We start from the raw sequence: 288,358 nt of genomic DNA, 5'->3' as shown, positions 1-288,358 counted from the left end.
GATTTCCGAGGACTGTAGCATATTCCAAGAAAAATAGTATTGCAAAGAAGGTTGAAATTTCATTCAGTAGTCTGTTACTAATAACATTAGCATTATTACTTTTTAAAAAAATATTTCATTTAGTTGTCGATGGGCCTTTATTTAATTTACTTACTTATGTGGTGCTGAGGATCAAACCCAGTGCCTCATACATGCCAGGCGAGTGCTCTACCACTGAGCCACAACCCCATCCCAGCATTATTACTTTGAAACATAATTTATTTATATTAACTAATATAAAACTTATATATTCATTGGTGTATAATGTAATATATATTAACCAGTATTTATTAATATACTTGACTTATATTAACATTAACGTACATCCATTTATAACATTCTCATTATTACTATATATATATCATAATTTTTAAGTTATACATACAGAACAATTCTAAGTAATAATAGTACTATAATGTATGTTGCTCTATGCTAATAACACTGACATTGTTATATATGTTATAGTAGTGATGCATATTAGTGTATGTTAACATTTTTAGGAACCAAGATTTTCTATCTAAGAGAAAAAAGTATAAAATCAAAGAAGTTAAGTAAAAATTTTGCAATTCTAATTTAAGTTGAAAAAGTCAGTCTCTGTCTCCACATATAATATATATTTGTATTTATTTCCTTTGGTCATTGGAAAGGACTAGAAATAATGAAAACTCAACAGCAATGGGCATACTTAATGTCCATACTGAATTTCCAGCCAAGAATGGCTAATTATAGTCTGGAGCAAAGATGTGCAAGATAATCTGGGAATATTTTGTGACAGGATGCAAAGAAGTTCTTGAAGAATAATCAATCAAAATTATACAGAAGCCAATAAGTAGCTCTCATTGGCCAAAGATGATATAATTTGACCCTAACCAAAGAAAAGAGGTGAAATAGGGAGGGAGGGAGGGAAGAAAGAAGGGAGGGAGGGAGGAAAGAAGGGAGGGAGGGAGGGAACGAAGGAAGAAAGGAGAAAAGAAAAAGAATGTATTTGACTGAAACACGCCAAATATCTAAAACCCAGGACTTAATAATAACAAAAGAGAGTAAGAAAGGTATACATTTGACTTTTTTTTTAATCATGAAAATCAACAAAACCATAAGGGTTTGTAAGCCTATGCTGTTGAGAACCCTGAAATCACTACAGGAAACAAACAATAACTTATTGAACATCTATGGATATAACTTGGACACCACCTCCCTACTTCCTAAGCTGTCAGTTAAAAGAAAAGATACACTTTGCATGAACTTTATTTCAGATAACCAAAAACTGACTGATGAGAAGTTCCTCATACATGAACTCCAGTTAATAAATGTGGAAATAATAAGAGAAAATCATCATCTTGTGCACTTAATAGATTTAGGCAATGATTACCAAAAGATCAAAGGATCAATCTGAGCATCACTAAAAGTAAGACAAGCAAATATTTATGACTCCCATAAAGCAATTAGAAACACACAGTATTAACTATTAAGATTTTTTATTTTTCAAAAAAGGAATAGAATGAAATCCAGCCTATAGGGTTAACTTGGGTAGACAGAAATACAGGAGCTGGAGGTGCAAGTTAAGTGATTCCACAGGATTAAACAAATGTAGAAGGAATCAGACCTGCTTTTCCAAACAGAGCAATAAAAAAGAAAGAAAGAAAGAAAAAAGAAAGAAAAGTAATTTGAGACTTTAAATGGATCTTATATGAATTTCTTTCCAAACCAACCTACTTTAGCAAGACTTTTTTAAAAAAGCAATTGGGAATATTTGATGATGGACAGTTAGATGATACCAAGATATGATGATGTCATCACAACTACCTAAGGAAGGGACCTCTTTTTAAGAGAAGCATATTCAAACATACAAAGTTGAAATCGCATGATATTTGGAACTTGCTATATTAAGAGTAAAATTTTAAAATAGAAGAGGCAAATATAGCAAAACATTGAAAATTGGTGAATCTGGGTGATGGGCATATGGGAGATTTATTGTACTGTATTATTCTTTCTACTCTAGGGTATGTTTGAATGTTGGTATACATTTGACTTTTTTTTAATCATGAAAATCAACAAAAGCATAAAAACAGAAACACTTCTGCCAGATAAGGGAGGCAGACTATAAACAATTATCATAGATTCTTTCCATCCCTGTTTGGAGGTACTATTGCAACTCTTTCTTTTAAGAGGTGTGGTCTTTTCCCCCCATCCCTTGAATCTGAGCTGCAGTGTGACCTCTTTCAGTGAAGGGGCAAACATGATACAAGCCGAGACATGAAAAGTAGTTGGGAACTGGGGTTTGTAAGCCTATGCTGTTAAGAACCCTGAAATCACTACAGGAAAAACCCAGACTAGGCTGCTGGAGAGGTCACATGAAAAAGAAATTGGAAGCCTTGGCTAACAGCCTGACAACATACAAGTGAGGGATTTCTAGACCCTCCAGCCTCATCCAAGCCACGAACAGCACAGAATATGTATGAGTGAGCCCAGGGAAATATAGCACTCAGCAAAAATGAACCCAAATTGCCAGCCCTCGGAATCATGATTGTTCTTTAAGATGGTAAATATTGGGATGGTTTGTTACACAGCAATGATTAACTGATATAAAAGGCTAAACCTATAGGAATACTAATCACAAATGCACACACTCATTCAAAAGACCAGTTTCTTATCACTGTGGGGTACACAATGTGTATTCAATGAGAATATCTGAATAGGAATTTGTGATACTATAAAATAGTATGTACAGAAACTTTTCTAAAGGCAATGGAAGGTTTGGGTAGGTTAACTCCTTTTGTATATAGGAAGTGCAATTAAACCAAGTATGGTAGTTACTCCAGTGATAGAATTTAAGTATGGCAGATGGACTATGAAAAACTTTTTTCCTCTTGGAGAACTTTAGTAGACTGGCTCCACCTCTATTCAATAATGACCAGGTGGCAGAGAAAAGCCTCTGAGATTGGTGGCAGCTGGCCTGACTTTCTTTTCTGATGCAGTTTTGCATCAAAGATAGCCAGTGCAGGGAGAGAACACACATTCCCTTGACAAGCTGGCTAAACCTTCCTCCTCTAAGGGACATGCTGGTTGCCCTATCATATATGATTCAGTAGGTACAGTTCCCCACAGGACACATTTCACTTTATGTACTCTTGTAAATGATGAATTCAGCAGAAAGCTGAGAGCGTATTTAGAGCCCTATAAAAAATGTACATAAGTCACTGAGGTGCATATGGATATTTTAGTTAAAGTACTTTTTACTAAAAGACAAGAGTAAAAGGCAAAAGATTTATAGGATCTTAAGAGTAACTGGGAGTGGTGGTGCACACTTGTAATCCCAGTGGCTTGGGATGCTGAGACAGGAGGATTGAGAGTTCAAAGCCAGCCTCAGCAAAAGTGAGGCACTAAGCAATTCAGTGAGACCCTGTCTCTAAATAAAACACAAAGTAGGGCTGGGGATATGACTCAGTGGTTAAGTGGCCCTGAGGTCATTCCCTGGTACCAAAAAAGAAAAAGAAAATAGTAAAGGATTTTTACTATAAAAAAGCTCAAATTACAACCAATCAATTTAACTGAGTCACATAACTTTAAAATAATCCTTAAAGATTGTGGTTCATCTTAGTATCATGAGCAAAATGTTATATTTGTAAAAGAAAAAAAATCAAGAGAGTTAAATATTTCTCTATAATAGCAGCTATTTATTTGGAAGTTATTTTTAAATTACTTTGATACTTTAATTTTTTATGACTATGTCTATTTTCAGTACTTTAAAATTACTGTTTGCACAATTATCACCTACATTTACATGCTAATTTACCCAACCTCTTCATTTATATTTTAAAAGGTACAGTATAATTTTTATAAGTACATTTTGAGAAGCAAAGAATCTTTATGAGTAAATGACAATATTTTATACTACTTGGCACAAGCAAACTACAGTAAATGTCGCAAATGCCTTTTGCAGCTATTTTGGGTTAGAAGTTAACATTCAACAGGTTTAATGACACAAAAAAGATGAGCAAATATGGTATTTGGGAAGAACAGATTTCAAAAGCTAGGAATAACTGGTAGCAGCTTCATTATTTATGAAACTAAACTTTGAAGATATAAATGAAAACCTAACCCAAGCTTAAGGTTGGTACAGCAGAAACCAAGGCACCTTGATTGAGGCTCCTCCATTTTGGGGAGCACTTTGTCCTCCTGCTACTGAAAGACTTGCCATCTCTTTCTGAAAGGGGGACACAAAGAGCTGGGGGCAAGCCATTAGATTCATTATCATCCCACATAACACTAAAATAATGACCTCTGTCGTTAACAAAGTGTGGATACATATGGGGAAGGCATCAGAAAGCACATGATGGAAATAATCTGAGAAATTTCTTCTGGGAATAAAGTTTCCTCCTCCATCTCCACACAGAGGAGGGCAGGGGACTGAAGAAAGGGCCTTGACAAGGATGAGGAGTCGGCAGATGTGAATTCTAAGACCCTTTAAAGCTATAACATTCAGCGATCTGAATAGTTAATAGCAGAGGATCTTCTCATCCCTGACACTGTGAGGCCAATGTAGGATGAGGTTATCGGTAGGTCTTAAAATTTTTGGAAAGATAAATATTATATCCGTATACCTTGTTGCCATAAAAAGCTCTAATTTTAAATGTGATTAATATTTCCATAAGGAAGTGCATATTATATGAAAATGAAGTTTTATACAAGCTGAGAAAATTAAAAAACATACAAACTGAGCTGAGCTTAATCACATGTGTGAGAGTGTTTTGAAAGGGTGTGGTTTCCTCTCTCTGCATTGTTTGGAAACATTCTGACAAAGGCAAATTTGTTTCTCTGAAATCCTGGACTGCAGCCTGGAACTGGATCCCAAAATAGCATAAAATATGATATACCTATAGGTAAATCTGTTTAAGTCAATCAAGAAATCTGATAAACACCTAAAAGGTTTCATATCTATATTCTCTAATTCCTTTTTAGATAGTCTCAATAATTAGCTGGACTGGGAAAATTAGCAACATTTCATGTAATTTTCATTCACTTTCCCATTCATTCATCTACTCATTTAAATGAAAATTTTCATCATTTCACCTAACATTTATGTATCTTTTATTGTGTGCCAGAACCTAAATTTCTTTTTTAAAAAATTCAGGTTGTTTTCTCTTTTTAAACTTCTTTTCTCTCACTCCTGCCTTGTTATCTACAATGTTGCATTCTTCCAGGATACATGTAAATTGTGGCACTAAAAGCAACCCACTTGGGTCAGTACCTCACACAGGCAGAGGAGGTGGTGCCTGAGAAGCAAATCAATGCTGCTTTGTTCACTCCTACCATCCCCACCTAAAGAGAACACACAGGTAGGTCACAGCTGGATCAGGAAGTCAATTCCAGCTGGACTTATTTGTTTCTTACTGTCATTAATGTTAAGTTACTCAGGAGATGACCAACTCCTAGAGTCAACCCAGGACACAGCAGTAACAGGCTACCTACCACCTGAAGGTCCCCCAAACCCATGCCTTGAAACTTAATCATCAAGTAATAGTATTGAGAGGAGGTGCCTTTAAGAAGTGATTAAGTCACAAGAATGGAGCCCCTCATGAATAAAACTATAGAATTTCTCAGAGATTAAGGTAGTGAAATCTCCCCCACATTCCTTTTTTTTTTTTAACTCTTCCATTCTTCCTTCCACTTCAGGACACAGCATGCCTCCCCTCTGAAGAATACAGCAGGAAAGTGCCCTTTTGGAATCTGAGACCAGTCCCTCACCACACACCAGATCTGCTGGTGCCTTGGTCTTGAGTTTCCCAGCCCTCAGAACTAGAGAAATAAAATTTCTATTGTTACAGAATTTCTTTCTCTATAGCATTTTGTTAGAGCAGCAAAGACAGGCTAAGGCAAACATAAAAGTAGCATGTATTACTGCTTTAACATAAAAAAGAAATTGTATACTCTGTATTATTTAACTTTCTGTTACATAAATGTAATTACTTAAGCAAAATAACAATAAAGCTGGTTTAAAATAGCAATTAATAGTAATTAGTAATAGGACTAATTAAATGAGATGGGAGAAAAATATAACAATATTTCACAATATTTCTGTTCTGATATAGCAGTTTAACTCATTTAAAAATTCTTTACTGACTTATTTAAATTTTGTAAGCTTATATTATGTATTCTGAAGATATATAAATGTTAAGGCTTTAAAAAAGGAAAACATAAAAAAAACATGGGTAATTAAACAGATATTACCTATTTTTAATAACAACATCAAACAAAGTTTCTGCTCCCTGGTAGGATATTTTACTCTTTGTTCCTTCTCCACAAATACTTCTCCAAACTGCTTGAAGTTAAGACCTTCCACTTTCTTTATATGGTAGTAAAACTGAATAAAGTCATATGTAGAATTCATATTGATTTTCAGCTCTGCACTTTCTAAGCCCACAGTCCAATGATCCATGGCATAGGTCCAAGTGATGACATCAAACTAAATATCCTCTCTCAAAAAAAAAAAGGAGGGGAAAAATCAGTGAGTGTGGAATACCTATGATTTTACTTACTAGCATGCAAGAACGGGTTTTTACTTATGGAAATTCATTTTCAGTTCTTCAAAAATATCCATTTGACTCTACAGGCCTGTTAAGTTGTTGGCTAGGACATTCATGTTTAAACTGTCCATTGTTTTACAAAACTTTGTATTTTGAAATAATTATAGATTTACAAGAAGTGGTTGCAAAGAAATGTACAAGGAGGTTTCATGTCCCTTGCCCTCAGTATCCCCTGAAGTTCTCATACACAATTATAGTACATTACCAAAATAAAGAAATTGACATGGGTACAATCCAAACACAGCATTCAGATTTCACCAGTCATATGCACTCTTGTATAAGCATACACACATGTGTGTAGCTCTATGTGTTTATCATAGTGTTGTTTTTTAAACCCACAGCCATTACTACCAAGACCAACTGAACCATCACCAGAAGACCCCCCTCTTGTAACTCCATAGAGCCACACCCATCTCCTCCCTTTAATCCCTCATACTTGACAACTATTAATCTGTCCTCCCTCCTATAATTATGGTACCTCATTATTGTTACTTAAATGAAATCATCCAGTATGTCACCTTTTGGAATTGGCTTTTTTTTTCATTCAGCATAATTTCTTTGAGGTTTATACAAGTTGTTGCATGTATAGGTAGTTTCTTCCTTTTTTAAAAAAGTTATTTATTTATTCTAATTTGTTATACATGACAGCAGAATGCATTTCAATTCATAGTACACATATAGAGCACAATTTTTCATGTCTCTGGTTGTACACAGCATAGAATCACACCACTCATGTCTTCATACATGTACTTAGGATAATTGGTGTCCATCTCATTACACCATCTTTCCTACCCCCATGCTCTGTTTTCTTTCTTCCTTCCCCTTTGCCCTATCCAAAGTCCCTCCATTCCTCCCATGTACCCTCCTCCCCCCATTATGGACCAGCGTCCATATATCAAAGAAAACATTCAGCGTTTGTTTTTTGGGGGGATTGGCTTACTTCACTTAGCATTATATTCTCCAACTCCATCCATTTACTTGCAAATGCCATGATTTTATTCTCTTTTAATGTTGAGTAATGTTCCATTGTGTATATATACCACAGTTTTTTATCCATTCATCTATTGAAGGGCATGGTTCCTTCCTTTTCATAAGAATGGTTTCCATGGTATTAATGTGTCAGTTTAACCATTCACCTACTGAAGGACATTTAAGTAATTTCCATTTTTTTTTTTGCTATCATGAATAAGTGTTATGAGCACACTCTAACACATCTCCTTGTGAACACACTTTTCTTTAGCCAGAATAAATGTCCAAGAATTTAAATGCTGGGTTGTATGGTAAATCCATTTTTAGTTTTTAAAGTAACTACAAAACTACTTTCTGAAGTGACCATCCCATTTTACATTCCTACTAGCAATGCAGGAGTGAACCAATTTCTCTGCATTCTCGCAAATATGTGCTGTTACCACTGTTTTTTTCTTTTTTTTTCATCTTAGCCATTTTGATAGATGTATAAAGGTATCTTGTAGCTTTAATTTGCATTTCTTTAGTGGTTAATGATACTGAACAGCTTTCCCTGTGCTTACTGTCACCTGGACATCCCCTTTGGTGAGATACCTTTTCTAATTGTTCTTTGTATAGTCTAGATAGGCAGACTTCACAGACTTGGATATGCAGTTTGCAGACATTTTCTCCCTGTCTAAAGCTTGTTTTTTCATCCTCTCAGCAGGCTCCTGCCCAGAGAGGTTACTTTTGATGAGTTCCAGTTTATCAATGATTCCCCCTTTTTGATTTTACTTTTGGTGTCAAGTCTTAGTGCACCCAGTTCTCAGTCCTGAAGACTTTATCTTTTGTTCTTTTCTGGAAGTTTTACAGTTTCATGTTTCACATTTAAGATCGTCTGCCATTTTTAAAGATTCCAAATGGATGTTAAGTTAAACTTCTCTCTCTCAGGAGAAATTGTTTTAGGTAAAAGCATAGCCTGAATTTAGAAAATCATAGTTGTGGTTTAGGTGAGATAGTCCAACTTAACTTAGTATCCTGTTTCTGGTAACTTCAAATATTTTTTGAGCAGTTGTACTTTAAAATATGATCCAATTTTTGTCCATATGAGTTCTTGTTACATGCTACACAAGAAATTACACAATCCAGACATAGTTACTTTACCCTTTTCTAGGTTCTCCCAGGCTTCATCAAAGATTAACAAGCACTTCTAAAGAAAAAACACATAAGTTTGTTGTACTCGACTACTTTTCTCCATTCTCACCTTCTATGTGTCTTCAAATAGAGAAGAATATTCTTTGTTCCACACTTTGAAAATACGATTTGATGACAGGTTAACATTTTAACCTCATAGAGTTAAAAACAAAGACTACCTTCTTTCACTTCTATTAATTCAAACACTTCATTCAGTACTTCTGAATGAAATGAAACTAGAAAATTTACAACCAAATTTGACCCAAAAATGACCCAAAACTTGCATGATGAAAGACTCATTATTACCTGTGAACAAACCAGGCCTTTTGGAAGTGTGTTGTGCTCAAAGTGAGTTAGATATTTGGTAGGTAACATCATTATAGTTTCTTTGATAAGAAGTTTACAGACTAGATGGAATTTCCAAAATTTGCCTTTGTACTATCTTCTCAACATGCAGATAGATGAGCGAAGTTTAGTTTGCATTTGGGCAAGATATCAACAATCATTTTGCTTTATGTTTTCTGAGATGTCATCAAAATCTCCACAGAAATCAATGTGATTTGAAACTTCATTTTCCAAATCAAAATTCCAAAGAGCTGGGGGGAATATTTATTTTGCCAGGATCTGATACATTCCTTGACATACTAGAAAATATTGTCCCTGGTAAGACCTGACAGAATCATCTTTCAGCCATAAGGGGCCACTGCATCTGTAATCAAGATCTTCTTTTCTGTCTGCCCACAGGGCACCATCAGCAACTTCTGAAGTCTATCTGTACTCAGTAACAAGGGACAACAGGGGAACTATACAGTAATATGATTCATTTATGTAGAGTGTCCAAGACCAGCTAGCACCTGCTGCTTTCAAGTGACTACTGATGTCTTTTAGGGAGACAAAAAAGCTTTGGATTTAGAGGAATTTGCTTATCTCAGCCCAGATGGGTAAGATTCAATCTCCATAAGTGGTTGGTTTCACATTGCTTTATCCACCATACTCAATCCCAATTCTTTTTCAGTAGATTGTGTAATGTTCTGTTTGATCATTCACCTCCCTGATCCAGTTGTATGTGTCCTTGCATCAGTCATTAGAGCATAGTCATTTACCCTTTTCAGTGAGCTTTAGGTCATGCTGGCATTGGTACCATATTAACATGGTAGCACTATCCTGGTACAATTTTTTTTTTGTGTGTGTGTGTGAGGGTAGAGATGCCAGGGATTGAACCCAGAACCTCATGTATGACAAATGCAGACTATACCACTGAGTCACCCCCTCCCCAGGTCCTACAAGCACTATCTTGACACAAAACACAACAACTGATAAACAGGCAAAGTAAGAGTTGGATGTTTAATGTTCATGATTACAAAACCCTTAATTGCACACTAAAGTCACATAGTTTTCAATGATGCCACAATGGATGATCCATTACCGTGAACCACAAATCACAGTTGCCAACATTAGCAGTGGGATAAAAACTGCTAGTTTTTAGAAATACCAATAATACTACTCTAGTGATAGCAGCTACAGAGGGCAAATAACCTATTCAGTATCCACCTGATGCTAAAACCAATGTTGCTTTCAGCTCCTATTTTTTTTTGCAGCTGCTTTGTGGGTTTTGTATTCCTTCCTCCCATCCAACCCCTCGACCTTCAGCACCCACTGCCAAAAGCCTGTACTTTCTATGTCCCAGCAAATGGTTTCCTGAGAAACAGAATTTTCAGTGTTAAAATCAGAATAGTCCCGGGCAAATGAGGACAGCTGGCCACCCTAGTTATGAATACAGAAAAGCCATTCTAGAAAAGCTTAGAACAGGATGGCCAATGTGTTGGATTGTTCTTTTCCCTGACCATGTTCATTCTAGAGGCCCAGGTAGAGAAGTTTGAAAGAGCAGATAAACATCCTTCTCTATCACTTCCACATCCATTATTAGTTTGAAAACTATATGCAGTCCTCTGGCTTTGTCCTTGCCCTGGAAATGAGGCAGAAACTGAAGGGGCAAATGCTAAGTGAGGACCCCTACATCAGATGTGCTTTCTCATGCCTCCCCATAGTTACTGTCTGCTGCCATGGAACCAAGCAGCACACAGTAGCATCTGTCATGAATACAAAGCATAACTCTCTATTATTTATTCGTTGCATCTTTCATTAGATGCCATTCCATTTGCTAGTTGTTTGGAATATGAGAAAAATTAACAAGAAGGTCTTGGTTCTCAAAAACCTATAGTCAGAGGATGACACAAAATATGAGATAAGAAAGAGGACTAATTTCCTATATATCAATAATAAATTTTCTAAGAAATCATGAGAGCAATCCCATTTGCCATAGTCACACAAAATAAAATAAAATATCCTAGGAATAAACTTAACTAAGGAGGTAAGAGACCGCTACAATGAAAATTACAGAACACTGACGAAAGAAAGTGAAGACATTTATAAGATTAAATGCAATATCCATCAAGATAACAATGATATAGATCACAGAACTAGAAGAAACACTCCTGTAATTCATATGGAAGCAAAAAGACCCCATATAGTTAAAGTAATCTTGAACAAAAAGAGCAAAGCTGTAGGCATCGTGGTTCCTGATTTCAACATATATTACAGAGCTAGAGTAACCAAAACAGAAAGGTACTGTCAAAAATAAATAAATAAATAACAGACCAACAGAATGGAACAGAGATCCCAGAAATAAATCATATTTACAGACAAGTGATTCACAACCAAGTTGACAAAAACATACATTGGAGAAAGGCTAGCCTCTTCAATAAATGGTGTTATGAAACCTGGATATACACATGAGACTAAACTTGACCCTTCTCACCCTGTACAAAAAAATCAACTCAAAATGGATCAAAGGCCTGAATATAAGACCCCAAACTGTGAAACTACTCGAGGAAAACAGGGAAACACTTCATGACAGACCACAATTTTTCTGGATAGAACTCTAAAAGCACAGAAAACAAAAGCAAAATTTGACAAACAGGATTACATCAAGCTGGAAACCTTCAACGCAGTAAAGGAAACAATCAACACAGTGAAGAGATCCTGTGGAATGAGAGAGAATATTTGGCAACTATTCACCGGACAGAGAGTTAATATCCAGAATGTATAAGCAACTCAAACAACAGCAACAAAACAAGTGAAACAATTTAGAAATGGGCAAATCATCTGAATAGACACTTCTCAAAAAAAGCACAAAGGGACAACAAATATATGAAAATGTCCCAATATCATCTGCCATCAGGGAAATGCAAATCAAAACTACAATGAGAAGCCTGACACCAGGACACAGGCCTATAATCCCAGTGGTTCAGGAGGCTGAGGTGGGAGGACCATAAGTTCAAAGCCAGCCTCAGCAAATTAGCGTTGCCCTAAACAACTTGGTGAGACCTTATCTTAAAAAATAAAAAAGATTTAAAAAAATTTTTAAAGGGATGGGGGATATAGTTAAGTAGTAAAGTGCCTCTGGGTTCAATATCGAGTACCCCAAAAAATAAGTTTAAAAAAATTACAATGAGATAACAAGTCACCCAGTTAGAATACTTATTGTCAAGAAAAAAAATAACAAATCTTGGCAAGGATATGGAGAAAAAGAAACTTTCATACATGTTACTGAGACTATAAATTACTACAGCTATTATGGGGAAAAGTATGGAGGTTACTGTAAAACAAAACAAACAAACAAACAAAAACTAAAAATAGCTCTACTGCATGATCCAGCTATCCATGGGTTTATAGCCAAAGAAAATGACTTCTGGGTTTTTATCCAAAGGAAATGAAAATAACAAACCAAAGAGATTCTTACCTACATATATATTTATTATTCATAATAGCTAATATTTAGAATCAATTTAAGTGCCCATCAACTGATGAATGGACAAAGAAAATGTGGTATATATACACAATAGAGTATGACTGAGCCATAAAGAAGAATGAAATCTTGTCATTTGCAGCAAACAGAGGAGAGTATGTTAAATATAAATGTAAAGCCAGATACAGAAAGGCATCTACCACATGTTCTCTCTTATATGTAGAAGCTAATAAAAGTTGTCCTGAAAGTAGTATAATGTACTGGAGTTTGTGGAGGATTTGGGAGAGAAGGGTGGAAAAAATATAGGTTGGACTTGATCAGTACACACTGTGAGCATGTATGAAAATATCACACTGAACTCCATTCATGTGTACAATTAATACATGTTAATTTAAAAAATAAAGTCCCTAATAAAAGGCCTGGGACATCATGAGTACCAACAATGATGCTACTATTCCACACCAATAAGCAAAACATGAGAGAGGGAGGGGTGGGGAGAGACATGGAGGGAGGGAGGGCAGGGGTCGGGGATAAGAACACAGATAGGAAGCAAAGGTAAGAAGGACAGTAAACTTAGACTGGAGACCTGGGGAAAGCTTCCCTAGGAGAGGACATGGAGGAAGTAAGAATTCCTGAAATAGGAAACTATGAATTGAGAATAAGAGTTCCTGCACTTCATAGTCCTTGAAGTTCATTTCAAGGGTAACAGTTTGAGGGCTGCTCTTCTGAAAACAGCACATTGGCATTTCCCATGAGCAGCAAGAACTCATGAGAGGGTAGAATGTGACTGCAGATGGCTAACTTTCCCCCCCACCACCCTGGAGCACTGGGCCTCCAAGAACAGGAAAGGCCAGGATTCAAGCTGAGCTTCAGTGTCCTTAAGCAATCTGGACCTGGCCGCCGCAGTTTAGTCTGCCTCATCCATGGTTAACACAAAAAGCTTACCAAGCAGAAACATAGGGAGAACGTAATTCAGCCAAAATATTTAACCCACTGAAAATAATTTATACTTGTTCATATTTACAAACAACCTGTTCATTAAAAAACACTTAACTACTCATTAAAAGAAGACCCACCCTTCAGGACCTATACTTTGCAAGACTTAGTTACCATTTAATTGGAGTTACAGTATAAGCAAAACATATAAAGATTGCATTTCTTTATATGCTGCAATTTTACTTTTTGACTAATTCCAACGTTCTCTGTCCTTAATCACTCTGACTTAGTTATGTTTTGTCGGGTTCAGGCTACAAAGTCCTGACTTTGTGTCTCAACCTGCCAACCAGAAGGAGCAGATTAATAAATTCTCAAGATTTAAAAAGGTCCAGACTATAGTCCATCCTTTTCCTTATTAATTTAAGTGGTAGCAAACTACTGGGAAAATAATATTTTAACTTCAAAAATGATACTAATTTTTTCTTGACCATAACTTGGATGGACTGAGAATCAATTAGAATTTGTGGCTTCTGTCTTCTAATAATATTATAATACAATTGTGTATTTATTACACAGATGTTACAACTATATACTAAAGTTGCTGTGTCACCATCACTTGGGGCTTCTAAAGCAAGAATCTCAACTAAGAATTATCTTAAGTAGGGATATATCTAGAAATGGTGGGGCAGAGTGGAACTTTCTGATCTTCAGGTAAACTTTGACTAGGAGACCCAAGTTAGGGTATTTCAATTTGAGAGAGGAAAAAAAAATAAAGCTAGTTACAGCTTCCAGATAGAATTGTAAAAGGAAGGTTAATGCATGATCAGAAATGCAAAAATCTCTGAAAGCCAGAAGAGCTAATTTGCTTTTCTCTTCATACCTGATGCCCATGGCAATAGGAATAAGTTTTGTTAAGTTACCTATTTCTTATCCATATAAGAGAAAAAAGTTTCACTTTTGAAATGCTGAATTAATCTTACAGATAAGCCTAGTTTGCATAATGTTTAGTTTGGCGTTTGCCAGCTACAAGCTACCTATATGTGGACAAACTACCCAATTCTCTGAACTTTATTAATAAAAATGAGATAATCATTATTTTTTATGCATAGTGCTGTGATGCTTAAATAGATTCATGGATAAAAAGTATAGATAAGCATTCAAAAACATAAGTAAAATTTGCTCATATTTTACTAAACTATTCTTTGCTTCCTATTTTGGCATCCAGTACTTTTTATTAATGTTATTATCTTTGAGAGGAGTTAAGCAACCATTCCCAAAATGACATGAGCTATTTTCTAGACCAAATTCAATTACTGAGCAGCTGATATATGCTACATGCTGGGAACCCAGAGCAGACAAAAAGTTCCTTCCCTGCTCCCCAGCTCCCATTGCAGTAGGAAAAGAGACTAAATGAAATAAATAAGAAAACATGTGAAATGTTAGATGGTAGAAAGTTCTAGAGATAAAAATATAGTGAAAGAAAGGGCTAGGGAATCAGTGGGAAATGCAAAGCAGTTCATCGGAAAGTGTCATTGAGAAGACATCTGGGTACAGGGTTAAAGGAGAAAACCATGCAGACACCTAGGAAAAGATGGCTTGGAAGGGGGTCATCAGCTAGTAGGCTTCTCAGGTGGGAGCAGTGTTAGACATCCACATATTCCTGTTGAGTGGCTAGTGGGTAGATGAATGCCAGCCCCTTCCTTCTTTAAGCAAGAGTCCCAAGTTGGACAATCAATGGATGAGTTGATAATCATCAAATGAAGAAGCTGTTTGAAGCCAGGAGATGGGACACACCCACAGCATGGTGAGTGTAGATACCAAGAAGAGATCTAAGACCAAGCTTTGGGGCATGCCAATGGTAAGAGGTCCAGAAGAACCAGCAAAAGTGGCTAAGAATGAGTAGCCATGTATTTTGGAAGCCAAGTGTAGAAAATATTTGAAGAAGAAGAAACTGATTAACCATGACCTGTGTCAAATGTCATTGCTAGTTTCAGAAGATGAAAACAGAAAACTAGACCAAAGCAGACACTGCAAAATCCTCAAAAAGGTGATGGTAAACCAGTTTTTAATGATTTAATAAGGTCTTACAATTAAATGAGAGCTTACACATGTATTTATCTCCATTACTAACTCTCACGAAAATGACACTAAAGATAACAGTCTAAATGCATAAAGACAAAGAGACAATATTAGGCCATGATTCTTCCTTCCCCTCTAAACTCTCAACAGATCAGAATTGATCCTGGGGTCAATTCAAAGATGGATTTTTCAGCTAAGTTTAATTGGTTATCCCAGGAAATCCAGAGAAATCGAAGCCCCAGCAATACTAAAGGAAATATAAGAAACCTCCCAGAACAACAGCAGATTCATAAGGAGATTATAATCTAGGTGAAGTAACAAGAATAAACACAAAAAAGGTTAAGTAAATTTAAATGTCAAACTTCAACATAAAAGATATTAATGACCTAAGATGTTGTCCTTATGGTAAGGAGGCAGAGGACTCAATTCCTGCCCAATTCCTGCCTGCAGCCAGGGGGGACATCAACATTCACATGAACATCAAAGAGCTTCTCAATTTTGACAATCCTGTGTCCACTCTCTCTCGACAACACAGGCCCAGAGGCACACAAAGAGTTTTTCCATTACCTCAGTCTACCTCTCTCTGAAGTCACTGCACCCAAATATCCCAATCTCCGAGTACATTTAGAAGGTTTTCAGTCAATAATAATTCTATTTGCTGATTCGATACCAGAGCAGAGAAGGTAAAAGTGAATAAAAGAGGGAAATCTGAAGTAGAGAGAGTATCTTTTATAGATCAGTTCATTTACTCATTCCAGCATGTTAAAGAGGCAAAGGTAAACTGGAGTCATGGGGGCTGAAAGAGCCAGGGTCAATATGTCAGACTTATGGAAAAAAGTGCTGGGGTCAAAGAAGAGAAAACTGTCTGAAAACATATAATTGCCTACTTAAAAAATAGTGTTTTGGGGCTGGGGATGTGGCTCAAGCGGTAACGCGCTTGCCTGGCATGCACGGGGTGCAGGGTTCGATCCTCAGCACCACATACAAAAAAAGATGTTGGGTCCACCAAAAACTGAAAAATAAATATCAAAAAACTCTCTCTCTCTCTCTCTCTCTCTCTCTCTCTCTCTCTCTCTTAAAAAAAGTGTTCTGAAGATATTAATAAATATCTAATGAGCATTTACTTCAAAATAACATACAATGAAATGCTAAGTGCAATCATTTATCTATTGCTATAAAACAAAACTTGGTAATTTAGCCAGGTGCGGTGGCATGCCTGTAATCCCAGCAGCTTGGGAGGCTGAGAGAAGATTGTGAGTTCAAAGCCAGCCTCACAAAAAAGTGAGGTGCTAAGCAACTCAGTGAGACCCTGTCTCTAAATAAAATACATAATAGGGCAGGGGATGTGGCTCAGTGGTCGAAAGCCCCTGAGTTCAATCCTTGGCACCCCTCTTCCCAAAAAACTTGATGATTTAAAACAACAAAATTTCACATAATTTCTAAAGGTCAGCACTATGGTTTGAGTCTGATTCATATGTTGATGGTATTTGGAAATGAGGTCTTTGGGAAGCAAGTGGGGTTAGATGAGGTCATGAGGGTGTGGCATCCACGGGATTAATGGCTTTTTATGAAAAAGAGGAGACCTGAGCTAGCACACTTACTCTCTGCCCTGTGATGCCTTCCACCATGTTACAATGTAGCAAGAAGGCTGTCCCCAGATACCAGCATCTCAGTCTTGGATTTCTCTACCTCCAGAACTGTGAGAGATGAATTTCTTTCCTTTACAAATTATTTATTCTGTAGTATTCTGTTATAACAACATAAAGTGGACTCAGACAGTCAGGTATCCAGGAATAACTTAGTAGAGGGGTTCTGGCTCAGGGGCTCTCGTGAAGTTGCAGTCAAGACATGCACAGGACTGCCTCATCTGAAGGCTTGATTGTGCTGGAGGATCTGCTTTCAAGATGGCCCTAGCACATGGTTGTTGGCCGACGGCCTCAGTTTCCTGCCACACAGATCATGCCACAGGACTGCCTGAATGCCCTCAGGATCCCCCTGCCCTGCCCAGCAACCGACTCAAGAGAAAACAAGGAGGAAACCACAATGCAAGGATGACCCAATCTACAAAGGACATCATCACATCTACCTAACTCTGTTTACTAGAAGTGAGTCAATGAGTCCAGTCCACATTCAAGGGGTGGGGAATTAAGCTCCACTTCCTGAAAGGAGGAGCATCAAAGATTTTGTAAATAAATAAATAAATAAATTTTAAATACCTTTATTATTATTTATTTATTATTATGTGGTGCTGAGGATCGACCCCAGTGCCTCACATATGCTAGGTGAGTGCTCTACCACTGAGCCACAACCCCAGCCCTGTAAATATACTTTTAAACTAGTACACTATCTGGTTTTATAAAGAGCAGTATAGAAATATTACTAAAACAATTACATTTAGAAGTCTTTTACTGATAGCATAAGTCATCAAGTTTATTATATATTCTATTTACTGTTATGTGAAAAATAATGTTTTACAAAAATAGAACACCAAAAGTTTTCCACATATAGGAAAAAGTATACTGTTGCTATAATAGCATTGACATTGCCTATACTAGAAAGTTGTTTTTAAATTTATTTTTACTTTACTTCTTGTTACTGCTATAAAATGTATCAAACAGTATAAAAATTAATAATAACTAGAATTAGAGTTCTTTACATTTTAAATTATGTTTAACATAATGGGGAGGGGGTTCCAGGGACTGAACTCAGGGGTGCTGAAATACTGAGTCACATTTCCAGTCCTTTTTTATATTTTATTTAGAGACAGGGTCTAGCTAATTGCTTAGGGCCTTGTTAAGTTGCTGAAGCTGACTTTGAACTTGTGATCCTCCTGCCTCAGTCTCCTAAACCACTGGAATTAAAGAAAAGGAGTAATAAAGCTAAGAGCAAAACCCAGAAACATTGAAATCAGAAAGAGTAAAAAAAAAATAAATAAAGGGCTGGTTCTTGGGGAGAGGGGAGTCAGTAAAATCAATAAATTCTTCTTTAGCAAGACTGGAAAAAAAAGGAAGAAAACTAACCAGGCACAGAAGCACATGCCTGTAATCCCTGTGGCTCTGGAGGCTGAGGCAGGAGGATCGCAAGTTCAAAGCCAGCCTCAGCAAAAATTAGTGGCTAAGCAACTCAGTGAGATTCTGTCTCTAAATAAAATACAAAATAGGTCTGAGGATGTGGCTCAGTGGTCCAGTGCCCCTGTGTTCAAGCCCCAGTATCCCCCACCCCCCAAAAGAAAGAAAACAAACAAACAAACAAACAAAAAGGCATAAATGAGATAAGGGATACCACTATATATTCTTGCAAACATTTTAACAAGTATTGAGAATCAAAAGCCCAACAGAATATTTGTAGATACAGACAAGGTTATTTTAAAGTTTACAGAGAATGGCAAAGAAATTAGAATTAGGTAAAATGACTTTGAAAAAAAAATAAAAATAAAATGGAAGGATTCTATCCACCAGATGTCAAGACTTACACAGCTTCTGTAAAAAAGATCACAGAGTACGGATACAAGGATACATACAAAGGTCAGTGAAACCCAGAAATATGCCCAACTTATTTGTAACAAAAATGCAAAACCAATTCAATGAAAGAATGGCCTTTTGAACAAGTGGTGCCGGGACAACGAACCAACCACCAGCAAAAAAAATGAACTAGAACCTAACCTTTACACCTGTATATAAAATGGATCAGACACTTAAATATGAAAGTAAAAAGCCGTGGGTGGATGTGGGGAGAGAATCTTGGGCTCTAGGGCTAGACAAAAATTTCTTAGACTTGACATCAGTAGGACAGTGCACAAAAGGAAATGCTGATAAATGGGACATCCTCTAAATCAAGAGCTCTTTGTTCTGCCAACAACCACGTCAAGAGGACGAAAAGACAAGCGACAGAGGCCGTGGTGGGGTGCAGGGGATTTGCAATCATGTATCTGACAAGACTAGAATATTAAACAACAACAACAACAACAAAAAAAAACCTCTTAAAACTCAACAGTAAAAAACAAACAAACAAACAACAACAACAACAACAAAAACAGTCCAAGTAAAAAGTAGATAATAAACATTACATTGAAGGGGATATTCAGAGAAATGCAAATTAAAACTACAAGGAGACAATATTGCATACCTGACAGTGACATACCTATTTGGTGACACCAAATGCTGAAGAGGATATGAAAAAACTTGACCATTCATACATTGCTGGAGGGAATGAGATATGTTACGTTCTCTCTGGAAAACAGCTTGGCAATTGCACTCTTGGGCATTTATGCCAGTGAAATGAGAATCTAGGTTCACAAAAAAATCCTGTAGAAATTTCATAGCAGCTTTCTTTATAATATCTCAAATCTAGAATCAGCCCCAATGTTCTTCAATAAGTAAATGGTTAAATAAATTGTGATCTATTACTCAGTAATAAAAAAGAAATAAACTATTTATATATACAGTCACTCAGATAAATCTCTAGGAAATTATGTTGGGTGAAATAAAACCATCCAAAAAGTTCCACACTGTTTTGAAAGTTTGATTCCATTTATATAGCATTTTGAAATAACATTTTAGGCACCAAGGCTAGGTCAGTCATTGTTGGTGTTCAGAGACCTGCCTCGGAGGAGGGGGGAGCTGGAAAGAGAATGTGGTTATAAAAAGGGAATATGAGAGATTCTTGGGTTGTTGGAAACATTCAGTATGTTGATCTGGTGGTAAATCCAAGAATCCACGCAGGTGATAAATTTGTGCAAGTGAAAATAAGGAAATATGAACATGATCAGTCGACTGAATCAATGTTGACATTCTGGTTGTGATATTAAAATAAACTTTATAGAAAACTTTACTAATTGGGTGATACTGGACAAAATGTGCAAGGGATCTCTGTATTAATTCTTAAGTTGCATGTGAAACTATAATTATCTCAATAAAAACTAATTAAAAATATATTCAAAGGTCGGATAAAGAGAGGTGCTCTTTGAGGTTACTCTGTTTTTCCACCACAGGCATCGTATCTAACACAATGGCCTTGTTGTAAAAATTGAATAAGAGGAATTGATGCCCTGTGGTTACTTATCAACATACCAAAAATAAAATAAAGAAAGTATATTTCTAAAGATAATCTCTAAGTTCTATAAAATGCAGTTTTGCAAGGTTACTAAGTGTGGTTGTGTTTAGAATCCTGAAAGCAATTTCCTTATTTCAAAACCCAAACCTTCTGAAATAAATCTCCTTGGTTAAGAATGACTTATGCAATGCTATTCTGTATTACAAGGTAATGAAAAGGCAGGGGGCTTTTGTTTTGTTTTGTTTTGTTTTGTTTTGTTTTCCAAGAGAGAACACATCTATGTAGCCACTAGGCATCTGTGTGTATAGCAGATGGTCACTATACTTTCACCACAGCACCATAGAAGCATGTATAGGAAAACTGATATGTCACAGGGCTTTTATTCTTTTTACAATACCTGCAAAAATTACAAGGGTATTCTCATTGCTTGGAAATTCTCTCTCTCTCTCTCTCTCTCTCTAGATAGATAGATAGATAGATAGATAGATAGATAGATAGATAGATATTTAACCAAACTCTAAATCCATGTGCAAAATGTAATGTTCTACATACCATAGAGAAAAATCTAGAAATATATTATATGTGAGTATGTGTGTGTATGTGTGTGTCTGTGTGTACAATAAAGTGAGAATCAGGAGAGAGTCCGTGTACTATTAACTGCAGGATGGCTTCTGGGTTGCATGATGTGGCCCCCAAGAAGTTATGTCCCAACCCTTAGAACCTTGAAGGCTGCTTTACTGGGAAAAGTGATCTCCATAGATGTACATATTTGGGGATGAGGAGATCATCCTACATTATTCAAATGGGTCCTAAATCCAATGAAAGTATCATTATCCCACTAAGGAAAAGAGAAAGTAATATAAAAATGAAGGCAAAAGTTGGAAAAATGAGGCCACCCACACAGTAGAGTGGTCAGAGATGCCAGGGCAATCACCAGAAACTGGAAGAGACAAGGAACAGATTCCCCTTGGTCTCACAGGGGGTTGGTAGGTGGGGAGACCATACAAAAACCCTCTCAGATTTTGGACTTCTAACAACCTAAAAAAATAAATTAATTAAAAAAAATTCCATGAAAGTGCTATAAAGAAATAGAAGAATAATTCTATAATCTTGGATTTCAGAAGAGTATTTCTATAATCTACAATCCATTGTAAGCGTGACATGGATTTAAAAAGTTACAAAAGACAGCTGGATACAAGTATGTAAAAATTACTTAAATCTACAACACAAGAAACTTTCTGAATTGATGGTTTGATTAAAAGGAAAAAAAAAGGAAGTTTCCATCCACACATCTTAGAAGGCTTATGAAGGCTTATGCTGAGTGGGTTCCCAAGTCAATCATTCTGTCTCTTATATCACATGGATCTGGATCTGCCCCTGAGGCTTCATCAAGGTTCTCTGACATGGACAAGAAAAGCAGGAGGTTCCTTCACAGACAGACAAGAAGAATAAAATATATACAGAAGGACTGGGGATGCAGTTGAGAGGCAGAGCACTGGCATAGCATGCACAAGGTCCTGGGTTCTGTTCCCAGCACTGGAAAAAAAATGTAAAGAGGGCAGACTTAAATGATAGTGAACTGAGGATTAATGGCATGTAAGTTCCCTGTTGCAGTCTTTTTCCAGAGTTAAGGTGCATTCCTGCCTTGGGAGACCAGGAGACATGCCAGTATCCTTAAGTTCCCTTAATGGGTTTCTTCTTTTACTTTTAATGAAAGATGTCAAAATGAATTCATTTTATTATATTAAAGATGATTCCATTTCTTTGGCTCACTATTCTGCTTTTTAGAATCTAAAATATGGAAATAGCTGCAATCAGAAATATGAATCTAATGATTATATATTTAGTCCCTGGCATATGCCAGGCACTATTTAAGGCACCATGAGTACAGTGTTTCCTAAGATAGATGATCACTGAAGAATTATTTATAATTACAGAAACCACTTAGATAGATGTCCAGTAATAGGGGATTTATTGTGGACTATTTACTCAACATTACCTACACTAATGTTACTCAAGCATTAAAGTGCCATTTGTAATATAAAAAAAAGTTATTTTAAGAGAAAAAACAACATATTAACACATTTAAATAACTGAATATAAACATTTTGAGCCTATATTTAGAACAAAAGATTGGAAGGATCAAAGTGTTTATAGTTGTTATCTTTGAATGGTGAGACTATTCATTTTATTATATTAAAGGATTATATTGCTGAGGATCCAACCCAGGGCCTTGCACTGGGAGGTGAGCACTCCATTGCTGAGCCACAACCTCATGAATTGATTTTATTATTCTCTTTTTAATATTTATTTTTTTAGTTGTAGTTGGACACAATATTTTTTAAGAGAGAGAGAGAGAGAGAGAGAATTTTTTAATATTTATTTTTTAGTTATTGGCAGACATAACATCTTTGTTTGTATGTGGTGCTGAGGATCGAACTGGGCTGCACGCATGCCAGGTGAGCGCGCTACCGCTTGAGCCACATCCCAAGCCCTGGACACAATATTTTTTATTCAGTTATTTATTTTTATGTGATGCTGAGAATCAAACCCAGGGCCTTGCCCGTGCTAGGTGAGTGCTCTGCACTAAGACACAACCCTAGCCCCTACTGTTATTCTTAAAGCTTAGAATTTTGGCACTGATCTAAGATCTTTGCAGATAATAACATCTTAGACCCTCACCACAAGAGATACTATTATCATATCCATTTGTAGTTGGAGAAATTGACACACAGAGAGACTATGTCATTTGACCAAGGTTACACAGTTACTGCATGACAGTTTGGATTCAATCTCCCAAACAATCTGAAGTCTGAGTGTATGATGCCTTTAGACCTTAGTAAAATTTAATTGAACATGTAAGATGATTTAATACAGGTGATAAATGCCATAAGAATTCTGAAATGAGAGAGTTAGCTTGTATTGGTGTAGTTAAGAACAAGAGCAATGCTTCAGAAAATAAAGATTGGGTGAAATAAGAAAGGTGGAAAGGTAGACAAAGGTCACTCTAGGAGCAGAAGCAGTTCGGGAAGAGAAGCTAGGGAATGAGTTAATTGAGCTAATCTGATTAAGTTAACTGGAATTCCAAGACGCTCCCAGAAGGAGATTCCATAACCTTCCATGTGGAAATTTAAAAACCATCTATTAAAGAGCTCTGTTGAAAGGAAAAACAGAGAAAGTACAGAATTTAGTTAAGATGATAATAATGAAAAGATTACAATTCTATGGAATATATAGATTAGAGAAAAAAATTGTAACCAACATCTATATTGATAAAAACAAAAGAATGAAAATAAATTTTCAATAAACAATCAAGGAAAAGGACATCAAGATAAACCAATAACAACACCCTAATGAAAGTACATACAGTTGGTGTAGTTTGTGTTCCAGGACCTCCTTCCACCACAGATAGCCCATGGATGCTTAAGTCTCTTATATAGAATGGTATAGTATTTGCATACAATCTACCCATCATCTCTAATACAACATAAGTGCTATGTAAATAGCCATCGTATTATATTGTTTAGGGAATAATGACAAGAAAAAAGTCTGTACATGTTTAGTACAGATGCAACTCTTTTTAGATATTTTCAGTCCAAGGTTGGTTGAATCCATGGATGTAAAATCCACCCATATGAAGGGTCATTATGAAGAGTTTTTTTCCTTCAATGCAGCAATCCTACTTTTAGAAGTTTATTCTGAAGATACCTTGCTAAGAATAAAAATGCATATTACAAAAATTCAGTGGAGGTTTATCTGTAATTATAAAATACTGCATAGGATATTGGTTCAGTTAGCTGTGGTGCAAACACAATGGGGCATTCTGCAGCTGTCAAAAAGAACTAGGAAGATCAGTACAAACTGATATGGGATGGTTTCCAGGGAATACTGTGCAGTGATAAGAACATATATAGTATGTTACATGTTATGTAAGAAAGAGAAGAAAGCACGTGTATATCTACTTATCATTACAAAAATGAATAGAAGAATAAATTAGAAAGCAATTATGTTCATCTCTGAGGGACCAAGGAAGGTATCCTTTTGTATAGCTTTGACTTATGAAGGTATATAAATATTCTGCATATTCAAAAACTAAATCAATAGACATGAAAAGAGTAAGTTTAAGTAGACAACAAACTTAAACAAACTTAATTTTAATTCAAATGACCATTATAACCAAACTAAAGGTGATGGAGATGGAGAAAAAAAAATGACTAGCTATAATCCACAATCTTAGATGGATTGAAAACAAATGCTGAACTCTTTTCAGAAGGTTTTTGTATTGTAGTGATGTTGGAAAAAAAGAATTCTGAAGCTAGTTTTTATATGCTTTAAGACTGAGTGAGTGTAAATGTGTCAATACTAGGATCTATGATTCTCATTGTATAAGAAAGATGCAAATATGGAATGAGAGTAGAAAAGAAACCATCCTATGGGGATAGTTTGGACTGAGATGGATTTATGTAAACCTATGATTTATAAAATGTTTGTGAGTATGCTTCTGTATACACACACACACACACACACACACACACACACAAATCCAAGTTGAATACATGTGAATATATTTACTAACTTTTAATGCCAGAGGAGTCAAGAAAAGAAACCCAGTAGCAATGATGACACATAGCATTAAGGTCTTGATCTTTACCCATTAAAAGAACCAGGGCTCCTGGGAGAAAGGTCACTCCAGGACTGGGATACAGATTCAAGATAAACCTGGAACAGCTTGTCTTGCTGGAAATTAGGGAAGGGCTCCCCACAAAAATGGTCTGAACATGTCACAAGGACGCAGGAATGACCTCGAAGATGTTCCCACTGGCCAAACTGATACTACTTGTAAACCAAAAATAATTAGTATGATAATGAATCATAAACCACCAAAAACATGGGAATTCATAAATCAGAAGAAAATAGAAGTCAGAAAATAGAAAATAGAAGAAAAACAGGAAAGAAGCAAGAAGCTCAGCATATAGACTATAAACTGATGCCCTGGACAAAATGGGAAATGCAGAGATAAATGTAGAATTAGAGCACTAGAAAATCATCAGTTTGCCAACTTCAGAGTAAAGATTAAATCAGGCAACAGTCATGCTCAACCTAGGGGCCAGTTTTGAAAAGTGGCAGGATATATGCATGGTTTTAAAACATCTCCCTGCAGACTCTTTATTAGGTGCAAGGGAAAATCAAAAATTAATCACACAATGAAGAAAGCAAGCAATACCTTGATAAGTGATCAAAATTAACATCATCTATAAGGAACAGGTGGGCTTCATGAGTCTCCAGATGTAACATTGCAAAGAAGGCATAATCCATTATACAGAATTCATTCCGAATACATAACCCCTGTGTAATCCCAGAGAAATGTCACACAAACACAAAATAAGGTACATATTGTTTAAATAGTGAAGGGAAGAAACTGTTTTTCAAAAACATTGACATCATAAAATATGGTCTCTAGAAATGTTTCAGAGTAAAGAAAGCTGAATAATCATGATAATTAAATGCAATACTTGACCCCAGATTGGATCCTGAAGGGGGCAAAATGCTTTTAGAAAGAGCACCATTAGACCAACAAACTAAAATGGAAAATGGATGGCATATTAGATAAAAATATTGTGTTGATATAAATTCATGATATTGATAAGTATTAAAAAAACAGAGTGTCTCCATTTTTCATAAAAGCAAGCTAAAGTATTTAGTCAAGTTGTATGTAACTTATATCCATATGGAAAAAAATTGTAGAGGAAGAGAGGATAAATGATAAAGCAAAGGGTAAAACATTAACCTCAATGTAAGCTTCTTAGAACATGATGAGATAATGTTACTCCTCTCGGTAAAGCTTTTAGAAACTTTCTACAGCAAATGGAGTAAAATCCCAGTTTCTTATCAGGACCTTTCAGGCCAGCAAAACTGAACTCCCCGTGGCCTCTCTAGCATTATACAAAGACCTTTAAAAAGAACTAGTCCCTGGAGCTCTCAGATCCTCAGATAATCCTACTTCTTCCTGGCTCTGAGATTTTACACATTCCAAGTCTCTGCTTTTTTTATCTTCTATCACTCTTACTATCCAACTTCATCCTGGGGTTTTAGCTTATGTGTCATCTCTGTGCTCCCTGTAAAGTAGGCTTGCCTCCCTTCTCTCTCAGCATCTCTTTCTGCTATACTGTAATTATTTTATTCATTTGTCTGCTTGTATTTTTTTCTGTCCCCACCTCTTAGCTGGAGTGGGGAGTGGGGATTGACTCTATTATTCCACCATGATTCCATACCTCCCATCTAGTGCAAAGTAGAAAACCAAAGAAAACTTTGGAGTTATAATGGCCTCTCATAAAATTATGAAGACAGGGAGAAAATAAAAAGATCATCCTGGGAACAAATCTTTACTCCTCACACTTCAGACAGAGCCCTAATATCCAGAATATACAAAGAACTCAAAAAATTAGACAATAAGATAACAAATAACCCAATCAACAAATGGGCCAAGGACATGAACAGAAATTTCTCAGAGGAGGACATACAATCAATCAACAAGTATATGAAAAAATGCTCACCATCTCTAGCAGTCAGAGAAATGCAAATCAAAACCACCCTAAGATACCATCTCACTCCAGTAAGATTGGCAGCCACTCTGAAGTCAAACAACAACAAGTGCTGGCGAGGATGTGGGGAAAAGGGTACTCTTGTACATTGCTGGTGGGACTGCAAATTGGTGCGGCCAATTTGGAAAGCAGTATGGAGATTTCTTGGAAAGCTGGGAATGGAACCACCATTTGATCCAGCTATTCCCCTACTCGGTCTATTCCCTAAAGACCTAAAAAGAGCACACTATAGGGACACTGCTACATCCATGTTCATAGCAGCACAATTCACAATAGCAAGACTGTGGAACCAACCTAGATGCCCTTCAATAGACGAATGGATAAAAAAAAATGTGGCATTTATACACAATGGAGTATTACTCTGCATTAAGAAATGACAAAATCATAGAATTTGGAGGGAAATGGATGGCATTAGAGCAGATTATGCTAAGTGAAGCTAGCCAATCCCTCAAAAACAAATGCCAAATGTCTTCTTTGATATAAGGAGAGTAACTAAGAACAGAGTAGGGACGAAGAGCATGAGAAGAAGATTAACATTAAACAGGGATGAGAGGTGGGAGGGAAAGGGAGAGAGAAGGAAAATTGCATGTAAATGGAAGGAGACCCTCAGGGGTATACAAAATTACATACAAGAGGAAGTGAGGGGAAAGGAGGAAAAATATAAGGGGGGAGAAATGAATTACAGTAGAGGGGGTAGAGAGAGAAGAGGGGAGGGGGTGGGGGATGGGGGATAATAGAGGATAGGAAAGGCAGCAGAATACAATAGACACCAGAATGGCAATATGTAAATCAATGGTTGTGCAACTGATGTGATTCTGCAATCTGTATATGGGGTAAAAATGGGAGTTCATATCCCACTTGAATCAAAGTGTGAAATATAATATATCAAGAACTATGTAATGTTTTGAACAACCTACAATAAAAATTAATTTAAAAAAAAGAAAATAAAAAGATCAGTCTTTGCCAAAATTGGGGGGAAAGGGGAATGAGTAGGCAGAGAACAGAAGATTCTTATGACAGTGAAATTACTCTTTATATCATTATGTATCCTTACAAAGGCATAGAATGTATAACTCACCAAAAGTGAACCCTAACATTAACCATGGGCTTTGGTTAATAAGGGTGTACAATGTAAGGTCATCCGTTGCACAAATCTGCCACTCTGGTACAGGGTGTTGACAGTAGAGGAGGCTGTACCATGCACAGGAGCAAGGGGATATAGGAAGCCTCTGTACTCTCAGAGTGTCTGTATTCTTTCAGCTTAACTTGGCTTGGAATCTAAAGTAGCTCTTAAAAAAGAAAAAAAAAACTTAAAAAAATTGTTCTAAGAGGTCCATTTCTGCATCTACCAGGAAGGACATTGGTGTAGAGGACAGTTACTTCTGTGGCTTCTAGCGCTTTGATGAAACCTTAGATGAGGGGTCTTCTGGCCTAACAGCTGCAGTTTCATATTGTAGGAACATTCATGATTGCCCTGGGGGTTGCAGCTCTTGATAAGTTTGGTGTGGCTGAACCAAGAAAGGAGGCATATGCAGATTTCCACAGAAATTATGATTCCATGAAAGATTTTGAGGAGATGATGAGGGCTGGTATCTTTCAGAGTTGCAAAGTGATTTTGGAATATAAATAATTTCTTTGGATTGAGGTCCTTAGAAGTTTGTTCTCCTGAACTATAAAACATGAATACATAGGCTAAGGGAGAGTTTTTCTTGGTAAATAAACAATTAACAAATACTGTAGACAGTGTTTGCTTGATTCTTATTGATAATTTGGAGCACTTAAAAGCAAAAACATAATTGGTTGGAAACTTTTAACACCGTTTATGAACCTCATGAAGATAAGTTGGTTTCAGTATTTCTTACAATTTTCATTGTTTTTATACGTCTTTAATTACTCTGATGTTTCGTTTATTTTAGTGGGATACTTCTAGGTGCAATTACCTGGTCCTGGCCTTGAAATGGTCTTCAGGAGTCCAAATAAAATTTCTGTATTGTGGACTCTAAGAAATGAGAATGATTTAGTTCTTCCAATAAAATCTGTCTATGGACATCACCACCATTTGATGTCCCTACTGCCACAACTGAAAGGAAGATAACTGAGAAATACTCAGTATTATTTTGTTAAAGTGCTAACCATGTGTATTTGGGAATATGTATCTTAATACAGAAATTGATTTTACTTAACTAGAATTGAGTAATGTCTGTTAATGCCTAAACAGTATGGTAACTTTTTCTCAGAGGAGTTCTTAGAACCTCCTGTTGTCCTTTGTTATGATGAAAGTGATACTATAGAGCACTTTGAGAGTTACATTTATTTTACATTTATTTTATCCGAAGCTAGTTTAATCATGAATTGTCACTTTGTTAAGATAACAGAAACTGTTTCTTACCCTTTTTAACTCATGCAAAATTGAATCCCAGTGATGTAGCCTGTATTAAACTTAGTTGGTATTAATAAAAAAATACTTCATTGTAAAAATCCCTGGTTAAAAATAGATGTTTATAAATGGCCTGTAAAAAATAAAATAAAATAAAAATAAAATTATTCTAAGAGATTACAAAATACCACAAGATGGCAGTATTTCTCTCAGAAGTGTCAGTAAGGAACCCACTTGGGGAAGATTCTGATGGCCTATGTCCTGGTTCTTTAAGAAGTTCAGAGCGCATCATAGCAGTGTCACAGCCCAGCCTGAGGTTTGCTCTTTTGATGGGTATTTGTAAAGGCAGGTTTTATTATTATTATTATTATTATTATTATTATTATTATTATTATTTAGAGAGAGAGAGAGAGAGAGAGAGAGAGAGAGAGAATTTTTTAATATTTTTATTTTTCAGTTCTCAGCGGACACAACATCTTTGTTTCTGCACACATGCCAGGCGAGCATGCTACCGCTTGAGCCACATCCCCAGCCCAGGTTTTATTATTATTCAGGGGTGGTGGGGCCAAAAGATCAACAGACAATGACCATTGGGAAGATAGTTCATTACTCAGTTACCATGAGAAGGGAGCACCTGGTCAGTCAGGAGGCAGAGCCAGCAGGAGAAGAATTTGCACAAGAGCCTGTGTTGTGGTTTTCCTGGGAAGGAACAGGTGAGGTAAAGCAAGCAGTTTAGGACTGACTAGTTGGATCATCTCAGTGGACTCTGGGGAAGTAGGTGCTGTGCCTAGTCCCAAGATAATTAGGGCAGGGGGAATAGTGAGTCCCTTATCAACACTTCTAAGAAAAATACTGCTATTTTGTAGTCTCCTAGACCATTTTATTCTTTTCTTTAAAGGTGGGTTTTTTATTTAAAAAAAATTAAATTTTTTTGTTTTCTTTTAATTGTAGATGGACACAATACCTTTATTTTATTTATTTTTTATATGGTGCTGAAAATCAAACTCAGTACCTCACATGTGCTAGGCAAGCACCCTACCACTGAGCCACAACCTCAGCCCCAAAAGTAGATTTTATTTTTTAGAGCTATTTTATCTTCATAGCAAAGTGGAGCAGAAAGTACAGAGATTTCCCATATACTCCTGCTGCTACACACAGACCCTTTGAAAAGAGGTGGTTGAGGTGTCAGTCCTGGGTTGGTTGGTTTGCATATGAAAATCCAGCTCTCCAGAAAGTCCTTTGCTGTTGGCTAACTCTCGAAGGGGCAGTCTTTTCCTAGTCAGCAAGGCTCCAAAACATTAAAGCATCAGAACCACATGGTTAATGCAATGAAGTACAGAGATATTGGGTTATTTTCTCAGGTCACTAATAGGGCTGAAGAAAAGCCAGGGAAATTTTTCTTGTGGCTACTATCAGAGCACTCCAGGGAATTTTGATTTCTTGAAAAGTAAATATTCCAGACAGATGCTATAGAAAAAGCTCTACTTTCTTCTATTAACCAACATGGCAGGAATATTATGATAACCACAGATTGTTTTTTTTCCCATCAATTTCCTAACTGGAAAAAAAATGTCACAACATTTGAGTTCCTTTAAACAATTCCTTGATATGTGCACCTAGTGACTTTTAGAGACAAGACATAGAAGACATGAATGGGGAAGGATGCTGCTGCCATGACTCACTTGCATCAGCTGGTACAGAGGAACAGGGTAGAGAGTGCACCTGAGAATAGAACAGTACACCTGCAGACCTGGCCAGGGGAGGTCCTGAGGTGACTCCAGGGTCTGAGCAGATCCAGGCAAGTATACACATGAAGGCTGTCTTGAAGCAATCGTATTACAGCCATGCAATCTGCAGTGAGCCATTGTTTGTGGCAGCACTCCCCCGAGTCAGCAGGAATCCCTTCTTCTAATCTGGTTTCATTAAGTGGACACCAGACTTGGATCAGAGGAGAGGGATCATTTATGCAATTGTATTATTTAACCAAGTCATCATTTAGAAATTTTCAAACTTACCTCTTTCTTTCCTTCCTTCTATCTCTTTCTTTCCTTTCCTTCCTTCCTTCCTTCCTTCCTTCCTTCCTTCCTTCCTTCCTTCCTTCCTTCCTTTCTTCCTTCCTTCCTTCCTTTCCTCCTTTCTTTCAATGGGCTAAGCTGAGAAATACCATGCAGTAGGTGATTTAATAAAAGACACTAGTACGTGACAACTTTCTTTTGCTGTCTGTAGCTTTACTGCAATGAAGTATCTAACCCCAAACTGCAGTTGTGGGGAGCAGAGATGAACAGCATAGTTCCTGATACAACTTCCTACCTTATGATGAGACCATTTAATATAGATTATGAGCATGGTATATTCATAATGATGAAAATAATCATGGGGTGCTAGAGAAATGATTATGTGGGGATGAAAGGAGGAATTTAAATTGAACAGCAGTTAGCTAAGCTTTGTTTCTTGCTTAGCTTTCAAAGTTTACTACTGCAGGGGGTTAATTAATAAAGCACAATCCTCTTGAGCCAAGATGGTCAGCACTGCATTTCTCCCTGGGTTTAATCCGATGCCTTCTTTCTCCCTGCAGATCTCTAATAATTCCAGGTGGCAGTGTGACTTTGCTTCTAGGTGGCAGTGTGGTGTGGACATTGGCTGCAGAGTCCAAAGAGTGGCAAGGGCCAGGAGGGAAACACTTCCCCAGCTCTACACAGGCCAAAATGTTTGAGATAGGAGCTAAGTCTTGGTTTTATTATTGTGAGACAAGGACACAAAAAGAAAAGGAGAAGAGAAAACAGTGGCTCTCAGAAATACTGGTGAGATACAAAGAGCAGATCCTAAAGGAATTCAGACTAGGCCAGGTGCTCCTCTGCTTGGTGTATGATGGAGTGTTTTCCCTGAAGGAGTACAGAGAGATCCTCTCACAGGATTGCTATCTGAGGAGAGTGGAATATTTTTTCCTCAAGCTTTTTTCCAAAGGCCCAAGTGCTTTCTGTGCTTTCTGCTCTCATCTGGAGGAATTCTGCCCTTACCTGCTTACCTCCATTTTTCTTTATTACCAAGGTAAGAATATGTTTTGCTCTGAAATATAGTAAGCTTAATGATAGTTGAATCAAAATATCAGGCTCCCTAACTACACTATGTAATAATGAGTTTCAACACAGCATTGATCTTTTTTTTTAAGTATTTTTTTTTGTAGTTGTAGATGGACAGAATGCCTTTATTTGATTTATTTTTATGTTGTGCTAAGGATCAAACCCAGTGCCTTACACGTGTCAGGCAAGGGCCTTACCACTGAGCTGCAGCCCCAGCCCCAGCATTGATCTTTATCTTACTAAAACCATGCAGTGCTTCTCTCTTAAATCTCACAATGCAGAAGTAAATGTGTGTGATGCTGAAGAAATCCTTGCACAGCCCCTGGAACAATGTTCAAGATGATTTCTAATCATCTAATAAAATTTTTTTTTATCTTTCTTGTTTTAATGAGGATTTTTAGATGCCAGGCATAATGTATTAATAGGTTACAGAAGATTGGACTGGGGTTTCATTCTATAGGCAAAGACACAAAAAAGGGTCATGATTCTTCAGAATGTTAAAAATTACTATATGATCCAGCATTTCCACTGCCAGGTATATGCCCAAGAGAAATGGAAGTATGTGTCCACACAAAGACCTGTGTAAGATATTCATAGCAGCATTATTCATAATAGCCGAAAATTAGAAAAAAAAAAAACCAAGTGTCCATCAATTGATGAAACAAAATGTGATATATCTATACAAAGTAATATTACTCTGTCATAAAAAGAAATGAAGGAATGATGCATGCTACAACACAAATGATCTTAAAGCCCTCATGAAAGAGAAAGAAGCCTTTCCCAAATGCCACATATTATATGATTTTATTCATATGAAATGTCCAAAATAGGTAAGTCCATAGAGACAGAAAGCAAATTAGTGGTGCCTATGAGCAAGAAGTGGAGGGAAAGAAGGGAAATGTACAGAAGTTTTTTGGGGTATGATGAAAATATCCTGAAATTAGATAGTTGTGATGGTTCACATGTCAGAGAATATACTTAAAAAACAAAAAACCTCTTACTTGTATACCTTCAAAGGGTGAATTTTATAGGGTGTGACATATAACCAAAAAAGCTGTTATTTTAAAAAGCTAGCATGCAAATCTTCTCAGCTGTTTCTCTCAGTCTTCTAAAGAGAGCCCTTGAAATGGCCTATGCCAATTTCCCAGCCTCCTTCCTTCAAAATAGAAAGGACTCCTTCTTGCTAAGAGTGGGTTTGGGATGGTCAGTCCAATACAGGAACAAAGAGGAAGAGAGGGCCAGGAGAGTGACAGTGTGTGTTCTGGGGCGGTGGTAAGAATGAGGGAACAGAGGCAAAAGGAGGAATCTCTATTTGCAATTCTGTGGCCTGTGTCTGTGATACCCATTCAAGTTTTTGAGAATTGTAAGGAAAGGATTTCAACTATTTTGAAGTAGTGTTTCATTGCTGGTCTTCATTTGCCTTCAACACTTCTCCAAGACAGAAGTGTGAGTTCCAGCTTGATGACAGATTTATTTTGAGGTTTATTTCAGTGGAAAAATTATCCTTGGCTTCTAGGATAGTTATGATTCATAGATTTGTTGTAAACTCCCATTCTATGGTCTCTATAACATTCAGTAAAGTGGTCAATCTACAAAAAAAGTCAAAAAAGTGAAAATGAATATTTATAAATGGCTTCTTACACTGTAATATAAATTTACAAATCAGAGAATGTTTGCCTTTTCATGTGTTAGACTGGTCCAACTTTACAGAGTATCTACCATGCCTCCTGCACTATGGTGAACAAGACCAATGTAATCCTTATTTTTCAATAAATCCTTTAGTTTTTATATATTTAATTTTAAAATAATTATGTATTTAAAAACTAAAGGATTTATTTATTATCCATTTAAATATATATTATGCATTTAAAAATAAATGCATAATATAGGTGCCAGGTATAATGTATCAATATATTGATACATATGTAAATATATATTATGCAATTAAAATACTGTAATTTATATATTATGCAAGATAAATATATAATGCATTTAAAAACTGATAATTTTTTCTTACCAGGTAACTTAAATATTGATACATAAAAAACCAGCTGTATAGCGGTTATAGTAACTACTTAACTTTTTTGTTAAGGAACCATCACAGGTTGAGTTTTGTTTGTTTGCTTAATTTTTCTTTGTAAAGAAATTATCTTGGCTTAAGAGGAAGAGGGAAAGGAAAGTAGATTAACTAGGGTTTTAGTTATATATTTGGGGGGAGGGGGTGCTGGGGATTGAACCCAGGGTCTTGTACATGCTAGGCAATAGCTGTAAATTGAAAATTTTAATTGTCTATTTCTGAAGCATGTGTGTCACAACATTGACATTTATTAAGTCTTGAGTTGGAAACGTGGATTGATTTCTACTGTTATTCTATAATGTTTTACTATTTTCAATGCTTTTCTACATACTATAAAATGTTACTAAGTACAAATTATTTCCTTTACTTGAAAATGAAATAATCTGATGAGGTTATACAAATCTATACACATGACAGAATTTTGTAGAAATACACAACCACCACACACACAAAAAAATGAGTGCCTGTAAAAACCAGTGCAATTCAAATAACATCTGTAGCTTAGTATTGTGCCAACATCAATTTCCTGGTTTTGATCATTGTATGAATGTTATATGGAATGTTATCACTGAGAGAACCCCACCTGGGAATTTTCTGTACTATTTTCTGTGATTCTAAAATGATTTCAAAAAGTTATAAAAAGAAAGATAATAGCAAGGATATGATAAAATTTTAATGGGAGAGATTGTTTTTAATATTAGCTTTGAGAAATAAAATTCTAAAAATGTTCACATTCTTTTGCCACCTGAATATCATATCAATGGTCAGAATTTAGAGTTTAAGACTAACTTTTAGTTAATTCCAGGTTGTTAAGCAAGTTCTTTGCAAAGGCTCAGGTCCCTCCAGCATTGAGTCATCCATGTGTGTCCAATAGGGCTCATCCTTTGTGAACGTCCAGGAAAGGAAGCTTTGTGATAGGGTGTAATGAAATCTGTCTTCAGGAGGAAATACATTTCCTGTCACTGTGTGGGCCTAAAATCAGTTCCTAAACTACCAAAGAGGCCTTGCAGTTCTAAATATAAAGAGGCCATCTGCCATTTTTAGAACACATACTATTAAACAAATACATCCCAGCAAAACAAAGCAAGAAAGGTGCAAACCTAGCATTCATGCTGCACAGCACTCTGGGGAAGGTCCAATGATTTATTCAGTATAAGGCAGGGGCAAGGGGCTGGGGCTATAGTTCTGATAGAGTTTGCTTAGCATGCACAAAGCCCTGGATTCAGTCCCAAGCACCAAAAAAAAAAAAAAAGAGGCAAGAGACAAGAAGTGAGGTGAGGGCTTTTGCTTAGTATGACCAGCTAGTGATGCTGCTAATGGGATCTGGAAGTGCTATACTGTCCTCTCATGTTTTCAGCCACATGTAATTACTGCTATGAACAACTCCACTTGTTAAAACAGATCAGTTTGTGCCAATAGGGATGAACAGATGCCTGCCTGACACTCTTAATTATAGGGAAAGAGCCCCCTCACTGGGAGGGGAGAGGCTCAACCCTCGGAGCAGCTCCCACCTCCACAGGTGGCCACTGCATTTCCCTTATCCCTGTCCCTGTCATATTGGGAGGAGAGGCAAGATCTGAAGCTGGAAGGATAATTTAAGTGTGGGCATATGAGAGCAATCCCTAAACCATCATTCCCAGAGCTGGCCTCTTGAAAAGTGAGCCATTCCACACTATGCAATGCAGCGTGGTGGACTTGTTGTGCACATGCAGAGGGCAGGTGCAGGGCCTGGCATTGGGCCCAGGAATGGAAGCATGGGGTTGCTTTCCAGGAACTAAAGGGAAGACACAACAGAAGGCAGTGTAAACAAGGGCAAGGCCAATGCAGGTGGGGTGTGGGGGCAGAGCTTGGCAGACTGGGGCTGGATACGGAAGGGAACCTACAGAAAGTTTTAATTGAGGTGCTATCTGCTCTTTTCTAGGGGCTATCACCTCTGACAACTGAAAAAAGTAAAAAGGCTTAAGCAGGAAAGTGCTGCCCCAAGCTAGAACAGAAATCATGGTCAGTTTCTGGGGAGATAGAAAATGAGTTGCACTGGTCAGTTTTAAAAGTCATACCCTCCCGGTGACTATGGCTGCCAGGCTAAGCCCAAGATAGGGAAGGCATGAATACCATTCGCTGGTCAGGAGCTTGAGGAGAAGCCACATTTGAAAGAGATATGGTGTCTCCTTTTTCTTCTTCCCTTGTTTCCATGAAAACCATTTTAAATACTGCAAATAAAATGGATATTTACTCCCAAACTCCTCTATTCAGAACAATGCCAGCATGCATCCCAGCTAAGACAAGCGATTATTCATATTCAACAATTGGTAATGATTCATATTTCAGTGAACTACTGGGTGTTTCCTTTAGAAAAATGTGAACCAAGTAATGTTCATACTTTTATATACAATTTAGGATAGCCAAATCTCCAGAAACACATTGTTATTACTTTAGGGGACAAAAGAAAGGCTGTAAAGAGTGGGTGAGCTTACAGACTTGCAGAAAGTGTGATTAACTGCTTGTGTTACATGCAGAACAAACCCACAGGATCTTACAAGACATATACATTGCAGAAGAAAAAGCAAGCTTTGGAACTCAACATGAACCTAGCAACGCCCCTGACCCTGAAGATCAAGAACAAGGTCTCCAGTTATTTAACAAGTATGTTAACATTCTCAGGGTTTGCCAGCTTTAAAAAGTCTTGTCTTGCTACTTTTCATTTTCCTCCTTGTTTCACCCTGTCCTTTGGTCAATTACAAATAGTTTTGTGGGTATGCATATTTTCTGGAACATTTTCAGGTCTCTGTGTGAGTTCTTAGTTGTTTCAAGGTATGAGAAGAATAGAACTTGGAGATTACCATTTGGTTGTAGGAAGCTGATGCTGTTGAAGTGTGTGCCTGGTGACTAGTCTTAGTTTTTTGTTCTGTGTTGGAACCCAAAACAGGTCAATGCTGCTCATTCAGAGTACCCCCAAAACAATCTAATCTACTTCAGAAATAATATTTTAAAATCTGAATTAAAAGATTACACATGGAGTAGCAGTCCCCTAAAGCGTGTGTTAATGCTTCTCTCAAAGAAAACACTCTTCATTGCTCGTGGAATATTCTTGGATTGCTCAACACATATGACATTCTTATGTTCTTTTGGCTCATTAATTGCATGTTTCATGGGCAAGAATAAAACCTGAATTGTGGTAAGACTCTATGGCTATTTCTTGCAGACTTTCTCATAGAAAGGATTTGCATAAAATGAGAATTCATATCATAAATATAGTCCCTACTCCAGTCTATGTCTCCCCTTCCACTAAAGGCATGAAATGGAATGTTGATAGTTGGTGTACTAGCTATCATAGTTCTGTAATTTTCTTATGGTTTATGAGTATTTCAGACATGATAATCAATAACTATGGTAGAAAAACACATAAGTTAACATTTGCTATGCTTAAATAGCATGTATAATTGAGTTTACCTCTCATTTGGCTATAAAAATAATAAGCCCCCATTACCATAATCTATGCACTTGAAAGTACATTTCCTGATTTCTCCCAATTCTCTTGCTGGGTTGAGAAACTTGTGCCTTGCAGCAAAGCTCTCAAGGTTCCCTGCACCTGACTGGGTGGCTCAGGTTCCCTGCAGAGCCAGGAAGCTTTCTCTGGGGCTGGGTCGGTGGGTCAGGGATTGGCCCCCTGCACTGGGAGCAACACCTCCTCCCAGCCTATCCAGAAGGTGAGGTCTGGCTCCCACTCCTCAAAGCCCTTCCTGGTACAAGACCCTGAGCTGCAGATGCCTCTGAGGTTTGCAAAATGGTGTTTCTGTTTCTTTTTCTCTGCTGCTTCTCACTTTCAGTAAGAAAAAAGGGACAGAGACACATTTGGATATAAATATAATACACAGATCTATAGAAAGAGACAGACATTTATTTTAAGCAATTGGCTCACGTGATTGTGGGGGCTGGTGAGTTCATGATTTGTCAGGCAAGCTGGCAGGCTGGAAATTGAGGTAAGTGTTGACGTTGTCTTGAGTGGAGACCCACAGGGCATCAGGCTAGACTATGGCAGTCTTAAAGAGAATTACTTCTCTGCAGGAAACTTCAGTTTGTACTCTTAAAATCTTCAACTGATTAGGCAAGGCCCATTCACAGTATGGAGAGCAATCTGCTCCATTAGAAATGTACTGATTTAAATATTAATCGCATCTAGAAACTACCTTTGCGGTGGCATCTAGATTGTTGTTTTACCAAAAGTAAAGGATGCCTCTTTGGTTTTTGTAGTGTGGTCGTGGTTTGTTTTGTATTTTTGGTATTGGGGATAAAACCCAGGGTGTTGTGCAAGCAATCTACCATTAAGCTATAACCCCAGTCCCTCTGTTTAATTTTTATCTTATAGTATATATAACTTTGATTTAACTTTAATTTTCTCTTCTTCCTTCTTCTTCTTCTTTTTTTTTTTTTTGATTGGGGATATTTCTTTCTGCATTATTTCTAAGTTCTGGCCTTATTGTATTGTAGTTAGAAAATTAGTCTGAATGTTTTCCACTTTTTTAAAATATTGGAGACTTTCTGGATTAATGTTACATCAATTTCTGTAGATATTCCATGTGTAAGTAGAAATAATATGTATTCTATGGCTGAGAAGGTAGCTCAGTGGTACAGTACTTGCCTAGCATGTGCAAGGCCCTGAGTTCTAGCACAACACTGCAAAAACAAACCAAAAAAAATTTTTAACAAGAGAATGTATATATTCTATGTTGGATTCAAATTGTTATGTATTGAATCAAGCTTATAGTCTCAAAATTAAAACCTCTAGCACTTGTTTTTATCTATTTAATCAGTCCTCTTCTGAGAAAGTTGCCAAGTTCTCTTATTTTGACTACTGACTTAGCAATTATTTTTTTGTATATTTTAATAAATATTGTTCAGACACCAAGGCTCACTGCTGCCCCGTTGTCTTCGTGTTTTTATTTATATATAAAATATGTCCTAATACTTTTGGCTTTGGGTTCTAGTTTTCTGATTTCACTATTCTTTGTCTTTTGTTGTTTTGATAAGCTCATGACTATCTTTGACATTTATTCCTCAACCGTTCTACATAGTTGAAATAAAAATAGTTTTCTTTTAAGTGTACCTTTGCTACTGGACTGTGGCTGCATATGGATTTCTAACATGTTTACTGGTCCACTGGGAACATTAGCAGTGGTAGAAAAGCAGCTGAGCAGTGGTGAGTCCCATTGTGTTCAGTCAGCTTCCTGTGTCACATCATAATGCTAAACCTACCCTAGCAGGTAGTTTCTCTGCTTGTCCCCATTCGCACTGGAGAAGCTGAGGATTTGAGTGGTTTCATGACCTCCCCACAACAGAAGGCTCATGGAGGATCAGGCAGGAGCCAGGCCACTCCACCCTGTTCCCCTTCATCACATTGCTGACCTGTTCAGCCTTCACCCCAACCTAGTGTTTGGCACTGTGTTCTGGAAGCCTTCCTTTGGTGAGTCTTTCAGCTCTCTGATGTGAACTTCAGTCAGGGCCATTCTTTGTGAAAACACATCCACTCAATTTTTAATTTGAGAAATTGTTTTCAATTTTCTGGAACTGATCGTTTTACTTACATAGAAATCTGCGGACTTTTAGCAGGACGTGACTGGACAGGCTGACCATTAGCTTCCTTGAGTCTCTTGACTTCTTAGGATGCATCCTCCTTGTCCCTGAAGCAGCTGTTAACTCAGGTCTCTGACCCTCTTCTCTGGCCCCAATCTTCATTCTGGACACCAACTTTAGAATAATTTCTTCTTTCATTTTGGAGCAATGCTGGCAGAGTTATTCTGAACATAAATTCTAGAGTTACCACCAACATGATTCCATGTGCTTTAATCTTAAGAATTTTTTGTGTCTTTTGATCTTTCTTAAAAATACTCTTTCCAGATTTCCAGCATGGCTGAGGACCTACTCTCCCTTGTCTATCTCTTTGGTCATCACAATAGGACTTAACAAGGAAGGAAAGGCAAATTCACACTTGTGGTCAGCCATCTTCACCTGGAAATCTTTCCACTCCTTCTTACTAGTTACAGCTTCTGTTATCTAAGCCATGGAGAGGGAATTGCTCTGGTTCCCCACCTTCATTAGCCAAATGTTACCTCAGCAAAGGGAAACCCAAACCCATACTCTAGTCACACAGTGCACAGGGGCCATGTCACTATCCACAGTGAAATTAGTGTCCCTAAAACTGAGATGGGATTTTTAAAGTGACCTCCTTTACACATGTGTGACCTAAAACTGACTCAACCCCAGGGGTTCCACAACCAGTGATGCTGAAAGGTTGCAAGTGCCCATGTTTTCCCCTTCCAATTTTCTTTGTAAATTTACCTATTTTAATTTTTTTAAGATAGTATATTCACTTGGCTCAGAATTCCAGGTATCAACGATGAAAACTCTCCTTCCCTCTTCTTCCCCTATCCAGTACCCTTCCTAAGAACAGCCATAATTACCAGATTTTAATACTTCATTTCAGAGATTTTTTTCTATGTATAAAAAGCTGTACATAACCAGGCATGTTGGCACACTCTGTAATCCTAGCAGCTCGGGAGGCTGAGGCAGGAGGATTGTGAGTTCAAAGCCAGCCTCAGCAAAAGCAAGGTGCTAAGCAACTCAGTGAGACTCTGTCTGTAAATAAAATACAAAATAGGGCTGGGGGTATGGTTTAGTGGTCAAGTGCCCCTGAGTTCAATCCCTGGTACCAAAAAAAAAAAAAAACTATACAAATTTTCCTCTGAAAGAAAAAAAAAAAACTAATCATGATCATATTGTGCACATGTTATCAACTGAAAAAAAAGCCAGTTACATTAAAGATGACTCCACATGTGTTCATAAGACTTTTTTTAATAGCTATGGAATATTTCACTGTGTGACTATAATTTATTTAAGTCATCCCTACTGACTAAAATTTACCTTATCTCTTTTTGTTTCAACTTTTCACAGGTTTGTAAATATGGGTAAACCCCTAAAGGAGAATTATTGGTTCAAAGGATATTTAACGCATAATTTTTTATAGATTTGTTGAATTGTGCTCTGTGAATGTTGCACCCATTTACACTCCCAAAAGTACTTTATATTTGTTCTTATTTCTCTATATCTTCAATAACACAGGGTGTTATTACACTTTGGAATCTTTCACTCACCATTTGTTGGGTGAAAATGATATTTTATTATAGCTTCAATGTGAAATTATTTATTATGAGTGACATTGTACATCATTTCATCTTTGAAGATCCAGATATGTTTCTTTTTCTCTCTGTTCATATCTTTTACACATTTTCTGGTAGGTTATTGATCTTTTTTTTTACACAATTATAGGACCACTATATGGTCCTATAATTATAGGTCCTATATTGTAGGACCACTATATTGAATGTTTGTCTCCTCCAAAACTCATGTTGAGGTTTAATTGTCATTGTAATAGGATTAAGAAGTGGCACCTTTAAGAAGTGATTTGTTCATGAGATCTCCATCCTTATGATTAAGTTTGGATCTCTTAAAAAAGGGCAAGTTCAGCCCCAGTCACCTTCTCCTTTGCCCTTCTGCCTTCTGCCATGGAATAATGGGATAATGCAAACACAAAGTCCCTTGCCAAATGACAGCTCCTCAGTATTGGATATCCAAACCTCTTGAATTGTGAGCCAATAAATTTCTATTCATTCATTATACGTTACCCACTCTTAAGTATCTTGTTATAGTAGCACAAGTGGACAAAAGTCATTCTTAGATATGATTCGAGTTGAAAATACTTTTCCAGCATATTGTTTTCTGACTTTGCCAATGAAAGGTAGTTTTTCCACCCTTTATTTAAGTAATTGAATTTATGAATCTCTTCTTTCACAACTGTTAGGTTTTATGTCCTATCTAGAAAGTATCTCCCTTGTTTTTGATTCTAAATAATTATTTTTTTGCTCCAATATTTTATGGTGTCATTTTTTTACATTTTACTATTTAATCAACTAGATTTTATTGTGGAGTGAGGTGTGAACTTTATATTCTTGGGCATTTTCTTTTCCATTTTAACTTTAGAAATAAAGAAAACTTTTTTTTTCCATTTAACTTTTTGAAATAAAGAAAATCTTACTGGGATGCTTATTAGAATTGCATCACTTTTATAATTAACACTTTCCACTACTGATATTGCTATAGTTATGATCTTCCTTTCTAAAAATAAAGATTTCCAAATGTTTGAGTTTTCTTTATTCCCCCTGGGAGTGTTTTGAATTTTCCTTCATCTAAATGTATACCTAAGAAATATTTATTTCACTGAGAAATGTCACAATTGAAAAACAAAAGAAATCCTGACATCTCAGCAGTTTAGCACAGTGCTTACTTCTTGCTCATGCAGGTTGGCAGGTGGCTCTCCTCCATCCTGTGACTCAGGTATTCAGGGTCGTTCCATCCTGAGATGTCCTTTTTAAACACAGGGCCTCCGGAATTCCTGTGGCAGAGGAGTAGAACATGGAGGAGCATCCAAGGTCCTAATGCCCTGGGTCTGGAGGTGATAAACTTCTTTTGTCATTTCAGTAGCAAAACACAAGACCACCTGACTACAAAGGGGCTGGAAGGATAACCCGCTTCTACACCCAAGAAAGAGGACCAGATACAAATAATACAAGTATTTGATTTCAAGCCAGTAAAACTATTAATTAAGCATGAGGGTAAAGTGAAAAACAAACAAACAAAAAATGTTTTGGTCATGCAGAGTCTCAAAATATTTTACTCCAAGGCATCTTCTCTCAGGAAGCTAATGGAGGGGGTGCTCTACCAAAATGAGAAAGCAAACCGGGGGAGAAGAAAACATTGGATAATCTTGACCTAAGAGTGCATCAAAGGGAATACCCAGGAATGATGGGTGAAGGATATCCCAGAGATGCAACAGGACTAGAATTGAAACCCTGTAACCTAAAGCTAACGGGATTGTTTTTGCTTTTGTGGAAGAAGGCCTAACTGAGAAGGAGCCAATAGAAGGGAAGCTAACCAAGAGCCAATGATGTGAGGTTAGAAGCCTGTGCTCAGCCCTGCCTGAAGCTGGTTCTATTCTTTGAGAGTTAATACAGGCCTGCAGCATTCTTTTGTGCTTTAGTTTCGGCACCTGGCTTTCTGTAACTTGTAATAAAAACATTTCTGACTGAGGAGGGGAAATATCAGAATAAAAAAAGCTTGTCTTCAAGGAATTTTAAATCTAGTTAGGGAAATTTTATTTGACATTAACTACCATGTATTATTCCTGTTTCTAGATCATAATCTCCTCAAGCACTATGTATTTTTAGCTAATTGTCTTGAAAGCAATGGACCTTAGAAGCTGGGCAAAATCACTAACTTGATGTCGTTGTTCCTTCACAGAAGCATACACTGTTTAAAGAAAAATGTCCTCCTCTCCTGTTTTTTTTTTCTTTTTAGAGGATTAAAATCGAATGGGAGGATTTACCCCAAAGCAATAAATACACATGGATATTTCCAAAGGTTTTGCTACACGGATGTTTATCAGAGCATGTTTTATTACACTCAGAAATCCTAGAAGCAATTTGATAGTCCAACAGTACAAGACTGAGAAAATTGTTATAAGTTTGTAATGGAAAAATAAATAATTTCATAAATGTACAGTTTCTGGCATGGAAAACTATGCACAGTTTCTCACTAAGTGAAAGAAGTCAAGTGGCAAATTAATTTGGCACTTTAACATGTATGTGTATTTGTGTGTGTGTGTGTGTGTGTGTGTGTGTGTGTGTGTATACATTTAGTTGTTGATAGACCTTATTTTATTTATTTATATGTGGTGCTGAGAAGGGAACCCAGTGCCTCACACATGCCAGGGAAGTGCGCTAGCACTGAGCCAGAGCCACAACCCCTAGTAAGTTGTATTTTGAGTGTTGAGATTTCAATTGCCATTTCTAATCTTTTTGCTTCCCTGCTTTCTTCATTTATAAAAAATTGGTTGTGAGTTCAAACTATGGTACTTTGACAACATTAGACGTGAGCACACTACAGAAACATTTTGGGCTTGATCTTGCTGGTCTTCGACAAAAGCATTCACTATTTAAATACTGCAACAATTTCTCAAATTTTCTTTTTAAGGAAATTAAATCATACCACCATATAGTATAAATTACAACATCATAATACATATGAAGGTTTTCTTTAAAAAGTTAATTCAGTAAGCAAAATAGACATGTTGTGAATTTTTTTTAAAAGATTTGCTCCTAAACATTAACATTTACTCTTCAGGCCCTTTATTTTTGCAATATAACATCTAATGAATTAAATTGTTAGGTTTTACATGGCAAGCAAATCAGAGTCACTTTTACAAAACAATACTTGAAGCAAGAAAAAGATTATAGATTTACATTGAGATTATTTATATTTAAACTAGAGTTGGACCTTACAAGTCTGAAAATGAGCTGACAACCATAAACCAAGTGTAAGTGCCTGTTTGGGGGTCTGGGTGCTAAACCCAGGGCTTTGAGCTTGCTTGACAAATGCTCTACCACTGAACTGCATCACCAGCCTCATTGCCCTCATTTTTAAAAAATCTGTATTTTGAGACAGGATCTTGCTAAGTTGCCCAGGCTGGCCTCCAACTTGCAATTCTTCTGCCTCAGCTTCCAGAGTAGCTGGGATTAGAGTAGCATGCCACAGCTCCCAATAGAGTGTCTTGATATCTGAATTTGATTGAACAGTGCCCAAATTTTCTATGATGCTCTTAATTATACCCTCAAGCTTTCATACAAACAGTTATTCCTTAAAAAAAAAAGAACATCTTGGGCTGGGGGTGTAGCTTAGAGGTAGAGTGCTTGAGTAACATGTATAAGGCCCTGGGTTTGATCTCCAGGGGGGGAAAAACTCTTTTTTTTTCTGCCCTGCATAAATATCATTAAAGATAATTGTTTTCCAACACAGATACCAGACCAAAATTGTTTTTCAGATTGCACCTATTGGAAGAAATATACAAACTACAATTGTTCAGATAAGAAAAAAATAAAGCAGTACTCATAATTCTATTTTGGGTCATAGTCAAAACAAATTGAGGTAATTATTGTGGGCAAAAAAAGTAACTATGGTACTTGTTTAATATTTAAAAATACAACTTACTGAGAATCCATTTCAAAAATGTCTGAGTCCTGAGAAGGTTTTTAAATTTAATACTATGTCATAAGAGCTACAGATACTTTGTTTACCTTTTCTGTATTTACTCACTTTATCTTCTTATGCAAAATTTGAATGGTAGAGGATAACTTTGCCCTTTTACCCATCTAACAGTTTTCAGTCACTGTGCATGTAATAGGCTTTTGACCTGGATTTGCAGGTTTGGGGCTAAAATAAACCACAAATCTCCACTTAACACAAGGATGGAGATTTATCACCACTAGATGGTACTGTGAAGTAGTTATTGAGTTTCACATTGCTAAAACTTGTCATTGACAGTGATTTTTTTATGCAAGGAATAAATCACTCTTAATACAGTCTTGCCATTCCCATTAGCACTATCTGCTCCTCTCCTAACTTTAATTTGCTAAATCACTCCATTATGAAGAGATGACAGCCTGTGATTCATAACAGAATCTCTTAGGTAAAGTTCTCTGGGTTAAATAAAATCTGGGCTTCTGAGAAGTGATATTAATACTCCATTTTCTTTCACAATTACTTTCAAGCTAAACAATATTATAAAGGAATGCAAACAATCATTTTTAAAGCCAACTCATCAAATTTTAAAAAAAGACAAAATGGCATTAGCAAAAACCAAAACTTTGCCATTCTTCATGATATATGTAGTTGACAGCTTGTACTTTTGTTTGTTTTCATTGCTAAGTCTTGCATGGAAAGAGTGTTTTTGGTAGATAGGGTGAATTTTGTCTTTATCAGTGTGGTTCAAGCAACTAGCCTGTGGTTAATACCTTGTTTAATCAACACATTGCAGTCCCTGGCAGCTTCTCTGATGGCATTAGTACTGAGCTCAGTCACACAAAGGTTTCAGGCCAGAGAGCTTCGGAAGCCAATTTCACTCTACACCACTTAATTTTATCATTTTTCACTGGAAAAAAAAACCTCCATACTATTTATGTGGGAAGGTCATTTTGATTCTGGTTGGTAATACATAGCTGTTGCTCTTATTTCCTTTTTGATGAGCTGGTAAGAATAGTGGTTCTCCAAGGTCTGACTCATTTCAGCTTTTAGTAATTTCATTAGAATAAATGTTTTCCCTTCAACCGACCCAGCATTTGAATGATTTGCGCCAGGTCCCAGATGGTTCCAGGACCTCTAGAAGATATCAAAATCCACCGATGCTCAAGTCTCTCATATAAAATGGCATATTATTTGTACATAACTGATACACATCCTTCTGTATACTTTAAATCATCTCTAGATGACTGACAATACCTAATAGAATGCAAATGCTGTAAATAGTTGCTATGCTCTATTTCTTAGGGAATAATAACAAGCAACGAGTCTCTATTTATTCAGCATAGATGCAGCTTTTTCCTCTTAATATTTTTGATCTGGAGTTGGTTGAATCCATGGATGCCGAATCCAGGAATATGGATAGTTAATAATCGGTTGAATAGTAAATACATTGAATTGATAAAGCCCCAAATTAAATAACTAAAAATTTATGTCTAAGTTTATACATTTATTTGAATTTCCTTCATGAAAGAACATATCTTAAGAACTACCATTTAGTGCAGTGTTTTGAGAAGGAATTCTTGACAAATTCATATACACACATATAAACTTATGTATGTATTCTGATTTTAAAATGCAACCAATTTAGAATTAGAAAAAAACTCTACTATTTTCTAAATAAAAATCCTGACCACATGTTTATTGAGCATAAGTGCTAAGTATTGTGGAGAAGGCAAGAAAGTAAAGATGGTCCCTACCCTCAAGAATACATACTCACACCGTTGCATTCATGAAACTAAGCACAAATTATTTAAAACAGTTCAAAGCCCCATATACCTAAACATCACAGCTCTTTTCAAGTTAGCCTGGGGACAGAAAACTTTCCAGAAGGGAAGTGACTAAGCAGTTTAGAAATCATTGGTTCTTGCCCTGCCAGCGTACTAGAATTATGCTGGAAACTTCAAAACACACTCATGGCAGGCTCCTGCCCCAGGGATTCTGATTTAGTTGGTCTGGGTGCTCCCCAGATGAATCTAAAAATTAGCATTTTCGTGTTGATCACACATCTGGTTGCTGATCCAAGAATCAAATTTAAGCCAGGATGAAAATCAACCACATCACTTAGCACAATGTTCAGTTTACGGACATTCTTCTCATGATGTGACATTTTCAATGAAAGAGCAGTAGGTTGATTTACCTTCTGGTGCAAAGTCCTTGTTTTCTTGGGTTCACACTTTGAATAAAGCTGCCAAGGCATAAGTGGACTTTCCATATGTTTTGAGGAATAGACATAAGAAAACATTCCAGGAAATAGCCTAAACAAAAGTATAGAATGGGCCGGGTGCAGTGGCACATCCCTGTAATCCCAGTGGCTCAGGAGGCTGAGGCAGGAGACTCACAAATTTGAGACTAGCCTCAGCAATTTAGCACCCAATTTAGACCCTAAGCAACTTGGTGAGGCCCTGTCTCAAAATAAAAAAAAATAAAAGGAACTGGGGAATGTGGCTCTATGGTTAAGCACCATGAAGTTCAATCCCCAGTACCAAAAAAAAAAAAAAGTATAGAAATGACAAGAAATAAGATATTTGGAAACTAGGAAAATGAACCTTTAATCTCTTTCCCTGGCTCTCCATCAACAGCCTTCTTCGTAATTACTGAAGACAGCCTGGGAACTGATTCTCGGCTGCTACATCGCATTCCCTGCTGCTTTTATGAGTCACCGCTGTGCCACTGAGTGTTGGTGCCTGTTGCCAACTCTACTTGGAACTTGTCTCCCCCTGAAGTCCTGGCATTTCCACAAGTCCTGTCCCAAACCCCCTGGAAGGATAGGAAGACAGCTCAGAACTTGGCACATGCCTTTGATAGATTGTTCCCGCCTCCTTGAGGTGGTGGGGTTGGTATTGCAAAGGCAGAGCCACCAGGGAGCCAAGGACCAGGGCTGGGCACCAAAAGTCATTCAACCCTATTGGAGTAGCTCAAAACCTGACCTTATATTGGTGAAGAATGAAACTGGACCATCTTGCTGGGTGGCCAAGGCTGTTTTGATTTGTTTGGGTAAAATGCAAGGTTGAGATTGTTGCAAACCAATTATTGAATGCAGCTGTAATAAAAAATTTTGTTGATGAGACCAGCTAAGAAATGCAGCAATCTGACTCTGGAATAGAAATCCAGGTCAGGAACACAGAAGAATACAGTCTGTACTCAAGCCAAATTTGGGGGCACAGGAAGTATAAGGCAGAAGAGTGAGGAGAGTGTTCTCTCCCAGCAAAAATCTGGAGCCGGATTAGGCTGGAGAAGCCATTGGCCAGCAGGAGAAGTGTTCCTGGGAGCAATGTATGTACTGAACAATTGCTTCTTTCCTAAGTATTCCATTTTCTTCCCTCAAATTCCAGAAAAGCAGAAATTTTGGGACCTTGGAAAGGACAGGAGAACTTCTACATGCCTTACAGTAACTGATTTAGGATCACAGTATGGAAAACTGGGCATATTCATTATCTATTGCTGCACAACAAATTACAACAGAACATAGTGGCTTAGTTTGTATGGGTCAGATAAGTTGGATTATCCAGCTCAGAGTTTCCTACAGGACTACAATTGAGGTGTCAGACAGGGCTATGATCTCATCTGAAGGTTTAACAGGAGAAAGTTCCACATTCAAGGTCTCTCATGTGGTTGTTGGCAGGATTCATTTCCTTGAGGGATGTTAGGATGGGGGTTTAATTCTTCACTGGCAGTTGGCTGGAGGCTACCCTCAGTTTCTTGCCATGTGAATCCCTCTAGTTTATTTTATCAGAACAAGCATGAGTAAACAAACAAACAACAAAAAAGAATGTGTGAAAAAGATGGAAGTCATTGTCTTTTGCAGCATAATCTCAAAAGTGATATTCCATTATCCTAGCTATATTTTATTCATTGAAATCAACTCATTGGGTCCAGCCCATACCCAAAAGAAGAGGAGACCACAAAAGGGCATGATCATGCCAGAAGGTGAGAGATCACCAGGGACTGTGTCAGAAGTTGCTTACCATACTAGAAACTGGAAAATTAGAAATATGGGCAAAAATAGGATAGCAGGATAGAATCATTTAGGACCCAGATGATGCATTCAGTTGTAGGCATGGTGAGGATGAGTTTGAGGTTAGGGCATCCAAACAGTAACCCACAGTCAGTTGAGGTAAGGGAGAGCTGAAGAAAGGGCCAGCTGGACACATGTTAGAAAGCATTCCATTTCAACCATGGGCAGAACATTCCTTTTTTCTTTTTTTTTTTTATTAGAGCACTATAATTATACATAGTATTTGAGATCATTTTGACAAAATTATACATACAAAGAAATTGATTTCATCCCCCATTTTTCCCTTTTCCTCTCCTCTTCCCTCCCCCTTTTCTCTCTCCTCTATTCTACTGATCTTCCTTTGACTTCTATATTTATTTTTGATTGGCACTTTCTTCATAAGACATTCATTCTTAATTGCAATGCACACTTCTGTACCAGTCTGCCATCTGGACCATCAGGTCTGTTCTTAAGAATGCTAACAGATTCCTCCAGGTGATGTCCATTTTTCCAGGAAATTCCACCTGATCCAAGAGAACTGAATAATGAAACTGATTGTTATGGTTCAGATATGAGATATCCCCCAAAATTTCATGTGTGAGACAATGCAAGAATGTTCAGAGGTGAAATTATTAGATGATGAAAGTTGTAACTTAATTAGTGGAATAATCCATTACTTGGATTAACTGGGTGGTAACAAGAGGCAGGTAGAGTGTTACTGAAGGAAGTAGGTCACTGAGGATATGATGAGCTGAGTTCTTTCTCTGCTTCCTCGTTGCCATGTCCTGAACTGCTTTCCTCAGCCATGCCCTTCTGCCTCACCTTGGGCCCAGAGCTATGGACTCAGCTGACCATGAACTGAACCTCGGAAACCATGAGCCAAAATAAATTTTTCTTCCTCTATGTTGTTCTTGTTAGGAATTTTGGGCATAGCGATGCAAAAGCTGACTAAAACACTGACCTTCGCCATGGTGTTAAACCACACAGGTGAAAAAGCACTTAAATTTCTTTTTCTTTCTTTCTATCTTTTTTGAGATAAAATAAGTCTTAAAAATTGATTTCCTTTCCTTGCAGCTGTCAATTTCCTAGAAAAGATCTCTTCCTATTTTAAACAAGGATGTAACATCTACCTGTTCTATCACGAAGCTCTTGTGGGAGTCAAAGGAGAGAATATTCATAAATGCATTTTGAAAAAAGTTTCTAAAAAAAGGGTAAATGTCACATATTCAAGCCATATATTGTTATTATCACTGCTGTTGCTTTGAAACAATTTTTTATCAGCAGAGATCAAAGCTTTCCAGGTAGTTTTGGCTCCTCCCACAATAGCTAATACCTACATTCTAAAAGGAGGCTTCCTCTTTGTGACGAAATTCCCATCTTCATCTTACTCTCTACATCCTTGCTTGGGTTTATACCTTGCTCTCCCTAGACCTGGGGCACACATAACCTTAGAGTGTGTCTCCACACACCTCTTAGATTGTCAAATCTTTCTTCAGAAATACTTCTTGTCACAATGTCGCTCTGTTTAAGGCACAGAGCTCTCACTCCACCCCTGATGTTCCCCCCCTCATCACTTCCCATTGTCCCTCCCTGACCAGTGTTTTAGCCCCTCTGACAAGGCTCACTGCCCTGCTGAGCTCTGCCTCTGCACCCTTTTTCCTGTGCGTGGAAGCTCTGCCTGGTTCCCCTGTCTCTGAGGCTTCACATTTACCAGGACTTTTACTATTGACATTCTTCAGCACTTTTATGCTTGTTATATTCTGCCCCCTCTTTCCTCTTAAGTATTGACTTGGAAACCATTATCTAGTCATTTTATATCATAGATGCCAGTTACTGAGGATGCATTTAATCTTCACAACTGCTGTGCAAAATAGATAAGATGATTCCCATTTTATGGTTGAGGAAACTGAAGTTCAAGGCTATACAGATAATAAAGGTCAGAACCCATATCCAAACCCAGACCTCTGGGCTCCCATTTCTTCCCTTAAATTAAGAGTCATCTTGTTCTCCAAATCTTTGGAATGTCCGTAAGAACAGGGGATTTGGGGCTGGGGCTGTAGCTCAGTGGCAGAGCACTTGCCTAGCATGTGTGAGGCACTGGGTTCAATCCTTAGCACTGCATTAAAATAAATAAAGGCATTCTGTCCATCTACAACTACAAAAAATGTTCTTAAAAATAATAACTGGGGATTTAGACCAAGGGTAGGAAACAAAGTAGTGTATACAACTTTTGGCAAACACATATATTTCTGCCATAATTTATTAAATATTAATAAATTTAAATGGCTAAAGAAGGTTAACATTTATTTTATGAATAAATTTTAGTGAAAAGTTACATTTCTGGTAACAATGCCCAGACAAATTATAAATGTTAGAATTTTGCCACATCTGGTCAGTTATATCTGACTTTTCCATTAGATATCTATATTAAATGAAGTACCATACTGCCTTAAGATTTATGCATTTACATGAATAGACTCCAGGGTGTAACACTTTAATCTATAAAAAGTACTAACTAAAAGTAACCATTACCATGGCGACATACTGCATGCATTAGTAGCCTCCAAAGGCAAAGCAAGTTGGAAATGAGCATTTGCTGAGCATTTTACCCAGACTAATCAAAACTCCATGGAATGGATTTTAAATCAATCACTATTAACACTTGGAGTTTCATTCCTAGGTTTCAAAGTAGACTATAGATCTTGCCTCATACATTCACTATTTCTTATTTTTTAAAGAATATTTCATTAGTGAATGACACGGATTTTTTACTTCATTTTGGGGAACTCAAGCAATGGATTTTTAAGATGCATGTAGATATTTAAGGTTCAGGAAGAGCTATGAGTAGTTGGACAAAAGAAGATCAAGGAAGAATAGGGTTCTCTTTCTCTATGAAATCATAATACAAAGTTCTAACTATAAAGTTCTCTGGAAGAAGAAAAACAAAGATGGATGCTACCTGCAAGAGATCCCACGAACTGACCCAATTAGACCTGGGAGAGACACAAAGGAACACTAGGTTACCAAATCAGTGGGTGAAAAAATGAATGCATTTGCAGCAGCAACTGGAAACTGCCTCCCAAGAATGGAGAACATTGAGTTATCCCCACCTCACACTGTATAAAACATCCTATTGGATTCAACCCCTATATAGGAAAATTAAAATCACAAAGCAGATACAAAAAGCTGAGGTGAAATGTTTTTGGGATCCCAAATGCATGCATCGTGAGGTGAGCTATGATATGACAATATAAAATCTATTCAGTGAATTAATCTTAGTCAAAATTAATAGAAAGCAATATTCTGGAAGATGATATTTGAACTGAATAAAATTGGCAATGCAGAGATGTATAGAATAACTCTGTTGCTCAAAAAAGTTGGCTGTGAAGATAGAAACAATATAAGTCTATACTGGCCACTAGCCTCATGTGGCCACTGAGCACTCAAAATGTGTCTAGTGTACTTCAATCTGACCTGACTTCTAAAAGGGAACTCCAAAGCTGTTTGCCCCACCCCACATCGCCCCTCTCAGCTCCAAAGAAGTCAGAACAGTTATAGACCCTTTTTCTTAAAACAAAGAAGTTCCTAAATTAGAAGGGGAGGAAATAAAGCCAAAATTAGCTTGACAGTCATATAGATAGGTAAATCAGGTCAGGTTGGATCAGGAAGGTCAGTTTTGGGTGAGTCTGAGAACCTGGAGACTGTCACCTGAGGGATTAAAAATTCCTTCAGAGCACTTTCTCCTCCCTATCAAAGATTTGAAAGGGACCCATAAGACAAGGAGGGAATGATAAACCCAGCCTCACTCCATTTTAAGATTAGGACCCATCTTGTCACAAAGTCATGAAAAGTTAATTTCGGTTTTACTACAAATTACTGAGATTTCTAAACTTGTTTGGAATTCCTGCCTGTGCCTTGAACTCACCCATGCCTGGCTTTCCCTGACCAAATAACAACCCTCTCAAAAGCCTCAGCGGCCTCATAAATCCTGATGTTGGGATCTGAATTTACTCCCTACCTTGAAATATCATGCCATTAGAGCAGATTATGCTAAGTGAAGCTAGCCAATCCCTAAAAAACAAATGCCAAATGTTTTCTTTGATATAAGGAGAGTAACTAAGAACAGAGTTGGGAGGAAGAGCATGAGAAGAAGATTAACATTAAACAGGGATGAGAGGTGGGAGGGAAAGGGAGAGAGAAGGGAAATTGCATGGAAATGGAAGGAGACCCTCATGGTTATACAAAATTACATGCAAGAGGAAGTGAGGGGAAAGGGGGGAAATATAAGGGGGAGAAATGAATTACAGTAGAGGGGGTAGAGAGAGAAGAGGGGAGGGGAGGGGGGAGGGGGGAAAGTAGAGGATAGGAAAGGCAGCAGAATACAACAGACACTAGTATGGCAATATGTAAAACAGTGGATGTGTATCCGATGTGATGCTGCAATCTGTATACGGGGTAAAAATGGGAGTTCATAACCCACTTGAATCAAAGTGTGAAATATGATATGTCAAGAACTATGTAATGTTTTGAACAATCAACAATAAAAATTTTAAAAAAAGAAAGAAATATCATGCCATGTAGATCATTAACCTGCTATCTGCCTTTGCTTCTCAAAATCCTTTTATCTGTAAGTTCTCAAGACATCCACCTTTGCAAAACCTTGTTCCTGGAAAGCTAGGGGGCTGTTCTCTGGACTGGGGTTTCAGGTGAGACAGTCCTGGCCAGCTCTTGTGTACACAATACAAGTTTGCTTTATTTTTATTTTTTTTAATGTGGCTAGTGTGATTGAGGAGCTGATTTTTAAATTCTATTTAACTTTAATTAATTTTAATCTTAATTGCCTCATAGGATTATTGGCTAGCATATTAGAGAGCATCAATCTATATTTTACAAGAAGCTCCTAAAAGTCAGTAAGAAAAGATTAAAAAAGAAATTCAAAATATAAAAAGGAGAAAAAAAAGACCTTATCTTAACTTTTTACCTTTATTTTTTTCTTCTAGCCCCATTTTAAATTTTTGCTCACTTTATTTTTATTCTTTTTTATCTGTGCATTTCTATAATCCACCTGTATTAGTTCTCCAGACAGAATCAATAGGATATATAGAGAGAGAGATGAGAGGAGACTTATTAGAGGGATTGGCTTACTTGATTCTGGAGGCTGAGAAGTTCCATGACAGGTCATCTGCATGCTGGAGACCCTGGGATGCAGGTAGCATGGCTCTATTCAAGTCCAAAGGCATCTGAACCAGGAAAGCTAATAAGGTGACTCAGTCTGAGGCCAAATGCCTGAGAAATCAGGGGTTTACTGATGTGTCCTAGAGTCCAAAGACTGGATAGCCTGGAGTTTTAATGCCCATGAGGAGAAGAGGAGTGCATCTCAGCTCTGGGAGAGGGAGATACATTCACCTTTCCTCTATTTTTGTTCTATCAAGACCTTCATCAGTGCAATGGTACTCACATAGAAGTAGATTTTCCCCATGTAGTCCACTCAAACTCAAACTCTAATCTCCTCTGGAAAAACCCTTACAAACCTACCCCAAACTAATGCTTACCTGTTCTGTTATTATTCCTTAATCCAGTCAATTTGATACCTACAATTACCACTACCCCACCCAAAATTCCTCTATGGCAGTGAGAAAGAATATAAATACATATCAGAAATTTTTCATTAAAAACATCATAAAGGCATCCAATAGGAAAGAAAGAAGTAAAATTATCTCTGTTCATAGACAACATGACCTTACATACATATAAGAAACCCATAAAGATTCCATAAACGAGTTGTCAGAACTAATAAGTGAATTCAGCAAAGTTGCAGGATACAATATTGACATGCAAAAGTCAGTTGCATATCCATATACTAACAAGGAAAAATCAGAAAAGGAAATTAAGAAAATAATTCCATTTATAATAGACTCAAAAAGAATAGAATACATAAGAATTAACTTAACCAAGAGGTAAAAGACATGTATATTGAAAAGTACAAAATATTGCTGAAAGAAATCAAAGAAGATTCAAATAATTGGAAGTACAGCCCAGGTTAGTGGATTGGACAACTATGTATTGCTAAAATATCAAAATTGCCCAAAGTAATCTACAAATGTAATCCCTATTAAAATCTCATGGGATTTTTTTTTTGCAGAAATATTTTTTAAAATCCATCCTAAAATTTATGTGAATCTTAAAGAACCCTAAATGGCCAAATTTGTTTTTGCAAAATAATAAATTAAAGGTCTAGGACTTCCTGATTTCAAAACTTACTACAAAGCTATAGTAATCAAAAAAGTGTGATACTGGCATAAAGACAAACACATTAACTAATGGAGTAGAACAGAAGGCCCAGGAATAAAACCTCACATATATTATCAAATTATTTTTAACAAGGGTACCCAGACGATTCAAAGAGGAAATGATAATCCTTTTCATCAAATGGTGTCAATGAGGTGTAAATTAGTGGCAGAGCATTTATGAGGCCCTGGGTTCAATCCTCAGTACTGAAAAAAAAAAGCAAAACAAAAATCATAATGAAATAACATCTCACAGCCATTAGAGTGGCTACTATAAAAAAAAAAAAAAGATTTGGTGAGAATGCAGGAAAATTGGAACCCTCATGCCTTGTCAGTGGGAATGTAAAATAGTATGGCAGTTATGGCAAACAGTATGGTGATTTCTCAAAAAAAACAAAACACTAAATACAGAGTTACCATGTGACCCAGCCATTCCACTTCTGAATATATATCCAAAGAAGTGAAAGAGAAATCTCAAAAAGATATTTGTACATGAATATTCATACCAGTATTATTCACAATAGCCAAAAGGCAGAAGCAAACCAAGTGTCCATTGGTGGCTAAATAGAAACACAAAACATGGTAGATACATAAAATGGAATATTAGCCTTAAAAAGAAATGAAATCTGAGAACATGCTACAACATATGTGAGCCCTGAGGATCTAAGTCAATCCCAACAGGACAAATATTTTAGGATTCCACTGAAATGAGGAACCGAGAGCAGTCAAACTCATAGAGACAGAAATCAGAATGTTGTTTGCCAAGGGCTAAGCGGAGAGAAATGACAGGCATTGTTTATATGTATATAGTTTTAGTTTTGCAAGATGAAAAATTCCTAGAGACAGGTTGGTCAATAATGTGAATATACTAATTACTAAAAATAATCAACGTTTATGTTATGTGTATTTTACAATTAAATTTATTGCTGCTATTAAGCAAAAAGCTGAGGATGAATATTTGAGAGGCAACTTAGATATGTTCTTCAAAAAGAATAACTGGGCAAGACAATTTTTTAAAAGAAGAGTAAAGAAGGAACATTTGTCTTTCTCTTTATACACATCTTCTGTATTCCTCAAGGCATCCCAAACCTGGCTTTTTAAAATAGACATATCAATGCAGCACAATAAAAAAAGAAATTCAGTAAAATTAGATGTGAATATAAAAGTAGCAGAAATTTGATGCAGAAAGAAAAGATTTTGAATTAAATGGTATTTGGATAATTTGTTATTAATTGGAAGCAAAATCAAGGTGAATTCCTGTCTAGATGACTCTAGACTCTTTCATCTGGTAAAGGGGACCATATTTTTTCCTCCCAGGGCCAGTGTAGTTCAGAGGCTGGCCCATAGTCTCCTGGGACACTGAATCTTGAAGATGTGATCCAAGGTCCTGGGCATGATTGGAGGTCACATCACTGTGGCAGTAGCAGCCTCGGGAATGATAGTGGGTCCTCTTCCTGCTTCTTTGCTGAGTCCTGAACTTCCAGAGCTTCCTGCTGCTCCTAAAGGCAAAGAGATGCCATTTGGTACCAAGTAGTATTTTTGAGTGCAGGTATTATGAGCCAGAGTGTCCTGTGATTGGGGTGAAGTTTAGGGAAGGTATGTGAAAACACTCAGAATGAGATTCCAGGACTTCCTCTAACTGGACATCTAGCTTTGGACAAGTATTTTTCTCTCTGTCTTCCTGTTCTCATCTGTACTGTGAAGACATGGGTCCTGCCTTGTATAGTTACTCTCAAAAACATGGGGCACTTTTTAAACTGTAAAAGGCTACGTATCAGGGAAGTGGTATACCGATTGGTTTTGCCATTGTAAACCAAAAGCCTATAAGCCACACCAATCTTGAATTTGAAATGGCTTCACATTGAAAATAATAGCTCCCTTTTTATTATCTCTTGACCCTATCCCTAGAACTACTGAAAACAACACTCCTCATTTCTCCTACATTTGGAAATACAGCAGTTCAGGTTTGACTTATTCTAGGCACTCCAATTCCTTCAGCACCTGACCTAAGGTATCTATCTAGCCTCCCTTCCCCCACACAGCAATGTTCAGAGGAAATACAAGAGTCTACCCACAAAGCTCTCTCAGGTGAAAAAGAAAATCTTTTCTGGGAAGGACCAACAAACTTCCTAGCTTGCACATAGGCCTGAATTGGGTCTCATGTCTGATTCTGAATAAATCTTTGGCAAAGATTTTCTCCCATTCTCTAGGCTCTCTCCTCACATTATTGATTGTTATTTATATCAATATATTTATTGATTGTCATTATATTGCCGAGAGGAAGGTTTTGAGTTTGAATACATCCCATTTATTGATTCTTGACTTTATTTCTTGAGCTTTAGGAGTCTTGTTAAGGAAGTCAGGTCCAAGATGACATGATGAGATTTGGGCCTTCTTTTTATTCTATTAGGCAAAGGGTCTCTGGTCTAATTCCTAGGTCTTTGATCCACTTTGAGTTGAGTTTTGTGCAGAGTGAAACATAGGAGTTTAATTTCATTTTGCTACATATGGATTTTCAGTTTTCCCATCATCGTTTGTTGAAGAGGCTATTTTTTCTCCAATATATGTTTTTGGTACCTTTGTCTTGAATGAAATAACTGTATTTATATGGGTTTGACGCTGTGTCTTCTATTCTGTACCATTGGTCTACATGTTTATTTTGGTGCCAACACCATGCTATTTTTGTTACTATATTTCTTTAGTATAGTTTAAGGATAGAGCACTAATCTCCAGGATATATAAAGAACTCAAAAAACTTAATGCCAAAAAAAACCCCAAATAATCCAATCAATAAGTGGACTAAGGAACTGAGCAGACACTTCACAAAAGAAGATATATGATGGATTAACAAATATATGAAAAAATGCTCAACATCTCTAGTATTTAGAGAAATGCAAATCAAAACTACTCTAAGATTTCATCTCACTCCACTCAAAAGGGCAGTTACCAAAAACACAAGCAACATTAAGTGTTGGCAAGGATGTGGGGGGAAAGTACACTTCCATTGCTGGTAGGACTATAAATTGGTGCAACCAATCTGGAAAGCAGTATGGAGATTCCTTAGAAAACTTAGAATGGAACCCTCATTTGACCCAGCTATCCTACTTCTCGGTCTATACCCAAAGGACTTAAAGTCAGCATACTACAGTGACACAGCAACATCAATGTTTACAGCAGCAAGATTCACAATAGCTAAACCATGGAACCAAACTAAATACCCTTCTATAGATTAATGGATAAAGAAACTGTGGTGTAGGGGATGGGAATGTGGCTCAAGCGGTAGCGCACTCGCCTGGCATGCTTGCAGCCTGGTTTGATCCTCAGCACCACATACAAAGATGTTGTGTCTGCCGAAAACTAAAAAATAAATATTAAAAAAATTCTCTCTCTCTCTCTAAAAAAAGAGAAACTGTGGTGTATATACAAAATGGAATATTATTCAGAATTAAAAGAGAATAAAATTATGGCATTTGCAGGCAAATGGATGGAGTTGGAGACTATTCTGGTTCTCTTATTTTTCCAAATTAATTTCATGACTGCTTTTTCTATTTCTATAAGGAATAACATCTTCTCATCTTCTAAAGTAAATTTCTTTCTTTAGTAATCTGTAGTTTTTATTGTAGAGGTCTTTCACCTCTTTTGTTAAGTTGATTCCCAAGTATATTAATTTTTTTGAGGCTATTGTGAATTGGGTAGTTTCCCTGTTTTCTCTTTCAGAGGATTCATCACCGAAGTATAGAAATGCATTTGATTTATTGTATTAATTTTATATCCTGCTACTTTGCTGAACTCATTACTTAATTTTAGAAATTTTCTGGTAGAGATTTTTGGATCCTCTAAGTATAGAATCATGTCATCAGCAAATAATGATAGTTTGAGTTCTTCTTTTCCTATCCATATTCCTTTAATTTCTTTTATCTAATTGCTATGGCTAGAGTTTCAAGAACTATGTAAAATAAAAGTGGTGAAAGAGGGCATCCCCATCTTATTCCAGTTTTTAGAGGGAATGTTTTCAACTTTTTTCCATTTAGGATGATGTTGGCCTTGGGTTTAGCATAGATAGCTTTTACAATGTTGAGGTATGTTCCTACTATCCCTAGTTTTTATAATGTTTTGAACATGAAAGGGTGCTGTATTTAGTCAAATGCTTTCCTTTGCATCAATTGATATAGTCATATGATTCTTATCTTTAAGTATATAATGTGATGAAATACATTTATTGATTTCTGTATGCTGAACCAACCTTGCTTCGCTGGAATGAACCCCACTGGATCGTGGTGCACTATTTTTTTTAACATGTTTTTGTATGTGATTTGCCAGAATTTTATTGAGGATTTTTGCATCCATGTTCATTAGGGATATTGGTCTGAAATTTTTTTTCTTGATGTGCCTCTGACTTTGGAAGAGTTTCCTCCTCTTCTATTTCATGGAATAACTTGAGGAGTATTGGTATCAATTCTTCTTTGTAGGTCTTGTAGAACTCTGCTGTGATTCCTTCTGGTCCCAGGCTTTTCTTGGTTGGTAGGCTTTGGATGGTGTCTTCTATTTTCCTTCCTTGAAATTGATATATTTAAATTGTGTATGTCCTCCTAACTCAGTTTGGGTTGATCATATGACTCTAGAAATTTGTCAATGTCTTTAAGGTTTTCTATTTTACTAGAGTATACATTTTCAAAATAGTTTCTAATTGTCTTCTGTATTTCAATAGTTTATGTCATGATATTTCCTTTTCCATCATGAATTTTAGAAACTTGAGTTTTCTCTCTCCTTTTTTTCATTAGGGTGGCTAAGAGTTTGTCAATTTTATTTATTTTTTCATAAAACCATTTTTTTTGTCAATTTTTTGAATTGTTTATTTTGTTTCAATTTCATTGATTTCCATCCTGACTTTAACCATTTTATGTCTTCTTCTATTTTAATGTCGATTTGCTCTTTTTTTTTCTAGGGCTATGAGATATAAAGTCATATCATTTATTTGTTGACTTTTTATTCTTTTGATGAATGAGCTTAATGCAACGAACTTTCTCTTAGCACTGCCTTTATAGTGTCCCAGAGATTTTGGTAAGTTGTATTGGAGTTCTTATTTACTTCTAAGAATTTTTTAATCTCTTCCCTGATGTCTTCTGTTATCCATGTGTCATTCAATAGTGTATTATTTAGTCTCCAGGTGTTGGAGTAGCTTCTATTTTTTTATTTTCTAATTTCATTCCATTATGTTCTATTTTTTTATAACTTCTAAGTCTTGCTTTGTGGCATAACATATGATCTATTTTGGAGAAGGATCCATGTGCTGCTGAGAAGAAAGTGTATTCACTCATTGATGGATGGAAATATTCTATGTTTATCTGTTAAATCTAAATTATTAATTCTTTTATTGAGTTATACAGTTTCTTTCTTTAGTTTTTGTTTGGAAGATCTATCCAGTGATGAGAGAGTTGTATTAAAGTCACCCAGTGTTATTGTGTTGTGGTCTATTTGATTCTTGTAGTTGAGAAGGGTTTGTTTGATATATATATATATATATATATATATATATATATATATATATATATATATATATATCCCATTGTTTAGGGCATAGATATTTATGATTGTTATGTCTTATTGCTGTACGAATTCTTTAAGCAGTATGAAATGTCCTTCTTTATCCCTTTTCACTAGCTTTGGTTTGAAATCCACTTTATCTGATATGAGGATGGAAACCCCTGCTGGTTTCTGCAGTCCATGTGAGTGGTACATTTTTTCCCACTCTTTTACCTTCAGTCTATGGATGTTTTTTTTGTGTGTGAGATGAGTCTCTTGAAGGCAGCATGTTGGTGGGTCTTTTTTTTAATCCAATCTGTCAATCTATGTATTTTAATTGATGAGTTTAGACCATTCATATTCAGGGTTGTTATTAAAATTCGGTTTGTATTCCTGAACATTTTGGTTTATTTTTGGTTTTTAATTGGACTTTGTTTCTCCTTTGATTGGCCTTTCCTTCAACGTAATTTCTCCCTTTGTTGATTCTCATTGTTGTTTTTCATTTCCTCCTCCCAGAATATTTTGCTGAGGATGCTCTGTAGTGCAGGCTTTCTCACTGTAAATTCTTTTAACTTTTGTTTATCATGAAAGGTTTGTATTTCATCATCAAATCTGATGCTTAATTTTGCTGGATATAAGATTCTTGGTTGGCATCCATTTTCTTTCAGAGCTTGGTATATGTTATTCAGGATCTCTTGGCTTTGAGGGTCTGGGTTGAAAAATCTGCTGAGCTCCGAATTGGTCTCCCCCTATATGTGATCTGATTCCTCTCTCTTGTAGCCTTTAAGATTCTATCCTTATTCTGTATGCTAGGCATTTTCATTATAACATGTCTTGGTGTAGATCTGTTGTAATTTTGTACATTTAGTGTTCTGTAATCTTCTTGTACTTGATTTTCCAATTCATTCTTCATGTTTGGGAAATTTTCTAATATTATTTCATTGAAGAGATTTGTATTCCTTTGATTTGTATCTCTGTGCCTTCCTCTCTCCCAACAAATCTTAGATTTGGTCTTTTGATGCTATTCCATAATTCTTGGATGTTCTGTTCATAGTTTCTTACCATTTTCACTGTGTGGTCAACTTTATTTTCAAGATTGTATATTTTGTCTTCATTATCTGATGTTATGTCTTCCAAGTGATCTAATCTGTTGGTGATGCTTCCTATTGAGTTTTTTTTTTTATTTGATTTATTGTTTCCTTCATTTCAAGGATTCCTGATTAGTTTTTTTTTTTTAGAATCCATATCTCTTTCTTGAAGCAATATTTCACTCCCTGTATTTGCTCCCTTATCTCTTTGTTGGTGTGATCAATTGATGCCTGTATTTGCTCTCTTATCAATTTTTGCCTATATTTGCTCTCTCATGTCATTTTTTAATTCACAGATCATTTAATTATGTACCTTCTGAACTCCTTCTCTGACATTTCATGAACTGTGCTGTCAATGGACTCTGTTTTGTTGTATCTTGGTTTGTTTGATGCACTTCCTTCCCTTGTTTTTTTTCATGTTGTCTATGTATTTTCCTTTCTTGCAGTGCAGATCTGAGGTATTGCTGTTTCTATCCTATAATCTTGTAGTGTCCCTGAAGATTACCTGTACCTCTCCTCTTCCAGTCCCCTGCTGGTGTCCCACGATGAATGGTACTGCAACTAAAGGGGTGTAAGCACTAGTGGAGATAACTCAAGATAGCAGTGGGGTGTCCTAAAATGGATGCAACCACTTTCAGAGATGACACTGAAAGAGTGGCTTTGGGCTGCCTGTTCAGAAATGCAGCTGCCTCCAGGCCCTAATTGTTGTCCCAAGGTGGAGGCTACTATGTGGAGAGGGCTATGGCAATGGCTGCAGTGCCCCAAGAGGGAGTGGGCTAGGCCTAGGCTCCTGGATGATCAGCAGGGGCGGTCCTGGGCCTGATCTGGGCCTGGGCTCCCATGCCAATCAGTAGGAGTCATCTTCTAATTCTAATTCTTTTAAGTTTATTGAGGCTTCCTTCATGATGTACCGAATGATTTATCCTAAGAATTCTATGTGTGTGTTGAGAAGCACATGAATTGGTTGGACAGGGTGTTATATATATGTTAGGCCAAATTGACTGGTCAATGTTCTTCAAGTCTTCCATGTGCTTTCTGATTTTTCATATAGTTTTTTAGTCCACAACTGAAAGTATTATTAAAATATTTAGTTATTATTATTATTAAATTTTCCATTTATCCTTCCAATCCTTTTAGTTTTTGATTCGTGTATTTGAGGCTACCTGTTAGGTGTGGTATGTTAACAATGGCATCTTCTTGATGCATTGATCCCTTTATTATTATAAATTATTCCTGCTACTTCTGATTTTTGGTCTATCCTATGAAGAGCTTGGAAGATGTTTCTTCTGTCCTCACAGTAAGATGGTGGTTACAGAACAAACCATTACCTCAAAAACTGGAGAATCAGAAAAATAAAGAGAATCACAACTTAGTGGAAACAGAAGCTACAGATGGAGGAAGCAGCTGGTAGGAAAACTTAGAGAATAATTGACTAAATGGTGGTTCAGTCTTATGGGCATCCACAATATATGGATTGTACACACCAGGAGCCCCACAGTTTCTCAGGCTGAAGATATGAGAAAAATCCCTCCATGCTTCTGGCAGGGAGAAGTGAAAAGTCACCATTGGAAAATACACATAGCATTCTGTTTTCCTTGACAAAGAGCTGATTTTGAAAGGAACTGTTTTATTAAAGCCTAACCAGTGAGGGTTTTACAAGGGCCTACCTGATGCTAGGTAGGGGAAACACCCAATTGCAGCCCCCTCTGACCTTCCCATCTCACATTAAGGCATGAGGGAAACTGAGAAGTAGTCCTGAAGGCACAGCCTTCAGGGACACAGGCTCACTGAAAGACTGATACCTAGTCATAGGATGATAAAATGCTCAGGGGTCCTACATAATAATAGCCAAAAGAGCCGCAAGACACAGGCTGTACCTATGAATTCTCCAGGAAAATCCAAAGACAACAAGGGAGAAAAAACAAGTGCACTAGGAGAAATTTTAGAGTCTGGCATCTACAGCTACAGTAAATAGAAAACACAGCCTAACTCCTAACAAATAAATAGAAAACTTCATCCTAAAGACATATTTACTTCAGTTCCTTTTGCCTAATGCAACATGTCCAGCTTCCAGTAAAAAAAAAAAAAAAAAAAAAAAAAAAAAAAAAAAAATATGACATGCTACCATGTAAAAAACACAGTCTAAAGAGACAAAGCAAACATCAGAACTGAATTCAGATATGGCAGAAATATTAAAATTATTAGATTAGGATTTTAAAATAATTATAACTTTAACATAACTATTTACAGTGGCACACGCCTGTAATCCCAGTGACTCAGGAAGTTAAGGCAGGAGGATTGCAAGTTTACAGCCAGCCTCAGCAACTTATCGAGGTCCTAAGTAACTTATCAAAACTCTGTCTCAAAATTAAAAATAAAAAGGGCTGGGGATATGGCTCAGTGGTAAAGCACCCTTGGGTTCAATACCTGGTACAAAATAAATAAAATAATTAAATAACTATGGGTGATATGTTAAGGATGCTATTAGAAAAAATAAACAAATGAATAATGTAATCAGAGAGATGGAAACCTAAAAAAAAAATTTTTAAAGGCACGGTAGAAATAGCATGGTAATAGACTTTCAAAAGATGCCTTTGTTGGACTCATCAGTAGACTGGACTCCACTGAGAAAAGAACCAATGAACTTGAAGATATATCAGTAGAAATGTCCCAAATTGAAAAGGATGAAAAAAATAGAATATTCAAGAACTGTAGGGCAATTGAAGAAGATTCAACATATACATAATGGGATTATCAGAAAGAGAAGAAAAAGACAGCAAAACAAAGAAATATTTGAAGTAATCATGACTGGAATGTTCAAAAATTAATCACAGACACCAAACCACAGGTCAGGAAACTCACAGAACACTAATGAGACTAAAAGCCAAAAAATCTACACCTTGTATCATATTCAAACTGCATCTAATTAAAACAAGAAAAAAGAAGTCAGAGAAAAAGAAAAAGAGATCTAGGGCAAGAACCACATAGTGCTTCTCTTCAGAAACCATACAAGTAAGAGCAGAATAGAATTAAATGTTTAAATTGCTGAAATTTTAAAAATCAACGTAGAATTCTACATTTAGTAAAATTGTTTTTCAAAAGAAAAGAGAAAAAAAAATGCTTTCTCAGACCAACAAAATTGATAGAGTATTCCCCCCAGTAGACCTACTTATCAAGAAGAAACTTTAAAAAGTTTTTCAAAAAGAAAGACATGAAATAGAATGAAAATTATATAGGACAGAAATTTGAACCCACATGAATAAAAAGAGTTAGAGAAAAAATAAATGAAGGTAAAATAAAACATATTACTTCTCTTATTTTTAATTGACTTCATAGATAACAATTTGTTCAAATAATAATGGCAACAAAATAGTGGATAATTATATTTTACAGATAAGTAAAATTAATATCAGAAGTGATGAGAAAGAAAACTGGGAATATGCTGTTAAAAAGTACTTGGGTTACCTGAGAATCAACATAGCATTATTTGAAAGTAGACACAGTTTAGTTTTAAATGTATATGGCATACTCTAGGGCAGCGAATGAAAAAAATGCAAAGTATTATTGATATGTTAAGAGATGACAGAAAATTCCATTTTGTTTCCAAAAAAGAAACAAAATAAGGGCAATGAAGAAAAGCAGTTACAAATATGGATGATATTAATCCAAAAATACTAATAAGTACTTTAAATGTGAATGACTTAAATAAACCAATTGAAAAATGTCAACAAAACCAAAAGCTGTATCTCTCTTAAAAATAATAATAATCTAATTCATCTCTAGCCTGTCTAGAAAACAAAGAAGAGAGAAAACACAAATTAATAGCATCAGAAATGAAAGAGGAACCCATCACTAATGATCTCATAGACATTAAAAGGTAATGAAGAAAGATTATAATCACATTTGATTTTCACACATTTGATAACTTAGATGAATGGACCAATTCCTTAAATAGCATAATCCGTCAAAATTTGCACAAGAAGAAAGGAAACGATCTAAATAGAGCTATGGTTATTAAAGATATTGAATCAGTGATGAATAATTTTCAGATAACATCATCAAACAACAGAATCGGAGGTTCTTAGCCCTAGACCCGCAGGATAAAACACCCATATATAACAATGCTTTGTGAAGAATGCCCAGGGGAGATTTCAGCACTCTGGTGGAGCACAGAAATTAATTTTAAAACACATCAAGAAGTAAAAGGAAGAATCTCACCTTGTCTGCATCATCCCATCCCCAAACCAGCACAATACTATACTGAGAAACATCCCCTTGAGTTATAATTTATCCAGTAGTGGAAAGAGAGACAAAGGTAAATATGAAACTTCACCAGCTTTTTAGGAAATGGCCAAAAGGCCAACTTCTCTCCTTTCCCATATGAAGCACAGCCACCTGGGGACAGCTAGGACTAGGGGGAAGGGTTGGGTGTTCACTACAGTGATTAATGCACAAATATGGAAGTAACCTTGTGTCAACACCAGTGACCTCATCCTGCCAGGGCCCTTGCTAGTGGCTTTGAAAAAACAAGAATTCCTCCAACCAAACACAGGAGTCAAGATTTTAACTCCACTCCCCTATGGAGCCTACCCAGCCACCCCTGCCTGATGAGAGAGCCAAGCCAGCATCCCTCTCCAGCCAGGGAGCCCATCCAGTGGCCCAACCTGAACATGAACACTAACTAGTGTCCTGCCCAACCTGAACATGAACACTAACTAGTGTCCTGTCCAACCATAGAGTTTAATCAGCACTCCCACCCAATCAGGAAACCCATCCAGTGTCCCTGCCCAATCATGGAGACCAGGAAGCAATCAAGCTTAACCCCAGAGCACTGGTAGTTTGCCTTGCCCACCTGCAGATACCACAAGCTGGCCCTCCTAGGACCTTGGTTGGGTTGACTGGTGAAAGTCTTTGCCTGCCAAATCTAACTTGTACATATACGTGAATACCTCAAATGCACAGACACCAACTCAAAGATACAAGAATCACAAAGAATCAGGGAAATATCACACAACCAAGGGAAGCTGTGAAAGACCTAATAACCCATGTATTGATTCTTAATTTTATTTCTTGTGCTATAGGAGTCTTGTTAAGAAAGTCAGGACCTAATCCAACATGGTGACGATTTGGGTCTACTTTTTATTCTATTAGGGGTAGGGTCTCTTGTCTAATTCTCAGGTCCTTGATCCACTTTTAGTTGAGTTTTGTGCAGGATGAGAGATAGGGGTTTAGTTTCATTTTGTTGCATATGGATTTCCAGTTTTCCCTGCACCATTTGTTGAAGAGGCTGTCTTTCTTCCAATAGATGTTTTGGGCACCTTTGAGATAATGGTATTTATGTGGGTTTGTCTCTGTGTCTTCAATTCTGTACCATTGATCTACAAGTCTATTTTGGTGCCAATATCATGCCATTTTTGTTACTATTGCTCTGTACTATAGTACAGATCTGGTGTTGTGATGCCTCCTTCTTTACTCTTCTTGCTAAAGATTGCTTTGTCTATTCTGGGTCTCTTATTTTTCTAGATGAGTTTCATGATTGCTTTTTCTATTTATATGAGGTATGTCATTGGGATTTTAATTGGAATTGCAATAAATCTGTGTAGTGCTTTTGATTGTATGATCATTTTGACAATATTAATACTGCCTATCCAAGAACAAGGGAGATCTTTCCATCTTTTAAGGTTTTCTTCAATTTCTTTCTTTAATATTCTGTAGTTTTCATTGCAGAGGTCTTTCGCCTCTTTTGTTAAATTTATTTCCAAGTATTTTATTTTTATTGAGGCTATTGTGAATGGGGTAGTTTTCCTTTCTCAGAGGATTTGTCACTGATGTACAGAAATGCATTTGATTTATGGGTGTTGATTTTATATCCTGATGAATTCATTTATTAGTTATAGAAGTTTTCTTGTGGAACTTTTTGGATCCTCTAAGTATAGAAACATGTCTTCAGCAAACAGTGATAGTTTGAGTTCTTCTTTTCCTATCTGTATCCCTTTAATTTCTTTCATCTGTCTAATTGCTCTGGCTAGAGTGTCAAGGACTATGTAAAATAGAAGTGGTGAAAGAGGGCATCCCCATCTTGTTCCATTTTTTAGAGGGTATGTTTTCAATTTTTCTCCATTTAGAGTGATATTGGCCTTGAGCTTAGCAGAGATAGCTTTTACAATGTTGAGGTATGTTCCTGTTATCCCTAGTTTTTCTAGTGTTTTGAACAAGAAGGGGTGCTGTATTTTGAGAAATAAAATCAAGAATCAATATATGAGATGGATTCAAACTGAAAGCTTCTTTTCAGCAAAAGAAATAATTGGGATTTTAAATGGAATTGCAATACATCTGTGGAGTACTTTTCAAGGAGGTGAAGAGACAGCCTATAGAATGGGAGCAAATTTTTACCTCATGCACATCAGATAGAGCACTAATTTTCAGGATATATAAAGAACTAAAAAACATCAAAAAAACAAACAACCCAATCAATAAATGGGCTAAAGAACTGAGCAGATACTTCACAGAAGAAGATACACAATCAATCAACAAACATATGAAAAAAAATGTTTAACACCTTTAGTAATTAGAGAAACGCAAATCAAAACTAAGATTTCATCTCACTCCAGTCAGAATGGCAGTTATTAGAATACAAGCTGTAAGGTCAGGCACCAGTGACCAAAATGAGGCAGATTGAAAGGTTGCTGAATAAGGATTTATTGAGACTGGATCAGGGGAGACCCTCCAGTGCAACAGATTGAGTCTGGGGAATCGTGCCTGAGCTAAGCTGGATTGGAATTTTTACTGGGTTTAGAGCAGGAAGGGAGGGCTTGTGACAGGAAAGGGAGGTTTTTAGAGTCCCTTTTCCTACAGGGGTTGGTCGGGGGAGCTTGTTGAGATCCAGGATTGGTCAGGAGACTGATTGTAGTTTTCATTGTAGAGGTCTTTCACCTCTTTTGTTAAATTGATTTCCAAGTATTTTATTGACAGGTGGTTCTGTTTGCGCCTGGTTGGTGGTTCTTTCGTGCCCACGGGTTGCCTGGTGCTTTGTTCCTTAGCCACCTCAAACCAATCTAACACAAGCAACAATAAGTGTTGGCAAGGATGTGGGGAGAAAAGGCACTGCTGGTGGGACTGCGGATTGATACAACCAATCTGGAAAGGCGTATGGAGATTCCTTAGAAAATTTGGAATCAAACCTCCATTTGACCCAGCTATCCCACTCCTTGACTTATACCCAAAGCATTTAAACTCAGCATATTACAGTGACACAGCCACATCAATTTTTATAGCAAGTCAACTCACAATAGCTAAATTGTGGAACCAACATAGATGCCCTTCAGTTGATGAATGGATAAAGAAACTGTGGGGGATGGGGATGTGGCTCAAGCGGTAGGGCGCTCGCCTGGCATGCGTGCGGCCCAGGTTCGATCCTCAGCACCACATACAAACAAAGATGTTGTGTCCACTGAAAACTAAAAATAAATAAATAAATATTAAAAGAAATTGTTTACTATTAAAAAAAAGAAACTGTGGTATATACACACAATAGACTATTACACAGCATTAAAAGAGAATAAAATCATTACATATGCAGGTAAATGGATTGAGTTGGAGACTATCCATTGGTTAAATGAAGTAAGCCAATCCCAAAAATCCAAAGGCTGAATATTTTTTCTGTTAAGTGGATGCTGATCCATAATGAGGGTGAGCGGGGAGCATGGGAGGAATGGAGGAACTTTGGATAGGGAAAGGGGAGGGAAGTGAAGGAATGGGGCATGGGGGTAGGAAAGATGGTGGAATGAGATGGACATCATTACCCTAATACATGTATGAAGATAGGAAGGCTGAGACTCTACTTTTTGTACAATCAGAGGAATGAAAAATTGTGATCCCTGTGTGTATTATTAAAAAAAAAAACTTAATAACCAACCATAAAGAAACAGTGATACATGAAATTCTTGGTAAAGAATTCAAAATAATCATGTTAAAGAAGCTCAGTGAACTACACAAGGACACAGGTAAACAAAGAAATGGAACCAGGGAGAAAAATACATGAATACAATGAACTTCAAAAGGAAACCATAAAATTAAAAAGATACAAATTGTTAACACAGAAATCCTAGAGATAAAAAATACAAAAAAAAAATCAATAGAGAACGTCAATAGGAAACTCAAACAAGCAAAAGAACTATTGAGCCAAAGAATTATTGAATTCAAAGCCAAATCATTTGAAAATATCCAAGGGTGCAAAAAGAAAAAGAATGAAGAAGGGTGAAGAAAGCCAAAAGGACTTCTGAGATACCACTGAAGAATTTTTCATGTATATTATGGAAGTTTCAGCAGTAGAAGAGATATTGTGCAGAAAATCAATTTTAAGAAAATGGATGAAAACTTCTCAAAAATGGGAGGGAAATGAGCAAGTCGATTCATAAAACCCGAAGACTCCCAAATGGGTTGATTCTAAGGAGTCTACCCTGAGGCACATCATAATCAAACTGGTAAAAGTCAAAGACAAAAAGAATTTTAAAAGTAGCAAGAGGAAAATGAGTCATAAAGAAGCAAAGTAACATTCATTAGACTATCAGAAGATTTCATAGTAAAATCTTGTAGGCCGAAGAAGATATTCAAACTACTGAGGAGGAAAGACTATTAACCAAGAATACTATGCCCAGCAAACGGGTACGTCAAAAATAAAAGGATAAAGACTTTCCCAGAAAGATAAAAACTGAGGGATTGTGTCACTAGACCTGCCTTCCAAGATGTGCTAAAGGGAGTTCTTCAAGGTGAAATGAGTAAGTGCTAAACAAAAAATGAGAAAACATGAAAAATACAAATCACACTGGTAAAGATATATTCAATGTATGTGTGTGTATACACACACCTTTATACATACACACACAGAGATGTATACATGTATATAAGTGTATACATATATATGTATATAGATAATGTAGAGAGAGAAAAAGATAAAATGATGTAAGTTTATGATAACACATGAATCGATTTTAACCCTACTATAAAATTTCAATGATTTAAATATATTAATAAGGTTATTCTAAATACATAAAACAACACAAAAATGTGTGTGGTCTTATCTCACACTATCTACAAAGATAAACTCAAAGTAGATTTAAACATAGGACGAGGATGCAGTTCAGTGGCAGAGTGCTTTACTAGCATGTGTAAGGTCCTGGGTTTGATCTTCAGCGCTGCAACAAACAAATAAACATAAAACCTGAAATATAAAACTACTATAATAAAATATAAAAAAGAAAGCTTTCTGACATTGGTTGGTGCTGTGAATATTTTTTTTTTTTACCATGAGTGTTATTTATTTTGTTTGTTTGTTTAATATAGCTTACCATATTTGCTTTTAGTGTTGTACTTAAATCCTTAATACAGTTTTCTAGGATATTTACAATTTCAAGGAGATACAATTAGCTTTCAATCATCTGAGACACAAGGATCAAATGGTTACTTACTCATTTATCTGTCTTTGAAATATATTTATCAAACACCTTCTAGATTCTTGGTTTCATTTGTACTCTAGGGGAATGCAAGAGGAATAAGATAGAGACATAAAAGACAGCCTCTTCTTTCAAAATCTTTTACTCTAAGTACATGAGCAGAAAATTTGTATATACAGTCATCCCTCCTTGTCTGAGGGTTCTGCATCTCAGATTAACTAACAGTAGCTCAAAAAGAATCAGGAATAAAAAATACATCTGTACTAAATATGTATAAATTTCTTTTTTTTTAATTTTTTAATTTTATTTTTTTATTGGTTGTTGCTGTGAATTTTTTGACAAGATGCCCAAAACACAGGCAACAGAAGCAAAACTAGAAAACTTAGACTGGGTTAAACTAAAAAGGTTCTCCACAAGAAAGGAAAGAAATCAATGGAGTGTAAAGGTGACCTAAAGAATGGGAGAACATTTTTGCAAGCCATTATCTGACAAAGGATTAATTTCCATAGAACATAAGAATTCCTAAAAATTCAATAGCCAAAAAAAAAAAAAATGAGCTTTGAAGGATTTGAACAGACCACATCTCCAAAGACAAATAGCCAACATCACTCAGTAACTAGGAAATGTAAATCAAAACTACAAGATAGCACCACACACATGTTATCATGATTATTAAAAACAAAACAGTGCTAGTAAGATTATGCAGAAGATAGACCCTTTTATGCTGTTGTTGAGTATGTATAATGGAAAGCAATATAGAAGATCCTCAAAAACTGAAAATAGAATTACCATGTGATTCAGAATTCCAATCTTGGAAATTGAGCCAAAGAATTGAAATTGGGATCTCAAAGAGATATCTGCACTCCCATGTTCTAGCAGCATTATTCACAATAGCCAACATAACAGGAACAACCCAAATGTACATAGACATATTAATTTAGGATAAAGAAAATGTGGTGTGCTTGGCGTGGTGGTGCATGATTGTAATCCCAGAGACTCGGGTGGCAGAGAAAGGAGGATTGCAAATTCAATGTTAGCCTCAGCAACTTAGTGGGGTCCTAAGTAACTTAGAGAGTCCCTGTTTCAAAAGAAAAAGGAAAAAAGGGTTGGGGATATGGTTCAGTGATTAAGTATCCTTGGGTCCAATCCCCAGTACCAAAAAATAGAATAAAATAGAAATCAATTAATTAAAAAAGAAAAAGGAAATGTGGTATTATATACATAATGGAATATTTGCTATTCAGCCTTTAAAAAGGAAATACTGTCATTTGTGGCAATATAGATGAACCCAGAGGACATTATATTAAGTGAAATAAACCAGTCACAGAATGTATGATCCTTCTAGTACGAGATACCTAAAATAGTCAAAAGTATTGAGGTAGACAATAAAATAATAATAATGGTTACCTAGGAAATGGAGGAAAGGGGAGAGAGAGGTTGTTTAGTGGGTGTAAAGTTACCGTTATACCAGATGATTAAGTTCCAGAAATATGCTGTGCAACATATTACCTATAGTTAAGAGTAAGGCTTTGTGTACTAAATTATTTTGAAAGAGAGTAGATCATATAGTAAGTGTTCTCACTACAAAAAAGGAGGATTACACAAGGAACGTTTTGAAAGTGATAGATATATTTACTACCTAGACAGTGATAATAATGAGTGTATACATTTATCCATATCTACCAAATAATGAACATTAATTATATGAAGTTTGTTGTAAGGTTATTATAGATCAGCAAAGTTTGCAATTTCTTTTAAGAAAAAAAAAAGCAAAAAACACTTTTAAACAGAAAACACCAGGTCCAAGTGGATTCACTGGTGAAATCTACCAAATGTTTAAGAAAAAAATAACATCAATTTTTTTTACAATCTCTTTCACAAAGTAAAAGCAGAGAAAATGCATCCTAAATCATTCAATGAGGCCAGAATAACCTTTGTACAATATCTAGAAAAGAATATTATAAGAAGTCAAAATTATAAACTAGTATTTCTCATAAACATAGATGCAAAATCCAAACAAAATATTAGTAAAACAAATATAATATATATTATTAATGTATTATATGCATTATGTATAGAATTAATGTATTTAAAACTAGTTGCTATGAATGAACTAAGCAGACACTTCTCAAAAGAAGAAATACAAATGGTCAACAAATATATAAAAAAAAAATGTTCAACATCATTAGCAATTAGGGAAATGCAAACCAAAACTACCCTGAGATTTTATCTCATTCTGGTTAGAATGGCAGCCATCAGGAATATAATCAATAATATATGCTGGAGAGGATGTGTGTGTATTGGGTTGTAAATTAGTATAACCATTATGGAAATCAGTATGAAGTTTTCTCAAAAGACTAGGAATGAAGCCACCATATGACTTAGCTATACCATTTCTCAATACTTATCCTAAAGAATTAGACATTGCTATAGCAATACATGCATATCCCATGTTTACAGGAGCACAATTCACAATAGCCAAACTGTGAACCAATCTAGGTGCCCATTAACAGATCAATGGATTGAAAAAATTATTTATATATATATATATATATATATATATATATATATATATATATATATATATATGAATATAATGGAATTTTATTCCATCTTAAAGAAAAATAAAATTATGTAATTTGCAGGAAAATGGAAGGAACTTGAGAACATTATGTTAAACAAAATAAGACAAACTCAAGAGATCAAGGTTTGCATATTTTCTCATATGTGGAAGCTAGAGAGGAAAAAAAAAGAAAGGTGTTTGTGTGAGAGGATGTTTCATGAAAATAAAAGGAAAATCAGTTGAGTAGAGGAAAGGGACCAGGGGAGGGAGAAGGGGAGAGAAAGAGGAAATACTGGGGAATAATATTGACCAAATTATATCATTATATAATGTGCATGAGTCAATATGTAGCAACAAATTCTACCATTATGTGCAACTATAATGCATCAATGAAAATATGGAAAAACATACATGCCATCATCAAGTGGAACTTATTATAGTATGCCAGGCTGGTTCAACATTGAAATATCAATTAATGAAAAATATAATCATATCATGAATGTATAATATGCATTTAACAAAATCCAATATCCATTCATAATAAACACACACAAAAAAGTTTCTAGCAAACTAGAAGCTTTATAAAAGATACCTGTGAATAACCAACAACTAACATTATACTTAGTGAAGAAAGTAGATGTTTTTCTCTAAGAATGAGAGTAAGACAAGGTTGTCCCTCTCACCAGTCTATTCATTATTGCACTGGAAATTCTAATTAATGCAATAAGATGAGGAAAGGAAATAAAAGGTATAAAATTGTGAAGAAAGAAATAAAACCTCTTGTATTCACAAGTGGCCTGATTGTCTATATGGAAAATCCACAGAATTTACCCAAACAAGAAAACAAACAAACAAACAAAACTCAGAAAAGGTACTGTAAATAATAAGCAATTATAGCATGTTTGTAGGAACTAAGAATATGTAAAAGTCAATATCTTTCCCATATAATAGCAATAAACAAGTGAAATTATAAATTTCACACAGTACCATATATGTTAGCACTACCAAAAATAAAATACTTAGCTAAAAAACCTAACAAAATATGTATAAGATCTAGATAAGGAAAAACTCAGCACACTGGTGAAAAACATCAAAGAATTAAATAATTTGGAAAGATAATCCACGTTCATCAGTAGGAAAACTCACTATTGTTAAGTTAGGAAAACTCACTATTGTTAGTTCTTTCACACTTCATCTATAGATTCAATGCAACCTCAATCAAAATCCAAGCAAGCCAGGCTGGGTTGTGGCTCAGCGGTAGAGCCCTTGCCTAGGACATGCCAGATCCTGGGTTCGATTCTCAGCATCACATAAAAATAAATAAGTAAAATAAAGGTATTATTTCCAACTACAAATAAAAAATAAATTTAAAAAAATCCAAGCAAGCTATTTTATGGATATGAACTGATTCAAAGTTTATATGGAGAGCCAAAGAATAGACAACACAATACTGAAAGAGGAGAACAAAGTCGAAGAATTACCACTACTTAACTTCAAGATTTACTATAATGCTAAAGCAGTCAAGACTGTATATTTTTACTAAGAGAATAGATAACAGGACAATGGAAGAAAACAGAGAGCCTAGAATTATACCCATAAAAATAAGCCAACTGATACTTGACAAGGGAGCAAAGGGAATGAAGTGAGAAGAGATGGCCTTTTAAACAAACGAAGCTAGAACAAATGGACAGGCACATACTAAAAAGAAAATCAATCAATCCAACAGACCTTAACTCTTTCACAAGAAAATTAATTCAAAATGCATTATAGACTTAAAATGCAAAATTATAAAACTCCTAGAAGACAACATGAGAAAATTTGGGTCATGGTGGCAACTTTTTGGACAGAAGACCAAAGACACAACCCATGAAAGAAAGAGAGTATTGAAAAACTGTACTTCATTAAAATAAAAAAAGTAGAATTAAAAAAAAAAAAAAAAACTTCTGCTCTGTAAAAGATACTGTCAAGAGAATTAGAATCCAGCCACTTACTGGAAGAAAGTATTTGCAAAAGACTTACCTGATAAGGGGCTGTTTTCCAAAATATACATTCTTAAAACTCAACAATAAGAAAATTACAAACCCAATTTTTAAAAATGGGCAAAAGATGTAAACAGACACCTCATGAAGAAGATATACAGATGGAAAATTATTACATGAATAAATGTCCAACATGATATATTATTAGGGAACTATAAATTAAAACAACTATGAAATACCATTGCACATCTTTCCAAACAGTCAAAAGCCAAAACACTAACAAGAAATGACAGTGAGGATGTACAGCAACTATAACTTTTATTGAACATTCACAATACTGTAACTGTACTATAATTACATATACTATAACTGTAACGCATTTCTCATGCAAAAATGTAAAATGGCACACTCATTTTGGAAGACAATTTGGAGGTTTCTTACAAAACAAAACAGGCTTACCGTATGATCCATCAATCATATGGCTTTGGATTTATTCAAATAAACTGAAAATGCAGGCCTACACACAAATCTACGTGTGAACATTTATGGCCACTTCATTCATAATTGCCACAACTTGAAAACAACCAAGACATCCTTCAATAGGTGAATGGAAAAACAAACTGGTATATATAAACAATGGATTGTCATTTGGCAATAAAGAAAATGACATGAAGAAATTTTAAATGTGTATTGCTAAGTAAAAGAGGACAGTCTGAAAGTGAACATGTTGTTTGATTCCAACTATACAATATTTGGAGAAGGTAAAAATCATAAAGATAGTAGAAAAGATTGCTGGTTGCCAGGTTGCCACCAGGTAGAATGAATGGGTGGAGCACAGGGCATTTAGGGGTGGTGAATCTGTTTTGTATGATGTTATAATGGTGGACATAGAACCTTAGTGCTGAGAGTAATTCTTTAATGTAAATTATGCACTTAACTCTTTTCAAAAAATTAAAGCCCCTCTCTATATTTAAATACTTCTTTGTCTGGTTTATTTTGTTTCATATTAGGAAGGCATTCCAGATTTCACAAAGTTACTATTTGCATAATATATCTTTACTACCCTCTTACTTCCGACCTCTTTGAATGTAAAATGTCTTTTGCAGACAGCATGTTGTCAAATCTTGTCTTTTAAATTCAGTCTGGCAATCTCTGCCTTTTATTTGGAGTGTTTAGTCTATTCACATTTATTGTTATTATTTATATGATTGAAACTATATCTTGCATTTTGGTATTGATTTTATATGTGACTTTTTGTCAATATCAGAACTGCTCCTGCTTTATTTCTTTCTTTTGTAATAAGTAGATCATTTCTATTGTATGATTTTAATTCTCCTGTTAACGTTTTGACTTAGTTGCTGCTTTAAATCGGTAACACTGCAGGTGAAGAGTTGATCAGACCAGTCAGAGTTACCTCATAAGTACAAACCGCCATCTGCCAGAAGCAGCCGGAGCCCCCAGCTTCCAGAAACCAATGCTCTCTGAGGACTGCTTTTGCCTTGATGACCCTCTGATCTTGGTTTTTCCTGTCATCCAGGTTCCTGGCTTCATTCTGAGGCTTTGATCTGGGCCTCTTTATGCACGACCAACTATAATCCCAACCCTTTCTGATCCTTGAGGGGCCCTTCTCTTCTGCCAGAAGCGAGTCAGTCAGTCGGCTTTTTTTAAATGCAGAAAATAGGGCTGAATCAGAGAGACTTGAAGGGTCTTTCAAATTCTATCATTCTCTGAGATGCCTTAAAGTAGCACTGGGAAAACTTTCTCACTCTCTAGTCTCCATTCATGATCTCATTATGTCTCCACATGGTATCAGCTATGTGATTTAAACACCTTTCTGCCTGATGTAAGATAAATAATAACTGAAATTTAACCATCATATGATGTGATTATTTAGTGTTAGACTTTTGTGCTCTGAAACTACACAATGTCTTACATATGTTTTCTGATAGAAATAGGGCAGTGAATCCCTTCTGGATATTTTTCTCTGAAATTACACTAAAAGAAATAAACAGCTGTCAGGAATATGAAGGCTAAACCATTAGACTGCTGACTCAGTGCTCTGGAAGTTACAATATGTCCTAGAATACAAATCACATGCCCTGACGTTCAAGTACTTGCTTTCTTTTTGTTAGGGTCAACATAGATTAGTTGTGTGAGGTTGAAAAGAGGACAGGAACACAAGTACAAATACAATTGCATGTGCAAGTAACAACCAGCATTCTAGACACACAGGAATCGTCAAACAGCATTTAAAATGGAATTGATAGCCAATTTTTACAATTTGGAAAGCCTATTCTTTTTTTAATATTTATTTTTTAGTTGTAGTTGGACACAATACCTTTATTTTAGTGATTTATATGTATCAATATATATGTGGTGCTGAGGATCGAACCCAGGGCCCCGCATGTGCTAGGCAAGTGCTCTACCGCTGAGCCAAAACCCCAGCCCCCAAGCCTGTTCTTATAATAGTTTTCTCTGTCTTTTTCATCTACTGAGTTATATAATTCTTTATTCCCTTGTCTTATTTTTCTTCCAAAACAGTGTAAATTGTTATAATAGAGATAATATTTTATAAATTAAAAACTCACACATTTGATCCATAAGCCACAATGTATTCCAGACTCTCATTTAGAGTCAGGGAGTTTATTGCCTAGGGCTGAATGCAGGTGTGTGTCCTCTTTGGCAAGACGCTGGCTTGAAATCCAGGCTTCACAGTTTTGGTAGATTATTTTAACTGCCATTATTTCGATGGCCTGCCTCAAAACCTGAACCATCATCTACTACAGTATAGATAGAGAGTCCTTCCAACTACCTCTGCTGAAAATATCCTAGAGGAAATATAAAGAAAACCATCCTTCATCCAGTCTGATGGATGGTGGCTAAAACAGAGCCTAAAATAGGGGCTGAGTGTCCCTTGTGAGATTCCAGAAGAAAAGGAGTTCTCCAGAGGTGCTGGGCTGACCTCAAATCCATGGTCAGGGAGAGAAGCCAGGCTGCCGCAGGGTCTCAAGTAATCATGTCGAGGGTGTTTCTGGCACTTGGAGGGGTCTCAGCTGGTGAGATGAAGAAGCTGGATCTGTCAGGGGGCGTGGCCCCACAAAAATGGTTCTAGAACCTGCAAGTTTCACCACAAAACAGTAGCCACTGCCTAATCTCAGAATCAAGGAGGGAGCCCAGCACCAAGACAGCCATGGTCATTTATGAGATCAAAGGCATGCAACTGGCCACAGGGACACCACACAGATCAATGCTGTATGTCTGTATAAACAAGAGACCACATTTTTCGCTGTATGTTCAAGTTATGGCAGGTTTCAGGTAAATTACAGGTTGACAGGAAGTATGTACACACTTACTTGCACACATGCACACCCCGCTGTGAATTCCTGGTTTGGGTAGCCGAGGAACAGAACTTTCACAGAAGTAAATATTGATACAGAGCAAGAAGATGTTCACAAATGTCAAGCACCTTTTGGGTTTTGAACCAATGCTGGCCCTGGTACAACCAGTTCTCATGCAGTGGAATAGTGTTGCTGTGGCCAGCGGCCCCTGAACAATTGTCCATCTTTCCAGGAAGCCGGTGCTAGAAAAATGTTCACCCTCCTCAGTGTTGATATTTCCATGTGAACATATAATTGTGGGGTTATATACACATTATTTTACTTACACAACCAATATTTTATCAGATGAACCTTTTTCTTGTCCTTAGGGTTGCTGACATGTACTGAGGTCATGTTGGCTGTACCAAAGCACCTCTGATGGGGCACTGCAGTGTGGTGAGAAGGGACTGGGAGCAGCATAATGAAGCTGCTCTCGTGGCATGCAGGAGACATTTCCTATCTTCCTGGCAGTTCCTAAGACTAAGCCAGCATAGCAACTTTTCTCCAGGCTGAACTTCACCAATCCTGCCAAACAAACCCTTTTCAGGATCTTCTTAACTCTTGAACTTAATGTGGAGGCTCAAGAAGCTGAATGACATTTTCCTTATGTGATGTTGATTATATTTATCACAATATCTACTTTTATCTCTTCAGTTTCTGTCTACATTATGTTCCCGAAACGTTGTCATGGTCACTCTTTTGTACCCTATTTTGTTCTCGTATCTGTATCTTTTTTTTTTTTTTAAATCTCAGTTCAGTTTCCGTAAGAATTTTTAGTATGCTCATTGTAATGTTTGACACTATCTGTTGGGATCAGAGGTCAGAGTCCAACATGATAGTCAGCAATTCTAGGGCCGTGGGACTCTTCCTTTTGTGGAAAAGAATGTGATAGAAGTTTGATAAACCTCGATACCGTGTAGTTGTTTGGGATGCTGGTCACAGAGCCATTATGGAGTGAAGAGCATTTGAGTGTCATCTCAAAGGGGGCACTGCCATTCTATTTCTGATTTTTCATTTGGAATTTCTTGTTTGTTTGTTTTGAACTTTACGATTCTACAAAATGGATGGGCTCATCCTGACAAACTCATACATGCATGGAAATCGATTTCAGTTCATGATACTCCCTTTTCCCTCCTTCCCTTCCCCCTTCTCCTTCCTCTATTGGAGTTTTGATGAGTCCCAACTTTTAGGGCTTTCTGAAGTCTTTGCTTCTGATCTCATTCTCTGTTGGGAGATTTTGTCGCACCATGTACCACACATGGTACCTGAGACAGAAGCACCACTCTTCCCACTGGAATATTCCCAGGGTGGTCAACATTCTAAAATAGGAGATTCAACCAACCACATATCAAATATAGTTGAAAAGAATCTCATCTATACAGAACATGTACAGGCTATTTTCTTGTCATTATTCCCTACACAATACAATATAACAACTATAGCTTTTGCCTAATACTAAGTATTATAAGTAATATAGACTAATTGGCTGAGGCTTCAGTTATGGGCACAGCATTCATCTCCACCCTGTGGCCCAGGTATCTTAATGGAGGTTCTCTTGGCATTCTGGGTGGGATAATTCTTTTTTGTTCAGAACTTTTCCACACATTGTCAAATACTTAGTAACCTAGTTTCCCCTTTGTTGGTTCTCAGTTCTCTGGAGCCTTGCTACTTAAAGTGTGGTCCTCAGAGCAACAGTATCCCCTGAAAGTTTGATAGAGATGAAAAATTTACCATACGTTCAAATTCGCTAAATTTGAACAAGGTCCTTATTTAATTCACATGCACAGCAGAGAACACCATGGATAATTTCATGACAACTTTTTTATAGTTAGACATTTTCCTTCTTGGTGATATAATATTTTGGATACCAACTCCCAGTGGTATGCACCTTTTGATTTGTATTTTTGCATTGTAATTCAAATAGAATGCTCTCTGCCAAACAAGCCATCATATTCCTATTCAACTTGGGTTCCAACATTAATTAGGCTATATTATAATTATAAAAAAAGTAAGAGAAAAAGAAGAAATACTAGGGACTGAAGTGGAGCAAATTATATTTCATGCATGTATGACTATGTCAAAATGAACCCCAATATTATGTGTAACTATAATGCACTGATAAAACATTTTTTAAAAAGCAAAAACAAAAAAAGAGCAAGAATATCAAGTGATCTTAATAATTCCTATTCATTATTCCTATTAGCTAATGGCAGACAAAACCCATGTCCTGTAGAAGGGGTAAAAACTGGAAGCATTTCCTCAAGAGCTATACTTATGAGGCCAGGCATTGTCCATCTTTCTTGTTTGTAATTTTATTTTTAACTAGGAGTTTTTCCTAATCTAGAGAAAACCCTACTTGCAACGACCATCCACCCACACTTCACATCATCTGCAGCAACAAAAATTCAAAAGGCCCCAAGACCACAAACACCCTAAAGGAATAAATAAAGGGATTGTGTGTCCATGCAGCTAGCAGGGCTCCAGATTGCATAAAGGGCTGCTTGTGCTGCCCCATGCACTGTCAGCTGACCCAGCGGGACACTGTGAGCATCAACTGCTCTTGAACCTGCCAGCTCCTGTCTGCAGCTGGCTCAGCAGTGAACTCAGACCAACTAATGTCCAAAGACTCCCTTCCCACAAGCCTGCCTGGGCCCAAATGAACATTGCTTCCTTGTTGTTTCTCCAGCTGAACTCACAGCTGCCCAGAAGCCAGTGGACACTTTGTAGGTTATCCACAAAGAAAAAGAGGGGCAATTCTAACAATTTAACTTGGCTGTATCCTTTCTTCTTCAAACCGGAGGTTTTAGGCCACTGGCAAATTTGATTTTCTGGCATATTTAGGTGACCTAAATATCTTTTAAAAGATCATTTTTATTGTGGCAAAACACTATGTGCACATATAAAACTTACCATTTTAACCATTTTAAGTGTAAAATTCAGAGGCATTTAGTACATTCACATTATTGTACAATCACCTTCATTCTCTAGATTCAAAATCAATTTTGAAAAGATTTCTGCAATTTCAACTGTCTTCTATTTGTTATATATTTTAGGAAAATTATGTGGTTTTGCTTTGTACTTTAGTACACATAAAGCACATTGATTTATTTAATTTTAAAGATCTTATCATACAATTTGTGGGCCAATGTAGAGAAATATCTGCAATTATCTTCAAACTAAATATATGCAAAAGACTATTTTCAACTCATTAATAGTCTATATTATCTCCATATATATATATATATACATAGTTTTCTCCTAAATATAGCCTTTTTACTAAGCCTCAGAAAAGTAAGTGCAATACAAACAGAAGTGGAAAGTCATTAATTATATCTGTGTTATTCTTCATAAATTCAAAGCAACTATCCTACTTATAATGTTTTAAGAAAAATTATAAGACAATATATATATTTTTTTAAAATTCTTAACTGGTGAAATTAATAGTCCTTTCATATATCCTCACATATCTTTCTATTTATAAAACTTAAACCCACACATACATATTTTAAAGCCGTCTGACTTTATTAGGAGGCTAGTACTTAGAGGCAAAAGACCAAAATATTGGCACCAAAAATTGTTGTCAGCAAGATTGGGGGTTGTTGTTGTCTTAATAACATAAGAAATGATCAAGGCTGTTTGTGGCCCGGAGAAGCCCAGTCGTGGGCTGATAAGCCTATGATTAAGTTCCCATACTTTTCATTGGTCATAGTTTTTGTTTTTTTTGGTTGTTGTTATTCTTATCTTTTTGTAGCCACCTGCCTGGACCAGTAAAAGCCTCACCCTAATTTTGGATCTCAGACACCTTCTTACATAAACACCACCCACAGGGAGAAATGGTTCTTCAACCAGATAGCTATACATGCTTTCCCTCTTTTTTTTTTTAATATTTTATGTTGGCACATGAAGCTTTTTTTTTTCTTTGTAACTTAAGAGTAAATGTTCCTTCAGCTTTTCTCAAAATTTGTGTAGTATTGTTCTCCACTTCCATTACCTACTAAATACCAACTATAGAGGACACTGCATTTAGATAACTGTTTTGATACAGTGAATTGTTATTTTTAAAAAGTCGGGATTAGATAAATTCTAAAGCCTAGATTTCCATAAGAGGAAGTCAAACGGTCAAGGTTGGCAAATGTTCAACATAGTTAAACAACAACAACAAAAAAATCATTTATTTGCATCATTGTTAGTTAGCTTTCCATTATTATGACAAAATACTGAGATAATAAACTTAAAAGGAAGAGAGGTTTATTTTGGCTCATTGTTCCACCACCTCCCAATAGCATCATGAACTAGGGACCTAGCCTTCAACACATGGGCCTTTGAGGAGCATTCAAAACTTAAATGAGGGGTTCGAGTTGTGGCTCAATGGTAGAGCACTTACTTGGCATGTGTGAGGCCCTGGGTTCAATCCTCAGTACTACATGTAAATAAACAAACAAACAAATAAAAGATCCATTTGTGAGTAAAAAATATCTTTAAAAACTTAAATGATAGCACTCAGATATCTGGTAGCTTTCAATTATCTATTACATATTTTCCTCTCTAATACACTCTACTGGGCAAAATTCATTCTGTGAATTATGTGATACAGAAACACATGTTTCTGGAAATCATGACTTTACACAACACACAGGTAAAAAGTTGGAAGATGTTGAGCTTTGAATCAAAAATACTATCTTAAAATATCTAAATCTAAATGAATGTCATGTACAGAGGGGAGTAGCTCTCCTTTCAGTGACCCCTGAGGGCAGAGACATAGAAATGCAGCATTCAATTTCATACTTGAAAGACATTTCTAGACTTTAGAGTTGTTCAACAATGGGACAGGTCTCCGTTTGAGGAGGTTTGTCTTTTTAAGTTTAAGCAAAGATCAAATCACTATAGATGAGAACATTACAAAATCAGTCTCATATCATTTGACTGTTGTTTTAACTCTCATCTGACCTCACCAGGGAGCCAAGGGTACAGCTTGAATGTCAGGTTTGAAACTGTGAAACAGAAATGGCTTCACAGAGTACTGAGTTCACGCATTGTTGCTTCTATCTGAGAGGAAAGTTATCTCTAAAAGTGGTCAAATCAATCAGTCCTATCTTGCATGCCCTTTGCAATGTATTTTTACCAATAAAGAGATACAATCGGTCTCTCTTCCCTTGAATACCAATGGTCTCATGACTTTCTTCGACTGATACAAAGCAGTGAAATTAACATTGTGGTTTCTGGGTCGAGGCCCTGAGAAGCCCAGCAACTTCTGTTTCTGCCCTTTTGGAAACCAACTGCTATGTGAAGTCCAGGATATCCGGTTGGAAAGACCACATGGAAAGAAATAGGGCCTGGATGAGGAGAGGCCACACAGAGGAGAACCAAGCTGACAGCCAGTACCAACTGACAGACGGCTTGGACCTTCCAAGCTTGGCCACCCACCTGATCCTCCCACTCCCAGAGCCGAGATGAGCTGTTTCCATCAACACTCACTCACATTCCAGACTTGCTGAATTGTGAACAATAAAATGAATATCGATTTAAGCTACCACATTCTGGGCTGGTTTACAGCATAATGATGGATCACTGAATCAGAAAGTGAAATCTGAAAATGGATGCTACCATAACCCACACCTAAAACATTTGTCATCTATTATGATATCAAGCAGCAGTAGAGGTCAGAAAGGCACGAAGGAGGTTGTGAGGACAACCTGTGGTAGCAGTGCAAAAAGTTGTTTTTGGAAACTCAGAAAAGGGTAGCCTGTGTCACATGGTAGTGCACTTTTTGCTGACCCTATCACTTGCAGAATCATACAAGTTAGAAAAGATAGCTAATGAACGTGTTGACCTGGAGAAGGAGATTCCAAACACAGATTGAAAGCCACAGTCAGTTTCTCTTGGCTGCACTGGTAAAGTAAAAGAAGAGAGAGATGAACTGAAGGAGGAACTGTTTCATTTTAGTCAGGATAAGGAAGAAATACAGAGGGTTCAGGTCAGTATCTCTGGCGAGTAAAACATTCTCAATAAGCCTCAGGGTAAAGAAAATCAAGTGTTCGACTTGAAGATCCCTTACTAAAACTTCTATAAGATTTGATGTAACACCACAGAGGCTTTTTCAGTAGACAGTTGGTCTTGTAAGAATCTTAAGGGCATTTCTCACAGCAGCCTCGCATGTGGTCCAATGTAAAGTAAAGTCCATCTTAGAACTATGGATGGAATCTTTTTTGCCATGGTCTGGTCTTCAATAAGATTCACAGAGAACCTAGAACATTAAAAAAAAAAAAAAAAACCCAAACTATACTTTCTTAAACACCATCAGTTCTACTTTAAAAGGCAGGAACATTTTAAAGTGAAAAGAGATCTCTGGGCCTCCACCCTTTTAGGGTCAAGAGGCAGGGAGAGCTACTTCTAATGAAAAGTAAGGACAACTCAGAGGACAGAGTCAAGAGCCCAAAACATGAACTCAAGAGCATCTTTAAAATAATGGACCTGGCATCACTTCCAGGGAACAGAATTAGACTCTAATTAAAGGGATTTTTTTCTGTTCCTGGTAAATACGTGCTGAGCTACGCTTCAGAATTGTAGTGGACCAATGATCACTATGTGCTTCTTCTTCCTTTCTGTGGTTTGTATAATTTAGGTGTCAGAAGATTTAAATAAAATTGCCTGAGCCCTTTGCCATGGGTGGTGGAAGACATGTGTCCTTTTTGGTATTTTTTGAGGGTCTTGATGTAGTCCTGTTCCTTTCTTCTCTGATCACCTTCTACTGATGAACGAATTCCGTGGAAGGGTTTTCTTACTATCTCCAATTATACCCTACAGCACATGAACTAGATGGCCTTTCCTCAAAAGCATTGTTCACACAAGGCCATGTATATGAAGCAGACCATCAGACAGATGAGGTAACAGTAGGGACAAGGTCACCTCAAGTCTCCAATCCTAGGTCTCAAAAAGTCTCTTATATCAGCCAGTTCAGGTTCCAGCCTCTAACCAAACTGTGCAGCCTGTTCTTCCCTTCTTTCTTCTCTCAGTCTCTGTCTATTCCTTTAGAAAATTCAGTTCTTGGACTCTGAATATCTAAAAGTCCTGCTAAACTGGGATCTTAAATCCTTCTCTTGTCTCCCAGCAGTTTGTATTAGGGGGAAAAAGGCTAAGAGAGATTTCTTTCTCAAGTGAGGAGAGTTATGCTGCCTTACTCAGAAGTCAGAAGTACTTACAGATAATTTGAGCTCCATTTTCTCCTTTCCATTACTTTTGATAGCAATATATTAAAATAGAAGTTTAGAAAAGAGTTTATGCAATAACATTGGAGGTTTGAGTAGAAACCACTGAGAAAGATAAGGTGCTGAGAATCTGAAGTTTTGCTGTACTTAAGATTTAATACTCTTTTAACCTTTGTACATTATAAATACAAAGAAAATAATAAAATCTAAAGTTGAAATAAATATCTGCTATTAAAGACTAAAATGGGACAGAATGGAAGAGGAGGCTGAGCTTCTCCAAGGTCGCCACCCACAAGCATCTGATAATTGCTTCATTTTTACCATTGACTTCGGTAGCTCAAAAGCTGAATAAATACCAAAGAGGAGTGAAATTTTCTAAAAAAAAAACATTGGCTTGCATGTTTCTTTTAATTACACAATTTAATTATAATATTTAAAGCTAGTTACAGCTGTATAATTTAGGCACATTTATAATTTTGACATATTTATATATGTACACGTAAAATGCTTTGTGCTGTATAGCCAAAGCAGTTAAAAAAATTGCCAAAATACTTCTTGATAATTTGAAAAGCTAAGAGCAAATTACAAATGGGAAGATTAATAAAATGAACTACATGCAAACATAAAACTTCTACTGATCAAAAGATACACACAAAAGGGAAAAATCAGTGTCAACTAGGAGAACACATTTGCAACACATATGTCATTTAAGGAGCTAGTTAAGAGTATGTGTCTATCACATAAGAAAAAGACAACATAAGATAAAAATTATCATAAGAGACAAATAGGCAATTCAGAAAAGAGAAAATAGTCAAGGCTCAATTCTACAAACAATCAGGAAAATACAAGTTAAAACTACCATGAAATATCATTTCACAATCATCATGCTGGTGAAAAGTGCAGAGTTGCCACCATAAGGTGTGGGCAGGCTGCAGAACAATGTGTGTTTGGGTTCATCCTAGTGGGAGTGTGGGGAGAACAATTTCGAACCTTCAATCAAAGTTTGAAATGTGTAGATCTCATGATTCAGCAGTTATACTCCTAGGTCTACAGGGAAGGATCTTTTTAACATGGCAAATATTTTACTTTAAGTTAAAAAACAAATCAAAACAATATAATCATCAGCATAATATTTCTGAAATTTGAAAAAAAAAAAAAAGGTTTAAATCATCCATAATCTAACCGGGGTCTTTTGACTGGTTTATTTTCCTCTGTTTTTCACCTGCAATGAGCAAGCATCTCCTTTTGAAGCCTCTTCTCACTAAAAATAGAAATCTCCATCCATTTCCATAAAAGAACTGGCCTTTGGGCCTCTTGAGTCTTGCTATCTTAGGAGAAAGTCTGGGCTTCCTAGTGCCTATCATTGCTGCTAGAGTCCAATCTGCACTCTTGGTTGCATGACCATCAATAAGTGGGGATCCCGATATTGAGCTTCCTTTTCAGTTTTTTCACCAGGGGAGCCTTGAGGCTTCTCTATAAGAGGATCTGTTTTTTCCCAATGGGAACAGCATACTCATCAGTTACAAACTGAAACACAGAAAATCCAGGTAAGAAGGTGAGAACATATAAGTAAGCTAAGTGTTTCAAAATAGGAAGTGATGCCAACTGTGACAAATTGGAATACGCAGGTCCCACCTAAGAACTTCTAACTAGCTCCATCTATTGATATGAGAGAACAATTTCTGATTTTTTCCCAGAGGTGCCATATTTGTACATGAAATTTCCCAATTTAAAAAATACTATTCAACTAAAGAGGTCTGTGACCTAATATAGCCCTCAGGTCACAAACTTGCAAATTTTGGTCTAAAGCCATATTGGATGAAGGTATGTTTTTTCTATTAGCAAAGCTTCATTCCTGCTCTCAAAAAACATCAGGCCTCTACAGTCATGCTGCCTTTGCCCAGTTCTTTCTCCCTGCCTAGGAATCTATAGATACTGCAAGATCCCTTGGAGGACTGCTAAGTATCCAAAAAAAATATAACTGAATAAAACTTGTTTATTTCAATTTTACTATTATTTCATCATTGGATAATGACTTTTGTGTTATTAACATTCAGTCAATCTCAACTAACATATAGCATATGATATTTTCCAAACCAACCATTTTACTTGTTTTTTAAATAGTATTATTGTGTTATAATATAGTCCTAATTCTTTGAGTGTTCCAACAGATCAGAGCTACTGATTAAAGTTAAGAAGCAGTGTTAAAATAAAAAAGAAAATATGTAACAAAAATATAAGGTTAAATAGAGAAAGGACTCCAATGCAAATTTATAATGTGAATTTATATGTGCTCAGACTAGATATATGCCAGTGTAATTAATAAGCATGTGTCCAAATATAAATAAATAAATGGTTAAATAGGAAGTACAAAGATTAATTTCTGAAAATTGAGGCTTTTTTTTCTTTTGAACTGATAATATATTCCTCCAATAAGCCCTGGTTACAAAAATTTGACAAATATTGGCATAATCTGTCAATTTTTTTTTATATAAGTTTCAAGCGGAACACAGTGAGCTCCTGTCTGATAAAGCAATGAAAGTTTTACAAAACCCAAAAATGCCTTCCAGCACAAACCCAATGAATTCTGTCTCTAAAGGAGAAGAAGCAAAACTAAAAATCATCACAATGGTCTTCTAAAACAGGTTCACTGATTTTCCAAGAGATTCATAAAAATAGTCCCAGTATTGGGCTAGGGGTGCAGCTCAGAAGTAGAAATATTTGCCTAGCACATGCAAGGCCCAGAGTTCTATCACCCAACAATGCAAGAAAAAATAAACAAACAAACAAAAACCCTCAATATTAATGACAATTATTATGTTCAGAAAGAAAACAAAACTAACACAGAAAAATACATTATCAAATGACTCTGCACTGGACATCACATTTCTCTTGGGGGAGGAACATCATGTAATATCAATACTATAGACCACAGAGGAGCAGCTGTGTGTGCATTCCAGCATATATTGCACAACACAATTGAACCAAAGTACTAATGTGAAAGGTCTGAGCTTTCTCCTGGGTGTGTGGGGTCCGCATTTGAGGTTTGAACCTTTTCTTCTCTGGTAGGACATTCTCCATGTAATTGATACTTGTGAATCATGACATTAACTGAAAAAATGAAATAACTTGGAAATAAGTAATTAAGGGCTACCTGGTACAGGTGCAGGGGGGGGCGCTTCTAGGATGCACAGAACACAAATTTATATCCCTGCTGCATGCTCATTTCTGTCTAGCTGTAACATACAGTGAAAAAGTGGACACTGTGTGGCTATGTACTGTGCATGAGTTAAAGAAATAAGCAAGAAGTGTATCACCCTTGCTCTTCCACAATGAAGTATAAAGACTATCTAGAGAAAGGATGTTCTCAGGATAAATGTAAAATGAATTATATTATCACCCTCATCATCATTGTCACCTAGGCCTCTCTATTGTGACATTTGAGTGCCTTCAAGATATGGCAGCTGGCTTCCTAAGAGTGATGCAGGAAATGAAGCAAGAAGTAAAGCACAGCGCCTCTTTTGATATAGTCTCCGATGTTGTACACCATCACTTTTGCTTCATTCTATCCATTTTCTTTATTCTATTAGAAGTGTTGAAGTGTTAACCAAAAATAATAAAATAACTCGATACAGAAGTCAAAGGAAATAGCATTTATTTGGGAAACAAGGAATTACAAATCCAGTACTCTGAATCTGGGAAGCCTTGAATTGTATTCTGCGTGGTAAATGCAAGGAGAGATTTGTGTGTGTGTGTCTGTGTGCTCGCACACATGCACATTATAATCATACAAAATAATGGGATTCACTGTGATATACTTGTACATGTACAAAATATAATATATACACACACAATGGAGTTTTATTCAGTCATAAAAAGGAATATATATGAAAGAGTAATATGAAATCTCAGCATAGTTTTGATTTGTATTTACCTGATGTTAAACATTTTTCTCATATATTTGTTTGCCATTTGTATTTCCTCTTTTGAGAAATGTCGGCTTAATTAATTTGCCTATTTATCGAGTGGGTTATTTTATGGGATTTTTACTGTTGGTGGTGGTTTTGTTTGTTTGTTTTGTTTTAAGTGTTTGAGATTTTAAATTAATCTTCTGTTAGAAGAGTAGTTGGCAAAGATTTTCTCCCATTTGGTAGTTCTTTCTTCACATTTTTAATCATTTCCTTTGCTGTGTAGAAGCTTTTTAATTTGATGCTGTCCCATTTATTAACTCTTAGTATTATTTCTGAGCTTTAGGGGTTCTGTTGAGAAAGTTGTGGCCTGTATCTGTCTTGGAGTTATACACTCTACATTTTCTTCAAGGAGTGGCTTCATTCCTAAATCTTTGATCCATTTTGAGTTTTATTTTGGTACTAGGGGTTGAGCCCAGGGGCACTCTACCACTGTGCTACATCCCCAGATCTTTTAATTAATTTATTGATTTTGAGAGAGGGCCTTCCTATGTAGCTTAGAGTCTCACTAAGTGGCTGAGGTTGGCCTCAAACTTTTGATCCTTCTGCCTGGAGCCTCTGGAGTTTCTAGGATTACAAGCATATGCCACCAAGCCTGGCTTGAGCTGACTTTTCTTCCAGGTGAGAGAGAGGGATATAGTTTCATTCTTCTACAAATGGATATCCAGTTTTACCAGCACCATTTGTTCTTTTAAAAGGCTGTCTTTTCTCCAATGTATGTTTTTGGCACTTTTGTCTAGAATCAGAAGACTGTATCTGAGTGGGTTTTTCTTGATGTCTTCAATTCTATTCCATTGTTCTGTGTGTATGTTTTTATGTCAGTACCATGCTGATTTTGTTACTACATGTCTATAGTATATTTTTTTTAAAAAAAAATGTTATGATGCCTCCAGCATTGCTCTTTTTTGCTCAGAATTATTTTGGCTATTGTTTCATATGAATTTGAGAATTGTTTTTTCTAGCTCTGTAAAGAATGTCACTGATATTTTGTTGAGGATTGCATTGAATCTGTGAATAGCTTTTGGCAATATAGTCATTTTAACTGTATTAGTTCTGTTTTTTGTTTGTTTGTCTTTTCCTTTCTTTTTTTTAACAAGGGATTTCTACAGTAGATTTTTTTAAATTTTTTTTTTCTTTTGAGACAGTTCATTGCCTGGCAGAATTCCTAAACTGCAAATCCTTTTTGATTGGTTTGTTAATTAGGGCACACCCAGCTGAGAGATGTTGAATGCTGGCAGGATACTGACTTCAGTTGTTTATCCAAGACTACTGGGACATTCTGTGGTTTAACCCTTGGCAGGTGTGAATACAATCCTCTTGATATCTCCCAACTTCATTTTAGAAGATCTTGGTCTTAAGGACTTCATTTTCTTTCACAGAGGCAAGTCACTAAATCCAACCAAGACTCAAGGGGAAGGAAATTTGTTTTCTCTTCTCAGAGGAAGAAGTACACACTGCACCCAGGACACACACCCTCACTGAAACAAGAGTATCAAGAAATAACACTGACCTGTAAAATGTGTGACACATCCTAATATTTCCAATTCTATTTTATTTCATCTTTTTATAATGCTGGCGAGGACCACTATATTAATTTCATAACTAAATTAATTAACACTAATTAATGTGTTAAAATGAGGAAATCACTGTTTCATATTCTATACATTTCTGTACTTTGATTTATCAACTTTGAACTATGTCTATTAAAGATAAATATATTGGAGTACTTAGGCTATCTCCCACCTGCCCTCTTGAATGCTACCAATCAATTTTATTGTTATTTTAATGTCCTTAAGTTGTCACTGTGTGTGTTCTATTTATTCTGCTTTGTTGCCCTAATTAAATCTATCAATTTGTTGTAAAAAATTAAACTTAATAAAAGAGTATGTACAGTATGATTATTCTGTTAATTAGTTTTCAGTTACTGTGACAAAATACATGAGGTAAGAAATTTATAAGAAGGGAAAGTTTATTTTGGCTCATGGTTTTGGAGGTTCCAGTTCATGGTCTCTTGGCCCCATTGGCTTTGGGCCTTTGGCAAGACAGCATATCAGTGGAGCATAGATGGTAGAGGAAGCCTGTTCACTGATGGCATCCAGGAGCAGAGAAAAAGAAACAAGAAGGATCAGGTCCAAAAATCCCTTTCAAGGACAGGCCCCCAATAACCTAACTTTCTCCCAGTAGGCCCACCTCCTAAAGATTCTGCCACCCTCTCAGCACCACAGGCTAGGAAACAAGCCTTTAGCACATGGGGCTTTGGGGGACACTTACCCAAACTATACTAACTGTTCATTATTGCAGAAATAAATGGTGTAATTATACCTACAGAAAAGGAGATGGAATTCTAAATCTCTAACGTTCTATTAACCAAAGAAAAGTGCACCAAATATCAAAGCTCAATGGATTCTCCTTTGATTTCTTTTTGGTTTTCTGGGCTTCATCCAAGGCATATTCAGTTGCCAGTGGTCCTCTTTTTTCCTTTATTTTTAATTTTTTATTTTGGTACTGAGTTGAACGCAGTAGCACTTTACCTCTCAGCTACAACCCCAGCCCTTTTTATTTTTTTCTTTAGAGACAGTGCCTCACGAAGTTGCTTAGGACCTCACTAATTTGCTGAGGCTGACCTCAAACTTGTGATTCTCCTGCTTCAGCCTCCCAAGCTGCTGGAATTACAGGCATATGTGTTCCTATTTCTTAAATTCCCTTTCCACCTGGTTAGCAGGTCATTTTGAGTCATATCTTATGTGGACTTGGTGATGTTCAACTTTCCAAGTCTCTGCATATCTGAAATGACTTGTTTATCCTGTATTTGGTTTGCTTTCTTTCCTGAGAATTCTGAGATATTGCTTCATTGTTTTCTACTAACCACTCTGTTAATATGAAACCTAATGTCTTCTGATTCTTATTCTCTTAAAGGTAATCTGTTTTGCTATTTAGCAACTTTTAGCCCTGATTTGGTGGACTTTTAATGACCTGTATCTAACCAATTGTCTTTTGACGTCCCTCATATTTTCTTTGTCCTGCATTTCAACAAACTTCTTTTCCAGCTTCATCTTAGCCCTGACCATTTCTTCTATCCACTGAACTTTTTATTTGACAGTCATATTTTAGTTGGTAGGAAAGTTTTCTTGCTCTCTGTTTGGTTCTTTTTCATAGCAACCAATCTTATTTTTGTGGATGCAGTATCCTAATTTTTCTAAGATTACTAATTAGAATTTCAAAATAAGCATCTCTCCCCTGGGCTTTTTCTTTTCTTTTCTTTTTTTTCCCTCCTAAGATCAGCTGTTTGATTTATTCCCCTGGTATTTTTTAAAAATAATTTTTAAAATTGTGATAAAATATACTTGAATTTGCCATTTTAGTCTTTTTTCCTTTCTTCTTGTTCTTCTTCTTCTTTTTTTTTTCTTTTTTGTACCACGGATTGAACTCAGGGGCACTTGACCACTGAGCTACATTCCCAGCCTATTTTGTATTTTATTTAGAAACAGGGTCTCACTGAGTTGTTTAGGGCCTCACGTTCACTGAGGCTGGCTTTGAACTTGTGATCCTCCTGCCTTAGCTTCCTGAGATGTTGGGATTACAGGCATGCACCATCATGTCTGTGTTTGGCTTAATTTTCTTTTAAGTGTACAGTCCAGTGATGTTAAGCATATTCACAATGTTTTGCAACCATCACCACTGCCCACCTCCAGAATCTTCCCAAACTGAAACTCTGTTCCCTTGAAACATTACTTCCCATCTCCCTCTCTCCTACCACTATCAGGAATTGCCACTATTACACTACCTCTATGAGCCTGAGTATCCTAGATCTCTTGGCTCAAATGGAATCACAGGTTAGTCCCTTTGTGTTTGACTGAGTTCATGTAGCATAGTTACTTCATCACCTTGGTCTTTTTCATGCTGCTGGTTTTCATCCAGGGCCCAGTGATTCTTGAGCCAGGTCATCTGTATGAATGGTCAGGAGTTGCAGTTTCTCCACAGGCATTCCTGTCCATGGGGGTCCTGAGTATAGCCTCTGTCCCAGTGGGCAGGGTTGTTCTTGCCCAGCAGGTTTGCCTATAATAGGTGTGGTGAAGGCAGGCAGCTGGAGAACCTGTGCTGGGCAAAATTAGCAGGATTCTGTTCTAGGGATGGAGTGCTTTAGCCGCCTCACTGTCTTTTGTTCCTCTTGGTGTCTGATGTGAGTGTTTTGGGAGTTATCCTGAACCCTGCTTGGCTTATTGTTCAGACTCTTGCCCCCATACCCAGATTACCTCTCCAGGCAGACTGTCTTTCTCCAGGGGGCTCCGATGTGATTCTTAACACCAGCTTTGAGTGCTCTGTATAAACGGGGAGGCAGGAAGGATGCAAGTCCGCTGAGCATGCTAGATCAGATCTTGACGCAAATGGCAGAATTTCTTCCTTTTTAAAGGCTGAAAAGGATTCCATTGTGTATAGAGACCACATTTTCTTTGTCTGTTCATCTGTTGAGACAAGTTGATTCTACAACCTGGCTATTGTGAACAGTGCTGCAAGGGACATGGGTAGGCAGAAACGTTTTCAACACGCTGATTTTGAATCTTTGAGGTAAATACTCAGGGGTGAAATTACTAGATCAAAGAGTGGTTCTCTATTTTTAGGTTTTTGAGGACACTTCATATAGTTTTCCATCATAACTGTACTAATTTATATTCCCAATAAGATATGAGAGTTCCACTTTCTCTATATTCTCACTGGCATTTGTTATTTTTTAATCTTTGTGGAAGTAATGTGAAAGTTGTCAAAATTGAATGAAATTGCCTGGCTCAACCCTAACCCCAAAAAAGCAAATAAAGCTGGGAGGTTATGAAGGAAGCATTCCTATAATTACCTGAGGGTGACTGTCACAAAAACACTCTTTCAGAACCACAAGCTTGCACAACATTTTTATATAAATTGAAATTATATAAAAGTACTTCTACAAGGAAATTTGCCCAGAAACTATGTGCTCAACCTTAGACTAATGCCATTCTTGTTATTAATCACTGTAGCCAAAAATTGTAATTTCAAAATATCTGATGTAGTCTTCCTCATAATTTAAATATGACTTCCCTCTTACTGAACCTCTTTGAATATACCCACAATTTACTATGGCATGTGTATTCCTATTGCAATGCTCCTCTAGTCCCAAACAAATATAATTGTTTATTTATAGAATAAAGAAATAAATAGAATATCTGATATCTGATTTTTTAAATTTTTTTTAAAGAGAGAGAGAGAAATTTTTTAATATATATATATATATTTTTTTTTTTTTTTAGTTTTCGGCGGACACAACACCTTTGTTTGCATGTGGTGCTGAGGATCGAACCCAGGCCGCACGCATACCAGTCGAGCGTGCTACCGCTTGAGCCACATCCCCAGCCCTGATTTTTTTAAATTTAAGTATATGTCTTTTTTGATAGTAGTTATTCTAGCCATTGTGATTTTAATTTTCACCTCCCTGGTGATTAAAGGAGATGAGAATTTTTTCATTTATTGGTTAGTCATTTGTATGTCATCTTTTGGGAAATGCCTATTCAGGTCCCTTGTTCATTTCTTAAACACATTGTTTGTTTTATTTTTTAATTTTTTTTTTAGTTGTTGACCTTTATTTATTTTATTTATTTATATGTGATGCTGAGATTTGAACCCAGTGCCTCACACATGCCAGGCAAGTGCACTACCACTGAGCCCCAGTCCCAGCCCTTGTCTTCTTTGAGTTCCTTGTATATTTAGATATTATCCCTTTCAGCTGTATGGTTTGCAAATAGTTTCATCTAGTCCCTAGGTTGTCTCTTCACACTTTAAATTGTTTCCTTTTTGTACAAAAGCTTTCTAATTTGATATAACTCCATTTCTCTATTTTTGTTTTTGCTGCCTGTGCTTTCAGAGTTAAATCTAAAAACTCTTTGCCCAGACCAATGTTGTATGAATTTTCCTCCTTGCTATCTTTTAGTTGTTTTACAGTAGAATTGGGGAACACTGTATTAAGTAAAAATCAGCCCCCTGCAGAAAAATAAATATCGCATATTCTCATTTATATGTGGACTCTAAATTGAACTCATAGAAGCAGAGGGTAGAGGGAGGAATAGTTAGGAGGAATGAGTTGGCTTTGGGGTATTCATTTGTTGAGATCTGTTGCACAGCATGGTGAATATAACTAATTGTTGAGTACTGTACATTTCAATGTCATGAGAGGGTGAAACTCAATTGCTCTCATATGAAATCTGCCAAATCTTTGAGGTGATGGATGAGTTGGTTGGCTTGATTTGGCCATTCCACATTGTACTAAGAAAATAGTGACATCACTTTGTTCCCTGTAAATATATACAGCTATCATTTGTTGATATACAGTTTTAAAACACAACTCTTTCTTCTTCTAGCATCTTAGGGACTATAGCACCTGCTTTTGTGGTTGATAGACTTGGGGCGTGGTACTTTCCTTGGGGCTTTGACTATCCTAACTGGGGTTTTGTACACAGAAAGGAATCCTTCTATTTACTTATTTTACCCCATATTATATTATTATAGTTACAAATGAAAAAAGCTTGCTTCCCTTCAACATTTAAGCTTAACTAATAGAACTTATTTTACTTTTAATTTTATCATTTTAATCAAAATCAGAATAATCCTTTCCACATACTCTTTTTCAGTGAACTCATGCATGTAATGTTAAACGTCATTTATATAGTTAGCAAATCAAATTCCTATTTTAATGCAATTGCCCCTCTTAAACATTTCAAATACATCAAGGGAGGATTACAAATATAAGAAACAAATCTTCCTAAGCATTTAAACCACTCTTATCAATCCACTAAATCAATCTTCTAAAATAAATTGTAGATAAAATCCTTCTAAGCCTTTTAAAAATCATTTAAAAAATTAAGAGTATGCACATGATAATCGTTATATTTAAACACAAGTTACATAAGTGTACACTGAGTTTTTATACATTTCAGAGATTATAAATTTTTCATCCAAATAAGGGGAACAAAACAAGCACATGACACTGACTGACGTTACAAGGTCAAAAGCACAGGACACTGATACACTCTCTAAATGAAATAACTTGGAGATCCCCAGGGCACAAGGACCCAGCAGTTCTGGGCAGGGCATCATCTTGTGAGCACACTTTGTCTATCATGATATCAGCAATTTCCAAGTTTATGACTTACAATGATATCAGTTTGGATAATTTCAATTGACTGACAATCCAGTGATCCCTCCCCCTCCCTGAAAATGATCTACTCTTAAATTAGTGAATACTTTCCAGGTCTTAGTTTTAAATTTAATCTTCTATAGTTCTTGTGTAAATTCCTGCACTAAAGCTTAAAATATCCTAATGGAATTTTGAGTCACTGGGATTTACCTGCACCCTCTTTTTCACCTTATCCAGAGTGAAAGGATATCCTCATTTTATTTCAATGTTATGACACGTTAAGAGACTTGTTCTATTTCTTCACTGTTGTTCATTAAGACTGTCTGATGTGTACACATCAAAATCCTATATGAACAATCTATGCCGGAGTCTTCTCAGAATTACAGATTTAATTCTGTGTGGCTAAAAGAGAATTATGAAATATTCAAGCTTAGTTTCTGCCATTAATTTTCTTGCTAAGCTTTCTGGGATTATTGGTCTACGGAAGCTGACTTCAGATTACTTATCTCATTTTCCTGTTATTTATTTTAGTCTTTCCATATATCTTTAAAAAGTCTACAGTTTCAAAAATTCCCATTTATATCTTTGGCAGCTAGCACAATGTCTGGTAAATGGTATATGTTCCACAATTTTTGATTGAATGGGAAGGATGACGACATAGATACTTTATTATCTTCAATCACTTGTACTTCAATCATCCAATACTTTCTGGGAGGAATTTAACATATGTGAAAATGTGGGCTAAGAATAAATGTGTCTTTAACTGCCTCTCAATGTCTTTTTGAAATTTTATACTTCATATTATCCACAGCATCAATCTGACAAACATAAACTCTGAACTTCCAATTGCTGGTGATTAATAAAACAGGATTTTATTGGAATCCTGCAATACACATTTTATTATGCAGGGAGCAAATGTTATATCTGTTTTTTTTTATTTACCAAGTGATTTGTGCCACTAACCCATGCCTGACCCTGTCCCTTCCCACCTCTTGATTAGTCTGATGATGCTAGACATAGCTCTGGGTCAAATGCAGAAAACACCAGATGGTGTCATACCACTTATAGAAAACAAACAAAGCTCATTTGGTGTGGGGAGGGGGTAGAGGAGTATGGAGCAGATCAAATTGCACTAAAATCTCTGCATATGAAGGCTGGAGTCAGGATAAATTTGGACAATATACCTATGGACTTGAATGAGAAATAAAAAATCTGAAAAAAAAATAATGCTTAGAAAAGGATAATACTGATGAATAGTTAGAAATCTTTTTGTTAAAGATTGTAGTCTGGTTACTTGATAGATTCTCTTTCGTCTTTAGAAATATAACTCATATTTGTTCAGGCAGAAAGAGTACTAATCTAAAAGTCATGTTTCTCAACCTCCCCTGCAGTTAAGGGTTTAGTCAATGAAATTTAAATAAAATCTTTGATTTTTTTTCCCCTGCAACTCTCTTTAAAGGAAGATGGCCATGTTTGAGAGAAGAGTCTTTCTGCTCCTTGTTCTTCCCTTTCCATTCTCCTAAATTGCAGACATACTGGCTGGAGCTCTGACAGCCATTTTGTGACCTGAAGATAGAAGCAACTGCTAAAGAATGAATACCAAACAGAGAGAAAGAAGTGCCTGAGAGTCCTTCATGACTTTATGGAGTAACCTTACTAACCAGAATACACACACACACACACATGCACGCACGCACACACACACACACACACACATTTTATATATTTTCTGGTGAGTATGTAGGGGGGAGCTTTAATTTGTTTAAGCCACTATAATAGGTTCTCAATTACTAGCTCCAACATAATTCCTAACTGACACATCCTAAAATTGTGAATGTACATTACATAATAAATCAAAGATAAGTTAACTCATAGGACAAACATTTATTAAGCACCCACTATGTGCAAGGAACTGGGAAAGAAAGACATTGTGGAAATCACACAATGATCCTATTTTTCAAGAGGTCGCTGTTTGCAGAAAGAGGTAACACATGTGCATCTGAAGAGTAATATAATAAAGTGGGAACAGTGGCACATGCCTGTAATCCCAGCTACTCAGGAGGTTGAGGCAGGAGGATCACAAGTTTGAGTAGCTATGCTTATATCAGATAAATAGATTTTAAAACAAAATCTGTAAAAAGAATAAAATAAGGTCACTACTTAACAATAAAAGGATCAATTCAGCCAAAGGAAATAGTGATTGTAAATATATATGTGCCCTATGCTGGAGCACTCAACTGCATAAGCAAATATTAGATCTGCAAGGAGAGATGGACTCTAATGCTGTAATATTTGAGGACTTCCAACACCCTGATTTCATCAATGGGGAGATAATTCAGACAAAATGGGGCTGTGACCAATAGTTTCATTGGATGGGACTTGGAAGGAACACAGTTGGACAACTGGTGACAAGGAAGTCTAGGAGGAGGTATGCGGATAGAGCTCTCTGAATGGGAGAAAAGCATGAAGATGTTTGTGTCCCATGTGAACATGCTCACCGAAAAGTGACCTCAGCAGAAGAGGATTTTAATAATCAAGTCGATAAAATATCCTGTCCTATGGAGATCTGTCTACTTCCTCAGTTGCTCCTGTCATTGCACAAAGGGCTCAAGAGCAAAGTGGCCATGGGGGCAGGGATGGAGGTTGTACAGAGGCTTAGCAACATAGATTCTGTTCGCCAAAGCTGACATGGCTCTGCCGGCTGCTGAGTGCCAAATCTTCTAGAAGCAGAGACTAACCTGGAGACCCCCCATTCCAGGGATGATGAACCAGTCAGGAACCTGGTGGCAGGTTGATTATATTGGACTATTTTCATCATTGAAGGGGCCGTGTTTGTGAAATAAACAGTCTAGTTAAGTACACAACACTTCTTCCAAGTCTACTATCTGTGGACTTACAGAATGCCTTTTACACTCTCATGGTATTCTACATGCAGTTACTTTTGACCAAGGAAGTCACTGCGCAGCAAATAAAGTATAGCAGGGGGTCCACAGATCTTACCATATTTCCTACTGTCTTATTTAGGCCATCTGGGCTACCATAGCAAAATACCATAAATTGGCAGCTTATAAACAGCAGGAACTTGGGGCTGGGGCTGGGGTTCAGTGGCAGAGCACTTGCCTGGCATGTGTGAGGCACTGAGTTCAATCCTCAGCACCGCATATAAAATAAATTTAAAAAAAGGTAAATCAACAACTAAAAAAATTTTTTAATAAAATAAAATAAACAGCAGAAACTTATTTCTCACAGTTCTGAAAGCTGTAAAGTCCAGGATCAAGGCACTGGCAGATTTGGTGTCTGATGAAAACAGATTTGCAGCTCATGGAAGTTGTCCTCTTGCTGCATTCTCTTATGGTAGAAGAGGCAAACAACCCCCAAGCATCTGTTTTATAAGGGTACTAATGTCATTCAACAGGGTTCTGACCTAATCACGGGCTTTTGACCCTAGTTCCTAATGCCATCACCGTGGGGGTTAGGATATCAACATATAAATTTAGAGGGAACATGAACATTCAGACCATTGCATCCTCTATTCTGAAACGGTTGACTTCACAGAATGGTGGAATGGCCTTCTGAAGATTAGAGCACCAGCTTGGTGGACGTTCCTGGGCACGGTTTTTCAGAAGGCCACAAATTCTCTGTATAGCGTCTAAGACACAGTGCTGTTTCTCCCGTATCCAGGATTCTTTCACAGGTCCAGGAATCAAGGAATAGGAATGGGAGTGGCACCATTCACTAGAGCCCATTTTGCCTCACAAGCAAAAAACCAAAAATTTGTTTTGTTTTGTTTCCTGTCCTTGTGAACTTACACATGTTGGCCTAGAGGTTTCAGTTCCAGCGGGAGAAATCCTTTAACTAGAAGATACAGCAACAATTTCATTGAACTGGAAATTAAGACCAACTGCTGCCTGGACACTTTGGATTCCTCATGTCTCTAAATTAACAGTGAACGAAGGAATTATTGTGCCAGTTGGGGGTAATTAATCCTGGCTACCAAGGGGGAAATTGGACTCCTAATCTATGAAGGAGGTAAGGAAGAGTATGTCTGGAATTCAGGGGTTCCATAAAGCATCTCATAGAATTACTATATTATATGATTAAAGTCAATGGAAAACTACATTAATCTAATTCATGCAGGACTGCTAATGGCAGAGAGACCCTTTAGGAATAGGGTATGGGTCACCTCACCAGAAAAAGAATCACAACCAGATGAGGTGCTTGCTGAGGATTAAAGAATTATGAAAGGAGTAGTAAAAGAATATAGTTATAAATACCAGCTATGACCACATGACTCATTATAGACATCAGGACTATAATGGACAACAGTATTTTTTCTTTTTGAATATTGGTGTATGTCTGTGTGATATTTGTCCTCCCACCCCACATCGTGTAACTTAAGATGTACTGCTGGGCATGGTGGTACACACCTGTAATCCCAGAGGCTTGGGAGGCTGAGACAGGAGGATCACGAGTTCAAAGCCAGCCTCAGCAATGGTGAGGTGCTAAGCAACTCAGTGAGACCCTGTCTCTAAATAAAATACAAAATAGGGCTGGGTTTGTGGCTCAGTGGTTGAGTGTCCCTGAGCTCAATCCTTGGTACCTAAATAAATAAATAAATAAATTTAAAAGTACTGATTTTTTTTTCTGTCATAGTATTCAAAAATTGTTAATTTTATATTTAAGTTAGAGGCTGTCAAGGAGAAGAGTAACCATCCTACAAGAATGCATCTTCTTTTGGGGAAAGAGTTAGTGCATTTAAAAAAAAATTTAGTTGTAGATGGACACAATACTTCCATTTTATTTATTTTTATGTGGTGGTGAGGATCGAACTTAGTGCCTCACACATCTTAAGCCACTGCTCTACCACTGGGGCACAATTGCAGCCCCAAATTAGTGCATTTTTCTTTGTACACAGATAGTTATATCATGGTAGATAGAAGTAAGACGTATTCATTATTTAGAGATTAAATATGGTTTAAGAAGATATATATGGGCACTAAATTGCCAAGCAGTGGACTTGTGGTGGTTAACTTTATATGTCAACTTAGCTGAGTCATGGTGCCCAGATATTTGGTCAAATGTTATTCTGGATATTTGTGTAAGTAGTTTTTGGGTTATCTTAATATTCAGTTGGTGGACTTTGAGTCATGCACATTACCATGCATAAAATGGATGAGCCTCGTGCAATCAGTTGAAGACATTAATAGGACAAAGACTGACTTCCCTTGACTAAGAAGGAATTCTGCCAGCAGACTGCATTTGGACTCAAACTGCCACTCTTCCTAGGTCTTCAGCCTGACCCTGCAAGTTTTAGACTCATGAGGCTCCAGATCACATGCACCCACTCTGATAGATAAAGATATAGGTATCCTTATATCATGATTGGTCTGTTTTGGAGATAATTTTATCTAATTCAGAAAAAAATTTCCCAGAAAAATGAAGCAAACAAAAAAAGTAAGTAAAAATAATAACAACCACTAGATAAAAGATAAGAAAATTAGAGGATTAGGGGGCTGGAATTATAACTCAGTGGTAGATTGCATGCTTAGCATGCATGAGGCCCTCTGTGTTCAATCCCTAGCAACATCAGAAAATTTTTTTAAATAGAAAAACATAAGATTGTACCAGGAAACTTGATATCCAGCTATAAAGTGTTAGTTCTAGAAAGAGTCAAGAGACACAGGAACACAGAAGAAAATATCAAAAAACTAATACAAGAAAATTCCCTAAAACTCAAGAGTTACACTTTTTTTTCTCAATGAATGGGCTTACAGTAACTGACCAAAGTCCCACTCCATAAAATATTGTTATGAAATGTTAAAGGAGAGGGATTAAGAGAAGACCCAGAATTTTCCAAAAACTGGAAAAATCAAACAAGACAACGATGTACTCAAAACACAGAATGCAGTGTATTTCTCATCAGCAACACTGGAACCTAGAAAACATTGCAGCAATGAGTCAAAATGTTAAGGGAAATTATTTACAGTCTGGAATTCTATATCTAGTCAAACAATGGATTAAGAAGATGATAATGGCATGACTTTTCAGATATGTGGTGTCTCAAAATACCTATCTCATGTACTTTTCATCAGGAAATTACTAGAAGAGGTAATTCATCAAAATAAAGAAGTAAATCAAGAGAGAAGATATTAAATCCAGAATCCTGGGGACTCAACATAGAAATGAGATTAAAGAGCATTCCCAGGACAACAGCAGGGCATAAACCTAGAGGGCTAATGTGTACAGATTTGAACAATAGGATGGAGGGCTTTAGAAGGAGGCATCCAGAAGAAATGCAACTGATAGACTATGTTCTAAGTTTATGGAAAATTGTATTGCATTTCACCTGAGTGTCACTAATCTACACTTAGCCGTAGATTCTTTAGAAAAACTAAAGTTGAAAACAAGCCAATTACTAACTTCAGGAAAAAATAAAACATTGCATTAGGAAGGAAAATCGAATCACGGTATAATACTAGGTTCAGTACTAAACCGTTTTTAAATAATCACAATGAAGAAATATGTGGACTTAACCCCAAATGTTGATGATTTGCAGGAAGGAATATATAAATCTCTTGCCTGAGGTTGAGAAGGGAGCTCAGAATCTCATTGCTCAATGTACAGATTTTCCTATAACCTCTCTATTTCAGTCTGGTAGCCTACTCTGTTATAACTGATGCCAGTCCCTACCTTTTCTCGTGATAACATACCCTCATTTTTGCTGGAGAGAGATGATACTAAGGAGACTAAAGGGTTTCTATTCCAGCTTTCAAAGTAACCCCATTTATTTATTTATTTATTTGGGGATTTGTTATAATATATTCATACATTTATCAAATATAATTTGATCAATCTCATTCCCCAGTACCTCCCCTTTTCCACCCCCTCATTCTCTTCTTCTATTCTACTGGTCTCCCTTCTATTTTCTTTTCTTTTTTAAAAAATTTGTCCTAATTAGTTATACAGGACAGTAGAAAGCATTTTAATACATTGCACACAAATGGAGCACAGCTTCTCCTTCCTCTGGCTGCACATGGTGCTGAGTCACACCGGTAGTGTGATCATATATGTGTATGGCGTAATGATGTCTGTCTCATTCTACTGTCATTCCCATCCCCACAGCCCCACCCCTCCCTTCACTCCCCTCTGCACAAACCAAAATTCCTTCATTCTTTCCTAACCTCCCCCACTATGGATCAGCATCTGCTTATCAGAGAAAACATTCAGCCTTTAGTCTTTTGGGACTGGCTTATTTCACTTAGCATGATATTCTCTAGTTACATTCATTTACCTGCAAATGTCATTTCATTTTTCTTTAAGGCTGAGTAATATTCCATTGTGTATATGTACCACATTTTCTTCATCCATTTTTTTTTGTTGTTGAGGGGCATCTAGGTTAGTTCCACAGTTTCAGTGTTTTTTTTGTCCCTCCATGTACAACTGTCTTTCATGGGACCTGGTGTTTATATTTTACAGTTCATTCCTTTGCATTTCTGTGGTTCCACAGTGCCAGTGAACTTGCTTCTCCCTATCCCTACCCACAGAGCCACTTAGGTTGGTCCTCTTTCTTCTGTTAAATCATTTACTATATTACCACTGCTTTCCACCTTCTGAAATGGAGTTTCAGATTTCTTCATATTTCTATGATGATGGAATTTATTTTTCCCTTCCTTGTTCTTTTGAGCTGATTTTTTAAGAGGGGAAATGTTTTTATTAATGTATCTTTAAACTGATATATTAATATCAATATTAATATTAAATATCATGTTGCCAATATTTAATATTTGGGAGAAAGACCATGAAAATATGTGTTTACATGAATTTGAAGATTTAGAAATACTACCTAACATTTCCACATGATGAAACTTAACTGGAATTGAGTAGTGGTCACTCATTTCTAAAAAGGACCTGCAGGACCAAGCACGGAGGTCACAGCTTCCTCTACTCTCTACTAACACCTAATGTTTTGCTCATTAGCAGTAAGTTCTTTGCCCTACTGAGTTTGTGAGCCTGGGTCTAAGATACCTCTCCAGCTACAGCCCACAGGAATAAGTGGCTGCAGTGGAATAAGAAAAGGTCGTTGGAGGAGATGAAGACAAGGAACTGAGAGGCAAGGCTGTTGGATGGTTCATTCATGTGGCTGTTGAAGTCATTAAGAATTATGCCAGAAATAGAAGTGGAGAGGAAGCCAGTAAATGATCACGCAGAAGAGGAGAAGGAGGTATAGTCTGCCTTCCTTGAGGACTGTAGAGAGATTGTTGAGGTATGCAAGATATAAAATGTGAAGTCTCACTGAAGGATACAGAAGATAGCATTGAATCAGGGCACAGTCCAGCTTCAAGTGAGAACAGACCTGAAGAAAAAGTTTAAATGAAATGCTAAAAATGTAGGGTAGCTTTATCTTTGCAAAAATGGAAACCCAGAGGGCACAGAGATTAGTTTGGAAGGGATGGAAATTGGATCACTCTAATTGGAGACGAACAGAGTGATAAGTCTGCTTCTTGCTGATGGAAGGGCTTAGACCATGGGAAGCCATTGAAGCAAACAAAGATGTGACCGATGATGGTATTAGTCACAGGCATCTCTTAGAGCCATGTTACATGAGCTATAGTTATGATCTGTTAAAGGGTCAAAAATTAATTTGGTGGGTTGTGATTAATATGTAAAACATTGAATAAAAGAGAGCAGAAAAGTTCAGCTGAGGTAGTTACAATATTGTCTGCAGGAGTGGGTGTATTTGTGCATGTGTGCACACACACACATGTGCCTCTGTGTGTCTGTATGTACTGGTATACTGGGTCACTATTTAAAACGTCTTTGTGTAGTAGGCCGCTATTTTCAGTGTGCTTCTTGGGGCTGGTTTCCAATCCCATCACTGCAAAAACAAAGACAAAATATTAGACTGAAATATTAAATGTAATTCTCTGGCTGAGGTGGTGGTTCACTGGTAGAGAGCTCGCCTAGCACCTGTGAGGCACTGGGTTCGATCCTCAGCACCACATAAAAATAAATAAATAAAAATAAAGTCATTGTGTCAAACTATAACTAAATTTAAAAAAAAAATTAAATGTAATTCTCGCTGGAGGAGATAACCAAAGGAATTTGGAGAAAAACAAAAACAAAAACCCTGTCTTGGAGAAAGACAGGCAAAAAGTTCAGCTGCTCTGATCCTGGATACTTGCTTGTTGAGAGGCAGGTTGTGCTTCACTCCCTCATTTTCCTTTGAGGAATTGACTGTCCTGTGAGAACAGCAAATTTTTATTTCTTGGATTTCAAAAATTGATACCAACTTTCTAGCTGTAATATTTACACCACCTGCAAAACTATATAGGTAGCATATTTTATTCTTTAGAAAAATGACATGTTTACATAAAGTCCTGAAACCTTTCACTTTGCTTTCACGCCTTCACTCAAGTTCAACAAATTCTTACTGGCCGCTTACTGTATACCATGGTATCTTCTAAGCATCAACTTTTGATTTTGTTCACTCTCTCTATTTTCTTCTCTTCTTTATTTCATTTATTTCCATTCTGATTTTTAATATTTCTTTCCCTTTCTTTGATTTAGGTTTAGTATGCTCTTCTTTCTTGTTGCTTAAGGCAGAAAGTTAGGTTATGAATTTGAGATTGTTCATCTTTATCAATCTTATGTTAACAACTATACATTTTCCATTAAGTACTTAAATTCAACAAATATTTATTGGGTGTCATAGCTACATCGTGTTTTATATTATGCTTTCATTTTCATTCATCTTTTTTTCACATTTTTCTTTTCGTTTCTTTTTGGTTCTTTTGGCTATTTAGGGATGTTTTGTTTAATTTCTACATATTTATGAATTTCCCTAAATTTTCTTCTATTACTGATTTCTAGTTTCATTCCATTTCAATTAGAGAATATACTTTGTATGACTCCAATAATTTTAAATTTATTGGGAACTTATTTCATGACCTAATCTGCTCCATCTTTCTCCATTTGAGAAGAATATGTGTTCCTCTGTTATTGGGTAGCATGTTCTAGAGGCATGTTGGGTCTAGTTGGTTTACAATATTGTTCACATCTTTTGTTTCCCTGTTGGTGCTCTGCCTTGATCTATCCAATATGAAAAGTGGATTGTTGAAATTTCTAGTTATTATTATTGAAATATCTGTTTTTCTATTTAATTCTGTAAAGGTTTTTTTTTCATATGTTTTTGGGCTCAATTGTCATGTGCATATCTTTTTCTAATTGTTATATTTTTTTGATGGATCGACCTTCCTGTCATTATGAAAGGTTCTTTCTGTCTAGTAATATTTTTTTTTCTAAAAGTCTATTTTGCCTATTAGTATATCTACTTCAGCTCTCCTTTATTACACTTTGCATAGAGAAAGTCTATCCATCCTTTTACTTTCAACCCATTTGAGGCTTTAGAGTGTTTTTAGGGGCAGTATATTATAGGATACTGAGTTCGTATCTGTTTTACCAGTCTCTGTTTTTTCATTGGAATGTTCAATAAATTTACACTTAATTATTCATAATTATTGACAAATTAGAATTTATGTCTACCATTTTGTTATTTGTTTTATTTTTTAAAATTCTGTATTTGCTCTTTTTAGATACACATGACAGTATAATATATTTTGACAAATTACATATACATGGAGTATAACTTCCCATTCTTGTGGTGTATAAGATGTGGAGTTACACTGGTCATGTATTCATATATGAACATAGTAAAATTATGTCCAGTTCATTCTACTATCCTATCTGTTCCCATCTCTCCTCCATTCTTTTCTTTCCCCTTTGTCTAATCCAATGAATTTTTATTCTTCTCCTTCCCCCTTTTTTGTGTGTTAGCATCCACATACCAGAGAGAATGTTCAGCCTTTGGTTTTGGGGGATTGGCTTATTTCACTTAGCATGATAGTCTCCAGTTTCATCCATTTACTGGCAAATGCCATAATTTCATTCTTCATTATGGCTGAGTAATATTCCATTGTGTGTGTGTGTGTGTGTGTGTGTGTGTGTGTGTGTGTGTGTATCACATTATCTTTATCCATTCATCTGTTGGAGGGCACCTAGGCTGGTTCCATAGTTTAGTTATAGTGAACTGAACTAATATAAACATTGATATTGATGTGTCACTTTAGTATGATGATTTTTAAGTCCTTTGGGTATAAACTGAGGAATGAGATAGCTGGGTCAAATGGTGGTGCCATTCCAAGTTTTCTGAGGAATCTCCATATTGCTTTCCAGAGTGGTTACACCAATCTGCAGTCCCACCAACAATGTATTCATGTACTTTTTTTCACACAACCTCATCAACATTTATTGTTACTTGTATTTTTTTTAAGAGAGAGAGGAGAGAGAGAGAGAGAGAGAGAGAGAGAGAGAGAGAGAGAGAATTTTTTAATACTTATTTTTTAGTTTTTGGCAGACACAACATCTTTATTTTATGTGGTGCTGAGGATCGAACCCAGTGCCCTGCGCATGCCAGGCGAGCGCGTTAAGGCTTGAGCCACATCCCCAGCCCTTACTTGTATTCTTGATAATTGCCATTCTGACTGGAGTGAGATGGAATCTCAGTGTAGTTTTAATTTGCATTTCTCTAATTGCTAGAGATGTTGAAACTTTTTTCATATATTTATTGACTGATTGTATTTCTTCTTCTGTGACATGCATATTCAGTTCCTTTGCCCATTTATTGATTGGATTCTTTTGTTGTTGTTGTTTTGTTTTGGTGTTAAGTTTTTGGCTGGCATCCATTTTCTTTCAGAGCTTGGTTCATATTATTCCGAGACCTCCTAGGCTTAAGTGTCTGGGTTGAGAAATCAGCTGAGATCTGTATTAGTTTCCCTCTAAATGTAAACTGAACTTTTTCTCTGGCAGTCTTTAAAATTCTATCCTTATTCTGTAAGTTAAGCATTTTCATAATAATGTGCTTTGGTGTGGGTCTGTTGTAATTTTGTATATTTGGGGTCCTATTAGCCTCCTATATTTGATTTTTCATCTCATTCTTTAGATTTGGGAAATTTTCTGATATTTTATTGAAAAGATTGTACAATTCTTTGGTTTATATCTCTGAGCCTTCATCTATCCTAATAAATCTTTTTATGTAATTATATAGTTATTTTTATCAGTGCTTTAATTTCTAGATAGATTCAAATTTCTGTCCAATATCCTTTCATTTCAGCCTGAAGAACCCCCTTTGGTATTTCTAGTAGTTTATGTCTGTTAGTGAGAAACTCTTTGTTTTTGTTTATCTGAGAAGCCTTACCTTTTTCATATTTGAAGGGTATTTCTGCTGGCTATGGAATTCTTTCTTGGTTGACAATCTTTTTCTTTCAGGTCTTTAAATATGTCTTCCCATTGTTTTCTAACCTTCATTACTTCTGAAGAGAATTCGGCTATTAGTCTTATTGAGGACCTTTGCATGTGATGGGTTGTTTTTCTCTTGATAGTTTCTCTCATTGTCTTTGGCTTTCAACACTTAGACTATTGTGTATCATGAGGGCATCTTTCAGTTTCTCCTACTTAGAATTTTGGTTGGTGCAGTTTTCATGATTCCTCATAAATCTATAATATCTTGTTCATTTTTCTTCATTCTTTTCTCTTTCTCCATCAAACTGCATAACTTCAACTTACTTTTTTTCAAGTTAACTGTCTTCACTCACTTCAAATGTGTTGTTATTGAGCCCACTAGTGAATTTTTCATTTCAGTTTTTATACTTTTCAAATCTAGAGTTTTTACTTTTATTTTTTTAAGTTTCTGTTTGTTAGAGGGAGGCTGCATTCTGTGTTGCTCTGTGACCTGGGATTCAAGTAGGGGGAACACTGATTCTCTGTGAGTAATTAGAAGACACCCAATAGCTGACCTGCACAGGAATGATGGCCACCATGCCCACGCAGGTCTCCAGGCCTCATTGTCAGTGCAGGACTCCCAGCCACTCATCCACACAGGACCTCTGGGTGCCCGAGCAGGAACACCAGCATCAGCACCTGCGCAGGACTCCTGGCTGCCCACCCACTCAGGAATCCTGGCTACTGCTCTCACCAGGATACCTGGCCACTGCCCATGTGCAGGAACTCTGGCTGCCATTCCTGTGTAAACCCCATCTACCAGTGGGGCTCTCCCAGTTGCCTCCATCTTGGAACACTGCAACCACTGCCATAGTCCCCTACATGTGGTAGCCTGCACCTGGAGACACCACACAGGGTCTAGAGACAGCAGCCAGCCACAACACAGCATGCCACAGAGCTGTATCTCTGAACACGCTGCCCACTCCACTGCTTGCCCCCAACCAACCCAACAACTAACCACTGAAAGCAGCTGCCTCCATCTTGGCACATCTTCCACACCATCTTTACTTGGGGCAACCCCCAGCTTGGAACTCTAGCTGGGTCTTAGAAACAATATCAAGGTAGCTTTAGTCCCCAAATCCCCACCCCCCCTCCCGGTAGCTGCTAAACCAGCATGGTGCTTGTGGCTACACTGCCAGTCCATAGCTCACAAAACCTGCCCCTGAACTGCCCAATACAAAACAGCTTTCCGCAGCAGGTACACAGCCCCCAGAGCCCAGCTCACAAGACCTCCAGAGAGAAAGGTTCCTGATTGGGAAGTAGAAAGGGAGGGGGCAGTGAGATACAGTTTAGAGACTAAATTAGCGACCAGGAATTTTGAGGTTTACAGGCGATATAAGGAGATAAGACCAGGCGACCACATCACATGAATAGGCCCCAAAGGAGATCCTTGGGGTGCAGTCTCCTATAGGGGACCACCTCCAGGAGCCACACTCCCAAGACCAACCCTCCCACCCTAATAACCTTCACTATGCTGAGGGTGGAGATACCAGCAAACATCAGACAATCCCACCTATTGGATGAGAATCTAAGTAGGAAAGATACTGATCTACAAAAACAATCCTTGTATCTTCCTTTGAGATTCCCCATCTTTCTTCCACTCCCACATCCCCAACATTTGTGAAACCAAGTACTTTTCATGAATTAGGCTACTGAGGATGGAGGTGTCTGCATAGTATATTACAGTTGTGTTGTATATTCTTTTATCTCCTATTTTTACATTTTTAATTTTTCTTAATATTTATGTTTGTTTGTTGTACACAATTGTCTTCCCACTTACTTGTCTCCCCAAAATCACTTCTCTCTCTTCTCCTGCTACTAACCGATTTCTTTAGATTCTCTTTCATGCTTCCTAAGATTTAATAACTCTATATCCTCACCTCCTACCCCCTCAACATCTCATCTTACACCTCATCTCCAGTTTTTTGTCCACCATTAGAAACTGTAGACCATTTTGCAAACTTACTATTTATATTGTAGATAATAATTTAACTCAACATTTCTGTATATTGTGACAAAACTGTAAACATCTTAATAGCAGCTATTTGGTATAAGGTGGTATATTGTTTGTATTGGGATTTGTTCACATTGTTCTCCCCCTTAAAGGACAGGTATTGGAACCCTGCAGAGACACTATAGGCCTATAAGGTAAAAACTGTAGTGCATTTTGTAGTGCTAGAAGGAAAGACACATGAACAACAAGAAAAAACAAGGGAAAAAGTGCCCCAGACAAACCAAGATTCTACAATATTAGTATCCATGGCCAGCATAACAGAAGAAATGACAGAGAAGTTCAGCATGTACATAATTAAAATGTTATGTGAATTAAAGGATGATATAAGAGAGCAAATACAGGCATCAAAAGATCATTCCAATAAAGAGCTACATAAACAAATACAGGAAGCAAAAGATTATTTCAATAAGGAGATAGAGGTTCTGAAGAAAAACCAAACAGAAATCCTTGAAATGAAAGAAATAATAAACCAAATTAAAAACTCAATAGAAACTACCACCAGCAGATCACTTGGAAGACAGAACCTCAGACAATGAAGACAAAATATATAATCTTGAAAATAATGTTGACCACACAGTGGAGATGGTAAGAAACCATGAGCAGAACATTCAAAAATTAATTAATGTGATAACATAAAAAGACCAAATTTTAAAGTTATTAGGATACAGGAAGACATATAGTTCCAAAGCAAAGGAATGAACAATTTATTCAATGAAATAATATCAGAAAATTTCCCAAACATAAAGAATGAATTGGAAAATCAAATACTAGAACTTACAGGACATCAATGAACTAAATCACAACAGATCCACACCAAGTCACATTATAATGAAAATGCCTAGCATACAGAATAAGGAGAGAATTTCAAAGACCACAAGAGAGAGGACTCAGATTACATATACGGAGAAGCCAATTAGAATATCTGCAGATTTTTCAACCCAGACCCTGAAAGCTAGAAGATCCTGGAAGAACATATACCAAGCTCTGAAAGAAGAGGAATGTCTATCAAGAATCTTATATCCAGCAAAATTAAGCTTCAGATTTAATGATGAAATAAAAACCTTCCATGATAAACAAAAGTTAAAAGAATTTACAACTAGAAAGCCTGCACTATACAACATCCTTGGCAAAATATTCCAAGAAGAGGAAATGAAAAACAACAGTGAATATCAGCAAAGGGAGGTATTACACTAAAGGAAAAACCAATCAAAGGAGAAACTAAATCAAGTTAAATACCAAAAATAAACAAAAATTACCAGGAAAACAAATCATGTCTCAATAATAACCCTTAATGTTAATGGCCTAAACTCACCAATCAAAAGACATAGACTAGCAGATTGGATTTAATAAAAAGACCCAACAGGGGCTGGGGTCATGCTCAGTGGTAGAGTGCTTGCCTCATATGTGTGAGGCACTGTGTTCGATTCTCAACACTGCAGATAAATCAATGAATAAAACAAAGGTCCATCAAAAACTAAATATATATATATATATATATATATATATATATATATATATATATATATGAAATAAAAAGACCCAACAATATACTGCCTTCAAGAGACTCATCTCATAGGAAAAAACAGCCACAGACTGAAGGTGAAGGGTTGGGAAAAAACATTTCACTCACATGGACTGTAGAAACCAGCAGAGGTGTCATCCTCATATCAAATAAAATAGACTTCAAGCCAAAGTTAATCAAAAGGGAAAATAAAGACATTTAATACTGCTTAAGGGAACCATACATCAACAAAACATGACAATTATAAACATATATGCCTCAAACAATGGAGCATCTGCATTCATCAAACAAATTCTTCTCAAATTCAAGAGTCAAACAGACCACAACACAATAATTCTGGGTGACTTTAACACACCTCTTACACCACTGGATAGATCTTCCAAAGAAAATCTAAACAAATAAATAAATAAATATATATATATATATATATATATATATATATATATATATATATATATATATAAAGTCTAAGTTATTGATGGATGAATTATTTTATATATATATATATAAAATAATATATATATGAAATAATTCATCCATCAACAAGTGAATATACTTTCTTCTCAGCAGCACATGGATTCTTCTCTAAAATAGACCATATATTATGCCACAAAGCAACTCTTAGCAAATACAAAAAAGTAGAGATACTACCCTGCATTCTATCAGATCATAAGGGAATGAAATTAGAAATCAATGACAAAACAAAAAATAGAAGCTACTCCAACACCTGGAGACTAAATAATATGCTATTGAAGAATTTTTTATCTCCTCTTTGATGTCTTTTTGCAACCCATTCTTAGAGGTAAATGAGAACACTGATACAACATATCAAAATCTCTGGGACACTGAAGGCAGTACTAAGAGGAAAGTTCATTGCATGGAGTTTATTCCTGAAAAAAAGAAAAAGTCAACAAATAAGTGACCTAGTAATAAAAACAGCATGGTATTGGCATCAAAATAGAAATTACATCTCAAAGCCCTAGAAAAGGAAGAACAAATCAACATCAAAAGCACTAGAAAATAGGAAATAATTAAAATCAGAGCTGCAATCAATGAAATTGAAACAAAAGAAACAATTGAAAACATTGACAAAGCAAAAAGTTGGTTCTTTGAAAAATAAATAAAATTGATAAGCCCTTAGCCCTGCTAACAAAGAGGAGAGAGAAAACTTAAATGACTAACATTTGTGATGAAAAATGAAATATCGTAACTGACACAGAAGATAACTAAAAATTATTTTGAAAATTTGTACTCCAATAAAATAGAAAATATCAAAGCCATTGACAAACTTCTAAAGTCATATGATTTGCCCAAACAGAATCAGGATGATATACACAAGTTAAACAGATCAATTTCAAGCAATGAAATAGAAGACACCATCAGAAGCCTACAAAACAAGATAAGCCCAGGAACAGATGGATATGCAGATGAGTTCTACAAGACCTTCAAAGAAGAACTAATACCAATACTCCTCAAATTATTTCATGAAATAGCAAAACAGGGAATCCTTCCTTACTCATTCGATGAGGCATCAATAAAATTTTTGGCAAATCAAATAAAAAAAAAAAGATTGTGCACCACAACCAGATGGGGTTCATCCCAGGGATGCAAGTTTGGTTCAATACACAGAAATCAATAAATGTAATTTGTCACATCATACCATCTTCTCAATAGATGCAGAAAAAGCATTTGACAAAATACAGCACCCCTTCATGTACAAAGCACTGGAAAAACTAGGGATATCTCAACATTGTAAAAGCTATCTATGCTAAACTCCAGGCCAAAATCATTCTAAATGGATAAAAATTGAAAGCATTCCCTCTAAAAACTGTAACAAGACAGGGATGCTTTCTTTCACCACTTTTATTTAACGTAGCTCTTGAATCTCTAGCCAGAGCAATTAGACAGATGAAAGAAATTAAAGGGATACAGACAGGAAAAGAAGAACTCAAACTATCACTATTTTCCTACAAAATTATTCTATGCCTAGAAAATCCAAAAAATTTCACCAGAAAACTTCTAGAACTAATAAATAAATTCTTCAAAGTAGCAGGATATAAAATCAACACCCATAAATCAAAGGCATTTCTGTACATCAGTGACAAATCCTCTGAAAGAGAAACTAGGAAAAGTACCCCATTTACAATAGCCTCAAAAAAAAAAAAATAAACTACTTGGTAATCAACTTAACAAAAGAAGTGAAAGACCTCTACAATAAAAACTACAGAATGCTAAAGAAATAAATTAGAGGAGACCTTAGAAGATGGAAAGATCTCCCTTGTTCTTGGATAGGCAGAATTAATGCTGTCAAAATGATCATATTACCAAAAGCACTATACAGATTTAACACAATTCCAATCAAAATACCAATGACATTCCTTGTAGAAATAGTAAAAGCAGTTATGAAATTCATCTGGGAAAATAAAAGATCCAGAATAGCTCAAGCAATCCTTAGCAAGAAGAGTGAAGCAGGTGGCATCACTATATCAGACCTTAAACTATACTACAGAGCAATAGTAACAAAAACAGCATGGTATTGGCACCAAAACAGACATGTAGACCAGTGGTACAGAATAGAGGATGCAGAGACAAACCCACATAAATAAAGTTATCTCATACTAAACAAAGGCACCAAAAACATACATTGGAGATGAGATAGCCTCTTCAACAAATGGTGCTGGGAAAACTGGAAATCCATATGCAGCAAAATGAAGTTAAGCCCCTATCTCTCACCATGCACAAAACTCAACTCAAAGTGGATCAAGGACCTAGGAATTAAACCAGAGACCCTGCACCTAATAGAAGAAAAAAATAGGCCCAAATTTTCATCATGTTGGATTAGGTCCCGATTTCCTTATATAGCACAGGAAATAAAATCAAGAATCAATAAATGGGATGGATTCAAACTAAAAAGTTTCTTCTCAGTGAGAGAAACAATCTCTGAGGTGAAGAGAGAGCCTACAGAATGGGAGCAAATTTTTTATCACACATACTTCAGATAGAACACTAATCTCTAGGATATTTAAAACACTCAAAACTCCTGGGGCTGAGGCTGTGATTCAGCAGTAGAAGCTTGCCTAACATGTGCAAGGCCCTGGGTTCAATCCTCAGCACCACAAAAATAAAGAAATAAAATAAAGGTATTGTGTCCAATTACAACTAAAAATAAATATTTTTTAAAAAACTCAAAAATTTTAACACCAAAAACCAAATAACCCAATCAATAAATGGTTCAAGGAAATACACTGACACTTCTCAGAAGATGATATACTGTCAATCATCAAATATATGAAAAAATATTCAACATCTCTAGCAATCGAAATGCAAATCAAAACTACTCTAAGATTTTATCTCACTCCAGTTAGAATGGCAGCTATAAAGAATACAAACAATAAGTGTTGGTGAGGATGTGGGGGAAAAGGCAAACTCATACATTGCTGGTGGGACTGCAAATTGGTGCAACCAATATGGAAAGTAGTATAGAGATTCCTTGGAAAACTTGGAAGGGACCCATCATTTATCCCACTCCTTGGTTTACACCCAAAGGACTTAAAAACAGCATAATACAGTGACACATCCACATCAATGTTTATAGTAATACAATTCACAACAGCTAAGTTGTGGAACCAACCTAGATGTCCTTTAGTAGATGAATTGATAAAGAAAATGTGGTATATATACACAATGGAATATTATTCAGCATTAAGAGAGAATAAAATTATGGTATTTTCAGGTAAATAGATGGAGTTGGAGAATATTATCCTAGGTCAAGAATGCCAATTCCAAGAAAACCAAATGCCAAATGTTTTCTCTGATATGTGGATACTGGCCCACAATGGGTATGGAGGGGAGAGCATGGGAAGAACTTTAGATAATGCAAAGGGGAGGGAGGGAGAGGGAAGGGGCATGGGTGTAAGAAAGATGGTGGAATAAAATGGACATCATTATCCTAAGTACGCTCATGAAGACACTAATGATGTGACTTTACTTTGTGTACAACCAGAGACATGAAAAATTGAGTTCAATATGTGTACTATGAATTGAAATGCATTCTGCTGTCATGTATAACTAATTAGAATAAATAAATAATTTTTAAAAAAGCTTCTGTTTGTTGATCTTATCTATTTGGTGAGTCATTATTTTTGACTTTCCTTTAGTTCTTTGGATATGCTTTTTTTTCATCCTCTATGAACATATTTATAATACTTGATTTAAATCAAGTCTTTGTTCAGTTAAGTCCAATATTCACACTTTTGTAGGGACAGTATATTAAACTAATTTTTCCCTTATATATAAATCATTTTTTTCTGTTTCTTTGCATTTTGTGTAACTTTTTGTTTAAGTCTTGACACTTTGAATAACATAATATGGCACTCTAGAAATCATATTCCCCTCTCCACCATGATTTGTTGTTCATTTAGTTCCTTTATAGGACCACTTCTGTAAAGTCTGTATTCTTAGTTGTGGGTAATCAGTAAAGTTTCTCCTCGCGTAATTTGTGTTCAGCTAATAATTAGAGATTTTCTTAAATGCTTTGAACCAATAAGTCTCCAAGCCTTTGCTGAGAGGCTGTGTGTATTAGCCTTCAATATCCCAAATATCCCAGTTGGTGGTTTGCTACTCTTATTTAACCTGCTTGAATTGAACCTCAAGGTCAACTGGAAATGGAAGATTAGGCCTTTTCAGATGTTTCCTGAATATGTACAGTCCTGCATGTATGCATGGCATTCTGGAGTCCCAGGAATAGGTCAGAAATTTTTGAGAAAACTTATGTACTTACATGGAAATTATCCTATTTATTTACTTACTTGGTGAACTTCTTTTTTTAGGGGGAGAGGGGGCTTACCAGGATTAAATTCAGAGATGCTCGACCACCGAGCCACATCCCCAGTCCTATTTTATATATTATTTAGAGACAGGGTCTCACTGACTTGCTTAATGCCTTGCTTTTGCTGAGGCTGGTTTTGAACTCACAATCCTCCTTCCTCAGCCTCCTGAACTGTTGGAATTACAGGCAAGCCCCACTGTGCCCAGTTTGGTTAGCTTCTTGCTAGTCCACACTGGTTTCACCACTTCAGGAAGCTGTGATGCTAAGCAATTGCAATGGATTGTTTTCAACAAATGCCCTGGGGATAGGGCTACTACACAGCAAGATCTGAGCCAGGTCAAATAAAGGCAAGCACTGAGAACGGAACTTTTCAAGGTACTGTTAGGTCAAATGATGACTGTTTTCTGAGGATGGGGCTTTTGAGGGGACCTAAATCCATTCTTTTTTCTCCAGTAGCTGCTAGTCTGCTGGTTTTCAAAGAAAACTGCCATAGTTTTGAGGCCAAAGTGAGCCTACAGTTTTCAACAAGATGCAGTACTTTTTCTTGAATAAAAACTTCTTGTATTGTTGCAAGCCTTTGGTTTATTCAGTTTAGGCACTGACAGCAAAGTGTACAGTTGTGTTGCTTCCTTTTCTCCCAGTGGTAAACCAGCACAGCATTGTATAAAAATTAGTAATTGAAAGAGAGAATCTGTCAACAAAGATGAAAGTGCAGCAAAAACAAAAACAAACAAACAAAAAGGGTAAGGATAGAATTGAAGTGAAATTCGAATGGAATGTAAAGGAAATGTAAAAGAAATGGACAACTTAGAGATTGTGACTTTCTGGAGACTTTAGATATGAAGCCAGCAGAATTTACTAAATAAGAAACTGAAATGAAGAGGACGAAAAGGATGAGTATGTCCTTGAGGACATCAAGAAAAACAAAGCCAAACAAGTAACATTAAAGGAACTCTTTGAGATATTGCATGACATTAGTAACACAAAGAATAATGTGCTGAGAGTAATCCAAATATGATGCTTTGCCAAGGCACAGAAATGTGGGTATATGAGTTACACTGGAAGAAAAGCACTGTTTAACTTAACTCTGGATGTTTTGGGTTTTTTAAATTTTTTTAGGTATAGATGGACACAACACAATGCCTTTATTTATTTATTTATTTATTTTTTTTTATGTGGTGGTGAGGATCGAACCAGGGTCCCACCTGTGCTAGGCAAGGGCTCTACCGCTGAGCTACAATCCCAGCCCCAACTCCTGATATGCTTTAACAACAAAAAATACTTTAATTCTCAATGTTTGTATTGTTTTAAATTGCATTAACTCATTAAATTGTATTAACTCAATAGTTTTCCATTTTTTTAAATTTCTGTATACATTTCTAACTACCATTTACAAAGATTCAAGTCTTTTTTTTTTTTTTTTAACGTATTTGCGAAATTTAAAAGGTCATGTAACAATCTTTTAACTTTTTCCCGTTGATTGTTGAGGATGTCTGGAATGGTTTAGTATTTTCACCATCCAGAACTACCATGCAAATGAGAACTTCATATCTTTGGATGTATAATATATAAATAATATGCATGTAATATATATATATATATATATATATATATATATATATATATATATATATATATACATATATATATGTATGTATATATATTAAATGTAAATGCAAAATCGTCAAACAGTTTTGGGTAGACAACATATGATGACAACAAACCATTCAGTAGTAATTCTAAATTAAATTTTTTTTTCACTCTTAGATTCTTTTGGGGTATAAAAGACTGGAAATGAGCTCCTGGGGGCCGATGAAGAAACTGAGGCTCGCGGGGATCAGGCCTCGCCCGCAGCACCATGCACGCCCCGCTGTCTCCGAAACCCGCAGGGTGCGCACCAGAGCCCGGCTTCCCGGGTGGAGGAGGCGGTGCGGGCGGCGGCTGGAGCGGCGGGCCACGCATGGCGGCGGCGGGAGCGGCTGGGCATGCACGGCGACGGCGGCGGCGGGAGCCCTGGCCACGCACGGCGGTGGGATCGGGATCCCGGCCACGCAGGGCCACGGCGGCGGGAGCAGGAGCCGGGCGCACACTGAGGCGGCGGTGGCGGCGGCTGCGGCGGCGGCGGGAGCGGCGGGAGCTGTGGCGACGGCGGATCGCCCAGAGCTGATCTATGCGGGGCTTGGAAGGTCTGTGTTTGCAGCAGCGGCGGCAGCCGCGGGGTCCTGCCCGCGAGCTGAGCGGGGACAAGATGAAGTACCAGAAATACCTGACGGTGCTGCAGATGGCCATTGGTGTCACCCCCTCCAACCGCGGCAGCCTCCTGCCGCTCAAGAGGAAGCTGTGGTGAGGGAGGGCGCGGCGCGCGTGGGCGCAGAGCCCCAGGGGTACTGGGCGCGGGGCGCGGGGCGCGGGGTGGGGTAGGAGCTGGGCCGGGGCAGGGGCGGGCCAGTGGCCAGGCCGCGGTGACCTGGCCGACGGCGCTCCGAGAGCGCGGGGTGCAGCAGCGGTTTCAATCTCCCAGGGCCGAGCGCCGCCACGACCCTCACGGTGCCCAGCGCCACCTGGAGCTGCGCGCTGCAGCGAGCTAGCTGCAGGGACCTGCCGGTTGCTGGCACTGGACCGGGCCTCCCTCCCTGTCTGTCCTTTTAGCTCTGTACCCACCAGTTGTGACTCCAAATTTCAAGCCAGGCTTTCTTGGCATACAGACACCAATTTATTATCTTTGTATATACGTTCTCTGGTTTTTCCCAAAATCCATCTGCTCTTGAGTACACAGTAAAAATGAATTGTTCCCACGGTAGGGGAAATAAATTGTGAGATTAGAATTGCATTGTCAGAGACTATTATTTTATTTACATGTTTTCTGGTTCCTTCGACCTGGAAATTGTTATTGAGGTAACAGGGAAAAGAACGTCCTTAATGAAAAAATTTGAAGTTAACCATACCTGGTTTATATAGTTGATTATCTCTGATTGCATATGGCATTTTGTTAGTTTCTAAATTGCCATTATCACAGCCCCAGTGGCCACCTAGGCATTCTAGTGGCTTGAGATGAAGATTTAAGGTTTTATCACAGAAGAAATAAGTAAAGGGAAGGTGATTACAGAAAAAAAGAGGCCAATAATTGTGATAGTTATTGATGGTTACTAATTAAAACTACTGGTCAGTGCTATTCATAAAGGTTTTGTTTTATTCCATTGAACGTAGTTAATTTGATCCTAAGGTTGTAGAGAAAGGAAGGGAGGCTGCTTTTAGGTATTTGGGAAAATTAATTTCTGTTGTGTCAGAAATTAATGATCCAAGATCTTTAAAGATTGATCAGTGAGAAAAGGGTGGGTTAAAAAAAAAAAGAAGCCCAATAGTAGTCACTTTTGGAGGGAAGGCAACAAATGTGAGCACCAAAGTTCAAATTTCATCTGTGCCATGTGCTGTGTGACACTAAGCAAGTTACCAGAGTATCTGTTTCTTCCCCGGTAAAATGAGAATCTTGTTATCTTCCTCAGGGATAATACACAGATCAATTCTGATAATGAATATAACATGCCTACTGCTGTGCCTGGCTGAATAATAGATGCTTAGTAAACATTAGTATCTTCCTCCTTGCCCTACCCCCATTTTTTTATTCTGAAGAAGATATTTTATTTGATGAATAGAAAGGAATAACACATAGAAGACTAGAGTAGTAAAAATTGAATAAAATGTCTATGAGGGTTGGATATATAGCTCAGTGGTAGAGTGCTCACCTAGCTTGTACAAGGCCTTGGGTTTAATCCCAGCACCACAACAAATAAATGAACAAACAAACAAGTATAGGTCACTCCTGTGAAGAAAAGCAAAGTAATATATAAAGATGATTTCTCAGATTGATGGTGAACACCAGCAGTCTTACCCATACCCTGCATTTCTCCTGATACCTAACACACTATTTATTTTTTACTTATTTTTCATGTATGTTGTTTCTCTCTCTCCATCAAAATGTAACTTGCATGAGGGAGGACTTTTGCCTATTTGATCCATGACGAAATCCCCTACAATTGATATTTGGCACAAAATAGCGTCTCAATAAATATTTGTTGAGTAAATGGAGAAGTGAATTCTTACTTAAAAATGAATTCTTAATAATGTGTGGCTGAGAATGACCATTAAAGAAATCAGTTTTCTTTATGCTCACTTTAAAGAGATACAAGAATAATATTTAAGAAGCTCCTAGCCATGAGTATTAGCAACATTAAATCACAAAGTTAAGAATCTAAATTTACTTTTTCTCATCATTTGGAGCACTGTTTCTGAAAATACATTCCCCAAACACAGAATTTGTGAAGAGAGGCTCTAAGGAAATAAAATTCAGGTAATATTTATACTGTAATGATTTACATGGAAGCAGACAATAAATTTGGACCAGGGATAAAAACCATCCTATTAAGAGATGGTCTGCAAAAATCTGGTGGATTTTGTGTAACCTTTTTCAAAATCTTAGATGAGTGTTTCAGAGTTTCCACTGAATGCTAATTTGCAAAGCTTAATCTAGTTTTTGCAGAGGAAAAAATGAAGAGCATACTCTACAAAAACTCTGTTATGGGTAGTACTTCTCAACACAATTGGATAGTACTTTTTTTTTTAATTGGTCCACTTATCTCTTATTTCCTCTGGAATTTTTTTCTAGATAGCATTTTAATTTTGTCAATATCGTCATAATTGCACATGGAGAGTTTGAGATATAAAGCACTGTTACATGGTTAGAAGATAAGAAGATGTAGTTTCCAACTCCAGAGTGGTGGGGACCTGTAGCAGACATCTGCAACATGTGTCAGACCTTGGAATGCACTGGCATCTGCCCATTTATAAAATATGAGGTCATACTATGAAAATTGTGATATATATGAAGATTTGTATGGATATGTTTATGAAAATTTGAATTCTCTGTTTCTGTCTTTAAATTATTGTAGTCTGCACTAAAAGACATGGGCTTGCAAAGCTTATACCAGTATAAAAGATGGGATGGGATGATCTAGTGCTTTGTTCCCACACTTCATCTAGTTTGGGCATTTGTGACCATCAGCTTTCTTTTGTGCAGTGTTCCCTGTTTTTCTACTGGACTCCTGAAATCCCTTAAGGAGTATCATATTTTACAGACCAATTTATGTGGAAACTGAAATAAACAGACCCGTGCGCGTTGGTGGAGCCTATAAGAACCCTCTTCTGCTTGTCCTCTCTTCTTGTTTCCTAGAGACAGAAGTAGGAGTGCATGCAGTGTTTGCTTCTGAATCATCACTGTTTAGGAACCCAGAGGAAGGCCTGCTACCTCTACCCCAGATGGGTAGAAGTTGCTGCAGCCTACTGTCGTCCTTTGGGGGTTTCCTGTGATTACCAATTATGAAAAACAGTAGGATATTGTATTTGCTAGGGTTGCTGGAACAGATGACCACAGATATGGTGGCCTTAAACAACAGAAATTTGTCATTTCACAGTTCTGGAGGCCAGAGGCCCAAAGTCAAGGTGTCAGTAGAGCCACACTCCCTTGAGGGCTCTAAGGGAGATCCTTTCTTGCCTCTTCCTGCTCCTGGTAGCTCTTTGTGGCCACATTCCTCCAGTCTCTGCCTCCATCTTTACATGTCCTTTTTTTCTGCATCTGTCTTCTCTTCTGTCTCTTATAAGGATATTTGTCATTGGATTCCGGACTACCTGAATAATCTAGGATGATCTCATCTCAAGATCTTTAACTTAATTACATTTGCAAAGTCTCTTTTTCTAAATAAGGTGACAGTCACCCTGCTCTTTAGCAGGTTTGGTAAGAGCCATATAATAATCCTATCTATTCTGAAACGTGAAAAAAATTTTTAATAATAATGGTATGGTTGTCAATTGTCTTTTAATTTTTGTACCAAGTGTTTTTAGGAGTGTTTACACTGACCTGGGGTAGAGGAGAAAGGGTTGTCATTTGATTTTCTTCATCTTATAAAAAGATTTTTTTGTGGTTATTTGAGTCAGTGATTACTGAAAGCCATGCAGCATCAATGTACTGATTCAAGTAGCCATCCAGTAATCAGATTTTGAAAGTGTTCAAAGCTGCCGTTCATTAAGCTATTATTAGCAACCTATAGAGGTGCTTTGCAAGCATCCTGTCATTTAACTTATAGCATCCCTGTGAGGTAGGTGCTGTATTTTCCCAGTCTACAAATAAGTTTATTGACTTGCCCAGAGTCAGGAGGTTTTATGCTGGTTATTGGATTAAAAGACAATGGAGCAGGAAGATGATATTGTAGGAGGAGAGAATAGCTGAAAATAGGTGTAAGGACCCAGTAGTATTAGTTTCTGCATGGGTGTTATATGGACCACTCATGTGTCATACAGGTCTGCCTGCTGGGATGTGAAGGGCTCTAATATCCAAGTCCTTTTGTAGTTTCATAATGAGCAAATTATAGATGATTACACATATTATTATTTACAAGTGCAACTAAAGACTATTTGCTATTAATCTAATAAGTGAATCATTAAGGTTTCTGAAGTCTGATACTTAAAAAACAAAAGTTAGCATTTTGCTACCAGTGTCCTTAGAAGGAGTCAGTGTCCTTTTAAAGTCAGCTGCACTTCTGTTCTTAGCAGTATGCCAATGCTCTTGTTCTCACACTGTTGTTTGGGATTCCTCTCTTTGGGGAAGGATGCTTTGCTGTCACTCATCAGCATTGTCTTGAGTTGGTGGTGTCTGTCACCTGCTGATAATTTAAACTTCATATCTTATAGAAGCACTGCCACTTTACGAATAGTTTGGTTCTTGCATAACTGCTTCATTTTTACCATCTTTCTGATTTATTTTTGCCCCATTCTTTGTTGTTTTTGAATTATTTTCTACTGGAAATTTGAAATGGAATAGAAGGAATACATAAATACAAGGATACCTAATACTCCCCTTGGGCATCGGCTTTGCAAGGATGGGAAGCAGGAGGGCATTCCAGCAGAGGGAGAGTCTGGGAGGGATGGTTGCAGAATGTAAGGAGTTGTGTGCTGTGTATTTTGGATGAGTGAATTTTTTAGATTTCTGTTGGGTTTCAAGGGCTTTGCAATGCTGTATTGAAGATTTAGCAGTCTGTATCTGGATGGCAGCCAGCAATGAGCCAGGCGTTTGCAAGTGTAGGTGTGACATGATTGATGGGGTTGGATTCGTGTTTACCTTCCCCTAGTGTCCTCGAAATGGGGGATGTACACACAAGGAACAAGAACTAAGTGGTAAACAATTTACTGGGTTGTTAATATCTGGGCAGGTGCCATTTATCACCCACATGAGGACCTTCCAGGAAGCCATGCTGAAGCAGATTGGCCTTCAAGCCCAAGAGGGGATGGTCCTCTCTTCTCTCAGAAGCTAAGAGGGTGGACCCTGGCCTAATAATGTCAGGCAAGGAGAAGGGAAATGAGCAAAAGGAGACCCGACTCCTGGGGTGAGCCTTACCAGGACATCTTTATTCTGTGGAAGCAGGAAGTGAGATGAGAGGGTGGACCCTGGATTTTTACCTTATGGGCACATTGGCCTGGCCCACCAGTAAAACATGGTCCCATGAGAAACATAGGAAGAGAGTGGAGAGAGAGAGAGAGAGAGAGAGAGAGAGAGAGACATTTTCTCCCCAACATCCCTTTATGGATGATAAAGTGAAATGAAGAATTTAGAAAACTTCACTGTAAGCTAAGTATTAATTTCCCCTTAATTCAAGAGAAAATATAAGGTTCTTATAACTCAGTTCCTAAACGTGATTCCCTGACATTAAAGGTCATTCCCTGAAATATTTGGGGAACTATCCCCAAAGTCTGTTATTCAGTTCAAATTTATACCATCAGGGATGGGGGAGGGTGATCCCTTGGGATTAGAAAACTCCTACTGTACATCTGGGGGAACTGTCCTTGGTGGCTTTCTGTAACCAAGTACAGTTCTTCTTGCCTGAGTTGTAGATATGCCCCTGTATTCCGTGAGTGTCCAACAAAAACCTGTTGTATAATGTCAAATCGAAGTAAACATGTTGATCTCCCCAGGACCCCTCTTTTCAAAGACAGTAATCAACAAAGGAGAAACAAAACCTTAAATTCTACTAAACCTATAAGATCATTTCTTAAGCTGGAGTTGACATTCTCCACAGTTATCTGGATCAATGTTTATTCTTTTCTTTATTCCCCACCGAGGAAAGGGAGCTGGTCATTACTGAGCCATGCTTTTTAACAGTTGGCCTCTCACCTTCAAAGAGACTTGGTCAAAGCTTATGAATGAATGATACTACTGTGTAGGAGCCTTAACCAATTCCATCCTCTTTGGGGGACTTTAGGCAGGTGGGTCCAGAGTGATCTTCACCTGGTATTTATCCATTCTGCTCATCTGGTCATTAAATACTTTTATTATGATCCTGGTGGGAAAGGGTTTGGTCCATTCTTCTAGTTATATTTGTGATTTTTTAGCCTTGTCATTGGATTTAATATTATATTGAGTTTATTCTGATAAATGTCTTGGTTGCCTGCCATTTGTAAAATTTGGTGTAAGCTCTAGGTTTTAAGCTTATAGGTTTGAAGAAAAGGGAAAATAGTGATGCCTATTTAAGTCAGATGAAAGAAAATCTTATGAAAAATATTAGCCAGATGATTTCATCAAAAAAGTGAACATTATGTTTGCATTCACTTCCTAAAATATGACCATATGATTTAACCAGTGCTATCAAAATAAAGTGAGAGAGAAGAAATAAAGAAAAAAATTGACACATATATTGTTTTATAATTATTTCCAATATGTCCTCCTTTGAATAAGCTCATTTAAAAATTTAAGTTTATTTTAATTTATCTATAAAAACTTAAAATTGTACATATTTATGAAATATCATATGATGTTCTGTTACATGTATATGCTGTATAATGTCAAATCAAACATTTTGATCTCCTTAAACATTTATTATTTATTTATGGTGAAAACATTCAAAATCCTTTCTTCTAGCTTCTTTTTGAAATATACAGTACATGGTTGTTACCTTTAGTCACTCTGCTGTGCACATTAAGACTTGTGAACCTTAGTGCCTGTTGATCAACCTTTCCCCATTGCTCCTTGCCCCTACTCTCCTCACCCTCTGGTAACGACCATACTGTTCTCAATTTCTATGAGATCAACATTTTATATTGCAGTGTGAGATCATGTGGAGCTTATCTTTCTGTGTCTGGCTTACTTCACCTAATGATCTTGTATCTATGTTGTTTCAGATAACAAGGTTTCATTCTTTTTTATGGCTGAGTGGTATTCCATTATGTACCTTACACATTTCCTTTGTCCATGGGTTGGTGAACATTATATAGTTTCCCTTCCCTGACTATTGTGAATAGTGCTGCCATGAGCATGGGAGGGCAGCTGTCTCTTCAACATACTGATTTCATTTCTTTTGAATATATACCCAGAAGTGGGATTACTGGATCATATGGTAGTTGTATTTAAAAAATTTTTTAAGAACCTCCATAGTGTTTTCCATAATGGCTGTATTAATTTGCATTCCCACCAAGAACGTGCAGGGGTTCCCTGTTCTCCACATCATTGCCAGCGCTTGTTATCTTCAGTCGTTTTGGTCACAGCCTTTCTTACTGGGATGAGGTCATGATTGCATTTCTCTGACAAACAAAATGTTGAACATTTTTTTCATGTATCTGTTTGCCATTTGGTATGTTTTTTTTTTTCCAGAAAATTTTCTATTTAGGTCTACTGTCCGTTCTATTTTGTTTGTGTTTTTTGAGGAGGGGTCTCATTGCACTGCCCAAGCTGATCTTGAACTTGTTGGCTTTAGCAGTCTCCTGCCTCAGCCTCCCCAGTAGTTGGCATTGGGGTGTACAACACCACACCCATCTTTTAAATTGGGCCATTTATTTGTTTGTTTGTTTGCTCTTGAGTTTTGGGAGTTCTCTATACATTCTAGATATTAACTCCTTGTCAGATGTATGCTGTACAGATATTTTTCTCCCATCTGTGGGTAGTCTCTTTACTCCTTGATCATTTCTTTTCCTGTACAGAAAGTTTTTAGTTTGATGTATCCCATTTGTTTATTTTTTCATTTTGTTTCCTGTACTTTTGGAGTCTTGTCCAAAAATTCTTTGCCCATTCCAATGTCCTGAAGCGTTTCCCTTTGAATAAAGTTCTTTATTGTTTTTGTGGAAGCTTTTAACTCTGCAGAAAGGAAAATAGGATTGTAAAGTGTGCTTCTTTTTATATTGAGAATCATGAAAAAGGTAGCATTAAATTTCTACTTTGGGATCTGAATCAAAGTGAGAAAATTCAATTAAATAAAAAAAGTTAATTAAAAAGCTTCAGCAAAATTAATGATGGTCTAAATGAAGGTAAAGAATGCTTCTGTGGGCCTGCATTTTTTTTGGGGGGGGATGGGGGTTACTGGGGATTGAACTCAGGGGCACTCGACCACTGAGCCACATCCCCAACCCTATTTTATATTCTATTTAGAGACAGAGTCTCACTGAGTTGCTTAGCACCTTACTTTTGCTGAGGCTGGCTTTGAACTCACAATCCTGTGTCAGCCCCCCAGGCTGCTGGGATTAGGGTGTGTGCGACTACTCCGGGTGGACCTGCATTTTTGAGAATTCTGAAATGTAGCTAGTAGATAGAGGTAGGTGGACTGAGAGAAAACCTTGCAGAATCACTGTCCAGAGCATGCCCTGGAGACCCTTGCAAAGGTGGGGTGGATAGCTTGAAAAAACATCAACGGACAGCAGATGGGGACACTTGGGAAATGAATTGCATGTGATATGCTGGGTTGGCTCAGCCCCTGATCCTCACTGTTTGTGTCAAGTAGAGCATAGTGGTGCTGCTTTCTCACCTCCTTAAATATTGACTGTGGGCACCAGGCCAGAGCCAGGGCTGTTCCCAAGGAGCTACTGAATCCTGCTAACCCAAAGAAGTTTCCGCACAGACCCCCCAGTACCCCATGCTATCTCTCTGCCAGAGCCACTGAAGGCAGGTACAGTAGATGCCACAGGAGGAAAATAGATGTTCTCCAGGACAAACGTAAGTGGACAGTATAAGTCACCAAACAGTGGAAGAAACCAGAACCTTGAGAATTACCAAACTGAAAGGACAGAGGAACTAATCCCTGAGAAAATAGAAGAGCATTAACAGTTATTTTCAGAAAGTTGCAAAAGAACATTCAGTCATGAAGTCTAGGCACTTTGAAACTTTTTAATTTTCTCACTGATGGAAAGGAGACTGGTTGAATTGTCAAAACCGATAATCCAATCAGCAATTTGGAGGAGTAAGCTAAAGAATCCAAGAAGAGCAAAGGTAAATTGGAAGAGTAAATGAGAATTTAGGAACATGGAAACTTTCCCAGGGGAAGGCCGGCTTTAGTGGGAGTGTGGTGGTGCTGTGAGAGAAGGGTCATGAAGATGCATTAATGCCGTTTATTATTTAGAAGAGGTGACAATATTGATGAACCTAGGTGTTGACAGGAAAATATGCTCTCCATGTCCTTAAACATCACCTCAGTACTGAAAACATACACACTTTCTTTCCTTGTCATTGTTGCCTGAACAATATAGTGTTACAAGTATTTACATAGTATTTATGTTGGGTATTATAAATCATGAAGAGATAATTTAAAGTATGAGACGGTCTACATAGGTCATATGCTAATATTTCACCTTTTATTTATTTTTTCTTGATACTGAGGATAGAACCCAGGGATTCTACACCCCCAACCCTTTCTGTTTTTAATTTTGTGACAGGGTCTCGCTAAGCTGTCCAGTCTGACCTCAAATTTACAATCCTCATCTTCCTGAGTAGCTGGGATTATAGCCCTGAACCACTGCGTCTGGCATAGCCATGTTATATAAAGGAGTTGCGTATCCACAGATTTGATATCCAAAGGGGATTCTGGAGCCAATCCCCCATGGATACCAAGTGACAACTCTGTGTGTGTGTGTGTGTGTGTGTGTGTGTGTGTATTAGCTAGTGTGTGTGTGCCCTAATAATATGTGTAACTTTCAAGCTACTAACTGGAGAGGGAAGTCAGTCATAGAGCAGTTGGGGACAAGAAAACTCCATCATATTAATAAGGCAGAAAAATAAGAAAGCATTTATAATGGGAATAAAACATAGAAAAAGATGATAGTAATAAATCTATACATATAAATAAGCATAATTTGAATGGATTAAGTGCATCTCCAAAGATATTTACTCTCAGATTGGGTGAAGAAAAAAAACCACTCTAGCTACATGCCAAGATGTAAAGGTACAATTTAAGGAAAAAAAAACAGACTTGGAAAGGTTGAAAACATAGGCACACAAAAATATAAACTAGATAAACATAGAAATGTAAATGGGGACCATGCACTGTAGTGCAGACTTGCAATCCCAGCAAGGGGGCTGGGATTGAGAGGCTGAGGCAGAGTGAGAGGCTGAGGCAGGAGGATCATGAGTTCAAAGCCAGCCTCAGCAACTTAGCAAGGCCCTGAGCAACTTAGTGAAACCTGTCTCAAAACATAAAAAGGGCTGGAAATGTGATTCAGTGCATAAGGACCCCTGGGTTCAATCTCTGGTACCAAAAAAAATGTATATGGGGAAATTATCATCAGATAAAATAGCATAAAATTATCACCACATAAAATAGCTCTAAAATAGCATAAAATTAAGGTAAAATTGACCATTGGCACAAAGACTTTCTATATAATAAAACATTAAATCCCTAAGAAAATTTGAATAATAAACATTAAGGCATCTAATCAGAAAGATTTGAAATGTAAAAAGCAAACACCTAACAGACTGACAAAGATTAATTGACAAATCCCTCTTTTTCATGGGAAACTCCACAATAGTCCTTTTTATACAAATCATCAGTTCAGCAAGACAAAAGTATAATGAAGAACACAGAAAAGTTGAGTTATAAAATAATTAAAAGATAGAGTTGCCCTTGTATTTAATGATTCACCCAGTGCACATTCTCATACACTGTTGGTGGAAGTGTAAATTGGCAAATTTTGGAAGTCAGTGCCTGTTAACATTTAGAAATCTTCTCTCCCTACCCCTGAATTTCCACTTAGGAGTCTTTCCTAAGTAAGTATTGAATTTGTCTACAAATATTGTCATGGATATTTGTTGCTTTAAGACTTAATAGCAGGGGCTGGGGTTATAGCTCAGCAGTAGAGTGCTTGCCTCGCACATGTAAGGCACTGGGTTCGATTCTCAGCACCACATAAAAATAAATAAAGTAAATATATTTTTAAAAAAGATTTAATAGCAAACATTTGAAAGCAAAATAAATGCTCCTTAGCAGGGAAGTGATTGATAAATGATGTTACATCTGTGTCATAAAATACTGTTTAGTTATGAAAAAGAAATTGTTCTACATGGGTTATTGTGGTTATTACGCAAGTCATATTAAGTGAAAAAATATGGTGCAGGAAAATATGAATAATTTGGTCATCTTACTAAAAAATTCCTAAAGGAAATAAGCACATACATAAATAACATAAGCATTTGTCTGGGAGGTAATAAAAGGAACTGGTAACAGTAGTTGTCTGGAAAATGGACTGAGGTTTAGGATGAGGGTGAAGGAGGCCCATTTTACTTTCCATTTTCATATCTTTCTGTACTCTTTAAATATTCTAAATATATAGATATTTTCATTCTAAATTACATAAACTTGTCTATTTTATAATAGTCCCTCTCTCTTTTTTTTTGTACTGGAGATTGAACCTAGGGGTAATTTACTACTGAGCCACATCTTAGCCCTTTTTATTTTTTATTTTGACCCAGGGTCTCACAAAGTTGCTTAAAGCCTCGTTAAAGTTACTGAGACAGGTCTTGAACTTTTCATCCTCCTGCCTCAGCCTCTGAACTGCTAGGATTATAGTTGCTCACCACCATACCTTGCAAATATTTACTCTTATTCATATATGAATCAAGTTTATTTTGCTAGTAGTCCATTCTGTGCATCTTTTAAAAAGCAATTAGACGCTAGTGTGGTGGCTTACACCTGTAATCCTAGCAGCTCCAGAGACTGAGACAGGAGGATTGCAAGTTCAAAGCCAGCCTCAGCAACTTAGCGGGACCCTAAGCAGGACCCTAGAGAGAATCTGTCTTAAAATTTGAAAATAAATAAACAAATAAATAAAAAGTAATGAGGATGTGACTCAGTGGTCGAGTGCCCCTGAGTTCAATCCTGGGTACCCTCCACCCCCCCCAAAAAAAGGGAAAAAGAAAAAGGAGTTAGAGCTTACAGGCTGTGTCTTATGTTATCCCATCTGGTCAACACTTGAAGTATAAAAAATTAAGAAGTAACAAGGGTTGAAAATTATATGAACGTGGACTGCATTATGAATAGGAAATTCCATCACGATATGAAGAAATTGACTTTCATAAACCGTATTTAGAAATCATTCCCATTGCTTTATACATTTTGTCATCTCTAAGAAAATAATTTACAGAACAGTTTCCTTGCAGGTGCCCAGAGCATCTTCTCTCTGACTAGTTTGTTCTAAGGCTGCCACCCAGTAGTGACGCAGCAATAAGAGAGCATGTGTCAGTTCTGTGTGTGTGTTTTTATGTATGAACATGTATCCCAGTGTACACTCCATAGATGAATAGCTTAGATTATTTTCTATTTCTTCTTATCTGTGTTTTTTTTATTCCAAAATCATGCTGAATTATTGACTGTCATGTTTAAATTTGGAGGAGTTATTTTCATGCTTAACAAAAGCATGCTGAACAGTATCTGTGGATCTCTCCAGTGACAGCTGACTTGTACTGGGTGAACCAGGCTGAGTGCTGCTGGTTAGACCACTGTCCCAAGGGAAGCCAATGCCTGTGAGTTACTTAGGAAACCTCAGTCTAGTTGTAATTGCTTCTTTGATGGTGGCAGAGTTGACTTTTAGCGAATTTTAGTGTTGGAATATTTGAACTCTTTCAGGAAGATTCCTACACTACCAGCTGCTAAGAAATATTTAGAAAGAGTATCCGATAGAATGTTTGGCTCTTGGGTTTTTGGTTGAAAAAAGGAGTGTGTGTGACATTTCCAAAGCTACCCTCAAGTAAATGGTTACCACTAATTTGAGAAAATAGGCTCACTTGTAAATCTGCCTTTTAAAGCAATTTTTCCCCTTCTTCCAGGGTTACTCCATCCTCTGAAAATCCCAATGGTGCTACTTCTAGTGTCAGCCAAGGAAAACCTTCTTTAAGACGAATTAAAGGGAGACTGCACAGAAGCAAAAGTCTTGATAGCTTCGATTTCTGTGAACTCACTGTAAGTGGACTGGTTGATACTTTTCTCATTTTTTAAGGAATGCAAAACTTTTGATTTTTTTTCATAAAAATATAATAGTCTCATTTGGTGGTCAGCATTTTTTTTAACTAAAAAATGGTTTAACTAACAGTTTACCAACCAGAATGCTTTCTTAACTGGCATGCACAGGGAATATTTATAATAAATGGTTCATAACAAAGAAAGGTGAAGATAAAGAAATTTTTCCTGAATTCTATGAGACATGTTGAATTGGGTAGACTATCCATGTAAATTTCTTTGAATATCACAAATTCATGTTAATATGAACAGAGACTTAAATATCTGATTAGCTCCAAACACTCAGCTTTCTGGTAGTACCCGAAAGTCATTATGCCAAAAATTATTAGGATAGATCCCAATTCAGTTAATGATTGCACTTTTTATCTGTTCTAAGTGATTAACTCTAACAATCATGTTTTTTGTTCCAGGCCATGTGACATGTTTTTTCTATGGGTGTATGGTAATAAATCAATTCATGTTTCTGAAAGAACACTAACACTGTCAGGCTCCTCTCTACTAAAAGATACACTGTAATGCCGTGAAGTACATACTAGAATGCTCTCTGCTTTGAAAAAAGTTTTATTCAGATTTATATATGTGTTCGTTGGCAGATTAATGGATGTTTAGGATGTTTAGAAGAATGTGTGCATTTCTGCCTTTTGAGTTCTGAAAAATTCTGAATTATAAAAGTACCACTGACAAGTGTTGTTTCAAAAAATGATACCAAATTGTTATCTTTAGTACATGAAACTAAATCCTATCTGCTTTTGAGGATATGACATTTGCATTTCTTTTTTTTTAATTTTTTAAGAGAGAGAGAGAGAGAGAGAGAGAGAGAGAGAGAGAGATTTTTTTAATATTTTTATTTTTTAGTTTTTGGCGGACACAACATCTTTGTTTGTACGTGGTGCTGAGGATCGAACCCCGGGCCACACGCATGCCAGGTGAGCGCACTACCGCTTGAGCCACATCCCCAGCCCAACATTTGCATTTCTTACCTATAATTGATAAAAACAAAAGCTCAGTAAATGTGAATGCTTGTTTTTTATTTGTTAAGATTTATTTTTTAGCAATTATTTTTATTAAAATAATTGTATTCAATTATTTTGCTTTAAAGTGTTCTTGAACACTTTTATGATACAAGACATAAGAAAGTGAAATGTGATCTGTAGGAAAACACTTAATCAATAACTGAGAAAAAGAGTCAGTTTTTGCTAAGTCAACTTAACAGTGAAAGTGACTATTAGAAAACATACAATCAAGTGAATTGTTTCTCAAAAGTAAAGCAATAAATTCACTGAGAAACAAATTTTAATTATGTTTTAAAATATAAAAATGGTGGCCAGGCACGGTGGTACACACCTATAATCCTAGTGACTCAGATGTCTGAGGCAGGAGGAACAGGAGTTCAAACCCAGCCTCAGCAACTTAGTGAGGTCCTAAGCAACTCAGTGAGACCCTGTCTCTAATAAAATATAAAAAAGGGCTGGGGATGTGGCTCCATGGTTAAGTGCCCTGGGTTCAATCTCTGGTACCAAAAAAACCTCAAAGAATATAAAAATGGAAATTGAAATTTTATCAGGTTCTTTTCTCTGATGTTTGATATAATCAGGTAATTAATATGACATGTTGTAAAATACATTTACTTGCTTAACCAGAATCATTCTGCTTGGAGAAGAAGATAAAATTTGTCTAGAACATGACGAAGAAAACTTTACATATCAGTTATCCCTTATTTGAAATGTCTGGATCAGGCATGTTTTGGATTTTGAATTTTGGCATTTTTACATCTCCATTATGAGATATCTTAGGGTTGGTCTTAGGTCATTTGTATTTCATTTACACTTTATATACATAGATTGAAGGTAAATGTGTACAGTATTTTTAGGGTACCTGTGCTTTGACTACAATCTGTTATGTGAGGGCAAGTGTGGAATTTGCCATGTGTTGGTGCTCTAAAAGTTAGGGATATTCAACTGTACTTTGTGTAAGGTTGCCTTCAGTTTCCCACAAATAGAAATGAATATTTAAATGATCAGGAAGTTATCTTTTTATTAAAATCAATATGCTTAAAAGTGATTGATAATTTATTTTTTGCCTTGTTCCATAAGACACTTTATCTGGCTAAAGTCTAAGCAAGAAAAAAAAATAGCACTATCCAGTGGATTTAACATCTACAGAATTCATTTTTTTCCTTTTTGATATTCTTTCTTTTTGGGTGTTATCTCAAAAGTAAAGTCTTAGCATGAAGGAAAGGCATTTGACATTGAGGTTAAAAAAGAGGAAAAGTTGGGGGGATTCACAGAAGGTGGATTGCAGGGATGGTCTGTGGTTCTTGTGTGGTGGTATGTGCAGTTGTCTTCATGGACTATGTTATTGCTTTTTATTTTGGTTTTCTATTTCTGAAGGGTGGATCAAAAGGCTGGGGACTTTGGCATGTGGTACTCCATTTCTCTTTCATTAAGGGGAATGTACTACGAAATCTAATTATTGCAAAACTCAAGTTTTTCACTATTTAAATTCATTTTCTTTCTCAGGTTTTCACAGCAATGGTGGGGCAGCAATTCATTTTACCCTTTCGACACTTGTAGACTGTTAGACATTTTTACGATGAGTATATTCCATTTTTAGAAAAGTATAAAATTATTTTCCAAACAATAAAAAGATATTAATAAAACAGGAGCTTAAAAGCTTGACTACTCCCACTTCCTACCAAAGCCTATGACAGCACTATAATATCCAAGATACTTAGGGGAATATAACATCTTGGTGTGGGACTAAAAAAGTGATTTTCCCTATATTTTTAAATTCTGTCTTTTTTTTTTAAGAAGGCAGTGCTGTGCTTTTGTATTTTTGAGAAGAAACATGGATTACAGAAGGGTTTTATGGGAGGTGAAAGGTGTTTGGGAATAGAGCTCAGTGACAGAGCATTAACCTAGCAAGTACTAGGCCCTTGGTTTTTATCCCAGTATCCCCCAAAAATTTAAAAAGAATTGGCTGTCTAATGTAATTAACTTTGTAAATATAATTATGGAAAACCAAGTTTTAAAACCTAAGTCACAACAGTCTAAAGAGAAGATACTTGGTAAAGGATCTGAAATGACTTTCAATTATATAGGAGTAATCTTTGTTCCCTTTAGGAAATAGCTTAGGCACCATAGATCTCTTTGTAAAGGTTCATCTCATTGAAAAATGACTGAAAATTTTGTCATTTTTATACACTATTCTTACAATTAAAAAATACTTATTTAATGCATGTCTTCCTATGACTGTTGAAGTAAACAGAGATCCTTAAAATGGACAGACAGTTCATAATCTTCTCTCTCAGTACATATCAAATCTGCGTCACCAAGAGGATAACATATTTTTATTTTACTTTTAACTTTCCTAAATTTTCCAATATTAAAAACAACTTTTCTTGCCTTTGGAAAGGCATAGCAAGTGGGAGCAAGAGATCCACTTGCTATAGTTTCAAGGTCCCAGTTTCTGACCGAGAACTCTCAGGTTCCAGCTGAGACTGTTGGCTTTGGTCCCAGGCATCAGATTGATGCCATTTCACTCCTTGGGAGAAGCAATTGTTTCAGCTTTCTCTGTGGGGATTAAATGGGATGGGCATTCTAGTTCATTTTGTAAACCCTACCACATAATTGATTGGTATCCTAGTTCACTGAGGGAGACTGGCATCTCTCCAGTCTCCCTGGTTCCTTGAGACAGTGTCCGGAGATACTTGGCAAAATTTTCTTAGACAAGTTCTGAACTGGACCAGTCTGTTCTGTAGATGTGTTTTGCCTAAAAGACCCAAGCTTTTATTTTTGGTGGACAAAATGCTATAGAAGTCAGCTGATAGGTTCTCTTTTCTCTGAGGTGGAAAAGTGATATACAATTCTCTATTTGTGAGGGTTTTTTTGTTTTGTTTTGTTTTTATTTTTGTTTTGTACTGGGGATTGAACTCAGAGGCTCTCAACCACTAAGCCACACACCCCCAGCCCTATTTTGTACTTTATTTGGAGACAGGATCTCACTGCGTTGCCTAGTGCCTTGCTTATGCTGAGGCTGGCTTTGAACTCAGTATCCTCCTGCCTCAGCCTCCTGAGCTGCTGGGATTACAGGCATGTGCCACTGTGCCCAGCTCCTGTCTGCCATGAACTTGTATATGACTTTTTTTCTTGGTATTAGTCCTTAAACAATGGAGTACAACAATCATTTACATTGCCTCAGGTATTATAAGGCTTCTAGAGATTATTTAAAATATTGAGGAGGATATGGGAAGATAGTGTGTCATTTTATATAAGGGGTGTGAACATCACAGACATTGATGTTCATAGAGTCCTAGAATCGGATATGATTTGGAGATGACTATATTGACAATCAATCTGAAGAAGAAATGGGATCCTTTGTCTTTAGATGTAGTTAGTGATTACATTTTTAGCTACTTCCTCTGACTCTGGTGTCATTGCCTGTTGTTAGAGTGATCAAGTTACATTTTTACATCTGTCCCCTCCCTTCCTTGGATTCTAAGTGTATAGTTAAAGAATTTTAAGGGATAATTTAAAAATTTAATAGATTTCTTGAAATTTTGCAGCTTTTCCTAATCAAATTTCCTCCCTACACTAGGGGAATGAAGTCAGCTGAGTTAAGTTCATTCTATTTGAACTCTAGAATATAAACGTAAGCAATTTATTTCTTTATGTGTATAAGCCCCCATTACTGCTTGTCTTTGCAGACAGATAACTACATAAAGTTTTATGCGCAGTAAGTAGAAATGATGATCCAGTAACAATTTATGGGGATATTCCTTAACCTTACGTGAAAGAAGGATTCAGTCATGACTAAGAAGCTTTTTTGGGGGGCAGGGCTGGGGTTGTGGCTCAGCAGTAAAGTGCTTACCCAGCACTTGCGAAGCACTGGGTTTGATCCTCAGCACCACATAAAAATAACTAAATAAAATAAAGGTATTGGGTTCAACTAGAACTAAAAAAAAATATATTTTAAATATATTTGGCAAAAAGGATACATACTTCAAAACTTTAGAACACTATTTGTCATGGGAGGGGAGGGTGGATGATAAGAAATTACTTGGAGTGTTACTTTGAGTATACTTTTTGGCTTAATAAGTCATAATTTTCTGCTGCCTGAATAATAGCTCTCCGGGTTTTTGGTGATCAGTGAATTTTCATATTTTGTGGGAGGCCAACCTTACGGGTGACTGAGTTACACTCCCCAGCTGGGTGCTGAGGCGCTCAGTCACAGAAATGGGTGTGTCTTGCTACAGCCCCATGGGTGAAGCTATGCTCACCTGTTCCTTTGTAATATAACCCCTTGCCCTGTTTAGGATAGAATCTTCCATGGAAGTGCCTTGTGTGTGTCCCCTCCTCTTACTGTGCCCTTGGGTGTGGCCTACCCAGGTGTCAATCAACCTGCTGACAGTGGACATCATGAAGATAGACTCAGCCCCCTGAAACCTGACCCCTTGCCTCATTTGAGTAGCTTCTCCTCAATAAAAGGGGTCAGCGGGTGTGTGTGTGTGTGTGTGTGTGTGTGTGTGTGTGTGTGTGATAGTGTGCTCTCTCTCTCGCTCTCTCTCTCTTTCTGCGGACCCTTAAGGTCAGAGGAGTCGTCACAGCAACCTCAAAGAAAGAGGTATTTGTGTCTCTTGTGTGGTTATTTCGTGCAGCCCAGTTAGCCCAGTTTAACTAGAGTGACCCCTGAGCCTTTTAGTCGCGAGAACAGAAACCCGGCAATATTTGAAAAGATGCTTCTTTCTCCTGACAAAGAGGAATCTCCATGAAGGCTAATAGAAAACGTATCTAAGTCTATGAAGTTATCAATGATGAAAAATTTCTCCATCTCCCTCTAGCTCCAAGGCCTCCAGGTGTAAGATCTGTAGGTTCTAGAGGGCTGTTTTAAAACTCAGTTGCCTCTTCACTTCAACATACACTTCTTGACCTGACTTGGATTCCTGGTTGGTGAATAAGGAGCTGGGCACTAAAAGCAAGAAAATGATGTAGGAAAGCCTGTGAAAGGATGCTGAAGGCCTGTGTGTCCAGCCTCCCAGTTCTGTGGGAGGGGCTGGCCTCTTCTGTCTGTCTCACTCTCACTGAAGTCACTATCCCACCTCACCAGTAGGAGAGCTAAGAAGGAAAATCAAGAGCACTCTGGGCCCCTTCTGCTCTGGACATACAGCTGCTCCTCGCATCCTGAGCTCCAGTGACGAGGGCAACTTTCCCCTCTCTATATCCTCTGTCAGGGTAGGTGTTACCCCAAGGACACCAGCAGATCCCCACACTGTGCCCTCAGCTCTCAGTGCCTGTGTTCTTCCTCATATATTTCAGCTACTCAGGGAAGGGAGTAGGTCTTTTATATTCACACAGATAGCACACGTGACAAATTTTATGCTCATGAGATATATGTTAGTTGACATTTTCTTGACTGACCACTTTATTAACTGTGGCAGCTAAGTAGAAAAAAATTTAGAGACCATTAAATATTAATATAGTTGGGCTTGAGAAGCAAGAGGATATGTAAGATAATATGACTCATTGGACATATGTTGGAGATATGTAAAATGTAACCAGCTTACTTTATCTATTGACTTATTTTATAGGGAACATACATATACACTAAGAAATAAGGGGGAGATGGTGAAGGTGTTGGTGGTGAAGGTGAAGGTGGAGGCGTTGGTGGTCATGGAGGTGGCATAAGTGGTGGTAGAAATAGAAGAGGTGGGGGTGTTGATTGAGGAGGTGGTGATGGTGGAGGTGGTGATGTTGATGGAGGTGGTAATGCAGGTGATAAAGGTGGTAGAGTCCTAGTGGTGGGAGTGGTGAAGGTAGAGGTGGAGGTGGAGGTGATTAGTGGAGATTAAAAGGTGGCAGAGGTGGAGGTGATGGTGGTAGAGGATAGTAGATGGTGGTGGTGGAGTAGTAGTGGTGGTGATGGTGGTGGAGGTAGAGATGGTGGGAAACAGTGCATGTGGTAGAAGTGGGGGATGGAGAAGTGGGGGAGGTGGTGTAGGTAGAGGTGGAGGTGGAGGTAGTGGAAATTGCCGCTGTCCGGCTACAGCAAAATAACCAGGGGGTGACGAGCAACTTGTGTACTTTGATACAGCAGGAGTAGGAGCCATTTATTGTAGGACAACAGAGGTATTTATACATTTTACACAGCTTATTTAAATTAGCATAAACTAGATACAGCAGTCAACCAATAAGGAATCTCCACACTTAATGGCTCGCTGGAGTTACTTCACAAACCACTCCCTCTGACATTTTGCCAGGCGCCATCCAGACTTGTTTATAGACTCTAATATTTCTCTGGCAAAATGCCAGGTGCCATCCTGACTTGTTTACAGACTCTAACAGGAAGTGGTGAATGTGGAGGTAGAGGTTGTGGATGTAGAGTTGGAGTGAGGGGGGTGAAGGTGGAGGTGGTAGAGGTAGAAGTAGAGATGCTACACGTGGAGGTAGAGGTAGGTGAGGTGAAGGTGGAGGTGCTACGAGTGGTAGACATGGAGATGGAAGAGATGGAGATGGTAGGAAAGGTGGTGACTGAGGAGGCAGAGGTGTCAATTTTAGAAGTGGAAGTGGAGGTGGAAAAGTGATGGTAGGGATGGAGGTGGAGGATGTGGAGTTGGAAGTGGAGGTAATGGATGTGGGTTTGGGGATGGAGGTAATAGATGCATCTACACTCCTCTCTGCATGGATTTCATTGGAAGGTTTGTAACAGTGGGTACAGCAGTTCCAGGCCTCACATAAACACAGATAAGTAGAGAAGAACCAGTGTCTCTTTCTGTGGCTGTCTCTCATAGCATGGGAAGCCTCCTCAAACTCTTTCTTACTTACCATTTCTTATGATTGGGCCAGTCTGTGGCCTGGTGAATGCAAAGACTACACTGATTTGCTTAACTGGGTCCTTTGAACAAAGTCTGAGGATTCGTAAATTATAGCTCTAAGACTATCAAAAGTACGGTCAAAGAAGACTTTGGTGGGAGCAAATAAATACTTTTTAGGTATCATTACTTCTGGCTGATGGAATGAGAGTAAATTAAAGTATAGGAATGGGAGTTTTTCTTATCTAGCAAGGAGGATGAGGTAGCAGTCCAGCTCTGGTGCAGCTGCCGTGGCATTTCTTAGAGACCCAGCTTTCTCCACCCTTCCTTCTCATGCTGTTAGCCTCAGTCCTCATTTCTTTCATCCCAAGATAGCATCTTGTATTTTTAGCAAGATTAAGGGGGTCAAGGGGCACAAGACACTTTCTCCTAGTTCACTAGCTCTGTCCTTTTAGTTTAGAGAAGATGCCCTCCCCAGGGATATCTTCCTATATCTCCTTGGCAAGAACATGACATGTTGTCATGTCAAGCAAGTATTAAAAAATTGGGAGTTTTGGTAGCACAGGCTCCTAAGGATAAAAATCAGATTCTGTTAGTAAGGAAAGAAGAAATGGATACTTTGTAGGTAACTTGTGGGATATACTCTACTTATGTACCCCAGTGGTCAGGAATTCATACCTGTACTGGCCAGGAAATGCTACAGTAAAAGCCATATCATAAGTAGGTTAAAATATAGTTGTTTATGAAACAGATGTATTTCTGAGGCCCCTGCACTTTGAAATTTATACAATTGTGAGATGGATTTTCCCCTGAGGCTTACAGAGTTTGGGGGCTTCTTTCGTTCTCCATATGAACTGTCTTTCCATGCTTAGCAGTACAGACTCAAGTTGTAGTATGCTCCACCTGCCAGTTTGAAATTATGTAATTCTTGGACTGGGGATATAGCTCAGTTGATAGGGTGCCTGCCTCACATTCAATAGTCCATAGGTTCAATCCCCAGTACCAAAAAGAAAAAAAAAGAAAAAGAAAGAAAAAGAAAAGAAATTATGAAATTCTTGATATTTATTCATATTTTGGGGGGAGGTGAGGTGCAGGTACCACAGATTGAACCCAGGAGTAGTTAACTACTGAGCTATGTCCCCAGCCCTTTTTATTTTTTATTTAGAGACAGGGTCTCTGCCGCAGTCTGGCTGGGCACAAATCACGAGACACTCACAGCTTTGTAGATTCAAACAGCAATTCTTTATTCCCGATCTGTCACCGGCACTCTACAAACACGTTCTGGGGAAATCCACGTTCTCCGCCCAAATCCACCTCCACTGGGCTTTTGTCTCCCAAATATATTCTGAATCCTGTGAGAACTCAAGGGGAACTCAGGCAGCAGGATATGCCCTATTCTAAACCAGGAACGCCCTAAACTCAGATTATCCTAAACCGGGAACACCCTAAACACGGATCTGCCCTGGTCCTTGAGCAAGGTCACCTTCCACTAAGCAACATGGGGGTACGCTGGCAAGGAAATTGTCATACCTACTTGGCTAATGGCTCCCAGCAGGTCTCACTAAGTTGCTTAGGGCCTCACTAAGTTGCTAAGGCTGGCTTTGAACTTGCAATCCTCCTGCCTAAGCCTCTGGAGCTGCTGGGATTACAGATAGGTGCCACAAATCCTGGTTTGATGCTTGCTCTTAATCTGGGGCATTTGCATAGTTTCAGGTTTGTTTGTAAAGCGAAGCTTTGTTACTATCCTTTAAAAAAAATTTTACTTTTTGGTGTAGATGGACACAATCCTAACCCTTTATTTTTATGTGGTGCTGAGCATCGAACCCAGGTCCCGCCTGTGCTAGGCGAACGCTCTGCCGCTCTACTGCTGAGCCACAATCCCAGCCCTGTTACTATTTTTTATTGCATTATTTAGATGTACACAACTAAAATTTGCATAAACTGAATTGTGTTCAGATAAAAAAGGCAGCAATGTGTAATACATTTTAGGGGGGAAATGCAGCCAGATTTAAAATGCAAAAAAAAGGTTTTCATACCTGAAATTGTGTTTTCAGTTAACTCTATGAAAACTTGTGTTCCATAATTTTTCCCTCGTTCCAGGAAATCTATGCAAGATCTCTTACGGTATAATTTATATGTATATATTTCCTCCCCAATTTCAAGCACAGATTATGTCACAAAACTACGTTTTTTTTTTTTTTTTTTTTTTTTGTATAATACATGGCATAATGTTAAGGGCTTTGTAGAGCTCACTCAGTATTTTTTGAATGAGTGAAGAGACGTGATTAAGTGAATAAATGGCCTTGCTAGTGGCTAGACTGTGCAGGATGCTGAAAATGGAAACGACAATGAGTTTCTCCCTGTCCTTCATGTCCTTGACAGTTTTAAAGAATCTTCAACTTAGTTCCATCCAAGTGTTTCTTCATGACCAGATTCAGGTCATACATTATTGGCAGAAATACCACTGAAAACTGAAATGATGCTGTGCTCTGAGTGCCTCACCGCGAGCACAGAGGGAAGCCATCCCACCATTGTGACGTTCGCCTTGCTATCCTAGTCATGTTGTGTCTGCCAGACTTCGACATGTTTAATTCACCATTTTTCCACTTGATAATTGATGAATTTTTGTGAGGAGATATTCCAAGATCACACCAGTATTTCTCATTAAGTTTTTAGCCACTTAGCCCTAGACTCCAATGAGGACTCCAAGGTCAAAATTGTGTTTTCTAATAATTTCTGATTCTTTTTCTTTTTTCTTTTTTTGTTTTGCTTGCACAATATTTTCTTTAACTTCCTAGCTTACATGGTAGCAACTTTAATTTTGTTTAGTTTTTTGTTTTTAATGTATAGGGAAAAAATTAAAAAAAAAATAAAAACAGCCCAAACTCTGACTTGCACAGTAGTCACAGGATTTTCCATAATTGTAGAATAACTCGAGAAGGGTTAACTAAATTCATGAATTGGGCTGTAAATTCATATTATAAAGCTATATCACTTATCTCGTATGTCAAGGGAGAATGCCTGTGTAATCTTGCTCACTTGCGTGCACTGTCTGTCTCTGTCTCTGTCTCTCTCTCATGTAAAATCCCCAACTGCTGTCTTCTGCAGTTTAGACAAGATCCTGGTGGGCTAGTGGTCTTGATTTCACTGGTGTCTTAGCAGTGATCTTACTTGTTAGGACTTATTCTGCTGGCTGTCTTCTCCATGAGAAAGTTAGCTCTACCAGGACAAGGACCAGGACAGTCTTGTTTTTTTTTACATCCTTAGTATGTAGCATAGCATTATATCCATATGGCTGTTAAGAATTGTTGATTAGCCAACAGAGTGTTCTTTTTTGTACACACAAAGTACAAAAATGTGTGTGTGGTGCTGGGGATTGAACCCAGGGCCTTGTGTATGTGAGGCAGGTACTCTATCCTAGCCCCATAGTATTCACTTTTTTAAAAAGAAAAGCAAAGCAACTTGTAAGGAGAGTCTCACAAGTGATCATAAATAGGTCCTCTCCCTAGAGGTCCCTGGTCCCATGGACTTGCCCTCCCTAGTCCCAATTCACCAAGTGAGAGTCCAGTGTACCTTGCTGGTCCTGCATCTGCAAACTGGATGTGACACCAGAGCCTGCCTTGGTCTGCTCTTAACCCTCTGGAGGGCAGGGGGTGTGCATTGCTGGAGAGGAGAGGAATCTACTGGGATTATTGCCCTCATTAATTTTCCAAAGTGAGAGGAGTCAGAGAGATTTAAAGCTTTTCTGCAGAACAAGAAATCCAGCTATTTATATAACTAGGAATTCCAGAGGCTGGCCTGAATGCAGTCTGCCAGTTGACAATCAATTAGTAGGAGATTTTTGCCTTAATGGTTACCTTCTTCATTAAACTGTGAATGTCCAGATATTTCTAAGGGACTCTTATAGACAGGCAGTCTTGCAAGGACTCTTGGTTTTTTTGAAATGGTCCTAAGTACAGTGGCTACAAGTTCTCCATTCTTATGAATAGTGCCAGACTCATATTTGTCTAACAGCCTTCCTGGATTGATTTTGCATCTTAGAATTTTGTTTCCATCTTGAACCTGTGCCAGCATTTCTTATCTCTTTAAAGTTTATTTTCACTAGCAACTGCTAGTTTGGGAGTTGTTGGCTCTGATTTTAGGCAGGATTTTATTCATTTTTAGGCAAGATTTTCTGAATAGAAAATACAGGTCTTTTTAGAAATTTAGATCTTAATGAAATGAATAGAGAAATTATTATTTCAAAGAAGAGAATGAGGCCTTTAGCATTCTGCCTTAACTTGTGATTCATAAAGTCTCTCATGAAAGCAGTTCCTGAATGCTATAGTTTCAATCTTGAATGTCCCCAAAGGCCCACATGTGGCACTGGTGAGAAGTGGTGAAAGGATTAGGAGGTGGGAGTAAGGTTGGTCACTGGGGTGTGTACTTGAAGGGAATATTGAGTGAGGCCCCAGCACCTTCCTCTCTCCCTTTTTACTTCCCAGCTCTGTGAGGTGAGCAGCCTCCTTTACTACATGTTTTGGCCATAATGCATTGGGCCACCGGAGGCCAAGCAACTGTGCAATGAAATCTTTGAAACTGTGAGTCCAAACTACCCCTGCCCCCAACCCCCCATACTGGGGTTTGAATCCAGGGGCACTTTACCAAATCCCTAGCCCTTTTCAATTTTTAATTTTGAGACAAGGTCTTCTAAACTGTTGATGCTGACCTTGAACTTGCAGTCCTCCTGCTTTAGCTGGTCACTGGGATTACAGGCATGTGCCACTGTGCCTGGCTAAACCTTTATCTTTTTAAGTTGATTATCTCAGGTATTTTATCACAGTGACAGAAATCTGATTAACACTGGATTTTGCCAGAATCTCTCCCTTTCTAAGGCTTAGATTTGGTTCTTGTTGACTGGGCTGGAGACCAACAGCCACCTTTCCTCTCCCATTTCCCCATTTGACTGCCTTCCTCACAGACTCTACATGCAGATCAAGACACCTCCCTCACAACCAGAATATGTCCAAGCTTCATTTTAGGTTCACCTAGGACTCCCCTCCCATTGTCTCTCTGTCTTTTTCTCTCTCTCACACACACACACATACACCACTACCACCTCCACCATCATCAACCTGTCAACCTTTAACATGGTTGAAATTGAGTAGAGCAGGCATAGGTGTAAATGAACATTGCTCATGTACTACAGTGGAGGCAACACAGGATACCTCCGAGGATAACAGAGTGCTCAAATCTGCTCAGGACAGGAAGCACCACAGAGGAGATAGTCCTTAAACTGGATCCAGAAGAGCACATAAAACTTTGTTGTGACAGAAATGGGGAGTTGGTCATGGGGTTGGAGGGAGCAGAGGAGGGGAAATGGAGCTGGAGCCGAGAATTCCCTGCCCTTGGTTATGAACCACAGAGCTCTGCAGAGATGCCCCAGGTGAGAGTGGGTAATGTGGAGGGCGAGGAACGGGGCCTCACGCCTCATCCTCCCCTCCAGCCAGAGTAGCTCTGCTTTTTCTGTTTTTACAGAAGGGCGAGGTGGGGAGAAGGATTCTGTTGCCAGTTTTGTTTTGTGAACATGGATTGCTAAAAAAATGCAGAGCCAGAAAACATCACCAGAGCAGGGGCAGTCAGGCGTGGAGAAATCAGGAGAGAAATTCATGCATAGATGTTGAAGAAGCCGAGAAGGGGAGTTTCCAGGAGGGAACAAGTGATCAGAGACTGTAGCCTCAAATATTTGGGAGAGGGCAAAGGCAACGTGGACCTGCCAGTGGTCAGAGGAGGTCATTCCTCTCTTTTTTTTTTTTCTTCTCGACAGGAGAGATAACGTCATTTTTCTCCTAGCCACAGAATTGAAAGAGCCATTGCTGCTTCAAACTCTGCAGAGATGATGTCATATAATTCTTAGTTTTCTTACATTTCTGATGTTGCAGCTGTCCTCCCCTCAGTCTGTGAAAGGAGTGCCCCTCTGTGTGCTGTGCTTAGGGTTGTTGGTAGTGCATGTGGTGCAGGTTGGGGACATTTGGAGGAGATTAGTGACACTGACTGAGGGCAGTGGGGCATCGGGCAGACTGAAGAAGGTTGAAAAATTCATATACATATAATTTCAAGTACATGTAGAAAATAGGTTGTAGTTGTCTTTGAAACATATCATTCTATTTCCGCTAATGCAAATGAAAACAGTTAACTCACCTGATTATTACGTGACTTCTGAGCATTAGAATGAAAAATGGAAGTTTCAAATACGTTGTTTTCTATCTGGTGGGGAGGAGCAAAGCCCACATTCATGGACAGCCCTGGTTCTTTGTGTTGGCTCAAAACAGGCCAGAGAAGACACACTGGGAAGGAAGGAGTCATTTTCTTTCCTGTGGCCAGAGGGGAAATGAAATGTTAGAGTTAAGTTTTCTTCAGTAATGACTCCATAGGTGCTAGGAAGGCTCATTCCCCAGAGACTCACTTGCAAACTGCCATAAGACCCACCCAGTCTTCCCCAGAATATCTTTGGGGCAGCGTGTTTGTTCTGGAAGCCCCTCTCTGAAAGCTACTAATGGACTTGGGCCAAACTCAGTTTCCAAAGGTTGTTATTCAAATGCTTGGGGTCTTCATCCTTTCAGGCTGCTAATACAAAATGCCATAAATTGAGTGGCTTATAACCAAGATGTTTATTTCTCACAGTTTTGGAAGCCAAAATCAAGGCACTGGCAGAGTTGGTGTCTGGTTGGGGGCTCATTTCTCACAGACATCTCACTGTATCCTCCGTGGATGGGGCAGATAAGCCCCCGTGAACCTCTTCTGTAAGAGCACCAGTCTCATTTGTGAGATCTCTACTCTTGCGACCAATTGCCTCATGAAGGCCGCACCTCCTAATATCATCACCTTGGGGATTAAGTTGCCACACATGAATGTGAGGAGAACACAGACCATAGCTCATGGATAGCTGGGATGGCATTTTTCATGTTTTCTCTTGTGATTCACCAGCATTGCAGCCAGCCATCATCCACAGAGAGCTGAGAGCCTACCCTGAGGGGTGGGGGACAGAGTATAGGTTTGGGACATGGCTGTTGGTGAGTAGAATTCAGTGCCTATAGACTCTGGATTGGAAACTATGAATGTGAAACAGAGAGGATTGAAACATTCCAAGAGAGACCCTGGGCAACTGCAGGAGGGAGAGGTGGTCCAGGAAGGACCTCAGAGTAGGAAGCTGACAGAGATAGTACCAAAAGCCCAGAGTGCCCAGATGCCTCTTATGCCCTCAAGTACCTCAGAAAGTTAGCCGTGACCTTTAATATGAACTACAAGGTCACAAAATATTTGTGAACAGGAAAGATGTCACTTAAATGGGGCCTCAGAATCATCTCAGACCTTGAATGCCCCTGCTTCCTGCAGCCATGCGGAGACCTTATGTGAGGCCTGGTGCAGACACCAGCTGTTTAACCATACCCTCCAGTTGTGTGTCCCTTTAGTCCCAGCCACTAAGTCTGGGATAGGTGTGTTTCCGCGGAGGAGACTTTATTCTGAATCTCTCAGCAGCCAGAGGTGAGCGCTGCACATAATTTTGGTCCCAGGGCAGGCTGATCGGCTGCACAAGCAGCGCAGCCGGCCACAGGGGGGGCAGGGCTTTCTAGCAGGTGCCACTTGGCTGCCTTCTCCAGACCATTCAGTTACTTCCCACTCGTCAAAACTCTACTGAAGTTCATGATGGATGAACTTTAATGTGAAAATGAAAGCGGAAAAAACTTTTCCAATTTGAAGTTATTTTGGTTGTTTGAATTGCTGGAAGCTGTTATTTAGCTGTGTAGGGCTGAGTGGGAATTTGACGTACCCTGTGCTTGTTTGAAGGTGATTTACATGCACAGGACTTCCATAATTGGAGGACTGTAGTGGAAGGGCTGAAGTGGCTCTGTTATATTTTGGGGAGTGGAAATGAAAGTGCAGCCACCCTTCTTTGAAGTCTTTAGTGCTTTCAGAAAGAAGTCAAGCTTTTTTCTTGTTGATTTTTTTCAGTTGGTCAAAGTTCATTATTTAAAACTAGTGATGTACCTGTACTGCAAACATGATTTTCGATCTTTTTAAAATCACATTTGATATTCATTTTCATGTTTTGATATAACATGAGCCATCATATTTATTGATTTTGTTTCTTCATTCTCTGTTGCATATTAAATTTTGACTTATTGCAATTAGAGAATGAAAATCACAAACTAGCTTTTAAAATTTTTCACTATTTTTCCTTTTGCTCCAACTGTAGACTTTGAGTTATTTCCTTTTATCTTGGTGACTTGTAATCACTGGCTTTCCACACCATTTCGGCATGAAAATTCATTTTGAAAATTATATAATTCAGTATATTCTTGTTGCTGCTGTTTACTTTTTTTTATTTTTTAAATTTTTTTTATTGGTTGTTCGAAATATTACAAAGCTCTTGACATCTCATAAGAGCCTCTTTTAACCTATTTGAGGAGGACTGGAAATGTTGGGAATTTGTAGTCATTTGAATGACAATGTGTAGCTCAGCAGGCGTTAGAGTTTTTAGAAATTCCTCATTGGTCATGATTAATTTAGTGCTATGCAGAGCCCCTTCTAACTCCACTACCACCTCAGGGAAATGCAAGAGTTTTTTTTTTTTTTTTTTTTTGAAACGCCTGACAATAATTACAGAAAGATAGAGGCTTAGAGAATCTTTATGGATCACTGGACCAGAAGAGGGAGAAGGAAAATGGATGGAAGGATCTGGTGCTGCTGGCTGAACTTGAAAAATGTTGAAAAGGTAAATGTAAAGAATTTTAAGTTTGGAGTTTAAGAAGAAATTTGAGAATAAGGAAATTTTGAGGCACAAAAAAAGAGATGATTTGTGGTGGCAGTTTGAACTAATTAGACGTAAATTCAAAATGTTAAATGACCTAGGAGATCTACAGTGTTACTGGAGGATGTGAAAACAAAGAGAGAAGGGTTCATTAGAGCAAGGAGCAGAAACATCTGTGGAATGTGGAATACTGTGAGTGTAGGCATTTCTTTGTGACTTCACTCCTGACAGTCATTCTCCAAATAGTTCCAAGAGAGTACAAAAACAAAACAAAACAAAAAAACCTCAGTTTCCCTCTGATATTGCTTTGCTATTACCTCAGAGACTTCCACACTTAACTTACTAATTTACTTAACATTACAGGAAATTAACAGCTATTTTGGAAACTAAAGTTGTTTTAACATTTTGAAATCTACATTCAGTAAGAATCTTTGCAAGCTTTACTTTCTCAAGTCACATCAACTCTTCATACATGGCTTTATAACAAAATTCATAGTTAGCTTTTGCCTCTAATGTATGTTTGTATTTGAAGTCAAAAGCCATTTTAGAAATTCCACATAGTGCAATTGTAAGCTTTAGTTGTGAATATGCTTAGAAGGTAATTGTTTTTATTACTTATAAATTTTAGGTTCCCTTTTAAGCAATAGTTATGGAGATCAGTAAGCATTCTTGTTTCTCCAGTTTGTTGGGTTCATGACACAAGGATGTCTGTGCCTGATTGACTTGGCGTCACTCAAGGTGGGGCTGAGTTTTGATAGGCCCAAAGAGAAGTGTGAGGTTTGGATGTGGAAAGGTTGGGGAAGATCACAGGGACAGGTCAGCCCAACTTCTCTGTTCCAGGGAAGCAACCTCAATATAACTTACATAAAGTGCTATGAGTCACTGTATTCCTGATTTAGTCACAGACATGTAGGAAGATCTGGGTTGGGTTCTTTCACCTTGAATTGGTTTTGCTTTTAATTCTGTATCTTAAACTAGCAATTATGCTGTTGACTATGTAGCACAGAAACATTCATTGCATATAACACTTAGCAGTATTTATTGACTGTCTACTGTGGATGCACACTGACATCCGAAATTCAAAATTAAAATAAATTAATATTTTGCTGCTTTTAAGGAAACAGGAACTTGTCAGTGGTTAACCAATTAAAATTCTTTCCTTTACCATCAATTCTTATAAAATCGTTGATGTATTAGTCTTGGTTCTCATGCCATGGGTAACTGAAGCAAAGACATAGATTTTTTTTTTTCCTGTCCTAGTAAGGTTGATGTGGATACTTCTTGGTTTAAGTTGCTTTTTGACATATCTGGGTACTGAATTCTGAGTTTACTTACCCTGAGGGTCCTCCTGACCTCATCAACTTGAAGTATCTCTTTTGTGGGCTTAGGATGTGGATCAGTGATAGAGTGCCTACCTAGCCTGTGCAAGACCCTGGGTTCCATCTCCAATGCCACAAGAAAGAAAAAAGTCAAAGAAAGAAAAGAATCTCTTTTGTCATACTGGCTCTTTTCTCCTGACAAGTCTTATTCTCCTTTCACAAGTTCCTCCTCCCTTTCTGCTGTCAGGGCTTTGAGTCTATTTTATTTTCTCTAGTATCTCCAGTCTTCCAATATTTGGGACTTTTCTCCTGAATCTCTCTTATCTTGATGAAAACTTCCTATTGATTTGTCACTTTTTTTTTTCTTGCCGGATTTGTTGACTGCATGATCTACACCCAGGCATCTCTACCTCCCTTATCTGTTTTCTTTGCATTCCTGTAATCTGACATTTTCAGCACAGCCCTCTTGACTGCTAAATGTGCTGGCCTTTTCTTAGCACTCATTCTGTGCAGGATGTGGCAGTTGATTAATACCCTCTTCTTGAAATTTTTCCACAGTAGCCCAGTTCTCCTCCCACCTTCTCTTTTTTTCGAGTTCTTTCCTCCAACATCTTAACATGATCCTTATCCCAACTTTTAATTCTCACTCTTAATGTTCCTTCCACAGTCTCTTCCTGCACTAGCAATTCCCAATTCAACAAATGTGACCTCCGCAGACAACATTCCCAGACTTAACCTCTTTCTTAAGCATTAGTTTGCATCTTCTACTGATTGATGGATACTGCTGCTGGATGGAGCCACCTTTGCCTCAGACTCAATGTGTCATGCATAGAAGTGAATGTGTTCATTAATGGAAAGAAGGTGTTGAAAAAAATTCTGCAATATTAATAAGAATTATGTGGGCATATGAGGCATTATTAATGATTCTTATGTTTTATGTTTATTTTCCATCTTAGTGTTTTAATTTTTGAATATTCAAATATATATCTTACTATCTTTACAACATTTGTACAGTTATCATATTTTCATAATTATAAAAGTTATTAAGTATTAATTTTAAATTGTTTTTGATAGTTTTTATTCCAATCAGTTGTAGCCTTCTGCATTGGCATGACAATAAGGTAGAGAATACTCTCCGAGAGGCTAGATGTTCATTTTTCAAAATGGAAGCAAAATTGAAGATCTTCACACTTTTAACAACAGTGAAGTTATTGAAAGACAAGATTGATCATTGATTTTTGGGAGTACTTTGTTTTTGTTATTAGTCATTTGATGGCAATATGCATTGCAAATGTGTTCTTGTTTGTGGCTTATCTTTCACTTTCTGGTTGTTGCTCTTAACTTTAATGTAGTCATATTATCAGTCTTGTCTGATTTTTGCTCTCTCTCTCTCTCTCTCTCTTTTTTTTTTTTTTTGCAGTGCAGAGATTTAAACCCAGGGCCTCTTGCATGATAAACAAGTACTGTACCACTGAGCTATGAGTTTTGCTCTTTTAATATCTTTTTAAAAATGCTTTTTTTCTCTGGGTAATAAAGATGTTCATAATAAAGATGTTCATGTTCACACACACACACACACACATACATACATATTTTTAGATTTGAAGTGTTGGTTTTCCCATGTAGGTCTTTAATTTTAAAATCGAGTTTCTGAGTGTGGTGAGAAAGAGATTGGTTATTTTCAACATGGATTACCAACTATTTTGGCACTATATATTGAGTGTTTAATCTTTTCTATACTAATATATATATAATATCTTATCTATTGAATATCAGGTTTCCAAATGCATGTGGGTCTGTTTCTCTTTCCCACTGGTCTGTTTGGTAGAAACCACACTGTCTTAGTTACTATAGTTTAATAGCAAATCCTGAAAACTGGTAGGGCAAGTGCCTTCCCACATTACCTTGGGTGTTCTTTAATGTTGTGTCAGTTGGTTGGCCCATTGATTTTCCTGGCAGATTTTACACACATCCACAACCTTAACATGGACCTTGGAATTACAATGAATATGTTTAATTAGAAGGGGGAGAATTAGTATCTTATAATTTGAACTCTTGTTTATATGCAAACAGAGCACATTACCATTCTTCTAAAATTACTTTCAATAATGTTTTATCTTACATGACTAATTAGATTTGTTGGGTAGTTTTTGGTTATTTTCAATGGCTCATATTTGTATTTTCATTTTTTAACTGTGTTAGATGGATAGATGTGTCATTGACTATTCTATTTTTATGTTATAACCAGCAGCCTTTCATTTTAATATCAATAATTTATAGATTTCTATGGTTATTCCAAGCACTTTCCTGTTCTCTGCATGTATGATAGGTCCATGTCTCCTTTTCTAGTTCTTATGTCCATCCTCTGTCTCATTTCCATGTTGATGCTCTGTACAGTGATGGGTACAGGCAGTGAGTGGGCACCCTTATCTTAGATCAGATTATAAAAGGACAATTTTCTTGTCATCATTAAGTATGATAGTTGCTTTATGTTTTTGTAGATAGCCTTTATTAAACTTCTGATCTAAGTTGCTAAGAGTTTGTATCATGAGTAAGCCTTGAATTTTAAATTGTGTTATTTCTACTTATTGAGATGATAATGCATTCTCTCTCCTTTAATCTGTCAGTTTCCTGAATGACAATTATCTTGATAGATTTCTCTAGCATGATACTGTTTTTATGTTACTTGGATAAGTTGAACTTGACAGTGTTACTATTTAAGACTTTGCAAAATTGAGTTCTCTAATGTTTTATTTGAAATTTGTACATCTGTGTTAGGAAGATGTTCATATTGTACTTGTTTGATTTGGTTTCTTTTGTTTTTCCTAGTTTCATTCTATCAGTTGAGAATACTTTCTTAATTTTTTGTTCTCTGGAAGGTTGTGTAAATAGAGATATGCATCTTGAATGTTTGATCTAACTTACCACTAATATTATCCAGGGCTAGTGTCCAGCGTTTTGTTTGTTTTTAGTTTGTCTTGAGGGAATAAATTATAAATTACTGATTCAATTTCTTCTTCAAGTTTTGTTTCTTCTTGACTTAATTTGAGGTTACATTTTTCCCTTAAAATGTTTATTTTTCATTTTTCCTTTAAAACTGTTCATTTTTACCCTAAATTTCAATTGTATTGCATAGACTTACTGCTTCTTTTCTTTCTTTCTTTTTTCTTTTTCATTTTTTTTTTTTGGTACCAGGGATTGAACTTGGGAGCACTCAACCATTGAACCACATCCCCAACCCTGTTTTCTATTTTATTTAGAGACAGGGTCTCACTGAGTTGCTTAGCCCCTTACTGTTGTTGAGGCTGGCTTTGAACTCACAATCCTTCTGCCTCAGCCTCCCAAGCTGCTGGGATTACAGGTTTGGGCCACTGTGCCTGGCTACTTACTCTTTCTTTATTTCTTCTTTTTTTCTTTTTGGTGCTAGAGATAGAACTTAAGGCCTCACAAATGCTAAGCTCACATTCTACCACTGACCCAAACCCACATCCCCAACCCCTTCTTAAAAAAAAAAAAGTTGGGTGCATCTATAGGTGAAACCCTTTCTTCATTCCTGATATTGCCCTATTTTTAAAAATCTTTTTTAAAAACCAGCTTTTAGTTTTGTTGATTTTTTTTAAAAAAAGTGTTTGTTTTAATCTTACTAATTTCTGCTCCTGATTATACTCTATACTGTTTTTTTCTCATTTTGAGTCACATATTGAGATTACTGATTTTCAGATTTTTTGCTTTTCTTATGTATTTGTGAAACTCCGATTTTCTCTCTAGTGATTTAACAGAGTCCCATGTATTTAAAAATGTAGTGCTTTGATTCTCACTGTAGTTTTAAATATTTTCTAATATCCTTTATGGTTTCTTCTCAGACCTGTGATTTTTCAGCACTGTGCCTATACATTTCCAAGAAGAGAGGTACTATTTTTTCCCTTGATTTCTGATTTAATTGCTGTAAGATATGTAGTCTACAGGGCAATGATTATTTTATCTTTGTTAAAATTTGCGTCACTACCCAATAAATTCAGGGTGTTTTTTTTTCTTTTTTATTAAATGTTGTCAGTGCAGTTGAAAATAATGGTTCATCAATTGGGTCTGCATATTTCCTTTAGATTGGGCTTGTCAGTTGTTTTTCTGCTTGTCTCTACTTGATCAATTTACTGAAACAAGTGTGTTAAAATCTATTACTGGATTATCCAGTTTTCCTTCCAGTACCCAAATTTTGCTGTTGGAAATTTTCTTGTGTATGTTTCTTGGTGTTCGGGTGCACGAGTCGTGTTGGATGTATAACCTAGCTGTAAAATTGCCATGGCACTGGTTACACATATGTTCAGCTTTATTAGGTAACACTAAGTTTTGTGAAGTGGTTTAAACAATTTAAATTAGCAGTGCTTGAGAGTTCCTGTTACTCAATATCTTTAGCAATGCTGTGTGTGTGTGTGTGTGTGTGTGTGTGTGTGTGTATGTGTGTGTGTGTTTTAATTTGAGCCATCATGGTTGGAGTATATTAGTAGCTCATTGTAGTTTTAGCAGGCATTTCCTAATCACTAATGAGATTAACCTCTTTTCATGTTCATTGGTTCTTCTTTAAAGTTTCCAATTCTCTGCCAAATAGATCAATCTTGTCTTTTATCTTTTTGGGTATAGTACACACAGTTATTTTGCACTTTTGGTCTCATATACTAGTACTAGTACACTTCTGGGTATGTTGCTGTTGCTTGTTGTTTCTAACAGCTTTTTCCCATGAAGTTTTATCTTTTCATATGTCTGATTATTTTTAATTAAGTAGCAGAAAAATACAAACATTTGAAAATCAGTGAAGATCTAGGATGATGTAGTTTTCTTTTTCCAGAATGGGTTGTATGTGTGCCAAGCAGTTTGCAGCAGTAGCAATCTGGGATCACATCACTTCAGTCTCAAGAACTAAGATGATTGGAAATCTGTGACAGCCTTGAGGGCTTCCCAATTTCTGGTTCTTCGCGTCTTTGGGATTCCAAAGGAGGATTCACTAGTCTTCTCAACTTTGGTGGGCCTCAGACTCCAGTGATCAGCCCCTTTAGCCTGGATGGAGTCACAGTGTTACAACCTCATTCTCCAGAATTAGAGGACACCACTAAGTGGGAAAACTGCCCCATGTTTGGCTCAATCTCTCAGACGCCTCTTTTCCCAGAACCTGGTATGGCTATTTTTTGCTATCTTATTGGTTCTTTTTGCCTTTGAGAAAAATACCCTTTATATTTTTTCCAGTTCTGTTCATAGGAAGGGCTAGACTAAATTACCTGGTCCACCAGTCCCAGAATCTAAAATCCTCTAGTATATATAACTTTCCCTCTTAACCTTTCTGTATCTACATGTGTCTCTGTGTATTTTGTGAGGTTTATTTTTCCCTTTTTACACAACTTACATTTTTATCGGTTCAATGGACACATATAATTACTTATATTTATTTGTGACATATTTGAATATATTCGCATCAGCTTTTCCTAATCTTTTTATTTACCCTGTTTTTGCCAGGATTTTTATTTCTCTGGGTCTTTAATCATTTTAAGTATATGTCTTTTACAATGTCTATTTGGTTGTTATATTACCTCGAATACTTTTGAATTTCTATATTTTATGGGGCTGGGGATGTGGCTCAAGCGGTAGCGCGCTCGCCTGGCATGCGTGTGGCCCGGGTTTGATCCTCAGCACCACATACAAACAAAGATGTTGTGTCTGCCGAAAACTAAAAAATAAATATTAAAATTCTCTCTCTCTCTCCCTCTTTCTCACTCTCTCTCACGCTTTCTTAAAAAAAAAAAGAATTTCTACATTTTACTCAAGTAACTCGAATATGAGGGTGATTTTAGGGGACATGAGGGTTTTTTTAAAAAACATTTATTCTAAAATATGCTTTTTCTTTTCACTACTAAAATCCAGAGAAGACACAAAAGGTAAGGCATGATTGGAAAATAAAACCAATGGAAAATAAACTAGGAATAGAAAATGTGTCTTAGTATTTCTTAAGATATTAGGACCCAATCGAAACTAGAAATCAAGATGAAAAAAAAATGTAGTCAGGTTAGATGGTAAATGTTTACCATCACTTGTATGAATTTGGTTTTTGTCCCCAATTAATTATTTATTGTTTAGATAGTTCCATGAGGTTATCTGTGGGATTTTGACTATTTGTAGGATTAGAACAAAGGTTATACAGCAAAGTTTAAAAATAAAACTTCAGCTTTTGCTTATAAACTCCGAACTTGCCATCTATCCCTTAAAAGTCTACAAAAATCCTTTCATTTATTTGACTTCATTTTTATCCTCATCCCTTTGGTTTTCAGTTAGACATGTGACCTTAGCCTGTGGCCTCACCAGTTGCTTCTTTTGGTAGGTGCAGTGGGGTGAGGGGGTTATGCCATAGCAAGGGACCCCTGCTGCACTGGCTGCTCCATCCCTTCCTCCCTCCTTTTCCTCTCTTCCTTTTTGGTCACCAAGAGGTGTCACCCAGGAATCCAAGAGTAGCCTTGCGTTCAGTGGGCACCCAGGGAATCAGAATCATGGTGGAAAGATGAGGACAAGGGAAGTGGTAGGGAACAGAGGATGTGATGGCAAGAGAAGGGAGCGAATTTATTTATTGATTTTTTTGCCTTCCTCTCTATGATGGCCTGTCAATAATAAAAACCACTGAACCCTTTAAGTGGGTAGATTTTATGACCTGTGTAATATACCTCAATAAAGCTGTAAAAAAGAAACATCTCCCTGTCAGAAGAGTTGAAGGAGAAGGCGTTAGAGACTGCTGACCTGTTCACAGGTCCCAGGAGCTTGCAGACGTTGTGGGACACAGTTGAGTCTGGAAGTCTCCTAAAGGGCTGCCTGTTGAAGGCTTTTTGCTCAGCAGGGCCCTGTTGGAAGGTGGTGGAGCCTTTCAGAGGTGGAGCCTCGTGGGAAGTTTTGTCACTAAGGCTATACCCTGGAAGGGGTTTGGGAGACACTTTTTTTTTGTTTGTTTGTTTGTTTCTTTGTTTTTTCCTTTTCTTTTTCACTTCCTGGCTGTGGTGGTGTGAGCAGCTTGCTCCCTGCCAGGATGGTCTGCCTCACCACAGCCCCAAAGCAATGGGGCTAAGTGACCATGGACTGAAACTTTTGAAACCATGGGCCAAAATAAACCCTCCTTTTTAAAAGTTATCTCAAGTATTTTGTTATGGTAATGGAATGCTGATGAATACAGTCTTCCCAGTGTAATACATATAAGGAAAAGAGTGTGTGTGTGTGTGTGTGTGTGTGTGTGTGTGTGTGGATAAGAATAAAGTCCTGGGCTTTTGGGTGGATGCCGTGTCTTAGAATTTGTAATATTATGCCCACAGCAGAAATCTGACATTTTTTTTTTAATAGAGGCAGCGCAGAGAAGTCATACATTGATGGATGCCTGCTGTGAGGTAGATGTGGTCACCTCCTTTCTGTAGATGAGGAAACTCAGATGTAGATGCTGAAGAACTTGTTAGGTAACTAGGTTAGAAGAGAAGTAGAACCAGGGCCTAAGGGACCTGGACATGGGCTTTCATTACTTCATTGTAGTGCTGGTGGCCCAGGGGTCAGGATTCTAAGTACATGAGGGTGCCCCTCTATCCTTAGAGATGTAGGTGCTGTCAAGAAAGGGTGTCCGGCTCAAGGAGGCTAGAGATCCAGCTTAATCTTCACAACTTAGGGCACTTCTGAACACTTTTGCATTGGTGCCATCTCTGAGCTAGGATAGAAGGAAGCTGGACAGAGACTGGAGCACAGCCCTGAAATGTCAAGGCTCAGTGTCAGACCCTGTGCCAGAGTGCTTGATCCCTCACACTGTGTGACCATCTGCAACCCAGTGAGAGGAGAGTAAGAATTCCATGTGAAATTGTACAGTATATTCTGAAAAGGGGGTAAATTTTGTATGCCTATCTCTGCAGAATAAGGACACTGAGGTGCCAAAAGATAGCATATGGGAGAGCTCTTAGTTTTTTAACAACTTTATTAACATAAAAAAATTCACATACCATATAATGTACCCATTTAAATTAAGTGTATGTTTCAGTGGTTTTTAGTATATTCATAGAGTCACAAAACTTTAACCATTATCTAACTCTCCAACATTTTTAGGACCCCATGAAGAACCTCATACCAGTTAGTGGTCATCTAACCTGCAGCGCTGGCACTCCTTAGTCCTGGCAACCACTAAATGATCTGCTGTCTATAAATTTTCCCATTCTGAACATCTCATATAAATGTCCTCATACAATATGTTCCTTTGTATCTAGCTTGTTTTACTCAGCATGCTTTCAAGGTTTGTCCATGTATCATGAGTCAGTACTTCACTCCTTTTTATTGTTGTTGGGAGAATATATTAGTCAGTTTTCTGTTACTGTAACAAAATAACTGAGATGATCACCATAAAATAGCAAAGGTTTATTTTTGCTGACAGTTTTGGAGATTTCAATTTATGGTCAGTTGGCCCTGTTGCTTTGTGCATGTGGTGACATAGTATATAATAGTGGGAGTGTGTGGTGGCTGAAGGTGATTCACCTCATGGCCGGTAATTGAAAAAAGAGCAAAAAGAAGAGTCCTCCATCCCCTTCAGTGGCACAGCCTCATTGACTTCCTAGTAGATCCCACCTCTCAGTGGTTCTACTGCTTCCCCAAAATACCATGCTAGAGACCAAGCCTTAATACATGCCTCTTTGTGAGACATTCCAGATCCAACTATAGCAGAGTTTATGTTGCATTAGCAGCAGGACCTCTGAGCCTATGGTTAGATAAAGGGAGTTGAAGGCCCATTTGGGAGCAGTGATCCTGAAATATAGTGGCATCAATTTCTTAGGTTCCTTCTCCTTATATATTTTTAAGGATCATAGCAGTGGTCTTTTTTGTTGCTAATCCACAGTTTATTTACCCTATCCATTATTAGTGAATATTTGAGTTTTCCCCAGTTTTCCCTTTTGAACACTGCTTCAGTGGATGTGTCTTTGAATATTGTTTTTTATGGGTAAATCTGTAGAAGTAGATTTGGTGGGTAAGGAGAATGATTGACATCTGTATGTACATTTATTTATTTGATGATGATGATGATGATGCTGTATGTGGTGCTGGATATCAAACCCAGGCCCTCACAGTGCTAGCCAAGTGCTCTAGCACTGAGCTGCATCTCCAGCCCTCAGTTTATATTGTGATGCAGAGTACCACCCTGTCTTCTTGAAAAAGAAGGGAATTTACACATCAACCAAGAGTCCCCAGGTCTTTGTTACCCTAATGAACAGCTAACTGGGGATGTTGCTCAGTGATAGAACATTGTGTGCTTGAGGCCCTGGGTTTGATCCCCAGTGCTGCCATCCTCCCCCCCCCAAAAAAGTGAATCTTAATGTGTGGTGTATTGATGTGTGAAAAATTGCTTATCAGTGTTCTTGGTTGCTTTGGAGGGCACTTTTCTGGTTGAACAGTTTTTTCATAACTGTTTTCCATTTTTTTAATTTATAAGACATTTTTAAGTAGAAGTTCAAATTTTTTTACAAAATTGGGTAGTTCAGTTTTCCAGATGGACTTCTTCTGCCTTAAATGTAATTAAAATTTTAATGATATCTTATTGCTCTTAATTAGCTTTCTTCCACAGTTAACCTGTTTATTATCCCTTTATCATTTTCTTTGGTTGTTGTATTACCATTTCCTTTCTACTCTTTTTCATGTGTGTTCTAGAAACCATTTAATTTCTTTTAAAAGTGCCACCTTCAGTGTTACTTTTCAAAATATTTATTCTTCTCAAGAAACGAGAAACTTACAACCCTCAATTAGACATTTTCCCACACAGCTAACCCTTGCATTTTCACACCAATTATTTCTTTTTACTTTAACTAATTTTAGAAGATTGTAAACTGCTAACTGAAGATTTTTCTTAGAAACTTAAAAAAACATAGCCCTTTACAAATGTTTGTGTGTAGCCTAAGAGTTAATTTACAAATTAAGACTACTAAATATGAAGTTAGTAGACTACAACTTTTGCATCAATTTCCATATTTAGATCTGATTTCTTTTTCAATTTCTAAAACTCTTTTCTTCGTTTTTCTTATTTTCTCTCTTTCCCATCTATGGAAAGAGGGAAATGTTACATCTTTTTATTCTCCTTAGAAAATCTTTGTTTTTATCCCATGCATTATTTTATTGAGTAGTCTGATTTTTTAGCTACTAAAAATATTTAGAGCCTGTCTTTGGAGCTAGAGGGAACTCCAACTCTACATAATAAGTTTGGAATTTCCCAGTTGGGAAGCCAGCAAATAATATCTGAACAAAGAAATGACCAAAAACATGATACAGAATGACTGGTATTAAGCTACTACTACAGCAAATGTACAACACCATCCAACTATTGAAAGAAATACTAAGAAAATATGAAAAATGAACACTAAAGAAGAACAAAGAAAACAGACCTTACTATACATTAAGTATTACACACTTCATTTATATTAAAAAATGTAAGAAGACTCATTACTATTGAAAGTAAAGATTCTTGCAGCTGGGGATGTAGCTCAATAGCAGAATGTGCTTAACATGTACACGGAAGGCCCTGGGTTCAGTCTTCAGCACCCCAGATTGGCAGGAAATTAAAACTGAGCTTTCTGCAGTACACTCATAGTGTGTGTTGAGTGTGTTAGAAACACAAGAGGATGTGCTGGGAAGTTGCCTTTCAAAGAAAATCTTGAAAATGTAGATTTAGGCTAAAAAGAAAGCATCACATAAGGCAGAAACATCATATAATGGTCAAGTCTGTAATTCATGATGAAGCAATGACAAGCTTAACTATTGGTGCCCTAAATACCCCAGAGGCAGCTTTCCTAAAGCAGAAACTATAGGAGATGAAAGGAGAAATAGAAAGGCAGGAATAATAGGGGACTCTTACATGCCTCACTCTGATTTACACAGATCAAGTGCAAAAATTAAGAACGTAGGTGGCCTAAATAAATAACGAATAAGGAGATCTATCAATGCATATAATACTCTATACCCCAATAGTAGAGCATATTCTGTGATTTAAAGTGCACGTGGTATTTTATACCAGTTGACCTTATAAAAAACTTCAAATAATTTTGAAAAGCAGAAATCAAGCAGCATTTTCTGAGTAAAAGTACAAATTAATGATTAGAGTAAAAGGCTGGCCAGATATAGTGGCACATGCCTATAATCCCAGCTACTCAGGAGGCTGAGGAAAGAGGATTACAAATTCAAGGCCAGCCTGGGCAACTTGGCAAGACCTTGTCTTAAAATAAAAAGGGCTAGAGATGTAGCTCAGCAGTAGAGCACTTGGCTAGCATGAGCAAGGCCCTGGGTTCTGTCTCCAGTACCACAATTAATAGTAATGATGATGTTGATGGTGTTGACATACTTAACACTGCTGAACTGTAACACTTAAACATGGTTAAGGTAATAGGTTTTATGGTATATACATTTTACTACAAGTTTTTTAGGAAGCCTAAAAATGAAAAGAACATCAACAACAAAAGAATTCCCTAATAGAACCAAAAAGAATGCATGGTTGGCCCTGTCTCTGAAGTGATAGTTAGAGTGAAATTTGACAGACTTTGCCACCATACAGACGTAAGTTAAGTCACAGATCCTCCAATACCTTGAGATCCAAGAAAAGCAGTCACCTTTAAAATTCACTTTCTAAACTTTCAAGTCAATAACATCACCACTCTTTAGAGGGAAGGTTTGTTGAGAACTTACAATAAAATGCGTGGTGAATTCAGGTTTATTCCTAAGAAGTCTGTATCTGCCTTCAAATGTATTGTCATTAAATTAATTCCAGGAAGAATTATTGAGCAATCTTGACATACACTCATAATTTTCATTAAGATCCAAAGCAGGTACTAACATGGAGATCAAGAGGGAATTGCAAATAGTAGTCACAAGACTCTTAAAATTCCACTGCATTAAAGCTCAAGAACAGGTGAGGAGTAGCTTTTTACTTCAGTGCCAATTTATTCTAAATAGAAAACAGAGGTAATTATCACTTGCAGTGCAGCTATAGAATGGAATTTAGACCTAAAGCGAATCTTAGCATCAACGCCCTACTTAAACAGAGGAAGATAGTGAACCTCAGAGGAGTTGGAAGATTTCCCGAAAGTCTTGCAGCTGGTTAGTGATAGAGGTAGGGCTTGAGTGGTGACTACCAGAAGTACAACATCTAAGGAGTAACACCAATAGCATTGGAAGAGGGATAAATATAGGCAAAGAAAAAGATAAAGTACATATAAAAATAAATTTCCTTAGAATGTGAAAAATTTTAGAGGGAAGTAAGAACACCCTTTTGCTTCAAAGGTCAAAGTCTTCAATAAGGGTTTAATTATTCATAAAAAAAAGCCCTTTGTGTTAGTGCAGTTGGATGGCTATAACAAAAACACCATAAACTGGATAGTTTGTGAACAACAGAAATGTATTCATTTTATGTTGGTAACAGTGCTAGGAAGTCCAAGATGAAGGCATCAGATTGGTTGTCTGGTGAGGGCTTGCTCTATGCATCGTAGATGGTGCATTTTCCCCGTGTTCTCACATGGTAGAAGGGGTAAGACTGCTCTTTGGGGCCTCTTTTAATCCCATTCATGAGTGGATGAAACCTAGGACCTCACACATGGTAGGCAAGCACTCTACCACTGACCTGCACCCCCAGCCTGGCCCACTTCTTAATAGGATCATCTTAGGGGTTAGGTTTCAACATGTGTATTTTGAGGAGACACAGACAGACTATAGCACCCTTCAATCTGGAAAATTTGAACCTTGTTAAACAATTCTTGGATCAAAAGGAGAATATGAACAAAACTACAGAATTCTGAGAAAACAATAATAATAAAGAAGCATGACATATAAGAGTCTATGGGATATAGTTGAAACAAGGCTTAGGAAGATTCATAGCATAAATACCTGTAGAAATAAAAATTTCAATAGATTAAAAAGAAGTGAACTGAGCATCATCAAACTCAAAACCCTGGGGGAAGGCTGGAGATATAGCTCAGTTGGTAGAGTGCTTGCCTCACACGCACAAGGCCATGGGTTCAATCCCCAGCACCACACACACACACACATACACATACACACAAAGAAACCCAAAAAACAAAAACAAAACAAAACAAAACAAAAAAACCCTGAGGGAAAAACACAAAATAACTAGAAAGAAGGGATTTATAAATATAAAAATGGAAATTAACTGGTTGGAAAAAGAAAACCAAAAGAGTTAATAAATAAGTAAAGAATTGAGTTCTTGAATCAAGAAGAGGAAAAACAGCTAGATCATCTAATTAAGAAAGAGGTGGATGAAGAAGGCAGTATATATTCAAATAAGATATAACGACAAGCTGGGTGGGTGCAGTGGCACACGCCTGTGATCCCAGCGGCTAGGGAGGCAGAGGTACTTTATTTATTTTTTTTTTTTAACTAGGGTTCGGTCTTTATTCACATGTCCTTGGTTTTTATCTAACAACCCCTTTTTGCCTTATCCAGGGTCCCACACTACATTTCATGGTGACATTGCAGGAGGCTCCTCGGGGCTGTGACAGTTCCTTGGATTTTCCTTGCTTTTTTTTTTTATTGGTTGTTCAAAACATTACAAAGCTCTTGACATATCATATTTCATACATTAGATTTAGATGGGTTATGCACTCCCATTTTTACCCCAAATACAGATTGCAGAATCACATCAGTTACACATCCACATTTTTACATAATGCCTTATTAGTGACTGTTGTATTCTGCTACCTTTCCAATCCTCTACTATCCCCCCTCCCCTCCCCTCCCATCTTCTCTCTCTACCCATCTACTGTAATTCATTTCTCTCCTTATTTTTTCCCATTCCCCTCACAACCTCTTATACGTAATTTTGTATAGCAATGAGGGTCTCCCTCCATTTCCATGCAATTTCCCTTTTCTCTCCCTTTCCCTCCCACCTCATGTCTCTGTTTAATGTTAATCTTTTCTTCCTGCTCTTCCTCCCTGCTCTGTTCTTAGTTGCTCTCATTATATCAAAGAATACATTTGGTATTTGTTTTTTAGGGATTGGCTAGCTTCACTAAGCATAATCTGCTCTAGTGCCATCCATTTCCCTGCAAATTCCATGATTTTGTCATTTTTTAGTGCTGTGTAATACTCCATGGTGTATAAATGCCACATTTTTTTTATCCATTCATCTATTGAAGGGCATCTGGGTTGGTTCCACAGTCTAGCTATTGTGAATTGTGCTGCTATGAACATCAATGTGGCAGTATCCCTGTAGTACGCTCTTTTAAGGTCTTCAGGGAATAGTCCAAGAAGGGCAATAGCTGGGTCAAATGGTGGTTCCATTCCCAGATTTCCCAGGAATCTCCATACTGCTTTCCAAATTGGCCGCACCAATTTGCAGTCCCACCAACAATGTTCAAGAGTACCCTTTTCCCCACATCCTCGCCAAAAGTTGGCTCCAATCTACATATTGTGGGGTCGGGCTCCAAATTCCTCAATAGGACACCCATAGCACAAGAGTTAATAACAAAAATCAACAAATGGGACTTACTTAAACTAAAAAGTTTTTTCTCAGCAAGAGAAACAATAAGAGAGGTAAATAGGGAGCCTACGTCCTGGCAACAAATATTTACTCCTCACACTTCAGATAGAGCCCTAATATCCAGAGAATACAAAGAACTCAAAAAATTAGACAATAAGATAACAAATAACCCAATCAACAAATGGGCCAAAGACCTGAACAGACACTTCGTAGAGGAGGACATACAATCAATCAACAAGTATATGAAAAAATGCTCACCATCTCTAGCAGTCAGAGAAATGCAAATCAAAACCACCCTAAGATACCATCTCACTCCAGTAAGATTGGCAGCCATTCTGAAGTCAAACAACAACAAGTGCTGGTGAGAGGTACTTTATTATCCAGGAGGATTGTGAGTTCAAAACTAGCCTCAGCAACATAGCGAGGCCCTTAGCAACTCAGTGAGATCCTGTCTCTAAATAAAATATTAAGAAAGGCTGGGTGTGTGGCTCAGTGGTTAAGCACCCCTGGGTTCAATCCCCAGTACCCCCCCAAAAAAATATATATATATATGTGGCTCAGTGATAGAGCACTTGCCTAGCATGTGTGAGGCGGCACTGGGTTTGATTCTCAGCACCACATACAAAAAATTAAATAAAGGTCTGTCAACAACTAAAAAAAATGTATATTAAATTAAATACACACACACACACACACACACACACACATATATATAATGAGACAGAAATAACTATCAAAACAGAACATTTAAAACAAAGAAAGTGACTACTTTGCACAACTCTGTGAAAATATATTTGAAAATTTAGAAGAAATAGATAACTTTCTATGAAGTTGTAACTTACAAAAAAATGATGCCAGTGGAGACAGAAAATCTAAACACCCCAACTGCGCATGAAATTTGCAAAAGAGCTTGATTAAAAGCTCCATGCCCAGATGTTCTCACAGGGGCATTCTTCCAGATTTTTAAAGCTCAGATAATCCCAGTGCTACTTAAACTGCTCCATAGCACAGAAAAAGAAGGGAGAATTCCAAATATTCCAGTGCAGTAAATATAACATTAATACTTAAGCCTGATAAGTACTTTATTAAAAGAGAACTGCAGAACAATATTACTTATCAATATTAACGCATAATTTTAAATAAACTGTTAACATAGAATCTAATGTTACATTAAAAATGGACAAGCAGGATTTACTCTAACAATTCAAATGTGATTTATTAATCCATTCATGTAACTTATTGTATTAGATCAAGTAGATCTAAAGAGAACATATAATTATAGGAACATCTTTTTTTAATATTTATTTTTTAGTTGTAGTCAGACACAATACCTTTATTTATTTATTTATTTTTATGTGGTGCTGAGGATAGAACCCAGGGCCCCGCACCCTACCGCTGAGCCTCAGCCCCACCCCTAGGATCATCTTTAATAGATGCCAAAAAAGTACTTCACAACATTTTAACACTCATTCCTTAAAAAAAAATGCTTAATTCATGTTTGCTTACCATGGTTAAACATTCTCATGTATATACATAAATATGCACATACATGTATGCCTACATAAATAAACCTCAAAGCCAGCATCTTACTTAATAGTGGAAAAACTGAAGGCTTTCCCTCCTAAAATCAAGACTGTCAGAGGCATACAGTTTGGAAATAAAGTCTTAAAAGTCATACACACACACACACATATATATATACATTATATATATATATATATATATATATATATATATATATATATATATATATATATATTTGTTGTCAATGAACTTTTATGGGCTGGGGATGTGGCTCAAGTGGTAGCGCGCTGGCCTGGCATGCATGAGGCCTGGGTTCGATCCTCAGCACCACATACAAACAAAGATGTTGTGTCCACCAAAAACTAAAAAATAAATATTAAAAAAAAATTATCTCTCTCTCCCTCCCTCTCTCTCTCTTTAAAAAAAAATGAACTTTTATTTTATTTATTTATACGCAATGCTGAGAATTGAACCCAGTGCCTTGCACATTCTAGGCAGGCGCTCCACCACAGAGCCACCACCCCTGCCCCTAAAGTCTTCTTTTAAGAAGACTTCTGTTAAGAAGACTAATGCAGATTGTGTTAGTTAACTTTCTGTCACTGTGACAAATACCTGAGAAAAATCCACTTGAATTTTTCCTCACAGTTCTAGAGGTTTCCGTCCATGGCTATGTGGTCCTACTGCTTTGGACCTGTGATGGCACAGTACATTATGGTGGGAATGTGTAGCAATGGAGCTGTTACCTCATGGGGGCCAGGGAGCAAAGAGAGACAGAAAGGAATGGGAGTCCCAACATCCCCTCCAAAGACATGCCCAATAACCTAACTTTGTCTCCACCCCCCCCCCCAGTCATACCATTGGCTGGAGACCAAGACATTAGCACAGGGCTCGTGGGACATTTCAGATCCAAAACTTAATACAGATAAGTTAAACTAAAATGCTATAATGCTAAATCCAAATTGGAACTATTAGTATGAATATGAATTTCCTAGCCCCATCTATGGAACGATCCTAGAAGCTGTGATAATCCCAGCAATGAAACATGTCCAAAACCCACATTGAGGTATGTGTGTCACCAGGGTTCTGGCTAGTTTCAAGTATAGGACAGGAAATATTCCAGATGTGTCAGAACATTTTATTGTGCCAGAAAGCAAAGAAATTACCAGTGACTAATGGGTCCATGTCAAGAGATAGAGAAGCCAATATAAAGAGACTCTCATTAGCCAAAGATGAACAATGACACACACACGCGCGCGCACACACACACACACACACACACACACTGCAATTAATTGAAACAAAGAATATATAAAAATCGATGATTCTATAAGGATAGTTTAAAAGAGATAGAAAAGCCAAATAACTTTTTAGACCACATTGAGTAGAATTATGAATTAGGATACTAGTCTTATTCTGAAAGTTGATGTTTAAAAAGAAAAATGATGCACTTATCCTGTCTTTTGTGTATCAGTTGTAATCCAGGTAAACAAATAGCAGTCTCATGAGTGAAACTTGCTCTTTTTAGAAGAACACCAGCTAATAGCTGTTGGGAGAATAAGAATTTTAGATGCAGAAAATCATCGTATTGGTGAAACAAATGATTGAAGCAATGACCATCAATGGTGAAACTTCTGAAGAAAGGTTGAGAGGAACTTTACTTTAATCCACTGGTGGGTTACTAACGGAGGACCCAGCAAGTACTATGGACCTCTTGATGAGATGCGGTCGGAAGTGCTCAGCACTATTTATGAATTTTTTTCCACTCTTTTTAAAACTTTATTCATTTATTTATTTTAATGTAGTGCTGAGAATTGAACCCAGTGCTTTACACATGCTAGAAAAGTGCTCTACCACTGAGCCACAACCCCAGTCCACCTATGAATTATTTTTGCTAAAAAACTGGAACCTTGTATTTAATCACGCCTCTACAGCTAACTTCCATTCATGAAGATAAGAGAAGAATAAATATTAAACGATGATGCTACAAGGAAACTAGCAGGTGAATCAAGCAAATGGTTCAGAGACAAATGCTCTGTTTTCTGCAACAGATTAATGGCATTAAATAAGTGAAGGTGGGGGAGAGCTGGCTTCTAGATTAAAGAAGAGAAAGAATGCAACCAAAGCTAATATATATGGTGCATCCAGTTTGGATTCTGATTAAGATTTATTTGGGGAAAATAACATTTTCATGGACTGAGTTAGGTGATACCGAGGAGTCAGTGTTGATTTTATTTATGTGATCATTACATTGTGGTTATGCTTTTTAAAATTCTACATAATTTAGAGAGGCATACTGAAGAAGTTAGCATTCCTTTACAATACTGCAGCAAAGAATGGATAGAAAAAGAATAAAATGGTATAATGAGGCCAATATTTCAAAAATCTTGACACTGTTGATTCTGAGGGATTAATCTATAGGAGTTCATTATATCCTTCTTTATTCTTTTAAATATATTTTAAAATTGCTGGGAGCCATCAGCCAAGTAGGTATGACAAATTCCTTGCCAGCTTACTCCCATGCTGTCTAGTGGAAGGACTTCTGAAAGGTGACCTTGCTCAAGGACCAGGGCAGGATCCGTGTTTAGGGTGTTCCTCCTTTAGAATAGGGCGGTTTAGCATAATAGGAGATTAGGGTGTTCCCCCTTTAGAATAGGGCGTATCCTGCTGCTGAGTTCCTCTTGAGTGCTTAGGGTCAGACAGTATATTTTGGGAGACAGAAGCCCATGCGGAGAGGATTTGGGCAGAGAGTGGATTTGGGAGAGAGTGGATTTGAGCAGAGAACGTGGATTCCCCCAGAACGTGTTTGTAGACGGCCGGTGTGAGTTCGGGAATAAAGAATTGCTGTTTGAATCTACAAGCAGTGTGGAGACTCGTGATTTGTGCCCAGCCAGAGACTGCGGCATCTGGTGGCTCGTACGTGGAACGCCTGAAGCTTGGAGGGAGAACAGCAGCCGATTTGGATTCCAGAAAGACTAACCAAAATGATTTCTACAGATTGAAAAGAAGATGATTTGACTCAAATCCATAACAGCTGATATCCAGAACTCCAGCTTGGCCATTCTTACATCTGAGACTGTGATTAACCAGGATGCTTTTTTCAATATCTATTTTATTATTGCATTTTTCCCACATCATAAGGTTCTATTTTTATTTTTTGAGCTCATACAAACCTAGGTTAATGTTTTTCTGATCAGTTTTATTTTTTTGACTGTGGAGTTTTTAAACATTGCAATGGAGATTTCACCTAGGTAAAGCTACAAGGCCTTTATTTCATAATAAAAACATTTTAAGTGTTGAAAGATATATGCTCCATCAGAATGAGAGTAGGCTAAGCCATCTTGGAAGATTCAGGCCATAGGAAAGTGGAGAGCCAGCCCAGGAAAGAGGCATGGGGTGTTGGAGGGAGGGCCCAGGAGAGAGGTATCCCCACATCTCATCCATCACTACATGGCTTACTGGGAGCTGACCTACGGCTCCACATAACCTCCATTCAGGCAGAGCTGTTTTCTGCCCCGTACTGTGTTCCCAACCTTAAAATGCCCGTTCCTGTGTGTTGGCAAGGAAGTGCCCCAGGGTTTGACAGCAGAAGTCATGGAGAGAAAGGAGGTGCGGGCACTAGGCATCTTCCTGCAGTGATAGCACCATGAAGGCAGGGAGATGGAATGAAGAGAATTTGGACTGGGAAAAGACTTCCTTTTAACTTCAGGATATCACTGTTGTGAATGAGGAATGGCCAGGAGCTGAAGGGAGCATCCTAGGTATCCAGAGAGTCAGGAAGCTTGAGGCTGGATTGCTGAATGAATCATTCATGTGGGTTTTGAAATGATCCAGGATGATGGGAGAGTCCCTCTCCACGGACCCCAACATTTTTAAATGAACACGTCAAAACTGCAACACAGCTGAAAGGATTTGCAATGAATACTCTTATCTCTAACACCTGGATTCCACCGGTACTATTTTACTTTATTTGTTTCATCACATATCATCCCATCCATTGTCCAGTTTTACATTTTTTGTCTCATTTCAAGTGGATGTAGACACAAGTTTGATTCTCTCATGCAGAGAATTTTTAAGGATTAAATGTCAGAGTATCTTTAAAAACTCTTAGAACTGTAAATCTGGCTAAGAAGTGGTGGCCTGACTTCAAGTTGCAAACAGTGACTCAAGTTTTTAATCAGCTTCGGGAACTTGGCCAGAACCAGAAGGAGATGGGGCCACCATGGGTCTCCTTGCTCAGCAGGAGCAGCAGGGTTATGGCTGCTGACTCCTTGTGTTGGCATGCCGTGGCTGCTCCTCCCATCCTGCACCTCCAAACACTCCTTCCCGGCACATGCAAACATTCCTGTGCTCCCAGAAGAGAGATGCAATTTGAAGACCAGAAGAAAAAAAAATTGCAATTGCAGTGTTTGGAAGGGACAGCTAACATTGTGCATTGTGGAAGGGAGCTAGGAGCAGTGCACTTAATATAACCCTTGAACCATCTTCTGCTAGGGAGACCTGATTCCATCCTTTAATTTGCACTTCACTTCTTCTGTGGAACTACAGTTCTTCTAATCTAAAGTGGAGCAAGGCTCACCCAGTTTTGGTACCTGTCTTCAGTGTGAGTGACTAGAAAATGACAACTCAAGGTAAAGTTCCAAGAGAAGTCCTTTTGCGGTTTATTAAGTAAAAAGAGCCTTTGTTCATTTGAACTGCTGACAGCTTGTGATTTATTTCTACCTCTGTGGAGAAATCGAAAGATAATAGGGCAAAAAACTTTTACATTTGGTTTTGATCCAGTACTGGCTCCTGAAGTACGCTCAAGTTAGATTTTTCACTGTAACTAATGTGACCTGTGACCCTGATCATGTCCCTTACCCAGAAGTGCCTCAGTTTCTCCATTTGCAAATGCCAGCCTCCTCCCTTCCTCCCTCCCCAGCCTCCTCTCATTTGTGAAAATCCACATAAAAAACCCATCAAGTGTAAGATGATATTCTTGGACTCTTGCAATTGTAAAGACTTGTGTTGTCTCCCCCCTGGAGAGGAGGAAAAGGAGATTGGCCAGATAGGGCTCTGGCCATATAGTAATTGGAGCCACTTAGTCTGCTGCCGCTGCAGTTCCAGGCAGAATCCATTCCCAGAGGGGTCTGGAAGGAGTGAGAAGTCTGGGAACAAATGGAAAACCTTGTTCTAAGAGACTGCTTGTCCGGGGGACAGGTTGGGTGAGGCAGCCTGGGCCTGAAGTCTCTGTGGCTGACTGTTCTCAGCACCCTTCACCCCTGAAGAAACCCCTCCCCAGCCCACCCATGCAGGCTCTCCCCTCCCTGCTCTGGGTCACCTCTGTTCTAAACTAGCACTCTACCTGATCTTCTGTCCCTTCTTACTCTGCTTATTTTTCTCAGAGCACTTTACCTAGCAAGATACTTTTGTTTATTGTCCCTCTCAACTTAGATTGAAAACTCCATGAGGGCAGGAACTTTGTGTTATTCACTGCTGCATTCCCAGCACTCAGAACAGAGCAGAGCCTGGCACATAGTAGACATTCACTGAACTCCATTGAAACAAGGCCATAGGCCTGTAATGCAAGGTCAGAAGCCTCTGTTCCCTGCTTCTACCTAACTGCTTCCTCAGCTCCTCTCTTCTGATGGAGACAGCTTGCCTCCTTCGTGATTGGTGATTTGCTTAAGTATAGAATTCTTTTTTTTTAATATTTATTTTTTAGTTTTCGGCAGACACAACATCTTTGTTTGTATGTGGTGCTGAGGATCGAACCCGGGCCGCATGCATGCCAGGCGAGCGCGCTACCGCTTGAGCCACATCCCCAGCCCCAAGTATAGAATTCTAACTTAAAGATTATTTTTCTCTGAATTTGGATAGCATTGTTCTACTATAACACAAGTATTACTATTTCGATCTCTGGTACTCCTCCATTTCCTGAACTTTTACATGACCTGCTTTTTGTTCTGGAAGTTCTCTGCATCTTATTTTTATTCCTGATAGGACAGAATTTCACTATGGGGCCTCCTATGGTCTATCTTAATTTTTTCCAGGTGTTTAAATGATTTCTGAATATGGATACCTTCCAGTTTTGAAGAAACTTCAGTTTTTTTTCTTTGATTAAATACCTTCTTTCTTTTTTCTTGGGAAATTATGTTATTTGAATATTGGAACATCTACATTAAGTCCTACCTTTTTTGTGTGTTTGATCTCCATTTATACTATTTGCTGAAAGAGTTCTGTGATTTCATTTTTCAACCCTTCTAACATTCTTTAAATTTTAATTTAATTTTCAAGATCCCTTCCTCTATTCCTATCCTTAATTATTTATTCATAAATAACTGAGTCACTAGAAAGCAGGAACATGAAAAGATACTTGCACACCCATGTTTATAGCAGCATATTCACAATAGCCAACAGGTAGAAGCAACCCAGTGCTCATTGACGGGTGAATGCATAAACACAATGAGGTTCATTCATGCAATGGAATATTATTCAGCCTTTAAAAGGAAGGAAACTCTGACTTATGTTACAATGTAGCTTAGTCTTGAGGAAATTATGCCAAGTAAATAAGTCAGCCACAAAGGATAAATACTGTATGACTCCACTTAGGTGGGGTACCGAGAGTAGTCACATTCATAGAGACAGAAAGTAGAATGGTGGTTGTCAGGGGCTGGGAGGAGGAGGGACTGGAGAATTGATGTTTATTGGGTACAGAGTTTCAGTTTATATTATGTGTATTTTACCACAATAAAAAAGAAAAAAAGAATGTGTCACTAGCAAGCACATTGGAAGCTTTGCAGCCTGCCAGCTCTTTCCTTGGAAGAAGGCATTTGAGCAGGGTTGGGGAGAACCTGGGGTCCCAGGTGTTCTATCTGTAGACATTCATAGACACCCCCACCATGTTCAGCCTTGTACTCCCCGCTGCCCTTTGTGGCCAGGTCCTGCTCCCCCAAGCCTGCAACCTAGGTCTGAGAGCAATCTGTCTTCTCTGCCATGTCCCCGTGGCAGCCTCTCCTTTGTCCCATCCTGTCACCACCCCCCTGCTCGTATTCCATTTTCTGAAAGTCATTGCTGTCTTCCATTCTCATGGATCTTGGTTTCTCCTTGTGGTTTTAGATCTTTTCTTTGGGGTGGGGGAGCAGGAACTCGTGAAGGAGAAGAAATAGCATGCATATTCTGTGACCTTCTTAATTAGAAGCTGGCACAGGGATTTTGTTTGTAATGTTTTGAGGTACTAGGGATTGAATCCAGGACCTTGCATATGCTGGGCAGGTGCTCTACCCCAAGCGACATCCTGCTTGTTTCATTTTCCTTCCTTCCTCACTCCCTTCCTCCCTTCCTTCCTTCCTTCCTTCCTTCCTTCCTCCCTTCCTCCCTCCCTCCCTCCCTTTCTTCCTTCCTTCCTTCCTGAAACAGGCCTTGCTGGCCTTGAACTTCTTAAACTTGCAATCTTCCTGCCTCAGCCTCCTAACTGGCTGGGATTACAGGCATTCACCGCCCCACCCCCAACAACTGGCATAGGTATTTGTGAATAGTATCGATCTCAAAATTATGGATCTACCCTTTAATCTTCTTAATCCACTCACATACAAATGAAAATTCTAAGTGCTTGTTTCATCCAGCTGTTCAGTTAACCTTGCTGTCCACATCAGTACCACCGTCAGTGAGGACCTGTGATCAAGAAGTGGAATCAGTGTGCAAAACCAGTGAGCTGCAGATGACCCCTTCAAGCTACAGTTTACAGCTGAGGCAGCATTTCTTAAAGAAGGTATTCCTTAAAGAAAACATAAGACAATAACAGCAATAATGAAATGTCACAGGAGTAGATTCTAAGCATCTTTCCTTTTGTTAGTTCTTCAGAGGAGATTGGAAAGTACTTCCAAAATTGTCAAAAAAAAAAAAAATTAAAAGGAATTTGACTAAAAAGTAATCACAAATATATGCCATGAAGTAGTGGTGGGTATGCAAGTGTGTGTGTGTGTGTTTGTGTCTGTGTGTGTGTGTGTGTGTGTGTGTGTGTGTGTGAGAGAGAGAGAGAGAGAGAGAGAGAGAGAGAGAGAGAAAGAGAGAGAGAGAGAGAGAAGAGATGGTGGTTGGAGGTTGGAGGTATGGATTAAGGGGAGGACTTGAAAGGAACTGTCTGCATAAAGTCACAATTCATTGTTTTGTGATAGTTTATCCCAGTTTTTCAATGTAATATAGTATTATTATGCATTGAAAATAAGTATGAGTTAAGTTTTAATTTATGATGACATGTGTTAACAGGTGCAGCTGCTCTGTTAAATGTTAGGTCTGTAAGAAAAATCTCATCTTCCAGTTGACACCAGATAGCAAAGCACTGCTGGTTCAGGTGGATAAGGACTGAGTAGTAATATTTGAGCCAAATTGCCAAAACTAGAGGAAATTGAGTTTGTGTAACAGCATCTGTGTAGGGCTTTTAAAATCATGTAACTCTTAAAATTTCCCTTCTGGTTGCCTATCATGGGAAGAAAATGCGATTTTAATTGTACTGTTTTTTTTTCCTTTTTTAATTAGAGGTGAAAGTGAGGCAGCTTCCAGAGGATTAGATGTAAGGGAGCTCAGTACCCATTCGGGAAATCCGGTCACATCTTCTCCAGTTGCTTTTAGTGTTAAGTCCTGTGTGTAAGGACTAAATGTCAGCCTGGAGCATTCCACAGTGCATCTGAGACCTCACAAAATTGCTAGAGATATATTAAAGCACAATATATTGATATTTTAAGACATTATGAGGAAAGCATTACTGAATAGCTGGCATTCACTAGTTAGTAATCCTCTTATAACAGATTTCAAAGCATCAGGTTTTAAAGGAGGACAGCTCCTCCAACTGAATCAATGTTTAAAAGAAAACATGAACAGGGCAATTTTTCAACAAAGTAATAGTTTTCTTACTAAATATAATTTTGATAGTTACATATTGAATGTTTAATGCCAAAAATAAGAAAGTAACTACATATTTTGCATTCAAAAATTAATTTTGTAAGTTTTTTAGAAAGAATCATTAATACTTAAAATTCTGCAACTAAATTGCAAATGCTCACAGACACTAAGAAAGTGCTTTGCTAGAGCACTTTATGTGTTTATTATTTATTATTATTTATTTATTATTTATTCAGTCTCTAAATTATTTTCTAGACTGTATGAAATCTTGTTGGGTGAGTTGAAGGAAGATTGGGCAGTGGGTAAGCATTACATTTTAGTATAAAACTCCTTTTCACAGAAAGTTGAAATAGCTAAACTAGATCACACAGTAAAAGTGGTAGAGATAAAAACAAACAAAAACAAAACAAAACAAAACAAAAAAAAACCCTCCTTTTCACATGTAGAGCTAAATTCAGATCACAGTAAATGAGACTACGGTTTGGGAATCATCTTGAGGTAGCCCTGTAAGGAGCCAATGACCAGTTGAAAGGCAGTGCAGCTGGCGATGAGGGTGTGGGAGGTGGAAGGGGGTTGTTGATATCACTTCAGTTAAATTCATGTACAAAAGGAATCAGAGAACTGGTAGTTTTTTGTTAATTCCTATGACATCAGCCAATAGATTGCAAGACAGCAGTTAAAGCAGAAAATTATATTTGAAAATGATCTAGGCATCCTGATGGTGAAACCCCAGAGCAGGAGCAGGCTTCACTGGTGGCCAAGCTTCAGTGCAGCTGGTTAGTTCTGCCACTTGCTTCTACCCTTTGCTGGGGAATCTGGGTTTGGAGTAGAGGAGCACAGACTTTTCTGGGGCCACAGAGCCTTGAGGAAAAGTCATGAACTCTACAAGAAAACAAAAACCAAAAAGCCCATGAACCCATAAGCATTTTTCTCCAATGTCAGGAAGTCCAGGGACCTTTCGGTGAGATAAAGCAACTCCTTTCAGCTTTCTGGGATTCTTGAAACCCATGGTTTCTCTCTGCTCTCTGACCCACTTGCCTGTCCTTTCTCCTTTTTTTTTTTCTTTCCCCTTTGGCTTTAATATCTGGACACTGCTAGCTTGACCCCTGCCTCTCGATTAGCACTCATTAAGATGTCTTTTTTGGCTTCAGATCTGCATTTTCCTTAGCCTGTGCCACACTTTTTCCTGTCGCTCAAGCTGGTTGGTGGTGAAGTGGAGACTTCAATAGAGCTGACAATGTGGACGGAGGTTCTCAGGGCTGGCCCTGTACCACAGGCAGCAGCAGCACTGGGAGCTTGTCGGAAATGCAGACTGTCAATCTGGGAGCCATGGCACGCACCTGTAATCCCAGGGAAAAGGGAGGCTGAGACAGGAGGATCACAAGTCCAGCCTCAACAGCAACTTAAGACCATGTCTCAAAATAAAAAGGGCTGGGGGTGTAGCTCCATAGTCTAATGAATGCCCCTGCATTCAATCTGTAGTACTAGACAAAGCAACATTTGAAAAAAATGTATCCAGAATAGCAGAATCTTGGCCTGCTCCAGGCCTGCTTCTCCAGAAGCTCTGGAGTGAGGCTGGCCCACTGTTGATTTTGATGCAGGCTGGAGTTTGAGAACCACTCAGTGAGTGAAGGTTCCACTTCCCCGGGTTCCATCATTGGTTCCCAGCGGGTTCAAGTTCTTTATAAATCAGCTTCAAGCCCCTTTCCAATGAGACTGCAGCCCCTAAGGCCCTCCCAGAGTCATTCTGGACCCTGGTGATGTGGGCACAGTTGCAAGAGGTGCCCCCTTTAAGATGATCTGTTCAGCCATGACAACTGAAGGCCACTGCTGTCCCCTTCTCCTTGGAAGTGGGGTGAGTTCAGGGCCTGACGTCCTCTGTGAGAAGTTGGGGGACAGTAGTGAGGGTGATGGAGGAGTGCTGGTTATTTGTGCCTCTTCTCTTAGGACATTAAATTCACAGATTTGTATGTGTTTGTGTGTGTGTGCACAAGGGGGTGGGGAGGGGGAAGGACAGGCAAGTGGGCACTGGGGATTGAGCCCAGGGTTGCTGTACCACTGAGCTACATCCCCCAAATCTTTTATTTTTTATTTTGAGACAGAGTCTCACTAAGTTGCTGAAGCGGTCCTTGAACTTGCTATCCTCCTGCCTTAGCTTCCTGAGTTGCTTAAATTACAGCCACTGTGCATGGCTCACCTCACAGATTTTTAAACTTCAGAGCTGATTAAGAACAGTCAGAAAGGAAACCTGGGGGACCAGTTTCCTTGAATATAACTGAGGTCAAGGTTCTGTGGTGTTCTTATCCTACCCCCCTCTTATCCTGCATAACAGACTGATTTTGTTTTTCCGTTGTCTTTCTACATCCTTCCCAAGTTTATTTATTTGTTTATTCTTCAAGTGCTCATCCTTATCTCTTTCTTTCCTTACCACCTATTTTCCACACCAGTGGCTTTACAGCTTTTGTCTTGGCAAAATTCATGTTGAATGGCTGTTAAGTGCAGACTCCTATCCCACTGCAGCAGCTCTGATGGAGTAAGTCTGGGTCGGTCCCAGGAACCTGCATCCTAAAAAACATACCAAGAGCACAGCAGTGACACACTCCTATAACCCCAGCAGCTCGGGAGGCTGAGGCAGCAGGATTGTGAGTTCAAAGCCAACCTTAGCAACTTAAAACCTGTCTCAAAATAAAATATAAAAAAGGGCTGGGGATGTGGTTAAGTGCCCCCTCCCCCTGTGCCCCCGTGAACAAAAAGGCACACACATTTTGTTCTTGGGCCACTTTGCTGGCTTGTAATGAAATGTATACTTCTGGTTTATTTCAAAATTGGAGTGCTGTTGTGCATTACTTATGTAATAAAAGCAGGTAGTAATGGTTTTTAAATCCATAGAAATAAATTTTTACACACACACACACACACACACACACACACTTTTTTTTTAACATGTAGAAATTTACTTGCTAGAGTTGAGCACTGACTTAGTTCTGGACCTAACCTTGAGCATATTTTGGATGTCAGTCACTATTTTAACTTTGGAGGTTAGGACAGGGAAGAAATCAGAGAGAACCTTAAGGCTCTGCCTAACAAGTGTTTCCTAAAGAAGTATAAATTTGTCCCATGATACATGAAGATACAAAGGAAGAAACTGTGTTCATTGAAGGAGTAATCCATACTGGTGAGTGAAATTCCTAATTTGTAAAAATCTTCAAGTAACATAAAATGTTTTTTATTTTAAAAATTGAATACTGTTTTGCTCATTATCTTTAATTTACTTTCCTCATGTATGTTCAGTTCCATCTCTGGTGTGATAGAGGCAGATACATCCCCCTGAGGGTTCCTAATGCCAGGAGAATATGGAAAATTGGGCCTACCCAGGGAGAGAAATCACTGTGAGAAAGGCTTTGAAGATTGTTTTCTCATCTGCTTTTTATTTTTATATGCAAGCAGGGTCCTCTGTAGTTCATCTTATCTCTGTCTTTAGGCAGAAATATTTTGGCCAATAAAAGTAGAAGATAATCTCCAGTTAAAAGTGACATAAGTTCAGAGGTTAAATATTCCATTCTTTGAAGTGAAATTACTTCTTTGTTCTGAGGATAATGATAGCATTTCTCTCCTCTCTCCTTTCCTCTCCCACAGCACTTCCCAGCTAGAAACTTTGTGGTCATCTTTGGATCCTCCTCCTCTCTCACTCACTATTCACTGAAGGTCCAGAAAGGCATTTTGCAGTCATTAATTCTTCCTGTTCACTGCATCCTTGCCATTTCTGCTCCATCCCTATGCACTTGACATTAACCCTGTAGTTCTTAACCCTTTTGAAGTTATGAAACCCTTTGGTATCTGACGAACACCACAGGTCCCCTTCTAGAACAAGTGTGTGTATGTGAACACATGTACACATGTGCACACACACACATGATTTTGCAGCTATTTCCAGAGGTTCACAGATCTTTATAATGAACCCCTCATCAGAATCATTTTCCACCTCTAATATCTCCCATCCATATTTGTATCGAGGTTTTTTCCCCAAAACAGATTTGATTATACCACTCCTCTGTTTAAACACTTTACTGCTTGACTGACTTGACTCAATTACAAAATAAGTTCTAGTCTATTTAACCCAGTCTTTTAAGACTTCTATATTCTACCCTCTCCCTTCTTTTCTCCCCTAACTCTTGAACTTTCTGCTGCCTGCTTGGCTGTTCTCCATGCATGCCATGAGTTTGCATAGTGTTTTGCCTGCTAGTACTGCTCTGTATTGGAGCATCTGCCAGCAACCTGCCAGAACCTTGATTTTGGACTTCCAATCTTCTAGAACTATTAGAAACAAATGTCTGTTGTTTAAATCACCCAGTCTATGATATCTTGTTGCAGCATCCCCAGTGAATAAGACACTTAGCTGCATCCTCATTGGATTGTAAATCTCCCCAGCACTCCAAACCAGGCCTTAACTTTCTCTTTCCCTTTAGCACCTAAACATTGAACTTGGTTTATTTTTTATTCCCAGGGCCTGAGTCGTAGTTGAGTCAACAGATGAAAGCATGGTTAAGAAAAATAATTATAAGGTTTGATTTAATTGTGAGACTGTACCTCCTTGTTCTGTTTCCGGCCTTTTTCTTCCTCAGGTAGATTTACTAACAGGTCCTGCCACTTCTCGCTCAGTCCTGCAGACAATTGTGATAGAAACTACAGCTCAGCTCTGCCAGCCTCTGGGTTTTGGAATGTGGTTATGTGACTGAGCAGAGCTGGTGTGCTGTGTGGAGGCACTGAGCCTGAGGCATTGAGACAGCCTCTTGGTGGCAGTAGGCAGCAACTGGCTTGACTTTATGAAGCAGTTTTGTGGGACACCACTACAGGTAAATGTGCTGTAGAGGGACAGTGTAACTTCCTCCTCACCATATTCTTTACTTGCCTCTACTTGCCTCAAGGTCATTGTGGCACAGTTTACTGCCTTCCATGCTCTGAAAACTGAACAGAGTAGTTTGGAGCTGAAGGTGTCAACTAGTGACCAGTACAGGGGCATCCTGTGATCTCAGATGGCTCCCTTACCCTGGGGCTATGTGCTCTCCTCTCCCTGTGAGGGTCTGTGGCTTGTTTAATTGACCTCAGGTAATCTCTTATTCTCTTTCAGTACATATGTTCAATCATATATATTTCATGTCTATGTCGGGAATCTCTGTGCTCATAGTGTATTATTTTAGGGAGAGAAGGTGACAATTCTGTGGTCAAAGTTATTGAAAAAAGAGTGATGTTAGTTAGTCATTATGCATATCAGTAATTATACAGACTGATTCATAAATACATGCTTTTTGTCACGCATATCATTAGTAGAGTTATTAGAGCTCTATCACAAATGGAATTATTTTCAACTTTAAATGAAGTATTATAGAATCACCCACATTCAGGTAGTAAATATAGTTTCAACTTGCATAACTTAAAATTAAAATGCCCTCCTTTATATAAACATGTTCAAAATGTAAAAGTAGACATGATGCCAGAAATTGTTTTTAAAATGGAAAATTTGGCTTGGGGTGTATCTGGCTCAGCAGTGGAGTGCTTGCCCAGCATGCCTGGGTTTGATCTCCAACACCTCTCCAAAAAAAAAAATGGAAAAGTCAAGGGAGTGGTGAAAGTGTTCAAAACAGGGCTGTGTTTAGGACTAGAGTGATAGGCCAAACACTTTGGCAGAGTTTCAGGTATTGTAGCAATGAACTTGGGTGGAGGGAACATAGTAAAGTCACTGTTTCCACTTAAGTATTTAAAAACACAAACACACTTTGATGCTAAAGGAGAAAGTGAGTGTACATAGAAACTGGGTATTGTATTTATTTTATTTTCAAGTTCCTATAACATTTCTTAGCATAGAAGGCTCTGTTTCTACTGCCTGCTATTGTTTTCCAAGGAAAATGGGTATTAGATGTCAATTTAGATTTGGGAAGGTGAGTGAAAGTTCAAATTGTTTTTCCAGATAAGGCGTTTTCTCCAGTGGCTTTCGGTAGTACAAATAAACGAATATCACGTTGCCTTTTAGAATGTTTTCTGATTTTTGATGCAGATATCCCAGTCCTTTGTGGAGTATAAATCTGGATCATTCTGGAAAGTCTGTTTGGACTGAGATTAGCAACAAAGACTTAAAGAATACTGAAAGAAATTGATTTCCCACCTCTGTCTCTTGCAGTTTAACTGAGGAATGGATTCCATGTGAAGCCCTGGAAGGACTTAGCCCATTCCTCAGGGATATGGATTCTCATCTGCAGTTTCCCACCGAGTGAAAATAGACATGCTGTGAGGTGGCAGGGGGAGAAGGGGATGCTCAGCTCCCCTCAGAGCCTGTGTGAGCCTAGTGTGAGAGTTGGTGTTGCCAGGTTGCCCTGGTTCTACAAGTAGCAGGAGGATTCCTCACAGTGGAAGATCCATTTTTGCTCCCCAAGCTGCAGAGGACTGAGGACACAGGCACCAGGGAAGCTCACTTGGTTCTTGACTCATCAGCAGTTTGTCTATAAATTGACTTGAAAAGCATCAGAATTTCTTCTTTCTGGATTATCACAATGACATATCATTTTTAAAGTAACCAGATTTTTGAAGAGTATTGTCTGTGTCAAGCAGTCATTTATGGGGGCTGGGGATGTGGCTCAAGCGGTAGCGCGCTGGCCTGGCATGCGTGCGGCCAGGGTTCCATCCTCAGCACCACATACAAACAAAGATGTTGTGTCTGCCGATAACTAAAAAAATAAATATTAAAAAAAAATTCTCTCTCTCTTAAAAAAATATTTTAAAAAGCAGTCATTTATATTTTGTATGAATTAATTCTTCATACCAGATAAATGAAACCAGCACTTTGATGTTTAAAGGGCAACAGAATTCCACAGGAAGGGAGATTTTTTGGAGGGAAAAAGAGAGAGCAGACCTGGAGAGGGGTAGCCCAGTGTGTTTGGCTCCAACAGGTGCTGAGATGCCTCCAGGGTGGGAGAAAGGGGTGCCTGGAAAGTGAAGTATGCTAAGAACAAATGTTGCATTTTTCCATGTTATCTTTGGCTAACTCCCACCATAGGGAAACCACTAGACATTTGTTCTGAAGAAAGTGGAACTAAATGACCATCCAAGTTGACAGTCTTCCTAGACAGAAATCCTCTTACATTCTGGGATAACATTCTAATAGGAAAATCTCAAGAAACCTTTCTTTCTGCATCCTCTGGCAGGAGCAAAGCCTCTAGCCATGGTGCCCATGCTGGCTACCAGTAGTGCTGCAGGACCCCACCTTTCCATGAGTTCACCAACCAGAAAGTTCTACTGTGCTTCCATATCTGAAATTTATATTGGGGCTTCATTAGAGCAGAATCATTAGAGCAGAATCACTGGCCATATGATTGAACTCCATCTCCAACCCCACTCTGCTCCCTGAAGGTCAGTCAGCTGTAAGTCCCAATCCTGTAATCAAATATAGTTGCTCTTTCTGGTGACCAGTCTCCATCCTGATTCTAGGTAGGGACAGGAGCCGCTCATTAGCATAACAAAGACGCTCTTATCACTCAGGAAATAACAAGGGTTTTAGAAGCTTCATGCTAGAAACCTGGAACAAAGTCCACTCAGATGCTTTATTATACCCGGGGAATGTATTCATATAGTTTTATAGGTCAGTCAGTATGACAGGATTTAAGTTTCTTCAACCTTCATCTTTTTCCTTGGAATTGACTTCCATAGTATGAAATGAGGTGCTATTGTGATCTCTTGGTTTTTCTACCTTAATATTACCACTGATTTCCTCTTACGGAAGATGAGAGGGCATTGCTCTTACCCCAGGCTCTCCCTCCCTTTTCCTTTTCTTCCCCAATTCTTCTTCCCATCCTCTGGCTTTGCTTTTGCCAGAGGATGCAGAAAAGAGGGTTTCTTGAGATTTTCCTGTTAATATTATTGTGACTGTGTAAGTGCTATTCATTGCTGAGCCAAGTAGTGTGCTTTTCCTTTCTTGTGCAGATTTTAATTTTTCTAGAGTATCTTGAATAATCATTGTTAAATACTTTTTCAAAATTAGCCTCATTTAAAAAAATGACCTCATTTTTTCATTTGCTTAGTTTTGTATTTACCTGCTATTATGCTCTTATGTGGTCTGTGTGCCCATTATTATGCCTTCTTAAATTCTTTATCTGTTATTATGTCTTCTTAAACTCTTTAAGAAGATTGCAGAAGCCTCCTGCGTGATATTTTTCATAGCTACACACTTTTAAAGTCTGTTGTCTTTCCTGGGTTCCATCCTGAAGCCTCATTGTAGTCAGGCTCCAGTGTGGATGCTTCCTGGGCTTTTGCACAGCTGTTTTCTTCAGGTGACCCTCACAGTAATTGCAGGAGTTCCCTTAACTTTTTCTATTTATTGGGTCCATTAGCTTTCCAAGAAGGATATGCATCATATTCAAGTAATAGCCAAATAAAAGTAACCTAAACAGAAAGGACATTTATTATTATATCTGATATGTCTGGAGTGAGAGTGGCTATAGTGGTGTAGGCCTGGTGATATCTTCATGGACTCAGGTTTTTCCCAGCTATCACCTCTTTGAGCCTTAAGTGTAAGGATTTGGCCTCATGGGATACCTGCAAGGTGACCCTCATGTTGAAGGTGTTCTATTGAAGACAATATCTGTAAATAAAAAGGAACCATTTTGCCTGCTGAGCCTCTTTTTAAAAGCCAAGAGATCCTTTTCTTAAAACCTCCTAACCATCTTTACATCTCAGGCCAAGGGAATGGACTTACTGTAACTGGCTTCTGCCAAGGATTCACCCTTGTTTCCATTAATTTTTCATCACTGTGACTAAAATACCTGACAAGTCCAACTTAGAGGAGAAAAGTTTATTTTGGCTCATGGTTTCAGAGGATTCTAGTCCATAGTCAGCTGGCTCCAAGGTAGAAACATCATGGCGATGGGCATGGAGGGAAGCTACTCAGAACATGACAGCTGGAAGCAGAGAGAGAAAAGGAGGGTGGGGGCAAAGTGGCTAGGGAGAAAAGAAACCCTTCCAGGGCAGGCCCCCAGTGACCTGCCTCCTTCAGCTAGGTCCCACCTGTTGTCCATTCAGCTATCACTGGACCAATCCATGAATATTCCACTGATGAGGTCAGAGTCTCCAGGATCCAATAGTTGCCTAAAAGCCACACCACCTCCGAACCTTGCTGTAATGGGGACCATGCTTTCAGCACATGAAATTTGGGGGACATTCCAGTTCCAAACTGTAGCAACCCTGTTGGGGCTGGTACCCTGCCTCCTTCAAAACAGATGATCGCTTAGTATCTGAATAAAACTGGGACTTGTTGTCAAGAAAGAATGGGAGAGGCTGAGGGCTGGCCATTAACAGTGGCTGTTGTGGCATCAAGGAAGGTACATTGATGTCTGAGAACATCTTTAAGCTACTGGAACGGTTGATAGCATGGTTGGCTTTAGAATTTAGATTGGAAATTGGTTTCTCCTAATATTGTGGCATCACTAATTGTCTTTTTGTTTCCAAGGTTGTCAGTAGTTTCAGAGATGTCCCTATCCTCTGTCTTTTATATATGCTTCTGTTCCTCCCAGTCTTTGGAAGTTTGTGGGACCTTCTCTGTACTCAGTAGAGAGGTTAAGAAGCAGCTCTTCTTAAATTCGTTGTGATGGGCACCTGATTTCTTTCCATTTTTATCTCCCATTTCTTCCCTCTTTGTCCTTTTTCTCTGCTTGATGAGATAATTTCTCAACTTTATCATCCAAATTTATATTGATTTTACCCCCTTCTGCTCCCATGTTTTTAGTTTTAAAGAACACTTTGTTTTAAGCTCTCTCTCTCTCTCTCTCTCTCTCTCTCTCTCTCTCTCTCTCTCTCTTTTTTAATCAGCAAATCACAAGAGGAATGAAGGAACTGGTGCGTAAAAATTCTGGGAAACCTTTGTTATGCAAGCAGGGGAAAGAGAGGGTATTCATAAGAGATGAATTTCAGCATCCCTGCATGAGTAAGCAGGTTGCCTGATAAAAGAGGAGTTTGAGGGAACCCAGGGGAAGTTTGGGAGGAATGTAGGTTACAAAGGTCATGAACATGAATGTGATGGGTGGGTTAAAACAACACAGACCACATGGGGAGCTCAGTTGAAGGGATTTGTTATTTCTCACAGTAATATTCTTAGGGTTTTCAGACTTTTGCATTTATATTATTTTGCATTTTAAATTACATTAGCTGTGTGTTCCTGATCACAAAATTATACATGTTTTTCTTGTAATCACAAAGGAAAACAAAAGTTGCATGTAATCCCAGCATTCAGTGTTAGCATTTTCTATTTTCTGTGCTTTTATCTCATGATATCTAAATATATTTGAATAACATATACTTTTAAAAAGAACATCAGAATCATGCCATGTATTTTTGTATTCATATATCTTGAATATTATATATCAAATATTTTTTCAAGATAATTTTTCCTTGGAAATTTTTATTTTAAGTTAATGAATTTTGTTATGCTATTTAGCTTTTCATCACAATAACAAATATCTGACATAAAAAAACTTAAAAGGAGGAAAGATTTAGTTTGGCTTTATTGTTTCCTACTTGTGGTGAGGCAGAACATGATGGTGGAAGGGTATGACAGAGGAAAGCTGTTCATTTTCTGACATCTGGAAAGCAGAGATAGAAGATAAATGGCGGTGGCGGAAGGATCCAGGGGCAAGATATTGTCCCCAAGGGCATACCCCCAAGGACCTACTCCCTTCTACAAGATCTCATCTCTTATATTTTCCACTATCTACCAATAGTCCATTCAAATTATGAATCCCTCAATGGATTAATCCATCACTGAGATCAGAGCCTTCAGATCCAATCAATTCCCAAGTGCCCCACCTCTGAAAACTCCTATATTTGGGGAACAGCCTTCACCATGTGAATTTACACATGGAGGACATTCTAGATCCAAACCATAATATTTTTAGAACAGATTTAGGTTCACAGCAAAATCAAACATAAAATACATATACCTTCTGCCCCCATATAGGCACAGACTCCCCCATTACCAGCATTTGCACCAAAGTGGTACAGTTTTTACAATGGACAAATCCACACTGACATATCATTATCATCCAAAGTTCATGGCTTACATTAGGTTTTGCTTTGGTGTATATTCTGTGGGTTTGGACAAATGTACAATGGCCAATAGCATATCATACAGAGTAGTTTCTCTGCCCTAAAAATCCTCTGTGCTCTAGCTCCCCCAAACCCTTGTCATTTTTCACTGTCTTCGTGTTTTTATCTTTTCCAGAATGTCATACAGTTGGAATCATATAACATGATCCTATCTACATAGACACTTCATTTAGTAATATGCCTTTTTGTGGCTGATAGCTCATTTTTTGATTGTTGAATAATATTCTAAATTGTGGTGAGTAAATTGTATTACAGTTTGTTTATTCTTTCACTTTTGAAGGATATCTTGGTTGTTTCCAAATTTCGCATTTATGAATAAAGTGACTCTAAACATTCATGTCCAAGTTTTGGTGTTCACATGTTTTCAGCTCTTTATTGTAAATACTAAAGAGTGCAATGATTGGACCTGTGCTAAGGAGTATGTTTTGTTTTGAAAGAAACTGCCAACCTATCCTTTAATCAAAGATCATTTTTAATAACTACATAGTACTTGATTATAAATTCATACCATATATACTTTATATGACTAATTTTAAATTTTTTATTCTTCCTTTTAGTCTTTGTACATATTTCTTATTTTCTTAGAATAAACCCCTAAGATTGTAATTGTTGAGTCAGAGATCTGGTCAATTAAATTGTGGTCAGCATCTCCTGATCATCTTTCCCAAAGGCTAAGCTACTAATTTATGGTTCTTCCAACAGGCATGAGAGTGATGGCTACTTCCCACACTCTTGGTAACACTGCCTATTATTGTATTTGTTTTCTAAGGCTGCTGTTATGAAGAACCACAAATGTTATTCTTTTCACAGTTTTGGAGGCCAAAAGTCAAGGGTCTAGGGAAGAATCCTTCACTAACTCTGCTGGTCATTCTTGGAGTTTCTTAGCTCATAGTTGCAGCATGTCAGTCTTTGCATCGTTCTTCATGTGGCCTTATTCCCCTTCTATCTCTGTAGGTCCTCTCCTCTTCTTATAAGACACCAGTCATTGGGTTTAGAGTGCATTCTAATCCAGTATGACCTCATCTTAATTACTAGTCCACTCTTTTTGGACTAGTCCACAGGGAACATATTCTAAGACTCCTTGTGGGTGCCTGGCACTGAGGATAGTACCAGACCCTCTGTCTTAATGACTCTGTGGCCATAATTTTAAGCTGTTTGAGATGCAACAGCAAAACTATGAATTTCTTTTTATTCTTTTTTTCACAATTTCTTGAACAGAAGATTGTTTATAATAGATCTTAGCAACCTCAGTATTCAGTTCTTTTTTCTTTATTGAGAATTTTCACTTAAAGGAAGCACTTTATAGCTTCTTTGGCATATTGAAATTATCAGCATTATTACTCAGCACTTTGGGGCCATTATTAAGTACAATAAGGGTTACTTGAACACAAACACCAAGAGCCCATGACAATTGATGTGATAATCTAGATGGTTACTAATGAGTATCAGATAGATAGCGTATATATGGTGGATATGCTGGACAAAGGGATGATTTTCATGTCCTGGTAAGATAGAACATGATAGCTCAGAATTTCAGCATACTACTCAGAATAGTATTCAGTTTAAGATTATGACTAGTTTATTTCTAGAATTTTCTATTTAATATTTCCTGATCACTGTTGGCTGCTTGTGTTATAGTTTAGATATGAAGTGTCCCTTCCCCACCACCACCCCAAACTCATGTGTGAGACAATTCAAGAAAGTTTAGAGGTGAAATAACTAGGTTTTAAGAGTCTTGAACTAATCAGTATTATTAATCCACTGGTTGGGATTAACTGGGTGGTAACCTTAGGCAGGTCGGGTGTGACTAGAAGAGTTGGGTCACTGGGGATATGCCTTTGAGGTTTATATTGTCTCTGGTGAGCAGAACGCTCCCCTGCCCATTTCTGCTTATTTGTTGCTCTGTCCTGAGCTGCTTTCTTCCTCCCCACCTTTCTGCCATGATGTTCCACTTTATGGCAATGGAATTGGCCAACTATGGACTAAGACTTCTGAAACTGTTAGCCCCCAAATAAACTTCTCCTCCTCTAATTATTCTTGTCAGGTCTTTTGGTTATAGTAATGAAAAAGCTGAATAAAACAGCCAGTAACTGAAACTTAAGAAAGCAAAACCACAGGTGAACGAGAGAGGTGGCTACTGTAATTATATCTACAAAGACCCTGTGTGCAAATAAGGACATTCTGAAGTTCTAGGTGGACAAGAATTTGAAGGATACTATTCAGCCCACTATAATTATTTTTAAATTTGTTTTACTAATCACATGGGGGAAAGCTTCCTGTTTTTTTTTTTTTTGTCTCAATTTGCACTTCTGTCATTACGAGAGATGTTGAAATCTTTTGTTATCATTTGCAAATGTTTCTTGCTTTTTAAAAATTGTTTATAGCCCATACCTATTTTTCATTTGAATGGTTCTTCCTAATTTATGGAATCTGCAGTTTATTTATAGTGAAAAGAGGTAGAAATTTGACTTTGGCTTCCTCTTGCATCTTGCATGTGACTGATGAGCAACTCCTGTTGACTTTTTTCTATAACCATATCACATATCTGATCTTTCTCACCACCTGCATGGTCCAAGTCATCTGCTGCCAGAAGTTGCTTTCCCTGCCTCTACTTGGTCTTACTTTACAATACTGCTGAGTAATTCTTTTAATGTGTAAATATGATTCTGACATTTTTCTGCTGATCATCTTCCAGTGGCTTCTGAACATTTAGAACAAAATTCAGAGCCCTAATTGTGGCCAGTAGGCCTCCCCTCACCTCCTTTTCTACCACTGTGCCCCTACTTGCCCTCCTTTATCCAAACACATTCACTGATCCAGGACTTCAGGCCCTAAAGCCTGGTTGAGTTCTGCTCTTGTGAAATCAGCTTGTGTTATTTTTAGGCCTCCTATCTAGCTCCAAGAGGTCAAAGAATTGATAATGGGGCTGCCCCTGGGCACTTCTATTTCCCAACTCTGTTGCTTGTTTTGTATGAGTATGGTATTTTGTCTTCAGGTTTTCTACTGTAAATACATTTTATTTGGATTTTTAAATTACCATGCCATAAAGGAATTCCTCACTGCTTTGATCTACATAGATTGCTGCTTTTCATTGGCAGTTCTGCCTTAATTTCTGAAAAAGGAAGCACAACTATCTTGAAAAATGTGAAGGAAAGTTTTCTGATTTTTTAAAAAATATTTTGACACTTGGAAAAATAGAAAATGTATTAAAATATTAAATATTTGCTAATTTCTTCATGAGTTAAGGTTTTAATTTTGACCTGCTGATTTACCAAGCAACAAGAAGACCTTCCTAGATAAATATTGCATAATATTGTAAATACATTTTAACCATATAGAAAAATTGAATAAATTTGTGGCATGCATGGTTTGTGCCTTTGGAAAATTTTCATCTAGAATTTCATATAGAGCTTGGACAAAGATGATACATTTGCTTCATTCAGGCTCCACCTTCTCTGAGCCAAAAGCCACTAAGTAGATAGAACTGGCAGAAGAGTGAGAAAGGAGCCTGAAGAGGCCTGGCTGGTGTGCTTTGTTTACAGAGGCCAGGCTTGCCTGTAATCACATAGGTCAAAACCTGGCCTGCGAGATGGAAAAAAGAATCTCCTTAAATGTGGTTGACAATTGTTTTTTCCTTTAGAAGTTCATGGCATATGACAACTGAGATGTTGATTTGCTAAATTGCTGGTTTCTACTTTCTGTAGTTCTTATCTGTTTCCTTTGGGTCAAACTGATCCCTTTAGGGCCAGGCATATGATACCTTAGTGCAATTTATTAAGAAAAGGAATTCTGTCCTAACAGAACTCGTTTATGGAAAGAAAAAAAAGAAAGAAAGAATGAAAGAAAGAATAAAGAATAATTTCTCATTCCTGATTAGTTATTAAAGATGTTTGTAAAACGGATAAGGACTGGGTGTTGTGACTTAATAGAAAATTTCCTTTTAAAATGCAGCTTGAGGGGCTGGGGCTGTAGCTCAGTGGCAGAGCGCTTGTCCAGCATGTGTGAGGCACTGGGCTTGATCCTCAGCACCACATAAAATAAAGGTATCATATCATCTACAACTAAAAATTATATTTTAAAAAAATGCAGCGTGAGCTGGGCACTGTGGTGCACATCTGTAAACCCAGTGGCTTGGGAGGTTGAGGCCGTAGGATCGCACGCAAGTTCAGAGACAGCCTCAGCAACTTAGTGAGGCCCTAAGTAACTCAGCTAGACTGTGTCTTAAAATTAAAAAATTAAAAAGGACTGAGGTTATAGCTCAGTGGTTAAGCCCCTCTGGGTTTAACCCCTGGTACCAAAAAAGAAAATTATAATAAAATAAAATACAGCTTGACCATTGACGGAGGTCCACACTGAGTTTATTTTACCTTTAGTTTGCTAATGATTTTTTCTCCATCTGCACCATAGTTAGAACAGAATACAAACTAATGGCACCAAGTGTACCTGTGTTTTCTTAAGCATTTGAATCTGTAATGTTCAAATAAGCATCAAAAGAAAAAAATAGTGAAAAAAAGTAATTGCATTTCTTTCAGTGGAAAAGAATTAAGAATTTTGTTTCTGCTGGGTGTGGTGGTTCACACCTGTAATCCCAGCAATTTGGGAGGTTGAGGCAGAATTGCAAGTTTGAGGCCAGCCTCAGCAACTTACTGAGACCCTGTCTCAAATAAAAATATTAAAAAAGGGCGGGGTGTGGCTCAGTGACTAAGTATTCCTGAGTTTAATCCCAGGTACCTGTGGCCCCGCCCCCCCATAATAATTGTGTTTCTTCATGAACTATTACTGTTTCTCATTTTCTGTTTTTTTCACATTATAAAATTTCCAAGATCTCCATGACTCAAATTATAAAAACCAAATGTGACATTGTCACCAATTTCGTTTCATATCTGAATTTCCCTCCTACCTTCCAACTCATAGAAATTGAATTGTTTTCAGGGTTGATGCCATGAATATAGAAATTCATGGCTTATGTTTCTGTATTAGATGTTGTAGTCCTTTTATTTCATCTTACTAAGAAAATGAAATTAACTGTAGATTTATAGGCAGATACTAAGTATATGGACAATATGAAAAGATCTGGATCATGATTGACCACTATGCAAATGTATCACCAACTGAGTAATGTTATTAGAAGTGACACTTGCTCAGGGCTGTGGATCATGGCAGAATTCACCAGTGGCTTCTGTGTTCCTTGGAATCTATGGAAAGAGAAAGCCCAAGGGGTGTGGATTGGGACCCCTCCCTTCCACCCTCAGGCAACTGTACTTTTGCAGGATTTTGCTTTGGAGATGTATAATGTGATGTTACATTGCTGACTAGAGTTGACTGAACCAAATTATAATTGTGAAAGCAAGAACAGTCAAACCAAATAACAACTATGTTTTGAGAAACATTTACAAGAAACCGAGTACACGTTGTGATCCTCAGGATATGGTGCCTGTGTCTCAGGATGTGGTGCATAGAGGAGACACAGACAGTATCATTGTCTTCAAAAATAATAAACCACCATCATTCAGTGTCAGACAAGTGCTCCCTGAACATGCTGTCCTTTTCTACAGTCTTTTCACAGCTATGAGAGGTCTCAGGGGTTTTCCTCCCAACAAGGCAACTCTGCCACCTCCTGTAAGCAGCCCTCCTAGATCCCGCCCATGTGATGACTCACACCCTTCCCCCCTGACTTCTAACTCTTCTGCACATTCCTGTGGCCCTTGTTCGACCCTGTACCATACAGAAATATTTCTCTCTCCCACTCGATCCCCACTCCAGGAGGCTGGATTACACCTCTTCCACATGCTTGTATTTCTGGACCTAATAGACTAAGAGCTGGGCACACAGCAGACAATTCACAGTTTATGATTTGTACTTGAGCGTTACTGGAGGGCCCACTGTGCCAGGCATTGGGCTGTGTGCTTTATATACATTCAACACCCAGCTAGTTCTCAGAACCAGAAATTAGGTCATGTGCAGGTTACACAGCTAGTAAGTTGCTCAGCCCAGAAAACCTGGGCTCTTCCTTGACTCTTCCCTTGTGCTCAGCCAGTTTCTAGTCCACTCAGCATCGGGCACACTGTAGTGTAGACCCAATTTGTGACTGCTTCTTATCACCTGGATTGTTGCAGTGGCATCTTAGGAGCATCTGTGTTCATGGTCCTTTCCCAACACACACTTCAGAGAGTCGAAAGGACCCTGTCAAAAGGTTAGCTATGCTGTCATTCCTGTGTTCGGAACTGCCAGGCCTCCCATGCCATTCAAGTTGGATTTATTTTACTGACTGAGTTTTATTAGAATGGAAGCTCCATAAGAACTGGGAATTTTGTCTTCTCATTGCTGTATCCTCAGTACCAACAAGTGTTTGGCACAGAGGAGTTAAAACATATTTCTTGAATAAATGAATCAACTTATCGGAACTTTCTGTTATCAGATAATGATTTGGTGTTTTTTTTTTGTTTTATTTTGTTTTGTTTTTTAATGGAGGTTGTTGAATCTTTGTATGATTTTTCCTTAGGGGTGAATACCTTGATTAGGAGGTAAAAAATAAAACTGATATCCTCATTGTGATTATTGAACTTCAAATGCAGAGTGGCTTTAAACCTTACAGCAAAACTGTGGCGGTGTAGACATGGCTGTTTCCATTTTACTCAAGAAAAGGTGGAGGACTTCCACAGATTGCCTGCAGTCATACAGATGGTGAGGCCTGGACCCTGTGTCAGGAAGCCTCCCGCCCCCTGGGCCCCTCTCCCTGACACCTGTGCCAGGAGCTGCCCTCATGGTGGCAGGGTGAGGAACACTGACAAAAGTTCCCAGAGACAACAGCAAGGAAACAATGGAACTTAAATTAGAGAATAACTGGTCATTCTGATAGAGGGAGAATGGTGACTTTTCTTAACAATTGAGAATGGAAAAAAGAGAATGACCTTAAATTGTGAGAGGAAAGGGATAATTTAAGTACAAGACATAAAATAAGGATTTGGGACTTTGCTGTCATATGTAATTAAAAATAGAAGAGAGAGTCAGGTCCTTATGCACATGGCTGTGTGCTTTAGCCAGTGTTGGGAAAATTATGGCTTTGGGGATGCCTTTCTTCAAGACTCACTTTCATGAAACATTGGCTTTGTTTTTTCATGGCTACTAATTGAAAGTATGAAATAATACGTAGAGATCTATTCAGATGATCATTATAGTACCAATAATGCACCATGTTTCCTTCACAGAGACCAATCCTAAAATTGATCTCATCCTTACTTCATCTTTTTGTACTTCATTTCAGCCAACTATTCCAGCTGAAACCCTATCAAGATGAGCCAAAAATTCAATACATTTTAATTCCATTATCTATGATCTAATACCTACCCGTTTTCATATATTTAATGAACATATCAATCCATTGTTTTCTCACTCCAAAGTGAATTTGAGATGGGAATAATTCTTCCAATTAAGATTGTATTTAGCATTAGGTAACAAACATGCTGTATTTCTTTTATCTAATAGGTTGTATCTAAAACATTCTGAAATATAACTATGAAATATAACTGTGGATTAAAGTTAAATTGTTGCTTTCAAAAAACATCAGAAAGGGGCTGGAGTTGTAACTCAGTGGCAGAGCGCTTACCTAGCACATGTGAGGCACTAGGTTCAATCTTCGGCACCACATAATGAATAAATAAATGAAATAAAGATATTATGTCCATCTATAACTTAAAATATTTTTTTAAAAAGCATTTGAAGGAGTTCTATATAAATGTTTTATATTGCTATGGCTTGAATGTTTATGTCCCCAAAATTCACATCTTGACCCCTGAAGTGATAGTATTGGAAGGTAGGGTCTTTTGGGAGGTAACTGGGGCATACGGTCAGAGCTCTCATGGATGAGATTAGTGCCATTATAAAAGAGGCCCCAGAGAGCTTTCTTACCTCCTTTGCCATGTAAGCACAGAACAAGAGGCATCATCTGTGAGAAAGTTGGCCTTTACCAGACACCAGATCTGCCAGGACCTTGATCTTGGACTTCTCCACCTCCAGAACTACGAGAGATAAATTTCTGTTGTTTATAAACTACCTAGTCTGTTGTATTTCATTATATAGTCCGAATGGACTAAGAAATTAGTACCAGAAGTGAAGTCACTGCTATATGCCCCATGTGTCATATAACAAGGGGATATATCTGAGAAATGTGTGCTTAGGCAATATTGTGTGAACATTACAGAGTGCACTTACACAATCTTAGATGGTAGGTCAATCATTTGAAATGGCTTCCTGATGCAATCAAGAGACATAGTAAACACAAGATGTAGGAGGCTGCTTCTGTACAGTTTTCCAGTAAACTTTTTATATCAATAGAATAAGAGTACATTCTAAAATAGGCAAAAATATGGCATAGTAAATACATAAACCAGTATAGCACCATTGTTTCTTATCAGGAACTGTGAACTGTATATAATTATATGTTTATACTGTCATGTGACTGACAGCACTGTAGGTTTGTTGCCAGAATCACCACAAATTCTTGAGTAAAGCCTTGTTATGATGTTACAACAGCTACAACATCACTAGGCAATAGGGATTTTCAGCTGCATTATATTCCTGTGGTCCATCATTGACTGAAACATCATTACTTGGTACAAAACTGTACCTAAAACGGCAGAAACTACTTTGGAGTTGGACAATGGGTAGATGTCAAAAGACATTTTGAGGTGCTAACTACAAAAGGCCCACATTGCTGTTAATGTATGTAAAGGTCGAGGATGGTGAGGGCTTAAAAAGGGAAGAAAAGAGCTGCAGAGGAAGTCTCTGTCTTAGAGAACACCCACATGGTCAAGATCAGGATGAAATCTGGACTACAAGGTCTCATAGGAGAAAGAAGAACGTGTTTTTGGAAACCAGAGAAAAGGTGATTTTTATTATAAAATGGCAAAGAACTTGGCTGAATTATGTTTGTTGTGGTGTTTTGTTTGTGAGCAATGATAGATTCAGCAAAGCAAATTTCTCACCAAAGTGTTGAAGGTGCAGCTTGACTTCTCTTAAATGTGTATAGTAAAATGTGAGAAGAGAGCAATGATTTAAAGATAGAATTTTTAATTCAAAGGGAAGTAGACTTTAAATATTTGGAAAATTCTCAGTATGTCTGTATTGAGAAGCATGTTCAGGAGAGAAAACCAGGAGTTCTTGGTGGTACTGCCTCAAGGCTCTGCTCCCCACATTCCAGGGCAGGTCTTTTGGCCATCCCAGTTCAACCTCAGTAGGCCCACATGTGGCACTAGCCACCCCTCCAGAGGGCAGAGTGGTAAACCTTGGTGGCATTCAGGCAGTGCCATCTCTACAGGCCTCAGGAGTCCACGGGCTTCAGGAATGCTGCTCCCTTTGCCTAGGTTTCTGTGGATGAAGCAGCCAGGACCTTGGGTCGGGAACCTCAGTAATTAGAGGCTGCCACAAAGGCAGGCCACTACAGAGTCCCTGCTAGGGTTTCTCTGTCCCCTGAGACCAGTAGAGCTACAGTGTATGATTCTAGCCTGGGAGAGCTGCAGGGACCAATTACCATAGCTGGGCTGTGGGCTGTGCTTGGCAGAGCCATGGGGCTTGCCTGCCCAGAGCTCATCCAGGTTAGGTTATCTTGATATAGCTGCCTAAACAGACTAAGACACTCATGTTCACATTCTTTTATGCATATACTTTTACAAAATTTGAATATTTTCTAATAATTGCCTCTCAGGTATATGTAATGGTGCACATCCTGCAATGCATCTCCCTTAAGTGACTTCATTTCTCTTTATTTGTCCCCAGACACATAGTTAATGAAATCACCAGTAAAAATAAGATATCATAGATGGATTTTTTTCTCCTTTTTTTGCAAATATCTTTATATATATATATATTTAGTTAGTTGTTGAAGGGCCTTTATTTTATTTGCATATTTATATGTGGTGCTGAGAATCGAACCCAGTGCCTCACACATATATGAGGCAAGCACTCAACCACTAAGCTACAACTCCAGTCCCAGCAAATATCTTCCTGTTACATAAATGTTCACTCAAAATATCTGATTAAAACAAGAATATGGATGGGGCAGCAAAGGGCGGACTTGATCACTGGTTAGCACCTTCTTTGCCAGGGAACAAGTAAGTATAAACCTGTGGCTGTGGCAGCTTTGGTTTTTACAGTACATGCTACAAGATGGGAAGAATAGAAACACGAAATATTGTTCAGAGAATTCTTTTTATTCAGTGTTTCATATTTTACCTTTTTTTCTGTCAAGAAAAGATGATGACCCAAGAGAATCTAAGTCAAGAGTTTCTGATTTTAGGACTGGGGATATAGATCAGTGGTAGAAAGCTTGCCAATCATGTGCAAGGTTCTAGGTTTTATCCCTAGCAAAACACACACACACACACACACACACACACACATACACACACAATAAAAGAATTCAGAATTTGAGTTGAGGGGACTACATAAATCTGGTTACTCCTTTTGGGGGTTTTCCTAAATAACACCAGACATTGTATTCTAGGTTTTTCCTACCTGTTGACATTTAGTCCTGTCAATCTGGAAGGCCAACTGCAGGCCAGAGAGGATTTGGGCGTGGTAGGTGGAGGAAGTGGGATTTGAACTCTGGGATTCTCCTGTGCACAGTGCCACAAGAAGCACCTTGGGAAACAGTATGCCTTTAGGATGGTGCCCGTCTTGACCAATGCACCTGGTGTGGAGGAGAGCTTTGACTGGGTGCTAATGATCCCTCATTCCCCTTGGTACCTCTGTGCAGAATACACCTTGAACTGGGTTTTCAAGTGAGGCTTCAGTGGAGGTCTCTAGAACAAGGAGCTGCTACTTGTTATTAGCTTTTGTATTCCTCTGTGGCATTGACTTTCTAGGGATTCTGTTCTTTTGACACTAGATGAGGGAATAGTGATACAGGATTATCTTTCCTCCTATAGCAAATTTTATGCAGATTTACTGTCATACCAGCCCCTCTGAGAAGGATTAAGGAGTGCTTAATCATTTCCAACACATTTTGTATTGAACATACTATACATATATTATTCCTTTCACAACTGAACATTTGTCTAACAGTCTGCCCTAGAATTTTGTTAGGGATCGATGCCATATTTGCCAAGTTTGTAGTTTCCAGAATCTTATTCTTTGCTCTTTTCTGAAAACTTGAGAAAACATTCCCTGGCTTCCATTTCCTGACAGCTGTCCATTTTTCTTCCTTAGAAAGCCACTCTAACAATGGTGCCACAGAAACATATAATCTCTTTTCATTGCAGTGGGAGAAATTTGTGAGGGCCTTGTAGTTGTTTTGAAGGCCCTTGCCATCTCCAGCCTTGTTTAAAGATCATACTGATTGCAAGAAGAATTAAGCAAAGTACTGAAGCAGCTCTGCCTCTTCTGTTCCCTTCTGATGGCCTTTTCTCTCTTTATTTCTCCCTTGGATTCAAGTGGCTTCTGACAGTCATTTTATTTTAAATCTCATTTTCCTGGCAGTGAGACCTCTTCCTCCCCACCCCAGTCCATTTTGTTGGGCTTTTACCTTTGACATGGTAGACTCAGGGTGGATGGTCACTCTGGCCTTCTGTAGACCTTTTGTTCTGCTGAAGAGGACATGACACTGAGGGTCCAAGCTGGATCTGAGAGAGAAGAAAAGAGAGATGGTTACACTGGCAGGAAAGAGAATGTATGAGCAGGAGAAAGTAGGTATCTAATGGAAGAGATTAAAATTGTTTTGCTGTGTAATACATGGGAAAAAGTACCAAATCAGTAACCATTTTTCCATGACAACTGTGACTGGGAATGCCTTGTAGCACCGGATCTCTCCTGGAGGATGGGATGAAGAAGTGCCATCTCTAAGTGGGAGAGAGGGCTGTGGAGAGGCTGGGGCCTGCCTTGCCAACCACATCTGTTTCCTGTGGGTGTGGCTGTATCCAGGAGCCCAGTTTACATCTTTTTCTGGCTGTGGAAGTGACTAAATGGTAGACAGTGATGTCCAAGAGGGGATGCCACCCTTCCAAAGAACTGCTGTTAATGGTGTTTAAAAACATTCTGCTCATTTCCTTTTGTAGTTTAGAAAACTTGTTATTCCCTTAATGGTTCTAATTATTTTTGTGTAAAATAAGACCGATCATTGGATTCACTTTAATTGATTGAATTTTCCTTAAACATTTCAAACTACATTTATAGGTTTAATATATTTTATTTTTAAGCATTTAAGATGTCTGGGAGGCAAGCTTATAATCATAATAGGAAAAAAATGTCTCAAACCAAATCTATTACACTTACAACTTACAGTAATCAAGTGAACTTGAACATAGCAGTATTATTTACAAACAATAAATTTCCAATACATCATTTAACTTACTGATGACAAAACCATTATAACAGATTCTCTGCATTATTACAAACACTTTAAATGACAGTCACCCAAAGATGTCTTGTACTTGACACAAGCAGTATGCATATGTGCTACGGGTTTGGTTTACTTTGAGGCCTGTCCTCTTTATCTTCCCAGGCTTGGTTACCTAACTAAAGAGATCTGCCACCTCTGTTTTTGGGGAGCTGGAGTTTGGCCTCTGGGCATTTTAAGAGTAAAGCATCAGATTAGATCCAGTCCACATCCTGCCTCCTCTCTGGCTTTTGTGCATGTCTATTGTACTCCCAGAGCTTTTTGCCCCACTCCACAGTCCTGCTGACCACATGCCTTTGCATCCCGAATTCCTCTCATACTTCTGTCAGGGTGTGAGGCCACGTGCTGTTGTCATTCTAATGACCAGAGAGAAAAGCCCTGAAAGTTCCCCTGGGTTCTGTGGACACTGTCAGGGAATTATGTAGAGAGAAAATGCAGTTTTAGGGTGTATGTGGAAGGTAGAAACGTTGAAGTGCTTTTATCCTGAATATCTGTGCTGTGCTCATCCAGTTTAGGAAACTGCATTATTATATTTGCATTTAAAATATTGCCCTGCAATGTTTTAAATATGAGACTTTTTAATATACACTTAATTCATAACTGATTCTCTTACGACTTTATTTTGTTGAAAAAGATATTAAGATGCTCTGGGAATTATAATATTACACTATAAAATGAATGTTAATACTATATTAATGATTTTGGATCTTATGCCCTATTTAAAAAAAAATTGAAGGCATTAAACAGTGGTGTATACATATGTTTGTGTATCTATATATGGGGGCGGAAACATATGTATATCCAGTCACATATATATTTCTGTGTATGCCAGATGTGGTGGTACAAGCCTATAATTCCAGAAACTTGGGAGGGTGAGGCAGGAGAAACACAAGTTCAAGTTTAGCTTCAGCAACTTAAGAGAGATCAAGTCTCAAAATAAAAACAACTGGGAATGTAACTTAGTTGTAGAGGTCCCCTGGGTTTAAACCCCAGTATAAAAAAAATTAAAAATTACAAATGTTTTTAAGCATTATTATACACTTTTTAAAACTTCATTTAAAGATTCTACATAGTTTACTTAAGTGTTCTTTAATGCACTTTTAGATTACTTTTCCAACTCTGATAAATACGTTTGTGGAGAGTATTTATAATATGCAATTATTTCCACAAGTGGAATCAGTGGGTCATTGATACAGTTATATTTAAGGGTCCAGTTATATATATTGCCAAGTTGTCTTACCAAAAGTTTGTCTTAGTTTACTGAGCTATTTACTAGAGCTATTTACTAGAAAGCTATTTGCTCTTGGATTAACATTTTTTACTACAAATATTTTTTCCAGTTCAATATTCGCCGATAAATTTATTTTTATAATCAAAATTAAAATAGTAGTTTATAATTTCTAGATGAATTTGTTACTTGTCTTAACAAAAAATTTATTCAAGTCTTAAATTCATGTAGAATTTATTTCAGTATATGTACTTGGGTGAGACAGCTCTGATTTAAAAAGAAAAATAATTGGAATTGCTACTTAGTTGACACCATCCTCTTTATTTGATTGATTTGTGGTATTTTCTTATAATGTATAGGTTTTATTTCTGGGTTATCTACTCTGACCATCCTTCTGCTTATCTTTCTACCTGTGCCATATTGCTTAAATGATGTAAAATCTTTAGTACTCTTCTGCAAAATTTTTTTTTGTTGTCGTTATAGCCTGTTTGCTTTTTCAGATGAACTTTGGAAATTTTATGTTGAATCTGCAAATTATTTTGAGGAAAAAAGATGTCCTTTTAAAATTTCTTAGTCTTTACAACCAAACACACGGCATGGTCTATGCATCTACTCATATCTTGTTTTTTTTATAGTTATCACAAAATTTTTAAAATTTTTCAGTTTTCTGGGCTGGGGATGTGGCTCAAGCAGTAGTGTGCTCGCCTGGCATGCGTGCCGTCCGGGTTCGATCCTCAACACCACATACAAACAAAGATGTTGTGTCCGCCGAAAACTAAAAAATAAATATTAAAAATTCTCTCTCTCTCTCTCTCTCTCTCTCTCTCTCTCTCTCTCTCTCCCTCTCTCACTCTCTCTTTAAAAAAAATTTCAGTTTTCTTTAAATAGGTCACACAGACTACTGCCTTGTGAGTACAAGGCAAAGTTATTTTTTCTTATTATACTTATTTTTTAATGTTTTTTTAGTTGTAGTTGGACACAATACCTTTATTTTATTTATTTATTTTTATGTGGTGCTGAGGATCAAACCCAGGGTCTTGCACATGCTAGGTGAGCACTCTACCGCTGAGCCACAACCCCAGCCCTTATTATGGTTATTTTTAGTTGCTTTATAGTTTGTGTTTTTAATCTATTTTTTCTCAGCATGTTTCTAGATTGGTGAGACTTGGTATTTAGAATTTGTGTATCTTGAATTCACTACTTTTAAATCAAATATAATGATTTTCCCATGATTTCTAGAAACATATCATTCAGAAAGAAAATATTTTTTGTCATCCTTTTTTAAACTATCTTGTTTTTTGTCTCATGTTTTTTTAACATTGACCTGAATCCTGAAAAAACTTTTATAGAATTTTTTAAAACTTAAAATTGTAAAAGAAAAATTTAACAACTAGTAGTGATAATGGCATGGTATGCTTTTAAAGGAAATACTAAGGACTGGGGTCATAGCTTATGGTACAGCACTTGCCTAGCAAGTGCAAGGTTCTGGGTCCAATCCCCAGCACCATAAATGAATAAACAAAAGTAAAAAACAAAAACAAAGGAAATACTAAGTTTTGCAGATGGTTCTATAGCACCATAAACAACATGTTTAGCATGACATGATTTTCTTGTGCTGCAGATGTTTACAGTTATTTATGGTATTTTTAAATTGGCCCCTTCTCCAGTTTGGTTCTGTTAGCTCAAGAACAGGCACAGCCCGGATTACACATGATGAGGGGTTTTCAAATCCAGTGGAACTTTACGCCTCTTTCCAAGTCTTGAGAACCTCTGAGTGTTTCTCTTTTCCCTTCTCTTCTCACACCCCCTTCCTCTTTTTTTTCCCCAATCTTCAAGCTGTGGCTTATAGGTCTTAGCCTGCAGTAGCTTATAAGTACCACAGTTGGGGCCACATGATGCCATTTTTATTAGTATAAGGCAAAGTTATTTTTTAAAAATAGGTAAAAACGTCATGTGTTTTCATAATCTGAATTTATTCTATTCAAAGAATGGGTCTTCATTGAAATAGTGGTTTTCCTTGTTTGCCTAAAATGCTTCTTTTTTAAAATATTCTTGGATGCCAACATCAAAGGTTGACAATTCTAGGTCAGTTCTCTTTCCTTTCTCCTGCTTCCTTTTTAAACTTACTGAACCATGGCAGAAAAGAAAAGCTGATTGTTGATCAGTTTGTTTGTTTCTTAAAGTTTACAAACACTGAGCAGTTATCTGACAGCTGTACTGGCCTGGAGGAATTTTACCCGTGGTGCATAGGAAAGGGACACAGGGCCAGGGAAAATAACTTCACAGTCTGAGGCCCCTCCCACAGCCCTCTGAAGTGCTGCTTTGGGTTTCCCCTTCCTGTCTCAGATGCTATCTCAGCCAGTCCCCTTACCAGAGAAGCTTTGTAGTGGAGGAACACCGGCTTGTGCACAGGGTATTCAGGCCCTAGTCTGGAAGCTGCCTCTCACTTTCTGACCTCAGGAAGGCTGCCAATCTCCTCTGAGCCTTGGTTCCCATGTGGGAAAGGAGAGCCTGTTAAGTGTTGGTGAGTGTGGGGATTCTCTCACAAGTGGCAGGAAGAAGCTAGGATCCAGGTGGACAGCAGAACTGAACAGGGAGGGTAGGGGTGAGGAAAAGCAGAGTTGGAGATGCCATGCCTAGAACGAGGACCCTGTTTTCTTTTACCTCTCCTTTTCCATTCATGTTGAACACTTGTGCACAAAGTAGTACCTTTCAAGCTGCAGCCTGTACCATTTTCACTGGGTAGTAAATGAGAGTAGTAAGGTGTGCTTTCTCTGCTGCCCATGGCTGCTACAAGCCCAGCCCTCCTACCAGAAGTGGCCTCTCCTCTGTGACATCTGTATTCATCATCTGAACCTGAACCTGAGTTGAGGACAGCTACTTACAACTCTCTGACCCCTTCAGTTAACTGGTTAACTCTTGTGGTGTTCATTTCAGGCAACTGTAATTGTACCTCCTGGTACACACCTCTTCTTTGCTCAGTTGCACACTTAGCCCCCACCTCCTGACGCATAATAGTGAAGGCTTATGCAGTATAAGCTATTCAAGACAGATTTGTGGGGTAAAAGAAAGAATGAGAAAGGTCTAAGATATTATTATAAGATAGTTATCAAACTTAAAATGTCCATTCTGTCCCTGGGGTATAGCTCAGTAGTAGAGCATACATAAGGCCTTGGGTTCAATCCTCAGCACCCACTAAATTAATAAATAAATAATGTTCATTCTGCTTTTCTGCAATTTAGTATTTAGCAAATGTTTTATTACAGAGAAGTAGTGTGGTATTTGATCATTGGATTAAGTTTGCCCATATCTGCCATTCTGATCTTGGACAAACTGGGTTAGAATTTCTGCATATGAAAATGGAAGAGAAAGAATAACAAGGGTTTTCAAAATTTAGTAAACACAAGAATGAAATAAGTGCCTGTTAAAACTATAGGTGTCTAGACTCTGCCTTCTAAGATTCACTGGGCCTGAAGGAAGGGGCAGAGCTTGGGGAGGGGGAGCCTGTAAGTTAATGCACCCCCAATACCTCCTGCTGGTCCTCAGACAGGTGGTCCAGGGAGCATCTGCTGAGAACCTTTGAAGAAGATAATGTCTAAGGCTTCTCCAGTTCTCTTTTATAAGGATACTTTATAACATCAGAGACATCTGTTTGTATAGTTATTTTCTTTCAAAAGATGTTTAGGCCAGCTCAGTGGCACATTTCTGTAAGCCTAATGGCCTGGGAGGCTGAGGCAGGTGGATTGCAAGTTCAAGGGCAGCTTCAACAATTTAGCAAGGCCTTAAGCAACTCAGTGAGACCCTATCTGTACATAAAATATAAAAAAGGGCTGGGAGTGTGGCTCAGGGGTTAAGCACCCCTGGGTTCAATCCCTGATACCAAAAAAAAAAAAGTTCAGTCCCTGCTTACCATTGTGAGTTCATTGCGGCAAGTACAAATTAGCGTGTGCTACATAAAATAGTAGGAAAAGGTGTGCTTACAAATTATTAATATGTATTATTATTATTAGTATTAGTGCTGGTATGGAACCCAGGGCCTCCAGCAGTCTGGGCAAGTGCTCTACCACTGGGCCATATCCCCAGCCCAAATTCTCTTGAAGGAGAAAAAAGTTACTAGGATTCCCTTGTTTTAGTAGGTATACTTAGTAGAAACATTTTATTTTAGTAAATCCCAAATTAAATTTCTTTGGCAATAGTTGTTTAATAGTACAGTGTTTAGCCGAAAACCTTTTTCTAAGAATGTTTACCTTTGAAGAGTTACATATTTATCACACCTATTCACTTTATTAATAGCACCATAGGAGTGGATCATCCCCTTCAAATACATGAGTGACACATTGTCAAGCTCTATGTATGATTTGTCCATTCCTTTAAGAACTTAAGCTGTAAATGTGTTATTAATAAAATATATCCACAGATTCTAAAAGATTTATAAAAATGCTATCGTTCATTGACATGGAATTCTTTTATCACTAGAGGGTCTTCTCCTTCCCCTTCTCCATCTCCTTCTCGTCCTGCCCCACCTTGCTCTTCCTTTATCTTCTTCTTCACTAAAAATAAGTCCCATTCTCATAGTTAAAGCCAGAAATGAAAAAAAGGAAACACTTCAACACCTCTTTTTCTTCTTTGCCATTTGGTCCTTCCATTCGGAGGCCTTTAATATAATAAATGATCCCAGGGTGAAAAGGAAAAAGGAATACACATCGTTTCACTACTTAAAGTGTGTGTGTGTGTGTGTGTGTGTGTGTGTGTGTGTGTGTAAGTAGTGGGGTGATAGTTGCTGCAAGAAATGTATGAGGTTATATTAATTTATCTTAAAATTTTATGTCTTAGTCACAATACAAAGTTAAGAAACTTCATCTCGGATTGAAGAGTAAATATAGGTTACTCAAGCAAGTATGAACAACTCAATGAGAAAAGAACACATTGTTCCCTGAATTCCCTGAGCATTCTGCACGGTGCAGTCATCAAGTTGTCTCTAAACATCCTCAGTTGCAAGCTTCCCACGCCAGCAGGAAATGGACCCAGCCTTGCATTTAAATCCCAAGGCAAGCCTAGAGTTTGGAAGATATCTTACTTTGGTAGATCCCAAATTAAATTTCCTTGGCAACAGTTGGAAGAAGCAGACAGATTTTCATTAGGCTTCAGGTTATACAAAATCAATCAGAGGTCGCTGTGTTTTCGCAGGCAAAGATTATTCAAGGTTCTTCTCTGGCAGGAACAATTGTCCTACAGAGTAAGTAAAGGCACTCTTACCCCCTGCTAATTAGATCCTTTCTTTCAAACAACCCTTTTCAAGAGTTTAAGTGCTGTAGACATTTTTGTACTCCCTCAATGTAAGAGTCCTAGAAATGGCAAAATTGAAAGGGGCAACGGGGAGGGGAAAAATGACATATTAAAGGGATCAGATGAAAGCCTCACCAAGGCTAAAGAAAGATATGGTTAATGGGTGAAATGTTGGGTCTATTTAGCTTTTTCTGTTTGCTCTCTAAATCACCCTATGCCAAATTAATCAAACCATTTTTTTTTTAAATATAAAACCCTTATTATTAAACTTGCAGGTTACTTGCAACTGAATTGGACCAATGACTCTTAATATAAGGAGGGTAAATAGAGAGGGACCTTCTCTGTTGCACAGGTATGTGCAGTTGCTGTTCGTTGTGCCCAGCACATTTATTTAATGCAGCCACCTATGTCAATTAGGGATTTTGTACTTAAACCAAGTTACAAATTGAATTTTGGTCCTGTTCCCTCTTATTGTGCATGATATCATGTGCCTCCTGGTCATTTTGTGGCCCATTTTCTGCAGTCTATTAAATGATTTGTTTGTATAGTCATTTAGAATGAAAGTCACAAAATCATTTTTAGAAAGGTTATTGGTGCCTCTAAAATCTCCAAGTGTTGCCAGAAATTCCTCAGTTGTGGACATTTGCGACGAGGGCATGAGAGTCATTTCATATTTGAAGTATAGCTTTGAGCCTACTCATATCTCTTCCCGCCTCCCCAAAACCAAAACACAAACACATACAAGCAAAAAGCATATGAGAAAACAAAATAAAATTCTGCCATGTCTTTGCTGGAGGGATAACTGTGCTAACAGAGAGCTCCCATGGAATCTTCAGTTAGTGTACCTGGGGAATTTAAGGTTAGCTTGAGTGGATATGAGGATGGAGTTAAGTAATATTGACTTCTTAGCATCCAGCATAACTAATCATTCATTTGAAATTGTGTTCGATGATGCCCTCAAGTAAATATTATAAAGTATCAGAGAAATAAAAATTTAAAACTTTGACACCAGCTTAAGAGTGCTGAACTCAGTCATTACCCAAAATAAATAAGTATAAAATGCTGACCCTCAATAATCTTAGTTAGATCTGTGAGACTTTGTTAGCAAACCAACATCTTTAAATGCTTTGCTTTTTCTGGCACAGAAAATATTTTAGGACTGATGTACACAGGTAGTGTTAGGAAATAGATCACTCTTAAAAAAATTGTCATAGATTAAATTGTCCAGAGACCCTTTTTAAAGTTTCATTTTCCTAAGTATCTGGGAATTACAATGAATATCCATCCACACAGCTTTCTGACTAGAGTGGGAATGTATTGATCCATTGAATAGATCAAACTTGAATCTACTGACAAACAGATGAGGGACATTAATTGAATTAAGTTTTTATTTATTTGTTTGTTTGTTTGTTTGTTTGTAGTGCTTAAGATCTTAGTGCTCTACCCCTGCACTGAATCCCCAACCCTTGGATAGTCTTAATGGATATTTTACTTTCTCTTTCAATTAATATAATTCATTGGTAGACACAGTGAACCAGGCATAGAGAGTCAGTTATTTGCCTAAGGTTAAACAATGAGACTCAGGTAATGAGGCTCTAAGCTTCACCTCCTATGTACCACACTGGACTGCCTGTCTCCAAAGAATGCACCAACAAGCAGGGAAACAATGAAAAGAGTTGAAAGCCATCCTACAGTATGGGAGAACATATTTGCAAACTGTATATCTAACGAGGTTAATTTCTAAAATAAGTCAAGAGCTTCTACAACTCAATAGCCAAAATATCAATAACCTGTTTAAAACATGGGCAATGAATGTGAACAGACATTTCTCCAAAGAAAACATACAAGTGGCCAAATGGTGTAGGAAAGATGCTCAATGTCATTAATTATCTGGGAAATGCAAATCAAAACCACAGTGAGATATCATATCATACCTGTCAGGATGGATATTATCAAGAAAAGTTTTGGTGAGGATGTAGAGAAATGGGAACTCTTGTATGCAGTTGATGGAAATATAAAATGGTGTTGCATTTTGGAAAACAATAAGGAAGTTTCTCAAAAAATTAAAAAATATCCAGCAATTTCACTTCTGGTTCTGTATCCAAAAGAATTGAAGTCAGGGTCTTAAAGAGATATCTATACTCTCATGTTTACTATAGTATTATTCATAGTAGCCAAGATGTGGAATCAAACAACATGTCCATCAACAGATGGATAGATAAAGAAAATGTGTTATGTACACACAGTGGAATATTATTCAGCTTAAAAAAGACCTGCCATTTGCAACATGAACCTGGAGAATATTAAGTTAAGTGAAATAAGCTAGACAGAGAAGGACAAACTTTGCATGATTCTGCTTTTATAAGACATCTGTAGTACTAAACACATAGAAGGAAAGAATATAGTAACAGTTGCCTGAGACTGGGGTGCAGAAAATGGAGAGGTGTTTATCAGTGGGTGTAAAGTTTCAGTTTTGCAAGATAAGTTAAGTTCTAGAGATCTGCTGAATAGTATAGTGCCTGTCATTAACAATACAGTATTTTTCTCTTCAGAATTTTTTTAACTTTTTTTTTTAGTTGTAGATGAACACGATATCTTTATTTATTTATTTACTTACTTACTTATTTATTTTTATGTGGTGCTGAGAATTGAACCCAGGGCCTCACCCATGCAATGCAAGTGCTCTACCACTGAGCCTCAGCCCCAGCCCTGTTCTCTTTTTTCTTTTTTTTTTTTAATATTTATTATTTTTAATTTTCGGCAGACACAACATCTTTGTTTGTATGTGGTGCTGAGGATCGAACCCGGGCCGCACGCATGCCAGGAGAGCGCACTATCGCTTGAGCCACATCCCCAGGCCCCAGCCCTGTTCTCTTTAAAGTTTAAGGATAGGTCTTAAATGTTCTTACATGCATGCATAGATACATATGTGTGCGCATGTGCACATACGCTCGTGCGCGTGCACAAACACACACACACAAACACATACACAACCATACCCCAAAATCAAAACAAAACAAAACAGACAAAACAAAACAAAACAAAAACACACAAGACAGCTTTGAGTGGTGTTGGATGTATCTAGAGTCCTGTGCAGTTCTTTGTCTATTGGTTATACCTTGATAAAGCTGTTTAAAGAAGAAAGAAAAACAAACATACACACACACACACACACACACACACACACACACACACCAGACCATGGACAAGTATGTTTATTTTTATTATAACTTTGTTTTTAGATACCAAAAAACCCTGACAGTACATTCACATAGAAATCATTGAAGAAATTGTTGAAAACAATTGCATAAAGAAAAAAAAAGATTAAAGATACAGTAGAATAGAAAATCAGTAAGTAAGCTTATGTAATTAACTTCATACTAATGAGAAACAGTTTTGTTGCTTTTGTGTTTATTGTAGTGCTGGGGATCAAATCCAGGGCGAACTTTCCCACCAAGCTATGCCCCCCCCCGCCCTCCACATCCAGCCAGCAGGAATACTTTTTTATTTAAGGTAATATTCAGCATATTTCAAAGCAGCTAGCATGATTAAAATATTCTTTCTTGTCATTCTGATATACTGACTTGATATAAGACATTTGCCCAAATCGCATGCAGAATCCTGAAGTCATGATTCTGTCACTGCACTACCTGGGTCAGTGGAGTGTGATTGACACTGTTGATCACAGGGCTGCTCTTGCTAGAGTAGACACTTCCTAGAATACACAGATTTAGCTTTAAACCATCGTAAAAGTTAACCTGATTAATCATGAACATAGTCTTAGAAATGTAAATTTAAAAATATTCAAAAAGGGGGGAAAAGGCTGATGGGGCTTGGGGCCCTCTGGTCTTGGCTCTGGGCAGGCTCCTAGGCAGTGAGCCCTAGAGCCGCCTGCAGGGAAGAAGACAAGCTTGTCTTCTGGTGTTGAAAATCAGCCAAGGGGAGCAGGCAAAGGTCATAGGTCTCTTCCCAGACCCAAGACTACTGCATGTTGCTTTCATTAGATGTTTCTTCACTGAAATGATGATTGACATTCTTTTCATCCAATTTTAAATGCTTGTACATGAATGTAGGTGAGAAGAGGGGCGTGGAGAAGACATGACATTAATTAGCGTGCAGGTCATCTCCTGTATTCCTTCCAGGTCAGGCCCTCCTCCCATACCAGCTTCTTGTTGGTCCCAACAGAATGAGGATATTATAGAAGCCAATGTGGAAGCAGATGCATATACAAGGGAAGTCATTTTTCATGTCAGCTGTTTACATGCAGGATTGGAAAATTATACAATGCCCTGGAACTCTAAAATTATAGGAACACCTTTCAAAGAATGTTTCTAGAGTCTTCCTTTTTTTTCCCCCTGCAGATTTCTATTCTAAGAACAGATTGTTGTCATATACTAAACTGTGCCTTGTCTTTCTAAAATAAGATTCTATCAGAATGATCTGACTTTTAAAACTGAAGTGTTTATTTGCAAACGTATCAGCTTCTTTCCAGGCATTCATAATGGCTCTAGGGAAAGTACAAAGGCTGACCCTGGAGAGCAAGTCAGTTTATAGTCATTTGATTAGTCACAATGAACCAGCTTTTGAAACATAATACGTTGCTCCCTGCACAGTGGTGCATGCCTGTAATGCCAGCAACCTGGGAGACTGAGGTAGGAGGATTGCAAGTTTCAGGATAGTAGCAAGCACCTCAGCAACTTAGTGAGACTCTATCTCGAACTAAAAAAATTAAAAGGGCTGGGTGTGTAGCTCAGTGGTAAAAGCACCCCTGGGTTCAAGCCCCAATCAAAACAAACAAACAAAAATAACAACAAGCCCTATATGTCCCTTTTAGGGAAAATTGGCAAATTTCAATTAAAAAAAAAAAGTCAAAGGAACCAAGAACAGTGATTCATGCCTAGAGCTCTAGCTCCTTAGGATGCTGAGACAGGAGGATCCTTTGAGTTTAGAAGTTCAAGGCCAGCCTAGAGAACAAAGTACAAGACAACCCTATCTCCAAACAATTAAAAAAAAACAAGTATTTATTGTCATTGTTTTAAATCTTCCATTTCATGTCTGGGGGTCAAATACTAAGGCAAATATGAAATCTTCTGCATCTGTTACTGCTTAACATGAAATTACAAGAATAGTGAATTTTTAAAAATATTTTTTAAGATTTTTTTTTTAGTTGTAGATGGACACAATACCTTTATTTAATTTATTTATTTTTATGTGGTGCTGAGGCTCCAAGTGCCTCACCACTGAGCTACCAGAGAGCTACAGTGAATTTTAATTAATGTAAGATCCTAAATCAGGGGCTGGGACTTTACTCAGTGGTTGCCTAGCATGTGTAAGGCACTGGGTTCAATTATCAGCACCACACATATTAATTAATGGTCCATTGACAACTAAAAAAAATTTTAAAAAGATCCTAAATCAGTAAACATTAGGTGTTGAACACTCTTTTTTTCAGAGCAGTAGACTGGTATATTATACAGAAAATATTGACAAAACTGAGAAGAAGAAGTATTAACCCCAGTTTAACCAAAATAATTTCTTCTGCATTCTGGTTACTCTAGGCTTCAGGTGTTCTCATAAGTGTTTGTGTATTATATGTCCTGAAGAGATGGTGTTAAGCCATCACAGGAAAAGGTTTGGGACAATTTCAGTCTCCAGACAAGAATGTGCTTGGGCTTTAGGTGTGTACTCTGGGCACTGACAGGTATTTGCCTCCAGGTTCTTTCAAGGAAAAGAGGGCTGCTGTAGCCCAGGTAGTCTGTACTCATTGGAATAATCCCAGTTGTGTGTGCACTGGTGGATACTGCTCTATATGTATCCATCAGGAACACAAATAGGGGCAACTTTCTAAACTGTTCCAAGGGGTTGTCACAAGCCACACATGATGGAGGGTCACTTGAAATGTAAAATGTGTATCTGAGGTATAGAGTTTTGACTTCAGTAACAGGTACATTTGGTCGTTGGAAATGCTACCCCACCAAGAAGATGATGACACTTTCCTCCTAAGATTGGGAAGAGAACCAAAACCCACATTCTGCCTTTTGGGGATCATTTATGGCATGTCAAGGAGAAGTTAGTTCTCGAAAGTTGTAAAACTGTTAGCTTTAGGAATTCATGTAGCAGGTAGAAAAGAGAACTCAAAGGAGTTGAAGATAATAAACCCAGGTGTCATTTTCTACAGAAGCAAAATAGTTCAGCAGAACAAAGTCTGTTGAACAAAAGCAAGGTCAAAATTTCTTTTTAAAAGCCCCTTAGAAATGTGGTGTATGTAGAATTTACAATGGCAATTTACTCAACCATAAAGAAGAATAAAATAATTGCATTTGCTCATAGATGAATGGAAATGGAGAAAATCATACTAAGTCAAATAAGCCAGAGTCAGAAAATCAAGGGTCAAATGTTTTCTCTCATATGTAGAAGCTAAAGCAAAATAAGGGAAAGAAGGCAGTTTGTGTGTATGTGTGTGTGTGTGTGTGTGTGTGTGTGTGTGGATCAGATCATAAATTATAGAGAAGATCAGTGAAGTAGAAGGTAGAGAAAAAGAGGGAGGTAGGGAGGGAGGAGGGTAAAGGGGAGCAAATACATAATTAACTTAACAAAATCATGATATATATATATATATATATATATATATATATATATATATATATATGCACCAAAGGGATTTCATCTTTATGTATATATAGAACAATCAAAAATAAATGAAAAAAGAAGTCAAAGATCAATAAAGTAGAGGAAGGAGAATAGGGGGAGGGATGAGGGGAGGAAAAAACTAGGAGGGGTGCTAGATGGAGTTTGAAATCAAATTCCTTGCACATATGATTCTGTCAAAGTGAACCCAACTACTATATGTAACTATAGTGCTCTAATTTAAACAAAGAAAGAAAGAGGCTCTTAGACAGGCTTCCTTCCCCGCTGGTCTTCAGATGGTCACAGTGCCTCACAGGGCTGCACACTTCATAGGACAAAGTCGAAGGCTTTTTATTTATTTATTTATTTTCTTAAAGAAAGAGTGAGAGAGAATTTTTTAATATTTATTTTTTAGTTCTCGGTGGACACAACATCTTTGTTTGTATGTGGTGCTAAAGATCGAACCTGGGCCGCATGCATGCCAGGCGAGCGCCCTACCACTTGAGCCACATCCCCAGCCCCAAAGTTGAAGGCTTTGCTGGAAGTCCTAGTGAGTTGCCAGACTTGAACTGAACACTCCTTATGCACTTTCCATGTGATATTCGTCAATTATGTATAGATCACCTATATTAATGTTTATAATACATTGTCACAGCTGTGCATTAAGTTGTGGTATTTTAACACTGTTTTCCATTAAATAGGGAATAAGATCTTTTTGTCCCAAAAGCTCAGCCAAGTTTGCAAACAAAAATTTAAAAAATTCTACATTTGTTTAAAGTGATGTTTTTTACTCAATTTAGAGAATTTCATTAGCATGAATTTTGATGGACTAAACAACTCTTAGTTCATTGTATTACCCTTTTATCAGCTCAGAGATCATAGACAACAACTTGCTGAGGTTTCTTCTATTTCATAATGGGGTAGATTCCTTTTTCAACCCGGGGCATTGTCTCTGACTGCTGTCCACTATAGGCCAGTCTCATGTGGTTGATGATGCCAATCCCAATCATGTCCTGCAACTGAGATGTGTTGTTTGTGAGGTTTGCCCTCCTTACTTGCTGCTGTGGGGGCCAGCTTCCAGTAAGCCCAGTGTCTGACTGACCCTGACAGTGCACAGTGGGTACTGTGCAGCACTCTGCACCCCTATCCTAACACTCCCTAGCTGTCGCCCTGCGGGCCCTTCTCTCCCCAGCACCCTTCCTTCCCTGCTGAGAGAGAAAGCCATGATGCAGCCTCAGGTTGCCCCAGAACTGACCCTGATTTTATTAATGTGACCACATTTCCCTTATTGTTATTTAGTGTGTTAGTGGTTATGGCCCTAAAAAGAACGTGGGACATCATCTCTGCCTAAAAATTAACTGTGTAACTGAGAAATTCCCCATGGAAGATACATTTGGGTGGGTGGTGGAAGAAGAGGAGGTAGAAGAGAAGAAAACTACTTTTCATCCTGTCCCTTTGTTTTCTTTTAATTTAGATTTTTGAGCCTGTTGGGTCAGAGCTATGTCTTTTGCTGTACTTTGTGCAGTATCTAATATACTTCTTGTTCTCAGAAAAAGATTATAAAGTGATGGTTTGTAATCCATTTATGACAAAATGATTTCTAGATTTATCTGGAAGAGGAATACCTATTTGTATTGAAGTGATAAGGAAAGAGGGTATATCCTAAGTATTTCCCAGGCCAAAAAACCCCAAATCTTGTCTAAGCAAGTGCCATGTACTTATCCCCTAGCCCAAAGAAAGGACAGTCCACACTTGAAAATTCTATTAAAAACAGAAACTAAAGAAAGGTATTGAGCATAGTGAAAATTGCCTTGGTAGTATGAGAATAGTTCCTTGGGGCTGCAGGAGTGTCTTCTTCCCAAATGTGTTTCTAGTACCTGGGATAGGTTTGGTTGCAGGGGATGTCACCTTTGAGTTTAGGGGCAACTAATAATCCAAAATTAGTATGTTTTAAAGAACTCCCTCACAGGTGATTAGTGTATTTGGCAAGATACAGGCAGTGGAGTGGTCTATTTAATAAGAAATTCTTTTGCCAAAAAGACAGCAAAAGAAATGCTGAGTGCTGCTGGAAGCTCTGATCTCTTGCAGGACACGACGTGCCCTTTGCCTGCAGCAGGTCCTGATGCAAGCACTTGCTGAAGGCATCCACTCTTCCTTGGCAGATTTCTTCTACCAGTTTGAGTCCCATTCATCCCACAAGGCCCACTTTAGACATAGTTTTGAGTCTCAAAAATGACTTCCTGTTGAAATGACTGATGTCCATCCCTGTGTCAGGTCTCAGAGGCAGGGACCTGGCCTCATTCCTCAGTGAAGGTAATGCCTGGCAGAGTGAACAGAGGACAGTTGAGTTCCCCTGGAAACTCAAGCAAGGGGACAGGCTACATGACCCTGGGTTGGTGAGTGGACCTTTTGGTGCTGTGGCTTCTCCAGGGTACAAAGGTCTAGGTGCAGGGTTGGGCTGAGGACTAGAGATTTGTATTTAGGGCCTGGTGCAGACTTGCATGACATAGATGTTCATAGCATACTAGCTCCTAGTCTTGTTCACTCTTTCTCTGTCATTTCAGGACTTTTATTTAGAATTTGCACTATCACTGAGGATCATAGAGCCACTTTTTTCTTCCAGTTGAAGATCTCAAAATTCCAAGTCACGAAGAGGTTAATTGCCTACAGGCCCTTGTTAGGGATGAGACACGGGGTGTGGGGTACAGTCTGTTGCAAACTACCAGCTTTCTCCAGTATCAAAAGTCTGTTTTTGTTATACTATCCTTGAACTGTGTTTTGTTTGTTTTTGAGTCTCTGTTCTTGTCTCTGCTTTCATCTTTGTTTTATATTTTTAAGTTTGAATTTGAGTCCAAGTCTCTTCATAATTATCTCTGATGGAAATACAATAAGATTTACATCTACGGAGAGCAATCAAAGGAGTTGCCACACAATCTAGTCTAGCAGAATTAAATCCACATTTGTAAATACCACTCTAACCCTAGCACATTCTAGAGTTTGTAAGAGAAATAACAGGGTTATGACTCAGATTGGAAATTAAATGTTATCACTGGATCCTCCAGCTGACTACCTCCTGGGCTCTCCTGTGGTCACCATTGTTTTGCCCCAGCCTATGAGGTTTCTTCTCCCACAGCCAACCCTGTCCCACCACCTGCCAGTCTTCCTTCCCACAGCTGGATGCTCTGCTCAGATGTAGAAGCACTTCTAAGGCCTTCCGTTTAAGAGCCCCCCTGATGGTTTTTTAATGTTGTTGTTTACATCAACATTACAGCAAGAAATCTATTTGGACACTTTCTTGAAGTTTGCCTAGTCAGTGGTTCAATGATGTGCTGCTTTAAGAGAAACTTCGTGGATTGTTTATTATTAGCCATGTTGGTTCTGTGAGTGGGCAATTCTCACCTGGGTTCTCTCATGAGGTTGCAGTCTGGGCTGGGCTCGTCAGACACATGTTAGTGCTTCTGCTGGCGTGGCTGGGCTGGCTGGAGGCTGTCTCCCAGGAAACCAGCATGCATGTCCTCATAAGAAGGCCTTTGGGGAAGTTGGGCTTCCCCACAGCAAGCCTTCCCGAGGCTCAAACTGCAGGATAGGATGACGTACAATCGGGTCTTGGAAGTCCAACCGGTTAACTTCTACTACTCAACAGAGAGGTATCGGTCACTAGGGCACAGGGGGATGGGGGGCAACTGGGAGGAGGGGTGTCATTTTTGGACATTAGCTACCACAGCAGGAAATAACCACTATGCATTTTCACATGTTATAATGTTTTCTGCATTTTCACTATTTTCTACATTTACTACAGTGTTCTCGTTTTACCATTACTTTACTCTCACAATTTTTGTGGTCTCTCTCTTTGCTGATTTCCTGTTTTGCATACTTTTCTAGAACGTGTGTGGGAAATATCCCAAAAGTTGGATAAGTGAGCCTTGAGTGCTGACAGAGGCTTCTGTTACCAGCTCTAAATGAGCGTCCAGTGTCCTGTGCAGGGGAATATCTTTCCTTTCCTTTGTCCAGTAAAAACATGGCAGAGTATCCAGAGCTTGCCTCTGGGAAATGCCTCCTCCCTGCTGCCCAGAGGAGGTTGCTGGAGGAGGGAAGCCTTCGCTGTTCTGAGACTGGCCCTAAGTTCCCTTGTGACCTTGGGCTGGTTATCACATATGCATGAACTCAATTTGCTCTTTGTCTGAATGTATGAGTCAATAAACTTGTTCATTTCACTAATTTCCCTTGTCCGTCCTTAGCCTTCTCCTTGCATCTGTCTTTCATTTAAAAGAACTGTGTTCAGTTCTCATTCATGTGCAGGTGACCAGCCCCTCCTCTGTTAGCAGGCTCTTGGGAGCACAGGGCATTTTGCTGAGGCAGAATCACTAGCTTTCCTGAGGTCCCTGCGAGGGACACTCTGACAGGAATTGATAAGGGCACGTTATGTAAAATCTGGAGGGCAGGGCTTTCCCTTTTAGGTCAGCACTCAGCCGCAAGCTAAAAATGCTAATCAACAGAAGCATTTTCTGTGTTCATTCCAGAGACTTTCCCAGGGGCACAATAAATCTAGCCTGCATGTTTACAGGATCCTTGTTACTTAACAAGCTAGTCTCCCAAGCTTAAGAGTTTTTGGTTTTATCAAACCTAACCCAACCTGCTATATTCATAAGATCCATTGTCTGCTTGTATTGCTCTCCGTACTGTAAGATAATTTTGCATACTTAAAGTAATTTTTACACCCAAAACTAACCTTACATGAAGTAGAGGAATACTCAAAAGTTACATCTCTTTATCTCTCTCTCTTTTTTTCTTCTTCCAAACTTCCATCTCTGGGTCAGTTCAATCTCTAGTCTGCCCACTTGTACCCCCAGTTAGCTAGTTTACTCATTGACACATTCATTCACCGGTTCGTTCATTCATCCACTAAATGTTACTTTGAGTGATATGAATAATGTATGAGGAAGATGAAAGGATAGCATCCTGCCTTCAAGATGCTGGGAGTGTAGGGAGGAGGCAGACCCGTCAACAGGTAGTCTCAAGGCAGTGGGCTTGGGACTGCTGACCTGACTGTAAGGTTCCCCTTTGACTTGGCTTCCAAGGAATCCACAGTCACTTTAGCAAGCAGTATGAGCAAGACGTGGGTTGAACCCATTCACAGTGTGAATAGTGAACTGTGGGTAACCCTGCTTTTTTCTGGAACCGTGACCTTTGAGCAGAGCTTCTGATCTTGGGAGTATGGGCTAAATGCTCTCGGGGCCCAGGGATGCTGAAATACATACTTTCTAGATTTCGATAAGCACAGCCAGATCCACCAGAAATGTCACATCTCATAGACACTCCCTTTAACAGTGTCTCAGAAAATGTTTTTCCCAGGCCCTCCCCAGAGTTTTGCCAGTGTGATGGATAAAATACACAGTATCTCTCTAAATTAAGAAAGGCAGCCTTTTGTATCTATATTGCAGATAGTTTTCTTGTTTGATGTTGGAGTTTGTGTCCTGCATAGACTATCCTCCTGTGAGATATTCCCTGTTCACTCCTACTTCTCTTATGGCTTTATTTTTACATTTGGAAATTTTGATCCATCCCAAATCACATCTGGTATAAGGAATGAGATATGAATCTGGCTTTATTTATTTTTTTTCTCAAGTGGCTACCTAGTTGCATTAAAGATATTTTATTGAGTAATCTCTTTTTTTGGAAAGCTGTCTTTATAGTTACATTCCTTAATTGTATAATAAATTAAATCCCCTCACCTATTTTTAATTCTTCATTATGATCCACCAGTCTGTTTTGTGGGCTTCTCCTTCAGTTCCAAGCTGTTATTGATTGATTGATTGATTGGTACTAGGGATTGAACACAGGGGTGCTTAACCACTGAGCCACATCACCGGCTCTTTTTAATTTTTACTTTGAGCCAATTTGCTTAGCACCTCAGTAAGTTGTTGAGGCTGGTTTTGAACTTGAGATCCTCCTGCCTCAGCCTCCCGAGTTGCTGGGATTATAGGCATGTTCCACTGTGTTTAGCTCCCAAGCTGTTTTAATACTGAAGCCTCATAATGGGGAGCTTCAAACTTTGTTAACAGGAGCAAAGTCTTTCTTTTATGTATCTTTTATTAGATTTTAAAAATTATACCATTCTCCTATTTTTATCATGAAATTATTTTTTAAAATTGTGTACACTCCATAAACTGCATTGTATTTAGGAGTCAAGGGTGGGTGTAGAAAGAAGGAATGAGATTTGAAAGCGGGTAGACCTGGATTGTTAATCTCAATCCTGCCACTTATTAGCTTTGTTGTGATTGGCAAGGTATTCACTTACGAAGCTCCCTGCCTGTCCTTGTCTGGGGTAACCTTGCAGGTTGATGTGAGGACAGATGCAGGGGTAGCTGAAAGCCATGAGAAAGAATGACCATTATCACTTGAAGCACACCTCCTGTGGTGGAATGTTCTGGTCTTTTTTAAAGCCATATTTTTCCACATAAGATACGTGTTTAAGTGTAACCAAGTAAGAAAATTATCATTAAGTGAGAAAGATGACAGAAAAGCCAAGTTAAAGACTAAGTAATCATAAGAATGAATTGTCATTTTACATGTGGTATTATGTACGGTTAAGGATAAGTACTGAGAGTCTTTGGAATGCCTATTATTAGAATATGGGAAGATAATTGAGTATGATTTATTCTTAGAATATCATGTGTATGTGATGAATATTATTTGACAAAAGATGAAATTTGAAATGCAATTATTATTTTAATCTAGGAACAGGAACTTTTCTTTTTCCATGATCTGAGTCCTGGAAGCTGTTTTTTCCTTCCCCGAGGAGCCTTCATTTATAATACACTTATGGATTTCATACGAGTAAGTTTAAATTTTTAAAATGTTTTATTCTTGTTCAACTACATTTTACATTGTACTATTTTCTCTCTTATTTAATTTACATTTTACTATTTTCTCTTATATTTAAATTATTTCCATTAATTTTATTTCAGTAATATTTATAAAAATTTTTGAACTTAAAAGAGAAATAATAGATTGTGTCTTCTAATAAAAATATGTAGCTGATTTTTGTTTTCTCTAAATGCTGTTTGATTTCAAACTGCCAAACTATTTTCCAAGGTGACTTTTTTTTACATTCCTGTCAGCAGTATATGAGGTTCCTTTTGTGAAACTTTCCACAGACACATCTTTTGAGTTTCCCAGAATCCGCTTGACTCATTGCATGGTCTAGGAGCCATGGAGTGGAGAGGAAAGTGGCTCCTCTTGGAGAATGTCTGCTTCCTCTCCCCATGACCCTGGACTCAGTAGATTTCTTTGCAGATAATGTGAAATCTCAGTGTATTTACCTGTGCAGAGAGGGTCCTGACCCAGGCACTCAGAGGGTTTAACTGAAGAAGGTGTAGTGAAGGAGATAGTTACAAAGGTATGTGCCCAGTTAAGGTGACTTATAAGGGATGGATAGTAGAGCATCCTGGGGTCAAAACCAGCAGGAATCCCTCACCCTCTAGCTCTAGTCCTGAAGAGGAAAGGAGAAGCAATAGTGGTACCAGAAATCAGAGAGAGCTGGACTCCATGGAGGAGAAGCCATGTAAAGGAAGCTGTAACTATGGAACATAGCCAGGACCAAAATAAACCCAAGGCAAGAAAACACTGGGGAAAGGGAATAAGTACTCTGACCTCTCCCTTCTTCTACCTTCTGAATTCTTTCAGAGCTTCTCATTGGTCAAATCCAGTTAGAAGTCAGAAGGCAAATATTAGAATTATCCAGAAGCCAAATATATTAGGATTCTCTAGAGAAATAGAACCAGAAGGATATAAAGAGAGGAAGAGACTTATTGTGAGGAACTGACTAACATGATCACAGAAGCTGAGAAATCCCATTCTCTGCCACCTGCAAACTGGTGGTGTGATTCCAGTCTGAGTCTGAAGGCTCCTGAGTCAGGAGGCTGATGGTGTAAATTTGAGTCCAAGGGTCAGAGAGTCCACAGGCAGGCAGGAAGCAAAAACAGCGAAAGCCTCCTTCCTCCACAGTTTTGTTCTGTTAAGGTGCTTAACGGATTGAATGATGCCCATCCACATTTGGGAGGGTGATTTTAATAAGTCCACCAAATCAGAAGCTACTATAATCCAGGAAAACTCTCAGAAGCTGGGCAGAGAGGCACATGCCTGTAATTCCAGTGGCTCGGAAGGCTGAGACAGGAGGATTGTGAGTTCAAAGCCAGCCTCAGTAATGGTGAGGTGCTAAGTAACTCAGTGAGACCCTGTCTCTAAATAAAATACAAAATATAGGGCTGGGGATGTGGCTCAGTGGTCAAGTGCTCCTGAATTCAATCCCCAGTAGCAAACAAACAAACAGACAAAAACTCTTGGAGAAATGCCCAGAAGCAGTTTTCAATCTGGGAGCACCAGGGTTCAGTCAAGCCAACACAGAGTAAACAACCATCATAGCTGGAATGTCTGAGTCAGCGTGGGCAAGACAGACAGTGGCAAGTTGAGAATAACCAGCATGGGAATCCTTTGTGCCTCCCTGTACCCATTTTTGTGCCCTGTTTGAGTGAAAATATTAGTGTCTTTAGACAAAGTCCCATCAACCATTGTATCATCATCATCATGTTGGCTTTGACAGTTCTGTTTCACCCAAAATCTAAATTGTGTGTTTAGCCATCATTAGCACTCTTCAGGTAAAAAAGCAAAGACAAGACATAAATAAATGCTACCATTGCAGCCTTAGCCTCTGTAGGTTGACATGGGCCTGAGCTGAGAAACCAGAGCTTCCTCCTTCTGCCACCCCATCCATGTTCTCCATGTCCCACCGGCACTTCAGATGGCTAGTTTTAGTGGTAGGTATGTTAGTTTCCTAGAGTTTTAAACAAACAGTTTTAAATAACAGAAATTCATAGTCTCACTATTCAAGAGGCCAGAAGTGTAAAATCCAGATGTCCTCAGGGCCATGTTTCCTCCAAAACCTCTAGAGGATCCTTCTGTGCCTCTTTCTCACTGCATGAGGGTTGCCAGCCATCTGTAGTGTTCCTTGGCTTGTAGAAGCTGTCACTCCAGTCCTCCAGTTTCTTGTGGCCTTCTCCTGTTCTGTTTTCACATGTCTTCCCTCTGTGCATGACTGTCTCTGGTCCAAATTTCCCCTTTTTATAGGGATGCTAGACATATTGGATGAGGAGTCGTGCTAGGGACCTCATTTTGATTTGATTACCTCTGTAAAGACACTGTTCCCACATCCTGAAGTGCTGGGAGTTAGGACTTCATAATGTCTTTTGGGGCAGGATGCAATTCAAGCCATAATGTGGATAGCCTAAATCTTCTCATATGATCTAAGTTCTTAGTAATTCTGTCTTTATAGAGTTCCCCACTATTATTGTTGGATGTGGGAATAATTAAGGGTTTTGACTGAATACCAGACACAGCCTTCCTTACTCCACTGTTTGATAGCAGCACAATCATCCCAGTAGTCAGGATTGGTCATCTTCACAGAGTAGTAAGTCATTCTCTGCCTGTTAGTTCCTTAGCAAAGGGAACCCAGAATGAGCAAGGGACAGCCTAAACCCCCAACAGAAGTATGTCAAAGTTTGCTGGTACAAGCTTTCTCCTCTTGGTCACCAAGACGCACATTATTTGAGAGATACCAAAGCTCCAGAGATGAAGAAAAGATCCTAAAAGTTTCCCAGAGACATAGGACTGGGTATCAAATGTAATTAAAATTCTCAACAGAAAACTAAAAATCAGAAGACAAGCACTGTTGGTCAGTTTTTTTTTTTTTTTTTTTTTTTTTGGTCACTGTGGCCAGATTACCTAACAAGAACAACTTAGGAGGGAAGGTTTGCTTTGGCTCAGTCTCAGGGGTCTTAGTTCATAGATGGCTGACTCCACTGCTTTGGCCTTAAGCTGAGGCAGAACATCATGGTGGAAGAAAGCAGCTCAGTTTATAGGGTCCAGAAAGCATAGTGAGGGCAGGGGCGAAGAGGCCACAGGGAAGATGCATTCATCCAGGTACAACCCCAGGAACCCATCTCCTTCAGCCATACTAACCTGGTCAGTCCATCCAAACCAGGATGAACTGATTAGATCACAGCTCTCTTAATCTAATCATTTCACCTCCAAACATTCCTGTATTAACACAGGAGCTTTTGGGGAACACCTCACATTCAAAGCCTTAAAACTGTGAAGCCAAGAAATCTATATCCATCTGGACCAAGTTTGCTCCTGAGATTCTCCCACTGCCAGCCTAGTCCCAGCTTTCCCAGGTCTTTTGAGGCAATTGTTATTTGTTTCCTACTTTCTAATTTCTAAAGTATCCCAGCACTCATCTTCAATTCTCCTTTTCTATCTTTGTAAATTAACACTTATATAAAAACTCTCTCTATAATTATTTTAATGGGGTTTTGGGGAGAAGCTGTTCATGTGGAATTGCTTTAGCTTTTGTAATGAGAACTTGCTTGAAAACTATTTTCTTTTTTTGAAATGACACTGATATAGGAGCTATTTAGGGGTTTTCAAGTGGCCAGGTATAAATAAAGCTTCAGTACCTTCAGTAATCCAAAACTATCACTGTGTTGTTTGTAATTTTAAAATGTCTTTTTATAAATTTTAAATTCTGTTAACTTGCCGAAAGTATGGTGGTCAACATGTGTGCCAAATGTCCATTTGATTTACAAATGTTGAGAATGTAATAAAAACAAAGATCATCACATTGATATCTTGACAAAGGCAGGGGGAAGAAAAGGTATCAATAAAATAAAAACTTTACTTGACAAACTCTCTTCTTCTGTTACCATGATTTAATGAAGGAAGCTGTTAATAGGGAGAGAAGCCAGCTTCTGACTTAGTGGATATTAGCTACTTAACATGTCAAAATTGAGAAATTAAAATTATCAATTTCATTTCTGTCTAAAACTTAAATGGATCAAAACTGTAACATGACACTAAACATTCAGACTTATTAAACTGTGTAATTTTTCCTACCTCTTAAGTAATAGGGGAAAAAAGCCCCTGGTGTTTATCTAGAATAAAGAAGGGCTTTGAAGTTTTTATTTATAGAAAGTTTCTATGGATATTGAATTTTAATTACTAATTTACAAAGAATTATAACATTTATATTATACACTATTTTGTACATAAAATAAATATACTAGTGAAAATTTTACTGTGCATATGTAAATCTTTTTTTTTTCCATGATGTAGAAAACACCACATCTAAAACTGAGCACATGTGAATCATTATCCTTAGTTTAAAAAGTTTGCTCATAGTGTTGTACTGCATGGAATTGTGATCTCTTCTAGCAGATTTTAACATTAAACACTCTTATCTTAAAGGAGGAGTATCACAAATGAATCTTCATGGAAGTGCTCTCTCCCAACATGTACAACAGTAAACTCTGGGAAGCCTCGGGTCACTGGCAGCATTACAGTGAGAACATGTTCACCTTTGATATTGAAAAGGATACCTTTGCTCTCAAACCCATGAATTGTCCAGGGCACTGGTAAGTATTAAAAGTGGAGAAGATATGGCATAAGAGTGCACAGCACACTTCATCATAATTAGCTGTTACTATTATTTTGCTTTTTAGATTTAAATGGTTACTTTAATCTGAAGAATGATGGTTACTAATCATCTTTATCTAGTTATTTTCATTCTGGAGAATGAAAGTATGTTTGATATTCAGCAGGCATGGAATGTTAACTGGAAACCATTTAGTTTTTGTGCTTCTCAGAGAACAGCATCAATTTAAAAAATTATATTTGTCCTCTTAATAGTAATATATTTCATATATACATATTTGCAAATAGTTCTATGTAGTGTTTGGGTTATTTTAACAAAAGCATTGAGGTCATAATAAATGGTTTTCTGAATTTCATTGATTGTAAGGCACTTTTTCCCTCCATATATCAACTTCTCTGAATTTGGGATGCATCTTATAATTGGTGGCATCTTAATATTTTGTCACAAAGTAAATCATAGGTCACTCTATTTCCTAATAGTACCTAAAATAAAGGTATATCTTATACCCAATGTTGTTTTTGATTCTATGAGAGACTGTAATTATCATAAAGTAGGTTTATAAATTCAACCTTGAAGACAAGCAGATTTTACAGCTAGAAGTGAATAGACATAATTCTATACACACACACACACACACACACACACACACACACACAACTATTATGGTTTTGTCTTACCAACCTACATAGTTTCTAATAAATTAACCTTAGAAGCTAACTATTTAAACCAATATTGGAACATTAAAGAAAGCTCCTTGCCCTTTTTTAGTAAAGATTAAAAGAATTTTAACTTGAAGATGACAGCATGTTAAAATATATATAACTTTAATGTTATGAAAACTGGTATGTTAATAGTCTTCAGTCTCTCTTTTTAAACAGAATGTGAGTCTAAGCTAGTGTCCCACGCTCTCTAAAACATTTACATTAATACCTTCTTAACTTTGCCACCAGGTATTATTTAAACCTGTAGCCTGCAATTTTAACTCTAATTACAAGTAAGGCTAAGTGACTATAGAGAGGTATTTTGCATCTTCAGGCTTCAGAATAAGGAAGCCTGTAGCCATGGAATAAGGTATTCAGGAGTGCTTTCTGCAGAAGAGAATTCCACAGAGAACACTAGTTGGATGCTTCCTGAGCTTGGTGCTAGAAATGCAAAGGTGATTTATATAGTCCATTTCCTCATGGAGCTCACATGCATAAGGGACAGGAACATATATGTAGGCAATCACTTATTTAAAAAGACCAGTGCCATAACAGTTATATGTTTGAAGTGTTCTTAGAGTCTGAGAAGAGATGGACCAGTCCTATTTGGAGAAGTGTCCAGAGGGCTTCACTTAAGAAGTAGCCTTGGAAATGAATTATAAATGGCAAGTGGAGATTTACTGAGTGGATGAAGTCAGAATTTCTGTAAGACATAATGAGATTCTTTCTAGAATGCTGCAGTGATGTAAACTTAAGATTCCAAAATTCCTAGAAGAGGGCTAGAGGCTTAGCTAAGTGGTAGAGAGTGTGTTTAGCACACAGGAGGCCTTTCGTTAGATCCCCAGAACCTAAATAAATAAATAATCCATAGAAGAGCATTTTTAAAAAATATTTTTGGTTGTAGACAGGTACAATACCTTTATTCCATTTATTTATTTTTATATGGTACTGAGGATCAAACCCAGTGCCTCATGTGTGCCAGGTAAATACTCTACTACTGAGTCACAAACCAAGCCTAGAAGAGCATTTTTAATATAGTGATCTAAGAACCAGAATAAGGAGTTTACAAATATTGAGGCTTAATTGTAATTTCTTAATATTTAGATAATAATTATTTTCTATGCTATGTAAAAACTGTGTTTCATGTATCTTTTCTAGTCTGATGTTTGCTCATCATCCACGATCTTGGAGGGAAATGCCAATTAGATTTGCTGATTTTGGAGTTCTTCATAGAAATGAACTGTCAGGGACTTTAAGTGGCTTAACCCGGGTCAGGCGCTTCCAGCAGGATGATGCTCATATCTTCTGCACGGTGCAGCAGGTAAACAGTGACACAAGGTGAAGCGTGACTATCAGGAATTCACATCTCCTACTGTTTCAGATTTGCTGTGAAATGAGGTGTTTCATTTAGTCTTATTCAGTTCTGACATCCTGTCGTTATCTAATTTACATCAATAGGTCAATAATTTCCTGACATGAGATTTATTATTTTTGTCCTTTGGCTTCCTTTTCTTATTTTATTATCTCAAGTTCTACTAAGTGGACTATTTTAAAGATTTGCTGGAATTCAGGATTTTTTGTTTTTTAATATTGCCTAGAAATTCTTATCGAGTTTACATTTTTAGTTCAAATTAAAATTGTTGACAGAGAGTCACTGTCAAACACTTCAGGTCTAATTACTTATTTGACCTGACTGGCATTTATAGAACAATAGCAGAATATATATTCCTTGAAGGTATGCATGGAATATTCCCAAGATATTCTGGGCCATAAAACAAGTCTCAATAAATTTAAAGGAATTTAATTAAAACAATGTTCCATTGAACACAGTGGAATTACAGTAGAAATCAATAACAGAAAGCTATTTGTAAAACTTCTAAATATTTGGAAAGTAAATATCACACTTCAGAATAACTCATATATCAAGAAAAAAATCAAGAGAGAAATCAGAAAATATTATATACTGAATGAAAATGAGAACAACATCACAAATTAAAATGAGCTACACAGGGACATTTATAGCACTGTATACCTACATTACAAAAGGTTTCAAATCAGTCACCTCATTTTCTACTTAAGAAACCAGAAAAAGAAGAGCAAAATACACCTAATGGAAACTAAAGAAAGAAAGAAAATAATAAAGAACAGAGCAAGAAATTATTATGATGTGGATCTTAAATGCCCTCAAGAAACTCACATGTTGAAGGCTTAGCTCCCAGTTGATGGTGTATTGAAATTTGGTGGAACCTTTAGGAGGTAGAGCCTAGCTGGAGGAAGTCAGGTGCATGCCCTTGAAGGAGATAAGGGAATACTGGGATCTGGCATCTCTCCTTCTTTGTTCCCTGCCCCTGGCTCTCCTTCCTGGCTGCTATGATGTGAGAAGCTTTGCTCTACCATGTGCTCCCTGCCATGATAGTCTGCCCCACCACCGGCCCAAAATAATGGAGCCAACTGACCTGTTTCCTTTTAAGATGATTATCTCAGGTATTTTATCATAGCAACAGAAAGCTAACACAGAAATTGCTGGAGGAACAGTCACCGGAATAGAAAAAAGAAAAATAATAGAGAATATTACTAAAAAGCAAAAGCTGATTTTTTGAGAGGATAATGAAATTGATAAACTTTTAGTCAAATGTAGGGAAAAAAAGATAAGACACAAAATTTAAAAATTAGGAATGAGAAGTACCATCACTATGGATTTTGTACGTTAAAGAAATAGGGCACATTGTGAACAACTTTGTATCAACAAATTTGACAACCTAGATGAAATGGACAGATGTTTGAAAAACATGCCAAGCTTTACTCAAGAAGAAATAAATGAGTGGCTCTTTGACCATTATGAAAATTAAATCAATAGTTTAAAACTTCTCACAAAGAAAATTCCAGTCCAAGGTGGCTTCATTCGTTAATTCTACCAAAAAGTAAGGAAGATATAATACCCATTCTAGACAGATTCTGCTAGGAAATTGAAAATGCTTACCATCTCATTCTATGAGGTACCATTGCTCTGATGTGCAACAAAGCAGAGCCAGTTAAAGAAAACTGTAGACCAATGTCATGAACATAATGTCAAAATTTCTAAATACGATTTTAGCACATTAAATCCAGTAATATTTTAAAGGACAATTTATCTTGACCAGGGAATGGAAGATTGATTTAACAATAGAAAATAAGCCACTGTTACTTGGTTTTTAATTAACAAAGTAAAATTCAACATTCATTTCTCATAAAAATGCTTAAGAAACTAGGAATGGAAGGGAACTTCCTCAATCTGATAAAAGGCATCTGTGAAAAACTTATAGCTAATGTCATACTTAAAAGTTTAATTATTTTTAAGTTTAAATGCTTTACCCCTAAGGTTAGGAATAAGATAAAAATGTCATCTCTCATTAGTTTTATTATTGATTATTGAACTGGACAATTTCTGTAAGGAAAAAAGGCAAAACAGAGAAATAAATATCCAGATTAGAAAGTAAGAATTGAAACTCTTTACTTGCTGATGACATGACCGTGTATGTCATGGATGACATCTACAAAAAACTAATTGTATCTACAAAAGAATTATGAGAACTAAGTTTTTAAAAATTGTAGTATGGAATATCAATATATAAAAATCAATTTTGTTTCTATATACTAGCAGTGAACTATTAGAAATTGAAAATAAAGAATAATCATTTATAATATCATCAAAAATATGATTAAATGTGGGGAAAATATTGCAAATATGTTGCTATGAACTTAGTTTTTCACCCCAAAATTCATATCTGAAGCCCTACCCCATCTCACCCCCTGACATAGGATGGCATTTGGATATGGAGTTTGGGACATCAGTTAGGTTTATATGAGAGAACAAGGGTGCGGCTTTCATGATATGATAAATACTGCTATATGAAGAGATACAGGAGATCTTGCTGCCTCTCTCTCTATCCTCTCTGCCACGTGAGGACACAATAAGAAGGAAGCTGTCTGCAAGACAGGAAGAAAGCCTTCACCAGTAAACTGAATCTACCATCTCCTTGATCTTGGTTTTTTAGCCTCCAGAATTGTGACAAATAAACTTCTGTTGTTTAAGCCACACAAACTATGGTTTGTTGTGGCAGTCCAAGCTGACTAGGATAAAAGGAGGTAAAGTTTCTACACTCACTTGAGTTGGTAAAATCATAGCATCAGTAGATTGTGATAGTTAAATAATACCTAGAAAAACCACTAAAGAAAACTATACATAGCCGGGTGGTGCACACCTGTAATCCCAGTGACTTGGGAGGCTGAGGTAGGAGGATCATAGGTTCAAGGCCAGCCTCAGCATATTAGTGAGACTTTCAGCAATTTAGCAAAACCCTGTCTCAAAAAAGAACTGGGGATGTAGCTCAGTGATAAAGCACCCCTGCATTCAATTCCTAGTGTGAAAGAAAGGAGGGAAGGAGGGATAGAATTACCAGGATGAATCATAGCCTAAGCCATACAACAAACCTCAACAATTTTGAAATAATTGGAATCATAAAAGGTTTTTTCTAGCTACAATGAAATTAAAGTAGAAATAAATAGAACAATAATAGGAAAATCTATAAGACCTATTGATCACTCTCCCTAAATATAGCATTACTTCCTGAATTGTTGCATTCATTCTTGAATTCCCAGCATTCAGCATAATGCTTAGTACAAGGGCAATTACTTTTTGTATTAGGGTTCTTCAGAGAAAGGGAACCAATAGAATATATAGAGATATACAGAAGGGTATTTATTATGGCAATCAACTCACATGATTACAGAGCCCAGGAAGGCCCTATTACATACCATCTGTAAGTGGGAGAACCAGGAAAACTGGTGGGTGATTCCTAGTTACCAATATGAGACCCATGGCCTGAGAACTGTGAGTAGAGGTGTAACTGGTGTAAGTCCCGTAGTCCAAGGGCCAAAGAACCAGAAGTTCCTATGTCTGAGGATAGTAAAGGATGGATGTCCTAGTTTAAGAAGAGAGGGAGGGGGGCATAAGGGTAGGAAAGTAGGTGGAATGTGATGGTCATCATTACCCTAAGTACATGTAAGAAGACATGAAAGATGTGACTCTACTTTGTATACAACCAGAGATATGAAAAATTCTGCTCTATATGTGTAATATGAATTGTAATTCATTCTGTTGTCATATATAACAAATCAAAATTTTAAAAAATTTAAAAAAAATTTAAAAAGACAGGGGCAGGGAGAGAATTTAATTTGCCTTCTCTCTACCCTTTTGTTCTCTTTGGGGCTCTCAACAGATTGTGTAGTACCTACCCATACTGGTGAGGACAAATCTTTACTCAGAGTCTACTGATTCAAATACTAACCACTTCCAGATACACCCTTACAAACATAAGAAATAATGTTTTTCCAGCTACTCCTTATCCCAGTCAAGTTGACATATAAAACTAAAGGATAAATACCTCTTAAACCAATCCCCTGCATTCTGACTGCTCTCTCTGTGTTCAAGGCACTATCCTATCATTCCTGAACAACTTCACCAGCTTCCTGACAGACTTCTCTAGCCTTGCCAGTCAGTTTCCATACAGCAAAAGAACAGTTTGTTTCAGATTAGTCCCCTCTACCTTTCACTGGCTCCCCATTGTTGTCAGGGTAACACATCCAGACATGACCCTGGCTTTGTAGGTACTTTATTTTCTCTGGTCCCTGTGTACTTCTAGCCTCTTCATATACCACCCATCCCTGTCTGTTTTCCCTTGCATAGTATGAAGCTCCCTGACTGTCTGCTCCTCTGACCTTGACCTTCACCCTCAGTGTTTCCTCTGCTTGGACTGGGAACCCACTGGCCACACCCTACCTCTCTACAGAGAACTCTTGCCCAGCCTCTGGCCACAGTGTGGCCCTAACTTCCTCTGGGCAGCCCTCTTTACCTCCTGTTCTGGGTGTACCACTGCTTTTTCACAATGTGGTGCCCTTGTCTGCATCCTGCGTATGCCTGTCCCACAAATGAAGATAAAAGGCAGGAATGGATAGGCAACCAAAATAGTGTCATATATACTCTATTAAAATCAGGCTTTATCTGATATGAAGAATTTTTTAAATGTCCTAAATAAATTTAATTTGGTGTTCTATTTGAATATTTCATTTTCTCTGATTTCAGATTGAAGAAGAAATAAAGGGGTGTTTGCAGTTTTTACAATCAGTTTACTCAACATTTGGCTTCTCCTTTCGATTAAACTTGGCTACAAGGCCAAAAAACTACCTTGGAGAAATTGAGATGTGGGATGAAGCTGAAAAGGTAAGGAGAAAGAAAAGGCTCCCCTTTCATTTTTGTAGGTATGAAAAGCACTCAAGAAACTGCACTTCTCTAGAAATTTTAAAACGAGAAGTCATGGGATCAATATGCAGGTTGTAGAATGTGTTTGTCCAGTTGCCTTCATGATGAAAACATTTGTTTAACACTTAAAAGTTTATGTCAGGTTTTCATTTGTACCCTTTTTTGGTGCCAGTCACAAATAACTGGCATACATTTTTTAAGAAATCCTTCTATTTGCATTATGTCTTGGTTTGTGTAGTTGATTTTAAAGCATTGCCTGTGGAGTTACCTTAGTCTGATTCAGAGTCTCAGAGATGTGGCCTCTGCCTGAAATGCATGCACATGGTGCTTGAGTCAGACCCAGCCTGTAGAGCCCACTGTGCCTGAACACACCCAGACTTAGACATCACATCTCAGCTTTGAAAAGCCAAGGTTAGGGTCAGTGCATGAGGGGACACTCCCAGACCTCAGGAAGGACATCTCTGTCTCTCCCAAGACCATATTCTGACTGAAGTCCTGGGAGCATGCCACAACTTCCTAACTCTAGCCACAGGCCCTGTGCACCACCTCTGTCTTGGTCTCCTCCAAAAGCACCTCACTCCCAGATGTCAGTCCTCATTCCTGGCACCAGTATTTTGGGGTGATAACAAGAGTTTGGCTGTTATTTTGACAGTATTCTGGTCAAGATCTTAGGAATGCTCAGTTTCTTCCTAGGAAAGCTGCATTCACAGGAATGCCAGGAGACTCAAAGTTCCCCTTTACTACAGGCACCAACTCATCTTTAGTGTGGGACATCTTCATCACAAACTGTGAAGAGAGTGTGGAGAGGTAGTGGCTTAGGTTGAAGACCAAAGTGGAGCCTCATGCCCACACACTGCTATAAATCATGGGGTTCCCCCATCCCCAGACACATGCAGAAGTGGAGGAGAAGCTAAAGAGAAGTAGCAAGACCTACCCTTCAGCTCTCTCACCCACCCACACAGCATGAAAGAGGGAGCAAGGGCAAGACTCTCATGCTTTTTCATGTGTGGAGGAACATCCATCTACAAGGTGAAACAGATCCTGGACTTTCACCAGGATGCAGAAGCTGACAGAAGGAACTTGCATTGGAAGGAGGACCCAAGCATCCTTTCTCTAACTCTGGAATTCACTGGAAGAGTTTAGTAAATTATCTCTTTCCCCCCCCAATTAAAATGTACATATGTGGGGGCTGGGGTTTTGGATCAGCAGCAGAGTGCTCATCTAGCACGTGTGAGGCCCTGGGTTCGATCCTCAGTACCACATAAAAATAAATAAAACAAAGGTATTGTGTCCAAGTACACCTAAAAAATAAATATTTTTTTTAAAATGTATGTATGTATGTTGAGAGAAGTGTCATCTTAATCATCTTTCTATAATCCCTATTAAATATAAAAGATGCTCAATAAATATATATTGAGCTAATGTAAAATATAAGATATTGAATTCATTTTCATGAGGTATATGAAAAAAGGATAAAATATGCAATAAAATAGAAGTTTAAAATGCAGAATAGCTTGATGGAATTTGGAAAACCATGGAAAATGAACCCAGGAGATGGAGCATTTTATGGCCCTAAAGTAAGTGGATCATATGCATTGAAAAAAGTAAAATTTAAAAGAAAAATTTCAACTGTCACTAAGCAAACATTGTTTAATTTATAGATTGATATAAAATCAAGGATGCTATTGGCAGATACCACCAATGTGCTACAATTCAGTTGGACTTCCAACTGCCTATTAGATTTAATCTTACATATGTTAGGTGAGTGATTGAATATGATTAAATAAAGTAGTACTAATATCCTAATTATTTGTCATTTGAGATGAATATACAAAAATAAACATTAGTGTATATCTAGTATATATGCCAAATATTTAATATGTATTTGTTTACGTATTTATACACTATTTGGGGATTTCCTTAGTTCATTTTGTGTGGCTACAACAAAACACTTAAAGCTGGGTACTTTTAAAGAAAAGAGGTTTATTCAACTCATTATTCTGATATCTGTAAAGCCCAAACAGCATGGAACCAGCATCTGGCAAGGGCCCTCCTGACTGCATCACAATGTGGCAGAGAAATGGAAAGGGAAATGGCTGCATATAGAAAGGGGCAAGTGTGTGGGGTAGCCTTATAACAACCTGCTCTCCTGAGAACTAACTTAGTCCTCTGAGAACTACATTAATCCTTTCTGAGGCTAATGACCCTATAACCTGATCTCCTCCCACTAGGCCTGACCTGTTAAAGATCCACCACATCAGTGGTAGAATGCTTGCTTAGCATGCACAAGGTCCTGAATTCCATCCCTGGACCAAGCTTCCAGCACATGACCTTTGGGGAACACATATACATCCAAACCAGAAGAGGGGTCAACTTTAATTTTCTGAGGACATGGTCTAGTAGGGGAAGAAAGATAAGTAAGCATAGGATTTGAGATCTGAACAAAGTACCAAGAAAACATGGTCCAGGTGGTTAACTGTCCCTAAGGCATAAGGGAAGACTTCACAAAGAGCTGGAGTGATGTGAGGATGAGACAGTTGCCAGAGAAAGCAGGGGAAAAGGCAAATTTTTCAAACCAATAACTTCTTGTTGTAAAAATATTTCTTGACATACAGTGAAACTCTGTGTGTGATGTGTGTGTCTGTGTGTGTGTGTGTGTGTGTGTGTGTGTATAGATGCATGTGTACAGTTTGGCACATATAGAGTGGTTTGACTTCACAGTTATGACTATATTATTCCAATAAATTTATTTGTGCTATTTGCAGTCAAACTTCCTCCTGCCCCTAATCCTTGGCAACAATTAATATGTTCTCTGTCACTATAATTTTGCCTTTTCCAGGATGTCATATAAATGGAATCATGCCATATTAATCTTAAGAGACTGTCTGTCTTCTTTCACATAGCATAATGCCTTATAGATTCATGGGTGTTTTTGCATGTTTGAATAGTTTGTTCCTGTTTATTGCTGAACAGCATACCAACATTGTATGGATGCAGCACAATTTGCTTGTTTAGTCATTCACTTAAAGGCATTGATTCGTTTGCATTTTGGGGGGATTATGAATAGAGCTGCTTTAGACATTAGTGGATAAGTTTTTATGTGAATGAAAGTTTTATTTCTTTAGAGTAAATATGATAGTGTATGTTAACTTTGTAAGAAATTGCTGAACTGTTTTCTATAGTAACTTTACCATTTTATATTCTTGCCAGGAATGCATGTGAGTTATATATGTTTCACTTCCTTGAGAACACTTGGTATTGTCCGGATTTGTTTGTTTATTTGTTTGTTTGTTTTTATGATGCTAGGGACTGAAGTTCTTCCATGCTAGGCAAGCACTCTGCCTCTCAGTTATATTCCTACCCCTGTTTAAGATTCTCCTTAACAAATGCATAATAGTATTTCATTATGTTTTGATTTTTCATTTCTTCAGTCCTAACAAAATTAACATTTTTATGTGCTTATTTCCCATTTATATGCTTTTTGGCTAAGGACCTGTTCATGTCTTATCCTCATTTTAAAATTGGGATTTTTGTTGTTTTATTACCCTTGAATTTTGAGAATTTATATCTTTAAGTATTTTAGGTATAAATGTTTTGATAGTTAAGTTATTTACAAATATTTTCTCTCCAAATTTGTAGCTTGCTTTTTTATTTTTACAGTATCATTTTATTCATATTGAGTTTTTAGTTAGAATGAAGTTTAATTTATAATTTTTTTTTCTTTTATGGATTGTGAGTTTTGGCATAGTGTCTATAAACTCTTTGCCTAAGCACACAGGTCATAAAGACTTTCTCCTATGTTTTATCTTAAAATTCTCTAGGTTTAAGTTTCACATTTAGATCTAAGATATCTCTTGCATTTATGTGTGCGTGTGTGTGAGTGTGTGAATGAGATGTAGAGTATAGATTAGGGTTCGTTGCATCTAGATTGTTTAACATCATGCATTAAAAAGATCATTCTTTTGTCATTGATTTGCTTTTGCAAAGATCAATTGGACATACTCTACTTTTATGTATATCTAAAAAGACAAATTTTTTTTAAATTAAAAATCAAAATCAGTTGGACAGCTGGGCGCACAACTAAAATCCCAGCAATTTGGGAGGCTGAGGCTGGAGGATTCCATGTTCAAAGCCAGCTTTGGCAACTTAGTGAGATCTTGTCTCAAACTAAAATAGAAGGGGCTGGGGATATAGTTCAGTGGTAAAGTGCCCTGGGTTCAAACCCCTACCTTCCTCGCCCCCACACAGAGACATATTTATGAGGATCTGTTTCTAGATCTTCAACCTGTTCTGCTGATCCACTGATTATATCTTTTTTTAACACCATGTAGGTTTTTAAAAAATATATTAATTTTTTTAGTTGGACATAATACCTTTATTCCATTCATTTATTTTTATGTGGTACTGAGGATCGAACCCAAGGCCCTGCGCATGCTAGGCGAGCGCTCTACTACTGAGCCACAATCCCAGCCCCACCATGTAGCTTTATAGTAAAAACTTACAATCAATAATGTGAATCATTTATTTTCTTTTTCAGAATTATTTTGCTTTTAATAAATCTATTTAAAATCCTGGGAGGAATTTTGATTGGAATTGCATTTAGTTTGGGTCGGATGGACATTTGAACTCTGTTGCGATCCATGACCTTTTTATTTCTTTCCTCATTTTTTCCAGATTTTAGCATAGAAGTCCTTTGCAAATCTTCATTGATGTAGATATCAAATATCCAAGTATTTCACTTCTAAGGGGTGATTCTACGTGGTATTATAGTTTTAATTTTTATATACATGTGTTCATTGCTCATATGGGGGAAATACAGCAGATTTTTGTAAGTTGACCATGTATGCTGAGACTTTGCTGAACTCACATTAATTCTAGGACATTTGCTTTTGTGTTTTTGTAGAATTCTCAGGATTCTACATGATTGTGGACAATCATTCCAGGTATAAACAGGGACAGTTAATTTCTGTTTCTGATTTGTATTCCTTTTGTTGTCTTCTCTTGCCTGATTGCACTGGCTAGAACTAGTATTGCTTTGAGTAAGAGGATGAGAGTGGACACCATTGCCTTGTTTCTAGTCTTAGAAGGAAAGTATATAGTATTTTATTCTTAATCATACTGTTAATGTGTAGGCTTTTTGTAGATACTCTATCAAGTTAAAGAAGTTCCCTTGTATTTCCAATTTTTCAAGAGTTTTGTTATCATGAATGTGTGTTGAAGTATTAGATTTGTTAAATTGTTTTTCTGTATAAATTCATATAGTCACATGATTTTTCATTCTTTAGTCTATAATTATGGTACATTCTGTTTATTCAGTACATTAAACTAGCACTGCATTGCTGGGATAAAATACACTTGGTCATACAGTGTCATTGTTTATGTATTAGTGGATTTGATCTTCTAATGGCTTGTTGAGAATGCTTGAATGTACGTTCATATAGGATATTTTCTGTAATTTTCTTTCTCATACTGTCTTTGTACAAGTATCTGTGAATTCTGGCCTCATAAAATAAGTTGGGAAGGTTATTCCATTTTGTTCTATTTTCTGGAAAAGATTATGTAGAATTGATGTTATTTCTTTTTCAGATATTTGGTTAAATTAGCCATTGAAACTATTGCTATGGGGTTCCTTTTGGGAAAGAAGGAAAATTATTGACATGTTTAAAATTTAATAATTTTTGATAGAATATTTTCCTTTTAAGATGCTTAGAATAAATGAACAACCACTCCTCATACAAGGAGGTCGTGGAGGAGAAACAAATCAGCCAGGCAGCCATTCAAGGTGTATGTGGACAGTGGAGAGAGGGAGAGCAGAAGTAGAGGCAGCAGCAGTCTGTGAACAGGTCAGAAATGACAATGGATGGAACCAGGTGATAGAGGTGAACAAAGAGGGTGTGTTTGGGGTGTGCTCTAGAGTAAGAACCAATGTGATTTATTCAGGCTTAGGAAGGAGAGAAAAGCATCGAGGTCATCGCCATGATGGAATAGGGATTTATCCTATATTAACAAGAATAATATATCCTATATTATATAACACGAGACTCAGCCTTGCAGAAAAGTGTCAGGTAAAACTTAGCATTCGTTCCTGTGTCATGGGCAGAAAGAAAGAAATTCCCTTCTTATAATAGGAACATTTATCAAAAAACAATAGTAACCCCTCAATATAGTTGAGAAGAAGGTGATTATGCCTACCATTTGTACCATTACTCAGGATTATTCTGAAAGTAGAAATATTCAAAAAAAGAGAGACTAAGTTGTTATTATTTGTAGATGTTAAAATGTTTAGAAATTGGCCAGGGATGCAGCTCAGTGGTATAAGACTTGCCTACCATTTGTGAGGCCCTGTGTTCAACCCCTACAACTGTCAAAAACAACCCAAAATTCTTGAAATCTGACAGAATCAAATGGAGAAAAATTGGAACTAATAATACAGTAAGTTATTATTAGTAAGCAGTAAGCACAAAGTACAAATTCCAATTTGCTTTCATATCCATTTAGTAATAACCTGCCTCAAAATGTAATGTAAAAAACATTTCAGAAACAACAAAATGCAAAATATCTAAGAATAAACTTAATAAGAAATAGAAATACATAATATTTTCAAATATACACTATAATATTTTATCAAAAGTCAGTAAAGAATTGTTTAAATGAAGATTCACACAACATTCTTAGAATCAACATTGTAAAGATAATATCTTCTAGTTTATCTATGAATCTAATATGATTCTGTGAAAATCCATGGAGATTATTTTGGGGGAAACTCGATATTCATTCTAATGTTTATTTGATAAAAGCAGAGTTGGTGTCACTGACTGCCATTAAGTCTACACTTGAAGAATCATGGGACAGAAATTTCTGGTTACCAGGGTTTTATGAAGGGGCTATTCTGCTTCTCTTTCATTTCCTATAGAAAACAATATAATATATCATTCAGGAATATCCCATGCTGGTTTAAGTTTGTGAGATAAATGATTTCTACATATGTCTGCATAAGGCTGGATTGAAGACATTCACTCACCCCAAAACTTTCTGAGGGATCTAGACAGGGAGTTTTGTTTGACATTGATCTAAAGGTAATTTCCCTTAGCAGAAAATTATTGATGGAGATGTTATCCAATATTACTTCATTTGAAGTAAAGCTAATTAATTAGTCTCTGTTTTTGTTTGGTTTGTGTATGTTTTAGTAGTACCTAGCTGGTACAATTTGTAGGTAAAATTTTCTCATAAGAACCTATTATATTTGTTACAGTGAAGTAAAATTTATCTTTCTGAGAAATGTGCATATAGATCTCAGGGTGGTTACTTCATTTTGATTAAGAGTCATACTTTGTTTTTCTATTTTTTTCTAAAGGGGAGTAGATCATTAAATGTAAGACATGTGTCATGAAGGTTTTAGGTCTATGAAAGGAATTTGACCAGTGGACTTCTAGAATAAATATTAAAAACAATTTGAAAAATTAGGTTTACTATGTGGGCACAATAGTGGCAGGAATGGGGTACATAGGATCAGATAAAACTGCCTGTGAATTTAAGAAAGGGAAGATGGGAATTGATTGCATTACTCTCTGTACTTTTGTATGTGTTAAGAGTTGTCTAATAAAATTTGTTAAAAATAAATGAAACAAAAGACAAAGCAATCTTTTGTTTTGAACAGCCACTAAAGAAATAGTCAATGGAAAGATACCCAGAAACACTAATCTAAATCTATAGACAAAATTAGATATAAGGTAAGAATATAATAAAGTTATTACCTAATTTTAGAAAAATACTAAAATGTATAATTTTCATTTTTTAGTAAGGATGGGGATGATAAGAAGAGACCTGTGATCATTCACCAAGCAGTGTTGGGATCAGTGGAAAGAATGATAGCCATTCTTGCAGAAAACTATGGGGGGAAATGGTAAGTGACATGAAAGAGAAAAGCTAGATGTCTTCTATTCTTAAAAATCATGGCTAACAACATTAAATTGGTAGGAAAAATGGCAGTTCCCGCTTTTATAATTAGCAGGTATGCAAAGAATATATAAGAAATCTTGTTCCTTTTGCCAGATCAGAAAACAGAAACAAAGAAAGCAAAAACAGAGTGACATAAAATTGCACTATTTTCTCTTTGGGGAACTCAGTCCTATTAAAGAGTTATCTTTTCACCTGTGTTAAGCCTATCAAAGATCCAGTTACTGTCTGGAAAACACGTGTTCAGTTTCCCAGTGTACTGTCTCTTGTCACACTGCCATCTCTTGTTCAGCTTGTATTGCTTACCTTTGGGTGTTCCTCGTGACCATTTTCTGGGAAGAAAACATGGAAACCTAATCCATAAATAGCTGAGTAATACACTGGTATAAACCCAGAGAGAATGGCCACAGCATCACAGTCCAATCAAGGGATGACTGCGGAAAAGGAAAATGCTCTCCATTGCAGAATGTAGAATAGTACATCTTATGGTCCCCTCTGCCTGGAAGGAAAACTGGCCAGAGGTCTGAAGTTTTACATTGATGTAGGGCTCTGGGTACTGCTTTGGCCACAAGACCAGAGATATAGAAATAATTAGATTGGAAAAATAAATGCCAGATAGATTTGGGGAAGAGGACTTATGGATGATTCCTCAGAATAGGCCATGAAAGTGGTATTACCCACTGTAAGGTCCTCACTGTTGAAAAGAGTCTCAGTATTCTATACAAGAGGGCCCATTCAGTTATCATCAACTTCTTTTTGTCCCTCATAATTATTCATATCATGAATAAAGTGGCCAGAAGGTGATATGCATGAGCTCAATAACATGGACATTCCCTCACCAAGTTATATATTATGACTACATATCTTCTGGGGACACAATTTACCATTGGTAATGACATATCCTGATCCCACAACCCTGGTACCATAACCCAGGGGGAGCATCCAGCTGTCTTGTGGCAGTTTGATTACATTGGATCCCTTTCAGCAAGTGCCAGTGCCAGAAAAGATAGCAAAGTTCACTTTCTTTTCATAGAAGACAGTTACTCTGAATTTTGCTTTGCTTTTCTTTCATACCATGCTTTCTGCCAGCAGCACTGTGAAGTAATTTATAGCCAAGAAGTAAGGCCTGAGCCAGTATTGTTGAATTCACTATCACTGCTCTCAGAAGTAGCCAGCTGCACCTGGAGTTACAGCCCACATTCAGTGAAGGTGCAGTCTACAACCTGTGAAAATGTGGCACACCAGCCATTTTTGGTTCCCATCCCATGTTTAAGAAACTGACTATTTGCTCATGTAGTTTGATTCTGCCTTCAGGATCTATAGCCCCACCACTATTATTGCTAGGCATAATACCTGTAGCTTCCACTGTGGATACTGGGCACTGGATGCCAATGCTGAGTCATTGCCACAGGTTCCTCAAAAGCCCTATGATGGGCTGTAGCTGTAGCTCAGTGGTAGAGCGCTTGCCTAGCATGTATGAAATACTGGGTTTAATTCTCAGCACCACATATAAATAAATAAAGGTCCATCAACAACTAAAATATATATATAATATATATGAATATTACCTACTGGCCACTTTACTCATGAGTAATTATATAATTATATATATGTATATATGTATGTATATACTATATATATATATATATATATGTATATATATGTATATATATATGTATGTATATTATAGTCAGGGTGCTGTGTTTGTATATCTTCCACAAACTAGTTCCCACACATGCATTCTAGTGTTCATGTCAAGAGAGGGCAGGGAAGAAAATTTCTGAGCAGGAATACTAAGGTAAGAAATTTCCCTGAGTGTCTTCCAAAGGTACTGGGCAATTCGAGTCTGTGTATAACTGAGATATTTAATTTAGGACCTTGGAGAAATATATTGTGGTGTCATGGAGCTTTTAAGCTATTAAAATTATACAGAAGCCAAAAATATAGGCAAGAATATAGATACTAAGTGTGAGTTAATATGTATATATTTCTTTCTTTTATACCCAATATTCTGTATTTTATCATATGTATTATTTCATTTTTGCAATTTAAGAAAAATACATAAATACATACATTCATAAAGTACCATCTGGGAATAGTCCCAATTGTATTCCCTTCTAACTTCAAACTAATTTTGATGGTACCATACCATAGGATCAGTATTTATCACTACTGAAGGGAAATTGTATTCCCAGAGGCCATGTAGTGATTTGGAACTTGGTGAAGGAATATCCATGTTTTTAATTTAAAATCCAGTTGAAATGATGGTGTCTTACATTAAAATGGTAGTGTGAAAGTGGCAAAAACAAACAAACAAAAAACAACTAAAGATAACTAGTGAAATTAGAAGATGAAGTAGGAGACAGGAGGTGGTGCCAGTGTATGGTATGGGCTGTCCTCCTCACAGGGACCAAGATTTCTGACACCAGCTGACCTGTGAGGGAAATGTCTCCAAAAACTAAAAGAAAAAATGGTTAAAATGTGGTTCCCTGGGGAAAGTAAGACTGGGGACAGACTGAGGCCAGAGCATGTTATACACTCTGGTTTTCATCAAATGTTTATTTATGTCCATCATATGTTATTTTATTTCTACAGTTTAAGAAAAAATATATAAATGTGCACATTCATAAAGAACTGTCTGGGAATAATCCCTATTGCATACCCTTCCACCTAGAAATTATGATGAAGAAATAGGCAAATGTCCACATCAAACATTGCTTTTACCTACCCCTCCATGTTTTTTAAAAAATATTACATTTTGACACAATCAATACAGAGAGGTGCAGCATAGTCTTTTCTCAGTTTCCACCCACTCCCATGATAACACTTGCAGAATTTAAGTATCACAACCTAGGAAAGAAGGATTGATATGATCTATCAACCTCATTTAGATTTCACCACTTTCACTTGTACTCATTTAAGAGAGTGTGTGCTTCTGTACACACACAGACACACACACACACACAAACACGTGCATGCTTAGTTCTATAAGGTTTTTATCACAGTGTCTGGATGGAATAACTGCTGCCAGTCAAGGCTCACTTATAAGGACCCTCCTATTCTTATTATTCCCACTAATGCTCTATCTCACTCCTGTCTACCAATCTGGAAACCATGAATCTGTTCTGCATTTCCATAGAGCTGTCAGTTTAATATTGTCAAGTACGCGGAATCAAATAGTATGCAATCTCTTCAGATCAGCTTTTTTTTTTAACTCAGTGGAATTCCTTTGAGATCCATCAGTGTTATGTCAAGTACCAACACTTGGTTTACTTTTACTTAATGATGTTCCATAGTGTGGAAGCACCACAATTTGAACATTCTCCTGCTGAAGGATATTTGGGGGATTTATGGCTTTTGGCTATTACAAATAAAGCGGCCATGTATGTTAGTGTGCAGGATTTATGTGAACATAAGTCTTCATCTATTTGGGATAAATGCCCAGAAGCACAAGTATATGATTAACCTTCCATCTGTGTTCCAACCCATTTTTCCTTCTCTTTTCCTATCAAAATTCCAGATTTCTCCTTTTGTCTACTCTACTGCCTTTTAACTCTTAATGTGGTTTAGTTTGCTTCTAAACCATTCCATTGAAATTGCTCTCTTTTAAAGCCATACTTTTTAAAAAAATCTTTGGTTATTTTTTAATCACAGAATAAGTGGTCATTTTGAAATGATTTTGAAAATGTCTACTTTTCAGCCTTTCTGGCTATCTCCTCGTCAGGTGATGGTCATCCCTGTGGGTTCAACTTGTGAAGAATATGCAGTTCAGGTAAAATTAGAGACATTTGAAGTACCTAATACTTTGCCATGTATTCTGTGTAGGTCATTGACTTGAAATGTCATCCCTGCTTTAAAATACTGGATAACTAACACATTAATTTAATAAGTTTTCAGTATTGGAAGTAACATGAAACATATCCATGTAGTTGAATCACAATGTTTTTGAGAAATTAGTATTTCAAAACATAATCAAATCATTCTTTTCCATATGGCTCTATTAGAGAAGAATACCTTATTATCTGTTACTGCATAACAATTTCCCTAACACTGAGCAACTTAAAACAGCAAGTATTTATTATCTCAGCATCCTCAAGGTAGGAATCTGGGAGCAGCATAGCTAGTGCGTTCTGGTGTGGTGTCTGATGAGATTGCAGTCAGGCTGTCACAGGGCTGCAGTCCTCCAGGCTTACTCACATGGACTTTAGCTCCTTACCTTATTGACTTCTTCCTAGGTTGCCTGAATGTCCTCACAACATGGCAGCTTGAGTGATCTGGGGAGTGAGAGATGCAGTCCTTTATAACCCAGCCTCAGAAGTGTACTACCACCACTTCTGCCCTCCTCTGTGGGTAACAGACTGACTGATACAGGGTAGAGGGCTACACAGGGGTATGAATATCAGATGGGAATAATGAGGGCTGTCCTAGAGTCAGTCTGTCAACCAAAAATAATGTAATAATGAAAGTATTCCTTGTTCTTCCAGGTATCCAATGAATTTTTTGAGGAAGGATTTATGGCCGATGTTGATTTAGATGACAGCTGTACACTGAATAAGAAAATAAGAAATGCACAGTTGGCTCAATATAATTTTATTTTGGGTAACTTAAATTTGTTTATATTTTTTCAGTTTGTTTATATTTTTGGCTTTAATTTTTTTAAAAAAAGCAAAATAAGGACTATGGCATAACTACTTGATTATGACAGTTTGATTGTAAATATCTACGGACAAAGAAGAGTCCTGGATTAGCTGTTGCTAGGTCCTCTGTTATTTGCTGGATGAAAACTTATAAAGTTCCACATGTATCCTGTTGTATAGTATTATTAACAATAGTGAACATCTCAAATGAAAATGAAAGAAATTTGAAAGTAACCTCTTCAGTAGAATTATTCTCCTTATGTTTCAGCCATGTGACAGAACTGAAATATTTTCCCTTGCTTTGCTGGTTTATTAGAAATCATGGGAATTAAACAAATGAATGAGAAAGATTCCAAATTTTCAAAAGAAAAGAATTAAGGTGAAAAATAAAATAACTTGAGGAACTTGAGTAATTGGATACAGAATCTAAAATTTCGGTTGTAAACCTGTATAATCAAAAGAAACTGATATTGACATGCCTGCAGGCATGATATTGCTCTCTCTTATAAGCTGAAAGAATAGTAGAAAACACAATCAATATACATAAAGTTGTCCTATCAACAATTATTCATTGATAATGTTTGACTCTGTGGTAGGTATTGTATTGTTAATCAGGCTCATTATGGTGACAGAAATCTCAAATTAGGTTAGACAAAGATTTATCAGAAGGGTACCCATGTCATGAAAAGTGGACCTAAACAGCCCAAAGCATTAGAAAAGTAACCAGGAGCCTCAGCCCTTACAAGGATTATCTCTCCCCATTTCTGGTTCCTGTTTTTGCACAGTCATTTATGCTTCACTTGAGTATCTAGTTTGTTGGAATTATCAGTGGACCAGTTTGTTCCTTTTGTGTGGCAAGAAACATGGCTGCAGATTCCTGCTATCATCTCACAATATGGATTACTACCGAGAACAAGCTTTTTGCCCACATCCCAGAAAATTCTGGTTGGCCAGCATGGGTCTGTGTGCATCTTTTGACTTATCGAGTATCACCAGGTAGAGTCAGGGGATCTGTAAGATTTCCTGCTCTAATTCATGCCCCATGGCCACAATATTGTATTCTCAAGAGAGCAATAAAAAGATTTGATTATAAGTCATTCCTTACCTCAAGACACTCAGCTAAAGAATAAACTTAATGACCATTAGATAGACCATTAGTGACTAATACTGAAGAAAAATTCTGTTAGACTCATAATACCACTGTTGACTTAATGGTTGATTTATTTCCCTTCCTTTCTACAGTGTTTGGAGAAAAAGAAAAGATAAATAATGCTGTAAATGTTCGAACAAGGGACAACAAAATTCATGGAGAGATTTCAGTAACTTCTGCCATTAATAAATTGAAGAATCTCAAGAAATCACGTACACTAAATGCTGAGGAAGACTTTTAAAGTGCTTTCCTTGTACTTGCTTCTATGTAATCTATTTTGACCTTTGCAAATGTATTTTTCCTAACTAATTAACATGTTAGAACTTCTAAGAACTTTGGACCCACTGATGGATCCACTCATGGGATCAGTTGAAATGGGTCACAGTGAATGATTAGCATATATGTATAAAGTTAATTCATTAATGTGTTCTGAAGATGATAAGAAGAGAAGCTTGGGAAATTTCCAAGCAGTCAATGACTTCAGAGACCTCAATGGTGAGCTATTATTCATTGCAACATGGAAACACTAGAAAATGAGATATATGAAGTTATTGCTAAGACTTGTGATTTTCAGCAGATAGGCTTCAAGGCTAGGGATAGATATCAGTTGCAGAGCGCTTGCTTAGAATTCAAAAGGACCTGGGTTCTATCCCAAGCACTAAGAAAAAAGGAGGAAAAAAGATGGGTTCCATTAAAAGTCCACAAAGCCTTTTTGACTTTGAGGGGAAATCTTATTTTCTTATGTCTCAGGTATTTTTATGGCTGTTTTTAAGTTAACATTGAAACTTTATCTCATTTAAATGGAATCATTACTTAATTTGTTTTAACTAACCGGCAACAATAAGTAAAGCAGTATTAATAAATATTGAATTACTGACAAAGGACTCATAAAATCAAAGAAATTCAGTGTTGTGGAATCTGTTATTTGCATTGTAGTTTAAGAGTTGCAGTTTTAATGCTTCTAATTAAAAAGTGAGCTTTGTTCGTCTTTAGAAATAATGAATTCCCCAATAAAATGCATCACACAGTGTTTCCTTGTTTCGGCTTTGGGCTTATACCAGTAAGATGCTCACTTAGAGTTAAATTGCTTTTTTGTTGGGAATGACATTTTATTGATTTATAGACTCAAAATGATTTCTGATTTTTACTTCCTGAGGAATGTGAACTGTGAAATAGTTGGTAAACAAAGTGTCATATGTCAGGCCTGTGTAGTAGTAATAAGTGTACCTTGTGATAAAAATTTTAAAGCATGTGCCAGTGGTTATTCCGTGTTCTTTTTTCTTCTTTCACTCATCAAAAGTGCAAGTCAAAGAGTGGGTGTTAGAGAGTGACAGTAATACAGCCCTGGAGAAGAGGCTACTCCACTGCTGGTTGCTCCCCAAATATTCAAATTGGTAGGAAAGCAGGTTTTTTATTTAAAGCCAGCTTTGAAGGAAGTTAGAAGAAAATTTTTATTTCACAATTCCATCTTGGGAGGCTCTGAGGATAAAGACAGCTTTTAAAAAAAGAGAAGAGGCAGGCAAAGTGAGACAAAAATTAGGAAATACCCATATGCAGATTTAGTTAGCCTACGATAGAGTGCAGGGCAGGGAACAGTTTGGCATTGTGGGCTTCCTTGGAGTCTCTTAGACCAGGGGAGGTCAGCTCCTCAGCCTTTACTCTCTTAGCATGAGGAAGCTGCTCTCAGTTTTAGAGGGGCCCGAATTCGGCCTATTTCATGGGCAGCCCGAAGACCCCAAAGTGAACGATCTTGTGGCGGGTAAAGAGGGGTGGAATAGAGAGGCACCCCAAGACGTCTGCTGTGCTGGGAACAGACATAGGTGGGTAAAGCGTTCCCTTTCTTACCCTAGGCTGGTCGCCTTCGGGGAGAGGCTGTGCTCAGACCTTCCTTTCGCGTGAAAAATCCCACATCGGGCTTTTCCCCAGTCGTACAGGAATTTTCTCTAAATACCACGTATCCTTAAGGAGTTGGCTAGTAAGGCAGGTCCAGTTATGAAATGTGGTCCCAGCACCTTCGCACAGTACCTAGCACACAGTAGCAACATTTATCTCTAAATGTATGCATCCAACTACCTGAATATAGTGCCTAACTTCCCAAATTTCCGCCTCTACCTTCAGTCACTTCAGGGGTGAATTTCGGTACTACAGCGATCCTTTCCCAGGCTCCAGCAGTGGAAGGAGAAGGAGGCGGGGCACGCGCCTAGTCAAATAGTGTGAGGGACCCTTGGGGACCGAGCATTTTCACCGGGTCAGGCGATTGCACTCCTCCAGGTGATCTTCCGCAGGTGCAGCGAAGAAGGGGACCACGCAGAATAGCGCGGGACCACAGCTTCAGAGCGCCTGCGCCCTGGAATCCTCAGGCTGCGCCCGGACACGCCCCCATTAGGAGCGCGCCGGGAACCCCGCCCCCCGGCCCGGAAGTGCGCGGGCGCCGGCAAGATGGCAGCTGCAGCGGGACCGCTCCTGCGCCTCCGCCCCTTGTGTCGCGTGCTGCTCTTCCTCTCGCAGTTCTACATTCTATCTGGTGGTGGTGAGTTAAAGGTCGGGGGTCGCGCCAGGGCGGGCTGAGAGTTTAGAGGGTTCCAGGAGCTGCTAGAAGCGTTGGGGCCAGGACCACAGAGGTTGCGTGCTGGGCGGCGGGCGGCGGGTAGCTGCAGTCTGGCGTGCCCTGGATGCCTCGCCGGAGCCTGTGCTCAGCTACCTCTCTACCGAACCCTCCAGCTGAGAGGGAACTCTCTGGGGCTCCGCCGGGGAAACAGAAACCGAACTTAAAACCGCCTTTGTTACCTGCAGACTCGAAACGGTGTAGACCCTATTGGTGATGCGCCCTTTCAGTTTTCTGTCTTGGGGAAGTCAGACCCTGAGGTTTTCAAGAGCAGTTATTGGCTTGGTGTAGTACTTGCGTGTTAACCACACAGATCAAGGTTTTCATATCCCGGGATAACGTGTTTCTCTAATTGTAGGATCCTTAAATTTAGAGCATTCGCAGCTGCTGGCTCAGGCAATAAAGGATCCAGGCCCAACACGTACATTCACAGTAGTTCCCAGGGCAGCAGGTACTAGACGTTTTCTATTCTAGTAAATGTGCCTTTTTATATATAGTAGTTTCTTTCTGTTTTTGATACAGTTTCTTTTAGTATACGAAGTCACTTAATTTTTGACTGCATTGTATCTTAGGTTATGTGAAATACGGGCAGATACACAGCCATTTTCAGTAGACAGTTTTGGTATTTGAATACCTTTTGACATTCCTACCTCATCTCTTTTCCAACCTCACGCTTCTCATTTCAGTCTTATTTCTGTTATTTTTCCACTTCCTCGATCAAAGTAACCTTTAACCAGTGCTTCTTTCCCTTCAGAAAATCCCTTCTATTTCTAGCACCCAGTTCCTGCTGGTGATTAAAAGGTCCCCCAATGCTGTATGAATTGGAAGCGTATGAGAGGGATTAATGGAGACTGAAGTCTTGAGTCTCATGGTGCTATTGGGAACTTGAGGAAATTATTCACCCCTCTTGGGCCTTTGTTTCCTCTCCATTCAGGCTGTGAGGTTAGCCTAACTGCCTGAAAGCAGTTGTGGTTCTAAAGTGTCCAGACTCCAGCCATGTCAAAATAGGAACAGTAGAAAAGAAAATTGTATTTTGTAGATTGACTGCTTAATACAGTGGTGTTTGGTAAATGGAAAGTAGTTTCATTCCTTTAGAGTTCCATTATACTAATGACTCAAAACTGGAAGAGGTATTTTAGGATTTTTATTTGAATGTGAATTAATGCATTTTTTTAAAGAGAAAACGCAAGAATTCTTGGCTCTTTTACACATTTTTTAAAACCCCTCTTCTCATTAATACTAGTGACTTTTATGTTCTATTAACTGTAAAAAATGTGTTGCCCCATTGTTTGGATTGGGAAAAACGTTGCAACTTGCTGAAAAAATTATGAAAATATGGAATTAATTTGAACCTTGTTATAAAAATATAAATATTATATTAGCAAATATGGCTTATTGAAATATCAGTGTGGAATAATGACAAAGTGTTTTCTAGAGTTGGTACACCAAAGGTGTCAGTGGCTTCATTTCCTATCCAGTAAATTTGAATGAAAAGAATTTTGGATTGGAAATGGGGAGATTTGAATTCTGGCTTCATTTGTACCATAGATTCCCTGAGATTTTCCATAACTCCTACCTTGTCTAAGATTTAGGTTTTCATCTTATAAATGGTAGATTTTTTGAGCTCCTAACATGCACCTAACATTTTCTCTACATTATTTGTACATGAGCATCTTCAATATTCATGGCCACTTAGGAGGCAGGACTGAAATACTTTTTACCAGTATGTTGCCCACCTGGTCATACAGCTGGTTGGTGCCAGAACCATACTTTAATTGTAGGTGTCTCTCTGACTCTGACTCCAACTTAGTGCTTTTTGCATTCCAGCATAGTGTCTCATTGCTAATGTTTGTGTCTCTTCACCTTAGAAAAATTGTTTTCCTGTTATTCTGATCAGTGTCAAGAGAGAATAAGCCACTCTCTCACCTCTCACAGAAAGTACCGAAATCCCACCCTATATGATGAAGTGTCCAAGCAGTGGTTTGTGTAGCAGACTTCCTGCAGACTGTATAGACTGTGCTACAAATTTCTCCTGTGTCTATGGGAAGCCTGTCACTTTTGACTGCACAGTGAAACCTTCTGTTACATGTGTTGTAAGTACTGCAGCTTACCTATTCTAAATAAATGCATTGTAAATTCCCAAGTTAAAAGTGTTGTTAGATTTGACTGTTGGAGGGATATTCTGAAATTGTTTTTGTATTCTTTTATAACAGCCCTATAAAGTACATAAATAGAAATAAATTTTAAAATCCTGTATTCCCTTCCTTATCAAATTGCTACTGTTCCAATTATGTTGGTAACTGACAAGCCAGTTGGTATTATATGAAAATGTGCAGGACAGAAATGTTGTTTTGTAAGACCTGGAGAAGGTCTCATTTTACTAGTGTTTCTGAAGTGGGTGTAATCCCTGCAGATGGGTTCTGTGTTCTTGGTAGTAAGAGCTGGTATAATATAGAGGCATGAAAATCTCTTTTTACATAGATGAGCTTGCAAAGAAGTCAGTTCTTTGTAATGACAAGATGGATTCAGTAAATGTTGGGATGACTGCATACCTCTCTGGAAAAAAAAATTAAGTCCCTGTTTTGTCCAAAATAAATCCCAGATAGAAATATAGCTGAAAGAAAGGTAAGAGTGTCCTTTTTTGAGGGTCACTGAGCTGCAAGTTTGGAGGAGGATCCAGGTTCCCTGATCCCAGCTTGGTGCTTCTGTAAGCATAGCACATTCCCTTGCTTCTGAGTTCCAGGTCTTCCCTGCCATCTCCAGTTGCAGTCTGCACCTCAGGGTTTTTCCTCCTGCTGTCATCTCCATGAGCACTTGGCATGGTCACCCAATAGGCAGCCCAACTGAGAAGAACTACATGACACACAGCAATTCAGACATATATGCCATGTGATTGTTCTAAGCTGGAAAATGCTGGGAAAATTGGGAACTTGGAAGCAAGGCAGTGTGCTATGCTCACAGAAGCATCAGGCAGCTATCTGTGACTATGACCTTATAAAATAATCTTTTTCTATACTACTAAAATATATGTACTCTGTTAAGCATCCCTGAGTTCAATTGCTGGCACAAAAATAAATAAATAATTAAAATAAAAATTCATGTACTGATTAAAAAATAAGTTAATTAGGCAAAAGTGATAAAATAATCTTATCACCTTGAAATAACTTTTGCTATTTTGATGTGAGTTTATGTAGGTTTTTCCCCACTTTGGTAGGTAGTATATATTTGGGTGTATATTTTTATGATTATAAGATCATACAACATACATTTGTTTTGCATACATATTGTTTTTGTGTCTATTTTTCTCCCACTTACTGCTAGTTCTTAAATATACATAATTTAGAAATTTTGTATTATATGACTATGTGGTCTTAATGACATGATGACAAACAACTGTATTATGATTGATTAATTCTGTGTCCTTCGATGTGTAGGATCAAGACTTCAAATCCCAAAAGAGCTTTATCATCAACATGACTTGCAGATTTTGCTGGCAGCTTCATGAAACAGATTATGAGTGCTCCAATTCCACCAGCTGCATGACAGTGTCCTGTCCTCGGCAACGTTACACTGCCAACTGCACAGTGCGGGATCACATCCATTGCTTGGGTAAGTCAGTCAGAGTTCAAGGAATTTCATAAACAAAGTATTTCTAAGTTCACAGAAACTTGAAAATTTAATTATTTTATCATATACACCAGCGGTTTTTTAGTTGTGCCAATCTGCATTAGTAGACTTGATGGACTGAAAAAGAAATGTATGGAAAATGTGCAACTCTTTTTAAATACAAAATTGCATAAAACAAAAAATATCTCAGATCTAAAACACTGTAATTGAATTTCCCCTGATTAACAATGAACAATTCTGATACATTGTAACCACCTGAATGTTCCCTTTGTCCACTTGTTCTTCATTCTCCATAGAGGTAACAACTTTTGAATTTCATCATCCACTTCCCTTTTAAAATATTCTGTGGTTCTGTTTGTGTGTGTGTGTGTGTAAGTGTGTGTAATATAGTGTGATATGCTCTTTATTTTAGATTAGATGTATAAAATAACGTAAGACTGTGGTCTTCTGGGACCTCTTTCCTCTCAACATTAGGGCTCTAATGGGACTTCTCTTATTATTTTTACACTGTCAGATTATAAGTTATAAAATTGTATCAACAGTGTATCCAGTCTCCAAGGTATTGAATTTTTTGCTGTTTTCACCTATTGCAGTAACTCTTAAAATTTCTGTACCTATCTTCTGTTTGTATATTTGTAGCAGTGTGTCTGGCATATATTCTCCCTCAGGTCTTATTTTCTAGAGTGGTTTACATTCTGAAATTTACATTCCCACCAGTGGTAGCCCATAACTATTCTTGATGATCTAGATCTTCAGTATGTCTTATCTTTAGGTTTTGTCTAATATTAAAGATTTCTGGTATTATTTTATATTCTTGGTACTGTCCTTAGGTGACCCTAAAACTCCCAGATTTTGACTTTTTTCCTCCCCACTTTCCTTAGAGTATCTTTTGATTAATAGAATTTTGAAAATGTGATTAAATAATTAGTCTTATAGTTAACTACTACTTTTTGTTGTTTCTTTTCCCACCCCAGGTTCATAATTTTCTATATTTATTTTCTTTTAGAAACTGGAAATTTGGCCTTTCACAGTTAGTACTATAATCCACAAGAAATTGACTTTGGTAGATGTTAGGAGGCAAGTTCACCTTTCTGTTTCCTCCCGCATAGATAGCCAATTTTGCAGCTCATCTCTGTCACTCTCTATTATATGTCAAATGTTTATATGTGGTGCTGGTTCTGGGCTGGCTCTTCCTGTTGTATATATCTGTCTTCACCCAAAGTTTTGATATCTAGTAGAGCATTTCATATTCTTTAAGTTTTAACACCAACTTAACTGATTTAAATATTAAATCTGTGCTTATAGATGGTAAGGACTTTCTTTGTGTTATCAACTAGAGTAAAACTAATTATAAATAGAGGTGACCTTTTGATTCTAAATTATAAGGCATTAGTTATAATGACATCTCTGAGAGTATTTTTGTACCCATTTTTTAATGTAGAGTGTTTTCCTTTTTCTTTTTGTAAGGTAATCGTACTTTTCCCAAAATGCTATACTGTAATTGGACTGGAGGTTATAAGTGGTCGACTGCTCTGGCTCTAAGGTAAGCTTTGGTATTAATAAGTTAAAAATACCATTTGGATTTCTTTGGGATCAATGAAATTTTTCAAACATTAGGCTTAGCCAGACACATCCTTTGCTAAGATCCTACCACTTCTGTTAGATAGCCTCTAGAAAACACAGGTGCAGATAGGTAAAAAGATCAGTCAGTACTTTTGTAGAATTTAGCTGCAGGCATATTTAGATTTTAAGTCATTCTAGAAATGACTTAATTAAGTTGTTATTGTAGAGCATTAGGACTAATCAGGGTTCCCATCCTGAACCTATGTGAATCAGTAAAATGCATATGTTAAAATATGAAGGTTTTGCAAGGTATATTTTTAAATTTTAAGTAACATTGACCTTATAAAAAATAACATTATTTTATATAATGTAAGCTATTTTATATAAGTTTATTATAATATAATGAAAAGTGGAAAATAAAGAAAAACTAAATAATCTATAATTTTATCATCCAGATAATTACAGATCTATAACTCTTAAAATGTTTATATTTTAAACTTTTCATTAGGATTATATCAGTCTTCCCACTAAGGGGAAAGACAAGTGGGGCCCTGGTTAAATGTTTAATCAAAAAGTTATGTTATCTACCATGAAGTCTTGATGTTAGAGCCTGAGACCTGCGATATGTGACATAGGGCAGGATTTTTTAACCTTCTCCCTGTTGACATTTTGAGCCAAATAATTCTTTGTAGTAGAGCTGTCCTGTTCATAGTAAAAATGTTCAGTAAGTGTCCTTAGCCTATACCTACTACTAGTTGTCAGTCATACCCCATTCCCCCAGTGGGACAATCAGAATGCCTCCAGACCTGGCTAAATGTTCCCTAGAAGGCCAAATTGCCCATTGTTGAGAGACATTACATTAGGGTTTGTGCTGACCAGAGGTTTACTGGAAAGTAAAAGAGGAATCCAAGATAGGAAATTAGACATGACAAAATAAGATTTGACAGCTGGCCATACATAGTTTTTGTCAGTTAATTATTCAAATTAAACTAGCAATTGACTTTAAAAGAAAACTTTTTAATTTAAAGTAATTTTAGACTTATATAAATGTCATAACGATGGTAGAGAGTTTCTTGCACACCCCTCACCCAGTGTCTGCTGCATAGTTAACATCTTACATTACCATGATACATTTAAGGACTTAAAAATTGTTTCCTTCATTGAGTTTAACGTAGTACTTTTTTTTTCTTTTTTTAAATCAATGTTTTATTTCCAGTTTTACGGCATCTTACTGAACACTTAGGCACATATTAAAAATGGATCTCATATTTTCTTTGCAAACAATTTACAATTTGCATTTTCAAGGAGTTCAGGGTTAGCATAGTACTTTTAAAATATTCTCTGTAAATGAGATGTGCCCCAAAGTACAGTTGTCCCTCAGAAGCCTTGGGGTGTTGATTCCAGGGTCCACTTGGATACTCACATCCTTTATGTAAAATAGCATAGTATTTGCAAAGAACTATAGATATCCTTCCACATGCTTAAATCATCTCTAGATGATTTATAATACCTGATACAATGTGAATGCTATAGTTTTTTTTTAATGTTTTTCTTTAGTTTAGATGAACACAATGACTTTATTTATTTAGTTTTATGTGGTGCTGAGGATTGAACCCAGTTCCTCACACATGCTAGGCGAGCATTCTACCACTGAACCACAACCCCAGCCCTGAATGCTATGTTAATAGTTGTTATTCTATATTGTTTAGGTAATAAGGGCAAAAAGAAAAGTCTGTGCATTTTTAGTACAGATGCAGTTTTTTTCCCAAAAAATATTTTTGATCTGTGGTTGATTGACTACAAATGCAGAACCTCCTTTGGAAACACAGAGCCAGCAGTCTTCTGCAGTAGGGGGAGGGTGTAGGTTAACAATATCAAAACAGAGTTGGCTGAATGTGAATAATCATGAGAGCTGGCTCATGGAAACTATTTTCTACTCTTTCCTTTCATTTGAGTTTTGAAATTTTTATAATATATATTTTCCTGATATTGTTAGATCTTAAGATTTGAAGCACTTAAATTTGAAATTTTCCCTAGTTAAGCATTTTACTAATATACTACAACATTTCTTATTAAAAAAAAAAAAAGAATCATTAATTCGTAATACTAAATTTTTAGATAAGAGTGACTGAAAAGCCGGGCATGTGGCTGGGGAGGCTGAGGCAGGCGGATTGTGAATTCAAAGCCAGCCTCAGCAAAAACAAGGTGCTGAACTCAGTGAGACCCTGTCTCTAAATAAAATACAAAATAGGGCTGGGGATGTGGCTCAGTGGTCGAGTGCCCCTGAGTTCAATCCCCAATACGAAAAAGAAAAAAAGTGACTGAAGAAAGTTAAGACAACTTTATCTGGTTTACTTCATTGTGGTATATGTCTCAAGATTCCAGCTCAGGACTACATGTCAGAACACTTTCTGTCAGACTAATTTGATTAAAAAGCAATGAAATTGATTATTTTTATTAAAAAGAGAAAAACATATCTTTCACCATGGTTAAAAATTGTGTGCATCTTTATTCATTTTTTTTCTTGGTGCTGGGGATTGAATCCTAGGCCCTGTACATGCTAAGCCATATGTGTTTATTTTTGATAAGCAGTCTTGCCCAGCATTATTTGGTGTTGTGAATTTATGAAATGGTCATTTATGCTCTAACTAGGGGTTGTTATAATTTAAGACCTTTTCACAAATGTGACTTGGCGTGGATATTAAGCCATAGCTGGCTACATTTACAGATTTCAGCCTACTTTTTTGTTGTAGCATCACACTAGGTGGGTTTGGAGCAGACCGCTTCTACCTGGGCCAGTGGCGTGAAGGCCTGGGCAAGCTCTTCAGCTTTGGTGGCCTGGGAATATGGACACTAATAGATGTCTTGCTAATTGGAGTTGGCTACGTGGGACTAGCAGATGGCTCTTTGTACATTTAGCTGTGGTTATGTGCTTCAGAGAGGAGCAATCCTTAGGAAAAGGTCTGTTGGCCTATAGTAACTGATGTGTTGTGAGTTGTGTGTTTGTATGTTTTTAATGTACAGCATCTGTACTTTGCTTGCCTTGATAAAGGTAAAATAAAGAAGTTAAACACTGAACATGCTAACCTGGAATTTGTTTTTATTTACCTGAATTATTTTTTTTCTGTGAAAAAATATAAACTTAAACCCAGAAGAACAAATTCTGCAGTGATGGAAAGACCATTTAATTCCATGAAGTTAGTTTTATTGTTGCTTGAGTCAATCTGTGGTTTGTATCTCCAACCTGAAGGGGATGTCTTGAAAAGCCATTCAGCTGTGAATGTAGAGAATGGGTGAGCTCTGATTCTGTTACCTAACTAAGGTTTTCTATGTCTGCTTCAGTCATCTTTTGAGCTTTGCAGTATAGTCTGGTCTTTATAAAGTAAAATGTAGAACTTATGTGTTTAATTGCCATGATTCAAATTTTGTTAATAAGGTAGAGGGTTGCAAATGTATTAAAATTAATAAAATTACACTCTTAAGAAATATTGTACACCTGTTTTTATATTTAAATATCTTGAATAGTCATAACAACTTACCTTTATTATTAAGAAGTAAAATGTTTATTTTTGCCACATTCCAGCAGTCTTTATTGATAAAGTGGAAGTGTTGGTAAATGTGATAAATGTTTTTGAATTATTGTAGTTCTCTCCTGAACCCTTTATTGGACAGAAAAGCAATTATTCAAAGTGGGTTCTACTCAAGGTTGCTTTTGAAACATTTAAATATCCTTAACATTCTTCTTTTCAAACTTAGGTGTCTGTGTGTATTGCTTTTTAAACATCTGCACATATTAATAGCCAGAAGACTTAACCATCATACCTGATCTAGAAGCTATAAAATATCTCTTGGGAGTATCTACATAAATATCATGAGATGGACTCTTATTTTTTTCTAGTTTATTTGCTAATTACAGGTTCCCTGAAAAGAGAATTAAATCATTTTGGTGGTAACTTGCCTTTGAAGAATGGGTGTCTTCTTGATTAAGTATGTCTGGATTTCATCAAGAGCAGTTCCAGCTCTGGTCACTAGGTGGTGCATCCTCTTTACATTTGCTTTCCCATTCTACTTCCAAAGCAGCCAATCATAAGTTTTTTTTTTTTCCTAGAAACTTGTCTGTGAGCATAGAGCAATAATTTGAGGCAATTGTTTTTTCACAGTTTGTGTGGACTTTTAAAGGGCAAATTAATACTTTTTTCTTATTTGTGACACTCATGGTTGAACTGGCATTTCCTTAGAAAATAACTTTTAAACAGCAAAAAGCAGCCCTTTGTTAACTATAATAAAATTATCCTCTTAATTATTTAGCTCTATGTAGAATAGAATCTCTTAACATTTCCCTGTTGAGCAACCACACGTGGTGGAGTCAGGGAATGGGGTTGGTAGGAAGTTACTGGCTGTACACATTGCTCCTGGAAGAAATAAATATCAGCTTCCTTGACAATTGGAGAAAAATAGATATGTGTGTATGTATGTGTGTGTGTGTGTGTGTGTGTACTGGAGGATTGAACCCAAGGGCCCTCTACCACTGAGCCCTACTCCCAGTCCTTTTTATTTTGAGATAAACTCTCACTAAGTTACTGAGACTGGACTTTGAACTTGCAGTCCTCCTGCCTCAGCTTCCCAAGTCTCTGGGATTACAGGTATGTGCCACCACACCCAGCTGATAATTGACCATTTTTATAGTTTTTGGACCTGACTTAAATAACAAAGCTGCCTTGTTTAAAAGGTGAAAGCTCGAAGATTCAGAATCCATAAAAAAAAAAAAATATGAATGAACTTGTTCTCAAATCCTAAAAAGTTTGCACAGGGGGCTGGCCTTTGGAACTTAAAGTGTATAAGCCAATCAGGGATACCTTTATACCAAGGATTTGGTGGAGTCAAGTCTCTGAGGCAGAGAACTAGTAGGAAATATGAAGAAATTTACAAATACAGTTTGAACAATCCTATGAATGATGGAAGCAAGAGTCTTGTTCTCTGCATTCAATCTTATGAATGATGAACAGCCCCTTAAAAAAACTGCAGAATAAAATACACTTTCAAAGGACACCAGTGAGGGTGAGTGTACACTGTTAAAAATCCCATTGGCTTGTACTGGCAGCAAAATGCCATGTTTGGCTTTGGCCTGGGGTTCTATTCCTCTGCTATCCATTTCTATAGCAGTCCCTTTGAGCTGCCATAACAACACCATGAACTGGATGGCTTCTACATAACAACTTCATTTCTCACGGAAATGGAGTCCAAGATCAAAGTGCTGGCAGATTTAATATCTGGTAAAGGCCCCTTTTCGCATAGCACGCCTTTCTGTGTCCTCACATGGTATTAGTGTGGAGGGTCTCTCTGGGGCCACTTTCATAAGGAAGGGCACTAATTCCTTCATGAGGGTTCCACTCTATGGACTTATCATGTCCCTAAGGCCCCACCTCTAAATACCATTGCCTTTGTGCAAGGGGGGTAAGATTTCATGAATTTTGGGAGGGACATAAAGAGACCATAGAATGTGTTCTATGAGTTCTGACTAGGGAATATTAGGGAACCTGTTTACACAGGTTGGGGACCATATCAGTCAACCCTCTCTTGATGTTTCTCTAGATATTCAGGATTTATCACTGCAGCTTGCCATCTGTCATTATGTAGTCTTTATATCTTTACTTTGCTATGTCAGCATTCTTGCATATTATACCCAGTAATTCCTCACAGGAAGGTGCCATTTTATTTATTTCTATCATTCCCTTTGTCCTTAGTATAATGCCTTGAACACAGAGTCCTTCATATATTTGCTGAGTGTGTTAATGTCCCGAGTGTCTTGGAGGTTTTGAAATAATCATTTAAGAATTTCAGGGCACTTGATGTGGCTGCAGCAACATAATATTCAGAAATTGGCTTTGGATAAATATTTGTCTATAGCACCATGTTGCTCCGATTTCTCCAAATGACTGAGGGAGCCATTCTGCTTTATGGTGCTTATAAAAAGATATTTTAAAAATCTCGTATGCCTCAAGACTTAAAAATGTAAAAATATCTTCTCTAAGCAATACCATTATGTTTCACTGTGCTTTTTTTAATACCTTATGCCAGAATTGCATTTATTTTTGGTGCATCATCAGCTAAGGAATTTGCAAGTGATTTTAATTCATACCGTGAGCAATGAGTGGAAAATGAGCTATGTCTGATGCAGCTTTTCAAATATGACATGGAGAGAGCTCCAAAATGAAGACAGATTTCCTTTACCCCTGATCTTCAGCTTCCCCTCTGTCCATGCCATATCCAACAAAAGCACTTTTGATTAAGTATGAAGTGTCACAAGAATGTAGAGGGTAGGGGCTGCAATTGTAGCTCAGTGGCAGCGCACTTGCCTAGCATGTGTAAGGCACTGGTTTTGATCCTCAGCACCACATAAAAGTAAATAAATAAAAGTATTGTGTCCATCTATAAGAATAAAAACGAAAAGAATATAGAGGGTATGAAGGTTAAACATTTTTTTTATTGTTTGTATCATTGTGTATGTATGTATGTGTGTTACTGGGGGAGGATCAAACCCAGGGCATCATGCCTGCTAGGCAAAGGCTCTACACTGAGCTGTATCCTCTGGCTCTTAATTTTTTTAATTGTATATATTTATGATATACATGATGTTTTAATATAGGTAGTGAAATTATTCCTATATCTATGATTACACATAATTGCCTATTTTGTGGTAAGATCACTTAAAATCTACTCAGCAAATTTCCAGCATATAATACAATAATTATAGTCCTCATGCTGTAAATTAATTATTATTATTCGTGGTACTGAGGATTAAATCCAGGGCCTTGCTCATGCTAAGTAAGTGCTCTCATACACCCAGCCCCTGTAAGTTACTGTTACAATCTAGCAGAATTTGGTATGAATTCTGAGATTTGAAGTATTGAAATTATATTCTGTATTTTTATGCAAAAAATATTTTTATGCAAAACAAGTTTTTCTTGAGAGACTTGGGCATAATTTATCAAGAGACTCCATGAGGGCAGGCAAGAGTCTTTTTCTCTGTTATAGTCCAGCTTGGACAGCCCTACTGAACACACAGTAGGTATACAGTGACGGTTGAATGAATAATGAGGAATTTCCAGGAGTAAGCCAAACACCTACAACTACTGCTAAGGACACTTTTTGAAAAGGTGGTAGAGGGCAGCTAGATCATGGCATCCCCCTTTTCAAATAAAAAACCAACAGCAATCTAATAGAAACAAACACATTCTTCCCACAGAAAAACTGGCAAACAGTCACAAATGAGCTAAAATCCAATTAAATGCCAGAAACGTCAAAGAGAAGTGGGAAGGGAAGAACAACTTATTGCTCAGGTATACAAAATTACTCCCTCAAATGGTCCCGGTGAATTAGCAAAATCCAGAGACTCTCACTAGCTAGACAAATTTACTGGCAGAAGGGGAATAATATTCTTATCTGCGCCCTGTCACTACAAGAGGAGGGGAGGGGCTAGTGAACAACTAGGATGGATGCCTTAATGCACAAGGAGGTTCCACACTGAACCAAAGAAAGAATTGAAATCCAAGGTGAACCCCCACAGACCACAAAACCCACTCACTACCTAGAGGAAGTTAAAAAACCTTAGTAAAGAAACCAGAGACCTCATATTCTAACAAAAATATAGTCTTAGTTGCTTCACTCTTTCACCCCAGCTATCAGACCACAGGACATTGAAGTGAACACAAAATAAAATTTACAAAATGCTCATGAAAAAAATGAATTTATTGACATGAAGTTGACCACATCACATCAAACAAAATGAAGAGAGATGATCCACTTAACATTAACTAGAATGACAATAATAATAATAATAATAATAATAATAATAATAATAACAATAACAAGGATTGGTGAAGGTGTGGAGAAGTTGGAACATTCAGACACTGCTGGAAGTCACCTGAGAAAATAGTCTCACACTTTTTTTTTTGGTACATGGAATTGAACCCAGGGATGCTTAACCATTCAGCCACCACATCCCCAGCCCTTTTAAAAAATATTTTAGAGACAGGGCCTAAGTTGTTTAGAGCCTTTCTAAATTGCTGAAGCTGGCTTTGAACTTTCAATCCTCTTTCCTTAGTTTTCAGAGCTGCTGGGATTATAGGTGTGTGCCATGACACCCTGCCAGCACTTCTCAAAAATGTCAGAGTTGCCATGTGATTCAGCAATTCTACTTGTAGGAGTGTGCCCAAGAGAAGTGAAACTACACATACATACACTTAAAACTTTTTCATAGTTACATTATCCCTAATAGTAGAAAGTTGTAAACAACCCCAATGCTTTGATGCATAAAGCATAAACCAGATGTGGCATATCCATGCCATGGAATATTATTTCATAATAAAAAGGAATAAAGTACTGATACATGCTACAACATGGACAAACTTTAAAAATGCTCTACTGTCTAGTGTAGTGGCTGCACACCTGTAATCCCAGCAGCTCAGGAGGCTGAGGCAGGAGGATTACATGTTCAAAGCCAGCCTCACCAACTTTGCACGGCCCTATGTAACATAACAAGGCCCCAAGTCATGTAGCAAGACATGTCTCAAAATAAAATACAGTGGTACATATACACAATGGAATATTACACAGCCATAAAGAAATGAAATTATGGCATTTTCTGGTAAATGGATGGAAGTGGAGACTATCATGCTAAGTGAAATAAGCCAATGCCCAAAAAACCAAAGGCCAAATGTTCTCTCTGAGATGAGGATGCTGACTCACAATGGGGGAGGGGCTCCCCCCATCCAACAGTTTGGAGTCACTGGAAGGGAGGGAGGATGGGAATGGGGAAGAGTAGAATGAATCAGACATAACTTTCCTATGTTCACACATGAACACATGATCAGTGTAACTTCACGCCATGTACAACCACAAAAAAGGAAAATTATACTCCAAGTATATATGATGTGTCAAAATACATTTGACTGTTACATGTAACTAAAAAGAACAAGTTTTAAAAGTTGAAAAATAATGTCTTGTAAAGTAGTCAGATGATGCATTTACAAACAATATATTTATTATAATACAGTATAAGATTGCAGAATATTTGTATTATCCAAAACTTAAGTTATGCAAAATACAATTATATTTTCTTTAAGAAAAAATGATACAAAAAATGTACTAAGTGGAAAAAAAAGACAATTACACTTTAAACTAGTGAACTTTATGGTGTGTACATTTTTCAATGAAGCTATTTTTTAATTAATTTATTTATTCTAATTAGGTATACATGACAGCAGAATGCAGTTTGACTCATTGGGTGCAATTGCAGCGCAGCTTTTCATTTCTCTGGCTGTACATGATGTAGCATTGCACCATATGTGCAGTCATACACCTAGGGTAACGATGTCCATCTCATTCCATCATCTTTCCTCCTCCCATGCCCTCTCTTTTCCCCTCCCTCCTTTTTGCCCAATCACAATTCCTTCGTTTTTCCCAAGCCTTCCCCCATATTATGGATCAGCATCCTCTTATCAGAGAGAACATTTGGCCTTTGGTTTTTGGGTATTGGCTTACTTCACTTAGCATGATAGTCTCCAAATCCACCTATTGACCTGCAAATGCCATAATTTTATTCTTTTTTAATGCTGAGTAATATTCCATCATGTATATATACCAAATTTCTTTATCCATTCATCTATTGAAGGGCACCTAGGTTGCTTCCATAGTTTAGCTCTTGTGAATTGAGCTGCTTTAATCGTTGATGTGGCTGTGTCACTATAGTATGCTGATTTTAAGTCCTTTGGGTATAAACCAAGGAGTGGGATAGCTGGGTCAAATGGTGGTTCCATTCCAAGTTTTCTAAGGAATCTCCATACTGCTTTCCAAATTGGTTGTAACAATTTGCAGTCCCACCAGCAATGTATGAGTGTGCCATTTCCCTCATTTCCTCACCAACATTTATTCTTGTCTGTATTCTTGATAACTGCCATTCTGACTGGCATAAGGTGAAATCTTAGAGTAGCTTTGATTTGCATTTCTCTAATTACTAGGGAGTTTAATTTTTTTCATATATTTGTTGATCGAATGTATATCTTCTTCTGAGAAGTGTCTGTTCAGCTCCTTAGCCCATTTATTTATTGTGTTGTTTGGTTATTTTGGTGTTAAGTTTTTTGAGTTCTTTATATATCCTAGAGATTAGTGCTCTACCTGATGTGTGTGTGGCAAAACTTTGCTCCCAAAATGTAGGCTCTCTCTTCACCTTATTGATTGTTTCTTTTGCTGAAAAGAAGCTTTTTAGTTTGTATTCATCCCATTTATTGATTCTTGATTTCATTTCTTGTGCTTTAGGACTCTTGTTAAGGAAGTCAGGGTCTAATCAGAAATGATGAAGATTTGGGCCTACTTTTTCTTCTATTAAGTACAGGATCGCTGGTCTATTTCCTACTTTTTCCTCTATTAGGCACAGGATTGCTGGTCTATTTCCTAGGTCCTTGATCTACTTTGAGTTGAGTTTTGGGCATGGTGAGAGATAGGGGTTTAGTTCACTTTGCTGTATATGGATTTTTAGTCTTCCCAAATGAAGAGGCTATCTTATCTCCAATGTATATTTGTGGCACCTTTGTCTAGGATGAGATAATTATATTTATATGGGTTTGTCTCTGTGTCTTCTATTCTGTACCATTGGTCTACATGTCTATTTTGGTGTCAATACCATGCTGTTTTTGTTACTATAGCTTTGTAGTGTAGTTTGAGGTCTGTTATTGTGATGCTTCCTGCTTCGCTCTTCTTGCTAAGGATTGCCTTGGCTATTCTGAGTCTCTTATTTTTCCAAATGATTTTCTGTGGGAGGCCATCCTTGCACGTGATTGAGTTACCCCCCCCACCCCCCCGGCTGGGTGTGAGGTGCTCAGATACTTTTTTATGTATTAGAGCTTTCCCCACCCTTCTTGGGTTCGAGGGCTTGTCTGTGTGGAGGCATGCCTCACTACTGCCCTCAAAGATCCAATCGTCTCACCTGACCTTGGAACACTGCCCCCTTGACCTTCATTGGATGGGATTTTTCCCAGAATTTTTTGTTCCCCAATAAAAGCCCTCTCCCTGGCATACTCTTTCTCTCTCTTGCTAGCCTCTTCAGTAAACCTTGCTACTTCCCTGGGCAGCTTGAGGCTAGGGATTCGAGGAGGTGTCCTGGAACTGGTTTAAAGGTAATTGGAGTCTGTGTCTTTAATTTAAACTCCCTTAGGATTCTCCCACATGGCCAAACTGTTCATACCGTCTGCGCTGGCCACAGACTAAAATTTTCATTATTGTTTTTTCTATTTCTATAAGGAGTGACTTTGGGATTTTAATTGGAATCACATTGAATCTTTATAGTGCTTTGGGTAGTATGACCATTTTGACAATATTAATTCTGTCTATTCAAGAACAAGGGAGATCTTTGCATCTTCTAAGGTCTTCTTCAATTTCTTTCTTTAGTGTTCTATAGTTTTCATTGTAGAGGTCTTTCACCTCTTTTGTTACATTGATTCCCAAGTATTTTTTTAAAAAATATTTATTTATTTGTAGATGAACACACAGTATCTTTATTTATTTTTATCCGATGCTGAGGATCGAACCCAGTGCCTCACACATGGTAGGCAAGCACTTTACCACTGAGCTACAGCCCCAGCCCTTCCCAAGTGTTTTTTTTTTTTTTTTATTTTTGAGGCTATTGTGAATGGGATAGTTTTCCTAACTTCTCTTTCAGAGGATTCATCACTGATGTATAGAAATGAATTTGATATATGGGCATTGATTTTATATCCTGCTACTTTGCTGAATTCATTACTTGATTCTAGAAGTTTTCTAGTGGGGATTTTTGAATCCTCTATATATAGGATTACGTTGTCAGCAAATAATGATTTTTGAGTTCTTTTTCTGTTTGTATCCCTTTAATTTCTTTTTCCTGTCAAATCTCTTCCTAGAGTTTCAAGGACCATGTTGAATAGAAGTGGTAAAAGAGGACATCCCCATCTTGTTCCAGTTCTTAGAGGGAATGCTTTCAATTTTTTTTCCATTTAGAATGATGTTGGCCTTGGGTTTAGCATAGATAGCTTTTACAATGTTGAGTTTTGTTCCTACTATCCCTAGTTTTTATAGTGTTTTGAACATGAAAGGGTAATGTATTTTGTCAAATGCTTTCTCTGCATAAATTGATATAATCATATGATTTTTATCTTTAAGTCTAGTTATGTAATGAATTACATTTATTGATCTCTGTATGTTGAACTAGCTTTGCATTCATGGAATTAACCCCACTTGATCATGGTGTGCTATTTTTAAAATGTTTTTGTATGCAATTTGTTAGAATTTTATTGAGAATTTTTGCAACTATGTTCATCAGGAATATTGATCTGAAATTTTCTTTCCTTGACGTGTCTCTGCCTGGTTTTGGTATCAGGATGATGCTAGCTTCATAGAATGAGTTTGGATGGGTTCTCTCCTTTTCTATTTTATGGAATAATTTGAGGAGTGTTGGTATTAATTCTTCTTTGTAGGTCTCACAGAACTTGGCTATGAATCTGTCTGGTCCCAGGCTTTTCTTGGTTGGTAGGCTTTTGATGGTATTTTCTATTTCCTTGCTTGAAATTTATCTGTTTAAATTGTGTATGTCCTCTTGGCTCAGTTTGGGTCGATCATATGGCTCTAGAAATTTGTCAGTGTCTTTGAGATTTTCTATTTTTACTAGAGTATAAATTTTCAAAATAGTTTCTACTTGTCTTCTGTATTTCAGTAATGTCTATTGTTATATTTCCTTTTTCATTATGAATTTTAGAAATTTGAGTTTTCTCTTTCCTTCTTTTTGTTAGGGTGGCTAAATGTTTATCAATTTTATTTTTTCATAAAACCAGCTTTTTGTTTTGTCAATTTTTATTTTGTGAATTGTTTGTTTTGTTTCAATTTTATTGATTTCTGCCCTTATTTTAATTATTTCCTATCTTCTACTGCTTTTGGTGTTGGTGTGTTCTTCTTTTTCTAGGACTTTGAAATGTAATGTCAGATTATTTATTTGTTGACTTTTTCTTCTTTTAATGAATGAGCTTAATGTAATGAACTTTCCTCTTAGCACTGCCTTCATAGTGTTCCAGAGATTTTGATAAGTTGTATTGGAGTTCTCATTTACCTCTAAGAATTTTTAAAATTTCCTCCCTTATGTCTTCTGTTATCCATGCATCATTCAATAGCATATTATTTAGCCTCCAGGAATTGGAGTAGCTTCTATTTTTTATTTAATCATTGATATCTAATTTCATTCCATTATGGTCAGACAGAATGCCGGGTAGTATCTCTATTTTTTTTTTTTTTGTATTTGCTAAGATTTGTTAGTGGCATAACATATGGTCTATTTTGGAGAAGGATTTATATGCTGTTGAGAAAAAAGTGTATTTGCTCATTGATGGATGGAATATTCTATGTATGTATATTAAGTCTCAATCATTGATTGTTTTATTGAGTTATATAATTTTTTTGTTTAGTTTGTGTTTGGAAGATCTATCCAGCAGTGAGAGAGGTGTATTAATGTCACCCAGTGTTCTTGTGTTGTGGTCTATTTGAGAAGGGTTTGTCTGATATATATAGATGCCCCATTGTTTGGGGGCATAGATATTTATGATTGTTATCTCTTGTTGATGTATCAATCCCTTAAGCAGTATGAAATGTCCTTTTTTATTCCTTTTAACTAGCTTTGGTTTGAAGTCCACTTTATTTGATATGAGGATGGAAATCCCTGCTTGTTTACATGGTCCATGTGAGTGTTTTTTTTTTCTGCCTTTTCTCCTTCAGTCTATGGATGTTTTTTTCTGTGAGATGAGTCTCTTGAAGGCAGCCATATTGTTGGGCCTTTTTTTTTTTCATCTAATCTGGCAGTCTGTGTCTTTTAATTGATGAGTTTAGGTCATTCATATTCAGGGTTGTTATTAAAATATGATTTGTATTCCTGAACATTTTGGTTTATTTTTGGTTTTTAACTTGACTTGGTTTCTCCTTTGATTGGCCTTTCCTTTAGTGTAGTCCCTCCCTTTGCTGATTTTCATTGTTGTTTTTCATTTCCTCCTCCTGGGATATTTTGCTGAGGATGCTCTGTAGTTCAGGCTTTCTCACTGTAAATTCTTTTAACTTTTGTTTATCATGAAAGGTTTGTATTTCATCATCAAATATAAAGCTTAGTTTTGCTGAATATAAGATTCTTGTTTGGCATCCATTTTCTTTCAGAGCTTGGTTTATGTTGTTCCAGGATCTCCTGGCTTTGAGGATCTAGTTTGAAAAATCTGCTATGATCCGAATTTGTCTTCCCCTATATGTGATCTGATTCCTCTCTCTTGCAGCCTTTAAGATTCTAACTTTATTCTGTCTGCTAGGCATTTTTGTTATAATGTTCCTTGGTATAGATCTGTTGTAATTTTGTAAATTTTGTGTCCTATAGCCTCTTGATTTTCCAGTTCATTCTTCATGTTTGGGAAATTTTCTGATATTATTTCATTGAAGAGATTGTGCATTCCTTTGGTTTGAATCTCTGTGCCTTCCTCTCTCCCATAAATCTTATATTTGGTCTTTTGATGCTATCTTATAATTCTCGGATCTTCTGTTCATGGTTTCTTACCATCTTCACTATGTGGTCAACTGATTTTCAAGATTGTATATTTTGTCTTCATTATCTGACGTTCTCTCTTCCTAATGATCTAGTCTGTTGGTGATGCTTTCTATTGAGTTTTTTATTTGGTTTATTGTTTCCTTCATTTCAAGGATTTCTCATCATTTTTTTCAGAATCTCTATTTCTTTCTTGAAGTAATCTTTTGCTACCTGTATTTGCTCTCTTATCTCTTATTGGAGTGATCAATTTTGCCTATATTTGCTCTCTTATGTCATTCTTTATTTCTCAGATCATTTTAATTATGTACATTCTGAACTTCTCTGACATTTCATCACTGCCCTGTCCATGGATTCTATTATTGTAGTATCTTGGCTTGTTTGATGCACTTCCTTCCTTTGTTTTTTTTTCCTTTCTTGCAGTGCAGTTCTAGGTATTACAGTTTCTACCTTATAATCTTGTAGTGTCCCTGCAGATTACCTGTACCCCCCCTCGGTGTTGGTCTTCCAGTCTCCTGCCAGTGTCCCAAAATGGATGCTACTGCAACTAAAGGTGGTGGTGACACTAGTGAAGGTAACTCAGGATGGCAGTGAGGGTTTCCCAAGATGGATGCTACTACTTTCAGAGATGAGCCTGAAAAGATGGGTCTTACAATGGCTTTGGGCTGCCTGTGTGGAGATGCAGTGCTGTGACTTGCTGTACTAGGGTGGGCAGCTGCCTCAAGGCCCTGTCTGTTGTCCCAAGGTGGAGGCTACTATATTGGGAGGGCTATGGTAATGGCTGTAGTGTCCTAAGATGGAGGTGGGCTGGGGGAGTGATGCATTGATAAACAGGGAGCCACAGTATGGTCCTCCAATCTCCATGGGGGCAGTCCTGGGCCTGGGCTCTCACACACGTCAGTGGGGGTGGTCCTAGGCCTGGGCCTGGGTTCTAGTGTGGGTGGCAGGGATGGTCCTGGGTCTGACCTGAGCCTGGGCTCCCTACAGTGAAGTTATTCTTTAAAAAAAGAAGTGCCTCAAAACTTATATATACAACAGTATAACAAGAGGGATGAGAGAGCACAGAAGAACAGAAAGGGAAGAAGGAACATAATATGCAAAAGAAAGATGAATAGTTGATCTCAAAGATAACATGGCCTAAGACACAGGCAGGAAGTCCTGGCAAAGCTTATATGCTATAGAACATTTAAGTGAATTTCTTTGTTCAGCAAAAATACCGAGCCCCTACCACGTTGCATGCACTTTCCTAGGGACTGGAGATGGAGCAAGAAACAAGTTCTGCCTTAGGGGAGCATATATTCTTGTACAAAAAATGTAGACCTATTAATATTGCCTCCATTGAACCTTTTCATCATGGAGAGAACATTGATTTGTCCTCAATGGAATTGACACATGTTCTGATTATTCATTGCTTCACACAAAATTGCATCTGATCAAAGAACTCAGTTCACAGAAAAATGTGCCACAAAGTGTGAACTTACGCTGAGAAAGTGGGAAATGGCTCCCAAAATAAAGCCACACTATGATTTTAACCCCTAAATATAGAAATGCACACGGAATACAAGCAATACTTCTTTACCCCTAGTTTCTTAGAGTGGAGGTTTTGGTCATTGATTTGAGATATCTCTTTCTTCTTTTGATGCTGGGGATCTCAAATCCAGGGCTTCGCAGGTACTAGGAAAGTACTCTACCATGGAGCTACCTCCCCAGTCCTCTCATTTTCCAATATAAGTATTTAATGCTATCAATTTCCCTCTAAGCTTTGGGGGCATCTCACAATTTCTGTTGTATCCAATTAAATACATTTTATAATTCCATTTTAAACTTCCTCTTTGACCCAAGTTTTTGTTTGTTTTTTTAAGTGTACTTTTAATAATATTTCCAAATGCACAAGAGCTTTCAAGATATATTTTTTGTAATTATTTTCCAGTTGAATTTCATTGTGGTCAAAGAATACAATTTTTATTATTTTAAATCTCGAATTACTTGGTTTGCTTTATGGTTTTATCATGACATGATTGATATGATGTGTCAAGACAACATATGACAAATGTTATGTGTGCACTTGAAAAGAACATGTGTTCTATTGGTTCAGGTAATGTGTTTTACAAATTTCAGTTAGTCAAGCCGGTTGATAGTATATTTGGGGGTTTCTATATCTTTGCCAATATGTCAATTTCTAACTGAGTAGTGTTGCAGTTTCCAACTATAGTGGTAAATTTTTGGTGTTTTTTTTTTTTTTTACAGTTCTATTGATGTTTGTTTATAAATCTCGAAACTTTAATTGAAAATACACATTTGGAATTGTTATTTTGTTGTTGTGGTAAAACATGTGTAACATAAAACTTGCCATTTAACCATTTTTAGGCATATAGCTCAGTATCATTAAGTACATTCACATTGTTGTGCAAATATCACCACCACTCCTCCTGGCTCCTTTTCCACCGCTTCCTCCTTCTCTTGAATCTCTGGTTCTGCCTTTTTAATTTTTTTCCCCCCTGCTTTCTCTTTATTGCTCATATTGGAAATTTCTATTGATCTGTTTTTGAGTTCGCTGAATCTTTCCTGTATCATATCTAAAGTATCACTGAGCCATTCAGTGAGTTTTAAATTTCAATTATTATATTTTTTTGTTATATAACATCACTTGGTACCTTTTAATATCTTTATTTGCTGACATTTTCTATTTTTTACTTTTTTAAAGTGTGTTCATATTTGCTCACTGCAGTATTTTTATGATTGCTGCTCTAAAATCCTTAGAAGATATTTCCAATATCTGGTCATTTCTTTCTTTCTTTCTTTTTTTTTTTTTTGAGAGAGAGAGAGAGAATTTTTTAATATTTATTTTTCAGTTTTTGGTGTACACAACAACTTTATTGTATTTTATGTGGTGCTGAGGATTGAACCCAGGGCCCTGCGCATGCCAGGTGAGTGTGTTACTGCTTGAGCCACATCCCCAGCCCTATCTGAGTCATTTCAATGTTGCCATCTTATAATTTGCCTTTCAAGTTATTAAATGGGAAATCTCCTGGTTCTTCATATGACAAATGATTTCTTTTATTGCACCATGGGCATTTTGGGTATTGTGCTATAAGACCTGTTTGACCTTTTTTCTTATTCTTAAATTCTATTTTCTGTTTAGGAATAGTGTGCAGATCTGGGTACAGGTGCATCTCAGCTCCTCACTGACTTCACTTCATTCCCCTGATGACAGTGGCATGCAAGAAAGCAGATGGGTGTCACCTAATGATGGGAGTCCTCACAGAAGGAGCTGCCATGAGGAGAGCTGCCTATTGAGGGAAAAGTGTTGGGGAACATTGGGTAACTTGTCAGAGTCTTAGGAGAAGCTCCCGCTCAACCTTTCTTGAGTGACTATATTTTTGTGCTTCTGTAACCCCTAGACATCAACCTCCAGCTCCTTCAGCCTTTGAATGTAGACTTACATCAGCAGCTCCTGGTGGTCTTTCATGCTTTTAGCCTTGGACTGAGACTGCATCACTGATCCCTCTTATTCTGAAGCTTCTGTCTTCTTGGACTGAGCAGCTACTGGTTTTCTTGGCTCCCCGCCTACAGATGGCCACTGTTGGACTATCCAGCCAATCAAATAAATCCCCTCTCATAATTACATACATTGTATTGGTTCTGTTCCTCTGGAGAATGCTAATACCTACAATTTCTTACTCTACTCCATTCCTAATGTTCCCAGTTTTCTTCTATTGTTTCTGTTCTATCTGAAGAATTTCCACTAGCATTGTTTCTTCAGAGCAGGTTGGTCTGCTGATAACAAATTCTCTTAGATTTCTTTCATTCAAGAACACCTTTATTTCACTCTCATTCCTGAAACACTGTTTTGTTGAATATAGAGTTGTTGGTGACAGCTTTCTCCTCTTTCAGCCCTTATCTTGGCTCCTCTATATGTAATATTCTCTCTGTTCTCTGGCTGCCTTCAAGCTTTTCTCTTGAAGCTTTAGGCAATTTGACTGTAGTCTGTGTAAATGTGTGGCTTTTTTTAAAAAATATTTTTAGCAGTAGATGGACCCAATATATTTTACTTATTTTTTCATGTGGTGCTAAGAATCAAACCCAGTGCCTCACACATGCTAGGCAAATGCTCTACCACTGAGCCACAACCCCAGCCCAATGCATGAGTTTTGTTGTTGATTGCCGCAGTCTGGCTGGGCACAATTCAGGAGCCACTTGTCAAAAGAAACGAACTTTATTTTTAGAACACACACACCAAACCACACAGCTCCTCAGGAAAAACCTTCAGAGCCCAACTGCCACCACCGGCTTCCCACAAGCCTCTCAACCTCCCCTACTCCTCCTGCTCTTGAGGCCGATTGGCTGGGTCGTGTGGGCGGAGCCAAAAAAAGTCCCCCAATGAGCAGCTCCGTGGTCTGAAAGGGCAGGGAAAGAGCCCAATGAGCATCACCGCAGAGGAGCCAATCAGTTGGCAGCTAGAAGTTTGCTGGGGTCGCTGTGAGCCAATCATCAGCTGGCAGCTGGAAGTTTGCTGGGGCCCCTTTCGGTTGTGGCTCTCAACAGTTGAGGGTACTGATATTGTTTCCTTTCTTTTATTTTTGGTATTCTGTTCTGGGTCCTCTGAGATTCTGGAATCTGTAGTTTATCATTATCGTTACTTTTTTGTCTTAAAATATTTCTTCTGCACCATTCTCTCTATTCTCCTTCTGTGACTCCAATGATATGTATGTTAGACCATATGATGATATCCTACAGTCTTTGAATGTTTTGCCATTTTTTTCTCTTTGTGTTTCTATTTGGATAATTTCTGTTGATCCAGTTTCAAGTATTATTTTAATTAATCCAAAGATGTATTCATTCTACTCTTGTGCCTTTCAAAATAAGTTTTCATCTGTGATAGCATATATTTCTAGCATCCCTAGTATACTCTTTCTTATATTTTTAATCTCTCTTGGAAAATTATCTGTCTGTTAATGGTCATTGCCTCTCCTTTCCACTAAATGCATTAGTGTATGAATTATAGTATTTGAAATTCCAGTCCGGTTGTTCCAACTCTTTTTTGGGTCATCAAGTCTATGTCTGTCAATTGCTTTATATCTAGATTGTTTTATTTTACTTTTTTTAAATTGTAATTTTTGATTGAATTTCATTGTGTGTAGAAGAACACTGCAGTCAGAGATAAATAGTATTTATACAGTAAGTTATTGTGCCTATTCAGTCCTTTTAGGGGTTGAACTGGGTTTAGGTTTTGTTATTGCTTTTGTTACCTTCAATGCAGCTAAAGCTTTAAGTTTCTCTAAATAGGAGATCCTTCTATCTTGTTCTTAGGTTGGAGAAAGGGCTATAAGATGTTTCTTCTCAGTGTTCATAATGATCCCTTTCATTTTAGCAGTTCTAGCATGCCTTGGCCCAGAGTGGTTCTTCCCTCTCCTGCAGGGTAGGGTGTCTTTACTTGCTACTCAGTACTAGGCTCGTGGTGAGAGGGCAGATTCTCTATTGTCCTGATTCACCCTCTTTCTTAGATCCTAAACCTCAGTGTGGGGCTTTCTCAGCTCTCTTGCCTGTCTTCCCTGTGACAACTAAATTCTTCTGTATATCATGGTTGGTCTTGGAGAGGTATTTCCTCCCCTCCTCTCATTGATAGCAGGCCTCTGCTTGATATTGGTGTAAGATCCTGGGCCCCAAATAGTTTCTTGTCTTTTCCCTGAAGTAAGAAGTTTTTGCTTCTACATCCCTCACAGTTGCAATGGATCTTTCTTGTGTCCTGGGGGTAAAAGGTTACCTATTCCTCTCCCAGAGACAAATGGGTTTTGTTTTTATTCCTTTTTCAAAATCAATGGATTTTTCCTCTGTCCTGTAGGTGGGAGCATTTGATACCCCTCTCTGGGTATCTTAAGGTTTTTGCTGCAGGAAGGAAGGATGCAAATAAATGAGTGTGACTTTGTACCTGCCCTCCAACAGTGACTGATCTTTTCCTGCACATCCACATGCCTGTGCAACTTAGAGAGGTCTCTCTAGTCTTCTGCCTGTTTCTGATATTTCTCTAGAGAGCACTCAGTGATTCTGCAAGTGTGAACTCCCTGAAGTCTGGCTTCTCCAGGGATTCCAAATCTACATACTAACCCAGACTTGACCTTTAATTACTTGCTAAAATGTAGATGATACCTTTTTACTTAAAAGTGGCCACATGTGTCCCCTGTGCTCTGCTCAAAGAGAGGTAGATAGTGTGCCCCATGTTTCCTCAAAAGGCCTGCTCCCACCTTGGAATTCAACTTACTTGATTGCCTTAAAACTTCAGATCTCTAGAAGACTAAATACAAATTATAACTTGGTACACTCTCCAGGTTTTTCTCATTGTTCTTTACAGACTTCATCCTAACGTAGGAGCAGGAATGAAATGTTTTAGATCAAAAGCACTAACTCACCCTAATCTGTTTACAGATTAGATCTATCAAGAAAATTGTATAAAATTTTTCTTTCAATTGCATCTTTCTATTTTTATAAAATGATGTAAAAAGATTTTTCCAGCTATGTTTAAAAGCTGTGAATGAGGGGCTGGGGATGTGGCTCAAGCGGTAGCGTGCTCGCCTGGCATGCGTGCGGCCCGGGTTCGATCCTCAGCACCACATACAAACAAAAGATGTTGTGTCCGCCGAGAACTTAAAACAAATGACTATTAAAAATAAATTCTCTCTCTCTAAAAAAAACAAAAAAATAAATAAATAAAAGCTGTGAATGTTCTACTTTTCTTCTCATTTTGTAACCTAGTAACCAAGGTCATTAATGAGAGTCATTGTTAAACTTTGTTCCCTTGAAAAAAAAAATTTAAGATTCAACACATAATAAGAAGGTTATTTTTTCCTCTTTCCTTTGGAAATTCTTGAATTTTCTCATTTCAAATTTTTACAGAGTAAGCAATTATGGCAGTATCTCCCATGGACTTTTAAGAGATCTTATGATAGGTTGCATTTTTCTTTTGTGCTAGATCTGTCCATCTGGGCTAGTTAGCTCTGGAGTGTGCACATAATGACAGACATTTTTGTGATTACTTAATGTTCTGGTTTCTATGGTTGTGTTACAAGTGGCCTCAAATCCTAGTGGCTTAAAACAGTCCCTTATTTTCATAGATACTGTGGATCAGACATTTGGATGGGTGCAGCAGAAGGGTTTGTCTCTGCTCTGATTCCTGGGGCTGCAGCTGGAAGACTCAGACGCTGGGGCCAGAAGCATCTAAAGATTTTTTAATTATGTGCCTGGAGGTTCTTCTACAAGTGGGCCTCTGCATGTGGTCTCTCTCTGTGGGTCTGGTTTGGGTTTTGCTATGGTTTGGATGTGGTTTGTCCACTAAAGGTTCATGTGTTGGAAGCTTGGTCCCTAGTGTGGTAATGTTAAAAATTGATGGGACTTTCAAGGAGTAGTGCCTCATGGGAGGTGGTTAGGCCTTTGGGGTGCTGTATTTGCAAGGGTTAATGTAGTTCTTATTGGACCCCGAGTTAGTTCTCACAAGAGTGAGTTGCTCAAAACAGTAAGCCTGATCCTCTGTTGCTCTCTGATTTCCTGTCTCACCTTGCTGTCTCCCTCTCACATATGTTTCCACCACTGAGACACCATTCACCTTGAGGTCCCTGCCAGGGCCAAGCCTATGTCAACAGCATGCTCTTAGATTTCTAGAACTGTGAGCTAAATAAACCTCTTTCCTGGGTAAAGTCTTCAGCCTCAGGCATTTCACTATGGTAACAAAAAATGGGCTATTACAGGTTTCTGTACAGTGTGGTGGTTAGCTTTAGCTAATGGCATATCATAGTTTTCAATTTTAGAAAATACAATTTGCTGCAAATAATCTTCAAAGTCTTTTAAGTAATGGGAGCAATGAGGAAGAAAAGAAGATGAGGGAAAGCTGACCACATGTACCCTTCCTTGGTGTTCCTTCAGAACCCTTAGAAATTTCTAGTTTTGTTTTTCCCGATGACTAGGACATAATACTAATTTCTAGCTAGACTTTTGTTTACAATATCAATAGGTGTCTCTGTTAGGAGTTCCTATTTAGTTGGTGTTTTCAAGAATCTATAAACCTATGTCCTTTCTTGGGTCATGCCAATTAATTATTTTTTGTCAAAGTTTTCACCACCCAGCCCTTCCACAAGAGGACTTGGTGGAAGGAAAGGCCTGGAGTGTATGTGCCCAGAAAAAGTACTTTTCATTATTGAACTTTGTCCTTTTTGACCTGGAATTTTAAAAATCCTTTAGGCAGATAATTTTAGAATCTTAATTGAGTTTAGGGGTCTCCTTATGTCAAGTAAAGAATGTAGGCCATGGGTCAGAATTTTCTTTTTCAATTTGTTTTAAGATAGCTTTCAAAATAATAATACTGCCTCTGTCAATAGTTATCAAAAGTGGAAGTGGTGTCTTCAAATTATTTTTAGTGAAATATAGTCATGGTATCCACAGGTACTATATCTATAGATTCAACCGACTGCAGATAGAAAGTAGGATAAAAATCAGTACTAAACTTTTTTTTCTTGTTATTATTCTATAAACAATGCAGTATGACAATTATTTTCACGGCATTTACATTGTGTTAGGTATAATATTACCTAGACATGATTTGAAGTGTGTGGGAGGATATGCACAGGTTATATTCAAATACTAAATCATTTTATGTAAGGGACTTGAGAATCTGTGGATTTGAGTATCTTAGTTGAAACCAACTAAGGCACAATGGTGATGCCATTTTCATGTTACAATTGTTATATGAAAATATGGAGTAAGCTACTGTTTGGTCTGACAGGGACACTGACTTGGACCAAGACCACCCCATGAGAACTGCAGTGATTGGTAAGAAAAATGTCTCCAGAACCTGGCCCAGAGCAGCTGTCATCAAGTTTGCACCTGAGGTTCCTCCTATTACCTGTCTGATTTTCATGTTTATCTGTAAAAGGGCATCTATAGAGAGAGGGAACCCCTTGGGACTTGCTCAAAGCAGGATGCATTGGAATTTCCTCTCTGCCCTCTTTCTATAGGCATCTTACAGACAAACAACAGCCAGTTCACAGATGGACTTGATGAAATATTTGGAGCTCAAACTCAAATTTACCTCCAACAGATGATGACTCAAGTGGTCTCAGATCTGCACATTATTTCTAAGTCAGTGTCCCAGTCTATAGGAATAAGGGTCTTAGCTATACTATGGTGGAATCTTCACCTGTTAACAGTTCACCAATTCTATCAGGACCATTAGGAAAACATCTACTATGGTTTGAGTGTGTCTCCAAAAGTGCTGGAAACATAATCCCTGAAATAATGAGTTGATGGTGTTTGGTGGTAGGGTCTTTGGGAGGTGACCAAGTTTAGCTGAGATCAGAGAAGGGTGACTCCCCATGATGGCATTATTAGCCTTATTAGAAGAGAAGAGAGATCTGAGTCGGCACACTTGCTCTGTCTCACCACGTGATGCTCTTTACTATGTTATGATGAAGCAAGAAGGCCCTCGCCAGATGCCAAGAAGATGCCAGGGCCATGCTTTTGGACTTCCCAACCTCCAGAACCATAAGCCAAGAAAACCTATTCTTTACAACTTACTTAGTCTGTGGTGTTCAGATGTATCAAGCAGGAAACAGATTGGGTCAACACTTTTCACCAAAGAGGATAGATTCTGTAGCTCGCTGCAGCAAGGGGGAAATTTTACTCCAGTACAGCTAAGCTCTTCCATGGCATTGACTTTCCACTAACTACAGGGAACTATTGGATGTGGATGTAATAAGAGGTCTCCCAGAGAGCTCCCGTTGCACTGTCAACTGAGCACGGCCACAGCACAGTCAGGGACACCACTCCTGCTTCCCTGCCTCTGCTTGCTGTGCCTCAGAGGTACAGCACTTGTGCTGCCTCTGAGCCTCTAGTTTCAGATAGAATCCTCTTTGCTTAGACATCCTGCCCTGGGGTCACAGCTGCTTCCTCTAGGCATGAATGTCAGGGTTAATTGAATAACCCTGATTGCTCCTTTTCCCCTTTTGGTTTTCCACCTACATACAGGTTGAGCCTCCCTTATCTGAAAGTATGAAATACTCCAAAACCTTTTGAGTGTTAATATGGTGTTCAAAAGGTTTCAGATATTGGAGGATTTCAAATTTTTGGATTAGGGGTGTTCAACCACCAAAGTGTTCAAATAAGCCAAACTCTGAAAAGTTCCAAAATCTGAAACACTTCTGGTCCCAAGCATTTCATATAAAGAGGATTATCCTCCTTTTGATGGATATACCTAGTACGGTTTCTGGTTTTTTTGTTTTGTTTTGTTTTGGGCTGGACCAGATACGTACAACTCCTTAAGAAGTCATCTGTATTCTTTTTCTTTCCTCCTTCTTTCCTCCGTCTTTCTGGCTGCAATAGGGATGCAGTAACTTTTGTCAGAATTACATACCAGGGAGGCAGAGAAGAAAGATAGATGGTCCCTGAGGACACAGTGGAACTTCCACTCTCGCTCTGACTTCTTTCCCATAAGAGAGAAATAAAATACTTTCTTGTTTAAGCCATGTTCTGTTACTAGCAGCCAATTGCTGTTCCTATCTGACCTTGCCCTGTGGGGTTGGCCACAGCCTGTAGTGGAGCAGAAGACAGCTGAAATGTGGCCACATAACAAAGGCAAATCTTAGAGGAAGTAAGTCAGTTTTTGATGAACTAGTCTTGAAAACATGTTGTAAGTAGAAAATGAAATCTGACATTTCAAAATTCTTTGCTCATCTATGAAACTGATGATTAAGACTCCAGGTTATGGGCAAGGTCCAGAGGGCCAGCAGTGACCCTCCTCCTCTCACCTGCATCAGGAGGTAGTGATGTGAGAGACACGGTGGGAGGGTCAGCTTTGACTTTGGACTAGGAAGAAGGCTGTGAAGCAGAGAAGAAAGCTGGTGCTATAGAGCTCTTAAGTACATCACTGTGATCTTTTACCACTGTGATCTTTAATGACGTTTCTTCATCTGTCAAATGGGGTATGATGAGCTCCTACCTCATGGGATTGATGTGGACACCAAATGAGACAATCGATACAGAGTAGAACAATACCCATCTTTCTTTATGATCTTTATAATCCTCTGTGATTTACAAACAAAAATTCACCAACTTCTGTGTTTTTACTGTTCTTAGGAGCTATGAGCTTGTCCCTATTCCCAAGTCTTACAGTGCTGACCAGTGACCCAGATTCATTGAAGGAAAAATAAATTGTGTTTTGAATACTTTGGTTAAGTGATAGTCACTGAATGCCAGAGTCTGGACTCAGTTTTGTAGCTCCTGGTTCTTGGTTTAATCTAGACCCCTAAAGGGGAGTGAGAGGGGAGGACTGAGTCAGTGCTCCAGCTCTGGAGACGTCAGCAGAAGCAGAAAACAGTGTACTGCTGGCCTTTCCACTGATAAGAAGGGAGGCCCAGCTGCTGCAGACACCCAGCCCAGCATCAGGTTGGGCTCAGTGGGCAAGGACTCCAAGCACAAAGGAGCAGCTGCCATCTGCGGTCCTCCATGGAATACAGTAGGGTAAGAGCCAGTAACTCCAAGGGTCTATATGGTTTAAGGACTGTGGTGTGAAAACTCAGCAGCAGTTTGAAGATCCAGCACCACAGTGCCCACCTGCATAACCCGACTGTCCAGGGTCATGAAGCCGTGGCACATCCCTGCTTTCCTGAGTCCCGGCTCCAGCCTGCTCTCTATGCTTCTGCAAACTTAAACTAGATGGATTATATGTCAGCTGAAAAAGAGCATCTCAATTGATTACGGTCAGGTTCACCTTTTTGACATAATTGATCCTGTGGGCCTTTGTGAATCACTGTAGTCACACACTTGTGGCTTACCAGTAAGAGCACAAGTGAGGCCAAAAGATGTGGTAAACTAGAGCCATTTCTGTAGGGATCAAATGGACACACCCACTGTTGAAGTTTCCCTTGTTGTAATCATATGAAATGACCCAGCTTTCACAGAAAGGAACCAGAGTCATTGAAGGAAAATTAAATTGTGTTTTGAATAGTTTGGTTAAGGATAAAAATGTTTCCAGTCAAATGCTAATTTGTGAGTTAGAGTGATTACAGGGTAATCTAAGTTATCTGGAAAAATTAGATTTCACTGTTCCCTGCCAAGGATGAATTAATGGGATGTCACTGCAGTAAACTCACTCTTTTATCAAGATCTCCTTTATGATGTATAATCTGAGGGTGACAGACTCACAGCTGCCAGAGTCATTCATCCTGCAATTAACAGATTTGTCTGTGTTTCTACAAATCATTCATCTTCTCAGATACAGGATAAGACTTGTTCTGTGACATAACTGTCACACACGTTCACCCATATGTATACACATGTTCTCGGGCACACATACATGCATGCATGTACTCTCTCTTTCACACATACATATGTACTCCCTTAGGTAGTAACTTATACTTCCTCTAATAGTGGCCAATTGAAGAGCACATATTATAAATGTGGTTCCTAAGGCCTCATTTGCTGCTCAGTCAATGACAGTGGTGAAGAGTCATGAAGCAAGAAGAGGGCAGGAACAGTGGGGAGAATTGTGGGGATACCTGAGACCAGTTCCTTATGGAAGTGAGGTCTCAACATTTTACCCTGAGTGGCTCAAATGTAGATGTTTACTTGTAACTCCAGCGTCATATGAGTGACAGAATCCCAATAGCTATTACATGGAGCATCTTCTGGGGCTGCTTTGTGCTACATAATTTAAAATGCTAAATGATTATGCCAATTTGGGTTCATGTCCGTTTAAAATCTGGCTTCCCATTGCCACTTCTGCTGATGTCACCTGCCTTGAGGTCAGAACATTATCATGGTGAGCAAACAAAATAGATGAGAAAGAGGGGCTCTGGGGAGTTGTGTGTTCTGGTTAACACTTGTGGATATCCAGTCTTCTAAGAATATAAGTACATTAATTTAGTTATAACCCTTATTTTATCCATGAGTGCCCTTTTCAAATTTTTGTCCTGTGATCCCAGTCAAGATTCCAGGCTGAAAAACTCAAGCCACCTGCTCTGCGAGCTGCAAACCCTGGTGTGAACTTAGGCAGGTTCACCCTGAGCCCCCAACCCTGGCCTCCTGTTTTGCCCAGGGGTATGTCCTCTGTGGGTAGGATCATCAATGGGTCCTCCCAGTGTCAAGGAGTGTTTACCTTCTACAAAACTCCCCTCATATTCTGTCTACTCAGCCCTGGGGAGCTGGCAAAGGGCCAGTCCCTTCTGTGTTCCTGGCCTTGAAGGCACTGAAGGCTGCCACTGTGCCCCTGTCTGAGCTGAGTCACACCTATTGCCTTCACTGCTGCTTTGTAGCAAGGTGGAGCCTGTCTGCTTGCAGGGCATCTGGGATCAAGGGGGCTGGGATGTCCCTCCTGAGTTCTACTGACGACACAAATCTCTGTGAGGGTCGGAGCTGGGGTGGAGGAAGAGCTGGGTTACCCCAGGCAGGATCTCCGAGTGGCAGGGAAGGCTGGTTGGAGGGAAAAGGGTTTTCCAGATATAGGAGTTTTAGGAGAACCTAGAGGAAATTAGAGGAAATGCTGTGTCCAAAGCATAACATTTAGAGGACTTGGGGCTGCCGATGGGGCTCTGGCCAAGCTCCAAAGAGCCCTTCCCCTACTTGACTTTATGCAGATGTTGTTTAGAATCTTGTGTCATTGGGGGCCACATTGTGGTCACTGGTATGGTTATACCCCTGATGGTGTGTGAGAGAGTGACTGATGGGCTGAGGTCCCCAGGCAGAGGCTGCATCACTTAATTGACACAAATGAACTCATGTCCTTGTCACCTAGCTCTTCCACGTGGGTATTCTGAGAAACGCGTTCCAGGCTGCTGCTGACACCCGCCTGCCTACGTGCTGGACGTGCTTGTGTCATTGCCCCACACTTAAACTTTGGGCTTCATCCTTTTCCCAGAAATGAGGCTGAGGACACCATAAACTTGTGAAAATTTCTAAAGTGCCCTTCCAGTTAGGTCATTACTGCTGTAACGATGAATGGCATTTCTCCAGTGAAAAACAAATAGTTATCCTATTGTCTGCAGGGTGTGGCGGAGACTGGAGATGGGACTCCCATTCTCTGCACCCAGAAAGCAATTTCCCCACAAAACTACAGAGCCTCTGCGAAGGTCCCCAAACTCACATCAGGCTCCCCAGAACTGCCTCCACCACAGCTGCTGCAGGCACATCTTGTTTTATTTAGTAGGTGCAGTATTGAGATATTTAAGATAAAACCTACATTACATTCTTCACCTCTGCTTCCCTCATTCGTCAGCATTTGTCTCTCTTTCCTGGACCTCGTAGCCTTCATCCTTCCACCTTTGTTCCCCACATCCCTCATTTTTGTGGTCACCATGCCTGCATCCCTGTATTCCTAATGGCTGTGTTCCATGGTTCTGTCATTCATGCCAGCATCTCTCATCCCTGTGTCCTTCACCCCGCCCCCCACCCCCCCACTTTGCCTTCTCTCTGCATTTCTCATCCCTGCATCTAACTTTTTATTCTTCCTTCCCAGCTCCTATTCCCTCCTTCCCCTGTTCCCATCATCCTTATTCACACTTCCCTGCACTGTCTAGCCCTGTCTCTGTGGCCTTCATCCCTACATTTCTAATCTCTAATCCCTCCTCTCTATATCCCTATAAGTCCTCCTCTTCTTCATTCATCTTTCTCCCCTTCCTCTTTCTCTTTTTTCTTTTTTCCTCTTCCTCCTCCACTCATTAGGCTGCTCTTAGCCTCTCAGCAGAAAGTACTCCATTATTTTTTTAAAGAGAGAGTGAGAGAGGAGAGAGAGAGAGAGAGAATTCTTTTTTTAATATTTATTTTTTAGTTATCGGCGGACACATCCTTGTTTGTACGTGGTGCTGAGAATCGAACCTGGGCCGCACGCATGCCAGGCGAGCGTGCTACTACTTGAGCCACATCCCCAGCCCAGAAAGTGTTCCATTATAATCCCCTCTGTCAGATGCTCAAAGCCAGCTCTTTCATGGGGATTTAGGGGATCTTCAGGGACCTCTCTCATGCATTCTATGGCCACAGAGACAGCTCATATAACCTCCTCTCAGGGTCCCCCACCATGCAAGTAATTTCTGGAACAGAGTCTGTCAAAATGACCTGAACTCAGACAGCTTCAGCATGACTCCTTTATACTTCTCGAGAACAAGTAAGTTGTTCTCCTGCATCCCCCCCTAACAGCCAGCTTCCCTCTTCCACACTGGGCAGGGTCCCGTCTGTCCTCACTATCTCCAGGGCCCCACTGTGAGCAACCTAGGGCCCCTTTCACCACACTCTCTTCCTTGCCTGGTGATGGTGGGACCCTCCAAACCTCTCCCTGGGCTTGATGTGGAGCAGGAGTAGAGAGAGATGGGAAGGTAGCCTCCTTCTCAACTCCCCATTGTGGGTGAAAGAATGATGAATCCTACTGCTGTCAGACTGTCTCTAAAAATCTTAACAAGAATTCCTCTCTCCACAGTTCCATCATCAGACTCAGCCTTTTAGCTCGAATTGGCATTGAGGGTTCTATTGACAAGTTTGCCTCAGCTGGGTACCCCCATTAGGATCCAGTTCTTATAGACCATCTGTTCTCATGTATGGTCCAGCATCCTTACAACGTGGAACACTGTCCTTAGTCAGCTTTTCATCACTATAAAGAAATGATCAAGATAGGTAACTTTACAAAGAAAAAAGTTTTATTTAGTTCACAGGTCTGGAGACTCAGGGTCATGGTGCCTCCATTGGATCAGTCCTGGTGAGGACCTCATGGCTAATGGCAAATGGTCAGTGGTGGTGGTAGGAGTGGTCACATCTAGTGCCAAGAAGCAGAGAGAGCTAGTGAGAACTTTTGTAACAACCTTTTTATAAGAACTACCAAGGAGTCCCACAAGAGCTGCCTCCTGAGGGCATGCTGGGAGGATTGAGGACATCTTGGTATGCTCCATCTCCCAACAGTTCCTCCCTGCAGAACAATCCTTTAATCACAATGGATCTTGAGAGGCACAAACTGTATTCAAACCATAGCAGACACTGCTCTTACCTCTCACTATGGTACCCTCTGCTAAGACACATGCCCAATATGCGTCTTCTTATGCACAATAAGCACCTTTCTGAGATCACTTCTGAAATCTAACAGATCTTAGCAACACTCCCTAGAAGTTCACCAGGGTGTTCTGTTCTTTTTAATCACTGTGTGGGTTTTCATTGTTTCATGTTTTATTACCAGTTTCTTTCCAGTGGCCATGTAATTTTGCCATCACAATGTGCTGGGATGAGAATCCTGTGCCTGCTCCTCTGTGAGAGTGTCCTGGGAGTGGCTCCTTATTTCACTTGCACTTACCTGGTATCTACATGAATACCACCAGTCTGGGTATATATATATATGTATGTATGTATCTAGGTTTATTTAACATATGTAATTTCAATTTTGGATAGATATATTTTCTCATGTCCCTAATAAAGACCACTGCTTCTAAGTTAAACACTCTGTCACAGACAAAATTCCAAATTAATATAATAATTTAAGTTAATCTAGAGCTAATTTCAAAAATACACATTTTTATATACATCTTATTATATTCTTTAATTTTGATAATTCTGTTAAAGTCAAAAATCAGATTATACATATAGTAAAACCTAAATATCTATTTGTCATGGTCCCTTTAAATAACTTTTGTCAAAATCTAGGACCAACTACAGATGGTAAATCTTTTCTTGTTATTTAAATATGTGTACTATTATCTATAACTTAAACTAATGATACTATGGCTGACACAAGGCCTCCACTCAATTTTATTAAGTGAGGAAAAGGGCGGAAACAGAGCCCCATAGGACACAATAAGTCTTACACATATTACAAACATTTTCTTAATTGTGATACTGAGAGTCTTAAGGTACTAAAAATGAATCAGTAAATTAATCAGATTTCAAAAGGTAGAGTTTCACCCAGTAATTGTGAAAATGACTGAAAAACCTGACACAGAAAATTGAAACTCCCAGATACAGAGTTTTTAGACATACCACTTCCTAGGTTTCTCAGGAAAGTTAAAATTATGAACACGTTCTATGATGATGATCTTGGATCAAAAATCCAGTGAGAGATAAAATTCCCCAGTTGACTTTTTAATTTATATTAATAAAGGTGGGATAAGTGGAAAGCCACTCTGAGTGACCACACATTGCATCCCTAAAACACAAGGCTCTGACCAGTCACTACATCTTTTGCTAACTTGGAAGTTCTCCCTGCTCAGATAGCAAGGAAGATCTACATGTTTAGTCATAAGCCACGGGGTTGAGTTACACTCACCTGTTCCTTTGTAATGCTACTCCTTCCCTCATTTCAATGGCTACTTCACAATAAAAGGGTTCAGTACATGCTCCTTTCTTTATTTCCACACACCCCTGTAGGTCAGAAGAGTCATCACAGAATCCCCTGAAAAGGTATTACTCTGCCTATGTGTGGTTATTTCATGCAGTACTGTTTACTTGGAGTGATCTTGAGTGTTTATTCATAAGACATGTCACTCTAACACTGAGCCACCACCCCAACCCAGCATAATCATTTTATAAGCTACATGGTGGAATTTTTTTTTGGTACCAGCAATTGAACCCAGAGTTATTAGTTGCTGAGTAACATCCTCAGCCAGTTTTAATATAGACAGAATATTTGACTATCTTGCTATGTTGCTGAAGCTGGCTTTGATATCATGATTCTCCTGACTCAGCCTCTCAAGATACCAGAATTACAGGCATGCATCACTGTGCCTCACTTTGCTATGGACTTTCTAAAAAGCCATTTCAGATCATTTTCTCTTTAGTATAAATGTAGTAAAATTACATTGGAACAAATGTTCTCAGTATTTAAGGAAGTACTATCTATTTTACAGAAAGATAACATGTCACTCATGTTTGCGTTAAAGTTGAATCAATTTTCTTCAGTAGGTAAGATACTAGTTTTCCCTATAAGGTCTTTTGTTTACCATTCTCTATAAAGAGATTGAAAATTTTGACAATGTTTTTGGTAGGAGAGTGTGAGAAACAAGCTCAAGTACTCATAAGAGACAAAATATATAGCATTAAATGAGGCTTTTACTGATAATATTGTAAGATCCACTGTCTAGGTGAACAGTCAGAAACAATGAGAATTTCCTTCTCTAGTTCACAAGGCCTTTCCCCTTGTTCCTCATTGGTGAGTATGTGAGATGTACAGTATTCCTTAACATTGCCTAACTTAAACTCTCTCTATTGGGTTTTTTAAATAAATGTCCCTTTAGTTGTCCTCCCTCCTTTATTGTGTGATCAGTGTTAGTGATCAGTGTTAGTCAGGCAAGACCATTTCCACTCACTTCCTGTCTGCCACACTCAGGTGTTACCTGTTGGTGACCCTTTGTTCTGTTTTTTATTTTCTGATATTTGTATATCCTCAGTGAGTTGACAATTAAAACTAAAATACAATATTTTGAAAATGGATGCCTGAACTTTCTATATCTTACAAAAGGTTCACAAAAACCTCATAGGAAAATAAAGACAGAGTTGTGGTGGGTCTTTAATTTTTAGAATGAAGGCATCTGTGTCACTGAGTGAGGGCCATCCAGGCATAGCTCATAGCTGAGGTATGAGAACCCCCAGTGTGTTCTGTTTGTTTTTGTAGAAAGGCATTATTTTTCTCAAATAAGGTTACATTTACAGGGCAATTTAGCATATAGAGAAGAGTTCCCATATGCCTTCTCTACACACAGATTTTTCTATTATTTACATTCTGCCTATTCATTTAGATTCATTATCATTAGAGAACCAATAAAATGGCAACCAAGACTAATTGGACTACTTGTTATTTATTTCTGAAGAAACTGATAAAATATTCTGTTGAGTGTCCACCATTTTGTTACATTATTAACAGTGTCAGAATGTAAAAGTTCTCTGTTCTTCATTTCTTCACTGTCTTCTATTGCCCCTGAATCTATGGAACCATTAATACTTTATTGTCTATTGTTTAGCATTTTTAAGAGTGTCACATACTTGAACTCACAGAGCTATAAAATTTTAAACCAGCTATTCTTTAAGCAGTATGCATTAAATGTGCCTCTGTGTCCTCTCATATTTGTTAGCCTATTGATTTTGTATTCTGAACAACACATCATTTGATGAAAATGATACTTTTTAATTAAAAAAATGTAAGTGTTTACTGAAGGATATCTTGTTTTCTTCCTGTTCTGGGCAACTATGAATAACGGAAGTATGAATACTTTTATTTTTGTGTAATCATGGAATGGAACTCAGAAACTCATGCACACTAGGCAAGTGAAGTTCCACCTAACTGTATCCACAACTTAAGACCTTATAAAAATGTGCATGCAGATTTTCATGTAGGCATTAGATCTCAACTCCATTAGATAAATATCATAAAAGTGGTTGTGACAATTGTGGTTAAGACTGTGTTTAGCTTTGTAAGAAAATGCCCAACTTTTCCAAAGTGGCTGTACAATTTTGTTATCCTGCTAGCAATAAATGAGAGTTCCTGTTGAACCTCCACTTACACAAAGCAGTTGGTATTGTAAGATTTTTGTATTTACCCATGCTTCAAGATGTGAGTAATTTCTAGTTATAGTAATCCAGCTTCTCAAGAAGCTGAGGCAAGAGGATGGCAAAATCAAAGCCAGGCTCAACAAAAGTGAGGTTCTAAGCAA

The 288,358-nt window shown here is 37.8% G+C and overlaps 1 protein-coding gene and 1 pseudogene across 3 annotated transcripts; both read left to right on the top strand.

The window, feature by feature from the left end:
• Positions 1-142,153: 142,153 nt before the first annotated feature.
• Positions 142,154-247,576, top strand: LOC143389385 (threonine--tRNA ligase 2, cytoplasmic-like; annotated as a pseudogene). The gene is made up of 12 exons (XR_013155219.1): positions 142,154-142,186; positions 210,876-210,968; positions 220,821-220,919; positions 225,384-225,550; positions 227,430-227,592; positions 232,393-232,530; positions 234,066-234,150; positions 234,231-234,330; positions 240,368-240,476; positions 244,226-244,297; positions 245,010-245,124; positions 246,405-247,576. The product of XR_013155219.1 is annotated as a threonine--tRNA ligase 2, cytoplasmic-like (transcript).
• Positions 232,452-257,185, top strand: LOC143389390 (TM2 domain-containing protein 3-like). Of its 2 annotated transcripts, XM_077108476.1 has the most exons (7): positions 232,452-232,530; positions 248,598-248,842; positions 249,276-249,368; positions 250,853-251,010; positions 252,352-252,526; positions 254,012-254,087; positions 256,861-257,185. In XM_077108476.1, exons 2-7 carry the CDS (start codon positions 248,752-248,754, stop codon positions 257,024-257,026), a joined length of 759 nt encoding a protein of 252 aa, XP_076964591.1. In that variant the 5' UTR covers positions 232,452-232,530; positions 248,598-248,751; the 3' UTR covers positions 257,027-257,185. The 2 variants fall into 2 exon arrangements, with proteins under 2 accessions (XP_076964591.1, XP_076698608.2); XM_076842493.2 differs by lacking the exon at positions 232,452-232,530 and having other exon boundaries at positions 248,466-248,842.
• The last annotated feature ends 31,173 nt before the right edge of the window (positions 257,186-288,358 follow it).

This window comes from Callospermophilus lateralis, unplaced genomic scaffold (genome assembly GCF_048772815.1).
Source record: "Callospermophilus lateralis isolate mCalLat2 unplaced genomic scaffold, mCalLat2.hap1 Scaffold_83, whole genome shotgun sequence".
Lineage (NCBI taxonomy): Eukaryota > Metazoa > Chordata > Mammalia > Rodentia > Sciuridae > Callospermophilus > Callospermophilus lateralis.
This window is presented reverse-complemented; position numbering and strand designations above follow the sequence as displayed.

What these genes read in the sequence shown, in the direction of transcription:
- LOC143389390 (XM_077108476.1), top strand. Translation starts at nt 248,752, where the DNA reads ATGGCAGCTGCAGCGGGACCGCTCCTGCGCCTCCGCCCCTTGTGTCGC. An exon ending in CTACATTCTATCTGGTGGTG is followed by an intron (nt 248,843 to 249,275) that starts GTGAGTTAAAGG and finishes CTCTAATTGTAG; the next exon opens with GATCCTTAAATTTAGAGCAT. An exon ending in GGATCACATCCATTGCTTGG is followed by an intron (nt 252,527 to 254,011) that starts GTAAGTCAGTCA and finishes TCTTTTTGTAAG; the next exon opens with GTAATCGTACTTTTCCCAAA.